The 288,358-nt window shown below is 41.6% G+C and overlaps 2 protein-coding genes and 1 pseudogene across 5 annotated transcripts; all 3 read left to right on the forward strand.

Annotated features, from left to right (window-relative positions):
• Positions 1-29,433: 29,433 nt before the first annotated feature.
• On the forward strand, positions 29,434-223,991 carry CLNK (cytokine dependent hematopoietic cell linker). Its single transcript, XM_003258488.4, has 19 exons — positions 29,434-29,631; positions 44,593-44,645; positions 113,905-113,976; positions 126,748-126,776; positions 139,941-139,978; positions 145,890-146,031; positions 147,266-147,372; positions 153,547-153,592; positions 172,291-172,316; positions 172,530-172,549; positions 173,995-174,105; positions 182,825-182,852; positions 187,300-187,318; positions 189,496-189,577; positions 194,292-194,332; positions 200,772-200,905; positions 206,240-206,317; positions 212,828-212,983; positions 223,594-223,991. Exons 2-19 carry the CDS (start codon positions 44,635-44,637, stop codon positions 223,738-223,740), a joined length of 1,287 nt encoding a protein of 428 aa, XP_003258536.2. The 5' UTR covers positions 29,434-29,631; positions 44,593-44,634; the 3' UTR covers positions 223,741-223,991.
• A 12,169-nt stretch (positions 223,992-236,160) lies between these two features.
• LOC100600775 lies at positions 236,161-236,614 on the forward strand (annotated as a pseudogene).
• A 14,790-nt stretch (positions 236,615-251,404) lies between these two features.
• ZNF518B (zinc finger protein 518B) lies at positions 251,405-269,274 on the forward strand. 4 transcript variants are annotated; one of them, XR_001114055.2, is made up of 3 exons: positions 251,405-251,514; positions 253,837-254,228; positions 255,821-257,960. XR_001114055.2 is itself a non-coding variant. In XM_030801245.1 (3 exons), exon 3 carries the CDS (start codon positions 262,817-262,819, stop codon positions 266,036-266,038), a length of 3,222 nt encoding a protein of 1,073 aa, XP_030657105.1. In that variant the 5' UTR covers positions 251,405-251,514; positions 253,837-254,228; positions 262,606-262,816; the 3' UTR covers positions 266,039-269,274. The 4 variants fall into 4 exon arrangements, 3 of the variants coding, with proteins under 3 accessions (XP_030657105.1, XP_012355103.1, XP_030657106.1); XM_030801245.1 differs by lacking the exon at positions 255,821-257,960 and adding an exon at positions 262,606-269,274; XM_012499649.2 differs by lacking the exons at positions 253,837-254,228; positions 255,821-257,960 and adding an exon at positions 262,606-269,274 and having other exon boundaries at positions 251,426-251,514.
• The last annotated feature ends 19,084 nt before the right edge of the window (positions 269,275-288,358 follow it).

Here is a 288,358-nt window from a genome sequence, read left to right on the forward strand (position 1 = left end):
ACTAGGCCCCACCTCCAGCATTGGAGATCTAATTTTAACATGAGATTTTGAGGGTACAAATATTCAAACCATATTAAGGATAAATTTTAGAAATCCCCTCACTACCCCCAGGTCTCTCTCTGCAACTGTGTGATGTGGGCCATGACCTCATCTTCCTCTGCACCTTCCTCTATCTCCTCCACCTCTTTTTGGCTGAGGTCGTTCTCCCTTCCTCCTGGCACCATCTTGGACAGGAGCTAAGATTCATCCACCCTAGTTCTCTGTTGTTCATGGCACTCATTACATCCATGTCTCACTCACACATCCTTAATTCTTGGAGTGTAGGACACTCAACAGCACCATCTCCCCATCCAATCCAGTTTACCCACATACAACTGGTCAGCTTCTCTCTTATTCTTTAGCTGTGTCAGGGATGATTCAGATTCCAGATCTCTGTGACCACCACTTTTACAGTCCAATGGGTTCTTCTTTCCTACTGCCCAGAAAAAAGCCGATGCACTGAGATCAGCAGCTCTTGCAGCAGAGAAAAAATTTAATAATCACAGAGAAGACAAGCAAAGAGGATGGAAGGTGTTTCTAAAATCTCCCTCCCCAGGACCTCAGAGACTAAGTTTTTTTAAGCGTAACTTGGTGGGCAATGGTCTAGCAAATGGGGGCTACTGATTCTTTGGGAATGAAATCAGTGAGGTGTTGAAATTAACTTCATGAGCTAAGTCAGGTTCTGGTGGGGGTCATAGGACCAGTTTAGTCACTTCTTTCCTTGGTATGGACCACATGTCTGGTGGGCATCAGTTGGTCCCCAAGAATGCAAACTCTGAAAAATATCTTAAAGACCAGTCCTGAGTTTCACCATAGTGATGTTGTCTATAGAAGCAATTTGGGGTAGTTATACATTTTGTCCCTCCCACTGTCCCTGGCTACATGACTCTGTGAGCAGTAAAGTGAGCAATTATAGAAAAGCAAGCTAAGAAACAGTGGCTGGTTGCCATTTAACTTCTGCTTATGCCTTAACAGAATTCCACCCTTGACTACAATTTCAGCCTTGTGGCTTTTCATTAATGCTAGACAGGCTGTTTTAGTCCCCAAGCATGGAGGGGTTTCATTTCAGGAAGGGTCTGTTATTGCCTTTTTTTATTTTTTTATTTTATTTTATTATTATGCTTTAAGTTTTAGGGTACATGTGCACAATGTGCAGGTTTGTTACATAGGTATACACGTGCCATGTTGGTGTGCTGCACCCATTAACTCGTCATTTAGCATTAGGTATATCTCCTAATGCTATCCCTCCCCACTCCCCAAGATGGATTAAAGACTCACATGTTAGACCTAGAACCATAAAAACCCTAGAAGAAAACCTAGGCAATACCATTCAGGACATAGGCATGGGCAAGGACTTCATGTCTAAAACACCAAAAGCAATGGCAACAAAAGCCAAAATTGACAAATGGGATCTAATTAAACTAAAGAGCTTCTGCACAGCAAAAGAAACTACCATCAGAGTGAACAGGCAACCTACAAAATGAGAGAAAATTTTCGCAACCTACTCATCTGACAAAGGGCTAATATCCAGAATCTACAATGAACTCAAACAAATTTACAAGAAGAAAACAAACAACCCCGTCAAAAAGTGGGCAAAGGACATGAACAGACACTTCTCAAAAGAAGACATTTATGCAGCCAAAAAACACATGAAAAAATGCTCATCATCACTGGCCATCAGAGAAATGCAAATCAAAACCAAAATGAGACACCATCTCACACCAGTTAGAATGGCAATCATTAAAAAGCCTTTTTTTTTTAAGTTAAACTATAAGCTAAATTCCTCCCATTGTTAGTTTGGCCTATTTGCAGGAATGAGCCGGGGTGGTTAGCTAATGAGGTTAAAAGCAAGATGAAGTCAGTTATGTTAGATCTTTCTCATTGTTATTGTTATAATCTTTGCAAAGGCAGTTTCACCACCACCACCACCACCCCACCCCTGATTCATATACTCCACTGTGGGGGACTTCAACAAAATTCTCTAAGTGGTCCTGCTGAAGACCACCACCTGCTCCACCAAATCACCAGGCTTGAGGTGAGAAGCTGGCACCTCCTCACCTTTCTCTTTGTGTGGGGTAAAGGTCTCACAAAAAAGCCATATATTTTCCAAAAATATATATTCAAAAAAAATTCTCCTTATACTCTCCTCTGATGCCCCTTTTGATACCTTGGACATGGGTGAGACATCTAACTCACTTTTGATCACCTACTTTGAACTTTCTGCATGTGATCTAGCAGATACCGCACTTCCTTTGAAAGGCGATATCCATTGTCTCCCGGTGCCCCGGCCAATATTTCCATGTTCAGGTTCTGTTGAATATGCTAATGAACCTCTGGAATTCCCAAGAGTATTTCTGAAATTTCTCCCAACTTCAAACCTTCTTTTCATGGTGCAGATCACAGGAGTAGTCAGGAATCCTTCTTGTAAATACTTCAGTAGAATGTTGGCATTGGACAAGACAAGAAATAATCTATTTCAATTTCATTCTTTAGTAAAGAGGATGATCTGAGACTCAGAAAGTTTTTGGCAAAGTCAGGTCACCCAGGTTCTCATTGGGAGAGCTGAAACAAAGCCAGCTACCCTGACTTGGACACTCCTCCACCACTAATGTCTAGGAAAAAGACAGGCTTCAATATTTAAATTTTTTTCTAAATTGAGGGATAATAAAAACATCTTTCCAGTTTTAGATGGGACTAAACCAGTGTTTCAAAACAAAAAGACTCCGTGAAGAAAATATAAACAGTATGTGTTTCTAAGACTCTCTATTTCAGTGTTCTCTGACACATTTTGTTTTATGGATTAATATATATTTTTTATATTTCAAAATCATTTGGCAGCTATTCTTTGGAAGAGAATGTTCTGTGAGTCTGCAGTATTAGACCAAAAGGTCTTCTGTAAGATTGAAGACCCAAGTTAGAAAGCACTTGTTTTTGCAAAGGGAAATTGATGTTTCTTATGCTTGTATTGGACACCAGCCCCTGTACTGCATGAAGAAAGGACCTCAGAGGTCTCCCTGTTCCTAATTCCCATGACTCAGTGCAATGAGTCAGTTGAGATCAGTGATGCTTTAGTGTTCCAGACATAGGTTTGGCCACCAGCCCATACCTTTAGAGACAGAGGAGTATGCTGCTTACAAACTCTGCATCTGTCATATTGATCTACAAATTTTTGTTTGCTGAGAAGTTGGAACCACCACACCTTAAGTATGAAACCAATCTGAAGTCAAGATAGGCTCTTGAATTATAAGTAGCACGCATCTTATTCTCAGGATCAAAGACCTCAAACCCAAAAGGAAACATTCTTACAGCTTCGGGTTTCAAAGTCAAAGCAAACAGGCCCTTCTACCTATCGATTCCACAATGTTCTCTCATCAAACTGTTCATTTGTCTTTTATGGAGGAGTGATATGTGAAGAGGACTGTACAAAAAATTGCAGACAGAACCTGAGTGTGAGGAGGGGACAATGTCAAGGGAGACAGACATAACCAAGGCATGAACACGTAATATCTGTAGTACTAATTACCCTAATCTCATAGGAATTACCTCTAGGAGGCTGGCTCAGGGGAGAAACAAGGCCTCTGACTTTGGGGTTGAGCACATCACAGCTCCATTTCCAATTAAGTTCCTTTGCTCTCAGAGCAACAGTCTCTTCTGCTGTCAAATGGGGGCAAGAACTGTGCCTGCCTCAAGAAATCATGAGAATGAAATAAATTAATGCTTTTAAACTAGCCACACAGTGTCTGGCACATAATCACTTCTTGAAGAACACTGGTTCTTATTATTAGAGAGGGCTATGATGAGGAACACATTCCAGAAAACAAAAACTCAGAAAGGCTGGTATCCTTTGGTTTCTTTGCTTCAGTTTACTTAGCCCACTTTTTTCCCTTTTATATTTTAATTGTGATTGAAGGACCCCAGCTCTGGTTGGTGTGACTCCTGCTTTCTTGGTCACTCTTCACTCCCAGACTGAGAAGCACGGAAAACCAACCACTCTTAATGCCTCACTTCTCTGCCCAGAAATACAAAGGCTGTGTTTCTGACCAGAGCCCAGATCTTTGCACTTGCTTGAGTTAGGATCCCCACAGAGAGGGCAACCTGGGTAGCTTCCTTTTGCCTCTTACCTTGTTGTACTTATTAACAGAACCCCCTTTCCCTTACAGAAATGTTTCCATCTGAATATTGCAATCAAATGATTATCATGTCAGTTATCAATAATGCTGCCTAACAAACACCACCATATCAAAGACTTGAAACAGTAAGCAATTGTTGAGCTTGTAACTGAGGGTTGCTTGGGGAGTTCTTATGGTCTGGTCCAAGCTCTGCTGGTTTGAGCTGGGATCCCTCCTGCATCAGTGATGTCAGCAGGGGTGTTGGCCCATGATGGGGTGATCTTGGATGGCCTCATGTGTCTGCAGTTGTCAGCTAGGGTTATAGAGCCACTGGGCCTTGTGTGTCTCATCTTCCAGCAGTCTAGCCTGTTGGTGTTTATTTGGTGGGTTACTTAACAGGGTTCTAAGTGAGCTAAGAAAAGTGTGCAGTCCTGGAGGCCTGGTCTTAAAATTGGCATAGTATCCTTTCTGCCACATTCTATTGCCCAGAGCAAGTTACAAGGCATCTAGATTCAAAGAGGAGAAATGGAATTTACCTCCACATAGAAGATCTAGGGTATCATATTACAAGAACCTGGCTACAGAGAGGGATAGAGAATTATGGCCATTTTTTGCTATTAATTTATCAATTCTCCATGTCCAAAGTACCAGAAGTAGGAGTTTAGAATCAGAAAGACTCATTGAAATTAGCTGTGAGATCTTAGGAAAATGATTTAACTTCCACGAGACTTTGTCTCCTCATTCATAAAATGGGGACAGTGATCACACCAACCTCACACGGCAGTGCTAATGATTAAACAAGAAAGTCACTCTGAGTGCAGTGCCAGGACACGTTTGGCCCTTGACCACTTGAAAAGGATAGTTATTGGGTATTATAGTGGGTGCTCAATAAATATGAGGTTTATAGATAGTCTATGTAAAGTACATTCCACTGAAAAAGTTTTTTGAGTCTTTCAGGTGCTATATTTTACAAATAAGAACATAGAGTCAGTATAAGAATAGGTCTGAACTCAAGATCCTTGATTCATGTCTGATACCATAACACTGTCTGCAAATCATAGAATTTATTAATATGAAGCTTTTACTAAAATGATTAAGTGAGTCTCCTTGCTTAATGCTCTTTGGTAGGTCCATCCCAATTGATTTGTTAAGCCAGGCTTTTCAATAGATCTCTTCATTTTCTAGAAAAATCCAAAGAAGAAAGTTTTATAGCATAATCATAGAAGTAGTCTCTGGCATTTTAGCAGTCACAAATTGAATCCTGATCTTTTTCCCTTTACAATCTGTGCTCCTTCTGTGACACTGTAAATGCTATGAATGAAGGCTCTTCAACTCCTTTCAACATACATGAAACGTCCTCTAATGTCTTGCAAAAACAATGTTCTGCTTTATCCACTCCAGGCCTTCCCGTACCCTACCACCAGAGTGGTTACCTTAAAATGAAAATCTGACCATGATGCGCCCTGCCTTCCCTGAACTCTCAATGGTCTATAGGATAAAAGATAAGTAGAGCCCTTCACCTCTGTCCTCTGCTGTCCTCTGCAGCTCCATGATGCCCCGTATGCCCTATCTTGTGCTTATTTCTGTTGGTGCTCTAGATATGCTAACATGCTGTTGTATATGCTATCTATGTACACTGGTTAAGAGGTGCATCTCAACTCCTGCTCTGCCACTGATGGGCATGTCACCTTGGGCAAGTTACTTATCTTCCTGCATTCAGGTTCCTTATTTGTAAAACGGAAAAAAAATATAGTGTTCATCACAAAAGCCTGAGGAGATTAAACAAGTTAATATATATAAAGCACTCAGAAGAGTATCTAGAAATAATAAATATTGTTAGTTTTTTATATTATTATCCAAAACAATAATCATGAAAGTCTTTTGACGCAAAAATTATACTCCTGCTTTCAGATGTGAAAAACTGGGGCTCTGAAAGTTTAAGGAGTGGCAGGAAGTCACATAGATGGGATTTGAGCCCAGTCTCTCTGACTTCAATATTGAATGCTGTCCACTTTCTCCTGCCACTTCCTCCCATCATAGAGAATCTCATACTGTTCCCTTGTCTCTCGTCTTTATTCCATTGTCTCTCGTCTCTATTCCATTGTCTGGAAACCCACTATCTCATCTTAGTCCAGTGAAGGTCTACTTTGCTTTCAGCACTCAATGCAAGTATCATTTCCTCCCTAGGAAACTTCTAGCCCTCTCCAGGTGACTATTTTGGGTCTAAGACATCTCCTGCACTTTCCTCCTTTGTGATCCGTGCTGCACTGTGGCTTCATCGCCTCTTTACCTCTATGTTGTGAGATGTGCAAGAGTAGCCACTGGGTCTTGTTTACACCCCTATCCTCTGAATGAATAAAGAAATGAATGAACCTCACTTGTGTGCTAAAGAAAAGTCTATGATTCTCTGGCACAAGAAAGGGTGCCTCAGAGAACTGTTAATGGAAAAACCGAACTGTAAAGTAAAGAGGTTTCTTCTGAGCCAATATGGGTGACCATGGTCCAGGGAACCATCTCAAAAGGTCTTCAGAAAGTATGCCAAATGTGGTCAGGTTACAGTTTGGTTTTATACATTTTAGAGTTACAGGAATAATAGGTACATTCATAAATTAATACATGGAAGGTATACATTGGTTCAGCCTAAAAAAGGGGAATACTCACAAGTCGTAGGTGGAATATCTTGAAGTGACTGACATTAGTCTATCTTGAATTACTATAAAGGAATACCTGAGTTTGGACAATTTATGAAGAAATTGATGGATTCAAAGATTTTCTTACTGGAAATTGATTGAAAGAGTTAAGCTTTGTCTAAAGCAAGCTTATCCAACTCATGGCCCATGGGCCACAGGCAGCCAAGGACAGCTTTGAATGTAATCCAACACAAATTCGTAAACTTTCTTAAAACGTTATGAGTTTTTTTGTGATTTTTTTTAGCTCATCAGTTATTGTTAGTGTTGGTATATTTTATGTGTGGCCCAAGACAATTCTTCTACCAATGTGGCCCAGGGAAGCCAAAAGATTGGACACCCCAGGTTTAAAGACTTGTCGTCACTATCAAGAAACGCTTGAGTTAAGATAAGTAGGGGCCAGGCGCCATGGCTCACCCCTGTAATCCCAGCACTTTGGGAGGCCTAGGCAGGTGGACTGCCTGAACTCAGGAGTTCAAGAACAGCCTGGCCAACATGGTGAAACCCTGTCTGTACTAAAAAGTCGTGCCTAAACACCAAAAGGGACAGGGGTCTAATGAGGCATGTTCAACTTCCCTTCCCATCACAGCCAGAAATTTAGTTTTCCAAGTTTCTCTGGGTTTTGGCCAAGAGGGTGGTCCTTTCAGTTGGTTGGGGGTCTTTTATTTTTGGTTTATAGACGTCATACAGGGAAAGGCAAGGCAGGGTGGCTTGGCCTGGTCAGTGCCCTGTTGAGTGGCCTATGCTTCACTTTACCTGCACAAAGGAGACCACAGAACTCTCCTTGTGTAGACCACAGGACTCCCAATATTCCAATATGTGAGGGAGGGATTCAGTGAGAAAAATAGTTGGGCAGCTCAGGACACCCATACGAGATGTATGCAGATGACATATACATACTTCCTCTTCTTCTCCTGAAATTCTCACAGCTGATATCAAACAGACATGGATCTCTTCAGAGACTGCCTCAGGAGGGATTGAAATGAAGTATTTCCCTTGCCCAGTGAAACTGTGGTGTTTATTTTGGCATCTCTACCTATACACCAGGAAACCCAGGCATGTGGTTCTTGGCTGGGTACTTCTGTGTGGAGTGGGTTTAACATAGAAACAAAGCCTGGTACTATCTCAAAGTTTCCCCCAATAAATCCCTTTAGTCCTAAATTTATAGTAATAGCAGCACAGCCCTTGGAAGGACATGGGAGGTTTAGGAGTTCAGAGGGTGAAACTGAGAATCACAAAGGAGGTGACTTTGCCCAAGGACACATGTGGGCTGAGACTCTGAGCTGCTGAGACAGGTGGAATTTCCACTACACCTATTCCCACATTCTCTGTCGGAGGGCAATGTTCAGCATCTCTTTGTAAAATGCAAGTATGTGACCCCAGAGCAAGACTCTAGCACAGACCCAGCTTGTTTCTGCTTCCTCTTCTCCATGTATTTGTTCTGTCTTCAGACAGAGCTGCTGATCCACAGAGAAAGAAACAGAAGACCGTTGAGTCAAAATGCCTTTCCAGGATCACACACATTTAAGCCATGATGCTGAAACCAGAGCCTATGGGCTTCCCAAATTAGTCCAGTGTCTTACACTTTTCCCGTGCTCTTTACCCGATCTAGATAGAACATTTGATTTTGTGCATAGTGTCTGTGGAAGGCAGAATAGCAGCCCCCAAAGATGTTTATATCCTAAATCCAAGAGACCATAAATGTATTATGTTGCATCACAAAAGAGAATTAAGGTTGCAGATGGATTTCAGGGTGCTCATCAACTGACCTTAAGATCGAGAAATTATCCTTGCTTGTCTGAGCAAGTCCAATACAATCGCAAGGGTCCCTAAATGTGGAAGAGGAAAGCAGAAGAGGGGGTGAGAGTGATACAACATGACAAAGGTTCAGCCCAACACGGTGGGATTTGAAGATAAAGGATGAGGCTATGAGCCCAGGAACAAGGGCAGCCTCTAGAAGTGGGAGAAAGCAAGGAAAGAATTGGCCCCTGGAGCCACAAAAAGGAAACACAGCACTGCTTCCACCTGGGTTTTAGCCCAGCGAAACTCATTTTGGAATTCTGGCTTTCAGAAATATAAGATTTGAAAAACTGTGTTGTTTAAGCCACTGTGATTTTGGCAATTTGTTATAGCAGCAAAAAAATAATAATAATAACATCTAAGTGTAACCAGTGTTTCCCAAGTTCACACCAATTGGTGAAGACAAATGGGTTCTAACAGCATAAATGTGTATTTTGTTCCCTCTTTCTCTCCACTTACTGCAGAAGGAATGCAGACTTCAGACTCCATTCCTTCCACCCCATTATTACTGGTAGTTCCCAAAGAGTGTTTTACATAAGCTTATATGCAAATGTTGGTAATGGGCCTCAGATAAATTCTTCCTACTCTCTTCTAGTTCTTTACTGATGCCTACTTCAAAAACTACCCTTACCTTTTTTGCTCAATGAAGGTACTTCCCTTGCACCCACGCCCCACGCTTGGGCCTTACCATCCTGGCCTCTCAGCACTCGGATGCCAAATTGACCACACTGGTACCACTGGGCACATTTAGGACTGATTTTAAGAGAGGAAGAGGTCAAGCCAACAGGAACCAAGTCTGCTTTGATTAACATGTGCTGCAAACCTATTGGGTGCCAGGCATTTCACCAGACACTTTATAAAATTGTGTCATTTATTGCTCCAAGTTCAGGGCTCTGAGCTTCAGAGGTGTGTTAACTATTCCCTGATTCCACAGCCAGGAAGCAGACTGTGTAGTATGTTGAGCACAGGGGGGCTTGACCCTGTGGGCACAAAGACTCTGTCAGCACCAGCTGCTTTGGGCAGAGCTGTCATGTCCTGGGCCTAGAGGCTGTGCGTTGTCTCGGCAGCAACACCCTGCACAACCTAGAGGAGCAGACAGGGGCCTACTGCAGCATATGATTGATCAAAGTGGAGGGAGGGAAGAGGTCTGGAGGCTGCAGTATCCCCAGAGGTTCAGAGTAGGGAGCTGGCATCAGCCAGCAAGAAAAAAAAACTATTTTTCAAATGGCAAAAGAAAAATTAAGTTTGCAGTTCCATTGTTTCCTATAAAAAATATCAAGAATGAAAATAAAAATGATTCTAAGTTATTTTATCCCGAGTTTATTTTTAATGCCAATGACAACAAAAGAGCTCTTTTACATGAGTCCTTTTGCAAAGCAGAAAACATAATTTCCTGAAATGGCATTTTACAGAAGCTTAAAGGAAACCACCATTTGACATGAGAAAGATGGATTGCAACGACTTAGGGTCTCTCTCGCTCTCTCTCTTTCTCTCTCTCCTCTCTTTTTCTCTCTCCCTAGAATGTTCTTTTTTCTCCCTTCTTTAGCTACTTATCATTCTTGCAAATCTCAAATTATTACTTTATCAGAGAGGTTTTCCCTGGCCAACCCCTTATTTTAAATAAGATCCCCTCCACCGCCATACACTCTCAAATAATATTGTACTATTCTTCACAGCACTCACTGAAAATGTGATTATTATTCTGTCTGTGTTTATGTGACAGGTGCTCAGGATATAATGAAATACGTCATGCACCACATGACATTTTGTTCAACAACAGACTGCATATACAATAGTGGTCCCATAAGCTCATAATAATGTATTATTACCGTACCTTTTCTGTGTTTAAATACGTTCAGATACAAAAATACTTACCATTGTGTAACAATTTCCTCCAGTGTTCAGTATAGTAACATGCTATACATATTTGTTGCCTAGGAGCAATAGGCTATACTCTATATCCTAGGTGTGTAGTAGGCTATACCACCTAGGTTTGTATATGTAAATTTCATGATATTTACATAACTACAAAATTGCCTAATGACACATTTCTCAGAACATATCCCCCTTGTTAAGTGACACATGACTGTATAGACCCAGAAAAGATTCTGCTGTCTAAGGGCTTACAGTGAGACAGTTTCTGTACCTTTCAGTTATACTAAGGAATGCAGAATCCAGCAAACAAATGGCTTTGAGACAAGAAACCCAGGAGCACATAGCAGGGGGTGCAGGAAAGTCGTGCCTAGACATTAAACAAACCCCAAAACGTGTTTCTCCTGAGAAATGTGTTTTGTTCTGTTTCTCCTACCAGTTGACTCAGTATTGGTCACATATTATGTACTCAACAAATGGTTGTTGAGTCACTTAAACAAAAAGTAGCCCATTCCTGGCATCTGAATGAACACTGTAGTTAGTGTTCATCAGTGTTCATAACTACATTAGTGTAGTTAGCCTGTGACTCCAGGTTCAAAGCTGAACCCAACAGGTCTAAAAATTAGACATTTAGACTGTTATCACTAACAATCCCACAAAGACCCCCATGCCTACTCTCATCCTTAGGGTGCATACTACATCGAATTGATCAGTTTTTATTTTTAACTTAATTGTCCTCTGCGCTGAATACTGCCCTGTTGATGCCACCTCCATAAAGAAACGCACCTCATATGACATACACTTCCACTGGAGCTCCTCTTCGTCTCTTGGTGGTCCTTCTCACAGTCATCCTTGGCCGTTCCTAAGATGCTGGCTCCTCTGACTTCTCCCTCTGTTCTTCTACCCAAGACCAGCATAAATCAAGTGAGAAGGAAAAGTGCAGCTCTTATCTCAATGGGGGTCCATCTGCTTATTTTACTTGTTTAATAAGCACTTACAAGTTCCAGGCACTATTCTAGGTGGTTCATAAATGGTAATTCATTTAAGGCTGATAACTTCTACAACTTAGGGCAAGCCTGACTAGAGGCAGAATTCCAGACTCTTATCCGAGAAATGGTAGTGCAAGAAAACGGCATCTGGAGGACTTGGACTGCACGACTACCTCCTCCAGAATGCTCTTTCCTGAGAAATAGTCAAATATACATGTCACTATTCTATAAGCACAGCTGTAAGATGCTCTTAGTTAGTGCTTCTACCCAGATTTGCTGCCTGTCAGCACTTCTATCTCTATCCATCCTGTGATGTGCCTGCATCATTCTTGGCAGATCTCCTAAGTAGCTCCAGTCCTAAATATCCAAAATAGGACTGACTAACTTCCTCCTCCCCGCTTGATCCTAGGTGTTTCCTTCCGCCCACCTAAACTGGCCATAGACCTTAGCACCTTCCTCTTCTTCACTTTCATGGCCCAGTTTTTTCAAGTCTACTTTGTGCACATTTCCCAGCTGAGTGTTTTTCCTGCCTGCAATGTCCTTTCTTCCCTTACTATCTGGACACCTGTGAAAGCCTCTCAGCTTCTTTCCTTCCTTGCTTCAGGCCTTTACCCCCAAATCTGCTCCTGCAAATGACCTCATGGAAAATGGAAATTAGATCACGCCATTCCTGTATGTAAAACGTCTTCAATGGCTTTTCATTGTCTTCAGAATAAACTAGGGATGTCTTTACAGGCAAGGAGCACGGTAAGTATGCTGACCTGTCTAGCCTCACCTCTTGGTTCTCATGTCTTCACACCTGTGTGCCAAGTGGAAAATCTGCACCCCTGCCATGCCTTCTCAGTGCCTTTGCCTCTGAATAGGCAGCTCTCTCTGCATGGAATGTGCTTCCCACTTCCTCTGGCTGCCTAACCATGCTGTCTCCCACTGACCGCTACTGAAATGGTGTGGGATTCCTCTTAAGTATGAACTCTGGAGCCTGTCTACCTGGATTTCACTTCAAGTAGAAGTACTCGTACTTGTTTGGTGACTCCATGTCACCTCACCTTTCTGTGCCTCAGTTTTCCCATCTATAAACTGGGGATCATTCAATCTACCTCACAGAGTAATTGTAAGCATCAAATGACCTAATAAATGTGAAGGCTTTTCTATGGTGGCGTGTGACAAGCACTGTGTAAGTGTTTCTTAGGATCAGCTCCTGCATATTATCAGGTTCATTCCCAGCTCCTTATGCATATCTCTGCACTTCCATTCACCAAACAACTTGCCTACTTATTTTCAGTATCTCACAGCACAACAGGCTCCTTGAGAAAGGGAACTGCGTTTTATTTTTCCTCCCACCGTCTAGCACCGGACATGGCAAGGGCTAGGGGTTCAGTGAAGGTTTGCAGTAGCAGCAAAGAATGCTGGCTTTCAGCTGTGTTCTCACACACACAGTCTGCTAAAGGGGGGTCAGGACACATATGTTTTATGGAGGACCTTCAACCACACTGGCTTAGAGAGAGGCAAGGAAGATAATACTTTTAAGGGGGAGATTTTATTTTACATTCACAGGCAATAGATGCAACCAAGCCTGAAATTGACGATGTCTGCTTGCAAAATCTGTAGCTTGAGTTTAAGCATTTCCTTGTCAAAATATTGACAGACAAATGAAACAGCTATATCTCCTTCATGGCTAGGAAGGTTGGATGGTGATAGCTCCATGGACATCTTTATGGAAGAATTGGAAGAAGGAGTTGAGGGCTTAGAGAAATTTTGACTAAGCGAAAGTTAGAGAGCTGGTAAAAGCTTTTATGGGTGCAGACGGTGATCACGATTTTCCAGCAATTTAGTCGTAGCAATTTGCTGAAATGTTTCAAGCACTAAAACAGTTGACTAATTTTATTTTTGAATACACAACGTCAGTGTAATTATATGTGCATCATTTTGTATATGTATAAGATGTATATATATATGATCAATATTGTCATTTCACAATGGTACTTGTGTATTAGTTTGTCATTGTTTACACAAAACCATGTTTCTTTTACTGTATGAAAGACATAGGGATTTTTATAGGTAATTTTCCCCACCCATGCCTGTTACCAGCTTACAGAAGAGTGTAAACTCCTTTACGACCCACCTGCACCAAATAAAGGGTCACATGGCTTAGAGTCCTGAGGCCTGAGCTCCGGTGTGACCACTGCATTCGAGCTGCATAACTAAGAAATCCTTCTCTTTCTGTGTCTTGAGTTTCCTTATCTGCTTATCTGTAAAATTATAAATGTCACCTACATCACAAGTTGGGTTCCGAGATTTGAATGAGGCAAAGATTTTTGGAAACTGTGAACCCCTGTGAATGTATAATAGCAACCCACCTAAGTCTGTCTTGCAAAATAATAAATAATTCCAAGATCTCTGTAAACTCAGCCTGGATATATATTTGGCTTTGGAGTCAGACAGGCTTTGATTCCAAGGCTCAGGTTCCACCTGCTAGCTATTGTTGTAACCACAATGACCTTCAGTTTCTTGTAAAATAATCATATCACTCCCAAAGCATTTACTGAATAATTCTGATATTGGATATACTATGTAGCCTATCTCATTTATCATAATTGTAATTCTCAGTTTCTTTACTCCCAAAGTCAGCATCTTCTTCATCTCATTATGCCTTATTCCATAGCTAGCCATTCTTCCCTTTGTGAAACCTGTTTCTTCTCTGATTTCTATTGAAAGGCAAAAACTTTATGAGTGTATCAGGGTTCTCCACACAAACAGAGCCAATAGGAGATATCTATCTATATATATATATATACACACACACACACACACACACACACGTATGCACACACAGTCAGTCATTTATATCCACAAGTTTCAACCAACCACAGATTAAAAAATATTCGAGGAAAATAACAGTACAACAATGAAAAATCATACAAATAAAAATACAGTATAACAACCATGTACATAGCACTGACATTGCATTGAGTATTATAAGTAATCTAGAGCTGATTCAAAATATATGAGGGGCGGGGTGCAGTGGCTCACGCCTGTAATCCTAGCACTTTGGGAGGCTGAGGTGGGTGGATCATCTGAGGTCAGGAGTTCGAGAGAAGCCTGGCCCATATGGTGAAACCCTATCTCTACTAAAAAATACAAAGATTAGCAGAGCGTGGTGGTGGGCACCTGTAATCCCAGCTACTTTGGAGGCTGAGGCAGGGGAATTGCTTGAACCTGGGAGGTGGAAGTTTCAGTGAGCTGACATGGTGCCACTGCACTCCAGCCTGGGCAACACGAACAAAACCGTCTCAAAAAAAAAAAAAAAAAAAAAATATATATATATATATATATATATATACACATATATATAGAGAGAGACAGAGAGGATGTACATAGGTTATATACAAATACAATGTCATTTTATGTAAGGGACTTGAACATCCATGGGTTTTTATATCCAATCCTCACAAATAGGAAGGATGACTGTGCATGTGTGTGTGTGTGCATACACACATATATGTGGTATGTATGTGTGTAAGAGACAGAGAGAGAGAGAGAGAAAGGTAAGGAATTGGCTCATATGATCATGGAGGCTGAGAAAGTTCCAGGATCTGCCATCAGCAAGCTAGAGACCCAGGAGAGCCGACATGTAGTTCCAGTGTGTGTTCAAAGGCATGAAAACTGGGAAAGCCAACGGTGTAAGTGCTAGTTCAAAAGCTGGCACCTTTGAGACCAAGAAAGAGTCAATCTTTAAGTCTGAGTCTGAAGGCTGGAAAAGACCAATGTCCCCACTCAAGCTGCCATGACAAAAAGAGTTCCCTGCTACTCAGCCGTCTTGTTCTGTTTAGGTGTTCAGTCGATCAGATGAGACCTACCCACCTGCAGTAGGGAGGGCAATCTGCATTACTCACTTACATGTTAATCTCATTCAGAAACACCTGCATGGTAACCCCCAGAATATAGTTTGGCCCAATATCTGGGCACCTCATGGCCCAGTCAAGTTGACACATAAAACTAACTGTTGCAATTAGGGTTCACAAGAGCTCTTTCACTAATTAAGTTGAAAGATGCTCCCTGACCTTTCCTTGCAGATTTTGGTTCGGGGGTGAAAATATCTGAGAAATATGAGAATTTTAGAAGGAGCTGTATCAAGAGACAGAAGGGACAGGTGGATCTGAGTATGGAAGAAAAAAGCAGAGAGCACCAAAAACAAAATTAGCTTCACAGATTTTCAGAAATATGAACAAACCTGTCTTATATATATTGTTACATTTTATTATTCCATTAGTCACCCACTTATTTATTTATGTATTCACTTAGCAATTAACATTTACTAAGGGCATAATAATGGCATGGGTATTTCACCAGGTACAACGGTCAAAGATTCAACTGCAGTGTGAACCTTGCCCTCAGAGTGTCCCTATAAATTTAACCATGTTTATAAATGTATTCAGAATAATGTTTAATAAAACCCTATAATTTCTAGTTTGGAAATTGTCTTTAATGTTATCTAGTATAAAATCACCACCACCAATGACACCACTCTCACCACCAGAGGCTTCCAACTTACAGACACATGACTGTATAGACAAGGAATTTACAAACCACCTCCTGAGTTAATAGTTCATGGATGTTCACCTCTCATAAAGGTCTTAATTCTGAACTACAATCTGCTTATTGCAGCTTTTACCCCCACACACCTACTTATGTTACAGAAATTAACACAAAACAGTCAGCACTTCCATAGACATATACCCTGTTCTGGTCTTCATGGTTCTGTTTGATGATCGTGATGATGGAGAGGATGAGGATTAGTATCTACAATTTCTTGAATTCGTATTATGTATCATGATTCTTTCATAATGAGCCTCATTTTATTCTCACAATTCAAAAAGGCAAAGTCAAGGTGGCTATTGTTCAAATGAGTAGATCAAAATTTAGAAGGATTGGGTACAGTTCAATGTTCCCAGGAGAGTGAAGAGCCAATTTAGGTTTGGGAACCACTAGGCAGCTTCATCAAGGAGGAGCTAGCAGAGAGAAAATTAAAAGCAAATTTATTCTCTACATACCCAGTGCCCTCCTAAGTACATGAAGAATCTACTCTGGCATGAGAAGCCATTCTTGTTGGACTGCTGAACTTAGAGAATGAATTATTTGGGGAGGGGGAAGAAGGTGATAATAATTATTTTCTCTCTCACACTGTCATCCATCGCCATAATCCTGTTTTCATTGCACTTATACTTGCAAGGACCACCAGTGGCTTCTTTTGCTCACCAAGAGAGATGATGGACTGGAATTTCCTGGAGACCCTGATGCCAGCTCCAGCAGAGTCTTCCTCATTAAGGCAGTCATGCAGGCTCTTCTAACATTGCCTTAGTTCTCAAGAAGCCCCTGCCTGCTCGAGTATTTGTGTCTCTGAACTCCGGATGTTAAATAAATCACAGTAAAACTCAGGAATTCCTCACAGGTAACTTTGGGGTGGGAGAAGGCATGGGGCCAGCGTCAGTGAGATTGCTGCCTTGAATCTCCATGGTAACCCTGAGTCCAGGTGCACAACTGACTTTTATGAAGGGATTTTAATATTTCTTTTGCAATCATGAGTGTCTGGAACCATTCACCTGTGGCAGAAAATATAGAAAGGTTGAGGGGTGACAGTTGGGTTTGCTAGTCATAGCTGGAGATCTTTCAATTGTTCCAAGTAATAGGAAACCAAAAATTGATTATATACCCTGCCCTACTCCTCAGTCTAGACTAGACTGAAGGTTCTCAGACTATAATGTGAATAAGAATTACCAGGAGAATTTGTTTAGAATGCACAGTCCTACACTTGAAATCCAAAGATTTTAATCATTGGTCTGGGGAAGGGCCCTGGAATCTGCATTTTTAACAAATATCCTGATTGATCCAGAGAGAACACTGTAAACTCAGTCTTAGAGGGAGCTTGTCTTGACCTGGGTTTCCCAGAAAACAGAACCTAAAGCATTTACGATTGACTACTTCATTTGAGAAGGCAATCCTAGGGAGGCTGGAATGAGGGCAAATGGGAAAGTGGCAGGCTGGGAAGGAGAGCCAACAGGAGGAGAAGACGTTCAGCTATTGAGTGCTTTGTATCATGCCCAAGGAGTGCTCCGTCTCACTTTCTTGTGGTGCTCTTCTCCTACGGCCCTCATAGGCCACTGTGTCCTGAGGAGTTTCTCTGGAGGACAACAGGGCAAAGAGTTTATTGCCAGCTTACATCTTCCAATGTTAAAACCCACAGAGTTTCAACTCCCCTAGACTGCCAGATGGTTCGTGCATGAGCCCCAAGCAAGCCCTAAAGCATCTCATGCCTCAGCAGCAATTGGGTTGCTCAGTGCTGCAGCAGGAAGCTCAAGGCATAGACATCAGGCTGGGTGCTGGCAGGTTGCAAAGTAGACATGGAGCAGATGCAGCAAAGGGGGCAGATGAAGCCCATGTTGAGTGTGTCTGTAGCCAGAGCTGGGTCTAAACAGATGACCTAAGACCAAAGAATGGCAAGGCCAAAAAAGACCTGTGGTGGCACACGAGACCCATCTGATACAGATTCCAGACTCAACCTTGTCCTCAGGCCATCTACTTAGATAAGATTACTTAGATAATCCCAGCACTTTGGGAGGCCGAGGTGGGTGGATCAACTGAGGTCAGGAGTTTGAGACCAGCCTAGCCAACAGGGTGAAACCCCATCTCTACTAAAAATACAAAAATTTACTGGGCAGCGTGGTAGGCGCCTGTAATACCAGCTACTTGGGAGGCTGAGGCAGGAGAGTTGCTTGAACCCGGGAGGCAGAGGTTGCAGTGAGCCAAGATCACACCAGTGCACTCCAGCCTGGGCAACAGAGCAAGACCCTGTCAAAAAAAAAAAAAAAAGCTCTAATTGTGATCGAGGACAAGATGAGACTCTCAAAGACAAAGCAGGGAAATTGAATGCTCTGTAGGGGTAATAAATGAAACTCTGAGCTGGAAATGCCTCTCCTCTTCTGTCTTCATTATGCTTACCTCTGTTTTGTACAAAATAGCCTGGTGCACCATGTACTTGGAAAGCTGGCCTTGACCAGGCTGTGGGGATACGGAAGCAAACTCCGCGAATATGACTCAGAAGAGAGGGTTTCATCCCCCTTCTCGTCTCTTGCCTCTGTTATCATAAGATCTGGGAGGCCCTGATGGGCCAGGACAGGGTTAAAGAAAAGCAGGCACAGAGAGGGCCACTGAGTTTAGCTTGAGAGAAAAGGAGAAGCATGGAAGGGCTTGGAGTTGGCCAGGTATGAGCTAGTTAAAGCACAGACCCAGCTGCTTCCTGATTTTATAACATTCAAGCTTTCACAGCTTTAATCTCCTTCCTTTTATTCATTTTTTATTTTTAGTTGACAAATAATAGTCAACTAAATTATAAATTGAGAAATAATAATTGTCAATTAAATAATAATTGTCCATATATTTAAGGAGTACAATGTGAGGTTATGGCATATGTATACATTGCAGAATGATTAAATCACGCAAATTAACAAATCCATCAACTCACATACTATCTTTGTGATGGAAACATTTAGAATGTGTTCTGTTAGCAATTTTGAAATATACAATACTTTACTCTTAACTATAGTTATCATGCTTACTAGAACTGACTCCTCCTGTCTAACTGAAGCTTTGTATCTGGTATCAATATCTCCCCTTTCCCAGCCCACCCCTCCATCCCTGCCAGGCCTCTGTCAATCACCATTCTACTCTCTACTGCCGTGAGTTCATTGCACGATTATTCACAGTAGGCAAGATATGGAAATAACCTGACTGCTCATCAACAGATAAATGGATAAATGGAACACTATTTAGCATTAGAAAAGAACATTCTATCTTTGCAACAACATGGGTGGAGCTGGAGGACACTAGGCTAAGTGAAATAAGCCAGGCACAGAAGGACAAATGCTGCATGATCTCCTTCTTTTTAAATGGAAATCACGCCCACCCTGAGAAATGGTGCTGGTATACCACCACACAATACAGTCATGAGTCACTAAATGACTGGGGTGAGTTCAAAGAAATGCATCGTTAGGTGATTTCATAGTTGTGCAAACATTGTAGAGTGTATTTACACAAACCTAGGAAACAATAGCCTCCTACACAGCTAGATTATATGGTATAGTTTATTGTTCCTAGACTACAAACCTGTACAGCATGTTACTGCACTGGTTATGGTAGGAAATTACAACATAATAGTATTCGTGTATCTAAACTTATCCAACATGAAAAAGGTACAGTAAAATGATGGTGTTATAACCTTGTGGGACCTTCGTTGTATATACAGTCCATCACTGACCAAAACATCCTTAGGCAGTGCATGACTATACATGCACAGTTCCTGGGTCTAAACAGATCCCCAGCCACTGTGAGTGCCCTTGTTCCTTACCTTCAGGCTCAAGGTGTCTAAAGGTGTGAATACTAAGCTGAAGGCCCACACTTGGTCCCACCTGGCAGGATAGAAATTAAATAGAATTTGGCAATCTAGTATGAATCAGCAAAGGAGGCGGTATATTTGGCTGTACTTATGTCATTGGTGCTTCTGCTGCTGAAAAGACTGACGTGGCAATTGTAGGATCCTCAGGAGTGATTTAGGGACAGGGCCTAGGAATGGTTCCCTCGCCTCTACCACCACCAATAGCAAACGCTGAAGAAGCTGGTACACCATCTCCAGAAGATACGACAGTCTTTTTGTTGAAATCCTAGAATATTTGACTGCATTATCTCAAGTGCTATTTAAACAAATTATAGCTGCTATTCATAGGATTTCTGGCCACTGGAGCTGCAAAATGGTTTCAAACTGCGATCTCCTCACTCTGCAACACATGGTTATGGTCCATATGCATCCCTAAGAAATCTCAGATCCTTAATTTGAGATCACATTTATTAAAAACAATTGTTTCACTGAGGATTAAAAGGGATAGGGAACTAGAAATGTGTACTCTGTAGGCATAAATGTTGTTTTTCTATAGGAATTTTCAAAACAGTGATGCATCAGAGTTGTAAATGTATGGCTCTGTATCGGTCACTTAGAGCTGCTGGAACAACAGAAGTGAGTCCTCTCAGGGTTCCGGAGGCCAGAGTCCTAAATCAAGGTGTGGGCAGGGCCGTGCTCCCTCCGAAGCATCTAGGGGAGGACCCTTCCTTGCCCCTTTCAGCTTATGGCAGCCCTAGGCATTCCTTGGCTTGTGGCCACATACCTCCAATATCTGCCTCTGTCTTCCCATGGCTGTCTTCTCCCTGTATGTCTCTGTTTCTTCAAATGGAGTTCTCTTTTCTATACAGCTCTCCTCTTTTTTAAGGGTGCCAGTTATGTTGGCTAAGGACTACCCCAGTGACTTCATCTTAACTTGATTACATCTGCAAAGACCCTATTTCCAAATAAGGTCACATTCTAAGGTAACTGGGAGTTAGGACTCCAACATATTTCTTTAGGAGAGGCAATTCAACCCAGAACAGGCTCCAAAACCAAAATATCGCTGAACAAATACAGTCTGTAATTACAACCAACTTTGCTCCTGAGTCTTTTCTCCCATCAGCAACATCAGAATCACTTCACATTGCTTTTACACCTAAGAATCCCTTTTACCTCCATTGTTACCAGGCTCCTTATACCAGGCTCAAGGATAACCAAATAAAACAGCTATCTTGCAAGTCCAGCTGCTTCCCAAATGTCCCAGAATCAGTGCTTCTCCCCCAGCTGAAGTGCGTTCCATATACACTAACCAGCCTATCATGAAAATTCCATCCCCAGATTGATCATCATACATGCTCAATCCACATAAGATAATCTCTCAATGCAGGAGCCATACCTTGATTTAAGATTTAGTATGGACCAATTTGGCTTAATGGTCAAATTATATGGCATAAATTGGGAAGTCTGTTTAACCCTTTCTTTTCCTCTTTTCCATCTGCTAATCTACAAGGCTGAGCAAGTGCTCTTGCAGGTGCTGGGAGAAGAGCATGAACAATACAAATAAATCCCAAGCCTCATGGAGGTTTTATCATTCCTTTATTCACTGAGCACCTACTATGTGGCTGAGAATATTCTACATGTTAGATTTCAAGTGAGACAAAACCCCACTCTCGCGTAGCATGCATTTTGAAAACGTTTCCTTGTTTTCTCATTATTGTGCCTTAGAATTCTTTCCTCTACATTTTGCATTTGTATAATCTCCTTCTTAGGATCTTAGTCTGTCATAAAATACTTTGAGAATTTTCCATGTGTGGATCTGATCATTAGGGAGCCACGTTGCTACTCAAAACCCCAGTCTCAGAGTGTTCGCATTCAAGGAGATTATGAAGCTGTGCAAAGAAGTCCAGGCTTAGAACCTGAGTCACGGGATCACCAACTGCTGCCTGTGAATGCGGCCCTCACTTTCAACTTTGCTATATCTCTGTGAAAATACTGGCAAGGGCAAGTGATCTGAGGGTTAAAGATCTGAGCTTGTCCTTGCCCAGTAGTTTATGAGCTGTAGGATCCAGGCAAGACTTGGAGCTTAACCTCTTTGTGTCTCAAAAAATTAGGCTGAGGAGTTCATACATTGTAGACTAAACTTCAAATAAAGGAAAACAAAGTACAGGAAAATGTTGGAAAAAGTGTCAGTTGCTCTATTTATACCAGCTATTATTATTTCTACTTGCCTTAAAGAGATGAAAGTAATTCTGGTTCCTTTCTCATTCTTTCTAGAAAAGAAAAGAAAAGAAAAAAAAAACATTTAAAAAGAGAGAGGCAGGGAGACAGAATGAGAAAGTTGAAAAGTACTGTCCCTGTAAAAAAGTCAAAAATCTAATTTTATTTTAAGTGTTGAAATTGGCTTCATTTCTCTTATCTTCTATTCTAGGAGTCTCCTTGTCCCACCCATAGATTAATAATCACATGTACTAACACGAAGCTCATCAAGAGATTCCTCGGCGGTGTTTCATGCTGTTTTTTTCTTTCCTAATCTGATTCTTGCTTCAAGACCTAAATTCAATCAATTTGAGGACAGATGGTGTGGGGCCCTTTGCCCTGCCAATTTGGAGACCCTGGCAACAATTTAGCCTCTGCACAGAGACGGAATAATTTTGCCAGCATGGTTTAAAAATACTACAGTGTTTTTAACCTTGGGGAAAAGTGTTTGGCAAATAACCCAAAGCAGATTATTTTTGTTGCTGTTATAGATAATGTCACACTCCCAGCCAGATTTGTCTAAACAAGGCTCTGCTCAAGATAAATTGCTACCAATGGATGCCATTTAAATGTAGAATTGAGAAACATAGCTATGCTGAGCTGGAAAAAGATTTGGAACTTAGGTCTCTGTCTTGGTTCTTCTCCCTACTCACCTTGGTGGCCAGTCACTTCACCTAGTTAGGACTCCACCTTCTTATTTGAAAATGTGAGGGTTAGACTATCATCATTTCAGTTCAAATCTTGCTGGGTGATACAAGGTGGGTCCTTAGTATTGCATGGATTCCAAGATGAGAAATAACTGTGGCCACCCTCAATGAGTTTATAATTTATTAATACACATTACACCCCCATATTATACATATTATGTATACCCAATACATATTAATACGTGTACATATGTATACCCCAATACCTATTAATACGTATTATATCCCCAAAGCTAATTCTTCCCTTGGAACTTTTCATGGGTTTCCTCTACTTGGAAATCTCTCCCCTCCAGAGCTTCACTTGGCTGGGTCTTTTTCATCACTTAGACCTCAGCTCAAACCTCACCTGTGCAGAGATGCAGACTTAGACCTCCATATATAAAGTTCCCACCCCGTACTCTTCATTCCATTATCCTGTTTCATTCTTTTGTTGCACTGCACTTTCTCTCACATATTTATTTATTACTGGCATTTCACCAGGTACAGTAGCCTCTGCCTCTACCTGCTCCCGTGGCCTCCGTACGACAGAGCTACCAATGTTCTGAGAGCCCTTATGATGCCAAAGCTGAAAGGGGACTCATGGAGACAGTGGGGCATGAATGAATCTCTCACCAATGTTGTGAGAACTTGGTGACTCCGAGACTAGTATAGTCAAAGGTATAACAGCAATAATGATACTAAAACAGAGGCATTACTGTAATGATTAAATTATGCATTTATGCAAAGTGCTTAGTACAATTACAGCATATATAAGGTCTTAATTAATGTTAGCCTCATGAGGTCCTGCTGGGGAAAAGTAGTGTGAGCTCAGCAATGAATTTGTAATTAATGGATATTTATTAATTGATAAACTTCTATCATTTTTTTAAAGAAGAATTGGGAGAGCTAAAGGAAACCAAGGCAGAGATTTTCAAAAAGAGCTCTTTCTACATTCACGTACCACCTCTGCTTCTGTGGTTTCCCAAGAACTTAGATATGAATGCAACGAAACGAGGCTAGGAAATCAATACAAAGTCAGAAACCATGTTATCCTCAAAATGCCCCTTCGCCTCTGACAGATGAGCTCTTATACTGAGCCCTGGATTTACCCATGTTGGGTTCTTCCATCCTGTGGGATGCTTTAGTCAGGGTGGTTGGGCCAGGAAGCAGGGACTTGCTGGAGAGAGTAAAGTAGGAACACCCCCACCCCAACATAGTTCCCGGACTTGACCAGATGTGTTTGAATGCCAGCCGTGTTTATTTACTGAGGTGTTGACCAGGGCGTTATTTCTTAGCAGCCATGAAAATTGTCTAACTCATGCCATAGACCATGACAGTTTAAATTCAGCACGTCTGAAATCCAGCAGAGGACATGACTTCAGCTCACATGGAGATTCCGCTTTCAAACATTTTAGCACGTTGTGAAACAGAAATCACAGCTAATTGGGGGGAGGCTCATAGCATGTGTCCTGAAGGAGACAGGCTATGAGATGAGAGGGAACAGCAATTAGTGTGAGCTGAGCTCCTCTCAAGGGCCTGCAGTCAAACTGCCCGAGGCCTCAATGTAAACAGGTGCTAAACTGTAATAAATCAGAGATGCTGGCACTAATTAACACAGATTTCCACTCATATAATTTGTAAAAAAAAAAAAAAAAAATGCATGGGTTTTGATCCATTGCAGGAGATAGCACTCTGAACTAGGAATTTTTAAAACAAACAACACACCCTTCTTTGATTGGGTTCAATAGTTCTCTTTTGTGTTTTGAGGGTGTATGTTTGTATAAGTTGCAAGGTACTACTCCAGGCTTTGATACCAGCCTGAGACCAGCTGTCTGACAGGAGCCTAAACTTGGCAGTCATTACCAGCTGAAAGGATGAAACCAAACACCGAATGGTGTGAGGGTGTTTACCCAAACCGACTTCTTTCTTCATTTAAATTTGTCTTGTTGGAAACATTTCCAAAAAGGACAAGGTGTAGTGGCTCACACCTGCAACCCCAGCACTTTGGGAGGCCTAAATGGGAGGATTGCTTGAGACCCAGAGTTTGAGACCAGTCTATCAACATAGGGAGATCCCATCTCTACAAAACTAAAGAAAGTTAGCCTGGTGCAGTGTCGTGTGCCTGCAGTCCCAACTACTCAGGAGGCTGATGCAGGAGAATCACTTGAGCCCAGGAGTTCAAGGCTGCAGTGACCTATCACAGCATCACTGCACTCCAGTCTGGGTGACAGAGTAAGACCTCGTCGCCCCCGCAAAAAGAAAAAAGAAAGAAAGGAAAAGAAAACTTAGATAGCAAAAACAGCGAGAAAGTGGTAAGGTTAGGTAAGGTTTTGCCATCTTTTATTTTTCCCCCAGCACATTACATCAATTTTAGAAAGAGGAAGTGAATTAAGAATCAAATCTGTTTCTGCACAAAATGTTTATTCATAAGAAATCTGTTTCTCGGGGGCAAACTGGGTGATAGGTACTACATAGGACCTTTCTGTACTATTTTTTTTTCTTTCTTGTGAGTCTATAATTGTTTCAAAATTAAAAGGTTAAAATAATAAAATGATATTTAAAGCATAGATAAAAATGTCAGTTTCTTTTCCAGTGCACTAAATGCATAGCTGAAGCTCAAAAAAAGTTTGAACATCTTCTCTTTGAATAGATTTCAGGTTGCTAACAGATGTGTTACGCCCATATATTCTTACCTGCCTGTATTTGCAAGAGAATTTTATCACTTCATGCATTAACAATGCCAAGAGGTTAGTAGTATTATACCTCTTTTTAAAGGGGAGAAAGGAGAGAATCAGTCAGGTTATATAACTCATCTACATTTATCCAATTAGTGTAACTGGGTGGGATTTGACCTAAACCAGTGTAACTCCAAAACCTGACAACCTTGCAAATTAGCCTCCCAGCAGGCCATGCAAGAACCAGGAAAAGCTCTTTCCCAGCCATCCAGGCACCATGGTCCTCCTTGAATATGATTGACCTTAAAAGTTCTCTTTGGGTTTTTTCCCCTTGTTTTGTTTTTTGTTTTTTTTTTTTTTTCCTTCCCTGTAATTCTTCCACATGATCTACCCAAGAGTTTCATGCCTTGAGTAGATTATCCAGAAAGTGAAAACTTGACAGAATCACTAGGTCAAGCACTGACTCAGAAATTGTGTCCATTTGGACAGAGATTTGGCTCTACACACATCGCACACCCTCTATTAAATCACTTATCCACAACTGAGTATTTCTGGTGGTCCCATACTACGCTTTAGTGGCACTGTGAGACAGGCCCAACAAAAGCCAAGCGGACTAATGCTAATTATAGCCAGGCACATGCTAGCCCATGGCAGGAGGTAAGTAATTTTATCCTAATAGCCACTCCTCCAAGTAACTATTATCATCCTCAAGTTACATGTGGCTCCCAGAACAGTCAAATTCCTTGCCCAGATCTAGGCAGCCACTGTGTGATACATCTGGATAACTGTAACCTAGTTGGCAAAACCCAAACTTCTCTGGATTTACACTTCTTGTTAAGACTCGCGATCCATGAACCCAATAAACTATTCAAGAGCGATATGGGGGATAAGGGGGAAGAACTCATGAAGCAATGAACACAAAATGAATTATCACCCAAAGAGAAGATGAATGCAAGGGAGTCCCTCTAACTGTGGAATGTGAGACAGGCAGCAAGAACACGCAGGTTGGAATTTGCAGCTGGCCTGAGACTGAGCCTCTTTTGTTGCTTCCGTGTCATGCTCTTCCTTGCTCCCTCTCCATTCTAGCCACCTTTCGCTATATCGCCTCCTCCAGGGAGCTACACTGTTTTTCCCGCCCAGGCGTCCAGACTGACAATATCTTTGGCCTTGAATGTGCTCCCGGACACCTCCTTTACTCCTTCCCTTCTCCCCTCCCTCCTCTTCCCTTTCCTGCTTCCTTCTTTCTTAGAAGCCTTCTTTTGTTTCTTCCTTCCTTCTCTCCTCTTCCCTCCTCTTTTTTCTCCACTTCTGCTCCAGCAAATTTCTACTTATTATCAACACCTCAGCTCTCTTGTCACCTCCCCAGAGGAAATCTGGTCTGAATTCACAGAGTAGAACACATTCGCCTCTTATTTGTTTCAGAGCCCTCTTTGTTCCTACCTCTGAATACATAATCTTGATGGTTGATTTCTTGTTCAATACCTCTCTATTATATTAGATTTGAAACTCCATGAAGGTAGGGACAAGTTTTTTTGTTTTGTTTTGTTTTGTTTTTTTTACCTCTATATCCCTACAGCTTGCCCAGTGCCTGATAGTAGTAGGTAGAGGATGTGAATATCTATTTGTTAAATCAATACATGCCTGATCAGGCACTATTCATGGCATTTACCACAAATTGTAGTTTTATATATATCTGAAGTCCATTCATTTATTTTCACCTCTTCTAGGCTGTAAGCTCCATCAAAGGATTAGGTATATCTCTTACCTAATTGTATTTTTCAGCACCTAATAGAGCTCCTGATGCATGGTACATATTCAATAGATAGTAAATTAATGAATGATATTCCAAGAAAAAAGCTATAAATATCACCTACACTGTTATCAACTTTCTCATTGGACCAAACTGTCTTCAATTCTTCGTAGGTAAAAAGCAGAAATATTCATATCATTAGACTTGGGTTCTTATTGAAGTCTAGCCACCAATTGGATGTGAACATGGATTTTTAGATTACTTGCCAATGAAGACCACAATAGTTCGCTTTTCTTCATTCACCCCTTGAACAGTCTTCTCCCACATTTACTCTGAACTTGGCCATGTGATTTGCTTTGGCCAATGGGACCATGGCAACTAGGGTGCAAGCAGAGGCCTGGAAAAGGCTGGAGGCTGGAGCTTCCCCTCTTCCACTGCCCTTAGTGCCCCAAACCCACCGTGTAAATGGGCCTAGCTGGCCGCTAGATAATGGGAAGCTATGCAGAGGAGAACAGAGGCACCAGGCTGACATGATTGCCAACCAACAGATGCATGAGTGTGATAATCCTGGATCATCCAACTGCCTCTCAACCCACTAGCACACACCAGATGATCAGGTCTTGCTATGGGTCGAATATGTCCCTGATAAAATTCATTTGTTGAAGTCCTAACCCCCCAATACCTCGGAATGCCTTCTGACATGGAGACAGGGTCTTTAAAGAGGTAATCAAGTTACAATTGGGTAATTAGGGTGAGCCATCATTCACTGTGACTGCTGTCCTGATAAGAAGGGGAAATTTGGACAAAGACACAAGGAGAATGCCATGTAAACACAAAAACAAGGATACAAAGACACCCACAAGCCGGGGATAAAGGCCTGGAACAGATCTTCTCCTCACGGCTCTCAGGAGGATCCAACCCTGCCGACTCCTTGATCTCAGACTTCCAGAGGCCAGACTGTGAGACAATACAATTTGACCTTCTGTTTTGTTAGCCATTCAGGGCTCAGTCCTTTGTTATGAAAACCCTAGAAAATTAATACAGGTCCAGACCAAAAGAAGTGAGCAAGTGACACACACAATCATGAACTAAATACAATGGTTACTGCTTTAAGCCCCTAATGCAGCAAAAGCTAATTAATAAAGTGGTTAAACTACTCGAGTCTCCCTAGTCTTCAGTTTTCACAATTACAAAATGGGATTTTAAATATGTTCCTTACATGGTTATTCGTAAGATTAAGGAGGATAATGCTTGCAAGTCACTTAGCAATGTAATTGACTCATAATTAGCATTCAAAGAGTGCTTATTTTCATATTTTCCTTGGGGTGTCTGTTAAGTCAAAACCAGAGTTATTTACCCAAGAAAATATAAACTTCTACCTTTGAATTTATTGTAAATAATGTTGGAGTTTGTTATGGAATTCAACATCAATTTATATAAAACTAGAATGTCAAGTCTCCAGAAGAGGAAACAGGCCTTCGGCAAGATCAGCTTAAATGGACCAAGATTAAGGCAGAAAGAAAATGTATTAAGCAGCTAATATGTACCCAAACATTACTGCATGCCTTTATTTACAATGTTTTGTTTATTTATTGAAATATTTCTAAAATATAAATATTATCCTTCCATCACAATTGAGGAAATATCATTTCTTCAATGAAGGAAATATAGTCCTCAATTATCCCTAATTTTTTAAAAAAGTTTCTAAAATACAAATATTATTATCACTCAAACTGCTTGAGAAATAAACTTCAAAGTGCCCAAGATCCCACAGCTAATAATTAATACAGCAAGAATAAGAGGCAGGCATTTCTCCTTACTTCCCAGGTTCTCTCCTTAACACCTGGTCCATGTGTCTGGGATGGTCTCAGGAAGCCATTGCAAAATTAAGCCGCAAGATAATTAATGTCCACTATGCATATAAAGTGAGACTCGCAAAACCCGCCTTCCATGTTTGAATGTTGCCCAGCAGTTCCTTTTGTCGTGTTCTGGTAACTATGAAGTTGCCACATAAGGACACCGCGTGTCTTTAAAAACACCCTTTGCGTTGGAAGATTTCAGCCTCTGAAAGCTTCACGTATTGCACTCCAACCTAAGAAGAGGAAGTCCTGCCAGCCCTCAGGTCAGACCTCTCAGGTCTGTGGCTGCATTTCACAGGAAACCAAGCCTAAAACGGATCTATCAGGAGGTTTTCTGCTGAAGGGCACTGCTTAGCATTGAGAAGAATTCAACCCACCGCCTTACTAATTTCCAGCGCCCCGAGGTCTCTGCACTGCCGCCCCTCCTCACAGGAGACAGACACCTCAGCCTAGATCCCTTGGTGCTCTCCACGCTGTTCAGGTAAACTCATTAGGCCAGCTCTTCTGAGTGAGCGTCTCATGGTCATCTCCTTGTCGTAAATGATCATTAGGAAAGACCTGAGCAGCAAGGAAAAATGTGTTTCTAACGTGGAAGTCTGGGCCTTCTATATAGCATCAAAGGAGCAAGAAGAAAGCCCTGAACTCAATTGTTAAAGATCCTTTCATTCTTTTGGGGGAAGGAGTCAGGATACCTACCCACAGAAAATTAAAAGACGAAATGTTTTCAATCTTCTTTTCCTGGAGCTTGGACTCCCTGACTGTTTGCAACTGAAATCTAAAGACCAGGCCCCATGGCTGGCTTTCCTGGCTGACCTTCATTAACTAAACCCTCTAGAAAGAAAGCCTCCATTCAAAGTAGGTCATTCAAAGTAGAAGTTAACTCCTGGAGCCCTGTGGAAATATATTTTTAACATTTTCTAAAGTAATAGATTTTCTTTCTGCTTTGGTGTAGAGGAGACTTAGACTTTGGAATCACGCAGACATCCTTCCACTCACAAGAGTAAGGAGCTCAAAAGTGAGGTTAAAGTTGGGGTTAAATTCTCACTCTTGAAAAGTGCCGGGAGTCATCCCTACCAGGTTTTTCTTGGATAAAGCAAACAAACTGGAGTGAGACAGAAAAGAAAATAACTATCATCAAAATGTGGATACTTTGATTTTAAAAGGTGTTGATATGTCTGAACTTTTTATCAATACTGTTTTTATTACTTTACACCAGTGTTACTTATTTGGCTTCCCTGTTATGAGTATTACTTGTCTGTTATGTACGTGGCTATTTCTCTGGCTGTCTCCCTAAGTCGCACAGCTCCTCAGTACTGTTGTTCTTTGGATTTCCAGGAGCCTCCGAAACCACCAGGAATAATCATTTCAAATATCAAGAAGGCAATGGTAGGCCTGGTTAATTGAAGGCCTGCCAGAGAAATGACAGCACTTCAGAAATCCTCTGAGAAGCTTAAGATACAGTATGCCCTAGAGAAGTAGGAATGGCAACTGGCATTTACTTACCTTCAGCTCTTGCTGGCCTAGAGAGTTGGCTATTACTTTCCCTGGTTTACAGGTGAAGAACCTAAGTTCTTTAAGTAATATGTGCAAGGTTGTTCAGTCACGGATGTCAGTAACAGAATTCAAAAGGAAACTGATTTTCCTGACTGACTGATTGGAATGGTGAACAGTGTTAGTTTTCAGTTTCACAGAGCTCATCCCTAAACTCACTCCTGGGTGGTCTCTGACACCAACCATCTAAATGGTAGTATTTCTTTCTTATTCCCAACAAGCCCTCTCAGATGACTGTATAGGCAGGACCATTTGAAAACCAGTGCTTATAATCTTCTGTACCATCTGGCCAGCTCTGGCCTGAACACCAGGGGATTCTGTTTCTTGATCACTTTGCCATGAGTCAGGTGCTGTCTTAGAAAGACTGTAGGATTTGATGCCTGACCAAAATGGTGAGGATCCTGACTCTGCCACTTGGACCAGGAATGTTGTTTCATATATGATCCTCATTTCCTGCCCCTTTTTAATAGAGTAAGATCTCATAAGACTTGTATTGACAATTATTTAGCCTCAATAATGTAACATTTATATTACATGAAATATGGTGCATTCTTAACACTTAGCAAGTATTCAATAAGTGTTGACTTTTTTCTCTATTACTTTCCTTTCCTCACTCCAAATCAGTTTTGATTTTATTCTTAAAATATGACCACAATCACCATAGAATTGATTAATACACATAAGTTTACAAATATTGTATTTTAATAATCTCATTAGAGAATGGTAATATTCCACAGTTGTATAGCCTTATATAATGTAGGCTTTTGAATACATATTTACTTCTTGAATGATCTTAACAACTTAATGAAGTAGGCAGAGCACATATTAGAGCATTTATTTTTTATTATTTTTTTATTTTTATTTTTTATTTTTTATTATTATACTTTAGGTTTTAGGATACATGTGCACAATGTGCAGGTTTGTTACATATGTATACATGTGCCATGTTGATCTCCTGCACCCATTAACTCGTCATTTAGCATTAGGTATATCTCCTGATGCTGTCCCTCCCCCCTCCCCCAACCCCACAACAGTCCCCGGAGTGTGATGTTCCCCTTCCTGTGTCCATGAGTTCTCATTGTTCAATTCCCACCTATGAGTGAGAACATGTGGTGTTTGATTTTTTGTCCTTGCAATAGCTTGCTGAGAATGATGGTTTCCAGCTTCATCCATGTCCCTACAAAGGACATGAACTCATCATTTTTTATGGCTGCTTAGTATTCCATGGTGTATATGTGACACATTTTCTTAATCCAGTCTATTGTTGTTGGACATTTGGGTTGGTTCCAAGTCTTTGCTATTGTGAATAGTGCCACAATAAACATACGTGTGCATGTGTCTTTATAGCAGCATGATTTATAATCCTTTGGGTATATACCCAGTAATGGGATGGCTGGGTCAAATGGTATTTCTAGTTCTAGATCCCTGAGGAATCGCCACACTGACTTCCACAATGGTTGAACTACTTTACAGTCCCACCAACAGTGTAAAAGTTTTCCTATTTCTCCACATCCTCTCCAGCACCTGTTGTTTCCTGACTTTTTAATGATGGCCATTCTAACTGGTGTGAGATGGTATCTCATTGTGGTTTTGATTTGCATTTCTCTGATGGCCAGTGATGATGAGCATTTTTTCATATGTATTTTGGCTGCATAAATGTCTTCTTTTGAGAAGTGTCTGTTCATATCCTTTGCCCACTTTTTGATGGGGTTGTTTGTTTTTTTTCTTGTAAATTTGAGTTCATTGTAGATTCTGGATATTAGCCCTTGGTCAGATGAGTAGGTTGCGAAAATTTTCTCCCATTCTGTAGGTTGCCTGTTCACTCTGATGGTAGTTTCTTTTGCTGTGCAGAAGCTCTTTAGTTTAATTATATCCCATTTGTCAATTTTGGCTTTTGTTGCCATTGCTTTTGGTGTTTTAGACATGAAGTCCTTGCCCATGCCTATGTCCTGAATGCCTAGGTTTTCTTCTCGGGTTTTTATGGTTTTAGGTCTAACATGTAAGTCTTTAATCCATCTTGAATTAATTTTTGTATAAGGTGTAAGGAAGGGATCCAGTTTCAGCTTTCTACATATGGCTAGCCAGTTTTCCCAGCACCATTTATTAAATAGGGAATCCTTTCCCCATTTCTTGTTTTTGTCAGGTTTGTCAAAGATCAGATAGTTGTAGATATGCAGCATTATTTCTGAGGGCTCTGTTCTGTTCCATTGGTCTATATCTCTGTTTTGGTACCATTACCATGCTGTTTTGGTTACTGTAGCATTGTAGTATAGTTTGAAGTCAGGTAGCGTGATGCCTCCAGCTTTGTTCTTTTCACTTAGGATTGACTTGGCAATGTGGGCTCTTTTTTGGTTCCACATGAACTTTAAAGTAGTTTTTTCCAATTCTGTGAAGAAAGTCATTGGTAGCTTGATGGGCATGGCATTGAATCTATAAATTACCTTGGGCAATATGGCCATTTTCACGATATTGATTCTTCCTACCCATGAGCATGGAATGTTCTTCCATTTGTTTGTATCCTCTTTTATTTCATTGAGCAGTGGTTTGTAGTTCTCCTTGAAGAGGTCCTTCACATCCCTTGTAAGTATTTTATTCTCTTTGAGGCAATTGTGAATGGGAGTTCACTCATGATTTGGCTCTCTGTTTGTCTGTTATTGGTGTATAAGAATGCTTGTGATTTTTCACACTGATTTTGTATCCTGAGACCTTGCTGAAGTTGCCTATCAGCTTATGGAGATTTTGGGCTGAGACGATGGGGTTTTCTAGATATTTGACCTGAAGAATTTCTATTTTAAGGTGATTTCTACATAAAACTAATTTCATCATATTCTTATTTATTTTTTATCATTCGTCTATCAAAGCCTTGGGTGTCTTACAATTCCTCAAATGTGCTAATCTTCTGGAAATATTAAGATTTAATGAAAAATGATAGAAATTATTTTGGAATACCTTCCCAGCCAATTTCAAATCCTCAGAGTTTTTCACAGCACTGATACAAAGAAATTACTCAGTAATTATCTGTGGAACTATTCTTCCATAGCGGTTTATACTTTACAGAGTGCTTTCACTTTCATCATCTCATTTGGTCTTCAACATAATCCTATGAGCGAAGAAGGATGAGCACTCATAGCCTCATCTTTCAGATTAGAGAAACTGAGACTCAAGTTGTAGAATTCACTGTATAATTCAGCATACCTGGGCTGAAAGACTTGTCTCCCCATATTGCTAGATAAGTGATCCTGAATAAAAGAAGAGAAAAATAAATAGTTAATTATGCAAGGGGAAGTTTAATTCAGGAGTTGGGTTCTAAATGTACTCAAAGTTACAGATGAAATGATGATCTCATCTGGATCCACACTGTGCATTTGTTCACTGGACAGGCTTGGCTCTGGAGAAGTCTCTTCCACAGAATGACAGGATTGTTCAATGCTGAAAAATCTAGGTCATTTGGATTGTTGCTGTGCAATGGAAACTAAATTAAACAAAATGCCCTACATACGGTTCTGGTAAGGAATAAATGATATTATTATTATTATTATTATTGCTATTTGTATTAGTCCATTTTCACACTGCTGTAAAGCACTTCTCTGAGATTCAGCAATTTATAAAGGAAAGAGGTTTAATTGACTCACAGTTCCGCATGGCTGGGGAAGCCTCACAAAACATGCAATCATGGCAGAAGGGGAAGCAGCCACCTTCTCCACAAGACAGCAGGAGAGAGAAGAGTGAGGAAGAGCATGGAAAACTGCCTTATAAAACCATCAGATCTCATGAGAACTCACTCACTATCATAAGAACATCATGGGGGAAACCACCCCCATGATCCAATCACCTCCTCCCTCCCTCAGCACCTGGGGATTACAAATCGAGATGAGATTTAGGTGGGGACAGAGAGCTAAACCATATTACTACTACTATAAGTTGTATTACTCTTTTCCAGTCTTGTTTAGACTACCTGGGCTTTTGTGTTTCTCCTTTGGGTTTTAAATTTCCCTCAAAAATTTTTCAGGCTCTTCTGATCATGAAACAGCTCCTCAGAAAATCACCAGCATATACCAGCTGCTTAATAAATGACTGTTGAAAAAAATTACAGTGTTTTTGCCATTAGCCTTTAGATGTCCATGGGAATGGTGGGGTTTACTGGATCTATCTTCACCCCATCTTCACCACAGGGCCAGCCTGTAAATGGTGGTAAATATATAGCAATCCCTAAATCTTGGTTTATTTTCTTATACTTTTTTTCCTCTAAAATTTGCCTTCAGTACCATCTCAATGCATTAAACAATCAATGGAGAAACAATCACAGTTGGGTATGTTCTGATTTAATCCAGGCCTAGAAGTGCCTGCCTCTAATCAGTGTGTTTCTGCCATCATTTATGAAAGCCAAAAAAAAAAAAAAAAAAACAGGGGCGAAACAGAGGTAAACTTAAAAATAATAAAATAAAATATCTGTTAGGATTTTGGCAAACTTGGAGACTATTTTTCTATAGTCTCACTTTACGTGAACAGGAAAAATCACTTTAATAATAACAGCAGAGAGAAGGAAGATCCAAAGAAAAGAGAAGGAGGAGGACATGGAAGAAAAATGAAGGATAGAAGAAGGAAAGGAACATGAGAAAGCTAAATGAACAGGAAAAAGGATAAAAAGTCTATTCACTACAAAATGGAATAAAAGGAGAGAGAAAGAATCTTACCACTAAAGGAAGGAAACCCTTTCTGCAGAATCAGGCAGCTGAAGAGAAAAAAGGAAATGGTTTTTAAAAACAAAACTCAATAGGAATAATAAATTCAGAAACTATAGATTGCATCAGTTCATTAAGAGTGTTTTCAAAATCATTTAAAATAAAAATGAATGCACAGTCACATTGCCTTGAGATACTTAAGGGAAGTTACTCATTACCAAGACAGTTGCAAAATCATATAAAAATATGCCATACATAATAGCAGAAAAACTAGGAAAGCACTCTCCCTTACCCCTCAAAAAAAAAAAAGAAATCTATAATAATCCATTTAACTTCAAAGGCCTCCACTCAATGGAAATCCAATAAAATTAAATGTTATATTTAATTAAATTGAGCTGATTGACCTGACTGGGGTATAGAATTAGAAATCCAATCAGCATGTATTTTCCTCTAAGTATGAGCATCTCTAAAATGTAACTTTCTCATTTTTGATGTGAAAATTAAAGAAAATACATATAACTCTGAATTGGAACCAAATTAATATCATCTGTATCTGAGAAATCTTGACTTCGACATGTTTACTCAAAGCTCCTACGTGTGTGCAAACACACACACACATAGACACACACACACACACACACACACACTTCTGGCCCTCTTCTCCAAATATACACACACGCTCCCTTTCTCAATTCCAAAAATCATTCACCATTTTGGGTATGTGTGATGTGATTGTGCAGAAAAAGTCAGATGTGTATTGTGTGGGTTTTATATTCTTTTCCTTTTTTCCTGTTTTAATGATTAAAAAAAGCCTTAAGCCTTAATATAGACCTTATTCTTGAGCCTTGACCCAGTTTTAACTGCACAACTACCTCCTACGTTCTCGATTCATTCAAAGCTTTTCTTTAGCCATTCACAGTTTGCTTTTGGTCATTTCCTGTATCTAGAAGGTATCTTGTAGATATTATTAGAATGACATTTCCTAAGCTTTAAAATAAATAGAGGCCAGTATTTTCATAAGCATTATCTTCTAGGAATAAGTAACTAATGTTTGGGAGCAAAACTATTTCTTTACCCTAAAATCATTTTTTTCTTCATGAAATATTAATTTTGGATCAGGTGAAATGCAGCAGCAATATTTATGATAAATGTCTCTTTGCAAGCTCAGTTTGGTAGTACTTGTGAATTCCCGGTGGAGAACAAGAGTTCTCAAGGATAACAAGGAAATGCGATTGTTGCATTACATATTTCTAATTGTTTAAACTGCTTGTGATACCATAAGGGTATTAATTATTTTTGGATTAAGACACACATGAAAATCCAGCCTATTTATAAAACAAGTGTCTGCTTCTTAAAACATTCACTCAGACCCCAGGTGGGTTCTGAGCTCAGAAGCAGGCATCCTGGTTTTAGTGCCCAAATCGAATGTATGTTCTTTGGAAATCTTATGGATACTTTCATCTGCAGAACCCTGTTTTCTTTATTTTAGTTTTCTAAAATATAGGTGTGATTCTTTAACCCTCAAATCCATTATCTTTTATTTCATGCTTTAACTTCTGGGATTCATGTGCAGAACCTGCAGGTTTGTTACATAGGTATACATGTGCCATGGTGGTTTGCTGCACCCATCCAACCCATCATCTAGGTTTTAAGCCCCGCATGCTTTGTCCTAATTAGGTATTTGTCCTAATGCTCTCCCTCCCCTTGCCCCAAACCCCCCAACAGGCCCCAGTGTGTGATGTTCCCCTCCCTGTGTCCATGTATTCTCATGGACATGAACACGGATGAAGCTGGAGGCCATCATTCTTAGCAAACTAACACAGGAACAGAAAACCAAACACCACATGTTCTCACTCATAAACGGGGGTTGAGCAATAAAATCAAATCCATTATCTTTACAAAACATTTTCAAGCCACAAATTACTTAATGAGCTAATCAAATGTAATCATTGAAACCATCCGCCCCAAAGCTGTGGGGTGTGACCAAATAGATGGTTGAGGCAGGGGTCTCTCCACTCAGGATGTGAACCACCCTGTGTACCTCTCTTTGACATGGTCCCCTTTATACCTGGAGGAGAGTACAGTGAGCCCCGTAGGGAGACAACACACACTATTTCTCAAACTGGGGTTCATTTTGGATCCCCAAAGAGTTCTAGGTCAGGGTTAATAAATTATATGGGAACTGTAGATGGTGAAACCCTGTCTCTACTAAAAATACAAAAATTAGCTGGTTGTGGTAGCACATGCCTGTAATCTCAGCTACTCAGAAGGCTGAGGCAGCAGAATCACTTGAACCCGGGAAGGTAGAGGTTACAGTGAGCCGAGATCACACCATTGTACTCCAGCCTGGGTGACAAGAGTGAAACTCCATCTCAAAAAAAAAAAAAAAAAAGGGTGACACCAGGGATACTTGTGCTGATGGAACTGTTTTGTATTTGACCATGGTAGTGGATACAGGAAGGTATACATGAGATGGAATTATGTGGAACTAGGCATACATATGTATGTATTGCCTATTGTGTGATACACATACACAAATAATGCAAGTACAGATGAGGAAATCTGAATAAAATTGATGAATTGTATCCATCAAAAAAAAAAAAAAAAAAATTATATGGGAACTGTATTAATGAAATGAAAGCACAGAGTTCCAACCCAAAGTAAATTCATTATGAGCATATTCTGGCTCTTTTGCCTAGGCTTTAGGCCCTGATACACACTCAGGCAATTTTATTGCCCATGTTGGCATTTGCAATTAGATTTGCATTGGCATCTAGCACTCAGTACAGTGGTGTTTTTTCTAGTTGGAGAAATAAGCTGGCATCATGAAAACAGGCAGCCTCTCCCTGTGGACTCTGGGAGGACCCTGGGCTGCTTTGCACCTCCACACTGCTCCACCCAACACATCTCCTTCTGCCTGGTCCCTCCCTGACAGTGAGCCCCTGAAAGCACGGTGTGGTCTCCTCTTGAGACCTTCAGAGCTTCTTTCAGCTTCCCCACAGCAGAGTCGACTCTGGACCTATTAATATCACCCATGCCAAGTGCCCTGCTATGACTCCGGGTTCCACAAGCAGAACTGACAGATGACACCTCAGTGTCACTTCTCTTTGACAGAGAGAGCTATGCATGGGCTTTATTTCTGTGGCTAACCAGGAAGAGAAACTGAAACAATTCCTACAGAAAGTGAATGCACACACACCATGAGATGTGCTCCATTTCTGGGGCATTCCAGCTTCTCAAGGTCTCCAAATCAAGGCAAGAAGATGTTGCATACTCTTTGATCTGGGTCAGATCTTGAAGTAAGACCTCTTGGAGAAAGACCTGCAAGGCTGATGCTCCACAGCCTACAAGTCCTGCCTCCCCTTCCATTATCATAGCCCATGTGGGAGTTAGGGTTACTTCTTTTTTTTATTAACATTAGGTATTTATCCTAATACTATCCCTCCCCCAGGCCCCCCACCCCTGACAGGCCCCAGTGTGTGATGTTCCCCTCCCTGTGTCCATATGTTCTCATTGTTCAACTACCACCTATGAGTGAGAACATGCAGTGTTTGGTTTTCTGTCCTTGTGATAGTTTGTTGAGAATGATGGTTTCCAGCTTCATCCATGTCCCTGTAAAGGACATGAACTCATCCTTTTTTATGGCTGTGTAGTATTCCATGGTGTATATGCGCCACATTTTCTTAATCCAGTCTATCACTGATGGACATCTGTCCTATCAACATAATGTTGGAAGTTCTGTCCAGGGCAATCAGGCAAGAGAAGGGGAGTTGGGGTTACTTCTAACAGGAGTTGTGGTGAAGCTGGGTAAGAACCTGTTCCATAGAAAGCTGTGTAGATCCCTCTGGGGCATATTTTTCCCTGTGTTCCCATAATACCTTACACTCTATGCTCTCTAATTCCTAGGATCTGGAATGTGACGGGCACATAGTAAAGCCTCATAAATAGTTGCAGTTACAGTAGTAAACTCTACCCTGTACAATTGCAAGAGCCTGGACTTTACTTCTTCACTGCCTATAAATAAGACCTGAGAGAGAAACTGATTCTTGACATGATTAGAAACCTTTTCCATGATCAAATTGTTAAAATTTTTAGTTGTGATCGGTTTTTTAAAAACATTCCACTAAAAATTGACTCAGAAATAATTTTAAGTGTATGGAGGATTATTTACAAGCAGTGCCAGTTCCTAAATGTCTATTTAAGATGTGTTTGGAACAACAAGGTGAATGAACATGTGATTATTTGGTGCTTTCCATAAGAATGAGAAAAATCAGTGTGTTCACTGACAAGCTGCCAGTCAGTGGTGCTGGATAGATGGAGATGGGAATAGACTGACGCTCATGTCCACTCCCTTCTGCCTCCCTGCCTGTTAAAATACCTGGGACATTTAGACAATGTTCATACCTGGGCTTTTCCCTAAAACAAATGAATCAAACTTTCTGGGACATTATATTTTTTAAGGTTTCCAGGTAATTCCAAAGCATAGGTGGGTACAAGATTCTATGATTACATCAGTGGTTATTAGCAGATGCTTACCTAAGCATCTTTCATTTCTAACTAAGTGCCACTTTAAGGCACTTAAAGTGATATAAGGCATTTAATTGATCTTCAAGTTCAGATTCATATTAACCACTCTTTCCCTCATGTCTTAGATATGGTATTTTTTCAAGTAATCCTCGTAAGAGTCCTAAGGGTAGCTGTTGTGCTACCTGCATTTTACAGATAAGCACACGGAGGCTCAGAATGGTTAAACAGTTGTCCTAAAGCATAACTGTGAGAAACAAACTCACCTGTCCAAACACAAAGAATGGACTCAGAGATCCGGAGAACAGCAAAAGTGAGACTTTGAATGGCGGTCTTGCAAGATCCAGTGTCTGGCATGCACTCACACCCAGCAATTTCAATTTCAACAAGCAATTTATCCCATAGTGCGCAGGTCCCTCCCCGACTTCCTCATAGGCTGAGTACTATGGGTCACAATCTTCCCTGACATTGCCTATTGATTGTCAGGCAGGAACTCTAGGTGGTTTTTTTAGGGTTGTCTTGCTGCATTTTGTCACAGCCCACAATGCGTTGCAATCTTAGTTAGTTCAGGGGCTCTTTAAGTATTTGACTTATGACCTAAGTAGCTGCGTAGGCTGATAAAAAGAGACAAAGCGAGCTATTTTGCATACTAGCAAACTTCTATCTTAGACTAAACTTCTTTAGTTCGGGTGAGGGCAACTAAGTTGGGGGGAAGCTGTTTCTTCTATGGTTTGCTGATCTAAGCCAATTCCAGGCACTTCATCTTGAAAATGGACCACGGTATGCATTATTTCCTTTATAACTAAAACATGTTTGGTTTTGTATAAAATGAGGATCATAATACAGACCCTATGAGGTAACTGAGGTGGGGAGATGGAGGATATATAACAGGTGATCTGTGTTCACTGCCTTGTCTTTGAAAATGCACACATGAGGAAGGGAAGGGCCCTGTATTCTCTATAATTTATTACCTTCAAAAAGCCAGTGGACATAAGACTCTTTCTGACTGACTCACCACATCCTTTGCACAATGGCTAAGATCAGATCAGAGTGTGGTGCTTTCAATGTGTCAGCCATTCTGAGTAGAGCACAGCTGTTTCCCCTGTAGAATGCCATGTCTTCTGTCTTGCTGATGACACTTTGTGGCTAACTCAGTCTCTGGTGAGGGTTACTAAGGCCTGAAATTCTGCTTTCTTTCTTTTTTTTTTTTTTTTTAGGTGGAGTTTCACTCTTGTTGCCCAGGCTGGAGTGCAGTGGTGCAATCTTGGCTCACTGCAGCCTCCACCTCCCTGGCTCAAGCAATTCTCCTGCCTCAGCCTCCGGAGTAGCTGGGATTATAGGCGCCCACCACCACGCCCAGCTCAGTTTTTGTATTTTTAGTAGAGACAGGTTCCACCATGTTGGCCAGGCTGGCCTCAAACTCCTGGCCTTAGGTGATCCACTCGCCTCGGCCTCCCAAAATGCTGGGATTACAGGCATGAGCCACTGCATCCAGCCTCAAATTCTGCTTTTTAAAATGTCAGAAGAATTTGGGATCTCTCTATAATATTTTTAAACAATAAATAAAGACAATAAAGTGCTTGCAACTCTCGAAAGCTACTAATATTTTTAACTTTTATTCAAATTTGAAAATACAAGCCTAATAAGCACTGATATTACCAATCAAATAATATACAGAGATTTACATATAAGGCAAAAATTAAGGATTCCTCCCTGATGCCTCACGTTTCCATGCCTGCTATCCTAGGTGTTAGCAATCTGGCAGAATCTCCTGCAATTTGGCTCTGCACAGAGCTCTATTGGAGAAGACAATAAAATATAAGAAATGTAATGACATACTCTAAGTTTTGAAACCATTTTTGTCACCAAATATTGATGGATTGTATTTTTTTTTAATGAAACTATTTCCATTTCTTTGAGCTGAAAAAGACCTGTTTGGCCTAAGCTGCTCATTTTTCAGGTGAAGAAACGAAAGCCCAGAAAGCTCCAATGCCTTACTCAAAGCTGCACAGTGCATGGCAGGGCTGGGGCTGGAAGGCAGCTTCCTTGGCCACCTTGTCAGACCTCTGATTCGAGGCATAAGCCTTGCAGGGAACTGTCCTGCATCTGTGGTCCCCTTACTCTGTACACAAGAACTGGCCAAGATCCAGGCACACAGGGAGCCGTCTATAAAGACTAATTTATTTTGTCCCATTTCAAAGCTACTTAATGCATTCTGAAGAATGAAGTAGCTGTATAAGCAGCTATCATTAAGTGGTAGATACTCTTAAGGGATGGGGGATGGATCTGTCCTGTATGACTGTAATCAAGTAATTTAATCTCTATATAAATACTAATATTCAAAAATTGTCATCAATAACCCCACATACCCAAATATAACATGACTGATGCTAAAGCAACTTGCAAACTTTGCTTTGCTATACAAGTAATTGCATATCCGTATTTTATAACATTTCATAGTTTGTAAGACATTTTCATATTCAGTTTATTTCACACTTAAGACATGCTGTAAAAGAAAGATATTGATACTACTATTTATAAACTAGGAGGGACACAGTGTTCCTTCAAGGCCACACAGCTAGTTAATGACAGCACTGGAACTGAACAGAGGTCTCTCAGCTTCCAGTCCAGGACCCTTCCAGTATTTGATGTGCATTCTTTGTATTACACTGATGAAAGTTCAAGTCCCCTTCCCCACTGCCATGATGGAAATGACTTCCAAATGAGACCACGGACTAGACACTCTACACACTGCCACAGTGGGCGATCGGCAAATGAAAGCCTAACAGCCGCCTCCCCTTTCCCTGCTATCAATATTGACCTACAAGCATAAGATGAGGGGATGAGGCTGGGGGGTGAGGGCAGAGAAAAATACACAGGGTATCAGAGGACATGGAGCTTGGTTCAAGTTCTTTAGTATGGGTTGCCAGCATGGGTTGAAGATCACACAGTTGAAGTTCAGATCCCATCCCTTAGCATGCATGATCCTTGATCATCTCAACCCAAGGGACCTTCCCTCGTTCTTTTTCATGTACTACCAAAATCCCAGCTACCGACCCTTCTAGTTTCACCAAAATGTGCAAAGCCACTCTGGCACAATATGCATTGTAACATCTTCACACCTTCGCAAATGATGCTCCATTTGCTTGGAACACTTTCCTTAATTTTGAGCCCAGAAGACCCAGACTTAACCTGGCAAGACAAAGCTCAAGTATTACCTCCTCTATGAAGATCACCCTGGCTGGCTTTCCAAGACAGAATTAGGATTTGTTATGTTTTGTTTTACAATTATCTGTTTTTTGCAAAACATTTTAATAACAGGAGGGATGTCATGGAGGGATGCAGGAACTATATTAAGTTTCGGAAGTGGCTTAAGGGCAGGGACAGTGTCTCACTGGGCACAATATTTGCACAAAGTAAATTTTCAGTACATGGTAGTTTCCCAGATGGATGAGTGAATGGATGGATAGATGGATGGCAGAATATATTAAAAATGCCTAAGGCTCAGTGGGGTGCCATACGCTGACAGGTTAGGAAATGGAAGTTTCTGGGTCCTCTGGACCTCGACTCTTATTGCGGGATGGGTGTTCTTGGTCACATAATTAAATCTTCCTGGGTCTCATTCTCTAACTGTAAAACCCACTCTACCCTACTGCCCTCATCTGGGAGCCCAGGGAAGCTGACGGATATAAAACCATATTAATAGCTCCTCGCCCTTGGCTTTCTGTTGAGTTTGGCCAATGGGAGATGGCATCAGGAGATCCAGGGCAGAGGGAGCGTGAGATGGGGATTTTCATTCCACCCAACACAGCTCCTCCCTGCAGGTCCCACAACTGAAAGCCACAGCTCCTCTTCCCGCAGCCCAGAAAGAGAGACCTGTCTCTGTGTCCCAGTGCCTACCTGGTCCCCAAATCCCTCCAAGCCCAGGCATGTGACAGCACCCTTTTGTTACCACTCCCAGATACTTCACTGTCTTCTGTGGATTCCTTCTACCCTGCCCACACCTTTTAAATGGTCTCTTTATTAAGCTGTTCTCAAATTACCCAATTTGAGAGTGCCATCTGTTTCTTGCTGGACCTCAGCTGATGTCCTTTACACCTCTCAGGGCCTTTGAGTAGATTATATGAGATCATTGATATGAAGCCCTTACTGAATACTCCCAGGGTCTCTGCTGCTAATTTATATGGTAAATAACACTAATAATCTTTACTATGTGGATGAATACAAGGCTCAAATAAAATGTTGCATTCTACGTAAAGTGACATAGAACTGTAACTTTCAATAAATATTTTATGGTAAAGCCACATTTGGAAATGAAAAGCGCCCCTTCTGCATGCTCTGGCTCAGAGCAGAGCCAGCCAAGCCTGGCTAATGTGCCCTTGGTGCCCAGGGGAAGCACACAATTGCACGCCAGGGAAAACCAGGCTCAGTTTATGTTTGCTCAGCTCCCGGGGGCAGATGGGATGAATGCTGACAGAAAGAGGACAGCCTGTCAGAGAAAGAAATCCCCTCCCCAGCTGTGTTCCAGAAATAAGCCAATTCTTGACCCGGATTGATTATCTTTCTGTCATTTTCTCTAAACCAGCACCTGTATACGATTTTAACAAGCAGCAATAGTGGCTCGTTCCCCAGAATTAAAGCATGATGTGGAAGTTCCAGTAACGAGTTTGGTTTTGTTTCCACAGGCTGAATTGAAGATCCCTCTTACCTGCCAGGTGCCAAGAACTATGAACAGGCAGTAAGTACCGTGGGATCACTGTGAGCCCCAGTTCCCTTTTCTTGGTGGGGACAGGAGGTGTTTTCTGGAAGATGAACTAAGAAATGATGCCAATGTGGCCGCCCATGGAAAAGGGATTCCCTGAGAGGCCATGGTTGAGACTGTGGGCTTTGGTGTTCAGAAAACTCCTCTTTCCAGTAGCAGCATTTTCTCATGGACAGAGCGTTTGCTGTCACCCAGCATGGATGTGTGGTGGGCAGGGGCAAGATATCCCAGCACCATGATGCTAGAAGGGCACCCAGTCAGTTTCCACCCATGGGTGTGAAGGAATAGGTAAAAGGACAGTGGTTTGTGTGCTTTTTCCCACAGGAGAAAGCCTGGAGTCCAACTTTCTCTTTGTGGACACCCAGAGTAAGTGGTGTGGTCAGTCTGAGAGACCAAAATTTGTGCCTGATAAAAAAAGAAAAATGCCATCCCTGATGTCTATAATATAGTAAAAAAGAAAAAAATAGCAGGACTCAAAAGTTTAAGAAATATTTACAGTGAAAAAAAAAGACCTTGAAATTGGCAAAGTTTGGTGGACCAGTTTTAAAATTAATCTCCTTATCTATTTATTTGCTTTATTTTACCAGTCAGAAAGGTAGTTTTGTTATTCCTTTTTGGTGTGAAAAGCAGAGTGATTGTATTAGAAAGAGCAGGAGTTTCAGAGTCAGGTAGGCCAGACCTACTTTAAATCCCTTGCTCTGTCATTTTACATCTGTATGATACTGGAGAATGATGATATCCTTACCCTCTGGATATGCAAGAAGTTCCTTAACCCTCTGAAAAGCAGAACCTGACTCAGGGAGGAGGACTGCCTGGTTCCTGGGTAGATGTCCTGATCCTAGAGGGAGGCTAGGGGACTGCAATGGCTGTACCTCACAGGTGGACACTGGCTGGAGGGCTCTGGTCCAAGAGACAGAGAGAGTAGCAGGTGCTGTGACAGCCCGGGTATCTCAGCTACCCATGGATGCCCACAGGTGTCCAGGTGGAGTGACCTGACTCACAGCCAAGCCCATGGGATGGGAAGGCTGGAGCTTCTGCTCTTCCTCTTGCCATGAAAAGCACAGCAGGAGCTCCCTGGCACGTAGTCCGCAGATGGGCTCCTCACCCGAGTGAGAATTCAGCTCCTCAAGCATCCCTTCTTCGCCAGGAGTTGTGACCTCCTTTTCCTCCTTGATCCTTACAGCAGGACTGGGTGGCAGGTATTACTAGCTCTTCTTGGAAGAGTAGCTTCTTCATCTAAATGACTTGTCTGAGATGGCTCAGAGCATTGAGACGAAGGTGGAGCTGGAATTCAAGTCTGTCTGACTCCCAGTTCAGTGCTCCTTCCATTATTCCTTTGGCTGTGGGAAACGGAGAAGGCACCAGTAAGGGAGTCAGGGCTAATGTCAATCCAGGTGAGCTGGTTAACCTGTGGTTGCACCACAAAGGGGATGAACTCTCAGACCCAAATTAACATTGGGGATAAACGTGGCAAACGGCAGTTTCATTGTAGGATAGACGAATTGGAGGTTTGTGCTGATGGCATAAACAGCACAGCAGGTGGATTAGTGTCCTGGGCTGCTCTAACAAATTACCACCACCTGCATGGATTAAAACACTGGGAATCTATTTGCTGACAGTTCTGGGAGACAGAAATTCAAAATTAAGGGGTCAGCAGGGCCTTTCTCCCTCCAAAGGCTCAAGGGAAGAATCCTTCCTGGTCTCGTTCAGCTACCAGAGGGTCCTGGCTTTCCTTGCCCGTGGCCGCATCACTCTCCTCTCTGCCTCCATTTCACATGACCTTCTCCTCTCTGGCCATATTTTCTTTTCTTCATCTCACCTCAAATCTCCCTCTGGTTGTCTGATATAAAGAGATTTGTCATTGGATTTAGGGGTCAGCTGGATAGTCAGAAATGATTTCTTATCAAGATCCTTAACTACATCTGCAAAGATGCTTTTCCCAAACAGGGTCACATTCACAAGCAACGGAGATTTGGATGTGGATGTGTTGTAGGGCCACCATTCAGTCCACGGCAGCAGCCTTTATCTTCACACTCACTCCCCTCTTCAGGGGCAATGTGGGATGGCTTTCAAATGTCTGCCAATATTTGCTATGAGCATCTGCTTGGCTTTGTAGCTGAGATTTCCACCCCTTCCATCTCTGCTTCTGTGCCTTTTTTTTTTTTTTTTTTTTAGACGGAGTCTTGCTTTGTCACCAGGCTGGAGTGCAGTGGTATGATCTCAGCTCACTGCAACCTCTGACTCCCTGGTTCAAGTGATTCTCCTACCTCAGCCTCCCAAGTAGCTGGGATTATAGGCATCTACCACCATGCCTGGCTAATTTTTGTATTTTTAGTAGAGACAGGGTTTCACCATGTTAGCCAGGATGGTCTTGATCTCCTGACCTCATGATCCGCCAGCCTCGGCCTCCCAAAGTGCTGGGATTACAGGCGTGAGCCACCACACCCAGCCCTATGTCTTTTAATGATTCCACCCTATGCCAAGGGCCTCTTCTATAAGAGGAGAGGTTCTCACCCGTGGCTTTGTTTTTTAGCCAGGAAGTTGGTCTCTGTTGAAGATGGCTTCTCACCAAGCTTTCCAAAGGGAAACTTTGTGATTTCAGCTTTACAGTCACCTTAGATTTGAAGCTGGCAATGCGTAGACCAGAGGACAGCCAAACCGTCGCCATTTCACAAACGTTAGCTTCCTCCCATTAGGATGAGTCCACGTGGAGCCTACACACTTGACTATCTGACACCTCAACATTAGGAACCTGCCTTGAAGAATAACTCTTCTTCTTTCCTAAAGCTCAGAGCATCCTTTTCCTCCCCTAGTCCCAATCTCTTCTTCACTCTTTCCTCCTGTGCACCCTCAAGCCAGTCAATCTGTATGGGATTGCTGCTGGCCTGCCCCAAAGTAAAAAGTAAATATTAAAATTAGAATGCCCCCACCAGTACGCTTACACATTAAAGAGAAATACATAAGCTGGCACCACACAAATGAAAGGTAAGATGCCCTAGTACACTCCACATTTTATTCTCCACCTTCAGGTTTCCTGTCCAGCGTGTCCTGAGCTGGGAGATGCTGTTAATCTAAGGGCAGAATGCACTGCAGCAGTGTCCGCATCACCGGGGAGCTTGTTAGAAATGCAGAATCTCAGCTCCTACAGCCCAGCCCAGGCATGCTGAGTCGGAATCCATACTTTTGCAAGATCCTTGGTTGATTCCTGGACACATTAAAGCCTGAGAAGTGCTGAACTAGAACAAGAGTTCCCAGCACCGTTTCCTTGCTGGCACACTTAACTTATCCACAGCAGTCGCCAAGGCCTGACTCAGAGAAGGCAGCCACATGTCGGGCTAGGTGTGAGTGTAGTTTGGAAATGTGTGCCCCCCATCACCACACACGCAGAGGTTTTTCTTTTGCTATGCCTTGTGGGGTAGTACTCACTTCCTCTGTCAAAATTATTAACCCAGTCAATTCAAGGTAGTAGATTTTAAACCTGAAGGAGCGTCAGAATCATCAGGGAGGCTTTAAACAAAAACAATTTCAGTGTCCTTCCCCAAAGCAAAGAAACCAGAATAGTTGGACATCATTCCTTTTATTTTTATTTGTTAATGCTCAACTGAATATAATCTACATTCAGTTTTGTGGAATAATGTCTCATAATTCTATAATCCGGAATTTCTTACAATTCTATAACCCGGAATCCTAAGCAGACTTTGTAACTATGACTAATTCCTCACTATCTGCCTTAGTCTTCTCGGGCAGCTATAACAAAATAGCTCAGACTGGGTAACTCAGGAACAACAGAAATTTATTTCTCACAGTTCTGGGAGCTGGGAAGTCCAAGAACATGGGGCCAGCAGATTTAGTGTCTGGTGAGAGTGCTTCCTGATTCATAGACAGCCGTCTGCTTGCTGTGTCTTCACATGGTAAAGAAGGCAAGGAATGTGTCTGGACCTCTTTTATAAGGGTGCTAATCTCATTTCATGGGAGTTTTGCTCTCTTGGCCTAATCAGCCCCCAAAGGCCCCACCTTTTAATACTATTACCTTGGTGATTAGCTTTCAACATATGAATTCAAGGAGTTCACAAACATTTAAATCATAGGAGTATCTCTCACTAAGCACTTTTACAATGAAAACTTAATAAGCATAAATAAATGGATGATATAGAAATATATATTATATATGTACATGTTTATGTGAACCTATGGGTATGTATGCATGTATATGTATGCAGACACACAATACAAGCATATGCACACATATGCTTTTTATATGATTGTATCAGTTCAGTCAAAAGCATTTATTGAGTATACATAAACACATAAATCATATACAAATTTATTTATTGAGTATACATTTCACACACCTCATTTATAAAGATGAATAAGATCTAGTCCCTGCCCTCAAAGAGCATTAGCCATATGTAAAGAGAATTATTTCAGTATTACATAGAGAGTGATGAGAGAAATCCACAAGTATTAAGAAGGGATCCGGATGTCATGATTCTAAATTGCTTCCGAAATTAGCAGGCTATTTTTCATTGACTTTCCCTGCAACAAAACTTGCAGCTTCCCTAGCAATCCATTAAACTGCAGAAAGCCTCATTCCTCGGTGCTATTAGAGAAGAGCAGACAGACCCACTAGCGGCCCCATTACACCGCTGGGGCTAGATAAGGGCATCTTGGGGTTTGATTTCCAGTACCTCTTCGTCATTCTGGACAGGACTGATAAGAACCTTGACGCTGTGGTTCTGAGTGCTTTGGAAGAGACAAAGTCACCTGAGTGATTGCTTCCGGGATCTTTCCAGTAAGCCAGTGCCCTGCACTGGCCACCCAGGCTATTTTGGGAATTTGGGTGAAAGTCACTCTTGCACATCCCAGATTGGGGATAGATAAGAGAGCAAGGGTCTCCAGAGTGTCCACTTTGAAATAAAGCTTAAACAGTTATTAAGCTTGTTTTGTTCATTGGTGAAATTGTCCCCAGTATTGATGGAAATTTTAGAAAATATACAAAAGTACAAAGAAGAAAATGAAAATTACCAATTATCCTAACACCCAGCACTAACTTGCTACAGTTGTCTTCGTTTATTTTTCTATATCTATGTGTAATATCTAAAAATTTTAGAAAATCTGCTTTTAAAACTCATTGTTTTAAGTCATTCATTTAATAACAATGTTTCCTTTTCTGAACACTGTCTTACATGATTAAATTTTCTTTAAAATCATGGTGTTTTGAGCTATGACTTAAATAAGGTTTCTCACCCCCTTCTCCACAATTTCAAAGTCAAAGGCTTTGAAATACTGAAAGGTTTTTGTAGTTAATTTAACAGCAAAACCTGACATACAACGAGGTAATGTATGTTCTTCATTAATCCCAATTAATCCAACCATCACATGCTTCACTACAGAAATATTAGCGTGTTTAATAACCAGAGGTTGTTCCAGTCTTTACTGAGAATATTACATAGTGTACAGCACATGCACTGTGTTACTTTCCTAAAATCCACGATATTCTGAATTCCTGGCCCCTGCAGATTTAGATCAAGCATGGCGAACCTGTATTTTATTTGGCAGTTTATTTTATCTTGCCCTTGGTGTTGGACGTTTAAGTTGCTACCTATAGAGTTTTATGAGGCAGTTTAATCACCAAGATTAAACTTAACACTATATACTCTAGGAGTATTAGAGCAGACAGTGTTGTGATGCTCCCCGGCAGACAACACTGTGTATGCTGCATATATTATGTAACTCTACCCCAATCGTCTAATATTATGTAGGATCACAAGTTCATATTATCCAGTAATAACCTGGTGCTTCTTTTCTTGCATGGGGAATATGTATTTCCTATTTGCTTGTTTTGGAAAGAGTTTTGATGGTAAACAAAACGATAAAATAGAGATAGATATTTAGAGGTGGAGAGAGTCATAGAGGTATAGAATTCTACCTTCCACACATGGTTATAATTTCCTTAGCAATAGCTCTGTAAGACAGAATTGAGAATCTTCTCAAACACTCTTCTGGATAAAGAGCTGATTACCTTCTGAGCCTATGACTTAGGAAACAGCAAGAAAATTCCTCTTTGTATTGACATCAACAAAGCCACCTTCAAGTCAATGTTAATCATTGACATTTTGCATTTTCCTAAGCAAAAATGGTGATATTTCTCTGCAATACTTTTCTCACTTGAATGCAGTGTCTAGTTATAAGAATGAAAGAGTAAAAAGGATACAAAAATTGTTTACCCTCCCTAACACGCCAGGCACTGTGCTAGTCATTCTCCATGAGGATCTCTGTCATACTTTCTGATGGCTCAGCACTAAAACAGCATTCCATATTGCCACATAGGAACAAGTTTCCCAAATTCAGATTCAGCAGTAAAACCGACATATTTCTGACTCCAAAATCCATGATCTTATGTCATAAGACATAGTGATTAAGAACATCATGCTTGTGTATTTCTCATCACAGATACATCACCTGAGTGAATGACTGTTTTGCCCATTAGAGGCATATTTTCTCTTTGAAATCTTGCACAATAAAATGTATTCGATTCCTAGGTGGGGATGTGTATCAGCTCCTCTTGAGAGGGCTCAATGTCTGGCACACAGGAGCTGCTCAATAGATGATATTTCTGTCTGTGTGTATGAATGATAAAACTCCATGTAAACTCCAGATCATTATTTTCCTTCATGACATGTGTGAACAACCCCAGATTTTGACCTCCAGGGGCACCTTCATTTTGATTTGCTGGAATAAATAAGTGTAAATCCCACTGAATCTAGAGAAAATGAGAACCAGCAATTTTGGCACCCTGAGATCAGAGTCCTACACCCAGCTGTGTAGTCAGTATGGCTGCCCTCCTAGTTACCCAGAAGTAATTATGAACCAACTCTCAGGCCAACTGGGTCTGTCCTCTGATGCTATCAAAGTCATATAGGTAGGATTCAGCTTCATGGTTGGCTGGTAATTAAAAAGCTGCAAGCTGTGAGGGAACATAGCTGAGTTCCAGAGATAGAGTTTGCCAGAGGTTGCAGATATGGCCAGTGATACTTTTGCAGGAGCAGCAGGTGTGGTTGGCTTTGAGACTCAATAAAGATGGTCGGTGATGAGGGAATAGAGGATGTCAAGACAGTCTTCTCTCTCTCTCTTACTGGCAAGATTACCAGCTGCTGATAGAACTAGTTGACTTAACTAGCTTATCACCACTTGGGAAACTTCCAGCTGAACAAAGTTTCCTGCTGACTGTCCACAAGGTTAGAGTTTTCATCATTATGGTCTTTGAAAATGTCATAAAGAATAATAAAGGCTCTGATGTATTTAATGCATGAGTTTGTTATCATGTAAGTAATGTATATTCTTTGTAGAACATTTAAGATACAAAAATATATACATAAAGAGAAACTACCACTAATTGAACCATTGAAAAATGGTAAACAGTATTGGATATTTCCTTTTAGGCTTTCCAAAAAAACTATCCATTCTATTTTGTTTTTAACTTGATGTATCATATGTATAATTTTTCCCAATGTTATCAGAGTCATTTTATAGCTATGCAATCTTTCAATCCCTTAGGAATCCCATATTGTATGTTCTTCCACTGCAGGAAAACAACACAACTCATGAACTAATTTGACAAATTCAATTAACATAATTATGCCCAAATACTAAAAGGCTGCCTTTTATTACATGGAAATAAGGAAAAACAATCATCCTAGGAAATATTGTGAGCTAAACCAGTGTTTGGAGAACCTGATCCATGATGATAGTTTGTAACAGAATAGTATTTGATTATAAAAACTTACAGAGAAATCAGTAATAAGGTCCAGCATTTATGGTTGCTATTTTAGCCATGAAATCCAAACCACTGGTCATTTGCATGTCTATAACTTACATTGGCCCAACATTCCCCTGCAGATGAGACATAAGAAGGGAGAAAACTTGACTTCAGGAAAATTTTGTTAAGTTTAAGTACACCTGATGGTAAAATTATAAAACGATTGCCAAAAGTTTTGAATTAATATGATTTGGGGCCAATATCAGGAAGTCCTAGAAAATGTATCCATTGGAAAGGAAAAAAAAAGTAATTCCTGGAGATCTAGATGTGTAAAATTTCAGAATTCCTGGTAAAGAGAGATCAGGTCACAAATAAGAGGAAAGGAGTACTTACCATAAGCCAGATATCAGTTGCCTCCAGCTTGGTTCTTCATTCTTGACTTCCATTCTTCTCTATATTTGTTATGGGGGTGGGGAGGATTTTTTCTGAGAGAGGTTAGAAAGGATTCTGTTGAGGTAATCCGTGAAAGGAGATGATAAAGTCAAATATTTATCTGTCTCCCATACTGGGGAGAACAAATACTTCAATAGAAGTATAGCTCTGCAATAATCCAACAGAAATATTGGTTGGCCATGTGCCAAAGGAGCTGTGACATTTTAGGAACTTAGCCTCCTTGAGTCTCACTTTCTTTATTAAATGAACTAGTAATAGTAACTATCTCAAAGGGTTGTTGAGAAAGTTAAGTGACTTAATGTATACAACATGTGTAGCACCGTGTCTGGCACATAGGGAGCATGCCATAGGCACTGTAGCCAATTGAATCAGGTTGGTGCAAAAGTAATCACACTTTTAGCAATTACTGTTTTTTGTGTTTCGTTTTCTTTTATTTGAGACAGAGTTTCGCTCTTGTTGCCCAGGCTGGAGTGCAGTAGCACCATCTCAGCTCATTGCAACCTCCACCTCCCGGGTTCAAGCAAGTCTCCTGCCTCAGCCTCCTGAGTAGCTGGGATTACAGATGCCTACCACCATGCCCAGCTCATTTTTTGTATTTTTTGTAGAGACAGGGTTTCACCATGTTGGCTGGGTTGGTCTCAAACTCCTGACCTCAGGTAATCCACCCGCCTCACCTCCCAAATGGGCAATTACTTTTAATAGCAAAAACTGTGATTACATTTACACCAACCTAATACCTTCCAAAGATGGCTACAACAATGTATCCCACCCCACATACTTTTCTGCAGTGTATCCTGACACTTCCCATTCAAGGGTGAATCTATTTCTCCACCTCCCTTAACTTGCATGGGCCTACAGCAGTTTTGACCAACAGAATGTGACAGAAGGGACACTGTGTCTGGTCCGTGCATAGTCTTTAAGTGTCTGGCCAGCTCTACTTCCTGCCTTTAGAAGCCACCTTCCACCAAAGTCATATGCTATGACCGCTCTACTGTGAAGACACCCAAGCCTTGCAGAGAAGCCCTGGGGAGACATCCTGTGGAGAGATAGGGAGGCTGGGGGCACTAGGCACCCGCATTGAGAACCAAGGATCCAGTCTGGGCATTCAGCTCAGTTCAGTCCTGAAATAACCATCTGAATGAAACAGCACCAGAGACCCCTAGAGGAAACCACCCAGCTGAGAACCAGGAGAGATAAAAACAAATCTTCGTTTTAAGCTACTGTTTTGGAGTGGTGTGTTAGGCAGCAAAAGATGACTGGAACAGATATTGTCGGCTGGTTATATCATCATCATAATCATTGCTTCATGCAAGGGGCTTTGCTGTTAGATATTCAGGATACAACTTAAAAATTCATATGACCCAATATTCCACCATGAAGAACATTCATTGTGAGAATAATAATAAATCAGCAAGTGATAGTGGGTGAGCAGGATGCTAATAAGAGGTCCTCTGTTCTGAGTGTGTGCAAAGTGCTAAGAGGACACAGAAGAGTGAGTGGTTATTCTACTTGGAGCAAATACTGGGAAGGGGTGAGGTGGCATTAGAGGAGACATCCTCACAGAGGCAGTGACGTGAGCTGACCTTGAGGAACAATGGGATGTTACCAAGCAGCAAATGGAGAAGACAGTGGGGATAGATTTTCTCAAGTAATTACAGCAGCTGGAGAACTTCTACCCAGATTTAATGTAAAGAATAACATTAAGACTGATAACTTGACTTCAGTTGCTCAAAAGCTGATTCTAAGTAATTGGAGAGATAATTTGACTACTTAGGGTAGATGGTGGAATTTGATTTTTCATATCTCTCGATTGGCGGGGAAAAGAAGAAACTGCAGTGCAAAATCAGAAGGAGAATAAAGGCCTGAATCTGGCTGACAATTTTTAAAATCCTGTGTTGGCGGGCTGGATTCTGCTGCCCTGAAATGCCTCCTTTTGGGTAGGCTGCAATTAGAGGCATTTGTGCTGCCATTTGTTCCCATTGTTGTTTGTTTGAACAAAAATTCTGTGAATAACGAAAATTCTACATCCAGTTCATCTTCCGTAGATTTTTCTAAGAACTCTATCTGCAAAGATCTGAGGAGTTTTAAGATGAAGAAACATGAAGTATTTCTCTACCACCTTTGTCAAGGTTTCATTTGCTCTTTTAATTTTTTCAATTGCTTTAAATATTGATTAGATACAAAGGAATAGTTATAAAATATGCATAAGGCATAAAGAACAATAAAACATATTAGATATGTGTGCATTCTCAGTTTTTATAAATTACCATTAATTCTGATGTTTTCATTCCTCCTTTCATGTTCACAACTCCTCATCCCTAACAAGCAAAAACTATCCTGAAGTGTGGGTTAATCATTCACTTGCTTTTATCTTTAGTTTATATCATTATAAATACTTTGGTTTTGCTGGGTTTTGTTACAGATTTTATCTGGCACCCAGACTGCCTAGTTTTGACAACTGGTTCTACCAGTTATGAGCTATGAGATCTTGAGAAAATTAAGAAGTCTCAGTACCTGTTTTGTCATCTGCAAAATTAAAATAATAATAGTGTGTACTTTGTAGTATTCTTGTGAGAATTAAATGAGCTAATTTGTGTAAGACATTTAAAACAGTGTCTGGAACATAATGTGAGCTATGTAAATCTTAGTTCTGATTGTTCTATAGTCTGTTTTATGACTGCCCCAATGTACATTCCAAAGATAATCCATGCTATTGTGGATAGCCATATTTATTTCCATTTTATGGACATATAATATTTTTATGTGCATATAATACCATTTATTTATACACTCTCCAGTCAATAGACACTTGAGTTGTTTCCTAAATATTGCTTCTACAAGTGCTGTTAAGAATAATCCAGTTTACGTGTCCTAAAGCATAGATTCAGGAGTATCCGTACAGAAGGTATATTCCTAGGATTGAAATTTCTGAGGCTCAGAGTATACACACTTCTGATTTTACTAGGCGATGTCACAGTTACCAAAGCAGCCAGGTCATTTTATGCTTTCTACCCACAAGTGTGCCTACGTGACCCAGTTTCTTCATGACTTTGGACAAAGTCATGCCAGTCCTTCCATACCGGCAGTTTTAATTTTTACCAAACCAATGGGTGATTTTAATCTGTATTTTTTGACTATAGTGTAGCTTTAATCTGTATTTTGTTGATTATGGTGTAGCTAAGCATCCTTTCAGATATTTATTAGCCATTAAGCTTTTCTCGTCTGCACACAGTACTTGTCAAATCTTTTGCCAGGCAAAAGATTTTTTTTCTTTTTTTGGTCAGGCATTTGTCGTTTTCATATTGATTTGTATGCATTATTTATTTATTCTGTACACTTTTCTCAGTTTGTGACTTGAGTTGTTATTCTCTTTTGATATTTCCTTTTGATGACCATAATTTCAGGTCAATGAGTCGTAGCGAACTTTTCCTTATGATTCATTCATTTTGTGTATTGTTTAAAGAAACTTAACATGAGATCATAGCTTCCTACGTTGAATTCCAAACATCATAAAATCTGCCTTTCACTTTTAAATCTTTAATCAGCCTGCAGTTGATTAATTTGTGTATAGTGTGGAGGAGTTTGGGGATCTTTTCTTTCTTTCTTTCTTTTTTGCATGGATAAACAATTTACTTGGCACTATATATTAAAAATGCTATCGGCTGGGTGCAGTGGCTCATGCCTGTAATCCCAGCACTTTGGGAGGCCGAAGCGGACAGATTATGAGGTCAGGAGATCGAGATCATCCTGGCTAACACGGTGAAACCCCATCTCTACTAAAAATACAAAAAACCAGCTGGGCGTGGTGGCGGGTGCCTGTAGTCCAAGCTACTCGGGAGGCTGAGGCAGGAGAATGGCGTGAACCCGGGAGGCTGAGTTTGCAGTGGGCCGAGATCGCGCCACTGACTCCAGCCTGGGCGTCAGGGCAAGACTCCGTCTCAAAAAAGAAAAAATGCTATCTATCCCTCCTTCACTCATCTGCAATGCCAGCTCTGTCATAAACCAAGTTTTATTAGACAGGTAGATCTTTTCTAGGTTTTCTTTGCCATGATTAATGTATCAGCCCTGTGTCAATGCACATGTCCTAATTAGTATAACTTTGTTGTAGCTCATATCTTGGAATTTATATTCCCCAGCTAGCACTTCAGCAGGACATTGGCTCTTGAATGTCTGCTCTTTCATGTAAATATAGGATACACACACACACACACTCTCTTGCTCTCTCTCTCTGTCTGTCTTTGGGGGTTTTAGGCTGGAATTACTTTGAAATCTACAGATAACTTAGAAGATAAATGACATCTTTATGACGGGTTCTCTAGTTCATGAACATGTTATACATCTCTAGAGAGGTCAAGAGACAGAGAGAACTTCTTCAGCATAATTCCACAATGCTTCATAATTTTCTTTCCAAAAGACTAGACCTTAACATCTTTTTGAGAAATCCTTTTTTTTAAGACGGTGTCTTGCTGTGTCACCCAGGCTGGAGTGCAGTGGTGCGATCTCGGCTCACTGCAAGCTCCGCCTCCCGGATTCACGCCATTCTCCTGCCTCAGCCTCCCTAGTAGCTGGGACTACAGGCGCCGCCACCGCGCCCCGCTAATTTTTTATATTTTCAGTAGAGACGGATTTCACTTGTGTTAGCCAGGATGATCTCCATCTCCTGACCTCGTGATCCGCCCGCCTCGGCCTCCCAAAGTGCTGGGATTACAGGCGTGAGCCACCGCGCTTGGCTGAGAAATCATTTTTAGACATTTTACTCATTTTAATGATATTGTAAATGCTAAGATATCAACATTTCATATTTTCGTATCTGTTGCTAGTGTATATTTTTGATGTGATGCAGACAGCAGGCTTCTTAAAAGTTTTATCAATTCGAATAATCTGTTTATTCTTTTATGTTTGTTATATAGATAATTATATCATCCATAAATAATTAAATTTTATTTCTTCCTCTCCATTTCCTTTACATTTTTTTCTTTCTTGCCTGACTACACTGGTTAGGCTAGATTAAAGTGGTGATAGCAGGTACCTGTGTTCTAAATCTTGAGGTAAATGCTCTAATGTTTCACCACAAAATACAAAGCTTGTTTTCAGGTTTAGGTAGGCTTTGAATATCAGGTTAAAGACTCTAGGTTGCCAAGAGACTTATATATATATATATATATATATATATATATATATATATATATATATAATCAATATATATTTATCTATAGATGTAATCAATATTTTCCTTATTTATTAAAGTGATTATATATTTTTCCTTCTGCTTTTGCTAATATAATGATTTATGTTAATGGGTTTGCTAATGTTAAACAAAACTTGAATTTCTGAGATAAATTCAACTTGGTCATGACGTATTATTATTTGGTAATACATTGGTGCAGTGTTTCATTAATGAGTATTAATGAGAATGGCCTGTGATTTTCTTTCTTTCACTCTCCATGCTGGTTAGCATCACATTTGTGCTGGCCTCATCAAATGGGTTGCAGTGTATTTCCCAATTTTCTATTCTGGACAAGAGACTATGTAATGGGGAATACATTGGACCTTTATCAGCAAATTGATCTTGAATTGGTATTTCCTTCAGGGAAGATTTTAAGCTATTGGTTCAATATCATTGATGGTTATATAAAGATACTCAGTTTTACTATTCCTTCACGAGTAATTTTTGTTGCTAGATATTTTTCTACACATGTGTTTGTTCACTAATATTCTTTTACCATTTTAAAGTCTGTTGTGCCTATAATGATGTTCCCTTTTTCAGTTCTTACTTGGTCTGTTGGTGTCTCCACTTTTGTTCCTGATTAAGCTTGCCAAAGGTTAATAAATTTCAGTAGTCCTCCGTATTTTCATTTCATTTTTGATATGAGTAACTTCTTTTTATTATTTCCTTCTGTCTGTGTTCTTGGCAATATGAGTTTGTTATTTCATTGATTCGCCAAATTAGGTGCTTTGTTAATTAAATTTTAGCCATCCTGTTCTACTATAAATATTTCAGTTATATATTCTTATATTACTGTTAAGTTTAAATATTAAATTCCCATTATTAATTCTTTGAATTATAATTTGCTGATTTATAAATAAATTCTGGAGTTTTTTTACTACCTTGTCACTGATTTCTAACTAAATCATATGGCAGTTGTAAAAAATAGTCTATAAGCTATTATTCTGTGAGGTTATTTTTTGAGAGTTTATTTTATGTTCTTTTTTTAATACTTTAAGTTCTGCGGTACATGTGCAGAATGTGCAGGTTTGTCACATAGGTATACACGTGCCATGGTGGTTTGCTGTACCCATCAACCCGTCATCTACATTAGGTATTTCTCCTAATGCTATCCCTCTCCTAGCCCCGCATCTCCTGACAAGCGCCAGTGTATGATGTTCACATCCCTGTGTCCATGTATTCTCATTGTTCAACTCCCACTTATGAGTGAGAACATGTGTTGTTTGGTTTTCTGTTCCTGTGTTAGTTTGCTGTGAATACTGGTTTCCAGCTTCATCCATGTCCCTGCAAAGGACATGAACTCATCCTTTTTTATGGCTGCATAGTATTCCATGGTATATATGTGCCATATTTTCGTTATCCAGTCTATCATTGATGGGCATTTGTGTTGGTTCCAAGTCTTTGCTATTGTAAACAGTGCCACAATAAACATACATGTGAATGTGTCTTTATAGTAGAATGATATAAAGGGCATTTTTTTGCAATATTCCATGTGTGCATGAAAAGAAGGTAGATACCACCATAATTGCATGCAGCGTTTTAGAAATATCAACAAGAATTTTGTAAATTATTAAAAGACCAGGCGTTAAAACATTTAAAGTAATTGTAAATTTGTCTTTTTCCCAATAGTTATTTGCAAATACATGTATATTGAAACATGATTTTCAAACTATTATTTCCTCCTGGTGAACTAATTTTTATGTTGGAATGTAGTGACCTGCTTGGGAAAAATGTCTTTTCCTGAAGAGTTTATTTTGCCTGCCATTAATATAATAACCAAGCCAGCTTCTTTTAGTATTTTAATGCTCCATCTTTTATATCATTTCATATTGAGACTTTTCTATTCTTACATTTTAGGTATGTATCCTATAAAAAACATACAGAATTTTTAATCTAGTGAAACAAATGTCTTTTTTTTTTTTTTTTTTTTTTTTGAGACAGAGTCTTGCTCTGTCACCCAGGCTGGAGTGGAGTGGTGCGATCTCCACTCACTGCAACCTCCGCCTCCTGGGTTCAAGTGATTCTCTTGCCTCAGCCTCCCGAGTAGCTAGGATTATAGGTGCTTGCCACCATGCCAGGCTAATATTTGTATTTTTCAGTAGAGACAGAGTTTCATCATGTTGGCCAGGCTGGCCTCAAACTCCTAACCTCAGGTGATCCACCCACCTTGGCCTCCCAAAGTGCTGGGATTACAGGCATGAGCCACTGCGCCTGGCCTCAACTGTCTTTTAACTAGATAATGTTCTCCATGTACAGTTACTAAAATTACTGACATTATCTCCAAACTTTATTGTTTGCTTTCGATTTGACCCCCCTTTTTGTTTCTTTTTTTTGATCTCCTGTTGTTTGTGTGCATATATGTATGTGTATTTTTCTAACTCCATTTTACTTCTATCAGTTTATCATATGTTTATTATATATTCTATTACTATTTTTGTGATTTCCATATATATTTTAATACACAAGTAAATTATCAACATCTATAACTAAACGATATATTTACTGTCTTGTAGAGTAATAATGGAACTTTCAACACTTGAATTCTGATCACTCACAATTTATAAGCTACTGCTGTCATGAATTTTAATTATATGTTATTAATTCATTTTTTAAAGATTTTTATTATTAATGTTTCAAACAGTCAATACTTTTAAATATTTACCCAAATATTTAGCATACTCTTTGTCTTTGGTCATATTTTATTTTATTTATTTATTTTTTAAAGCACATGCAACTTTATTCTAAATAAACTGGCAAATGAAATCATAAATTCAGGCCCCGGTGTGTGATGTTCCCCTCCCTGTGTCCATGTGTTCCATTGTTCAATTCCCACTTATGAGTGAGAACATGCAGAATTAGGTTTTCTGTTCCTGTGTTAGTTTGCTGTGAATGTTCATTTCCAGCTTTATCCATGTCCCTGCAAAGGACATGAACTCATCCATTTTTATGGCTGCATAGTATTCCATGGTATATATGTGGCACATTTTCTTTATCCAGTCTATCATTGATGGGCATTTGGGTTGGTTCCAAGTCTTTGGTATTGTGAATAGTGCTGCAATAAACATATGTGTGCATGTGTCTTGATAGTAGAATGATTTGTAATCCTTTGGGTATATACCCAGTCATGGAATTGCTGGGTCAAATGATATTTCTGGTTCTAGAACCTTGAGGAATTGCTGTACTGTCTTCCACAATGGTTCAACTAATTTACACTCACCAACAGTGTAAGAGCGTTCCTATTTCTCCACATCCTCTTCAGCATCTGTTCTTTCCTGACTTTTTAATGATTGCCATTCTAACTGGTGTGAGATGGTATCTCATTGTGGTTTTGATTTGCATATCTCTAATGACCAGTGATGATGAGGTTTTTTTCATGTTTGTTGGCCGCATAAATGTCTTCTGTTGAGAAGTGTCTGTTCATATCCTTTGCCTACTTTTTGGTGAGGTTGTTTGTTTTTTTCTTGTAAATTTGTTTAAGTTCCTTGTAGATTCCGGATATTAGCCCTTTGCCAGATGCATAGATTGCAAATTTTATATGTCAAACCTTCCATTGAGGATCACATTTTTCAGTATGAGGAACAAAATTTGGAATTTTTTTTAAATGAAAGCATATAGTAAGAAAAGACTTTTTAATGCTAAAAAAGCCTTTATTTTCTTAAAATGATAACTTCATTAGAATTTATTAGACATATAATTTCAGATTGACGGTTGTTTTCTCTCAGACTCATAAACTTATTTCCTATGCCCTTTGGCAAACAGCAGGTATTAATGAAAAATAAATGCTTTTGAAGGTAATATTTATTTTCTCTCTGGATGCTTTTAAAATCTTCTCTATGGTTTTTGGTTTTCTGTAGTTTTACCATAATATGGATAGATGTGAATTTTTTCTTATTTAACCTGCTTTGAATACATTGGATATCTCTATTTTGTTGTTTTTCACTATTTCTCAATACTCTGTCATTATCTCTTTGAGTATTTTTTCCTCTCATTCTTTCCCATCTTTTTCTGAAACTCTGATTAGATGTATACTAGACTGTCACGTTTTAGCCTTCATCTCCCAACCTTTCATTCAGAGTTTCTATTTCTTCACTCTAGCCTGAATTCTGAATGATGTATTTTAAGGATTTACATATCAGTTAATTAGTTAAGTATCTTTATTGGTGTCTAAACTGTATTAAACCTATAATTTTGTTCACAAATCTACTTGATCTTTTTATGTCTCATTTTTATTTTTTATATGAAAGTTCCTTTTCTTTAGTTAAACATAATATGTATACTTTGTTCATGTGTCCGCTAATGGATATATGACTGTAACATTTGTCCACTAGTTTTACTATCTAGACTGAACAGCTAATCCTATTGTCTGTCATTTCTTCTAGCTCTCACTTTGCTGCTGTTATCTGAAGCATTTTTTTTATTTTGTCTGCCTGCTCATATTTCTTACAAATTAACCCATGGGAATTCTTTGAGGCCTGGGTTGAAATTGTGCTCCCCCAGAGAAAATTTGTATTTGTTTTGTCGGGTGCCTAAAGGAACTATTAAAACAGGCTTTCCTTACATCACTCAGATTGAAGGTTTCTAGAAAATCTAGGCTGGAATCCCATGCATATTTGTTAATTCTCAGGAGGAAATTTTGTCCCTTAAGTATCAATGTTTGAGAGTACAGAGGTAGGCTTATCTCTGGTTCACCCTTACCCTGAGAGAGCAGCTCTTTAGGGGCCAGTTTTACACACAGGTGGGTCTCCTATTAGACTGCTTTCCTTCACTCTTCTGCTAGATTATTCCGCAGTGTAGAATATGTGAGCTTTGTATCAAGTCTCCCATGTTCTGCCAGGCCATGAAAATCAAAGGCCATTTTCCTCTGTGTTGGCAAAGCAACCAAGGAGAAAGCGATTTCAGTTCTTTGCTTCTCTTTCTAGGTTCTCATCTTTATTCACCTTCATTTAGATTTTGGACTCTCTCTGAATACTCCCTGCTTTTGGCATCTATTAACTGAAAATTAGTTGCTTAAAAAAAACTTTTCTATTGAAGGTTAATCATGATATCTGTTTATTATGCTACAAGAAATAAACAATATTCTCCCTGTGGAATTCAATCTTTTTATTTTAATAAAATTATAGTTAAAATAGAAGGAAGGAGGATTTTACGTTTTTCATTCAATCATCAGTGCTCTTATTTTTACGTAAAGAAAAGTAACACATCTGTTCTTTGCTTAACGTGATTCACTAACGTTTTACAAAGGCACATTCAATGAACATGAATTAAGCTCTTACTGCATGCCAAACTTTGTGCTCTTCCTATTCAAATACATTATCTCATTAGATTTAATCTTCAGAGATAAAGGATTCAAGGGCTACTCTATATACTAAGATGCAAAAACCAGATCTCCCTGGTTTGAGAGATGAAAGAGTGGAATGAGCACTGACCCTCTCATTGTCAGGGAAATGTGAAGTAGATAACATGCATGAGATGATTGAGATAACTTTGAGAAGAATTTTGTTAGTACTGAGCTTCTGTGTTCTTTCAAGCTTTGGGCGTGAATGTCTAGAAGAATGGAACAAAGGGGAAACCATTGACTCAGAACCAGAAAGCCGGAGCCCTCATTTTCTCTCCACCTCTCACAAGCTCTGTGAACTCAGGCAAAACCTTTACTCTGTAAGCCTTGGATTGCTTTATCGGAAAAAGAAATACAATAACTTCTACCAATTTTCTCCACCATAGTTCATATGCCCATGCTTGAAGTGGCAGAACATTTGATCATGAAGATAGATGACTATGGCTGCTGTGAGAAGAGATTATGTGAGAAAAGATTAAGCCTTGAAATCAACCAGACCACAGTTCCAATCTTTTCTCTGCTAGATAAGAGTTACATGATATAATGTATGTAAAGCACATGAGAAATGTGTGGCATTGCATGCCACTTAATTTTTAGTTCTTTGATCTTGGAGTCCTAAGACAATAACAGCTCCAGCATATAATGGCATTTGAGACACAGATAAACTGGTCAGTTTCCTCATCTATTACATAAAAGAGATAATAATATATGTCTCACAAGACTGGTCCCCTGATGCCACTTGAGATAGTACATGGGAAAAGTCTTAATCACTTCAAAAGGACTATAAATATGAGATATCTCGTTACATGGTAATTTGTACGGTGAGATATTTAGCTAAGAATATCAGTAACAAGATAGGGAGTCTGTCCTATAACACCAGGATGCAAGTGAAATATGAGACATGATTCCAGTTTTTTCTGGTTTCCAGCCTATGTAGAAGGTGAATCTTCAGGGTCTGTTAGTGTTCAGTGAAATCAGTGGATTTGACACAATTAGATGTAGTGGAATGAGCACTGACCTAGAATCTGGTTATCCAGGTTTCAGTTCAGAATCTATAGCAACTTTCTGAGGATAAGAGGAGGAGCATCTGTGGGACTTAGGGCATAATATATCTATGTTTATCAGTCTTGCATAGCCATCACCTACAATAATGTCTTTCATGGGTCAGCTGAATGAAGAAGTGAAACATTTTTTTTTCAGTTTGTTTTCCCTCTGTAAAATAGTGATTATAATGCCTACCTCTTGGAATTACTTGGATATATAGGCAAGGCCTCACCCAGGACATAGTGGTTACTTAATATAGAGTACTTCCCTCCATGAACTGCTAATAAGAATCTCATATCTGTATCCTAGGTGGATTTAATATGACTTCTTTTTCTACAAGTCAGAGCTCAATCATATGTCCATAAAATAAGTGCTCTTTCAACTCCAAAAAGCTGTGTCTTAAATTCCCTTCTTGTTCTTCACCAAATTAATTTCAACAAATAAAAGAAAATGAACAGATTCTGCTGGCAAAACTCAAAATCCAAAGGATACACATGTATAACTATTTCCCAGTCTTCAAAGACTTCAAAATCCACCAGCTCAGATGCCTTATAAAAAGTAATAAGATAGGAGACAGAAGCTGAAAATGTCCAAGGACCTCCAGTAAGTCTGAGATTCTGTGATGGCAGATACTAAGTCCCCACTTTTCACCACATAGTCACAGAGGGAAATGGTTGAGAAAATGAATGATCTCTTGATACATAACAAGTTTTTGGTGGTAACTTCAGGGCCAGCCTATGATGAGCTATGATTTCTGTATCACATAGAGACTGGACCCACTTAGTAGGGGTTAATGAAGTAAGACTCAGCCCCTACCCCTGAGTATATGAAAGTCTATGGGGGTCTGGAAGGCACACAAATGACAGCATCACCTGGGAAACACAGGGATAGAGATGTATACAATGTTCAGTGATGGCAACAAAAATAATGTGGCAAAAACCTACCCAAGGATAGGCTGTCTTGAAGACGTATTTCTTCAGTGGTGTCTTAACAACAAGAGTCTTGGTTCAGCAATTTCTTCCTGTTGCCAAATCTATATGGCTGTGAAATCACACACACAGTTTGTTCCCAGAGTTGCTATAGGAACATCTGCATAAAGTTGATGTTAAGGAATAATGAATAATTAAGAATAATGGTTTGAATGTGGGTGTTTGCTCTCCTGTGGAACATAGGCAGTGACATTTACCCATGATTATGTTCAGGCTTACATACAAGGGGAAAAAAAAAGAGCAGGTGAGAGAAGAAAGCCCTTCTCTATCTTGATTGCAGTGTGGCTGGGACGTTGCACTCTGTGCCAAGAAGCACACAGCTTGGTGGCCCACTTCTGTCTTCTCCATTTCTGTCTTTCACAGGCCAGTTTCACTGGCCCTGAGGAATTTCTTCCTGGCAAAATGAATTTTCTTGGGCGCATCTGCTCCAAAGCTGATAATATGTCTTGAAAACCCATTATCAGGCCATTTCACTTTGCACTTCAAATCTTGGGTCTATTTCCTGAGCTGACACATAAGAGACATAGACTGTCCCTTAAAATGCCAAAGCGCTCTGGATTTAAAAATAAACCTTAACCTTACAAAATTCAGCCTTTAGTTCTCTTTTCGGTTGTGTTTTATTTAAAAGAAGCGTTCAAGTTAACTGAAATGCAATTAGAATTTGAAAATTTTAAAAACTTTTTATTTGATATATAACAATTTTACATATTTTGAGAGTACGGGTGATATTTTGATACAGGTATACAAGGCGTAATGGTCAAATCAAGGTAATTCACATACCCACACTCAAATTGAAATTTAAATTAAAGTCCTCCATAGCTTGTTCACCCACCATTGTTAACATTTTGGTGTTATTTCTTTCCAGGCTTTCTTCCATTCAAAATGTTAGATTACCCTCATATATAAATCATATTTTGCAAAATTGGGATTTTACTGTTCATATATTTTTGTACCTGCCCTTTTTCTTTAATAAATAATGGGCATCTGCTTGGATAAATAAATAGAATTCACAAGCCCATTAAAAAAATCAAGGTAATTAGGATATCCATCAACTCAAACATTTATCTTTTCTTTGTGTAGGGAACATTAAAATTCTTCTCTTCTAGCTACTTTGAAATATACAATAAATTATTGTTAACTCTAATTTCCCTACTATACTCTTGAATACTAGAACTTACTTCTTCTATCTAACTGTATTTTTGTACCCATTAACCAACTTCTCTTCAAAGGAGGTATCTACACACACAGTTTTAATAAATGTTTCTCTGTGTGTGCATATGTGCCATTTTGTAAGTACCTGCTATGTACCTGGTACATATATTATGGTATAAGCTAATCTTAAATATTGAATAAGATTAAATATATTATTATATTTAAAGTAAATGATTAGGCAGTTAAGTATGTAAATTCATGTCTATCTGACTTAAGCACTTTTGTCATTTCTATTTAAGCATGGAGATTTATAAGGTTCTTACCCTCAGAAAGGAGAGGAATGGATATTTCAGGATGATTATAGAATCTCAAAACAATGGGGTTAAAAGTTCCTTTGAAGCACATTTATTCACTTTGCAGGCATTTAGTGAGCTCTGTAGTATAGGCTGGGCAATGACTAGACTCTGGGGACAGTGACATGAAATGTCTCCCTCTGTCCATCATCATTCATTTATGTCTTCACATCATACTATTGGCTGCTAGAGGCAGCAAAGCTCAAGGCTGAGACATAGGATGGATGCTTGACATTGCAGGGGACAGCTACCTAAGGCTGGAGTGGAATCCCAGAGAGGAAGGAGATCAGGGAAGGCTTTTTGGAATAAGTATTTATTTTCACTATTCACCCCACTTCCTTTAATGGCTCCAGGTCAACCCATAAATGTATTTCAAGATTCAATCACAGAAAGAGCAAACAGTACGTGCAAGTGCAGGAAGACACCGGATGCTTACCCAGCTATGAACTGGGATCTTCTAAGCCTTGAGATCTAGCTAAGATTGGCATAAACGCCCTTTTCATTCTTTGTAGAAATTTGAAGTCCTACTTAAGAAGTATATGAATCCCCAGCATAAGTATCCTCTCATAAATATCTCTGGTTCAGAGTGCAGGGCAGGAACTGAGAAGCAGCAGAAAAACTGACTTCACTCAATTTCTTGCTGAGCCATATTGAAGTCAGTGAGAAAAGGAAAATCAGTAGTACTGATCCTGTTTTTATTTTAAAATTTGATTTTTATTATTAGTTGTTTGCATTAATGTTTTTTTTTAATATTGCATTCATTTTGATTACTGACATTGTTTGGTGCCCTCTTAAATTTTGCTCTCAATGCAAGGTCCTCATGTGTCTCACCCTGTTCTTCTTCCTGAGCCTCCACTATATTCTGGGTTGCACAGTGTAGACTGCCTGAGCTCAAATCTAGGCTCTGCCTCCTACTAGCTGGGAAAGAATTTACATGCGACCAAACCTCAGTGTGTCTCGGTTTTCTCATCTATAAAATGGAGATAATAACAGCACCATATTTTTCAGTTGTGAGGTTTAACTGAGTCCATACGTGGAATGTGGTAGGAGAGAACCAAACACCTAGAAAGCAGAGTTGTCAGTTATTATGAAGGCACCTAAATAAATACGAGCAATCATTGCTCTTTTGTCCTCCCCTCCCACTATAGCAATAACCAAGACAAGCAAAGCTTTGTCTGTATATAAAGCAAAGCTTGTGCCTGAAGATTTGGGAGTAACACTGAATGGAAATATGCTCTACACCTGAAACAACTTAAATCACCCAACAGACACATTCATTCCTTGTGACTACTTCCCATGAGGCTCCGCCCCTCAGTATGAGCCATACTCAGCTTCCTGACATCCCACGGGCTCCCCTTTCTCCCTTCACTAGGTATCCTTCTTGCCCTCTTGCCCCTGTGTTGCCCAAATTCGTCTCCATATTATGCAGAACACTTTGATTTTCTCCAGCCCTTTCTTCAAAAATCAGTTTCAGGCCTGCGTTCATAGGCAAGCTCACTGAGATTCACAATAGAGAAAAGGAATTTCCATGTAACATGATCTAGGGAACTACAGTTATAAACCATCTAAGAGCATAAAATAATTGAGGAACATAAGATATTTGATGTGGTTGGGGCCCAAAGATTTCATGGTGGAATTTCTCTCTGGGACGTTTGGACATATATTTGTGACACTGAGAGTTTACAATTGAATTGGTATTTTGGCATATACTAATTTTGAACTCCGATTGGGGGTATATTAGAAAGTGTGATAGTGTGATAGTCTCACGTGTGAGAGTGGGGATACTGGCGTAGCCCCTCCCTCATCCACCCTGTACTGATCCTCTGTTATTATACACCTGAGCATGGCTGCATATCTTCTTCCCAGTGTGTTCTCTTTTGTCACTTCAGCACCTATCCTTGTGGAAGCAGGAAGTTATGAGATAGAAGCAGCAGGCAAAAGAAAGGAAAACAGTCACTATCAGGCAACCATGATAGACTATTCTCTTACTTCTGAACTGTAGGCATCATCAGGACAAGGACTGTGTCTCTTTTGGTCATTATTTTATGCATCCCAAGTATATAACACCAACCCCGGTTGAGAGTAGACATCCAAGAGACATTTTGTTAATTGATTATTGCTAGAGCAATTGATTAAAAAATGAGCAGAAACTAAAGATGGTATCTCATGAGTGTGAAGTCATATGAGCTTCTTCCTCTGCAGCCATCACAGGGAGGAGTAAATACAAAGAACTATTTGTAACTTCCAGGAAGATTCGTTCTTCTCCAGGTGACATAAGTTAGAAACACAGCCAGCAGAGAAAACGTGAAGGCAAGGGTCACATACTAGCCAAGACCCAGAACACTTACATCCTGAAACTGGACCGCACGGTTTTAAGTATCATGTCTATTTTTCCATTTGTCTGTCTGTCTATATGTGTGTGTATATACAGCCTGTTTTGTCCTATGTAGATGCGTCTGTCATCCATCAATACAGATTTACCAAATACCAACTAAGATAAACATTAAAAAATGGCAACTTACGGCTTTGAAGCATTTAACATTTGAAATGACCATCAGTGTTCACTATTTTACATACCCTTCCCAGAAGCTCTAAAGGAATTCTAGGGCAAACATAATTATTACCATTTTAGAGTTGAGACAACAGAGGATTAAAGAAGTTAGATGACTTTCCCAGCTACCCAGCTATTAAATGACAGTGCACCCAGTGAGTTAGGTTGGGTCATTTTTGTTTACGTTGTTTTATTTTTCCCCCTTTTTTGGCATATAGATGAGGAAACTGCAGGGCAAAGTTTTCATGACTTACCCACATGCATACAGGTCCAGGATGCACTAGCACAGTCAGATGACCAGTTTTTTTCTTTCTAATGCTCATTCTGTCTTCTCTCTCCTCATTCTTTCCTCCCTGCTTCTATCCTGGTCGTCCACTCTGCCTAGAGAGCCCTCCTCCCCCAACTGGTCTACCTTTAGGGTATAAATTAAATGACTCTCCAGAAAAAAAAATGTTCCTTATTCTCTGAACCTCAAGGAACATCCTCTCTGTGCCTGTTTTCTCTCCTTTGCATTGTTTCATGTTGCCTTGGCCTTTCAATCAGAAGCTCCCTGAGGGCAAGTGCAATATCTTGGCCATCTCTGCATGATGCAGCACAATTCTGAGACTTGTCAGACATGTGGCAGGTGGAACTGGACACGAAGTAAGAGTGTGTATGGCAGTGTATGCTGAAAATAGTAAAGGATGCTATGTGTGTCCAATTTGTGTATTTATTTTTACTTTAATTTATGCCTTTGCCTTTACTGAAATTGACTTACACAGTTTGTTTCTCATACATTTGGTAGGTGTTTTAGTCCATTTTCACACTGCTGATAAAGACGTACATGAGACTCGGTAATTTATAAAGAAAAAGAGGTTTAATGGACTAACAGTTCCACATAGCTGGGGAGGCCTCACAATCATGGTGGAAGGGAGAAAGACACATGTTACATGGTGGCAGGCAAGAGAGAATGAGAACAAAGTGAAAGGGGAAACCCTTTGTAAAACCATCAGATCTCACGAGACTTACTCACTACCATGAGAACAGTATGGGGGAAACCACCCCCATGATTCAATCATCTCCACCCAGGTCCCTCCCACAATACATGGAGTGAAGGGTAAACTGCAGACACTACTCTCACTCCAGTGGAGACCTCATTGCCCTTGGGATAGAATCCAAACATTATGGAGAATTATGGGAGCTACAATTCAAGATGAGATTTGGGTAGGGACACAGCCAAACCATATCAGTAGGAGAGTTGTATTTTTGAGAGTGCCAAGTTAATGGATGATGTACTTGAAGGATGCATTTTTGTCATTTATGTATTTATTCACTTATTCATTCAGAAGAAGAGGTCTGAAAGCTAAGAGCTGTCTATATGCAGCACTCCCAGCAGCTGGGGGAATACATCTCTTAGTCCCAAAGGGGCTCTGGGCGGCACATCACAGTACGGTATCCACTATAGTCTTGGCATAATGTTTGGATTCTATCCCAAGGGCAATGGGGTCTCCACTGGAGTGAGAGTAGTGTCTGCAGTTTACCCTTCACTCCATGTAAGCTCCTGTTTCTGCTGAAGTCATTCTGCATCCTTAGTGCAGACCCAGATTATTAGAAACCCCAATGATGGGAACCACCTGCTGTCTCTCTACCTCCACTGAGGCTACTGCTTCAACCAGCAAAACCCCGGTAACAACATTCCCACTCCCATCCCTCTCATACCAGTCCTCCAGCCCCAGGAGGCCTGTGAAACCCCACTGAGTAAGCCTCCCCGCACCCCTAGCAAAACTCCTGGCCTCTCACTCCAACTGTCCCTCAGGAGGCCCGTTCTTCTCTACCTAAGTGTCGAAATCATGCTAGAAAGTTTAAACATGACTCCCTGTATTCTCTCACAGCTTAAACACACCCAAGGCAAAAATCCTACATTCTGATCCAATGCTTTAATTTTTTTACATGAAAAATAGCCCTGACATGCTCAGCGGTTGAGGGTTGGGCAAGCTTCCAGAGGCAGCTGCCATGAGGCCCCCTTCACTGTGGCTTTACTTCTAGCTATAGCAAAGGTCTGCCTCTGAAGCTTGAAGCACAGGCTCCCAGGTGAGCGCTTCCTGCTGGCTTCCAGCATCTGCTTTTCATCTGCCTATAAGTAGGTTTCACGTTGCTGTTCATAGTTCTTGCTACAAGGACAGTTCCTGGGCAAGAAAGCAGAAGCCTGCGGTGCTTGGGAGAAGACAGAAGCGTGATGATGGAAGAGGAAGAACAATAGTAACAGCTCACATTGGTGCAGCCCTTCCTAGTCTGCATCTCGAGTCTGGTGATGTGAATAATAGCCTGGCCATAGGATCCACATTTTGTTAAGGAAGTGGAAGTGAAGAATGTTCGTGCTGTTTCCTTAGTGTTGCACAGCAGTTAGCAATAGAGGAAGAATTATAATACACAAGGTGTATGAGTGTGTTATGTGTGTGTGTGACACACAGAGATACTTTTAAGACCTCTTCAAAAATGTTAGTCCAGGCCAGGTGCAGTGGCTCATGCCTGTAATCCCAGCACTCTGGGAGACCGATGCGGGAGGATCACCTGAGATCAGGATTTCAAGACCAGCCTGGCCAAAATGGCAAAACCCCCGCCTCTACGAAAAATACGAAAGTTAGCTGGGTGTGGTGGTGCATGCCTGTAATCACAGCTACTTGGGAGGCTGAGGCAGGAGAATCGCTTGAACTCGGGAGGCTGAGGTTGCAGTGAGCTGAGATCTTGCCACTGCACTCCAGCCTGGCGACAGAGCGAGACTCTGCCTCAAAAAAAAAAGAGAGACAAAAAAAAAAAATGTTAGTCCGTTGTCCTCCTCCATGCAACAATGCCCTAAATAACCTCTTTGGCAGAGGCTTCAGAAACAAGAAGTGTGCTCATTGTGTTGAAAGTTAGACTGTAGTGTTATCGATGCAAATGACTGAAGAACAATGATCCATCATCAAACTGAAAATAGAAGGTAGTGTGGTCTAGGGAAGCAAAGCCCAGACATTAGAAATTGGGCACCTCTGGAGTTGAGTCTTAGTTATATTCCACTTGATGTGTGTCATGGAAGAAATAACTTCACATTGCAATGCCTCCAGTGATTCACCAATGCAGTAATTTCTTTCACGAGAGAATATTTGTCAGGCACTCAGAGCAGCACCATCCAACAGACCTTTCTGTGATGATGGAAATGTTCTAAATCTGCACTGTCCAATATAGTAACCGTTTGCCACATGTGGCTACTGAGAACTTAAAAATGTGACTAGTACAACTGAGGAACTTAATTTTTATTCATTTTTAATGTTTAATTAATTTTAACTTATATTTAAGTAGCCACATGAACGCATGGCTACCACATTGGAGAGTAAATATCTAGAAACTGCTAATTCATGGTCTTATTTGTTCTCCATGACTTATATAAAGCAGAAAATCTTTTTGTTTTATGAATGAGGAAACTGAGGCCCAGAGGAAATCCCACTAGGCTCTCATAGGGGTGTCTCATGCCATTAGTTGGTTCCCAAACTGAGAGCTATAGGCAGCCCCCTCTCACCCAGCCCAGCAGGACATATGCAAGCCCTAAAGCCAGTTGATCGTTGCCTGAGCAGAGAAAGTGCTTTGCACAATGAGCCAAAGCCACTGACAAAGCATTATTCATTGTGTCAGTGCTGAGGCATCCTGTCTAAACAATTTCCGTCACCAGCAGGAGAGGCTGGCTGGGTAAAAGACTCAGAGCCATTCAGTCAGTTTCATGCAGCCTCACTCAGCAGTGCAAGAAAGGGCCTGAAACTTGACATTAGACTCTTTCTGTATTGGCCAGAAATGTCTCTAACTCGTCAGGTAAAGAATATTCTGAAATGCCCACTTCAGTACAATGATTTGGGGCCTTAAAAGATGTCTTCTGGAAGGCATCTGATATGAGCCGAATTGTGTCCCACAAACATGCATATGCTGAAGCCCTAACCCCCAGCATCGCAGAATGTGACTGCATTTGGAGACAGAGGTAACTAATTTCAAATGAGACCATTAAGTTGGTCTCTAAGCCAATGCGACTGATGTCCTTATGGAAAGAAGAAATTTGGGCACAGATGTTCAGAGGGGACCATGTGAAAACACAGAAATAAGACAGCCAGCTACAAGCCAAAGAGAATGGCCTTGATCCCAGGTTTCTCACCTCTGGAATCGTGAGATAATAAATATCTCTTGTTTAAGCCACCCAGTCTGTGGTTCTCTCCTATGGCAAGCCCAAGCAAACTAATACAGCATTTATTTGATAAATCTCTTCAAGTGATTCTAGCAAGAAGCACAGGTGGGCAACTCTAGCTTTAATTCATCAAGGAATAACAATCATAGTAACACCAGTGTCAACAGCAACAACAACCACAAAAAATGAAAGCATTATAGATTTTCACAATTAATATACCACTGTCACACACATTTTCAAGTTCACAGAGTCTGTATTTAATAAAGCTGAATCACAAATAGTAGTTCCTAGACTCCTCAATCCTGGGCAAATTCCATGTCATCATTTCATATATCTGCTTTTCACCAAAGCCACCTTTGATTCAGGGAGACCATATTGCCCAATTTTCCTAAGGCTGTTCATGTGCATGCTGTTTTCCCAGAGTAATTATTAGTAGAGGCCCCTTTCGCTCTCAAAAGCATCTGGATGCACACAATTTATTACACAGGCATCCTACCTATAAGCTACATTTAATAGTGAAAGTTTTCCCAGGGTGGTTACGAATCCTGAGTAGAGCATAGTGGCTGTCAATGTGGTAAGGAAATGTGTCTCTGCAGTCGGTGTTCTCACAGGCACCCCTGTGGGTGCAGACACAGGCTGAATGTCAGGCCGTGGTGTAGAAAACATGGTACAGTTCGGGGCTACATTCAGGGGACCAGTGCCTTGGTTTGGACCTGCCACTGGCTTGCAGGGAGAGCATAGGTCAAATGAGACAATTAAACTAGATGACCCTGTGCTCACTCCAGCTTTAATTTTCTGGTTAATTCAATAATCACTTAAAGTGTTTAAGGGACTCTTTAAGACAGTAGGCAATAAAAGAGGAATGATGGGCCAGGTGTGGAATGATGGCTTACGTCTGTAATCCCAGCACTTTGGGAGGCCGAGGCGGGCGAATCACAAGGTCAGGAGATCGAGACCATCCTGGCTAACACAGTGAAACCCCATCTCTACTAAAAATACAAAAAAAATAAAATTAGCCGGGCCTGGTGGTGGGCGCCTGTAGTCCCAGCTACTCGGGAGGCTGAGGCAGGAGAATGGCGTGAACCCAGGAGGCGGAGCTTACAGTGAGCCAAGATCACGCCACTACACTCCAGCCTGGGCAAGAGAGTGAGACTCCGTCTCAAAAAAAAAAAAAAAAAAGAAGAATGATGGGCATGTTCCAGGAGCTGGGAGTCTTTTGGAGAGGTAGGACATACGTGTGATTCTAATGTTTTGCTCCAAAACATCTGAAGTATGTATTAATTTGTGACAGTAAGAAACAATCCTGTCAAAAAAAAAAAAAAAACTTTTTTTTATTGTTGCTTACCACATAAAGGTCTATTTTTTGTTCTCACAAAGCTTTTTGTAAGTACAGCAATTCTCCAGGGCAGATATCTTCCAAGCAGTGATCCAAAGGTTCCAATCTTGTAGCTTCCCCATTTGGAACAGGCATCTGAGGCTGGAGATGGAGAGCTGGGGAGTGGTGGGTACAATACACTCCCTTTTGCTCAAGCCCCATTGTCTGGAACTAGTTGCATGGCCTTGCCTGAGGCTGGGAAATGTGGGAAAGTACACGGGTCCTCAATAAGCAATAGATGTCTTTGATGAACAACCTCACAGAATCCAGAGAATGATAGAAATACATTTATTTGCTCTTCTCATGTCCTTCTTAGCACCCTCTGCAGTCTATCTGCAATGGGCACTCAGGAGGCCCTGCTCCACACTGCAACACCTGTGTGCACAAAGCCATAGTGCCCAGCCCCTGGGGTTTCTCTCCTCAGAGTCACAGGTGTACTTGGAGTTCAAAGAATGAGAAGGAGGCAGTAGAGGGATATATTGGCATGATAGATGCTCTACTCTGAAGAACTGGGAAGACTTAAAAGACCTCCCCTGCAAAAGCTTTGGTGGGAAGGACAAAGTGGGTGAGCAGTGACCAGACAGCACCTTTAGAAGGTAACCTCCATCCTTCCAAATTCAGTTGCAATCAAGCGTTTCAACCTCACAGATACAATGTCCTGCCTGCACACCCTAGCTCCAGACACATTCCCAAGTGCATGGTACGAGAGCTGCCTCCATGCCTTGGCGTGCTGCTGTTTCTTCTGCTATGCCCTCCTTCCCTCCTCGCCTCCCCTCTACCCAAGACTACTCAGGCCCCATGATTCATTTAGGTTTCATTTGCTTATATGTTTTCCTAGGACTGCCATAACAAATAGCCACAAACTGGGTGGCCTAAAACAACAGAAATATATTTTCTCACAAATCAGGAGGCCAGAAGTCTGAAATCAAGGTTGTGAGCAGGGCAATGTGCTCTCTCCTATCTTCCAGTGTTTGCTGGCCGTCCTTGGCATTCCTCCCCTTGCAGCTGCATCACTCCAATCTCTGCCTCGATCGTTACATGGCCATCTTTTCTCTCTGTGTCTTCACATGTGTTCCATGCTCTGTGTGTGGTTCTCTCTGTGTCTGTTCTCGTCTTAAAAAGATACAAGTCATATTGGATTAAAGACCCACCCTACCCCAAGATGAATGGAACTTACATCTTAATTACTTCTGCAAAGACCCTATATCCAAATAAATCCACATTCACAATACCAGGGGTTAGGACTTGTGTACCGTTTGCATCTCTCTAGCAGCATTCCTCACGATGCCTGATGCTAGGAGAAGAACCTAGTCTAGAAGAAAAAACATGGATTTTGGAGACAGGCATTCCTCTCAACCCCAAACCTGCCATCTCCTAGCCATGTAACTTTGGACAAGTTATTTAACCTACAAGCTCTTTCATGTCTTCATCTTTGAGATGGAATCATAACCCAATCCAACCCATTTAATTCATGAGAGGAATTTATTGGCTTAGAAGACTAAGATAGTCTAGAATGTATCTAGATTCATACAGAGCAATATGCAAAGATTTAAAGGACACCAGCAGGTCCCTCTCTCGCTCTCTTCCATCTTTTTGCTGATACTCTGCAGTATCAGGTTTATTTTCAGACAGTCACTTTCCATATCCAGTACAGATAGTGGAGAATATCTAAGTATATATATCATTGGGAGAATATACTATCCCAAGGAGAAAAAAGGCCTCCTCTCTCGGCCAGAGCACGTACTGTACAGCTAAATTCTGGCCAAGAGATTCGTGTCAGAGGTGGACAGCGTCGATCAGTCTCTGCTGTAGGCAACGGAGCAATCTGATTACCCAGGCAGGATCTCCTGACACTTCACTGTCAGGAGAGGCAGATCATGTGACTGAGAGCCCTACCAGTTGAGGAAGTTGCCGGTCACAACGGGGCAGTCAAAATGAGCAACATATGTCTAATACAGAATGTCGGAAACTCAGGAAAAGCAGAAAGCTTCATAAACCTCTTGTAGCATCCAACTTCTCTCACTAAACTCTTTTCAAAATACTGAATGCTTAAATAAGTAAATTAATATAGCACTTGACCAGTTAGTAAAAATATCATCAATCTAGAAACCAGGTTGAAAGATGCTTCATAAGATTGTTATCTCTTTTGAAAGGGGGGAATAGCCAAAGGGCTGTTATAATGGGAAAAGCCCTAGACCTGGAAGCAGGAGAGCCGGGATGCCCACCTGCTCTTCAACTAAGGAGCCGTGCAAGGGGGAGAGGCCTTTCCTCTCTCTGGGCCTCAGTTTCTGCTCAGAAGTCCCAGTCCCAGTCCAACTGCTCATTTTACCAAAGATTTTTTTTTCCAACAATGATATTCTCAGATCCTTCCTCATCTCTAATGACTGTCACTAATCTGAATGAACCTGAAGGGAAAAGTCAAATTGTTCTCCAGGAGGTTTGCATAGGAAGGAAGCAAAAAAGCTTCAGAAGGCTGAGCGGTGACAGGTATTTCAAAACACCAAAGTTAGACTGGGAAAGCTGGAAATGCAGAGGTGCCTCTGAGAAGCAGTAGGGCAACTGAAAGTACTTAGAGTAATTAGTGCTAAAAATTCACAGTCTTTCGGAGCACCATGTAAGCCCAGTAGGCAGAATCCAGGCTGCTGGGTTCTCTGCTCTTCCTTAGATCAAATGTGGAGAGGTAGAAAGCATGAAGCTTGAGTTGCAAGGAAAATGACAGGCAAATGAAGAGAACTAATTAACTTCAGCTTCATTCCCCAGATTGTAAAAGGCTGAGTGCACACAGCAAGCTGGCTGGGAAGCTGGGAAAGAGTGGGGTCTCTAGGCTTGCCCATTGACTCAGGGCTAATGTGTGGGACACCTCCCAAAATGACCACCCAGGTGTCTCCTTTTATAGCCAAAGCTTCCTTTGGAAAAAGGCCACTTTTTCAGGGCAAATATTCAACCTTCCTCCCCTAGCCTCTACTCTGTGCCCCTTCTCTTCTCATGGGCCTTACTAATGACCCTGATGGCCTCTTTTTCTCTTCTCTGAGCTCTGGCACCTTAAAAATGCAAGTATTGTCCAAGGGGATTGAGTTTCACAGGATGACAAAGGGAAAGGCTCAGGGTGAGCCCATCAGTCTGCACCCAGCTCTACCTGGGTGATCGTATAGAGGGGGCTTAAATATGTTGAATCTCATTTTCCTTGTCTGTAAAATGAGAGTTCTAATTCTGATCTCACTAGTTGGCTTAAGTATTACTGGGAACATGGTTGTCCTAAGTATTAATGGGAACTCAGCGCATAGCTATTACCATTATGTGACTGAGCACCCAACATTGTTTAGCCTTTTCCAGTACAACCAACCACAAAGGGCTGACACAGGGAACAAATGAAATATTGTATGTGAAAGTGCATAACAAAATATCTAGCACTGATTATGGCAATAGTATGTTTGCCAATTCTGTTATCATTATGAGTGACAGATTATGTCTGCTTCTGTATATACAGCCCAATTATATTCCTACTGTTTGGTATGCTATGGAGCAGTTATAAATGAGTGAAATACAAGGATGACAGAATTCTTTCTCTTTGGAAACCTTGCAGATAGACACCTACAAGCATTGGTTCTAGGCTCAGATGTTCCTGGATTAGGCACGGGTCTCTGTCAAATTTCTTCTTTCGTTTTCTTTACCTGCAAACCATGATCACAATTAAATTCACCTTACAGGGAATGGGAATTAAATGGAAGAGTGTAGATGAAGTGTTAACCTATCATCTGGCACAGAGTAAGCGGTCAATAAATGTGTGCTTGCATCAGATGCTCTGGGAAAGCCATGGCCCATGAGTCGCAACAAAGCTGATGAAGATGGTAACACATGCACAAAGAATAACGCTGTCGACTTGAGAGAATGCACGTTCTCTAAACTTAAAAACTTTTAGCTTTGATTCTATAAGGGAAAGGAATTTCCAGATTTAAAATTTTCCAGACCGGGTGTGGTGGCTGATGCCGCAATCCCAGCACTTTGAGAGGCCGAGGCGGGCATATCACCTGAGGTCAGGAGTTCGAGACCAGCCTGACCAACCTGGCAAAACCCCATCTCTACTAAAAATACAAAAATTAGCTGAGTGTGGTAGCAAATGCCTGTAATCCCAGATATTCAGGGGGCTGAGACAGGAGAATTGCTTGAACCCAGGAGGCAGAAGTTGTAGTGAGCTGAGATCACACCACTGCTCTCCGGCCTGGTTGACAGAGTGAGACTCTGTCTCAAAATAAGATAAAATGCTTCCGTTATGAGTTAGCTAGCAGCCTCATCTGCTTATTTGGGCCTAATTTTGAGGTATTTTTAAATAGTATTTAGTTCCTAATACATGACGAATGCAAAAGTAGTGAGAGCATTGAAAGTTGTGCAAATGAAAATTGAGAATTTTTCTATGAAAACTGAATAAAAATTACAAAGGTAACATGAGTGTGTGGCATGATCTTTTCAATAGTAAGAACATTCTTGAAGACAAAGAGTAAGTCTGTTGTGTTTAAAAAGGGGGGCAATGTGCACCAATGGCATTTAGCAAGAGATGAGCTGAAGTGAATGTCAGGCACTAAGCTAGACCTAGAGGTACAATGATGCACAAAAAAAGATGACCCTGCCCTTGTGGCATTGCAACGTAGTACAGGAAACAAATATTCCACAAGTAGTCATACAAAGGTTGTAGATGCTAAATGAAAGTTGTATAGTCTGATATGCGTGGGACACTGCGCATGTTGCCTGGGCAAACTTAGAAGTCCCTCCCCCTCTCCTGATGTATTCCTGTTGAATTCCTGCCAAGGGCTGAGGACATTGTCTTCACCTTTTGTGGGCTTGGAGATAGAAAAAGATGATGGTGGACACAGCAGAGGTAAGATGGAGAGAGGTGGAAAGACTCAAGATAGTTTGGAGGGAAAATCTCCAGGATTGGTTATGAACTGGTCCAGAGGCATGAGATGGTCAAGGACAATGCCTGGACACTCACACTGTACAAATGGGGAAAAGAAGTTGCCATTCACTGAACCAAGGAAGTCTGGGAAGATGTAGTTTTGAATGTTAAGAGTTACGTTTTGGATATTTTAAATTTTACATGCTTGTCAGGCATCCAATTAGAGATAGCAGGTGAACACCCTAGACAAGAGCTATTCATGCCTTCAGCCACCACGTTATACTGCAACTCAATCTGTAAATCAGGTAACGCACACCTTGAGCCTTCTATTTCAGAAACAGGGGTAGGTGTTTAAATAAAAAGACAGACCTCAGAAAAAGACACATTTGAATCCTTACCCAATTGTCCAATAGCTGTGTGACCTCTGAAGGACAATTGAGAAAATGCTTTTGCCTGTGTGAGCTTCACTAAAAAGTAAAGGTAACTTCTGTGTCACAGAGTTGCTTTGAGACTAAAAAGAACATTTTCTAATTGGTAGACACTATAGTTGAAATATTTTCCCTTTCACTTGTTCATTTCCCCTTCTCTCCTCTGTATCTCGGTTACTTGGTAATTAGGCTATAATGAATTAATATTAGACATGAATCAAAGATTACCAAAATTGTTCTGTAATGTTGAAAATTATTTGCTTTACCCCTAGTTCCTGACCATTGCATATACAGGTCTAGATTAACTGATCGATCAACTACCTACCTACCAAGGGTCCTCATCTTATTTTCACACAATGCAAAGATCTGAAAAACTTACAGCTGCCTGTAATTGTGATCTTTCCTCCCCTGTCATTTCGTTTCTTTCTTTCTTGGTCTGAGCATCTGGGGCAAAGGCAATATTTCCTCTCCCACCTATCTCTGGTTTCCAGCCTTCTACTTACCGAGTGCCACCCATCCTAGAACAGAACATCATTAAATGACTTCCCGCAGAAGGCAGCTGGAGTACTCAGCCTTTATGAGAGAGGACACATACCTTAGACACTTGAACGTGCTTTTCAATCAATATGCTCTGGGCAGCAGTCACTCAGACTCTGCCTAGAACCTGTAGAGCTCTTCGGGGCTGACCTCACTATATTTACCCAAGACTGCTAGACATCAGGGGGAGCAGGAGAGACACAGAAGGCCAAAAGAGAAGCTTTCTTTAAGCTATGCAAGTGGATCCAGAAATGCTGATTCTGTAAAGTGGCACTGGCATTTGGTACCATTGATCTGTGGCAAAAAGTCAGGGAATCTCTTTCTTTGTGTTCCTCTTTCACACATTCTGTAAATAATATCAGTACAGCCCTTATTTATTTCTCCATCCATTTATTCATTCCGCAAATATGCCTGGAGATAAATGGCTTGGTGTAATAAGAGAAACATCCTCAATCCTGCTTACCTGCTACAAGCAGGTGGCCATCACAACACCTATAGGGCAATGGTGCCTACCTAGCACAGTGACCAGGCTGTGGTAAGTACCCTATAAGTAATGGCTTATTGTTATAATTACTAAAGAGATGTACAAATTTATGAATAAATGAAAAGATGGACTAAAAATAGATGAATGAATGAACGAGAAAGAAGGATGCTCAGATGGTGTAGATAGGAAATGGGAATGAGGTGGACTTGGGGAAAGGTATATAAGCCTTCCCTCTCCCTCTATAGTGCTATAATTAATTTTCTTGGCTCTTCCTCTCCTAGAATTCACAGCCTATTTGGAGAGATAGTGGCTCCAAAATTTTTGAATCCACAACACATAGCCCACAGCTGGGTGTAGAGTGAGCAGAAAGAATGGAAACGACTCTGAGCTTTCGGCTCATTAGACACAAGTTGGAATCCCAGTTCTGCCTGTGAGAGCCTGGGCCAGTCCTTTGAGTTTGATGAATCTCCATTTTTTTCCACGAGGAGGGTGACAAGAGCTTATCTTACAGAATGGTCACAGAGTCCGGTGGGTACAAATGTGTGTCATAGTAACTTGCAGATCATCATGTACTATAGAAAGGCAAATTTGTTCAAAGAAATTATCAGGCTCAGGAATAAACAAACAGACAGCAAGCCAGATTCAATTCCAATCTACAATATTTCATCAGTGTCCACAAGACTAAGGAATCTTTGCAGACAATAATCCAATTTTCTGGAGTAGGAGCATAGCGAGGCTATTCTCTGTTTAATCCCTTCATTATTCTTAGTCTTGCAGGTATTCCTTGCTCCCTAGGCCCTCAGAGATTTTGCACTGCCGTGGTCCCCAAACACCATGCATGACTTGGGATTGCCTGGCAGCATCAAAAGCCCTGGGTGAGGACTGAGGAGAGAGAAGAAATTTTCATTTTCAAAGATGTATGGGATATTTTTGAAGCCTTGAAAAAAATAAATTTGGTGAGGTTCTAATTTTGGAAACCTTGAGAGAGACTGTGGCTGTTTATAAAAGAATTTCCCAGTGATTAGCCAGCACGGTGGGTAGCTACTGATACGCTCACCTTCACACTGCCTTCCCCCCAAACTTCACACTGCCTTCCCCCCGAACTCTCTAGTTTGCAAAACATTGTCTTGAAAACTAGTTGGGCTTGAGAGACATTGGCCTGGGTTCCGGGCTGACCTCACCATGTGGTCTCTTCATGAGTAAATGTGCAATCTCCCTGAGGTTTGCTGAAACACTCAACCTTGTGCTGAGGTTCTCTTGATGTGGGCATCCCCTCGCAGATGCCTGGTGGGTGTTAGCACTTCCTCGCTCTGCCCCAGCTGTGCCCACTTCCGATCCCTAAGATGTGTAAACATCAGGGGGCCTCATCTGTGAACACCCCACGGCCTTGACTCTCAGGCTGACAGCATGTCTTGAGAAAGGGAGCCTGCCTCCCCTCTCTTCCTAAAAGCCCAGGCCAGGTCAGTGCCAAGAATAGCCAGTATTTGTTGAAGAAGGACCTTCACACAGCCTGTGAGGGTGGCAGGCATAGGTGCAAAGGGAAAATTTCTCCTTCATCCTCTGAAGTTTCACTGATAAATCAACTCAGAAAGCCAGATTAATTGGAGAAAACACATACAAATGTATCTGACCTTAGTTTTAGGTGACACGGGAGCCCTCAGAATGAAGACCCAACCCCTCAATGAGGCAGGCGCAGCTTATAAAACATATTTAGGTTACAGAAAGAATGGGGGCATGGGAACTGGTCATACAGGTCATGGGAGTGGGAAGAAGAGGACTTCTGTTGAAGGACAGTAAATGGTTACTAGGGAGAATTTAATAGGCTTAAAGAACAGGCAATTATCTGGGACAAGCTCTTTTGGGTCCACAGAGCAGACAATGGTTTGTGACAAAAGTCTGTCCAGGTGTGTTGACAGATCTTAGCCTTCCTTCCTGCAATATGGGTTTAGTTCATGAAAACTCAGACAAAGGGCAGGAGGTGATTGTTTTCTTCATTGGTAGGTCTGGACTTTAGGCAGACAGGGAGCTTCAGGAATCCTACGCTTTGGGAGAGATGATAAGATGTGGGAAGGCCTGAAAGAGCGTAAAGCTCCTGTTTCAGTTCGGCATGTACAAAGCATCATATTTTGGGATATCGGTTTCGGAGCCCCAACACAGGCATCGCAGTCTTCACTGAAGAAGGAGGAGCAGAGGCTACTGCGCACAGTTCATCCCGGGGAATGAGAAGTTGAGCCCATCTCTGCCTCCAAGGCCCCTCAGCCCCTCCAGCTTTCATCTCCTGCTCTATTCTCAATGTGCTGGGCCACATTCTAGGTTCCGTCTTAGCCTGGAGAGCAAACGAGTAACAGACCCTGACTTTGACAAAGTTAACATCAATACAGATCGAAAAAAGTAACTAATCTCATAAATGAATATTTGCAAACTACTATGAGTTGATTTCATCTGAGCTTTGAATGTAGCCTTGAGTTGAAATCTGAAGGACAATTAGGAATTTCAGCAAAGAGTGAAAAAAAACAAACAAGCCTCGACTAAGAGAACCACATGGAGCGAGACCTTGAATTTGAAGGGGGAATGGCCCTTTTAAGGAAATGAAAGGCCAGTGAGGGAGTTTGTGTGAGGGAGAAACATCGAGATAAGCCTTTGAAGATTATTAAAGACCAGACCATGTAGGTCCATGGGGCCACTGTCCCAAGAGCAAGAAGCTGTTACAAGTTTTTAGGCATGAGAGTAATATAAACAGGTACACATTTTGAAAAGCTTCCATAGGCTGCTTTCTGGAAACACATTGGAGGAGGCCAAGAGGGTTACACAGGATGCCAGTTAAAAGGCTGTTATCCAAGTGAGAGGTGGCAGTCTCACTAGCAGCAAAGTCTGAGACCTGGATTCTGGTGCAAGTGAATTATGGGGGGAGTGCTTGCAGCAGAACCCTGCAGGGGAAAGAGGGAGACAGAAGGGGGAAGAAGCGTTATGGGAAGGCCTGACCTAAGCCTGATTTCTCAGTGAGTTCTGGAGCTGAGCTATATCACAGACTCTGTGCAGCCCAGAGGTGAGGGGCTCAGGCAGTCTGTAGCCCAGAATGTCTGTGGGGGTGGGAGTGGGGAACCCAACCTCTCAGACATCACCAAGCCCTGTGGCTCCTGTCAGTCAAAGGCAATCCTCTCAAAAAGGATTAAAACATGAGTAGTTAGCAATCACCTTGCAGCAGCAGAAGGAGGAGACAGGGAGACACTCTGCCTCTCTGACCCTGTCTCTCTGTCCCTCTCTGTGTCCGTCTTTCTCTGTCTCTCTCTCCCTGGCCCTGACAGTATCCACTACACTCCAATCACGGTTCCAAGTGGCAATGTTGTTTGGATCAATGAATCAGACCTAACATAGTACTCTATGTTACTAAGTAGAAACCAATGCCGATGATATTAAATAAGTAACCATACAGAAGCTTATGTGGCTAATGGCTTTTTAAAGGTATTATTTCCTCCAAACGCCAGAACAGAGGGAGAAAAGGGCAAGTTTGTTGAGGCTCTACAGTCCTGGTGCAGGGCCAGGCTTTGAGGTGTGTGGGATGTGCTTCCTGTTCTGCACAAAGGTGGCAATTGTGTTCCAACACCTGGGACACCTTCCAGCTCCACAGTCCTGTAGGTAGTCCTGGCCCTCAGGGAGGTGCCTATAAAACTCACAGTTTTCATCGAGTAAAATGAACCCATTCTCTGTGGATATCAAGTTTCCTGCCAACAGCTTCAAAGAAAAAGGAAAGTTTAAGTCTTTTGGAAAGACTTAAAGGGAAAGCTGCCCTGGACACCCCTTTGACCTCTTGCCGATGTAGTAAATTGCTTGGGTGAAGTTTACAGCCGCTGGCTCTATCATGAGAACCAGATTCTAGAGCTAGTCTATGGATGAAATGTGGCACAAAATCTCTCCCTGTTTTACAGGTCAAGAAACTGAGGTAGGGAGACATTGAGCAGTCTGCTCAAAGAACACAAAGGTAGTGAGAGGCAGAACCAGGAGTGACGCATAAGGCACGTGGCATGACACTCCACGTCAGACATTAAAACACATATCCGCAACTGTGAATTTGGGAAATTGTTAAAACACGTTATGACAGTGACATTACAAACTGTAATGCAGTCATCAAATATGATTTCATCGAGGTACATCTCATAATGCATATATCCTAGTGCATATATTTTTTTACCAAAAAATTAGTATTTACATATATGTGTGCCATAAACCAGAATATATCAACGTTTGTATTATACGATTTTTATTTTCCTGTTTTTTTCTTGTAATTTTCTCAATTTTCTCCGTGTGTTAATTTTGTAATAAAAATATTCTATAAATATAAACTTAAAAACTAAATTTCAAGAAAGAAAGGAAAGGGAAAAGTGAGGAGGGAGAAGCTGACTTTCTCCAGTTGTCTTACGGGACAGAAAGAATTTGGTGTGAATAAATGACATTCAAGAGAATCAGAGGAAAGGCAGATGGGTTGATGTGGGTCAGTGAAATAAAAAGAAGCAAGAGAAGGAGAGCATGAATGAGAAACAAAAAGGGGAGAGAGGAACTGTCTGTCTAAAATCCAGGCATCCTGGAGACAAAAACTGCTCAGATCATTGCCCTCAGAGCAAACCTCACTTCACAGATGTAGCAATGGGATGCAGGGTTCTGAGGCCACTTCCCCAGCTCTGCGGGGACTGAGGCAGAGCTGTACTGGGCAGGTGGACACTGCACAGCGGACAAGGCATGAGCCCCGGCCAGGGAGACCTGGGTTTGAAGTCAGCACCACCTCCAACTAGTCAAAGTGCACTAGTGAAGGATGTCCCCCAATATTCAGCCTCTACAGCTGAAAGGTGGGAATCATTTCCACACACAAACGCTTCTGTGAAGGTTAAATTAAAAGAATAGTTGAAATGAATGTGCCCACTACAGAGAAGGTCATAATACATTGGCTTCCTTCCCTAGCCTAGAGAATTCCTTCCCCATATGAGAACCCTCAGCTTTGAGCTACATTGGCCTCAGATGCATCAGTAGGCGTTTGATTGGTAACGGAACTAGTTTCTGCTTTCTGACTCTCTGTCTCTCCCTGTCTATCTCTGCCTCTGTCTCTGTCACTCTCTGTCTCTCTTTATTTCCTGCTGTCTCTGTTTCTCTGCCTCTCCCTATCTCTGCCTGTCTGTCTCTGTCACTCTGTCTCTCTGTTGCTCTATCTCTGTTTCTCTTTCTCTGTTTTAATCTCTGTCTCTGCCTCTCTCTACCTCTGTGTCTCTTTATCTTTCTGACCTTGTCTCTCTGTATCTCTCTGTGTCTGTCCTTCTCTGTCTCTCTCTCCCTCTTACGCACAAGCACATGCACCTGCACACGCCTGTAGTACAATAACCATCTGGCACTCTTTATTCCCAGAGTCTACTGATGGTCTCACTGGGTCTAAGGGGACCAGTCTATTGGAAAGAGAGCAACGAGACCAGAAGGGCCAAGCTCAGGGCAGAGGCAGTGAGAAAAGCAAACACAAATTGTTGAAATAACCTCCCCGTGGTGTCAGCCTGTCATGTTTGCCCCCTCTCTCTGCCTTTGTACACCAAACACCTCCCTCTGCAGAGTGGAGGACAGCTCTGCTTTCAATTACATCAGTTAATGTTTCCCTGTCACAGCAATGCTCAAATCTTGCCAGCCATCCACAGGGCCTGGTGGATTGGTCTGTTAAAATCCTGCGTGGCTTTACAGCACCATGGGCAAGAGATCTTCCTATCAAAGGCATCTCTGAGCTAATGCTGCTGTGATCTTGGCGTACATGCAGCTTTAGGCATGAAAGATAGGTTCACATTCACAATAGCATGGTGGTTATTATTCTACTGCCCAGTAAAACTATGTCATTTGTCCTTGGAAACTACCAAGAAAGACATCCCAGACTCTTGTCTCTGAAATCAGTGAAATAGAATCGAGAAAACGTTAAGTCCAACATGAGTTTCCACCCATGAGTTTAGAGATGTTGGGCCGGTCATGTCCCTCTGTAAGTCTATTTCTCACAGCCATAACACAAAAAGTTTGGACAGAATCACCATTTCCCAAGGTGTGTTCCTCCAAATGCTAGTCATCAAGATTCTGCAAAAGAATAAGTTGTTTCATAACCAAATACTATGGGAAGCAGCTCAAACTCTCTTGAGTTTCATGATGCTTGTTGGCGTATTAAAGATCCTGAGAAGTCCTGCAGGAAGTATGCCTGTTGTATTTGCTATCAAATAAGTTTAAAAAAAAAAACAAAAAAAAAAACGTCCGGGCGAGGTGGCTCACGCCTATAATCCCAGCACTTTGGGAGGCCGAGGCAGGCAGATCACAAGGTCAGAAGATCAAGACCATCCTGGCTAACACGGTGAAATCCCATCTCTATTAAAAATACAAAAAATTAGCTGGGCATGGTGGCGGGCGCCTATAGTCCCAGCTACTTGGGAGGCTGAGGTAGGAGAATGGCGTGAACCCTGGAGGCAGAGCTTGCAGTGAGCTGAGATGGCACCACTGCACTCCAGCCTGGGCAACAGAGTGAGACTCTGTCTCAAAAAAAAAAAAAAAAAAAAAAACTACTGGACACAAATCTTTGTGGAATATCTACTCTTTAACATGGCTTGAGGTTATCTTGCTTATCTTCATGGAATATCTACTGTTTAACGTGATTTGAGGTGAAGGTTCAGCAAAGCACACCAGTGCTTACCTGTTCCAGCATCTGCATTCCTCCAGCTCATATGCTGTGGATTGTTTAGATTGTGTAAAACTAAACCACTCAGGCTATTTGCTTTTCCACCTAGAGATGGAGAAACTAAAAAGTGTTCTTTTCAGAAAATTCTAGGTTGTTGCAATCACTGGGACAGCATCATTTCACAGGAATGTATGTTTTACGTTTCACGTTAAACACGTACCTTGATGCATGTAACATTTAACATGTTTTCTTCCTTTCTTCACTTGTCTACACTTCTTATCTTTCTTCAATCATGCACATTTCTTACCCTTTAAGAGAAGGCATCACTGTCCTGACTCGGAGTTCCACGGAAGGTTTTCTAGGGTTGGGTTCTCCTTCTGTAGCAACTGTATTTTTCATTATCTGAGCATTTTTCACACTGAACTGAAATTGCTTATTTGCCTATTTCCCTTTTAAACAAGGAGTCCCTACAGATCAGGGCACAAACTTTTAAGTATTTTATCACCTGTGTGGTTAACACTTAATATCTAAAACTTACTTTAGATATTGTTTATATACCTAATTCATTTAAATATTATGTCAGGCACCATCTTATGTAATCCTCTCAATTATCCAATGAAGTAGAAGTTGGCCCCTCACCTGATTTATTGATGAGGAATTGGAGGCTTAGAAACATGTACTGGCATTCCCTAAGCTTTAGAGGCTGCATATCTACAAGGTTAGGGGCTGAAGTATGAACCCAGACAGTCAGATTCCAGAACTCTTACTCTGGCCACCATATTATATTACCCAGAGGAACTGAGGAGATGCTCAACAAACATTTGTTGAAAGAGAAATATATGAGGCTTTATTAAAAGAGCATCCTATAAGACGGCTGCTTCTCTGATTTTACATACTCTGAATCTTGGAGCGAATGGTCCATCAACCCTCTCCAACACAGGTATCCATCTCGAAAAACCTAGAGAGGGATTTGTTAAGTCAGGAGTTCATGAAGCCGATCAATGACTTAACTGAGTAACGGAAGATTCATTTTCCGGAATAAGAACTGTAGGTAATGCAGATTTTTAATTAATATTTAACAGTTTTATTGAGGTATAATTTACTGCTATGGACTGAATATTAGTGTTTCCCCCAAGTTGGCGTATCGAAGCCCTAGTTAATCCCCAATGTGATAGTATTTAGAGGTGGGGCCTTTGGGACATAAATGGGTTCAGATGAGGTCATGGGGGTGAAACCCCTACGAAGAAATCAGTGCCCTTGTAAGGGATGAAGGGACCAGAGCTCCCTCTCTCAGCCAAGTGAAGACACAGTAAGGAAGCAGCTGATTGTAAGCCAGGAAGGGAGCACTCACCAAGACCTTGACCATGCTGGCACCCTGATCTTGGACTTCCAGCCACCAGAACTGTGAGAAATAAATATTTATTATTCAAACCACCCAGTCCATGCTATTTGGTTACAGCAGCCCAAGCTGACTAAGATATTTTCATAATAAAAATCATTGTTATATACTCAAAATGGGCGAATTTCATAGTATAAATTTTATATGCATTTGTACTGTTGTTCCTTCCACCAAACCATGACAACAAGTTTTAATACCAAAATTATGTTCTTTCTTGACAAAGAACTGGTGAAAACTTCCAGATGGTGTGGGTGCCCCCTTTCTGTCCTATACTGTTTCAACCAAGGTTGGGCAAAGACCTTCTTTCCTTGGTCAGTTCTTTCATGCCTGTATTGCAGTTAGCCATGAGTTGTTGTAGCCTGTCACATCCCCTCATGAATTGTAAGCTCTCAGAGGAAAATGATATTTCTTTTACATTTTTAAATGAACCCAAGAATAAACAAAGTGACATACTTGTCTGGAGAAAACATAAGGCTTGAAATCAGGTGACACAAGTTTGCCTCCCAGCGTCCCTCCTTTAAAACTATATGACCACAAGCCTCAATTTCCCCATCAGTATAATGGGAATGATACCATTATAACCCCGGGTTCCTGGCTGGCTATGCCCTTAACAATCTATATGGTATTTACCAAATAAAGGGGTAGAGAGTGCAAAGACTTTTAAATATTTTCTACTCCTTGAAATCTTTGATGCCTGGATTTTAAGAACTCAAATTTCCAAACAAAACTTTTTTCTTAGTCTCTAAGCAGCCGTTGTTCCCAAACCACTTGCTTTTATGACCTAGACTGCAAATAACAAGTCCTGTTTTGCTCAGATGAAAGAGTGATTTGAGAACCATTTAACGGTGTACATTTTCTCAGCATCGCAATCACAGAAATACCTGGGCTAAATGGCGCAGTGCTGATCCACTGTGAAAATTTGTGGAGTGTTCAATTACCCTTAGAAGTGTTCATTTCTTACCTGTGGAGCCCCAGAGTCTAATCACAGGACAATAGGCTGCAGCTGGAAAATTTTTCACAGCACACAAAGAAAGTTCACAGAGAAGCCACAGGCCCCAGACCCCACCTGGAAAGTGAATTGTCCTGCATTTTACAGCACACGCATCATCCTTTTCTTGACAGTGTGTTCCTAATGTCGTCCTGGAGGGACAGAATAATAAATAATAACAATAAATCTGACATTGGCTTATCAAATCTAAGGGCAGAATTAATTCAAGGGCTACAGATTCCAATGACTAGCATTTGTGGATCTTAACTGGATCTGATTGGATTCAGACACATGTCACATTTCTGGCCCCAAGTCCATCGAAGATCATGCTCTTGACTCAAAGGACACCCACTGGACCCCAAAATGGAAAGACCTCCAATGACACTTAGTTTTCTTGGATTGAATGATAGACTTCTTCATGTATTCCTTATCCCACAAACATTTAATACATGTCAACTATCTTCCAGTAACTCTGCTTGGGGCTGCAATTAGAAGACAAATAAAATACAGTCCCTGGCCTCAAGAATCTCCCTGTCTGAGGTGTCCTGTTGCCATTCTGCCCTCTCCAGGAAGACGCTTCTATCGCATTTCAAGGACTTACTGTGGAAAAACGTCCTGGGCTTTGAGCCAAAAAGAAGTGTCTGGCCTGCAGCGGCCACTTACCTCTTGGTGACTGAGGTACTGAGGTAGGGCTTTTTGGTTTCTTGTTTTTTTTTGTTTTTGAGACGGAGTCTCGCTCTGTCACCCAGGCGCGATCTCGGCTCACTGCAAGCTCTGTCTCCCGGGTTCACGCCATTCTCCTGCCTCAGCCTCCTGAGCAGCTGGGACTACAGGCGCCCACCACCACGCCCGGCTAATATTTTTTTTTTTTTTTTTGTATTTTTAGTAGAGACGGGGTTTCACCGTGTTAGGCAGGATTGTCTTGATCTCCTGACCTCGTGATCTGCCCGCCTCAGCCTCCCAAAGTGCTGGGATTACAGGCGTGAGCCACCGCGCCCAGCCTGAGGTAGGGTTTTTCCCCTCCTGAGCCTCAGTTTCTTCATCTGTAAAATGGCAGGCATGCAAGCCAGCAGTTCCATCACTGTACTGTCAACATTATAAGAGCGGTAAGCACAGAGCGCCAGGAGAATTAGGAGCCACAGGACAGGTGCAGGCAGGCACCACAGGCTAAAGAAGGCAGAACTGAGTCTCGGTTTTGAGAGCAGAGTAAGAACGAACTGCCTCTGGAAGTGTTGGGGAGCTCTGCAGCCTAGGCATGAGAAACCTTATGGATATGAGATGCTGCATGCCCTGGGAGGAATGAAAGGCACCTTTAGAGAAAAATGCAAGGGGATGGGACAGCTTGGTTAGAGGGAGTCCTACTGAGTGGCTCAGATAAAATCAGTGACAATTGTTTGACAGTTAAGTCAGTGCCTGAGTGAGGTGACTTTGGGATAGGTGGGTTTCTGGCATTGATGTTGACGTGGATACCCTGGGTGACAAAACCTCTCTGAAAAGGACAAAGCAATGGGTTCCAAATGAAGCAACAGCCTCCTAGTAAAATGGTGCATCTCGGGAACGAAGTTAGTTATGGCTAATACCGATCATGTGACTGGAGTGTACAGCTTCCTGTTCCAGATCCAAATCCTTCATTTTCACAATGAGGAGCTGTGAGTGCTTAGGCTCTGGGGAAAGGGAGGAGCATGCGTCTAAGAGGAGACACATGCTCAGTTCTCTCCCCTTTTCTTGATACGCAGAATTTCTCACTTGGCCGTGAAGGGCAGAGAAAGGAAGGGACTGTCCAGGCTACAGATTTCTCACATTCTTGTGTGAAAAGAAAACAGGGGTTGGTGATCGAGGTTCCCTCTTTCTGTACCATTGAAACCCACTAGTGAATATTAAGACAGAATATTGTGGGAAAACGCCCTGGGCTTTGAGCCAAGCAGAAGAGTCTGGCCTGTAGCAGCCACTTACCTGTTGGTGACTGGGGTGGGGTTTTTACCCTCTTTAGCCTCAGTTTCTTCATCTGTAAAATAGAAATAGGAATGCCAGCTCCACACAATACTGGAAAGCCTACTTGAGAGTCTGCCTGGATCACACAGCACACCATGCTGACCAGCTTTCTATTTGTTGCTGTTTGTTCAATTCTGTCTTTTGTAGATCAGAGAGATCTATTCCAACCCATTCATTTGCTAAATGTCGCTTTTCCTTTCCCTTTTATTTATTTTCCTTTTTTTTCTTTTTCCACCCCAACCCCTCCTGCACACATAAACACACCTATGTTTCCTGCAGAAATGAAGCTAATTCCAACACTTAATTAGTGAAGTCATTGCCACACAGAGAGCAGCCAAGGTGCTTTGAGAGGGATAGTAGCTCATAACATTTCATTTTATTCTGAACAAGGTTAACCACATCATTATTACCAAAACACAGTCCCAAAGGCTCCATCTGTCTCCCATTGATGTCTATTCATGGTTTGCTGGCAGCAGTTTAAGGAGTCTGACCGGTTTAAAAACACAAAGCTCCTGAAACCAGAGTGAGTTTATTTTCCTGGCAGGTGATTACAATGCTTAGCTCTAATTTAGCATGAAAAGCCTCCAGCGATTGCCTTTGGAGATAGCTAGGCATTGTTAGCTTGAATTACAGCACTTGGTCCATGGGCGTTCTCCTACCTGCGCAGAAGGACTAATGTGTTATCAAGTTTCAGCGGAACTGAGCAAATGGCATTGTAGAACACAGAGCTACTCACAGATTTTCTGTGGTCAAAGACAGAGCCTGAGACACTCCTTGATGATTGATCAAGGCTAAAAGAATGCTGGCAACATGTACTTTTCCCCTGAAACTTCTTTTACATATAAATTTATTTAGGTATACAATATGGTTTGGATCTGTGCCTTCACCCAAATCTCAGGTCCAATTGTAATACCCAGTGTTGGAAGTGTGGCCTGGTAGAAGGTGATTGGATCCAGAGGCTAGAGTCCTCATGAATGAGTTAGCACCATCCCCTTGGTGCTGTTCTCGTAACAGTGACTGAGTGAGTTATTTTGAGATATGATTGTTTAAAAGTGTAGAGCACCTTCCCTCTTTCTTTCCTGCTCCTGCTTCTGCCATGTAAGATGTGCCTGCTTCTGCTTCACTTTCTGCCACGATTGTAAGTTTCCTGAGGCCTCCCCAGAAGCAGAAGCAGCTATGCTTCCTGTACAGCCTGCAGAACCGTGAGCCAATTAAACCTCATTTCTTTATAAATTACCCAGTCTAAGGTATTTCTTTATAGCAGTGCGAGAATAAACTAAAACAGCATATTTTACATGTCATATAATTTACCCATTTTAAAGTATACTATTCAGTGATTTTTTAGTAAATTCACCAACTAGTGTAACTCTCACTATAAATCAGTTTTGGAAGATTTCCATCAACCTAATAAGATTTCTTATCCCCATTTACGGTTGATCCCAGTCCCCCACCCCCACCCACTTCCCCAGGCAACTACTAATCTACTTTCTTCTATACAGATTTGCCTTTTCTGGATTATTTCACATAAATGGAATCAGTCAATGGGTGATCTCTTGTGTCTGGCTTCTTTCACTTATCATGACATTTTTGAGGTTAGTTGATGTAGCGTAACAGTTTATCCATTTTTATTGCTAAGTAATATTCCATTGCATGATTATACATTTTGTCTATCTACTCACCAATTTATAGGCATTTGGTTTGTTTTCCATCTGAGGCTTTTATGGATAATACTACTAAGAATGTTCGTGTGTAAGTCTTTGGGTGGACATACATTTTTATTTCTCTTTGGTAGATACCTAAGAGTGGTATTACTGGGTCATATGTTCAACTTTTTAAGAAACCATCTCCAGAATCTTGATTCTTTTGTAGAAGCTCATTTCCTCTTTGCTTCCCAACTAAAACACTAGTGATTCAGATGTAAGGAACATACCTCCACATCTCTCCCTACAGCCCAGTATGAAAATCAAAAACAAAAGCAAACAAAGCTGTTTTTTCTCTCCTGATTACACTCATAGTAGAAAAGTGCAGAGTTGGAACCACAAAATGAGCCTGCCAAAGAAGTAACAAACTCTTTTTCCCTCTTTTTCAGTCTTTTCTGGCTATATGGTAAAAGTGAAACAAAATAACAGTAGAGATACTGAAAATCAAACCATAAGCTTCAAAAGTCTGGCTTGGCTCATTCACTAGCTAAAGCCTTTATTTTTAATGTTCTGAGCAAAGATTGACTATTATTTAATTGCCATTTAATTTACCAGAGAGTTTTGCATAACTACCAAGTGCCTAGTACAGAAAATGATGGAAGTAGAAATTTCCAATGAGAAGCTCATAGTCCCACTGGTGAGAAATCCATACCTTACAATTGCATATCACATGGTAGTTCGTAAGGGGATTTTGGATTTTTCTCCCCTTTTGCACACATCAATCCTGTTAACAAAGATTTTTTTAGGGGGAGAAGAGAAAAGGAATATTGAACTTGAATCACCTCCAGTTTTATATCTCCAGCTATAAACAATAGATGCTGGGGAGTTGAACTTGGAGAACAGATAAACAAATACTGAAGACATTAGCATATTAAGCAAGGGATAAGGAGGTTCCTTCATTTATATATGTATGCATTGGGATGGGGAGGGTAGGAAAGAGAGGGAGGGGAGGAAGGTCTATGGGATTTTTGTTTCTTTTGTGTTGCTATTCTTGAAAGGATAGTAGCATTAACTTATATTGTGCACTCACTCTCATAGCACAACTAAGACACTATTAGTGTTCCCACTTCAAAGATAAGAAGCATGTGGATCAGAGCAGTAAAATCATTGTTAGGCCAGAAGCCCAGAGTTTCATCCTAGGTGTGCCATGTACTAGCTATTTTTGACCCCCAAGCTGAGTTCGTTCTACCACAGGACACTATAAATGGCAATGCTTTAAGGTGGGTTAGCCAGTGGTGTTCTGGTAAATTTTAGTAAATGTTGAACAATTCTCTAGAAAAAAAAAGTGTATATATACATATATATGTATATACACACACAACTTTATTATAAATGTTACTGGTATAAAAGTTGTATAGTACATAATTTATAAATAATAATGAAATATGCAGTACTCTTCGTTATAAATTCCATATAGTCAGTTGCTTCTTATAGAATGATTTCATTGATTTTTGCTGAACTCTCATGTCTTTAGCAAATCTATGGTTGCAATTGACAAATGAGTATAGTTTAACATCAGTATTGGTTGCTATTTTCCTTTGTATTAATGAGTAAAACAAAAGTGGAACAACAAAGAAATATGAGAACTTTACTTGTTCTTCAGAGATGTAGGCAGCTTCTTTGTTGAATCAGATAATAGTTTTCAATATTGGAAGAATATGTCCTGTTTTGTGCTATTCGCAATGTTATAGAAATTGACACAGCATACTGTTAAGTTAAATCTGCTTTATTAACATTTCCTCCATTATCTTCTTAAGTCTAATGTGTCAACAAAGCAGTAAACTAAACCCTGATTTGTAGCATGTGCCAATTTCTGTAGTGTAAATACTCCCACTATGGCCAACGTCCAGCTGCAAATATGACTCACTAAATTGAGGGTGGTGAAGAGATGAACAGTAGCACATTTCCACCATTCAGATAAAATAGATGTACATAACATCAAGACCATAGGTAATAGCAAAATGTAGTAAAATAATTAGAAAGTGATTAAGTGATGTATTTTGTATATTCATTATCTTTGCTTTTAGTCTACTTTTGTCAATTACAATTTTATATAATTTAATTTTTAATAATGACTGTTTAACAACTGGTGTGCAAAATTCCTGAAACTTCAATTCAGAAATCAGCTCTGCTGGGGAGCATAAGCCAGCTTCAGCACACCACTGATAACTCAATATTCCCTCTGCTCTTCTTCATGCAGGTCTGACATTGAATGCCTCCTTTGTTACCGACTTTCTGTGAAAATGTTTCAGGCTTTACCAGAACACTACCATTGACTAGTTGACCTTGGAAAAATATTTGACTTTAGAGAGTCATTTCACTATTTGTAAATCAAGGTTATTTTACCTTCATCATAGCACCACTGTAAAGATAGGGAAAGTAACCAGGACTGTGACAAGACAGCATACTTGCTCAGAAACTATGAGCTCGCATCCTCATCTGCCCCTCAAAAGTCCTGGGGTCTATACCTGGAGCAGGTGCATGGAGAACTCTACTGGCTCTTCTTTGCTCTTCTTTTTCATTTTTTTCTTTCCTGTTGTTTTGTTTTGTTTTGTTTTTTGAGACAGTCTTACTCCGCTGCCCAGGCTTGAGTGCAGTGACACGACCTCTGCTCACTGCAGCCTCCGCCTCCCAGATTCAAGCTATTCTCTTTCTTCCTTCCTCCCTCCTTCAAGCGATTCTCCTTCCTCCTTCCAATCCCAAGTAGCTGGGATTATAGGCATGTGCCACCATGCCTGGCTAATTTGTGTATTTTTTAATAGAGACAGGGTTTTGCCATGTTGGCCTGGCTGGTTTTGAACTCCTGGCCTCAGGTGATCTGCCCGTCTTGGCCTCCCAAAGTGCTGGGATTACAGGCATGAGCCACCGTGCCCAGCCTCTTTCTTGTTTTTTAAGAAAGAGTCTCACCCTGTTGCCCAGGCTGGAGTGAAGTGACACAAACTCGGGTCACTGCTGACCTCCACCTTCTGGGTCCAAGCAATGCTCCTGCTTCAGTCACCTGAGTGACTGGGATTACAAGTATGCACCACCACGTGTGACTAATTCTTGTATTTTTAGTAGAGATGGGGTTTCGCCATGTTGGCCCGGCTGGTCTCGAACACCTGGCCTCAAGTGATCTTCCCTCCTTAGACCTCCCAAAGTGCTGGGATTACAGGTGTGAGCCACCACACCCAGCCCCTTCTTTGCTCTTCTAATCTCTGTTATTAGTGCACCCAGAACTGATAGCGACCAGATGACCTCTGTGATTAGGAGAGTGGGTACTCATAGGAAACAATCACAACAAGGCTCTTTATGTATTGATTTTTTGATCCTTACAACAATTCTGTGACATGCTGCCATCAACTGTATTGCAGATAAGAGAAATAAATCCCAGAGGGATCACATCAACTTCCTCCAACTTGAATGTGCACACAGATCCCATGGCCTCTTATTACAGTGCAGATTTCGGTTCAGTGGGGCTGGGGTGGTGTCTGGGATTCTGCCTGCCTAACCGGCCCTTGGGAGATGCTGCTGGTCTGGGGACCACATTTTGACTAGCAAGAAATGGGAATTCTCAGGCTGAAAAACAGATATGGCCAGTTAGCCAATTCCAAATCCCACACTCTTAATGTCCATGATGTTCACCCTTCTGGGAGAGCCTAAGTCTACGCAGGAGAGTTCCTAGACAAACAAGGGCATCATAGATATCTGTAGAACCAAGGAAGAAAACTCAGCCTTCCTTAAGGGAACCAGGACTCCATGTGGATAAATCTAACATATCTAGGTCACCTGGCATCTCTGTAATGACATTGTTTACTGTTATTTCAGCCACTCATCAATGTGCTAGTTACCATACACACAAGATGTCTAACATCCCACAGAAATTTCCTACCAGCAGGCTCCATGCAGACATCTCACCCAGACATCTGCCAGGGGAGGAAAATTTAATCACTACATTTACTGGAGTTTGAGCCAGAAGACTCTCAGAGCCCAAATAATCTAAATTCCTATATTACAGCTGGAGAAATTTCAGTGTGGAGAGGGCAGGCACACTATGAGTCCAAGGTTGCTCTCTCAATCTCCAGTTAGCATGGTGGTTGCCACTGAGGGTGGCCTGGGCATTCAGGGTCCTTGGTCAGCACCTGGCTCTCTGCTTCCTCTGGAATCCCAAGCACATGCTCCAGGTGAGACAGAACCTGTCCTGCAGACTGTCAAAGACAAAGCCACAGAGTCAGATGAACTATGCAGGATGGAACAAGGGAAAACATGCAAAGTTGGCTTGCTTTTTTAATGGTTTCCAAGACAGCAGACATTCAGGAGAGATTAATTCTGTGGGTGAAGTCTCAGCTATTACAAAGAGAGTAACACCTCCCCTGCTCCCATCCTGTTCCATCTCCTGCCAGGGTTGTGGCAATAGCTTCCCAAAGGGTCTCTCTGCTTACACTTTATCCCTCAATGACGTACCTGTTCTCCAGCCAGAAGACAGAGAGATCCTACTGAGTCATAATTGTTATCTTTGTTTTCCTCTGTCTGAGACCCTGACATGGCTTCATAGTCATGGCCTAAGACTAGTGCCTCTTAGTGACTACAGACAGAATCTTGCCACATCTGCCTTGATTCTCCCAAAAGGCTCTTGGACCATCTTCCACATCCATCCCTGCAGGCATTCCAGTTCAGCCACGTGGACCTCATTACCTTGATTCAACTACTTAGCCACACTCCTGCCTTTGAACTTTTCCTGCAGATACCCCACAGCTGATGTGCCCAGTGCCTTTTCCCTGTTCCCATCTTTCCAGCGAGGCTCACCTTGACCACCCCAAGGCCTATTCATACCCACCTGCCCACCCCACCCAGCACTCTGATTCCCCCACCTGCTCTACAGTCCTTCCAGAGCACCTTATCACCTGCTAACATGCTATACCCATTCCTGAGTCATTCCGTTTACTGTTATTGTTGTCCTTCTCTGTTCCATGGACAGAGATCCTGTTCTGCTTTGTTCCATAGGAATTAGCCATCTTCTTTATTTTGTTCACTGATATATCTTGAGCACTGAGAGTAATTCTCGGCCCACACTGAGCACTAAGAAAAAAATAAATGTGTTGTTGAATTCATTTTGGTAAAAATTTCTAGCCTAAATACTTATTGAGGACTTGTTCTATTCCAAGCATGGTTGTAAGCATTTTGCATGCATCATCTCATTTAATTCTTACAATATTCTCAACATGTAGCAAAGCCTAAACACCCTCGGTGCCAAATGCTGCTATTAAACAGTCCCTGGGGAACAGAGATGAGCTATAATGATTGACTCCAACCCTGGCTTCCTGGGTTTGATTATCTTTTGATAAGTGCTTTGAAAACCCATGTCTACAGACAACATGATAAGATAGATCTGCTGCACCCCAGAGCTCATCAGCGTGGGAAAGCAACTGTGTACCAAGGGCACCAGATAAGCCCTGGGGTAAATCTAGGATTCCAGCCACTCTCCATTTCCATGAAACCCAGCATGATGCAACAGAAAGAAACAGTCTTTGGGTCAGATAGGCCTGATACTGAATGCCATTCAGGCGTTTACTGCTGTGCAGCTGCAAACAACATACTTTGCCTCCCTGGGCTTTTCCTCCCCATCTGTAAAGCAGAAATATGGCTTAACCTGAAATGTTGTCAACAGGAATAATTGAGAAAAGTGGCCGACACTCTCAGCAAGACACTCTGCAGGTGGGATCTTTCACAGGCCAATGTGTCCATTGCCTTTTGGGGAATGACTTCAAACTCAGGTTTCTTTCTCAGGACCATGATGTTGGGCAGACCTTGTACTAAAGCTCCGTTCTGTCACTTCACACCAATCTGTATTGAACTCTTCCTGTGGGCAGGGCCCCATTCTAAGAGCTGGGAATATGGAAATAAAATAAATGTCATTTTTTTTCACTGAGAGATGTGGGTAGGTTTCTTCAGCTCTCTCAACACTCGGTTACTGAGAGGATCAAATGAGAGATGGGTCTGGAACAAGAAAGCTTGCATCCAATGTTCACCTATGCACCTTTTCATTGTAGACATTGTGGGAATAGTGGCTGTGACATGCAGCGTTTACTGTTTACAGACAGAGATTTGGCCAATTGTTCACGAGGGCTGCTCTTTGGGAGCAGAATGGGGGCTGTAGGGAGAGAGTGGATTGTCAGGGACCAGACCATGGAGGGCCAGTGAGCCATGTTCCAAAGATGGACCGTGACTACCGGCAGGAGGAATGCCAGATTTTACAATGAGGATCCTGGCCGCAACACAGTGAATGGATTGGAGGAAGTGAGAAGTGGAGGGAAGGAAGGGGAGAGGGTGCTGGAGATTCTCAGAGGATGCAAGGCAGGAGCCACCCCCAGGAGAGGCACGTCACTGGGTCTCACTCTCTCTTCTCATTTCCCTCCCCTACCTTGTTTTCCCTTCTTTTTCGTGGACCTACTGGGATCATAAAGTATGGCACCAGGAGATAGAGGAAAGGCTATTTTCCTGGGGGGGCTCCTTCTCTAGAAGCCCCTCTGGCACTCACGGGAGGCCCCTCCCGACTTTCCTGCAGACTGCAGAAGAAGGTCTGTTACATCTTTTTTTTTTTTTTGAGACTTAGTCTCCCTCTGTTGCCCAGGCTGGAGTGCAGTGACATGATTTCAGCCCACTGCAACCTCCACCTCCCAGGTTCAGGTGATTCTCATGCCTCGGCCTTCTGAATAGCTGGGATTACAGGCACCCGCCACCATGCCCAGCTAATTTTTGTGTTGTTTGTTTGTTTGTCTGTTTTTGAGATGGAGCCTTGCTCTGTCACCAGGCTGGAGTGCAGTAGTGCGATCTTGGCTCACTGCAACCTCTGCCTCCTGGGCTCAAGCGATTCTCATGCCTCAGCCTCCCAAGTAGCTGGGATTACAGGCACAGGCCACCACACCCAGCTAATTTTTATATTTTTAGTGGAGACAGGGTTTCACCATGTTGGGCAGGATGGTCTCGATCTCCTGACCTCATGATCTGCTTGCCTCAGCCTCCCAAAGTGCTGGGATTACAGGCGTGAGCCACTGCGCCCAGCCTAATTTTTGTATTTTTAGTAGAGATGGGGTTTCACCATGTTGCCCAGGCTGGTCTCGAGCTCCTGACCTCAAGTGATCCGCCTGCCTTGGCCTCCCAAAGTGCTGGGATTACAGACATGAACCGCCATGGCCAGACCATTATGTCTTTTTTACTCAGGCTATTTGTGGGGTGTCTACTTACCAGGTACAAATCAAGTTCTTATTTTGAGGATTCATACGTGTGTGTGTGTGTGTGTGTGTGTGTGTGTTGCTTTTTCATGTTGTTTTCTATCACGCATCCAGAATCTTTCAAGAATGACCACCTATAAATTAAATTCTGCCAGGAACAAGTCTATGGACCTATAAAAATGATAATTCACTGTTGTTATTGTATTTGCCCATTACGTACATTGATGGTCTATTAAAAGCTACATCTGTTGACAGTCAAGACAGAGAAAAGAAGGAGAAAGCATTTGAAAAGATGAGATGTAAGGCCTTTCTTTGTCTAGGTTCATTTATTCCCTCTTGCCGAATCAAAATTTAAACAAAAAAGAAGAGGGGGGAAAAAGCTTTTATGGGTTTTCTGGAAACCTGGGCATCAAGGATTCAGGATTATTTTCTTGTTTTCTAAATTAGATCAGCTTTTTTTGTCTTTCTCTTTTTCTCTCCCCAAGAAGAATAAAAAGAAAAAAAAACGAGCATTCATTTAAAAGGCACATAACGAGGCTTAATTAGAAAATGAGTACTAGGGAAGTCAAGGCCAAATAAAAGGGACCCGGATCACCTCACATGGAGCCAGAAGCTGCAGTGGAACCTTCTGTCTCTCAGCATCTGGTTAGCTTGGACAGATGATTTCACTTCACAGGGTCTCATTTTCCTCATTTGTAAAATTAGCAGGTTCAAGCAGATGATATATATTTTTCCACCCAGCTTCATGCTTTGAGATTCTTTGAGACTACAACTTTGGCAAAGGAAGGAGCTAAAATCAAATGCCACCCTCCACTTTGCACCTGCAACCCATCTTCAGTGCTGGTCTATTCTAGAACACTCTGAAGCCCTTTTCTGCCTCAGTAAACAAGAATTAGTTATTCCCTTGAGGCATTCCTGCCTCCAGGAGTCTTGGATCTTCTCATGCACAAATATTTCCTCTGCTGCTCTTCTGTGTGAGGGTCTTGACAGGTGGTCCCTAATGTCAGGAAATCCAGAGTTTTGGTAGAAGATGTGCATGCAAATGATGACTGTGCAGGTGGCAGTCCCTGAAAACCAAAATCTGATCCATTTCAATGGAGAACCCAGGGCCTTACCGTGAGTCAGAAGAAGCTAGAAGACAGGAATGCAGCCCAGGTGGACCCCAGGGACTGGAAGGAGATCAGAGAATGGGCTACCTCCTGACCAATAAGGAGTTCTGGCTAAGTATGAACCCAACAGGCAGGTATTAGAGCTGAGTGCCAAGGGAAAATAGGGCCAGAGCCAGGTAGACTGTCCTGAAACCAGGCAGCCATTCAAATCAGGAGTAAACAAAGGTAGGAACGTGGGGAAAAGAGAAGCAGGGGGGATGAGAGCCCCTTGTTCATTGGCTTGGTTCCCACTCACTTGGCTGTCAGCTTCATGAGGGCAGCACCTACCCTGTCTTGTTTAACGTGACCAGGCCTGTTATGAACTGAATGTTTGTGTCCTTTAAGTTCCTATTTCAAAATTCCAACCACCAATGATGGTAGTGTTAAGTGGGGCCCTTGAGGCCCTCATGAATGAGATTAGTGCTCTTCTAAGAAGAAATATAAGGGAGATGATCTTTTTGGCCACGTGAGGATACCACAGGGAAACAGCTCTCTGCAAATCAGGGAACAGGCTCTCACCAGATGCCAGTTCTAAGGGTAGCTTGATCTGGGACTTTTCAGCCTACAGAACTATGAGGGATAAGTGTTTGCTATTTAAGCCCCTCAGCCTATGGTAATTTGTTATAGCAGCCCGAAGTGACTCAGACAAGGCCTAATGCAATCCCCAGCCCACAGAGGCTACTTAATGCATAGTTGACTTGAGGATAACATGAGGGTTTTCTTCCCAATTTCAACACCGTTCAGTAAAGAATTTTCATCATTGTTAAGGAGTTGGTTCCCATGACCCAGACACAGAGCCTTTTAGGAATAGTCAACAAGGATGCAAAAGGAGAGGCAAGGGGTTCGGGATGAAGCTGGGGGCTCAGAAAACACAGCTTTTGTTCACTAAGGAGAGAGCAAGCATCATTCTATTTCACAGAGGGAACATGTTACATCCACCTAGACACATTTGGGAAAGATTATTGGCAAGGATGGCGTCTGTGCTGGTACCAGAAGACCAAGGAGAGTTGGAAGATGTAGAGATGGGAGAAGAGGAGGAGAAGAGAGGGAATGGGTCTAGCAGGCCGAGGAGACTGCATGAGCAATCTGCATCTCAACTTGCTGTATTTAAGCTGAGCAGGAAGTTCAGTTTGCGTGGACTGTGGGTTGCAAAACAAAATTGAAGAGTTGAAATGATAACTAAGATAAAATTGTAAAAGATCTTTGAGTGGAAAGGGATTAGTATCAAGGAGATCAATGAAGGAATTCTTGCAGGGGTCCAGGAGAAAGATCAAGAGCTTTGGTAAGCACAGGACACTCCAAGTTCTCATGTCATGTTACATATGCACATCTCTCCAAGTACATGGATTTTTTGGGGACTCTTCTACTAGATTTTCAGCTGCTAATGATTCAGCACTCTTATTCCTGTCTGTTTAACACAGGGACAGAAAAGTGCTCAGGATATTTTTGATGATTATCCACCATGGACAACATCTAACAGCCTCACCCTCTGATTTTACAGATGCAATAACCAGGGCTTATAGTTATGAATGGTTAAGTGATTTAGTTGAGTGACACAATGAGTTGATAAAATAGTTAGGGCTCAAACCTGAATCACACAGCCAAGCTCTCAGTCCCATTCAGCTGGCTATCCCTGGACTCATTGTCCAGGATTGTGGCTGAAAACACCATAAATAGGAGGCACTGACAAGATGTATAGGACCCTCTGAGCAAGTTCCCTAACGCTGCAGCTGCTTCAGAATAGAAGCTTGTCTTATATTTGAGCCATTTCCCTAACTTTGTGCTACAGACATATTGCCAGGCAAGACAAAAACAACCTCCAAATTCAGTGGGTTGTGTTTCCTGGCATGCTGAGGCACAAGGAGATACCGTACTTTATAAGATTCCAATCTCTGAGTAGGGTTTGCAATCATGCCTTATCATCAGTGTCTGCTTCCCAGCAAATGAAGCTTCCTGCAAGATAGTGAGGCATGGGTTCATTGAAACAACCCAGATCAGGAGAGAGATTGTACTATGGCCAAATGATAGATGACAAGACCCACTGTGTCTTCACTGGCAGCTCAAACTCCAGTATGACTCAGATGGGGAAAAAGAGAGCATGCCACAGTGGGGCAATGGCAACCTACTAGGACTTTCTCACCTGTCCTTGTTCTTCTTACCAGAAACAAGCTCAAAGCCTTGCTCGGCTCTTGTGAGATCCATCAGCACAGAAACTCTTATGGGTGCACCTTTTCCCCCATTCCTCAGACACCCAGTGTTGCCTAGAATGGACTACTAATCATAAACAGAGTCTGTTCATTGAAGTGACAGGTTTTAAACCAAGATACGTCTAACTATAGGACCCAAATGGCTAGAGCCCTGAACCATGGTTTTCTCATCTGTAACATGAGCGCAACATGTGCATCTAATTTAAGAGGTTGTGACGATTAAATCAGCTCACCCAGGGCAGTACCCGCAACAACCTAGATGCTTACTACTTGTTAAAAACATTTTTTTCCTCCTATGTCTGTCAAGAAGCTGTTCCCAATGACTACATCTTTATGATGTATATTAGTCAGAGCTCTATAGAAAAACAGAATCAACTGTGTGTGTGTAGATATAGATATATAGATATACATATACATATACATATACATATACATATACATATACATATATAGATACAGGCATGCACCATATAACATTTAGGTGAATGATGGGCCTTCTATATGATGGTGACTCCATAAGATTATAATGGAGCTGCAAACTTCCTATCACCTAGTAATGTTGCAGCTGCTATAACATTGTAATGCAACACATTACTCACATGTTTGTAATGATGCTGGTGTAAACAAAACTGTGCTGCCAGCATATAAAAGCATATCACATACAATTACATAAAGTACACAATACTTAGTAATAATAAATGGCTATGTTACTATGTATTTACTAGACTATACTTTTTTTTGTTATTTTAGAGTGTGCTCCTTTTACCTATATTTTTAAAGAAAGTTAACTGTAGAAAAACCTCAGGCGGGTTCTTGAGGAGGGATTCCGGAAGAAGGCATTGTTATCACAGGAGATGACAACTCCATGCGTGTCATTGCCCCTGAAGACCTTCCAGTGGGACAAGGTGTTGGGGCAGCAGGCAGTGATACCATTGACCCTGACCCTATGCAGGCCTAGGCTAATGTGTGTGTTACTGTCTTAATTTTTTAACAAACATGTTTAAAAAGTAATAAAAATTTTGAAAGTTTAAAATTAAAGTTTACAGAATAAGTATATAACAAGTATCTTCGTACAGCTATAAAATGTGTTGTTGCTTTAAGTGTTATTACAAGAGTCAACATGTTTAAATTGAAATATTAATAAAGTAAAAAAGTTACAGTAAGCTAAGTTTAAAGAAAAGAATATTTCTAAAATAAACATACAGAGTCTCCAAAGCCTATAGTAGTGTACAGTCATGTCCTAGGCCTTCACGTTCACCTACCACTCACTCACTGACTCACCCAGACCAAATTCCAGTCCTGCAAGCTTCATTCATGGTAAGTGCCTTATACAGGTATACCATTTTCTTTTCTTTTCTTTTTTCTTTTTCTTTTTTTCAGACGGAGTCTTGCTCTGTCCCCAGGCTAGAGTGCAGTGGCGTGATCTCAGCTCACTGCAACCTCCGCCTCCTGGGTTCAAGTGATTCTCCTGCCTCAGCCTCTCGAGTAGCTGGGACTACAGGCATGCCCCACCACGCCCAGCTAATTTTTGTATTTTTAGTAGAGATGGGGTTTTACCATGTTGGGCAGGATGGTCTCGATGTCCTGACCTTATGATCTACCCACCTTGGCCTCCCAAAGTGCTGCTGGGATTACAGCTGTGAGCCACCATGCCCCACCCAGGTGTACCATTTTTTATCTTTTTTTTACTTATTTTTACTGTACCTTTCTATTTTTAGATATCTTTATATATGCAAATACTGCTGTGTTACAATTGCCTACAGTATTCATTACAGTGACATGCTCTTTAGGTTTGTAGCCTAGGAGCAATAGGCTATACTATATCACCTGGGTGTGTAGTAGGTTCCACCATCTTTGTGTAAGTATACTCTATGACATTCACACAAGGACACACTTCCCAGAACACATTCCGGTCATTAAGCGATGTGTCACTGTATATACATACGTATCCATAGAGAGAGAGAGAGAGAAAGCAAGAGAGATTTATTTTAATGGATTGTCTCACGAGCTTCTGGGAACTGGCAAGTTTGAAATTTGTAGGGCAGGCTGGCAGGCGGGAGATTCGGGTAAGAGTTGATGTTGTAGTCTTAAAACTAAATTCCACAGGGCAATAGGCTGGAAACTCAGGCAGGCTTTGTATGGTACAATCTTGAGGCATAATTTCTTCCTGTTCAGGAAACCCTAGTCTTTGTTATTAAGGCCTTCAGCTGATTGGATGAGGCCCACCCACATTATGAATCATCATCTGCTTTAGTCAAAATCCACTGATTTAAATGTTAACCACATCTAAGAAATAGCTTCACAGCAACGTCTACACTGGTGTTTGAACAAACAACTGGGCACCATAGCCTAGCCAAGTTGACTCACAAAATTGACCATCACACCATGAAACTGCAAAGGCAGTGAATAGGTGGGGAGTGATGATTAAAACATCTCATTGCCGGAAATTCATTAGTGGACTTCCCTCTCAAGTTCCTATGTGAAGGGTTACAAGCTCAAATTTTCAGGGGGCAGTCTCCTAACATAAAAATGTGAGATAATAGGGAATGAATGGTGGGGCTTCATGAACTTGAAAGAATAGACACCATACACATATATTTAAACTTAAAAAGGAAAAAAAAAAAGCTGTGACAGGAAGCCTTTCTGTGCCCTTTGCTTTTTCCAGGATGGGCAGATCAAGCACATGGATGTTGACTGGCATGTAGGCCATTGCATCATGACCCCGGAACCTTCATTTAGTTGCTCAAGGAGAGTGCTAACAATCTCCTTGGCTTAGAAGAAGCGCGTGCAGGAACGTGCAATTTGAAGGAAGTTTACACCTAGCACCCTTACAGCTTAGGGACCAAATGGAATGAATAAAATGGACATCGATCACTTGGCTACAGTTCTAGAACTGCAGCTTTGCCTCTCTGTAATTGAGTAAGCCACATTTCTGACCTGGCTGAAATATCTCAATTACCAACTGCCCTTCTTGATGCTACTGGTTGTTCAACTATGATATTCTTTAATCATTTGGGGTAAGAATTGGGCCCTAGAAACTAAATATAATCACGAACATGCAATCAATATATGAATAAGGTACTATACCCCTGCTCTTCCCCATGTGTAAAATGGGAATAAGATTCATCAAACAGCTTGTTCAGTTGGCATAGCTGCATTCATATCCAGTCTACTCGCTCCCAGGGGACACCTGCCCTCAGGATAACTCCTGACTTCAGCCCTTCCTTTCTCCTTCTTTCTGCTCCTTCTCATTCTCTTCTACTGAAAAATATAACCAAAGCCTATCTTGGCTTCTTTGGGTCCTCAAACTCACTAAATAAAAGAGTCAGAATCCAAGATGATCTTGTACTACACTCTATGAGTCTCCATCCAGGTCTCCCTCTCAACCTTTTTTGGGAATTGCCTTGGCTGAGCAGGGTTGCCTCACCTGGAGCAGCCCACACCCACTGACCGGGCCACCCAGGAGTGCATAGACCTGGCCTTTCCACCCCAACGTGGGATACTCAGAAGAGCCCTCATTCTCCGTGAGGGCCGCTGAGGCCTCTGTTGCAACTGCATCACAGCCCACTTTTCCCTCTGCCCAGTTCTGCCTCTTTCTCTTCCCTCCGCAGGGGTTGGTGCCAGGAGCACTCCCTAAAACACTTTCTACATGGTCACCTCTGTCTCAGAGTCTGCTTCCTCAGGAGCCCAACCTGTGGCAGTTCCTGAGGAGATGGGACATGTGCTGAACATGAGGCAAAAAAAATTCAGCAGGATGGGGATAGAATAGGACTGGTCTCATAGGATTGTTAGGAGGATTAAATGGATTAATACGCTGTGAAATACAAATAATGACCAGTTAGGTGAAAATCTTATGTAAATTTCTTGCAGTTCTGATTTTCATTATAATGATAGTGTTATACCTTATTATTATTATTCATGATGTTTGTGCCAAAAATCAAACTGTATAAGACCTTGAAAGAGAATTGTGGCTTAAGAACAATTTTAGTGATTTCTCAGCAGCCTGCAAGCTGACTCTGAGTGTATAGAATGAGAAGCTTCTGGAAAAATCAGAACTTAAGCTAAAAGTCCACTGAGAGAAGTGCAGTTTTACAACAGAAGAAATGGCAATTCTTTCTGTGCTAGTCAGACTGCACCTGCCATATTGGGTGTAGTCGGGAACATCTCTCTGAAAAGGTGAGAAATTAGAGGGGAATGACCAAGATGGGATGGAGATGTCTTTAACTCTTGGAGTAGGCTTCCTGTACTTACTCTCCACTGTTAACTTGCCATGTCATCCGTCTGGAAAATTCAACCCTTCACTGGTTGTCACCACCTAGTGAAAGCCTTCCTTGACTATACTATTACTTAAATATTTGACCAGCTTCTTCCTCCTTTTTCTTCTAGACCATGTGTACATTTTTTACCATTGTGCCTATTGCATTGCCTGTGTTTAGATGTGAGTCTGATTCATTTTTTCATCTCTTGGGACAGATGAGATATTTAGTGCATGTCTTTCCTGCGGCTGCCATAACAAATTGCCACAAATGTAAACGTACTGGCTGAATCCAACAGAGATTTACTCTCACCGTTCTGGAGCCCAGAAGTCTGAAATCAAAGTTTAGCTAGGGCCGTGCTCCCTCTCAAGCCTCTAGGGGAGAGTTCTTTCCTGCCTCTTTCAGCATTTAGTGGCTCCAGGTGTTCTTTGATTTGTGACAGCGTCACTCCAATCTCTGCCATCTTCACATGGGTCTTTTCCGCAGCCTCCTCATAGAAGAAGATCTTGCATTGTATTTAGAGCCCACTTTAACCCAAGATCATCTGATCTCAAGATCCTTAGCTTAGTTACATTGTTAAAGATGCCTTTTCCAAATAAGGTCACATGTACAGTTTTTGGGTAGACATATACCTTGGTACACGTCGTTAAACCCACATATCAATTCAACTACACTGTATTGGCTTCTATTAGGTCTACATGAAAAATAATAAGGGTCTGCAGAAGGCAGTTTCACAGGGCAAATTAGATAGGGACAAGGCAAGGAAAATGTGAAGGAGGACTAGATGGGTATCATTGACTGGTCATGCAGGAGGGAGATGCGGAAAGGGAAAAAGAAATCAAAGATCACTGCAAGGTGTTGGACCCGAAGGTACTGGAAGGGTGCTCAGGAAAAGAGTCTGGAGTGTGTGCGGCAATGTGCTCTGTTTCAGCAGAAGATAAAGTGATTGCAAGAACAACTATTTGGTTGGCCCACTGATGTTCTGTGCCTCAGTTTCTCTAAAAGCCTATGGCACTTCCAGCTTTTCCAGGATGTGCTCAGTTCTTGGTGCAATCAATTAGCCTGTGCTGTTGCCCTGGAGGACACTTGACCAGAGTCTGTGACAAGGAAATCGAGCAGCAGTTTAAAAGGCTTATGTGATTCACTTCACTAGGTGGGTGGGATGGGCTGTGTGGACAGGAAAGGCAGCTGGCCCCAAATGTTTGAGGCCTTGTAAAATGATGTGCATCTACTTAGGAGACTAGTAAATGGTACTGTCCTCCCCAAGTGCGGTAGCCAACTTGAGAACCTTGAGCATCTCCTTTCAAGGTCAGATCTCAATTCAGTGCAAAACAAAAAATTTTGCCCTATTATGCTTAACATTATTTAATAACATTTTTTGTGATATGTTGAGAGTTTATAAATCTTTCAGCATTGTATATTTTTTAAAAGTATCTTTAAAATCTGAACACTTAGGATTCAGATTTAGGGCAGGGAGACCCGGTAATGCTTGTTCTCTTTGTAAGTAGTTTACAAACAGGCTTTAACCACTTACTGTCTAGGTAGATGGCTCTTTATTTTCCAGCCTTGTTAATATTTTCCTTCAATAATCCACTGTAGGAAGAATAGCTCCTCCTCCCCATTCTCCATTCTCCCCACCTGCTTTCCTTCTTGCTCGCGTGCCCCTTAGTTGCTTCCAGCGGGCCTGAGCTGGCTTCCTCTGCAACATAGCTGACATACACTCTCCAGGAGACAGGCGAAATGATGCATGCCCTGGTTCTACCCCCAACTAGCCTGGCCACCTGGAACTAAATTCTCTCCACTCTAGGGCCCCATTTCCTCATCTGTAGCATGGAGTTGAGAAGAATGCCTGCCTATTTGCTACTGAGGGTTGCTACAAACATGAAATAAAAAGAGTTTGAGTTCAGCTCTCTTCTTAAAGTTAAAAAGGCCAAAGCTGATTATCTAGAAAGGTCAGAGGTAGCTCCCAGTCTTTTGGGTTCTTGAGGCACCTAGGAAGAAGTTGAGAAACTCTCAGACTCTATCCCATCCTCCTAAAATTGGCCTGGTTAAAGCCTTTTAGGCAAATGCTACATGGGCTGTCAGAGCACAGAAATGACGCCGATAACCTAGAGACATGATGAAACTGAGAGCTCCTTCTCAGTGCAGGGATAGGCCAGAATTCCCCTGGTATCAGAGATTCAAAGGACTTTGTCCAATTAACTACATGGCTTGCTATTGTGTATGAGCCCAGACTTGCAGGCCATTTATGTATTTGTATCGAGGTATCTATTTGTTATCTTACAAACATTCCTGCAAGCAGGCAGGGTCAGTTAACCAGTGTTCTAGGAGAGAAAAAGGTGCCCAGGCTACAACCTACCCTTGCAAGGCTCCAATGCAAGGGGACTCAGACATGTACATGCATAATGAATGCATGTGCAGGGCATTTAACAATATTGTTTACTTGCTTATGGCCTAGCTCCCTAAATACACTAAAAGCTCCAGGAAGCAGCCTTCATCTGTTCTTTAATTACTATACCCTATTGCCTTGTGCATTGCCTGGTATGGAATAAATCCAATAACTATTTGTTGAGTAAATGAATGATTGGACTCATGAACAAATGAAATGAATGGCAATAGACAGGTATGCAAAAGTACCAGAGGGACTCAAAGCGGAAGCAGCAGGGAAGAATTCATAGGGAAGTAATATTTGAACTTGACCTTGAAGAATGAAAAGCATTTTGCCAGGCCCAGAGGAGGCAAAAAGAATAATTAGATCAATGATACAGGAGCATTAAGAAAAAAAAGGTCTGGCCCAGAGGCCACAGTGTGGGATGACCTGGCAGACAGAGAGGGTAGCAGGAAATAAAGGAGCAACAGAAATGTGATTCAAGGCCACTGGGGCAGGAAACATAGCTATCGTGGTTAAGAGTTTGGGTTTTATCTTGCAGGAATAGAGAACTGATGAGAATTCTCAAGGAGGTGACCTGATAATATTCTGCTATTAATAATTACAAAGGTTCTTGCTGCAGTTTAGTGTATGGATTGGAACCCAGGAGGCCAGGAAAGCAGTTAGGGGTAGATGCTGGAGGTCAGCCTAGAGATACTGAAAGCAGAAGGAAGGCTGAATATATTAAACAGCTCATGAACGTGACAAAGAAGAGACAGAGTGAGGAGGCATTTGGGGAATCTGACTGTTAGGATTCAGTAACAGATTCGGATGATGGCAAAGATACAGGGGGAGGGGTGGGAAGACTCAAGGTTAGCACCCAGGCTACTGGTTTGGAAACCATGTGAGCAATGGAGCCTCTCGCTAGGAAAAAGGCCTGTGTCTGCTGGGGAATAACCAATTAGAAAGATCCAGAAAATAGTTCAGTGTTCATGCCTGGAACTTAGTAGAGAAGTCAGAGTGCAGATGGAAATTTGTGAATTAAGCTGTATTTGGATAGAAAAAAAAAAAAACAATGAATAATGAAATATGTGAAATAGTACAATAATGAAATTTTAAAATAAAAAATGGAAAAATGAAATTAATAATAATGAAATAAGCCATCATCTTTGTAGATGGTCAATTTACACGTGACAAAATATACCCAAGCAACTCACAGATTTTTAAATTTATTATGTTCTGTTATATGGGCTACAGGCAAATCCCAGATGAAGAGAGAGCCTCAAGTCATCATGAAGTATTTCCTGGACTTCTTTAGTTTTGTGTGTACATGTATGGGTGTCCACTCAGCTCCTCGGTGGACCAGGCACTGACCCAGGCCCTGGGGACACTAAGTCCTGCAAATCTCTGCTCTAGTGGAGATGGAAGTGCAACAGTCAGATGTGAACACAAGTTACCAGTTAAAACAAAAGTAAAATTAAAACTCAGGCAAGTGCTGTGAAGGAGCGAGTCTGAGAGGTCGAGGAGGATTCTCTGAGGAAGTAGCACTTGAGCTGAGTTCAGAAGTAAGAGTTGCCATTAATAAGAAGAAGGAAGACAAGGGCATCTGAAAAGAGGGAACGGTACCCGAAAGGGCCCCGTGGGAGGGAGCAGAGAAAGTCTAAGGACCAGGAAGAGGCAAATTTACCCCAAGTGGAACTGAGAGAACAAAGAGGGTAGCTGAGCTAAGGAGGCAGTTGTCAGGAGCATTTGTGGAGGAAAAAAATCACCAGTCAGTGTTTGATAGAGCTGATGAAATGCCTGCAAAAGAAAGGAAAATGTGGGAAATGAGGCTGATTAAATGAACTAGGAATGCATAACAATGATGCTTTATGACAGTGAATGTATTCAATGAATGTTAGCAAATTAATTCAATGAAAAATAAGTTAATCTCTTCACAGACAGTGCCTTAGCAAAGTGCCTAAATGATATGGGAGCTCAATAAATATTACTTGAATCAGAGTTGCTATTGCTAAACAGTCTGTCTTCCCACGTTGGATAATGTTTGCTAGATTTTAATGAAATTCAACAAACATAGGAAAGCATCTGAGACATTGCCTGGCTCAAGGTTGCTGTCCCTCAAATTTCTTAACAGCCTCTCATCAACCATGTGGCAAAAGTATGATATACTTCATTTTACAGAGGAGACAGATACTGGCAGAGCTTAAGGACAGTACCAAGGTCACCCTGCTGCTGAGGGAGAGGCAGCCCACATCCTTGTCTTGAATGGGCACTTCTTCTGCCCCACACTACTGTTTCCTGTAAAATAAAGCTCTTACATTTAAAAAATTAAGTAATTGGATTACTTTAAACACAAATTTTCTTTAACCCTAGTGGTAATGCAAAGAGAGATTCAGAATTATGTGTGAGACATAATTACTTAAATCTGACTGGGTGGTTGTTTCTATGAATGAATGCACTTAATTAATTTTTCCCCTAGCTTCTTGCTATTTCCCAGCTATAATTTATTTTCTTTCATCCCAGGGGCAATAGAAGGACAACTAAAGAAGGATCCAACGATTTGAAATTCCAGAACTTCAGTCTGCCAAAAAACAGGTCAGAATATTTACTTGTTTATTAATAGAGGAGTGAAAATTTTAATTCTGTAGCAAATAAGCTGACCATCACACACACACAGAAATTGTCAATGTGATGGAATGACCTGTAGTGACTTAGAGGTCAGACAGAGAGCAAGGTGCAGGAGAAGGGGCTTGGCCAGGGTTGAGCAGCCGACAGGTGTGTGATACAAACCTAGGCTGAGAAGCCCCCACCTCCACAGCTCTGCAGGCCAGGCCTCTTTCCACCCACCCCTCCCAGGTCTCTAAACAACCCCAGAGAGAGCCAGTGATGGGGAGGCTTCTATTCCTCTGCCAGCGAATGATTTGAATGATGGATCATGGATCCGGCCACGAGTTGACCTTGGAGCCTCACAGCAAGCAGATGAGAGAGACCCAAGTGCTTACATTCTTATTTCCTTTGTCCTTCGATTGAGAATAACATTTGCTGAGCAGTTATGGCATCAAAACTTGCACAGGCTACTGAAAATGCAGAGACAAAAGACAAAGTCTCTCCCTCAAGGAGCTCGCAGACTAGTCAAAAAGCTCAGAGTCGTGTGCTAACTTGATCGAATTACTGACAAGAGACAAGACCTAAAGTCAAATCCAGCTCTATACTGCCCAGCGCTGCCAGCCGACTAAACCTGGGCCACATCCTCATGCGCAGAACCGTCTCTCCCATACTCAGGCTGGACTCCCTGGCCAAGCCTTCCTGGGGTGGCTTCTGTTCCTAGAGGTACCCAAGGGTCCTCACAAGTTCTATCAATCCTCGAATCTCAATTCAAGTCCATCCATCAAACATCCTTCAATCCCTACTTTGTGCCAGACACTATAAGCAGTCTTGGAATTCTAAAATGTTCCGGAATAAATAGCTATCCTAAGCAGAGCGAATGAATGCTGGTAAGATGATAGAATACTTGAGGTGTTTTGCAAAACCACTTTGAGTAGAGGGAAATTTGTGGCTTTCTCAGACTTCTTTAATGTTTCCATTAAATACATTTGAATAATGCATTTTAAGTCCGTTTTCCTTATTTCTTGACAATAGCAAGAGATGGGAGATGGAAGGTTTAGAAGCCCTCTTTCAAATGGAGAGGGTTGAAGCAATTACAAACATCAAAGTAATATTTACAGTTACATTTGGAGGAAAAAAAGACAGAGAGAGAAGAGCAGTGCTTTTTTCTGAAGCAAATTATTTCAGAATGTGTCATAGCATGCTCAAGATATATTAAAAAGAGCAACAGATGATGTTTTCGCAACCTGTTCCAAACTATTTATAAACCTAAATTTAAAAAAAAACTATAGACATACAAATCTCTATACCACTGCATATTTTATAATGAATGCATTATATGAATATAAACTACTATTTGAGATATATAAATCAACTAAAAATGTCTGAAAACTACAAATTTGTGTCTACCATCTTCCTTTAACTATTAAACCAATGTATTTACTCCTGTAAAAATTATAATTATCAATATCTGATGATAAGGTAAGGAAGAAGCTACTTATGGGCAGCATTGCAGTGTAGAATGAGTCCATTGGATCAGGATTTCAATCTCAGCTGAGCTGCTTATTAGTTGTGTGGCCCCAGACAAGCCTCTTTTTCCATTCCAACACCTCCTGTGTTTTTAGAAGTGATATTTGAAGCCGGGCGTAGTGGCTCACGCCTGTAATCCCAGCACTCTGGGAGGCTGAGGCGGGCGGATCACCTGAGGTCAGGAGTTTGAGACCCCGAACTCCATGCACCACCACATCTGGCTAATTTTGTATTTTTAGTAGAGACGGGGTTTCTACTAAAAATACAAAATTAGCCAGATGTGGTGGTGCACGCCTGTAATCCGAGCTACTTGGGTGGCTGAGGCAGGAGAATCGCTTGAACTTGGGAGGCGGAGGTTGCAGTGAGTCAAGTTCGAGACATTGCACTCCAGCCTGGGCAACAAGAGCGAAACTCCGTCTCAAGAAGTAAAAAAAAAAAAAAAAGACATGGTATTTGAAGAAGTAGACTCTCTTGTTCACTGTTGAATCTCTTGAACCTTCCTGTGTCCGCAGAATAAATGGATGACCTCTGAGGCGTGCTGGGAATAGAGTATGTTCTCATTAAATAACGTGGGCTAATAGTCACTGAGTGCTCACTATGTGCTAGATGCTGTTCTAAGAGCTAATAGGTAACCCTCACTGGATCTGAACAATTACACTCTTATTAGTCTCATTTTTACAGGAAAGAAGAATGCAGCCCAGAGAGGGTGAATAACTTCCCTCGAGGCTCAGTGGCTAGTTGCGATATGGTAAATGGCAGCTGTAATTATTATTACTAATATCAACAACCCTGGTGCTCCCCATCACTGCCCTCACGCTAGGTTGAGTGTAGGAGTTAACTCTCCTGCAGGCCCCCACAGCCCAACCACCCCAAGGTCAAAAGTGCCTTGATCTCCTGGTAATAAAGTAAAACACCAGGCTGCGTGCTGGGCCCCACTTGGATGATACAGCCCTGGAGGATCTCCACGTAAAATACAGATCACATCCCCGTTCATTATCCATGATCTGTCTGCAATATTGAGATGAATGTGTTTTATAACATCTCACTAAATCCCCAACACCCACTTTTATTTTGTAATGTTTCCTCATGTCTATAGTGAAAGAAAAATGCCAACTGATGTTTGTCAATTAAATCCAAACTCCACTCAGAAACTGAGCACCTGATATGCACCAGAACCTTGGCATTCAGTCTTCACAATAATGCTCTGAAGTAGGCATTCCTATTCCCATTTACAGACAGGGAAAAATAGTCTGAGGGAGGTTATATGTTTTTGTCACAGTCCCAGTAGAAAGTGGTATCAGTTGGATTTGAATTCAGAGTCTAGCTTCAAGTCAAGTGGCATTTCTGGGTTTTTGTTTTGGTTTGGTTTGGTTTGGTTTGGTTTGGTTTGGTTTGGTTTTTCTAGGATGGAGTTTCACTCTTGTTGCCCAGGCTGGAGTGCAATCGCGCGATCTCAGCTCACTGCAACCTCCGCTTCCTGGGTTCTAACGATCCTCCTGCCTCAGCCCCCCAGCCAGTAGCTGGGATTACAAGCATGTGCCACCATGCTAATTTTGAATTTTTAGTAGAGATGGGGTTTCTCCAAGTTGGTCAGGCTGGTCTCAAACTCCCAACCTCAGGTGATCTGCCTGCCTTGGCCTCCCAAAGTGCTGGGATTACAGGTGTGGGCCATCATGCCCAGCCCTGGGTTCTAAGTGATCAAAAACTTTCTTATGTATATGTATATATATGTATACGTATATGTCAGCATATACATATGAATGTAGATTTCTATTCTGATGAGTCACTAATCTGCTCCTGTCAAGTCTCCCCACCATGAGGAAGGGGCATGTGCCCAGCCCTTCTGGAAAGCACAGCCACGTCTCTAACAGTGAGGCCTGGTAGCTGCGGCTCCTAGAGCATGGGCCTGGGACCAGCAGCTTCAGCATCATCTGGGAACTTAGCAATGCTGATTCCCAGATTCTGGCCAACTGCCCCAGAAGGACACGTGCTGGAGCCCAGGCACCCGTGTTGAAATAAGCCCTCCCTGTGGGTGCCAATGTTTACTCAAGTTAGAGAACCTCGGATTAACCTCCTTAAGTTCTCTTTGTCAGGCACTAGAAAAATCAAAGATGAACGAGGCATACTCCCGGACACCAGCATGCTCAGTATCTGGTGGGAAGCAGAAGAGTGGATGTGGAACTGTAAAGTATATACATAACAGATCATAAGTCTGTGTCATGCACCATGGCAGACACAGATGCAGGCCCTAGGGAACAGAAGGGACACAGGATCAACCAGGGAGCTGAAGGGCTTGCCAAGTCCTCTCTCTGCTGAGCAGTGGCACCAAGATTCTAATCCACATCTTCACTTTCCAAGCACTAGTTTCCTTTCCATCCTTTACTCTTGACAGCGACGCTAGGAACAGTGTCACCACACTATCCACATTCAGACCCTTCCCATTCGTCACCTCATTGGCTATGGAGTTCTTCCTTTCTGCCACTAGCACCTGCAGCAATAGTTAGATCCAGTGGGACAAAATGCAGGCAGCCATAATTTCTCAGGGCCCATGAGGCCCAGTCGTCATCCCTTGGAGACTGGAGTCCTCTTTTTGTTTTTCTGGGTTGTTTTGTTTTGTTTTCAGACTGAGTCTCATGCTATCACCCAGCCTGGAGTGCAGTGGTGCTATCTCAGCTCACTGCAACCTCCACCTCCCAGGTTCAAGCGATTCTTGTGCCTCAGCCTCCTGAGTAGCTGGAATTACAGGCACCCGCCACCACGCCCAACAAGTTTCGTATTTTTAGTAGAGACGGGGTTTCACCATATTAGCTAGGCTGGTCTTGAACACCTGACCTCCAGTGATCCACCCGCCTCAGCCTCCCATAGAGCTGAGATCACAGGCATGAGCCACTGCGCCCCGCCTGGAGTCCTCTTCTATTCCGTGAACTAAGAGGCCCTCTATCGGGCCCCTTCAGCCAGGCAAGCCCAGGAGCCTGCTGGCCACGACAGCTGCCCACTCTCCTGACTGCTCTGGTCTGCCCCGCCTGCCCTGAGCCTCTGCAGCACTGAGAGAGCCATAAGAGTCACTCTTCTCACTGTGGCCCACCTCACCGTGCAGAAGGCGGAGTGCCGCCCTGAAAGGTCTCACAAGCAGAGAGCTTTGTGACAGATCCTAGGTTCTTTCACAGAGGATGCAGGGAAGAAAATGTGTTGCTCCACTGGCTTTGCGGGAGTTGTCCCCAAAGGGTTTCTACAGTGTAGATGCTCAAGCTGGGCGCTATGGCTCACGCCTGTAATCCCAGCACTTTGAGAGGCTGAGATGGGCGGATCATTTGAGGTCAGGAGTTCCAGACCAGCCTGGCTAACATGGTGAAACCTGATCTCTACTAAAAATACAAAAATTAGCCAGGCATGGTAGTGGGTGCCTGTAATCCAAGCTACAAGGGAGGCTGAGGCAGGAGAATCGCTTGAACTCAGGAGGTGGAGGTTGCAGTGAGCTGAGATCACCTCACTGCACTCCAACCTGGGCGATAGAGTGAGACTCTGCCTCAAAAGAAACTAGCAAACTAACAAACAAACAAACAAACAAATAAATAAATAAATAAATAAATAACAGAGTAGATGCCCAAGAAACATTGGCTGATGGGGGAGGAGGAAGAAGGGAGAATCAAGGCAGAACCCTAGGGTCTTATGTTGTGGATAACCCTAGGACGCTGTTGATCTGTAGTATACCGAGAGCCTCCTATGATGCCTGGCACTTACTAGATACTTAAATAGACGTGAAAAAGAAACTTTAATAGGGAGAGAAGGATGGAGAGAGGAGGAAGACAGAGACCAAGCGGGGGAGTTGGCAGGGGGTGGGGGGGCACTGAGAGAGTGGATGAAGGGATTTCAGGAGTGGCTCTGCCCACTAGAGGAATGTCTGAGCTAAAACAGGTCCTACAAATCATCCTGCTACTCTACTTGTCTGCTGCAGAACCCATCAGAATGTCAAATATTTTTGGTTTTGTTTTTTAATATGCATTGGGAGCACTGATAGCTTATAGTAACAGGACTATAGCTTATACAGACCTGTTTTCTGCCCTTAAAGAACTTAAAGTCTAATTGAGGAAAGGAAAAAAACACAAGTAAGGTTTTACAATATGATATTTAAATAATAAATTAATAATTATGTGTCATCTTCTGGGTTTGCTAAATGCATGATTCGAGCAAGAAGTGCCACAGGTTCTCAGGGGAGGGAGGAGACCAGACAGGCCCCGGCAGGGCAGATTCTCAGGAGGTGGGAGCCTCACTCGGCCAAGAGGGTCTTGGGGGTATGAGCTGGATGAGAGTTGTGAGTGGCACTAAACACTTCCAGTGTTTTCCCCAGGTCCCCTTCAGGGAATTGCATGCCCCAAATATTTCTTATACAAATAAAATGGGTAAGAGGAGAATTATTGAAACCAATAGGGAATGCCTTCTAGAAAGAATGAACCCATGGATTCACTTATTTAAAATGAGCCTTGAAAAAAATAAAAAATAAATAAAAAATAAAAATGAGCCTTGGCCTGATTCCACCTCGGAGTGAATTTCATCTGGATTGAGAGAGGCTCTCCAAGCTCTAATCTTGAAAATGTACAACTGATTCCAGGGGAATTTAAGTGGCACTTGTGCACACATGTGGAGTAGTTTCCTACTACGTGCTGGGCACTCCATTGGCCTTGCTGGGATAGGACAGGTCCAGGTATAGACCCAGACATGATCTGCAGTGTATCTCTGGCCCGTCTCACTTGGGGATGCCCTCTTTTGTATACTTCCCTCTGCATGTGCCTGTGGCATTCATTCACTCACATATTCACTCACTCTTACCCACTCAGCACCACGTTGGTGTGCACAGCTTCAGGCACTGTATTAGGCACCAGGCCTCCCTTTTAGGAGCTACACGTTCAGGGTAGGCAGTCTGAGAATTCCAGTTGCATTCTGTTCTAGTTACGTTAGTGTGAGTTCCGTTACATTGGTACCGGGAATGTGCCCAGGTAAGGAGAAGGGGGCATTGGTGGCCACAAGGGAAGCAAGATAAACAGTCTGTCCAGGCCATCACTACCTATTCCCTAGAATATTATAGAGTCCACTCCTCTCTCAAATCAATGCTGTGTGTTCCTATGTTACCTCTGTGAGACACAGTTCTAAGCATCCTTTACTCTTGCAAACCTCCACACGACCTCTAGGATGGCACAGGCTTTGCTCATTCATCCCTCCAGATTCCCTACTCTCTGAGCACACTGTGCATTTCCAAACCATAGTCCCCACAGCTCCATGATGCAAACGCTCCACCTTTGAGTGGTGGAGAGATGTATCATCAGACAGGCTCGGTGGAACTCCCAAGGGGGCTAACCTCAGCTAATCCATCTGCGAAATTAAAGGGTTCGTTTATGGTGTTTAATGTCCCTTTTGGCACTAGTGATATTTTACAATGGCCCTAAAATTGAGATAAAGATGCTTTCCACCAAGAATTGCTATGAGGTTTGAGTGAAATCATTTTTGGACAGTGCTCAGTTCCAGACAGTGCAGACATTCAACTAGAGGGAAGAAGGTGATGAATGCAGAAACTTTCCATCCTTCCTTGCTTTTATCTAGATTATATTTAAAATGAGTAACTCTTAGAAGTACAAATTGTCTTTCAAAAATTAGAGAATCTTATTCTAGAGTAGCCTTCTAATTTCAGGGGATGAACTTAAAATGAGATGTGGAGCTGAGCCAGTTAATTTCAGAGGTTTGAGAGAGAGAGAAGGCTGGCAGTGTGATATCACCCTGATCATTTCCCAAGGGTTTTGCTGCTGAATTCTGGACTAATAATCAGTGCCTGGGGAGACCCAAAGGACTGCATACCCTACTCAAGATGGCAAAGAAAGATTCATCTCTATATCAGGAGCTCGACCCTGGAGACAGCACCAAATCCCTCTCTATGGGACTGGAATAACACACCATCCAAACTCTGTTCCCATGGATAAATAGAAGGCAAGCACGCCCTGTCTACTTCATCAGAGCCAGTTCTGCTGGGCAGCAGGAGAGAGAAGTGGAAGAGGGAGAGGAGTTTACTTTAGTAGCCTTTAAAAATTAAAGATTATTATATGTATTAAATTATTTAAAAGTATTACAAATTAAAAATAATTCAGAATTTAAAAATCTGTATTTGTAATGAGCTTTAAATATTAAAAATCACAGACCTCCAAAGGTCAGCCTTGTTCATTTCCTGTGCCATGCACTTTCTTGTCACAGTGTTGACACCTGCTTATACACACCGGAAATAGAGAGGAAGGAAAAATTGCTTTCTTTAGGCCCAGATGTGGAGGGGAGCAGAGATAGGGAAGGCAGAAGGGTGGCTGCCAAGTTATAACACCATCCAGCTGTGGCCCGCTTGCACGTGGCCGTATTATGGATGCTGTTGACAAAAGGCAGCCGGGGTGCATCCTTGTAATTCCCTGGCAAGAGGCAGCTTGCTAACACATGGGCCTTGCTTGAGCACAGATAGAGTAAATCAAATCTCCACAAAGTTTATTACCAGTTCCTTTCATTAATCACCCTGGGCTGTCAAGTTGCAGAGTGTTAACACAGGAGTCCTTTCAGATAGCTCATCCATTGCTTGTGTCAAGACAATGTCCACAACCCATCTAGAAAAAACTATGGTGTTCAGGCCACCTCCCCTGGTCCCCTCCCTCCCAGACCCTAGGCGGCTGGTCCCAGCCTTCCTCTTTTCCCTCCCTGCTTTGTTTCTGCAGATCTCTGGCTCACAGCAGCAGGCTCAGCTGGAATAACAACACCATTCCCTGTTTTGCTGATGCTTCCTCTGCTAATTCACTTGGCTTGCATTGACGCACGGAGAGCCCCGGGGTGCATAATCCCGGAGGATGTGACATATGAATGAGCACCATTACTCTGGGGCCCCACTGAGAGGCAGAGTGGATCAGATAAGCCACTTTCAGACAGCTTTGACAATTGGGAGGAAGCTCCCAGACAAGAGAACTCCGTGGTCTACTACGTTGCTGCTATAGGCGTGTAAATAAGAAGGGATTTGGAGGGAACCGGACAAATCCCAGCCCTGCCGATTGCTTGTGCCACTTCAGGCAAGTTGCTGAACTTGTCTAAGTTTTAGTTGCAGTCTGTGAAGTAGAACTGGAAATGCCTAACAGCCTAAGTCTATGCCTCAACGTACCCATCACCTCGGAAAGTTTCCTCCCACCCTCTTTACTTATTATTATGATTAAGTGTGTGTACGTCAAGAACAATTAATATAAGATTTACTCTCTCAGCAAAAATTCAATTATATGATATAGTACCATTAGGTGTGGGCACTATGCTGTCCAGTATATCTTGAGGACCTATTTATCTTGTCTAACCAAAGCTTTGTACCCTTTGACTAATATCTCCTCATTTTCTCCTCCACCCAGCCCTTGGCAACCCACCCTTCTACTCTGCCTCTATGAGTTTGACTATTTTAGATGTATCATAAAAGTAGTATCGTGTAATACTTGCCCATTCACGAGTATATACTTATATCCAACCTCATCCGGTTGTACACATTAACTATGGACAGCTTTCTGCAAGTTAAAAAAATTAGGTAAATAGGAACATTCTAAGAATTGTGAAAATGAATGTAAATGGGTTGAAGAGACCATAAAAAAAAAAAATGTCTACCAGCCAGAGTTGAACCTATCTCAGTGCCCAAACAGGTGCTCACGAATACGGGTTATTTTATTTTCTGTTCAGTGCCACTCTTTTTAGATGTCAGAAGACTTCAGTTCTGCCTCCAAGTGTCTGAGACTGGGAACAGCCCGCTAGCCACTCTAGGCCCCAGTTCTCCCATTTAAAAAACTAACAAACTGGACAACATTATGTCCAACATGCTTTTTAGTGCTAGTTTGTCTTTGATTCTAAAATCCAGGTAAGGCCAGGGTTGGAAGATAACAAGAACCCTAATTTAGAGTCAAAGTTCCTTCTGGAATCTCAGGAACAGTTTGCCTTTTCTTCGAAATTCCCGAGCTCAGATTTGCATGCCGCCTGCGTTGGATGCTCTGCCTTCGATCAACGGGATGGCTTGCCATGCTTACATTAAGCTCACCGTACACAATCAGAAAAACATATCGTTTCCACTTCCCATGTCATGAGTTGCAAGTCCTGGGAGCCTTTTGAGGCCTTAATCAAAGACCAAGATATCAGAGAAGAGGCCATATGCTTAAAGTGTCAAGAGAGCACTCAGGCCCCCGATAAATGATTTGCGCTCACCAGCTGATTTACTGTTAATTTCTGCGGAACCTGCGGCAGCTTGAAAGGGCACCAACTGTTAACCACAAGGGCTCTGAGGTCGCAGCTGCACGGTGCCTCCTAAGCAGGACTTGCCATTTCCTATAGGCCTGGGGTAGGCGAGAAGGTAGGGACCAGGGAGACAGATAGGCTGGTGTCAAATCCCTCACTCTTAGAGGCTCTGTGGATTGGGCAAGTTGTAGAGCCCTCTGAATACCCCATTTCCTATTCTGTAAATTTGAGGCGATAACAGCGAGCCCACAGGTTATTTCATTTTGGGGTTTAAAATGGTGAATAGAAGGCAGTAAGGTACGCTGAAGTCAGACTCAACTTGTAGACCGTGGTCTCCTGGTTACAAACATCTTACTGCTTCACTATTCTGTGCCCAACGTCCCAGACACTGAAGAGACCTCATAAATATTTACACCTGGCATGTGTTGCGATGTTCAATTAATTGCTCCTGTGACGCACTTTGAGTGCCTTGGAGGAAAGGTGTAATGCAAAGGCCTGGGATTATTAAAGGCACAAACAAGTCAGCTCACGGAAGTAGCATCCTCGGGAGCCTTCCACTGCCTCGGGCTTTTTCAAAGCATTGCCCAAAACCTAGGGAAAAAGTGTCTCCAAAGGGATCCCATCCAATGGTTGGATTGTGGCTGTGCAAAGACCTTGTCAGAAAATGAGGCCAGGCGCAGTGGCTCATACCTGTAATTTCAGCACATTGGGAGGCTGACGCGGGTGGATCACCTGAGGTCAGGAGTTCAAGACCAGCCTGGCCAACATGGTGAAACCTCGTCTCTACTAAAAATACAAGAAATTAGCCCAGTGTGGTGGCGCATGCCTGTAGTCCCAGTTACTTGTGAGGCAGAGGCAGGAGAATGGCTTGCACGTGGGAGGCGGAGGTTGCAGTGAGCCAAGATTGCTCCACTGCCCTCTAGCCTGGGCAACAGAGCGAGACTCTGTCTCAAAAAAAAAAAAAAAAAAAAAAGGGGCAAAGACAGGTACAGATAACTTACCAAAGAAGACACATACATGGCCCAAAACCTTTCGGGAAAAAAGAAATTCAATCTCACTAGTCATCAAGGAAGTGAAATGGGTAAAATGAGGAATCAAGTGCCATGTAGGCAAAGTGGTTATAAGGTATGGATTTAATGGTGGTGAGATACAGTGAGACGAGCACTTCACATTCCATGCATAAGAATATCAATTAATATAAATTGGCGCAGCTCATCCAGAAAGCTACTGAGTAATATGCAACAAGGGGCCCAGAGTGTTCACATTATTTGTCCCCTTCATTGTGCTTGATAACATCTCTCTATAGAAAGATTCAAGCCGGGTGCGGTGGCTCAAGCCTGTAATCCCAGCACTGTGGGAGGCCAAGGCGGGTGGATCACAAGGTCAGATCAAGACCATCCTGGCCAATATGGTGAAACCCTGTCTCTACTAAAAATACAAAAATTAGCCGGGTGTGGTGGCACGCACCTGTAATCCCAGCTACTCAGGAGGCTGAGGCAGGAGAATTGCTTGAACCCGGGAGGCGAGATCATACCACTGCACTCCAGCCTGGCGACAGAGACTCTGTCTCAAAAAAAAAAAAAAAAAAGAAAGATGATTCAGAGATGAGGTTTAAAATGCTAAATACTCACGGCAACATCATTTTACATAGTTAGGACTAGCAAGAACCTAAATGCCCCTTCAAAATATCATGTAGATCAGGCGTCCTCAACCCCTGGGCCACGAACCAGTACTGGTCTGTGGCATGTTAGGAACTGGGCCGCACAGCAGGAGGTGGGCAGTGGACACGCAAGCATTATCGCCTGAGCTTCGCCTCCCGTCAGATCAGCAGCGGCATTAGATTCTCATAGGAGCACAAACCCTACCATGAACTGCGCATGGGAGTGATCTAGTTTCACGCTCTTTGTGAGAATCCTACTAACACGTGATGATCTGAGGAAGAACAATTTCTTCCCTTCATCCCGAAGCCATCCCCCACCCCCGTCTGTGGAAATACCAGGAAACTGGTCCCTGATGCCAAAACGGTTGAGGACCACTGAGGTAGATAATCAATACCTTGTTTTTGAATAACATTTGAAGATATAGAATATATTTGTAACATTAAAATCCTACACGTTCTTTGATATTATTATTTTTTCAAGAGATCTTGCTATGTTGCCCAGGTTGGATGTGAAGTCCTGGGCTCAAGTGATCCTCCCGCCCCAGCTTCCTGAGGAGCTGGGACTACAGGTGTGTGCCAACATGCTGGGCTCTTTTATATTTATACTGAAGAAAGAAAAACTTCAGCTGAATGAAATTTAAAGGAGCTTAATTGGCCAATGAATGGTTTGAGAATCAGGTGGCCTTCCCAGCCAGAGGAGGCTGAGACTCCAGTGCAGCCACGTGGTGAAAGAAGGTTTATGGACAGAAAAAGGAAAGTGATATATAGAAAATGGAAGTGAGGTACAGAAACAGCCGGATTGGTTACAGCTCGGCGTTTGCCTGATTTGAACACAGTTCGAACAGTTGGCTACATTTGATTGGCCAAAACTCGTTGATTGCCACAACTATAGGCTACCGTCTGTTTATAGTTCATGATGTATAGAGAAACATTTAGGCAGAACTCAAAATATGTAAGGAGGCAGCTTTAGGCTAAGCTTGATTTAACACTACCTATATGTGTTTAAATGTATGCATACATCTTCAGGTATGTATAGAGCTATGTACATGAGAATAACCAAAATATCACTTGTGGTGTCAATTTTTATTTTCTTCTACATGCTATTTTCCAGAAAATAGAAATATGTACAATATTTCTATATATAATAGAATAATATGTGACTTCAGGTCTGCAATAGTACATACATAAAGTAGCTTCAGAGGCTGACTTGTACAATGACGTTTGATGACTGACTGTTCCATGCAGGGGGTCAGTGGAGGGGGAGCAATGGACACTTAACTTGGTTCTCTTTTCTGCCCTAGGTCATGGCCTCACCTCAATAGTGCCACAGGTGAGTCAGGGCTCTCTGTCACCTAAGTGGTGGGAATGTCAGCATGGGTCTGTTGGGCTGTTATATCCATTCCTTTTTGTTTTTATTTCAATAAAACTATGGCCTATTTGAAATGACATTAGCTATTAATGCCATTCCTTCCAGTTGCCCCAGGGTACAGGCTGATCTGTGACTCTCGCAAGCTTTAGAAGCTGGCTGGCCGGATGGGAATCCTGGCTCTCTACTTAGCTGTGCAGCTTTGCATGAAGCACAGATCTTTCTGAGCCTGAGTTCCTCCATCTGGGCAATGGGTAAAAGTCTACCTCAGTGCCAGTCTTATGGTGACTCACTAACATTCATTCAACTAAATTCCATATAATTGGTTACCTCAAAAACATGGGTGGAAAGAATGAATGGTTCAAAAGCCACCTTTGATGCTTCTCCTGTATCTCTCTTCATAGCCTATTTTCTGGTACTACGCACTTAACAGGAGCCCATTAAAGTTTGAGTAAAAGTATGTAGTATTCATCGGGGAGGGTTATTATTTCAGGGAAAGTCCCACAGAACTTCCCTAGAAAGCTGGTGTCTAGATAGAATGACTGGAATGAGGCAGAAAAACGGAGACGTTGTCCAGAGGAAGCACGCAAAGAAGCGATGGAGTCATGAGGAGTTACATAATCAGCAAAGGCATTTGAAAGTTTCACTATAGAGCGTGTTGGAGTATATAACCAGCACTCGGCATGTCCCACCCAGCAGCTAGGAGAACTGGGCAAAAGCAAAAGTGAAAGTGGGAAATATGAGTTCACATAGGGAAAGAGCACCCAGCCTTAATCCCTCTACAGAAAAAGTTTTCATTCAACTTCCCAGTCAGGCCTAACCAAGGTTGTGTTCTCTCAAGGCAGATGATACCAAATTGTGTTGGGGTCTTTAGTATCAAATGCACCTCTCCACCCACCTGCACCTCTCACCCCTCCCATCCTGCACTGGTATCCTGGAGGGTAGAGAATATTCTAAGGGGGTGGTACCTGGGAATGAAGTGGCTTGTCTGATGTGCTTGGTGACTGGTGAATCATAAAGCACACAGGTAAAATAGAGTGGCCAGCTCCAGCTACCTGTACCCTCTTCCTCCCATCTTGCTCCCCACCTTGGTTAAGGCAGAGAGAAATGGGCAGATGGGCACTCCGTTTCCTTAACAGCAATCTAGAGACACCAGCAGGAAAAAAAAAAAATCAAAACCCCACAGAAGTCCATTGATAGAAAGTCGCCCAGGCCTGCTCATATACACTCGAACCTACACCTTACCAGAAACACTTAGCAGCAAATTATGACATTGCCAGTCTGTTTAAAATAACAGCCCAGACCAGGCGCAGTGACTCACGCCTGTAATCCCAGCACTTTGGGAGGCCAAGGCAGGTGGATCACAAGGTCAGGAGTTTGAGACCAGCCTGGCCAATATGGTGAAACACCATCTCTACTAAAAATACAAAAATTAGCTGGGCATGATGGTGGGCACCTGTAGTCCCAGCTACTCAGGAGGCTGAGGCAGGAGAATCACTTGAACCTGGGAGGCGGAGGTTGCAGGAAGCCGAGATCACCCCACTGCCCTCCAGTCTGGGCGCTCTGAGTGACAGAGCGAGACTCTGTCTCAAAAAAGAAAAAAAAAAGAGAGAGAAAGAAATAACAGCCCAGCAGACCTATGCATACTTATGAATCAGCCTAGGCATACTTATGAACCACTACAAACGTGTACCAAAGAATAGCAGATCTGATCTAATTAAGATATGCATGAGGATTTACAAAAAAGACTGTGCGCCACAGTGGTTTGATAACATTCCCAGATACTTCAGGTTGTTTCTGATTTCTGACGATGGGATCATTTGAAAACAGGGGAGGGCGTTCATGTGAGAAAATACTAGGGAGCCGTTAAAATGATGATGTTGAAGCAGTTCATTGCCGTGGATATGTTGATAGCATGTGATTTTGTGAAAAAGCAGGGAAAAAATAGTGTACATGGAGTGATTGTATATTTCTAAACTATATATCTATGATGTGTGGTGTGTGTGATTATGTGTGTGTCTGTGTATGTGTATGAGTGACTTGACTATAATCAAATATTTGTATATTTGGATTATTTGTGGTAACAGTATAGTAATTTTTATTTCCTTCTTTTTTGCATATCTGTGTCTTATAACTTTCTACAGTAGCATATGATTTTGTATGCTAAAAACAATCTATCAAAAAATATTCTTTAGAAAACCATTCCAAGCCTGGAGAAGACAGAGACATGTTCAAACTGGGACAGTCTGTCAAGGTCAATACCTTCTCGGAGGCTGATACCCAGAGAACAGTGCAATGCTTTCCATAAAATAAACTCAAGAGTTTTTCTCCTTCCCCTAAATAAAGAATGAAACTGGAAAAGATGGCCCTATTTAGAAAGCGGGTCCTTCTGTCTTAAGCCTCCACGTATAATGAAAACATTGATGAAGATAGATATTAGCTGATTTGATTTAAAAGACAAGAAATTTCATTTTGTCCAGGAAAATATTACTTGCAAGTTTTTCTAAGGAAAGCAGTCTTCAAGGTTGATTTTTTCCTACTTGTGAAAGAAAAATTAATAAGGATTTTAGGACAAGAGGGAAACAGGCACGTATAGAATATGTGAGCATCCAATGCCCCCTGCTGGCTGTTTCCAGATGCTGCAATGCCTGTATTAATTTAGCACAGGTGGCATCCTCCTGGTTCTCTCCCCAGGGTGTTGGGAATATTCGTGAACAGAAACAAATAAAAAGCTTGACAGTTGAATCTCTGGGAAAAGCCAGGATTTCAAATCATCCCAAGATTGGTAAACTCAAGGATTAACATTGTCTCAAAATTCAATTACAATAGTTAAAAATCACAACTGTTAAAAATGAATATTTTCAAGCCCATGTTAGGGTTTACGGTCTTTGGCAGGCATATAGTAAGGCCAGGGAATCCCTACTTTTAACAAGATAATTCCAATTCAAGTAGTTCTGGGCCTTTCTTTAGAATTGCTGACCGAGGGTTAAAAAGAGAGAGAGAGAAGAAAACTATCCAGACTCTTCCCACCAAGAAGCTGTTCTCAATTCTCTAGATAACAAATGTCTCTATTATTTCATTTGAGTTTCTCAGGGCACTCAAGGAATGGGATAAGAGGCAGCTGCCTTCCCTATCACCATTCACCCACTCACCCATCCATTCATTCAACCAATTTGTGGTAGGTCCATATAACCAGCTTTGGGCATAGATTAAAAAAAAAATTAAAGGTCCTGGGGACTCAGGTAGTCTGAGATTGTATTAGTGTATTTTGCATATGAGGAAGTTAAGAACTAGAGAACAGAAGTAAACTTCCAAGGGCCACCTAGTGAGAACATTATGCCTGTTCTTCAAACCTTCATTAAATGTTTCCTGTGTAGCTATTTCTGTGAGTTTGGACTATTTGTGGCATCAAATTATTAGCTCATAATCTTCAGATCAAAGAACTGTTGTTCAGTGAATAAACTGAAATGCCCAGAGAGCTAGATGACTGAGTCTCTCTCTTTATATATGTGTATGTGTGTGTATGTATATGTATATACACAGATATATACACACACAGTCATGTGTCACATACTAATGGGGACGTATTCTGAAAAATACATCGTTAGGTGATTTCAACATTGTATGTACGTCATAGAATGTACTTACACAAACCTAGATTGTGTAACCTACTACTTACCTAGGCCATATAGCATGAGCTATTGCACCTAGGTTACAAACAAAACATCCTGTACAGGATGTTGCTGTGCTGAATATTGTAGGCAGTTATAACACAATGGCAAGAATTTATGTATCTAAACATAGAAAAGGTACAGTAGAAATACAACATAAAAGATAAAAGGGGCACACCCCTGTGGGACACTTACCATAAAGGGAGCTTGAGGACTGGAAATTTCTCTGGATGAGTTAATGAATGAGTGGTGAGTGAATGCGAAGGCTTGATCGTCACTGTAAACCCATGTTGACATTAGAATCTCTACACTTACGCTACATTAAATTGATAGAACTGTATTTTTTCTTCAATAATAGATTAACCTTAGGTTACCATAACCTTTACAATTATAAATGTTTAAAGTTTTGTGATTTTTGACTCTTTCCTAATAAGACTTATCTTAAGCACAAACGCATTGTACCATTTTACAGAGATATTTCCCTTCTGCATGTCCTTATTCCAGAACGATTTTTTCTGTTTTTAATTTTTTAATTTTTTATTTTTTATTTTTACTTTTTAAATGTTTTTGCCAAAAACTAAGACACAAATGCATGCATTAGCCTAGACCTGCAGAGCGTCAGGATCATCAATATCACCGCCTTCCGCCTCCACATCTTGTCCCACTGGAAGATCTTCAGGGGCAATAACACATATGGAGGGAGCTGTCATCTCCTAGGATAACAATGACTTCTGGAATCCCTCCGAAAGGGCCTGCCTGAGACTGTCTTACAGTTAACTTTTTCTAATAAGTAGAAGGATGCTTTAAAATAACAATAAAAAGTATGATATAGTAAACACACAAACCAGTGTTATAGTTATTTTATCATTATGAAGTATTACATACTGTACATAATTGTATGTGCTAGACTTTCATATGACTGGCAGCACAGTGAGCTTGTTTACACCAATGTCACCGCCACAAGCACATGAGTCACACATTGTGCTATGATGTTATAATGGCTACAACATCATTAGGTAATGATACGGATCCGATCAGTGGAGGAACACCAGGGTCCTTAGTCTTGTGCCGAACTGGATAAAACGACATGGACACATCTGGATTGGTTTTAAGCAGTAGAGAGTTTAATAGGAAAGAAAGAAGGAAGGAAGAAGAAAACAGCTCCCTCATACAGAGACGGAGGGGGATTTGAACAAAGACAAAACCCCCGTGTGGCAGAAAAGTGGTTGCTTATAGGAGGAGGCTGGAGGAGGTGGTGCCTGATTTGCATAGGGCTTAGGGGATTGGTTTGACCAGGCATGTCATTCATGTAGCCTGTGAAAAAACTGGCCCTCCTACCCTAGCCTTTTAATATGCAAATGTAAGGCACCATGATGTTCTACACACGTGGGGATACGTGGGGCTGGCCATGTTGCCAGGCACCTGTGGGGACAAGGGCAAGAAGAAGAGAGCGGGAATCACCAAGTTTGGGTGGACCCAGTTCCTAATGGCTGGCATTTCCATATCAAAGTTTGCTAGCTGGCTCTAAGAGCCCAGGCTTTCCTGCTAGACAAGAAGCATTTCTGGAGCTGCTTTAAAAGAAACAAAACTTTCCAAGGACCCCTTTTCCTCTCCATTTGTCTAAAATAATTTATTAATAACTCCTATAACAGTAATAGAAATTTTTCTGCTCCATTATATTCTTATGAGACCATGGTCATATATGTGATTCATCATTGACCAAAATATGGTTATATGGCATGTAAATGTATATATATATTTTTTTCTATATCTATCTCTCTCTGTCTCATTCTCCTCTTCCTTCCTCTGTTCTTCTTCTTCCCAATTATAAGCCATATAGTCAAAACTCATTGACTCTCATAATCCTTTACTCAGAGGTCGTGAAAAGGAATGCAAGAAAGTAGATTTCTCCCTTTCCCCACAGATAGGGATCGATGCCAAACTGAAGATTTTCTGGTTTGGAACCTGCCAGGGGAAAGCGCGAGGACTACCCTATTTCTCACTACACTGGGGTAGGATCAGCTTGATGCCCTCTGTCCCCAAATACTGTATGGTTCCTAAAAGACAAAAACTGTGAAAGGCAGCACAGTATAGAGGAAAGAAAGTGCATGGGGCTGTCAATCCAGACCCCAGAGTTTGAACCCTGGTTCTCTTACACCACCACCAAGTCTTAGGACCTGAGGATGAGGAAAAAGGAAAGACATCCACATACATGGAGTCCCCAGTTTGTGCCTGGCACTTTATAAACTTATCTAATTTAGCTTCACAGTACTGATCTTATTATTCTCACTGTATAGATAAGGTAAACCAGCCAGGCGCAGTGGCACACACCTGTAATCCCAGTAATTTGGGAGGCTGAGGCAGGTGGATCACTTGAGGTTAGCAGTTCAAGATCAGCCTAGTCAACATGGTAAAAGCCCATCTTTACTAAAAATACAAAAATTAGCCAGGTGTGGTTGTGCACACATGTAATATCAGCTACTCAGGAGGCTGAGAGGCAGGAGAATCGCTTGAACTCAGGAGGCAGAGATTGCAGTGAACCAAGACTGTGCCACTACACTCCAGCCTGGCTGACAGAGTGAAACTCCATCTCAAAAAAAAAAAAAGAAAGAAAGAAAAAAAAAGATAAGGTAAGCCAAGTCCAAAACAAGTCAGAAAGTTTGGAAAGACATCAGCAAAGTAGAACTCTAATCCGTAACAACGCACTTGTTGGTGTTATGTGCCAAATGATTTTGGCCTCGGTATTTGTTTAAATCGTATAATAAGGGGACACCCAGAGGATGGTGGCCACTGAATCCCTGTGCCTCGCAGCTGAAGGGGATCCCAGCTTGAAGAGCCCTTGTGAAGAATCAGCAGGTGGATATCAACAGAGTCGAATGCTGAAAAAGCCACACGTTTTGCTTAAAAATGAGCACTAAAAAATGAACATTTCTCAATATAGATCTGAAAGCAGTGCTAACGACCTGGGTTGAGTGAGAAGGATTTGGTTGTGATGTTAAACTTGAAAAGACAAACACACAACACAGCATCTTGTTACTGGGCGCTGAGCCAAGAAGTTACCCTCTGGGAATTATGAGTTGATTTCTCACCTAAATTCCATGGACCAAAACTTCTCAACAGCCGTTTGGGGGTAGGTAGTATTATTCCCATTCTACAAGTTAACCCTAGTTAACTGAGGCTTATAGGTAATTGGGTTTGCCTGAGGTCACATGGCTCAAGAGTGACAGGGCCAGGATTTAAACCTAAAACTTCTCGACTCAGCTCCCATGAAATACATGTTGCCTTCCTCGTGCCTTTGATCAGCTGCTCTGCTATGTTACTGCCAAACACTAACCTCCATAAGGAGATAAAACATCAAAGGCTACAAGGCACTTAAAAAAATTCATGGGGCTTAAGCACGATAGATGTTTATTTATTTATTTATTTTTCTTATGTAAGTCAAGTCCCAAGATAAGCAGTCCAAGGCTCTTTGGCAGCTCTGCTCCTGGAAGTCCTCAGAGACCCTGTTCTTCCTGCCTTCTTGCTCCCTCCCTTGTATTGGCCTTAATCTTACAGCCTAAAATCGTGATGTCTCTACTCCAGGCAAAAGGATGGAGAAAGAAAAGAAAAAGGAGAAATAAAAAGTGCATAAAAACTTCAGGAAGCATCCTGGAAATTCTGACTTGATTTTCCACCTAGATTCCATTGACCAAAGCTTGGACTTATGGCCATGCATAGCTAGAAGGAAGACATGTAACTCCGACCATGTGCCCAGCTAAACAGCAAGGGGTTCTGGTACCTGAGAAGACAGAGAAAATAGGTATGGGGAGACACACAAGTGTCTCTGCCACAGACCAGTTAGTGACAGGTAGCTGGGACTCACAGACCCCTCAATTTTCAACACATATTCTGAAGTCCAGCTGGCAACCTGCAGATTTGGAGCCAACCCTGATCTTTGCCACACCTCTCCTTCCCTTCTCCACTCCCCTGAGTCTTCTCTTGAAACTGAAATGAAACCAGAAGCTGGTTTTGCTTGGGGAACCTGTCTGGCTTGAGAATGTCTAAGCAACCTGCTAACTGACTTGCTTTCCTAGGGAACTAGAAAGTGCTGAACCCCTGCAGGCTTCCTATTTTTATTTCTCTTCTCATGCAAGACAAGCATATTCTCGCCATGGGACCCACTGGGTATTCTTCAAGTTCAGGATTTCCTTTGAATGTGAATATCCCATGGCAACAGCATTTGAAGGTCCACTGGCTACCCTGTCCCTGCAAAGCCACTAAATGGGGGCATAGATGAAGACACCGGCCCTGCACCTCCAGAGATTTGAGCTCCCAGAGTGTTTCTAAGTGAAAATAATCTGAGAGTCTCTATTTACCTAATGGCTTATCTTCCTTTGGAAGGGAATTGGAGCTTCTAGGTTAGTGGTTCTAAAACTTCAGGGTGAATAAATGTCACCAGAGGAGCTGGAGGGAAAAAGCAGACTGATTCCATTGGTTTGCTCTGGGGCTCAGGTTTTGCCTCATTTCCTTTTTTCAGCTCCCAAGGTGAGTCTGATGCAAATGGTCAGGGGACCTCAGCTGGATGGGTATTGGCCAAGCGCCTCTGTCATCCTTGGCTGGGCCTCTGCAGACACGAGAAGAGCTGTTCAAGGGACAGCCACAGGGCTGGAGTAATTGCCTTCTGCCTATCAGGAGGCTCTCCTGGGCTTTACAATGTGTATATCCATCTTCACTTCCCTCCTAAAAATAACTTTCAAAGGGACATTGTTTCTTGCAAAAAGATGTTTCCTTGAGGGAAACACAGACGTCAGTTGTTCTCTGGAGCTCTCTGGTGTCTGTGGGTGATGGATGACCCTCCATACATCCATGCAACATGACCATAACTCTCCCGGGATGCAGATGTGAAATCTACTGAGCAACTCCCTTTCTCTTTTTAGAAAATGGCCCTAGGAAGCCAATCTATCTTTCAGGTCCAGGAAGACGTGAAGGCCTGGAAAGGTTTGGGTGAGCCACTTTGGTGAGGATCTGGGTCCACGAGGGGAAGTGTAAAGCTCTGTTCACTCAGCATGGGAGGAGGAAGGTTCTGTTGCTGCTTCCTGGTTCTGACATGTTCCTGCTGTACCACATGCTATATTTGACAACTGACTATTGATTGATTGTGCATTCACCATATGCCCGTCTCTGCTACACATGGGTTGCAGGAGCCATCAGGAGCCTGAAGTCTTGCCACTGCCTGGGGGGAGGCAGGTACCACAGTCTGTAACTAGATTATTTATTGGTTGGCTTTGTTCCTAGATGCTATGGAGAAACTTAAAAAAAAAAAAAAAAGTATTAATCAGGGAGGACTACCATCTATAATGAAAAAACTACAAATATTAGTGGAATATAATAAAGGTTTATTTCTTCCTCACATCACAATCCAATGTGGATCAAAGGAAGGCTTTTTCCAAACAGTCATTGTGATTCACTTCCCTTTTACCCAACAGCTTCCATCATCCCCTTGGGCCTTGGGGTCTCTACCCAGCTACTGAGGCAAGAACAAGAGCATAGAAGATCAAGTAGGGCAACCTAGAGTCCATCACAGCCAACGCTCCAGGGCTGGGAGATCCATGCCATGCCCACCCACCTGCCCAGTACAGGGGAAGGAGAGATATGTACGCCAGCCAAGCACCACAGGGAAAGGAGACAGGCCTGGTGCTCATGTGTGTGCAGCATTCTCACTGCCATACCAAGTGCCAGGAGTGGTGAGGAACAGGGCTGGAGAGGTGCTCTTTAATTTTTCCCTGACACCGGTGGTCAGAGAAGACCCCTCCAGGGAAGATGACATTTCACACACAGTTGGATGGTGGACAAAGATCCAGGCAGGGGCAGAGCCAAGAAAAGAGGGCTCTAGACAGAGGGATGGTGTGTGCAAGCTCCTGAAGTAGCGTGAGCTGGGTGTGCTGGGAGACTCAAGGAGAGGCTGGCTGAAGCAGCTGAAGTAAGAGGTGAGAAAGAGGTAAAGGAAGAGTTTCATGATTCTTATTGCGGAATGCTGAGACAGGCTTTATTCTAGACGATGGAGATAGGTACGGGATTACCGCAATGAGTGTTTGCAGTACGGGAGAGACTGGGCTCAACTCAGAATACAATAAGGACAAGTGGAAATTTATAGCCAAAGTGTAGCAGGACAAGCCGCAGACAAAACCCCTCAGACACCGAGTTAAAGAAGGAAGGGCTTTATTCTGCCAGGAGCTTTGGCAAGACTCACGTCTCCAACAACTGAGCTCCCCAAGTGAACAATTCCTGTCCCTTTTAAGGGCTTACAACTCTAAGGGGGTCTGCGTGAGAGGGTCGTGATTGATTGAGGAAGCAGCAGGTACATGACTGGGGGCTGCATGTACCAGTAATCAGAATGGAACAGAACAGGACAGGGGTTTTCACAATGCTTTTCCATACAATGTCTGGAATCTATAGATAACATAACCGGTTAGGTCACGGGTCAATCTTTAACCAGGACCAGGGTGCGATGCCAGGCTGTCTGCCTGTGGATTTCATTTCTGCCTTTTAGTTTTTACTTCTTTCTTTGGAGGCAGAAATTGTGCATAAGACAATATGAGGGGTGGTCTCCTCCCTTAAAGGGAGTGGCATGAGGGTCTGGGAAAGGAAAATTGCAAAGAGAAGACCTCAGGGGTAAGGGAAAGGGCGAGGGCAGAGGTGGTTTCCGGCTAAACTGACCTGAAAAGATTCTTGCGGAAGGCAGACCAGGGTGATCAGACATCACCAGAGGAAGGTGGCAGAGGAGGGCCCTGACTGGATGAGATATGGAGGCTGATCAGACATGGAGAATAGGAGATTCTGGCTAAACTGACTTAGCAGGAGTCTTGCAAAAATTGGACAATGCAGAAATGAATGTGGAATCCCACAGGGTAGGGCGTCACAGAGAAGAGAGTTCAGGGTAGCCTGACTACAGTTTGGTCCAGGAGACGAGAGGCTAAAAAGGGATGAGGTCAGAGAGCAGGGTGGGGCAGGTTGTGCTGAGCTCTGGGGGCCACACAGGGCACCTGGTCTGTATGACATGGGCAACGAATGACATGAACTGATGCACAGTGTTAGAATCAGGCTTTAAAATTGCATTTTCCAAAACTCTGCACTGATGACACAGACAGGTACTCTAGGAGATTGAGAGATAAAAGACAATTCCTTCCCTAAAGAACACACAACAAAAAAGTAATCAGATCCTGCCTATTCGTATTTAAATGTCATGGTGAGTGAGACAGAAAACACATGCGTTAACAATTCAGCGAGATTGATGTGGCCTGGAGTAGTCAGGGAGAAAAGCAGGGAAATCAGATCTGAAAGGACGATGAGCATTTGGGAAGCAAAGGGGAGGTGAGAGGGAGAAGGGGCTCCAGGCAGGGTCTGCACCAGCAGACACAGAATGGGCATGAAGCGTATTCGGGGAATCTGGGAGAGTCTCAGGCTGGAACGCTCGCCTCCGGTGAGAAAGGAGACCCCGCAGCTCCCGGAGAAGATGTCAGTATCATGACGGCACTCCTTGAGGCCAATTTCCTAAAATGAAATTATATTGAACCCTGAATTAGACAGTGGAGTTGTTTTCCTCGATAACGAGGGCCAGAGCAGATCCCCAATAATTCTGAGCTCATTTGCTCCTTCCGGGCCAGCTGGTCTTTAATGGGTGACCTTATTAATTTAACTCGATTCATGAGAGAGTACAAATTGCTGCTCTAAAGGGCTGGAAAACGTGTTGGTTTCTCTGCCAGGGAAATCAGTGGGGATGTAATTGTGCTGGGTCAGGAAGGTGTCATCAGTGCCCTAGAGCTGCTATCCAACCACAAGGAGGGACTGGGACCGGGGGCAGGTGCAGGCAGGATTCTGTTCCTCCCAGCTCATTATTTCAAGGAGATTAGCTCTGTCTCATTAACACTTCCCATATGTACTGGTCCTAGGCAAATTCCAGAGAACTGGGTTTCCACTGAGCCAAATTTGCGTTAACTTGTACATTACACCTTAGAAAAGACTTGGGCATGCTGATACAATTAACAACTCTTTATTTCATATTTTGGTAAGATAAGGGAATTCAGAGTGAAAGAACTAATGTTTAAGAAAATAAAAGGCCAGGTGCCGTGGCTCATACCTGTAATCCCAGCACTTTGTGAGGCCAAGGCAGGTGGATCATTTGAGGTCAGGAGTTCAAGAGTAGCCTGGCCAACATAGTGAAACCCCGTTTCTACTAAAAATACAAAAAAATTAGCTGGGCATGGTGGCGTGCTCCTGTAATCCCAGCTACTCGGGAGGCTGAGGCATGAGAATCGCTTGAACCCAGGAGGCGGAGTTTGCAGTGAGCTGAGATTGCACCACTGCACTCCAGCCTGGGTGACAGAGCGAGACTGTGTCTCAAAAAAAACAAGACGAAACAAAACAAAATAAAAATTTAAAAAAAAAAACAGGAAAATAATAAAGCCAGAACAAGAAGTAGAAATGCTTATCACATCATGGTCCTCTACAATACTTAGATGAAATTCAGAAATTTATCCTGAATTTCTCGGCAGCCAAAGGAAGAAAGGAAATATCCTTAAATCAAAGCAAACCAGTTGCTAAGAAGCATGCAGCTTCTGCTCCTGAGACCTGAAACTTCTCACATATGTGCTAATAAAGAGAATTTAATTTAAAAAAAGAAATTAAAAAAATTGTTTCAAAATGCTCCCTGATGCAGGCTAATAGCAGGAAACTACAATACAATTTAGGAAAATAAAGTTGATGAAGAATGAAAAAATCTGCAGTGGTTTTGCATAATCTGATGGTAAAATTTTAAACATAGAATACTGAGTGGGCTGAATGACCCCAGGCGATCTTTCATAAAACAAGCCCAAATAAGAGTGTTGAGTGCTGAGAAAAGGCAACTGCTGTGTTTTCATTCAACAAACACCTGGTCCATAACTCAATTGTTCAATGTGGGGTCTTATGCCTGGTGCTAGAAATAGATGAATGAATAGCTATGACTTCTGTCCTCAAAATACTTATAGTCTATTCAGGAGACAGATGTATGGACAGATTATTGCAACTGCAGCATGCTGTGCCTTATGGGGAAAGAGAAGGGACAATAAACCTCATCATTAGCTGAGCTGCTGCTGACTCATGACTTCGGGAGCAATTGCTGTGAGAGGTCTTCTCACATTATGTTTCTCTTGCAATGGGAATTTTGACCTGCTACAGTAGAGGTAAGGTTTCTTACCTCCAAGTCACTGTTTGATTTGAATTGTATTTTCTTTTCTCCTTTTTCTTTGTCCCTGTTTTGCAAGAGCAACAGGCAGAATGGGAAATAAGGAAAAACACACTTTAGTTTTGAAAAATCACAATCAAGACAAGTTAATTAAAACTGACAGAAGATTTCGGGAGAAAAACAAGGGCCCAGTCTTTTTGATGTCTGGAGCTACCACAGTGATTAAAATAACACTCGGTCTGTTTGTGTTGGCAGGCCAGTACCAGAGGATTAACAAGCCTCTCCTAGACTGGGTAAGTCAGCTGCTTCCTTTATCTATTTTATCAGTATTTAATATTCGCAAAGTAGGTGAATTTTATTCAAGATACTGCGTAAAATTTTTAAAAATCAACAGCAACAGGCTGCATGCGGTGGTTCACACCTGTAATCCCAGCACTTTGGGAGGCCAAGGCAGGCAGATCACCTGAGGCCAGGAGTTCGAGACCAACCTGGCTAACATGAGGAAACCCTGTTTCTACTAAAAATACAAAAAATTAGCCAGGCATAGTGGTGTGAGCCTGTAATCCCAGCTACTCACGAGGCTGAGGCAGGAGAATCGCTTGAACCCGGGAGGCAGAGGCTGCAGTGAGCCGAGATAGCGCCATTGCACTTCAGCCTAGACGACAAGAGTGAAACTCCGTCTCAAAAAAAAAAAAAAAAGAAAACAACAGCAACAACAACAACAAAAATACTTTTCCAAGTGGCATACTTTCCTGGCAAGAAAAACTGCATTCTAAGTCTTGGGTATAAAACTATATTCCAATTCCTCAGCTATAAAATGGAAATAAAAATTAATTAACATGGTCATTGTAAAGGCTGAATAAAGTGAAAATACCAACACGCTTGCTGGCAAGTGCATTGTGAGAAGCGCACTTCCTAACACTCACAGTAAAATTTTAAACTGAAATAAACTTTCTTGAGAGCAATTTCATAATATTAAGTAAGCAACATTAAAATACCCATTTTTAGCCCAATAATTCCATACTTGGGAGTTTAAAAAGCTAATCTAAAATATGTACTGATACTTAAACACATTCACGGATTTTATAATAATATATTTAAATGGCAGCACATTTCAGTTATGCTAAGTATTCAATAATACAAAAGTAACTGCATCTTGATACATCCATTTTATGAAATCATTTGCAATATTTACAAATAATTTTAACAACTAGAGAAAAAGATTAAAATTTATAACATTAATTCAGTATATTTTATTACAAGTAACTGTATAGGTATATAATTTAAATAGTTTTAACTTGCATATCTCTAGATTAGATAGGCAGATATATGATTGATTGATTGATTCTGCTCATAAACTCATTGACTCTTTTCTGTTTGAAGTAGCTCTTTAAGACTCTAACTAAAGCTTATGGACCCTTACCCAGAAACACACAAACACTCATACACATACACACACATGCACACACAAAAATTGTAAAAATTAAAAGGTTCATGGGTAAAGAATATTGAACCTCTAGTTAAGAATCCTTGAAACTGATAGAAAATAGATAATACATTGATAGATAAATAGATACAACTCTATATTTAAAACAAATGTCTCTTTCTCTCTCTTCCTCTCTCTCTCTCTAAAGAAGTACACCAAAATACTTATATTTATTCCTGGGGGCAAAAGTCTCTTCTGACCTGGAGTGATGGTTGTTCTTCCCAGCCTTCTTATCATGTCCTGACTCTATGAAGTCTAGCAAAGGTATTGGGTGGAAAGTTGGAAAATGGGTTCAGGCTCACATCCCAGTTCTTCCAGCAGGTCCAAGACTTCCCCCAAGAGGCTATGCCCTAGAGAGCCTTGGTGATGGCCATAACAGTATGTAAATGGCACCTTTGCACAAATACCCATCTGTCAAATCCCCAAAGGAGTCTCCTGCCCGAGCTCTGGCTCAGAGCTCACTGGGTGTACAGTTCTAGAACCGAGACACCTTCTCTCCCTTTACTGTGTCAATGGTGAAATTTCCTGGAGTTCACATACTAGCAGCTTTGCTTTGCTTTGTCCTGGGTACTGGGCTCTACCTATGGCTCAGCACATCACCTAGAGAAAAAAGATCCAACAGGTACTGAGTTCCTGCTGTGGAATAGATGCCAAAGTAGAGACTTGAGATACATTTTCTCAATTAACAACAACAAGATAAGGTGGGTTTAGTCATCTCCAATTTACAGATTGAACATATCAGTCAGGGAGCTTAAGTAACCTTCCCAAGAATGCAAGATCAAGAGTCATGTCCCTGCTTACACATAACACGATGCTGGCTGCGGATTTTAATGCGGAGGAGCACATTCCAGAATTCCTGTGATGACCATTGCATGTGAGTGTATCTGTTGCAGACTGGTGTCCATTCCTGCCAGTCTAGTGTTTAGACCCAGAGCCTTTGATAAGTGCCTGTGTTAGTCTTCTAGTGTTGCCATAACAAAATGCTATAAACTGGATGGCTCAAACAACAGAGGTTTATTTTCTCATGACTCTGAAGACCAGTCAAGTCCAAGATCAAAGTGCCAGTAGGGTTGGCGAGAACTATCCCCTTAGGATGCAAATGACTACCCTTTCCCTGTGTGCTCACATGGCCTTTCCTCAGTGTGTGCATTTGGGGACAGGTGGGGAGAGAGAGGGAGAAACCCAGAGAAAGAGAGAGAACTCTGGTGTCTCTTCTTAAAAGAACACTAATCCTATCAGATAAGAACCCCACCCTTATGAACTCACTTAACCTGAATTCTTTTTTTAGAGGTAGCATCTTCAAATATAGCCACACTGATGATTAGGGCTTCAACACACAAATTGTGTGTGAGCAGTAGGGGGTGGGGTGGAGGTAGAGAAACATTTAGTCTACAACAATAGCCAAAGCAAAATCTAAGGTTAGAGAGGAATGGTTGAGGCCGTCTTTTATGGCAACTGTTCTTATTAACAGTACAGACATATAGGAATCCAATTTTACAGATGAAAAAACAAAGCTTCAGGGCAAAGGCATATCTCCAATCCAGCAAAGTGAAGACTTTAGTCAAAGTCTTCATGTCCAAAGTCCAATGACACTACACCTCAAATGTTGTGCAGTACCAATGGTCCATAACCTGGTCTCCTGGCTCCATTTCAGGAATGAAAAAATGACAAAAAAAAAAAAAAAAGGCAGTCTTGGCCAATTCACTTGGGGACGGGCGCCCCTGGGGGGATATGAACCCATAGAATTTTCTTGACTATACATTTTACCTAAATTCTCACACCTAAACCTGATTGAATGAACTAGAATTTCAAAAATGATGGTGTCAGCTTTAGCACAAAATTTCACATTGCAGTTGCTTTTACTGTGATAGCGTCACATTTTAAGACAATATACAGAGAGTGATGTCACTTCTTGAGGCCCCACCCTTCGCAGTAAAGACCCAAATAATTGTATTTGTTTTCCATTGCTGTCATGTCACATCCCCACAGATTTGGCAGCTTGACCATTTATTATCGCACAGTGGATGCAATCAGAAGTCTGGGTACAGCATGGCTTAACTAGTTCCCCTGTTCTGGGTCTCACAAGACTGAAAGCAACATGCTGGCAGGGCTGCATTCTCCTCCAGGGGCTCTGAAGAGGAACTTGCTTCCAGAATCTTTCGGGTTGTTTCATAGAATCCAGTTCCTTTCTGTTGTAGGACTGTGGTCCCCATGTCCCTGCTGGCTGGCTGTTGTCAAATCCTTCTACTCTTGGACTCTCTCTAAATTGTCCTTCTGCCAGATCTCTCTTTCTTTCTCTTCTACTTCCTTTCTCTGACTTCCTCTTCTGCTTTTTGAAACAGGTTTTTCTCAGATAAAATCTACCTGCCATTCAATTTACCCATTTTATGAGTGCAATTCAATGGTTTTTTAGTATATTCACAGAGTTGTATAACCATCACTCCAATCAATATATTTTTATCATCTCAAAATGAAACCCAGTTCCCCCTTCCCCCAGACCTTGGCAAATATTAATCTACTCTTTATCTATAGATCCTCCTCTTCTGGACATTTCATATAAACAGAATCATGCAACATTCCATTTTGTATATGACTACCTTCTTTCATTTAGTATAATATTATCAAGGCTCATCCATCTTATAGCATATATCAGTACTTTATTCCTTTTCATTGCTGAATAATATTCCATTGCATGACTATACAACACTTTATTACCTATGCAGTAGTTCATGGATACTTGGGTTATTTCCACTTTTTTACTATTAAGAAAAATACTGCTATAAACATGTGCTAGTTTTTGTGTGAATGTGGAATTGCTGGATTATATGGTAGCTCTGTGTTTAACGTTTTGAGGGACTGCCAAAGTGTTTTCTGCAGCAGCTGTGCCCTATTACATTCCCATCAGCAATGCATGAGAGTCTCAAATTCTCCACATTCTTGTCAGCCCTGATTATTATCTGTCTTTTTTCTAATCATCTTGTTGGTGTATGGCTGACATCTCATTGTGCTTTTGAGTTGCGTTTTCTTAATGGCTAATGATATTGAGCATCTCTCCATGGGATTATTGATGATTTGTATATCTTCTTTGAAGAAACATCCATTCAGATCCTTTTCCCAATTTAAAATTTGGTTATTTATCTTTAAATCATTGCATTGTAAGAGTTTTTCATACATTCTGGATTTAAGCTCCTTATCAGATACATTATTTGCAAATATTTTCTTCGTTCCACAGTTGCCTTTTTATTTTTTGTGGTCTTTTGAAGCACACAAGATTTTCATTTTAATTAAGTCCAATTTATCTATTTCTTTTATTGCTTGTATTTTTTGTCCTATCTAAGAAACCATTGCCTAAGCCAAGAAATGAAGATTTACTCCAATATTTTAAGGGTTTTATAGTTTTAGCTGTTAAATTTATATTCATGGCCCATTTGCATTTAATTTTTGCATATGATATAAAAAAGAGGTTCAGCCTCACCACCATGCATGTGGATATCCAGTTGTCCTAGGACTATCTGTTGAAAGACTGTTCTTTCCACCCATTGAATTGTCTTAGTACACATCTTAAAAATCAATTAACCCTCAGTGTGAAGGTTTATTTCTGGACTCTCAATTATATTCCAATTATCTGCTCATCTATCTTACTACCAATACCACATTGTCTTGATTACTGCATCTATGTAGTAACTTTTGAAATAAGTGTTAGTCCTCCAACTTTATCTTTTTTTTTTTTTTACCCAAGATTGTTTTGGCTATTCTTGGTTCTTCTTATTTTCTTAAGAATTTTAGGATTATCTTGTCAATTTCTGCAAAATAAATCCATATATTAATTTGCAAAGTATTTCTATTTTAAGAAGATTGTCTCCCAATCCATGATCATTAGTCATCTTTCCATTTATTTAGGTCTTCTGAAATTACTATCAACAGTGCTTTGCAGTTTTCAGTGTACCAGTTTTGCACTTCTTTTGTTAAATTTATTTCCATATATTTTATTCTCCTTGATGCTATTGCTAATATAATTGCTTTCTGTTTTAAAACATTTTTGTACAGATGAGGTCTCACTCTGTTGTCCAGGCTGTTCTCAAACTCCTAGCCTCAAGCAATCCTCCTACCTCAGCCTCCCAAAGCACTGGGATTACAAGCACGAGCCACTGCACCTAGCCCATTTTCTTAATTTCTATTTTCAATTTGTATTACTAATTTATAGAAATATAAATTGTCATTACTAGCATATAGAACTACAACTGAATTTGGTATATTAATCCTGTATCCTGACACCTTGAAGAATCATTTATTAGTTCTAATAATTTTTTTAGTGAATTCTTCAAATACAAGATTATCTTATTTGCAAATAAGTCCTCTTTCTGCTTCTAAGGGTTCATGTGATTACATTGGGCCCACCCAGGTAATCCAGGACAATCTGCCTATTTTAAGGTCAGCTGATTAGTGACCTTCATTACATCTACACTGTCCCTTCACAGCAGTACCTAGATTAGTATTGATTGCGTAATCAGAGATGGGAATATTGGGAGATAGCTTTAGAATTCTCACTAGTGCAAGAATTAAACTTCTATTTAAGATCCTAGGCCCCAGACTCTTAAATATTTAACTTGCAGCTAAGAAAATCTACCCCACTCCTCTAGCCAGCACTGTAGCCTGTCTTTGTCGACATCATACCTTCCTTTGACTCACTGGTGGTAAGAATATTACCATCTTCTTAGGAAAGAAACTTTGCTGCAGTCCTGGATGAAGCAAAAGGCCACAGTGATGATGACTATGATGACCCTGAGCTTCCGATGGAAGAGACGTGGCAGTCGATTAAAATTTTACCAGCCCGGCCTATAAAGGAATCTGAATATGCAGGTAACATTTGGGGGTCTGCCTAAAGTAAGAAGATGCGTGTACATGCCTCCATATTGCACACCATTTAAAGGTGTGGTTTCTGAATTAAACAACCCTAGGTTAACATCTGCCCCCATGACTTACTAGCTGTGTGACCTTGAGAAAGTCTCTCCAATTCACTTTCTCTTTCTGAAAACAGGGTTCATAATAATTGAAGCTGCCCCAGAAGGCTCTTTTGAAGATTATGTGAATGATGCATGTTGAGTTCTCACCAGAGGACCTGGTACCAAGCCAGAGATCTGTAACTCTCAGCTATTATTATCATGATGCTCTGCTTGAGCCCTAGGAACAACTGATGAGCATAACGGAGGGTGGACAGGCAGGGATGGGGCAGCATGGGAAATGTTAAATGAGGTCTGCATAGAGGAGAGTAGAATGAAAAAAAAAAGACTTTTTAACTTGGTTAATTCATTGTGCAGCCAGCCAGCCTAAGAGCGTCAGCAGGGCATGGCAGCAAAGCTGCAATTGTTAAGAATAAAGAGGACCTAATTTCACACCTGCCTCTGTCTCTAACTGTGGCACAAAGGGCAGCTTCAGCAAGTTCCTTGAGATAAAGCACCCTATTGTAAGGGGAAAGAGGAAGCACTCATGATTTCTGAGGGCCTCAACCACTAAAGTGAATCTACAGAAGTGTATTTGGAGAAAGTCATCTTGTAAATGATGATGACTTTTTTTGTTCATTCATTCAATAAGCATTCATTGAGCATCTCCTATGTGCCAGTTTCTATGTTGGGATTGATTGGGGGACACAAAGACAAACAATGCATGATCCATACCCTCAGGAAGGTGCAATCTAGTGGCAGAAACCGGCAGCTCAACCGATGAATGTGATAGAATATGCTAAGTGTGTAATATAGAAAGGAGAGCTGGCGTGGGGTATGACTGGGTGGGATCTAGTAAGATTTTTAAAGGGCATGGCATAGCCCAAATTTTGTAAGATTTGTAGAATTTCTAAGGTGAATGAGAAAATGAAGAAAGTTCAAGTTCAAACTTTGGCATTCATTTGTGTGCACTGAGACGAGCAATTTCTCCCCTTCATACCTCAGTCTCCTACTCTGTTAAATGAAAGCAGAATTGCTTGCCTCGTACTTACATTGTAATGATCCAATGAGTTTGTAGATGTGCAAATACTTTGTAAATTGTAATGTGCTGAGTCCACGTCAGGTATGACTTTCATATTTTTCTGTTTGCACAGATACACGCTATTTCAAGGTTGCAATGGACACTCCCCTTCCGTTAGACACCAGGACCTCTATCCCCATTGGACAGCAGACCTGGAACACACAGACGAGGTTGGAAAGAGTGAGTAAAGGCTGGACATTGTGACACAAACATGGGTAGGGCTCTTCCTAATCAGCTAGAAACTGCCCCATCTCCTGTCCCCCAGGCCATCTCATTAGGGAAAGAGCAGGTCAAGCTCACTGAGGTGGAGGGGAGGTGACTCTTGTGACTGGTAGCATCATGGCCCTACCTCTAGAAAGGAGGAGAATTCAGGTGTGTGGAAGATTGTGAGCCAGAGAGCAGGCTAAGGACTTTGACATGCGTCCCATCTAACGCTCATCACATTCTCCAGAGAAAGAACATGAACTCAAATCTTTCTGATCATAATATAAGATTTTGCCCAGAGTCTCAGCCCAACGTGGTGAACTATGAGCTGGGAGGTAATAAGTAAGTCATGAAACCTGTCTAAGCCTCCTTATAACTTTATCTACCAAACAGGGAAAAACAGAAAATCCTACCATACTTATTTCAAAATGCTGTTTGGAAGCTACAAAAGATAATTTTGCACTACTGCACTCCAACCTGGGTGACAGAGTGGGACTCCGTCTCAAAAAACAAAAAAAAATCTAGTAAATGCAAATGCCCTAAATGCATACATAGAATTTTATTTTTAATAAAACATTTGCTAACACTTAATTTTCTTAATCCAGAAAGGCATAAAATACAAATGATCACCCCCTGGGATTGCAGTTATTGGTCATAACATTTTGGTGCACTTCATTATCAGTATTTTCTTTTCTTTTCTTTCTTTTCTTTTCTTTCTTTTCTTTTCTTTTTTTTGAGATGGAGTTTTGCTCTGTCACCCAGGCTGGAGTGCAATGGCGCAATCTCAGTTCACTGTAACCTCTGCCTCCCAGGTTCAAGTGATTCTCCTGCTTCGGCCTCCTGAGTAGCTGGCGCACGTCACCACGCCCAGCTAATTTTTGTATTTTTAGTAGAGACGGGATTTCACCATGTTGGCCAGGCTGGTCTCAAAATCCTGACCTCGTGATCTACCCATCTTGGCCTCCCAAAGTGCTGGGATTATGGGTGTGAGCCACTGAGCCCGGCCATTGTCAGTATTTTCTATGCAGATATCTGTCAAACAAGGGAAGCCTCATTGTTTAGTATATACCTGCTTTATTTTTCTTCTTACATTAAGTTCTGGTATAAAACAATTTCCTATGTGATAAACAAGCATTCAGAAGTATAATTTTTGTAGATAAAGCATAACCCATTATGGGATTTTCAATTATTTTACTAAACCATTGAGTGAAGACATTTTAAAGGCTTTTAGTATGTATTGTAAAATTTCCTTTCTAAAAAATTGTTTCCATTTACCCTCCCAGAAACTCTGTATAGGAATGTCCACCCCTTAGAAATATCACCAAAACTGGCTATTACTTTTTCAGTTGTATTTTTTAAAAAGGGATTTCACTATTCTTTTTTAGTTTGTACCACAGTTATTAGTGAGTATTAACGTGCTTTTGAATATTCCTCACATATTATATATTCACATTGTCTGTTTAACTTGAGGGCTTCTGTTAATTTGGACAGAAAAATGAAACTACAAATCTTATCAAGCAACACCGACCGTTTACACAGAAGATATCTGATAGAGACTGAAGGAGCAAGATGAGTAATGAAAAATCAAACACTTCCTTTTTACACGGGCACAGCAATGATTGAAGCTAAACACTTCAATCATTCACTCAACAAATTCATTCAAGAACTGTGTCATCAGTGCCTGCTAGGATCAGACACAATTATAGACTCTAAAGACATATCCGTGAACTAGCAATTCCCTGTGCTCATGAAACATACATGCTAATGGTAGGAGACCAGTGATAAATAAATACACAATACACAGACAATAGATAAGCAAGTGTACTTTGAAAAATAATGATAATGCAGGACAAGGAAGGTCAAGGAAAAAAATTCTCAGTAGAGATCGAACTGAAAGAATGAATGACATTTAATCCTTAAAACATTCTTGTGGCCAGACGTCGTGGCTCACACCTGTAATCTCAGCACTTTGGGAGTCTGAAGTAGGCAGATCACAAGGTCAGGAGTTCGAGACCAGCCTGGCCAACATGGTGAAACCCCATCTCTACTAAAAATAGAAAAATTAGCCAGGTGTGGTGGTGGGCACTTGTAGTCCCAGCTACTCAGGAGGCTGAGGCAAGAGAATTGCTTGAACCCAGGAGTCGGAGGTTGCAGTGAGCCGAGATTGCACTACTGCACTCCAGCCTGGTGACCAAGCGAGACTCTGTCTCAAAAACAAACACAAAAACAAACAAACAAACAAAAATCTTGAAAGATGAACATCATCACTTCCATTTTAATGGCTCCAATTTTATAAGCTCTGTGCCTTTGGGTCTGTTACTCACCCTCTCTGAGCCTTCATGGTCTTACCTATAAAATCCCATCACTGTTGTAGTAACACATAGAAAACACAGTATTTCTATGTGCTTCCAGCACATAGGCTGAGGTGGGAGGATAATTTGAGCGAGCCTGGGAGGTCGAGGCTGCAGTGAGCTGAGATAGCACCACTGCACTTCAGCCTGGGCAACAGAGTGAGACTCTGTCTCAAAAAAGAAAAAAAGAAAAGAAAAGAAATGAATCTTCAATAAGATCCAAGAAATGCATCTTTGTGCTTCCAGCCTGAAGCACAAAGCAATCAGTCCGTAAAGGACATCTCTATGAGATCAGGCGCTATTTTAGCCCCGACATCTGCCATGGTACCTTTGTAAGAGGTTCTCCATAGATATTGGTTAAATGAATGAAAAATAACAAACTTTCAATCATTTGAACTCAAGCTTTAAAAATAAATACCTGTTTAATAGGAAAAGAGACCGAGTCTTTCCCCAGTTCAACTTCTGTTCACAAAGATTTTCTCAGTCTGGCCTTCAAAATTCTTCTATTTTCCTGCTACTATTTGCTGCTATCATCAAGATCTGCATCTAGCGCAGTCCCCCAGGAGTTGTCTGAGAGAGAGGAGAGCATTTCAGGACACTCATCACCAGAGCATAAAGTGTGGCCAGGGAAGGAGAATTCCAGAGAGACTGGACCAGTGGCTGAAGACACAGTTCTGGTCTGGTTATAAAGAAGTAGAGAACGCTGAACTAAAAAAGTTGAGCTGAACTTTCCCTGTGAATGACTGGCAATCCCTTTTCACATAGATAAGCCTTCATGAATACAATTTTTTTTTTACAAAGAATAATTCTTATTTGATTTTTTTAAAAACAACTATGCCAGGATTTAAGCCTTTATTCTTACACTTTCTATTCCTTCATATCATCTTTGTAGCTTCCTGTTAAAAACAAGTTTCTTCCTTTGGCTAGATCACTTTGCAGGTGGAACTACAATCTCAGCACATTAAGTCAAATGAAATCATGTGAGGAAAAAGGACAGGGCAAGGTGAGCAAAATTTCAGAGGGGAGTTGTCTCATAAATTCAACAAGTGTTTGGCCTCAATTCAGATAAAGAGGGAGTTTTAGCCAGGTGCAGTGGTTCACGCCTGTAATCCCAACATTTTAGGAGGCTGAGGCAGGTGAATTGCTTGAGCCCAGGAGCTCAGTAGCAGCCTGAGTAACATAGTAACATCTCATCTCTAAAAAACAATGAAAAAAAAAATTGGCTGGGTGTGGTGGAGCATGCCTGTAATCCCAGCTACTCTGAGGACTGAGGTGGGAGGATCACCTGAGCCTGGGAGGTCGAGGCTGCAGTGAGCCGTGATCATGCCACTTCACTCTAGCCTGGGTGACAGAACAAGACCTAGTCTCAGAAAAAAAAAAGAGGTGAGGGAGGAGTTTCACTTTTGTAATCAGTGTTCTAAAAATCAAGTATTTATGGCAAGCAGATTATCATTTTTGTGACAATCTCATTCCTAGGAGGTGATTCTTACTAGTTATGCACATCTGAGATTAAACTATCTGTGAAATGGATTTCCAGCCAGGTGTGATGGCTCACACTCGTAGTCCCCACGTTTTGGGAGGCCAAGGCAGGTGGATTGCTTGAGCCCAGGAGTTCAAGACCAGCATGGGTAACATGGTGAAACTCCATCTCTACAAAAAGTACAAAAATTAGCTGGGCATGGTGATGCACACCTGTAGTCCCAGCTACTTGGGAGGCTGAAGTGGGAGGATCGCTTGAGCCCGGGAGGTCAAGGTTGCAGTGAGCTGAAATCGTGCCACTGCATTCCAGCCTGGGTGACAGAGTGAACTCCAGCCTGAGTGACAGAGTGAGACCCTGTCTCAAAGAAAATAAAAAGAAATGGATCTTCAATAATTTTTACAAAGGCCAGTTCTTTTCTAGACCCCTTAGGTGGGTCTTGACAATTGTCTTGCCCTAAACCACTGCCCATCCTTCTATTTATTGAGCATGTACTGTGTACCAAATTCAGTGGTTAGCAGTGGGGGTAGAAAGGTGAGCCAGTGCCCACAGTCTAAGGGAGGAGGCAGTGACCCAGATGGGCAGTTTCCATGTTCTAGGAAGTGGTCAGATGGAGGTGAGCACAGGGTGCAAACGCACACAGACCTGCATCTCTGAGCATAGCCAGTGCCATTGGAGGGGGCTGATGAAGGAAGCCATATGATGCAGTCTTCCACAACTGGCACATGTTTCATAGTGATCAGTGGTTCTCTGTGGAAAGTTTTTGCCCCCCAAGTGACTTTTGACAAAGTCTAGTGACATTTTTGGTTGTCACAACTGAGTTCTACTGACATCTAGTAGGTAGAAGACAGAAATGTTACTAAGCATCCTACAAGGCACAAGAATTTTCCAACCCCAAATCTCAATTCTCAGTAGTACCCAAACTGAAAAATCTGTTACAATGTACCTGTGAATCCAAGCTGGTATTTCTCTTTGTTCCCTCATAATCTAGCATTGCCACAGACACATTAGTAGGTACTAGTAAATATTTATTTGACAGAAGTTGGGAATTGCCCCAGGGGAGGGACAGGAAATATTCCTGGGTGGGAGAATCCTGTACTAATACTGCTGCTTGGGACTGCTTGGAGCCCCATCCTAAGACCCTGAGATTGCAAATCCCACCTAAGATGGAGACAGCGGGAACCTCTCCTGCCTCCATGACCAGGCTAGCAATGCAGCGTGGGGCATGAGCATTGAGAGAGACTCCCTCTGTGGGGCAGGCACACAGAGAAGATTAAAAGATGAGCATGCACAAGAACATTGAAAAAACCCTCCAGCACCCCAATCCCCACAAGGTAACCCTGGAGAAACTGGAAGCTGATGGTGTAATGAAGAAGTCAATAGCCACAATAAAAAAAAAAATCCAACCAACACTCAACCCTTAACTAGATATAACCTAAAGAAGAAGGGCCATGCCCTTTCCAGGCATAAATACTGTGGTTCAATGTTCCACAGAGGATAAGAGGTAACGGGGGATTCAATGAGCCCCTGACCCACCATGCCCAACTCAACCTGGTGCCAACAAAGACTAATACTAAGACCCTAATACTAACCTAGGCTTAAAGGTTCTCAAAGACATAGGGAACCCTTTATGATCTTCATCTTCTTCACCCTTATGTCTTCCAGTTGTGTGCCCCATAATAGTTCACTAATGTCTTTAATAATATTAATAGTGATACATGTATTCAGTGTGGTTAGCAACACCTGTGTTCTCGGCACAGTGCTTGTGTTCCGTGTTATCCTCCCATCCTCAAAAGGTATCAGTGCTTTTGTTACCTCCATTTCACAGATGAGGAAACTGAGGCTAAGTAATTTGCCATGTTCTCACAGTCAGCACGAGCTGGAGGTGGAATCCTAATCCAGGCCTTCCCACGAGGCCATACCCTGACCTGCCTGCCTGATTGCTTTCATGTACCTGATCCCATAGATGGATCTTCGTGTTAACTCAGGGACATGAATGATGAGCATTTTTCCTATGATAAAGATGAAAAATCTGAAGTTCATAATATACTGAATGCCTTTTCCAAAGCCAGCAATAGAGGCAGGATTGGTTCTTAACCCCACATGTTTTTATACCAAACACCACTCAGGCCACTGCACCCTTCATTGGCAGAGGTACATGTGTTTATACATGTTTGTTGACAGCCAACCATACATTGAAAACCAGAGAGCCCAGGGACTTATGGCTTTATCCTTGGGAACCTAACCACAGAGAATGTCAAGACATCAGATGGTGTCATAGGCACAGCAGAAGAGATAATGGTGCCTCATTGTCTTGTACAGGTGGACAAACCCATTTCCAAGGACATCAGAAGCCAAAACATTAAAGGTAAAGTCATGTCAATCAAAGTTTAAAATGTAAGTATGAAAACATCTGTTTTGCTTCTAAGATCCTCTGGCATTGTTGTTTGTGGTCATAGGTGATCTTACATAAGGTGATCTATTGAATTACACTTCAGGAAATAACTATCTAATTTTAGACAGAGTCTCACACACTTTATGCCTATTTATTGCCTTACCTTATTGATGAAGAAATTGATTGTAAAAATTCACATTCTTTGTTGTGCAATTTTGGAAATGAATTATTTTGAAACATATGGATTGCATTAAATATATAATCATGTTATCTCTCTAAGCATACCCCCAGAAAAGTCACAAGATAGAAATCTAATTTTAAAACATTGATTAATTAATATGAAAACAGATTTTAAGGCTTTAGGCAAAACAACTCAATTTGAAGATGAAAATACAGGTACGAGCCTGAAAGCAAATAATCAATTTCAGTAGTGCTAGAAGCATAAATGGAAGATAAGCCCAAGACATTTAATGGTATTGTATCCATTGTAGCTTCTCTCATCATTTTCCCCCATGCCCCTATCTCCTCTTACAATGCTTGATTGGAAAAGATGACAATGCCAAGATTCACTTTGCCCAATAATTGAAACATATCAAATTCACCTTTCATGTGTCTAATGCTGTCGTCTATAATGTATTACTAGCGCCATCTTTTCTCTAATGGGAAAGTGTACCAGTGGCAATAGACAGCACACTCAAATTAGGATAATTTAAGGAAATGCATGGCAAAGGAACTACTTACCAGGTGAGTGTGGTATAGGAGGAAGAACAAAGAATGGTGCAAGAACCATGGCCGACAGCAGCGGGGCTGGCCCTACCCCAGGTGCAGAGGGATGAAGGGACAGTTACTGAAAACTACAAGGAGCACACTGCCTGGAGAGGAGCAGTGATCACTGGTCCCAGGACACCACCAGCCCAGGTAGACTTCTTGGGGAGGGGACCAAGGGAGTAAATGCGCTATCTCTCTCTCCAACCTCCCTGTGACCTCCTGTTGGGGCTTCCCAATGTCTAAACCTAACTAGAAACGAGAGGATAGGGCAGTCCCTGTGTGTCCCTACTGGTCAGTGTCCCCAGGCGGAGAGCAGGGTAGAGCAGGGTAAAGGTGGAGGGAGGTTCTGGAGGGCAAATGGAAGACACTCACAGCAGGAAGTGCCAGCGCAGTGAAAAGGGAATGGAGAGTAGCCAAAACCTAAGGCACACTCCCTGGCTGTGTGACCTTAAGTAAGACCCCTAACCTGAGTTCTCCATTTATTTATTTATTTATTTATTTATTTATTTATTTATTTATTTTGAGACTGAGTCTCACTCTGTTGCCCAGGCTGGAGTGCAGTGGCACAATCTTGGCTCACTGCAACCTCCACCTCCCTGGCTCAAGTAATTCTCCTGCCTCAGCTTCCTGAGTAGCTGGGATTACAGATGCATTCCACCATGCCCGGCTAATTTTTGTATTTTTAGTAGAGACAGGGTTTCACCATGTTGGTCAGGCTGGTCGCGAACTCCTGACCTTGTGATCTGCCCACCTCGGCCTCCCAAAGTGCTGGGATTAACAGCCGTGAGCCACCACATCCGGCCCTTCTCCTTTTCTTTAACCAGCACATTAATTCACCACCTGGTGAATTACATAGAGAAAGCATTTTCGCTCATCTTAACAAAGGGATGGGAAGCATAGAGGGATCACAGACCAGACCGCAATCACCTGTTATAAAAATGGCCTCAGTCATGATAATATGCTTTGTAGGCATTCATGAAGAAATGAGTCCTGGAGAGAAATCAGATGGAAATGAACTTCATAATTGCCATCTTATTTATAGTTCACTATGGGCATCCACCCTCACTTCTTTGGCTGCAGAAATTTCTTTGACCATTATTCCACATATCAATATGTCTGTTTACCTCTCTACCTGTATGTTTATCTACCCTTTGCCTCAGTTCACAAAGCTATTAGTTAATAAAAACTTGAACAATAAAATAGAAGAAAATCTACATAGATGACATAATTAAAATAAAGACAAAATGTAAGATCCTCAGGCACACATCACTAAATTCTATAATTAAACTGTTATTTTGCCTCTGAGCTACTTGGTAGTCTAAGCAAAAAGGGAATCAAGCTTCCTTATGTGCTGTGAATTTCCCATTACAAGAAACAAACCAGTTCCTCAGAGAGACAGCAAGAAAAACACATCTTTCAGGATTAAGTTAGTGCTCTGTTTTATAGCGAATGTTGGCTGGTATATGGGTTCCATGACTACAAAAATACGAGCGTTTTGTAAAGCAGACTCCAGTGTAAACTGAGGCCACAACTGCAAAGAGGACTTCAGTGAAAGCAAGGCTCAGAGAGGCTGAGGATTTTGGGGGTGGGGCAGGTTGTATAGAAGACTTCTTCAATAACAGTTATTTTCTTTACATCATCCTTTCCTACATTTCCATAATTGATGGTTCCCCATTACCATCCAGAGCTCTAAGGTACCATATCAAGAACAAGGCTGGAAGGGGGGAAATTAATATGAATGCCCCCCATTTTAGGATCAGGCATCTTGCTGAAAAATGCTTGGATGATTTATGTGTTTATTATAAAATTCTGTATTTTTGATGCAAACACGTTCTCAGATAATTTATTCACTCTCACAAAAATGTCATAGAAAAAAACATATCGGTTGGTTCAGTAATGGCAGAATTTTATGGTGATATTTTTCATCAAGTTGAGCAGTTATAGATTTATGTTAATGTATATTTTATGTCATTTTTCTTGCAATCATATTCTGACACTATCTGTAAACTGTCAGATTTCAAGAACTTATCTTCCCTAAAGCTTGACTTTTTGTTTTTCATTCCTAAAAATAGGTAAAAGTTTATTTGGAGGCAAAGTATTTACAATATAAGTTGTGTGTGACGAACCACTAGCATTAACCATAGATCTAGAAGAAATAATCTTATTTTCAGGTAGGATAGCTATAATTTTCAAATACAGTGTGGCTTATTTTTCTAGAGAAACCAAAGCTGAGAATAAAGGAAGCTAAATTGCATTTTCTCTTTGCCGTAGATGTGAACCAAGCACAAACTCTAAGCCAATTTCCTTTGAACTGACAAGCATACCACATACAAGAATGAATTTATACAGAAATACAATAATCCCCCAAGAAAAGGAAAAAAAAAGAGAATTATGCATAGGCTAGTGAACATGTATATCCAAAAACACGAGCTGATTGAAAAGAAGCAAAGTAGAATTCCACAAAATGCCGTCAAAAGACCTTCATACTAGTTTGCTTTTAGACGAGTTTAGAGGCTGAAGAAATTAGAATCAGAAATGAGTTTAATCTGGGTCAATTCCCTCATTTTATATAAGGAAGCTTAGCAAGGGAAGTGGCTTGCTCAAGGCCATCAGCAAGTAGTCACAAGACCAGAGCCAAGGTTTATTCCACTATGGTAATGTTGCCAGGGTTTGCTGTGTTTGCTATTGTATAAAATGTATTCTCCCTCTCATTCCGTAACGAACATCCCATTCATCCAGACTATACAAAGCGCAGTGCCAGAGTGAATTGATAGATGATACTGCTCCCTAGTGGCAGAACTTGGCAACACACAATATTGCAATAATGATGAGATCGGTATCTTCTATCCTTTGCAGAAAAAACACACCTGAGGTTGCAGAATTGATCAGAAATAAATGTAATATTATTCCCCTACCGTTTTAGATGTAAATGTATTTCAGCTACAACCCATGGCTCAAAAGCAACAGAGACATTGATATAATGCTCATTCGAAGTTAACGTTATTAACTTCATGAAATCACTCATTAATTGAACTACAGAACAGTATTTTGTCTCACTACCACACAAGAAAAATAATAGGCCTCAAAGAAAAGGAAAGGAATATGTAACTGTTGGATGTAACAAATTTATTTTCTGATAGAGAAATATGAAGTAGCCAGAAACAAGAGACTGAAAAACAAGGTATTTAATAAAAGAGGCTCCAGAAAATGTATATCCCCCAAATAATAATTCCCCAATGAAGTTTCAGTCCCCCATAGAATTGCAATGTACAAGAACTGCCTTTTACATAAGCAAAGTACGGCCTTCCCCATGAAACCATTTCAAAATGACTTGAAATACATGCATAATAAAAAGCACTTTTTCTTTTCCTTGTAATGTTGGGGTGTTCACTGGAATCAACCATCCCAGTTCTTCAGAAGCAGGACATTCTGAATTGAAAACAGAGACATCTGGGGTAAACTGGGACAAGCAGCTGCTATACTTGCATGTCTTACATGCAAGCCAGCAAAATGGAAGGGTTATTTTGTTTATTTGATCAAAAGTTTTAAAATAGCAGAATCTCCACGATCCAGCCCCTCCTTGTAACTGAAGCACAGCATCCCTCACAGATAATTGAGTGGCCCAAGAGCCTCACAACCTTCCCAGGAAGCACACCCTACCTTTAAGCCGCCCCAGCTCTTTACTTTCGGCTCAATATAAGGAAGAGCAATGTCTTCCTACAACTTCCTCGCATTGGTCCTTGCTCTAAGACACAATGAATGAAGCTCTTAGTAGCCCAAAGTGCAGTTATCTGAAACTAATTGTGTGAGATGTTGAGAATCATATTAAATAAAAGGGAAGAACAAGCGCGGTGGCTCACGCCTGTAATCCCAGCATTTCGGGAGGCCGAGGCAGGAGGATCACCTGAGGTTAGGAGTTTGAGACCAGCCTGGCCAACATGGTGATACCCTGTCTCTACTAAAAATACAAAAAATTAGCTGGGCGTGATGGTGTGCACATGTAGTCCCAGCTACGCGGGAGGCTGAGGCAGGAGAATTGCTTGAGCCTGGGAGGCGGAGGTTGCAGCGAGCCGAAATTGTGCCACTGCACTCCAGCCTGAGTGACAGAACAAGACTCCATATCAGAAAAAAATAAAATAAAATAAAATAAATAAGTGGGAAACTCTGGATGCACTAACCTTGAGAAACACTGAGTTAAACAAAAATAAACAGATCTCTTTACTGACCAAGTTTTTAAGAGCATTGTGGATCTCCAAGAGCGGGTATGGCACGGAGCATTTGTAACTTAAGTGTCCATGGAACCTGCTTTTTCTTGGATCACATTCTTTGGCCCATGCTCCTTAGAACACATTTTAGAAAAGCCTAGATCGACTCATATATTAGTTTCAGTTCTAGGTTCACAGTACGTTTCCTATTCTGAGTAGTTTCTCCGGTGTTACAAATGATCCATTGTTTGGGGAGGATATTCCTCAATCTATGAAAGCCACATCTACAGACAGCTTGTGAACGTAAATGCTTCCGCCCCTGCATGTTCCCGCCTCCTCTTCCTGCCAGGCCCTGGGGGAGGGATGGACAGTGATAAGATTGCCCTCTCTTTTTCTACTTAGTTTTTCTAATTCCATATCCTACATCACAATGTGAAGAAAAGGCCATTAATAATAAACATGAAATTAGTATAGTAAAAGCTGCTTGTATGGAAAGGATAGAGAAGATTATAATGCAGGATGAAAATGGGCACACATGTAACTGCCCTAGGGGTTCTTCCTGCCCACTGCATAAAGAGAGACCAGGCACTGCCATAGAGAAAGAGTTTAATAGACACGAGGCTGGCCACACCACGTGGGATATGTTCATACTCAGATCGTCTCATTCAAAGCTCATAGGTTAGCGGTTTCCAAAGACAGTTTGCGGGGAGGGATAGGAGGGCAGGTAACAGGTGCTTGCTGTTGATTGGTTGGGGTGGAGATGAAATTATAGGAGTTTGAAGCTGTCTTCCAGCAGATGAATTACTTCTGGATGGGGCCACAGGAGAGGGGTTGGTGCTAAGGTGGAGGCATTGGGTTTAGGTGGAACCATGGGTGTCAGACATGCATGCAAAAAACTGGGAAAGGTATCTGCAAAGGCCAATCTACAATAGTGGTGTTATCTGCAGGAATAACTGGGAAAGTTGCATGTCTTACAACCTCAGGAATAATGGCTGACAATCGTTTATGTCTGCGGCTTAGCTGGATTCAGGCTGTTCTTGTCCCCCCAGCCTGATGGCTTCCCATTAGCTTTACAAAAGTGGTTGAGTTTGGGGCAAGTCCTATTATCATTTAAACTATAGCCTGAATGTCTTCCAAAGGTAGCTTTGCCCAATAGCCCAGGAGTAATTAAGGGAAAGATAAGATGGGGAGTGAGTTAGCTTAGCTTACTATTAATATTATAATTCTCGGCCAGGCATGGTGGCTCACAAATCCCAGCACTTTGGGAGGCTGAGATGGGTGGATCAGGAGGTCAGGAGATCGAGACCATCCTGGCTAACACGGTGAAACCCCATCTCTACTAAAAAATAAAAAAAGCACAAAAAATTAGCCCAGCGTGCTGATGCGCTCCTGTAATCCCAGCTACTTGGGAGGCTGAGGCAAGAGAATTGCTTCAACCTGGGAGGCAGAGGTTGCAGTGAGCCGACATTGCGCCCCTGCACTCCAGCCTGGACGACAGAGTGAGACTCAGTCTCAAAAAAAAAAAAAAAAAATTATAATTCTCTCACTGATATAATCTTTGCAAAGGCAGTTTCACATAGAGGGGAAATATAGCTTATTTCATCATAATTCAACCAGTAATATTTATTACCTCTTATGTGCTCAACACTAGGGCTGGCTATTTAGTTGTTCAATAAGCCCGTAAGCCCCATAATAAGCTCTCTGTTTCTATGTCTATCTCACCAGCCAGACAATGAGTTCCCGAAAGGGAGGGAGCATATCTTATTTACTGACAGTTACAGCACTGCCCGATTGCCGCTGTGATCCTAGGCCACTTTGTTTAAAATGACCTCGTGCCTGGGCGCTAAGCTGGCACTGAGTCACATGACACCTTAGACCTGGAGGAGCCTGCAATCTGGTGAGTCTAAGTATTGTGGAAACTCAAAAAAAGTGCATACTTAATTCTGCCTTGGAGGAAGAAGTGTGTCTCCCAGGAAGGCTTCCTAGGACATTTGACTGAGGTGTGAGATAGTGTCCTCAGGGGAAGTGATTTGTGATATTCACAAGCAGCTAAGGCTCTCTGCAATGGCTCATGCCTGTAATTCCAGTGTGAGCTACCATGCCAGGCTAAAGTGGGTGGATCACCTGAGCTCAGGAGTTCAAGACCAGCCTGGGCAACAAAGCGAAACCCCATCTCTACAAAAAATACAAAAATTAGCTGGGCACGGTGGCACATACCTGTAGTCCCAGATACTCGGGAGGCTGAGGCGAGAGAATAGCTTGAGCCTAGGAGACAGAGGATGCAGTGAGCTGAGATCGCACCACTGCACTCCAGCCTGGGTGACGGAGTGAGACCCTGTCTCAAAAAAACAAATTACAAAATAAAAGCAGCTAGAAGGTGGTTGTGTGAATTGAATGCTGGACTTGATGACAAGTAGCCCTGGGTTCACATCCCAGCTTTACTGCTTCCCAAATACGAGACTTACAAGTAACTTCACCTCTCTAAATTTAGGTTTCCACGTGTATAAAATGGAGAAAATAGCACCTACATCCTACAGTATTTGACGTCCTTAAAGGTGAAAATCAACACAAACCTATGGCACAGTTCTTGACACATGGTAGACATTCAGCAAAGGCACGTTGAACTGCGCTAGCAACACCCAAAATTTTTCCTCCCTCCTTTACCCTCTATCCCTCTCCTGGAACTGGAAAGTTTTCCAGATTCTCTCTCTGAAGGCCGAAACCACCTCATGCTCTATGGAGTTTTTTTCTTTAGCATATACAATACATCATTTAGGTGAATGTATAAAAATAAGCTACGTGTCTCAATCACAGAGACCATGGTTTATGAAACATTGTTTTCCTGACAGCAAACACATAGCACCAGTTGGGGCACATGGTGGATGTGAAGTGGCCTCCTTGTCTGAGCTGACACCTGAGGTTTGTTGTCTCATGGCATCTCATGGCCACAGAGATCAAGGATGCAGACACACAAAGAGTGAGGTTAAGAGCGGAAACTGTATAGGCAAAAGAAAGAGAATAACTCTCTGCTATGGAGAGGAGCCCCGGAGAAAATGGGTTGCTGATCCACAGTGAAATAGGGGGTTTTATAGATGAGCTAGTGGGGAGGCAGTGTCTGATCTACATAGGGCATGAAAAACCAGTTAGGACCAGATGTGCCACCTACATAGGGTACTAATCTCTGGCAGCCCCCACCTCAATCTTACTATGCAGGTGGGTTCTCTGCCTGAGCTTTTCCATGCTGCCCATTTCTTTCTTACTGTACACGTGCCAACAAAAAAGGGAAGACAAAGATTCCATGGCAGACATGCCTGGCCACAAGGTAGCCCTATTTTATTGGTATAGCTGCAGGCCTTTCCACCCCCACACCACCACACCCCCTGCAAGCTTCCAACTTCCTTATCTATGTTTGCAGCTCGGTCTTTCAGGCTGCTCTTTGTTAGAAAAGAAATGATTTCTTGGGCTACTTTTCTTAGAAAGGAAGTTCTGCTGGGGACTCTTTTGCCCTCACTATCTGCCTAAATAATTTCTTTCTATTTCCTGTATCAGATGCATAGCAAATATTTATCAAATTAAATCTGCAATTTAGCCCATTTTAATAGTTCATTGGATAAGCATTACCTCTTAGTATGGTGTCCTAGAAGCACCTGGAGATGAGCCTGTGGCCTCAGTCACACATTCCCATTAGGTGGGGGCCTGTAGAGGGGCAAGTCAAAAAGCCTGGGTGGCTTCTGGCCCCATCTGTCCTTTTCTGAGTTTAGGCATATCATATGGGCCTTAATATCCCATCCGTAGAAACATAGTAGAACTCAGTGGTCCAGCATTTTGTGAATTCATGGATATGATTCATACATACAAATCCAGCCACCCCACTGCCCACATCATCCCCTCCTCTCCCTTCCTCCATTCCTTGAGACACCCAGGTCAGGGAAACAGATATCTCCCAGGCTTGTTTTGGAAAAATGTTTCTATCCCACGTCTCTCACTAACCCCAGCATGAAAGCAGTTGAAGTACATGTTTCTCAGAAAATGCACTTTCTGACCTTCTTTGAGGAGCTGTTAGAGCAGGCAGGTTTCTCCCACATCCTTGGCTTTGCCTAACTTAATCCCTTCCCATTGCAACCTAAACAATGGTTTCAGCAATGTATTGCTGCGATTAATTTCTGAAAGTTTCAGCAGACTTGGAGAGGTTTCTTAAACTGGCCTTGCCAAATATACATTATTAGCCACTTGGAGCATAAGTTGCTTCTTTGGACTCTTCCATAAATAATCATCAGAACACCATATCCTAATGGTTTGCTTTCATAAATCATAAAGCTCTCAGACACAATAAATTTTTTGATTAAGACAAAGTTTATCCAGTTTTTCCCAAGTCAGCATCTCTAATTACAGAACATTATACTTATGTTTTATTTCTGAAAGTGTTGATTTGCATCATTGTATTTCATAGTTAAAAGGTATTACAGGCTGGGGTAGTGGCTCATGCCTGTAACCCCAGCACTTTTGGAGGCTGAGGCCAGTGGATCACTTGAGCCCAGGAGTTCAAGACAACTCAGGAGGCTGGGCAACATGGTAAAACCCCATCTCTACTAAAAAAAAAATACAAAAAATTAGCCGGGCACGGTGGTGCACACCTGTAATCCCAGCCACTTGGGAGACTGAGGCAGGAAAATCGCTGGAACCAAGGAGGCAGAGGTTGCAGTGAGCCAAGACCACACCACTGCACTCCAGCGTGGGCAACAGAACAAGACTTGGTCTCAAAAAAAGGGGGGAGTGTGGTATTGCATATATTTACCACAAATTGAACAGTAGCTAAGTGAAAAACAAACACAGAAGTCCTCCTTATCCTCAGTTTCACTTTTCACAGCTTCAGTTACCCATGGTCAACCAAGGTCTGAAAATATCAAGTGGAAAATTCCAGAAATACATAATTCATAAATGTTAATTTGCACGCTGTTTCTGAGCGGCACGATGAAATCCTGAGCAGTCTCACTCGAATCATTTCTTTGTCCAGTGTTTCCGTTGCGCTGTGTCCATTATCCACCTGTGAATTGCTTAGCAGTCATCTCGCCCATCAGATCCGCTGCGTGGAATCGCAGTGCTTAGGTTCAAGTCACCCTTACTTTACCTAATAATGGTCCCAAAGTGCAAGAGTAGTGATGCTGACAGTTCTGATTTGCCAAAAAGAAGATGTAAAGTGACTCCTTTAAGTGAAAAGGTGGAAGTTCTCAACTTGAAAAGGAAAGAAAAAATATTGTATGCTGAGGTTACTGGGATCTACAATAAAAATGAATCTTCTATCCGTGAAATTGGGAAAGAAGGAAAAAAAAGTGTGCTTGTTTTGCTGTCACATATCACCTTTATCGTAGGTCTGTATATTTAGGAAAAGCATGGGATATATAGGGTTTATTACTATCCTCAGTTTCAGACATCCATCGTGAGTCTTAGAACGTTTTGCCTTAGGATAAGCGGCGGGCTACTGTAACTTAAGTGTACGTTTATGTAATTTTTTTTTTTTTTGAGACGGAGTCTCGCTCTGTCGCCCAGGCTAGAGTGCAGTGGCGCAATCTCGGCTCACTGCAAGCTCCGCCTCCCGGGTTCACGCCATTCTCCTGCCTCAGCCTCTCCGAGTAGCTGGGACTACAGCCGCCTGCCACCACGCCCGGCCAATTTTTTTGTATTTTTAGTAGAGAGGGGGTTTCACCGTGTTAGCCAGAATGGTCTCGATCTCCTGACGTCCTGATCCGCCCGCCTCTGGCCTCCCAAAGTGCTGGGATTACAGGTGTGAGCCACCGCGCCTGGCCTATGTAATGTATTTTTAATAATGGCTGCATGTAAAGCCAATTCACAGAATTTCTGAAAGTTTAGCAACCATCCATTGCAATCTGGCACCAGCCACTCCAAAGAACAATCTCTTAACTCTTTTTCCTTCTCCAAAAGGCCTTACTTTAACCCTCCCAGAACACGGTGATATTGACAATGTCTTCATGGTTTCACCATAATAAGTTGTGGTGGAAACAGTCAAACCAAGGTCCATCGGATTCTGCAACCATGCTATGCCCACCTCAGTACATTACCTCCCCAAAAGCAGTAACTTTGTGAGATCTGTCCTGAGACTGCAAAGCAAAAGAGTCTCTGGGCAAATGGCGCTGATTACACCTTATGACCACCAGGTGGCGAGCATGCCGGGCTTCTCCAAGATAAAACTGGAGATGGGAAAGACTGAAAAACTATTTGGGTCCTCTTATTTGACAGATAGAGAACTTTTCCTAGCATTTTAGAATATTTGTGTACTTCATTAGGAGGGTAAATTCCCATTTTCCCTCTACTTTTTCATACTATAATAATAGTAGTAACTGCAGCTGTGCATTAAGAACCATGCCTTGACGTGCATCAATTCATTTATTCCACACATGAGTTTCCATGAAGTGTAAATAAGCACTCCTTACTTCTCCAGATGGGAAAACTGATTCACTCCTCAATCCATTTGTTTATTTCATAAACATTTATTAAGCAGCGCCATGATCCTGTCTATAGTATGAACAGAATCAAGATTCAATCTTAAATTCAGTTCCAAAGCTCACCCTCCTTTAAATATCACAAATACTTGAGTTATTATTGCTTTATTAAATAAGGCCCCCAAATTTTAAGAAGCTTGCTGGAATTTATCTGAACTACCATCAAAGCTGTATAATGGTAGACAAGTTACTTTGCTTGTTCAGTCCAGTTTTTTTCACTTGCAAATTTCCTTAAGTTCACCTTGACCTCTTGCTTTGAAGGATTTTGGTTAGCTAAGCAATGATTAAGTGAAGCTCACGGTATCAGAACTTGCCAGTCAGCATATTTGATGCGGCCGAAAGCCCCGTGGATTTTTGTAACTACTGCCGATATTATCCTACACAAAAATCTTAAAAGGGAGGGAGGAATACTAAGTGATGCTAGAAAAAATAATCCTACATTATAATGAAGACACAGGACACATGGACAGTGTAACATAAAGATTCACTCTGAGTAACACAAAAGACTCTGAGTGGCCAAGGCAATCTTGAGTAAGAGGAACAAGGCTGGAGCCATCACACTTCCTGACTTCAAATTACATGACAGGGCTGTCGTGGTCAGTGGTACACCAAACATGCACACAAGTAGGGCAGAGTGCGGAGCCCAGAAATAAATGCATGCATTGATTAAACTAATTTTTGATGAAGGCATCAGGAATACACAATGGAGACAAGATGGTCTCTTCAAATAGTGGAGAGACTAGATATTAATGTGCAGAAGAACAGGGCAGGACCCTGGTCTCACACCATGCAAGGAAATCAATTTGGGGTGGATTAAATCGACTTGGGGTATACCCAAAACTACAGAACTCCTAGAAGAAAACATAGGGAAAAGATCCTTGGCATTGTATCTTGCCAATGACTTTTTGGGTATGAGACCAAAAGGACAGGCAGCAAAAGCAAAAATAAACAAGTGGGGCTACATCAAACTAAAAAGCTTCTCCACAGCAAAGGAAAGAATCAGCAGAGTAGAAAGGCAAACTACAAAATGAGAGAAAATATTTGCAAACTATATACCTGATAAGGGTTAATGTTCAATATAGACAAGGAACTGATACAACTGAAGAGCTAAAAATGAGTAACCTTATTGGAAGATGGCCAGAGGATCTGGGTGGACATTTCTCCAGGGAGGAAATACAGGTAGCCAACACCTATGTAGGAAGTGGTTCTCAGCATCACTGGTCATCAAGGAAATGCAACTCAGAGCCACAGTGAAATATCACCTCACACCTTTTAGGATGGCTATTACTTAAAAAACACATAAACAAAACAAAAGATGGCAAGTTTTGGCAAGAATATGGAGAAAAGGGATACCTTGCACACAGTTGGTGAGAATGTAAATTGGTACAGCCATTATTGAAAACAGAATGGAGGTTCCTCTAAAAAATTAAAAATAGACAAACCTTATGGTTCAGGAATCCCACTTCTGAGTATATATCCAAAGAATTGAAAACAGGATCTTGAAGAGCTCTCAGCACTCTGTTCATGGCAGCATTATTCACAGTAGCCAAGATATGGAAACAGCATAAGGGTCCATAGGCAGATGAATGGATCAAGAAATTGTATATACATACAATGGAGTATTTTTCAGCCTTAAGGGGAAGGAAATTTTTCCATTTGTGACAATACTGATGGACTTGGAGGGCATTATGTTGGGCCAAAACAAGTCAGACGCAGAAAGATGATGCTGTAGAATCTCACTTACATGTGGAATCTAACACAGTCAAACTCGTAGAAGCAAAAAGTAGAATGGCAGCTGCCAGGAGCAAGGAGGAGGGAGACATGGGAAGGTGATGCTTAAAGGGGACAAAGTTTCAGTTATGGTGCACAAATAAATTCTGGAGACCCACTCTGCAACATAGTGCCTACAGCTGATGACACTATACTGTGTACTTAAAGTTTGCTAAGAGGATAGATATTATGCTAAGTGTTCTTACCAAAAAATAAATATAAAACAAAGTAACAATAACAAAAAAGGCAGGAGTCAACTTTGGTAAGTGACAGATATGTTTATGGCCTTGATGGTGGTGATGGTTTCATGGATATGTACTTCTCCCCAAATTCAATCTTGATGTGTACAGTAAATATGTAAAGCTCTTCTATGTCAGTGATACCTTAATGAAGTGGTTTAAAAAAGATTCACCATAGCTAAGGCAATGTTTTTGCCCCGTTGTACAAGACCCCATGTGATCTGGGCACTCTCCCACCTCTGCCATCACCTCTCTGGGCTTACCTTCCCCTCGTGCTCATCCCACCTGCTATAATTCAAGTGTCCCCTCCAAATCTCATGTTGAAACTTTATCCCCAATGTGACAGTATTGAGAGGTGAGGCATAAAGGGGTAATTGGATCATAAGCGCTCTGCCCTCATGGACGAATTAGTCCATTCATGGATTAATGGGTTAATGTGTTAATAGAAGAATGGATTGTCATGGAAGGGGAACTGGTGGCTTTATAAGAAGAAGAGACACCTGAGCCAGCATACTCAGCCCCCTTACCATCTGATCCCCTGCACTACCTCAGGACTCTGCAGTGAGTCCTCTTCAGCAAGAAGGTTCTCACCAGATGCATCCCCTAAACCCTGGTCTTCTTAGCCTCCACAGCTGAAAGAAATAAATTCCTTTTGCATATAAATCATCACCTAGTTTCTGTTATTCTGTCTTAAGCAACAAAAAAAACAGACTAAGACAGAAAATTGGTGTCAAGAAGTGGAGTGTTGCTGATAATGAATACCTGAAAATGTGGAAAGCAGCTTTGGAACTGAGTAATGGGCAGAAGTAGAAGAATTTGTAGGAGCAGGATAGAAAAAGTTTAAATTCTGGTGAAAGCTTAGAAGACAAGAAGGCTAAGTAAAGTTTGGAACTTCTTAGTGACTAGATAGGTGGTTGTGAGAAGAAAGCTCATAGAAATATAGACAGTAAAGGCCATTCTGATAAGGTTTGAGGTAGAACTTAGGAGCAAGATGTTGAAAACTGGAATAAAGACCACTCTTGTTATAAATTGGCAAACAACTTGAATGAATTGTTTCTATGCCTGAGGGTTTTGAGGAAGGCCAAACTTGAGAGTGATAAATTAAGATATCTGGCAGAAGAAAATTCTAAGCACAATATAGAAGGAGCTGCAGGGTTATTTTGGCAACTTACATTGATATTTCAGAGCAGAGAAATAATTTACCGAATTTTTAATTAAAAGAGAAGTAGAGTGGATAAATTTGGAAAACTCAGCCTGGCCACATAGAGAAAAAGTGTTCAGAGGAGAAAACCAAGGGCATATCCCAGTGACCATTTGCTAAAGAGATTAACAGGGATAGAAGGGGGCCAGATGCTATCCCTCAAGACGATGGAGGAAGGACCTCAAAGGTGTTTAACAGATCTTGAGGCTGCCCTCTTATCACAGGCCCAGAGTTCTAGGATGGAAGAAAGGTTTCAGCGGATAGGACTGGGGCTCTCTCTACCAGCTCACTGCCCACAGCTACCCTGGGACTCTGCTTCCTACACTGCAGTACAGCACTTCATGGCTGCCCAGCTCAAGCAACCCCAGTTGAGGCCCTTGTACTGAAGTTCTGCAAGGTACAAGTTATAAACCTTGGCAGTATCTGTGTGGTGCTAATTCTGCAGGCTTGCAGAAAGCAAGAGCTGTGGAGGCTCAGCAAGCTCCACCCAGATTTCAAAAGATGTCATCAGAGGCCTGATGACCCAATCGGAGACTTGTCACAGGGGTGGAGACATGCAAAAGAGCCCCAACTAAAGCAATGCAAAGCAGATATGTAGTGTTGAAGCTAATGGAGTCCCCACCAGGGCAATGCCTAATGGAGCCATAGGAGCAAGGCCACTGCAGAGAATCCCCACTGGAGTAACGGAAGTGAGCCTGCCACCAAGACCCTTGAACTGTAGAGCTACTGGTGTGCAATGCCAACCTGGGAGAGCTGGGTGGACTAAGCACAACCAAGCTATAGGGGTAGGGTGTCCCGAGGCCTTGGAGGCCGTAACTCTTTGCTCCAGCGTGCACAGAATGCCAGACATGGAATCAAAAACAAAATTATTCTGGAATCGTAGGACCCAAATTCTTCTTTCTTGGGTTTCAGTCTTGGGTGGGGCCTGTTATCCCTTTCTTCTTGCCTCTTTCTCCCTTTTAGAATAGGAATGTGTACCTTATGCTTGCCCCACAATTGCATCTTGGAAGTAGATAACTTGTTTTGATTTCACAGGCTCACAGATGAGACTCTGAACTTTGGACTTTTGAGTTGGTACTGGAATGAGTTAAGACTTTGGGGCTACAAGGAGAAATGAATATATTTGTATGTGAGGACATACACTTTGGTGAACCAGGTGTGGAATGCTGGTTTGAATGTCACCTCCAAAACTCATGCTGAAACTTCATCCCCAGTGTGGCAGTATTGAGAGGTGAGACCTTTAAGAGGTGATTGTATGAAGAGGACTCTGTCCTTATAAATAGATCAATCCATTCACGGATTAATGAATTAATGGGTTATTGAGTTCTGATGGAAAGAAAAACGGTGGCTTTATAAGAACAGAAGAGGGACCTGAGCTAGCACATTAGCACAGTCAGCCTCCTCGCCACGTGATGTCCTGCACCGTCTTAGTACAGCTCAGAGTCACCACCAGCAAGAAGGCTCTCACCACAGGCACCCCTTTGTTCTTGGACTTACTTAATTTCAAGAAAATCACCTAATTTCAAGTATTCTGTTTTAAGCAACAGAAAAAATGAACTGACGCCACCTGAGGACCTTTGCCCTTGCTGTTTCCTCTGTCAGGAATCCCCTTCCCAAGATATCCACAGGACATGCTCCCTCGCTGTCCTCAGGCCTCTGATTTCATCCCCTAACCACAGAGGCCTCCTCAGATCAGCCTAAAACACAGTAGCCCCGGCTCCTACTCTCCGCACCCTGCTGTCCTCCAATCTGCTTTACTTTCTGCATAGTGCTTGTCATCACTTGTGAATGTTTATTTATACTTTTGTTTATGTATCTCCTAACTCCTGCCACTGGAATGTAAGTTTCATGGGAATAGCAACTTTATTTGTTGGTATTATACCCCCCCAACACCTACATCAAAACATATATTAAATATGAATCCATGCCTGACACATACTATGTGCTCAATAATAACTCAATGAAATAAAAGAAGATAGATGTCCTATTCTAAACTCACAACCCGTGAAGCAAACTGGATAGATACCTTGAAAATCATAAATGGAATTTTCCTATTAAATTACAGGAACTCAGTCTCTTTATTGAATGCTTTTTCCAGTGAATTGAATTGATCCCCAATAGATAGAGTGAAAAAAGACCTCTTGGAAGGCCAACAACTAGTTTTGCAGGGAAACTCATCAACTCAGGCAGCAAGATGGTCCACCAGGGAGCTCTGGAGGTGAAGCCAATAAACAATAAGATGAAAGGAAATTAATTTTATGTTTTATACTTTTGTGCCTTAAGCAAGCATCATGTGGCCTAAGCTTTTTTGTGATTTCCTTGAAATAGTCAAAGATCTAATGTTAACTAGATGGCTGCTGTTATTGAAGTAGATCCTGGGTCATATTTTGTGTTTTCACAATGCCAAAAACATCAATTATTTCTGTGTGCAATCAGTGTTTGGAATTCATATAAAGAAGTGAATCCTACCTATTTCAAAAGTGTTTTTCAAAAATGAAAACAGAAAGGAAGAATGGTAATTTTATTCTTATTCTTTGAAGTAATTGTTTTACACAGAAGAGCCATTAAAATTATACAGATCAGTTTGTGCTGTGTTGCATTGTGTTGTGTTGTGTTGTGCCAGTTGGACCTTTCACCAAGAGGAATCTAAAGAGGAGGTGCAGTGGAGAGCGGGCTGAAGTTAAGCCCTTAATGACATGCGGTGGAGAACCAGTAACCAGTCCACCTGCACCCAGGCACCACGGGACTTCCAGGGGACAGTGCGGGGAGCTCTTCAGCACGTGGTTAAAAATCACTGATTTAGTCCAACCTCTTTGACTCACAAATGAGGACAGCAAAGGAGGCTCAGTGTGAAGCCACCCAGCCAGTGTTCAGTGGAAGTTTAAGTCTCCTGTAACAAGAGATCGACATTTTCTCACTGATTCCCCGACAGCCATATAAAATAGCATTTATTACACCATGCCCATTTTTAGAGACAATCAAACATTGCTTTTCCAAGGAGCCTTCTTCTGACAACCCAGAGTAACTTAAGTCTCCCACATATTCATTTAATACTTTGTCCTTCTCTACTTGAAATCCTTATCAGATTGATCATGATGCCTTCAATGCCGGTCTACCCACTAAGGTATAAACCCTGTGGCAACAGGGTCGGTGCCAGCCATCTTCACAGTCACATCCCCAGAGCCAGAAGCTTGGCCTGTGAACACCCCAGCTAGGAGCACCTTGACAGGAAGGATCGAATTGTATTTGTCTTTTTTCCCCAGTGCCTGGTACTGTGTTTAGCTCAGAGTAGAAGCTCAATAATTACATTGAGTTGAATTATGGAAATAAAACTACCTAGAGTTCAGACAAATCTGTTCCAGGCTCTACTTGGGATTTTTCTAAGGTTAATTATCCTTGAGAAATTATCCCACCTAGTTTGTCCTTAGTTTTTTTTTTCATCCATAAAATAAAGAAGTTGGATTCTGGGGGTCTTCAGAAATTATTCTATTTTGAAAAATCTGTGATGTTATTTTCCTCTGCTTGGAAATACCCCATGAAGGTGGTAGGCAGGAAATTGAATTGTATATGTACACACATGTACACACACATACACATACACACACATACACATATACACACACACATTAAGTGTAAACAGGAATCAGTGGTTTCAAAGGGACCTTAAGAGTCACACGACGTGCAATGAAATCTTCATTCTACCATTTACTCGCTGGGTGAGTGTAGGTGAGATATTTAACTTCCCTGTGTGTCAGTTTCTTCATTAACAGAACAAGGGTGAGGATTTAATAAGACCACGTAAGTAAAGTGTTTAGCATTATTCTGGGTATCTCATACGATCTCAACAAATATTAACTGACATTATCACCAATATTATTACAAATAAAAATGATTTTCATGTAAACGTGTATAAAATCAATGCTTGATGACATTTTCCATAAATTCACTGGTATTCCCTCTTATGTTTTAGAAGACACATCTGCAAGAAAGAACAAGGTAAGAGAAATCATTAAAATGCATTTGTTATTCATTATTTACTTTAGAAGCACAGAGATATAGACAATGCAAAAACTCAGATATCTCTTGAAAAATATGTCCTATAAGTCTGATCACAATTTGTAATTTCTATTTGTAAACCAAAAAACTGTTAACCATTGGCCCTGCTCACAGAAAAATAAACTTAATTTAGGTTTCTCTTTTCTTTTTCAGATTCCTTTACCACCTCCTCGGTAAAACACTTTAAAATAGCATTTTGTTTCACTATACAATGAAATAATTTGTACCAGCATCTGAGAAAGGGAAACACAAACATTTGACATTGAAAATCTAATATGATTTCAGAGTGAGAGACGGATGTAGAAAAAAAACTAATATGAGATGTTCAATGAACAAGATTAAACAAGCCTTCATTCATCTATTTAATCATTTATTCATTCATTCACAGTTATCTATTCAATATACCTTCACTCATTATTTCTCGATGAATGTATTCCTCCCCTGTTTCCTTCTGTTCCTCTCCTTTCTTTCAGTACAGAAATCTGCTGGATGATATTGCTGGGTATACTACTGGCAGGCTTAGATTCATAGGAAAATAGGATATGCCCTCAGGGAACTTATAATATATTAAGTGTATATTCATGTGTGAGATATACATATATATATATATACAAATATATATATAATGACACATATATAAATACAAATACTATTATATTTATACATATCTATGGAGAAAAGAGCAACAGACAGCTGCAGAGGCTGTGACTGACCATTCTTCTTGCTCTATTTGGGACTTGTGAGCACCTCTGCCATAGTATGCATTACATTCTCTGGCAATCATTTCTTCATCTCTCTCTCTTCCCTGCTAGAGGGAAGCAGCTTGAACCAAAAACTGCATCTTTTTCCTTTCTATATCTCCAGCATCTACCAAAGTACCTGATATACTTATGAATAAATGAGTGAATGGGTGAATAAAACATGAGTGAGTGAGGCATTCACTGACTTTCAAACTTTTTTATATTTCTTTTTGGTTTTTTGTTTGTTTGTTTTTTGTTTTTTTGTTTTTTGGAGACAGTCTGGTTCTGTCACCCAGGCTGGAGTGAGGTGGTGCAATCTCAGCTCACTGCAACATCTGCCTCCTGGGCTCAAGTGATTCTCCTGCCTCAGCTTGTGAGTAGCTGGGATAACATGTGCATGCCACCGTGACTGGCTAATTTTTGTATTTTTAGTAGAAACGGGGTTTTACCATGTTGGCCAGGCTGGTCTTGAATTCCTGACCTCAGGTGATCCACCCACCTCAGCCTCCCAAAGTGCTGGGATTACAGTCATGAGCCACCATGCCTGGCCACTTTTTTAATATTTCTTTGGGTAGTTCTAAAAACTCAGGTCTGCCAGTCTGGGATGAATGGAAGGCTATTGTCATTTTCTCCACAGGCCTCCTAAAGCCAAAACAGGTGCACTATGGAGGAGCACGTTGACTCCCCATAGAAAATTACATCACGCCCTTTAGAAAACAGTGCCAGACCCGACTGGTCTGCTCCGTAGTTAGCATGCAAAAACCAGCATTTTCAACCCAAAGCTGGAGACAGGGAGGGCAGAGCAGTGTGGATTCAGGGCCTGAGGCATCACTGCTGCAGCAAACCTTCTCAGGACCCTACTGCGACTCTCCACACAGGCCTCTCATCACACTTCCGAAAAAGTACCAGCCCTTGCCACCTGAGCCGGAGAGCAGCAGGCCACCTTTACCTCAGAGACACACCTTTCCGGAAGTCCAGAGAATGCCCAGGTGAGAAATTCATCATTAATGGTGAAATGACCAGCAAGAGTGTGGGTGTGGGGGAGGGGGACAAGGGAAACCAAACAAAGTGCCTTTCAGAGCAGGCTCCCTAATGGGTGGGGAGTGTATTGGTCCATTCAAAAACATAACCAAGACTAGGTAATTTATAAAGAAAAGAGGTTTAATTGACCCACAGTTTCACATGGCTGGGGAGACTCACGAAACTTACAATCATGCTGGAGGGGGGAGCAGGCATGTCTTACGTGGCAGCAGGTGAGAGAGCCTGTGTCCAAAGCAAATGGCGAAGAACCCTGTATAAAACCATCAGATCTCATGAGAGTGCATGCAGTAACATGGAAACAGCATAGGGGAAACCGCCCCATGATCTAATTATCTCCCACCAGGCCTCTGCCTCAACACCTGGAGATTACAATTAAAGATGAGCTTTGGGTGGGGACACAAAGCCTAACCATGTCAGGAAGGAACCAGTTATACCTAGAGGAAAATAGTTTTAGAAACCTGTGTTTCAGTTCTTTGCAGGAAATACAGCTTCTCTGTAACAAAATGAGTTATTATTGAAAGAATTGCTCATTTGTGGCCTGAATTAGTTAATAAAGAAAATGTCAAATGCCAGAACAGAATCAGTATATTTTATGTAAGAACTGAAAGGGGATTCAGATTATCCCAGGACCAATATTGGCCTCCAGCTTCCCATCACCCAGGCTGGAGAAATATAACCATGCATGAAAACTCTTTTGTCAAAAACATTATTGCCTTTATGAAAAATAAATATTATAAAACCAACCCTCTGATATTAAGTACTGATGACGGCTCTTCGTTCCCAAATGTGTGGGACATTTGGCAGCTGGTGCTAATCACAGAATGCGACAAACTCGAGTGAGCATATTTCATTTTCCCAAAAGAGTTTAAGTTTCCAAAATTACCTTATTTTGAAAGTCAGAAAAGAGATCAGCATTTCCTCCTTGTTTCTGCATAGAATGAAGGATGCTCTCTTATTTTTCATCCTTCTTCAAGCTTGCATCAGCAGTTTGGGGCACAGGCATTATTTAGTGAGAAAGCATCTCTCATGGATACAGAAACTCAGGACATCAGGCTCATTTTGAGCTTCAGTGGGAAACCCATTCATCACTGATTCTAATGGGGAACATTAAATAGCCTAAAATGTCATTCCTCCTTCTGTGGTGAATGTCTCTTCACCATTTCCTCCATTACAGCCCCACACAAGCATAAGTTTTCCAAGAAACACCTTCTTTGTTGTCTCTCCCATGGAATGCCCTCCTTTTCTGTCCCATTTCAACTGCCATGGCAGCATGGGAAGGAATAGAGGCTCTCAAGTCTAGATTCAAATGGTCTGGGTTTGTATTAGTTCTCACATTGCTATAAAGAAATATCTCAGACTGGGTAATCTATAATGAAAAGAGGTTTGATTGGCTTACAGTTCCATAGGCTGCACAGGAAGCATGATTCTGGCATCTGCTCAGCTTCTGGAGAGGCCTCAGGAAACTTAAAATCATGGCAGAAGGCGAAGGGGAAACAGGAGCAGGAGCAAGAGAGTGAGGGGGGAGGCTCCACACTCTTTTAAACAACCAGATCTGGCGATAACTCACTATCATGACAACAGCACTGAGGGGATGGTGCCAAATCATTCATGAAGGATCCACCCCCATGATCCAATCACCTCCTACCAGGCCCCACCTCCAAAAGTGAGGATTACACTTCAACATGAGATTTGGGTGGGGACACAGATCCAAACTATGTCAGGGTTGAAATTTAGATTCTACTTCTCATGAATGGTGAATCTGAGGAAGTGATTCTAAATTAGGGGTGACTTTATCCTCCCTCTCCCTAGTGGACAGTTAGCAATGTTTGGAGACATTTTTGGTTGCAACATATTGAATAAGGGAGGCTACTGACTTCTAGAGAGTAGAGGCCAGGGATGCTGCTAAGCATCCTACAGTGCACAGGACCACCCCACAACAGAGAATAACCTTAAAAGGTTAATATTGCAAAGGTTGAAAAACTTTGCCTTAACACTTCTAGCAAAGCACTGAACTAAACTTTTCCAAGCCCAAAGTTTTCCTCTGCAGTAAAATACAGATAATATTAATATCTATCACCTACCTCATGGGCTAAGGTGAGAATTAAATGAGGTGATTCCTATAAATTGCTTAACAATGCCTGGCCAGCACCTATTTTTAACCAACACTTATTGCACTTTTATTACCTTGGGCCCTTCTCCATTGGTACCTATGTTGCCCCATATAACAAGGTAACAAGTCTGTTTCTTCCACCCCAGGAAGGGGTGGAAGAGGAACTAACCCATTTCAGCACCTATATAACCTGGCACAATGCCTGAAATATAGTAGATGTTAGATAAATATAAATTTCCTTCTGTAGCTTTCAAAGGAACCTAACCAGACTAGGAGTAAGCAAATTTGCTCTGTTTTGATTTCCATTTTCAAAGAGTGAGAAACTGGGAGGCAACAATAATAACAGACCATCCAACCCATGAAGCTGTGTCATTGGAATTGGAAATGTAAAATGCAGCATTCCTAAAACTCCTGGTCAAATAGTCTAATATGTAAAGGACTGATCAAACCTCAGAGAAGTAAGGAGACAGAAAATAGGATCAATAAAATATCGAGACTGGGCATAATGGCTCACACCTGTAATCCTAACACTTCGGGCGACCGAGGCAGGCGGCTCACATGCGGCAAGGAGTTCAAGACCAGCCTGGCCAACCTGGTGAAACCCCGTCTCTACAAAAATACAGAAACTAGCTGGGTGGGGTGGACCATGTCTGTAATCCCAGCTACTCTGGAGACTGAGGCATGAGAATCGCTTTAACCTAGGAGGCAAGGGTTGCAGTGAGCCAAGATTGCACCACTGCACTCCAGTGACATAGGGTGACAGAGGGAGACTCTGTCTCAAAAAAATAAATAAATAAACTGAAATAAAATATTGAAGATGATGAGGTTGTTCAGTGTGGAGAAAAAAGGATTTTATCTTTTTTCTATTTCCTCTTGCTGGAAAGAACAGTATCTTGGGACCCAGTAGCAATGAATTTGGATCCCAGTTGAGCCACTTTTGGCTGTATGACTTCAGAAAAGCTCTTTAATAGCTCTGAGTTTTGCTTTTCTTATTTATAAGAAGAAAATAACCATCTTCATATGATAAAATGATGATGATAAGGTATGCCATTCCTGTAAAGTGCCTAGGATAATATCCGTCACAGCACAGGGAAAGAAGAAGAAAAGAAAAGAAAGAACAAGCAAGAGAAGGAAGGAAGGAAGGAAGGAAGGAAGGAAGGAAGGAAGGAAGGAAGGAAGGAAGGAAGGGAGGGAAAGAGAGAGAGAAAGAAAGAAAGAGAGAGAGAAAGAAAGAAAGAAAAAAGAAAGAAAGAAAGAAAGAAAGAGAAAGGGAGGGAGGGAGGAAGAGAGGAAGGAAGGAAGGAAGGAAGGAAGGAAGCCAGCTTTGCCCATCTGTTCTCAGCAGAATTAGGTATCCAGAATCCATAACTCTGTATTTTTCTAGAAATAGAGGCTGTATTTTTTTATTGATATGGAATCTCACTTTATTGCCCAGGCTGGAGTGCAGTGATGTGATCTCAGCTCACTGCAACCTCTGCCTCCTGGGTTCAAGTGATTCTCCTGACTCAACCTCCTAAGTAGCTGGGATTACAACTGCATGGCACCACACTTAGCTAACTTTTGTATTTTTAGTAGAGATGAGGTTTTACCATGTTGGTCAGGCTGGTCTCGAACTCCTGACCTCAGGTGATCTGCCCGCCTCTGCCTCCCAAAGTGCTAGGATTACAGACCTGAGCTACCGTGCCCAGCCAGAGGCTGTATTTTCTAATACAGTGGTTATCATCCTGGCTTTACACTAAAATAATTAGAAAGCTTATTTTAAAGCACTATCCCCAGTATCTATTTTAATTGCTCTAAGTGGGACTTGGGCATCAGAATTTTTAAGGCTCCCCCAGGTGAAGCTAATATGCAGACAGGGCTAAGAACCCAGAAGGAACCAAGTTCAAGGAATACATCTGCCGTAAAAGCTTTGAAGGTATTTAAGCCTTATCTATGCCTGAGTTTCCAGAGTCTAACATAATGCTCACTCAATTGCCAAATGCGTCCTTCTGTGCGCCCGAACCACACTGGTCTATTGGGTCACTGTCTTGGTGGTGTTGACATCTTTAGAAATTGGCATTTGATATCTCTGGGGTTCCTGTAGTTACAGTTTACTTTTATTTAATCATTTTTAGATGTGATGAGAATTGTGCTGGACCTCTTCAACAAAACACCTCAAGAGAGTAATTATATTTTCTCTTATTGAATTTTTCCAGCAGCCCTGTAAACTATGGTTTCCTAAGCCTCAGAAGAGTAAAGTACCAAGCCCAGTGGATGGTGCATGTGCCCAGTAAATAGTACTTCCATATTCACTGGGCACCTAAGGTCACCACGCTTCAGAGAAGTTAGGTAACTTAAAGTCACAGGGTTGACATTTGACTATTGATGGGGCAAAAACCTGCACAGCCCCATAGGAGACACCGGGGATACCACGATAAATGAGATGGCTTTGCTTCTGAAGGAGAGAAGTGCTTTCAAATTCATATTTAGCAGGGCCCACATGGGTGGTAATATCATCATTAGTGATGCCCAAGTCCCATGTAATCAACCACAGAAGGATATTGTTCTGAAAACATAAGGAACATTGGCAATCAGAGCTTCTGCAGCCAAACCATGCAGGAGAGTGCCTGCTCCATCTCTGCCAGCTGTTGGTAAGGCACTGTGAGTAAGATGAATTGCCTTCCCTAAGGCAGAAGCCATGATTTACATCTGGCAATCAACTGTATCAATGGCAGGCAGTTAGACAGCTGCAGCCCTTTGCAGTGGGCTGTGCTCACCCTGGATGGCCTTTGTGGTTCCAGCTATTGTGTTTCAGGCCCCATTTGTCTCTGCCAGCTCTGCTATTCTCTTTTTTAAAGCTAAGCCTTGGTTTCACAAAACAATTACTGAATTGAAGCACTTCAGTAAAGGAAAACGTCACCCCAGTCATTCATTGACAACTCAAAACCATAAGAGAACTTCGAAGTTTGGAGAATGTTGGTTGGACATTCTCAACCACTTATGTACCATTATTATGATTTTTACAATATCCATGTACTTAATTATTTTTTCCTCTCTGCTCATTTTTTTCAACTTAAATAAATTTACTTAAAAGAAAGACATATAATTATTATAAATAACTTCAATACAGATAGCTTCAAACCAAAACTTTGAGCTCTGGGGAATTTTACCTCTGATAAAAGGGAAGGTAAGCAAATATTAGGAAGGTGTTTCATATCTACTAACCACTGCACTGAGCCTTTCTCTTTGACATAATCTGAAAGACAATTAAAAAGGGAATAACTTTTCTGCTATGAATCCATTGCAATTTTAATACCGTGGTCCATGCACCAAATAAAATCATCCTGAGTAACAGCAACAGTAACCAACAACATTTTCCGAGTCGTAACTACACACCAGGCCTGGTTTGGGGTCTTACATGTATTAATTCATTTAGTCACACAACAGCACTGTAAAAAAATTACTATCTCCAATTTACTGATTAAAATTAAGAAATTGAGGGTTCATTGTCCCATATGTCCTTTAAGCTTCAGTAAACTCAATGGCCCAAGGTGCAAGGTTCAGTCAAAATATAATTTAAATGAAGAACCCAATATTTAAGAAACAAAACACCCACTTGCCTAACTATGGCTTTCCGTTGTCTGTCTTTCTTTCTTTCTTTCTTTCTTTTTCTTTCTTTTTTTTAAGTAGAGACAGGGGTCTCTCTAACACTCCTGTCCAGGCTGGTCTCAAACTCCTGGCCTCAGGCAGTCCGCCCACCTTGTCCTCTCAAAGTGCTGGGTTTACAGGTGTGAGGCAACACGGCCAGCCAGTTTTCTCTTTACAACCAGCAATGCTGGCATCACATCAATTCAAACAATTTCTGTCACAAAAATATATGCTCTGATGATTTGGGAAGTGAAAACAAAAAATCTTTATAGATATCAAGAAACCATGGTCTTTTAAAAGAGAAAGTATGGTTATAGAGATTTACAAATTTGTATTTATGAATGGAAACTATTGATTTTAAAGTATAATCATTATTATTATTGTTTTCCAAGTTGTTGCCATTGGGGGAAACTGGGTATAGGGCACATAGGAACTCTCTGTATTATTTCTTACAACTGCATGGGAATCCATAATTCTATCTAAGGATAAAAAACCCATAATTTTATCTCAGGATAAAAAGTTTAATTTCAAAGCAAATGTGAACATTAAAATGTTCTGCAAATGTAGAGTGTTATTTCACTCCAAATAGCTTTCACGTCACATTCTTTCATTAGAATCTTCAACAATTCTCTTCACTACTGTCTAGATTTATCAATTTTACAGGTGGGAAAACTAAGCTTCGGAGAGAGAATTTAGCTTATCCAGGGTGACAGAGCCCACGGATGACAGAGCAAGAATCAAATTCAATTTATTTAAAACTAAGCCAAAAACTAAGGGATTCCCAGAGAGGCCTATATTTATAGTAAAAGGTAATATCTTTACATTTATAATGAGGACCACTTATGCATAGGGAAAAATGTGAAAAAAATTAATGACCGTGGTTTTTTTGGCCAGCTTCAGCAGACAGAACTTGGACACACATGTGTTCAAAGCTCTCGAAGAGTAAGAAACTCTAGTCTGCACAGAAATGCCTTCTTACAATCACTTGGGTTCTCAGTTAAAATTCCATTTATTAAAGCTGCAAATTCCAAACCCGAGCTTTCCTGAAGCCTCAGATTTCCATCTATAAAGTGTACTGCTCTATTTATAAATCAAGTGATTTTATCCAAACAGAAAGACAGTCACTCTGCTTAGTCTTCAGCAAATGTTCAACCAACTCAAGTTAAATAGGTTACAGAATCTTAGTAAAACTGTTTAACGAAATTTAAATCTCCTTAAATATTTGAAATATCTTTATAAATTTAATTTCTTTGATTTTTAAGTACTTCTAATGTTGACAGGGTAGGTTTAAATGCTAGCCAGCAAAACTTTAACAATTTCTGTAATTCAAGAAAGTAAATGTATAAATATAGAAAATTTTAATTTATCTTAAACAGTTCAAACTCGTTAAAATGGAAACAAACACATCTTGACACCTGTAACTTCAAATCTGCATTTTAAATTGAAGCCCTACAGCCAATCTTTCAGTATCCTTAATACGCCGGCTTCAACATTAAATACTGAGATTAGCCACATTTTAACCCCAAAATAATTAATACTCTGGGTGTTTGTTCTACTTCATTACCTCTATTCAAGTCTCTTTGTCTTCTCAGGTTTCCAATGAAAAGCGGGAGGGAGCGGGTAAGATGTAAGAGGCTAAAACCGTGGAACCTTGGTACAGTTGCCTGTTGCTTGCAGATCTGAGACCAGGATCTAGCATCTGAGCGCTGTGTGTTTCTGGAATCCTGATACAGCCTGACTCCTAAAACTCTAGATCAATAGCTTTCAACTGTGATCAGTGTTGCACACTTAATATTCCCATATTCTTCAGATCCAGTGTTTTCACTGACAGAGCTGGGGAAGTGGAACATATACCCTCACTCCACTCCCTTCATAGTTTCTTCACCAAACTTTGACCACATTTGGACAACAATGCACACTGAATGCCCAACATTGTTTTTTGTTTTTTGTTTTTTGTTTTTTTTTTGAGATGGAGTCACGCTCTGTCACCCTGGCTGGAGTGCAGTGGATGATCTCAGCTCACAGCAATCTCTCCACTTCCTGGGCTCAAGCTACTCTCCTGCCTCAGCCTCCCGAGTAGCTGGGACTACAGGCATGTGTCATCACACCCGGCTAATTTTTGTATTTTTAGTAGACACAGGCTTTTACCATGTTGGCCAGGCTGGTCTGGAACTCCTGAGCTCAAGTGATCAGCCTGCCTCAGCCTCCCAAAGTGCGGGGATCACAGGCATGAGCCACTGCACGGGGCCCCAACATTGTTACTTTTTATTTCTAGCAATTCTCACATTAACGCTCATGAGCACTCTTGTTGCCATTTTGCAGATGAAAAAAAGTGAGGTTTAGAGAAGTTAATCGACTTGCCAATAAAATGAAAAGCTTGAAGTTTAGTCAGGGACCTTTCCAAAATTCACATTATTCAATTCCATGTTGGATTTTTTCTCTACCATTCAATTTTATGTTTTTTTTCCTGCCTCAGATCTATTCTTTCTCTTACATTTGCTTTCCTGAGCTCCCACTGCACCTGACAGCTTCATATTGAAAACTCTTTATGTTCCCTCAAAGTAAAAAACTAAGAGCTTTAAAACCAAGTTAATAATAAGTCTGACTGTGCTAATGAAACTTGACGTAGGAAATCAAATGTCAGGAGAAATGATGATTTTTTTAATTTCTCCCAAAAGGAGATGCAAGTTTATTCATGTCCTTTCTATCACCACCTTTTATTTTGGCTCTTAACTTTGTCTTTTCCTTAGAAAATTATGAGAAAAATAACCTGGCTTTAGTTTTATGGAAGAGTGATAAATATCACACTGGTCTATGGGCTGTTGATTTGGCAATGAAAGTGTAATCAAAGGTTTGTAAGACTCGGAGTGATTTTATCTTGGTCATTATGAACTGTGTTTTATGTAACACCGTATTTCTTTTTCTTGCAGTCAGATAAGCTTAAGGGACTTAAGTGAGGTAAGTAGCAATTTTATCCTTGGAAGCAAAGAGGGGAATTTTGAGGCATTAAATGTCTGTAATAGGCAAGATTCTATTTGCTTCAGATACTTACACTTAATTCTCACAATAGCTATGCTCAAAATGCATTAGTATCTCTATTTTAAAGATAAGAAAGCCAAAGCAAAACAAGCTTAGCTCCAGATTTTAAACCAAGATCCTGTTTGGCCACCATGGTCATTCAGGGTTCATTGGTTATAGGAAGAACGTGCCCAGTTCCACATGGAAGATACACAGTATTGACTGATGGCTTCCAGCCTCCAGCATTACAGAAATTAAGTGTTAGAAATGGTATTGTGCTTTGCTATTTGTCCTTCATAAGAAATACAGGAATGCAAAGTAGAAGGAATATGAGATTCAAAGTTGCACAAGACCTGGGTAGGAATCCTGCCGTGCCACCTACTCGCTTTGCGAACTTCAGAAAATGCTCTTACTCACCCCAGTTTCTGTTTCCTCAGCCATAAAATAGGGATGGGGGCCAGGTGCGGTGGCTCATGGCTGTAATCCCAGCACTTTGGGAGGCCGAGGTGGGCGGATAACCTGAAGTCAGGGGTTCAAGACCAGCCTGACCAACATGGAGAAACCCCATCTCTACTAAGAATATAAAATTAGCCAGGTGTGGTGGTGCATGCCTGTAATCCCAGCCATGCTACTCAGGAGGCTGAGGCAGGAGAATCGCTTGAACCCGGGAGGCAGAGGTTGCAGTGAGCCAAGATCATGCCATTGTACTCCAGCCTGGGCAACAAGAGAGAAACTCTGTCTCAAAATAAATAAATTAATTAAATAAATAAAAATAAAATAAAAGAGAGATAGGTACATTTCTGTGCAAAGTTGATGTGATAAAGTCAAAAGTAAGTAGTGCACAAATGGCCAGGTGACCAGTGGAGGCTCAATAAATGGCATAAAAGGCATGTGAGATAAAGCTGTAGTAGAGCCTTCCAAGGGTATTGACTCCCTTCAGTGCCCAAAGACAAAGTTCCCTACGAGGATAGTGGGGTCACCATGACTGATGAAGACTGTCCAACAACACAAGTGGCCTCACCTCACTCCCACTGGACTCTAAGGAATTTTGCTCTTTTCTTTGTGTTTGATCTATGCTCTTATCTATATAGTAGATGTGAATTTCTTTCCTTGCTTTCTTTTTCATTTGTTGGTTTTATGAGAATGTTAAAATCAAAAAGTCACATTTCCAGCTTGTCACTCAAACAAGACATTTATTACCCCTAATCTCCCTAATCCACAAGACAATCGTGCCAAGAAAGATAACATACATAACCACTTGATGAGAAGAACAGTTCTGGTTCCACTGAGGACTTCACCAGGCTCATGCTCTTCTGGGAGGCGTTGCACTTCCTTAGTGTCACCTGGAAGGAGCAGGCTGGGGTGATGCTCAGCTGCTGGGGGAGCCCACACATTCAAGGCGCCTGAATCCAGGACTCCGTCCCCTGCTTCCTGTAAGCTAGGCCTGGGTATCTCGAGTAGTAGTTGGGTGCTGCTCACGATGACCGCAAATCATAACCCTTTGGTCAGTCTGAGAGGACAGTAGGCCCTCCAATCACAAACAAGCAAAAAGGAATTGGGAGATGGGGAGTCAGCCTTAGATGGCAGGAAATGTGCAGGACTGTTTGTTTTCTTTGTAACTTTAGTTGGTGTTCTGCTAGAAGTTGATATCATCTAAAGAACAAGAAGGTCTAATGGAAAAACACGTTCTTGCTCCTTATCTTTTGCCAAGACACTTCCCCATCGTTTGTTTGGGCTGAGATTCAAGACCATTTCTTCATCACAAAAGGGGCAAGCTGTGCTTGTGCCCGCACTCAATGCTTGCTTGAACACTGTCTTGTGGACTAGAATCTTTCATGTGCTACCTCCCTCTGCTCAAATTCATATGGCATTTTATAGTTTTCAGAGAAAGGAAAGACTCATTGTCTCATTTGGTACTCACAAAGCCCTAAGAGAAAAATGAAACCCCAGAGAGGCAGCAAACTTGGCCAGAGTCCTCACACCCAGCAGGAGATCGGGCCAGTCCTGGAAATCCCAAATCTCGGTGTCTTCCCCACGCCATGTCTCTCTGCCTTAAAAAAAATACAGAAATAGCTCTGAACTAAAATAACTAAAAAGAATACGGAAGGAAGGAATGAAAGGAGGGGGTAGAGAAGGTGAAAGAAAGGAAGGAAGGAAAAGGGAAGGAGGGAGGAAAAAGGAAAAGAAAAAAAGAAGGAGAAAGAGGGAGAGAGGTAATAAAAGAGATACTACTATTTAACTTGACTATGTTTATTTTCTAACAATAAAAAAGTTACAGAAGAAAAATGAGCGACTTCATGCTACTTTTCTAACTACATTTGATTTTAAGTTCAGAGCCCTCAAACCAAAAGTTGGTTGGTCTCAAAAAAAACAACTGCTCCCCCGGATAGAGGGCTTCTCTGCACTGTTCGCATCTCTTCTTCCTCTCCACTTTGACAAGCCTGAGAGCAATCGCTGCATCCGATTGAGCACTTTGAACAGCCAGGTTCAAAGTCCCTGGGGAGACGCAGTAGGGATACTTTCAAACCACTCACTAGAATGGATTCATTACTCTTTGTACTTAGCCTATAGATTTTCTTTGATTTTCTGTCCATAATGAAATGTATGTCCTCTTTCCAGAATCCTAGGGAATGCCAAAGTCTTTGAAATAAAAAGCCTTCTTTGTTGGCTAGCTTCAGAGGGAGGCATACAATGCCTTTCTAAGCAATTTGCTGCCAAAAGTTTCTTATCTATGAAGCAACTATGAGTCAGGAGAGCTGGGCTCAGGGTTAGTTTAGCCTTCAGATGACTGCACGAATCTAGGAGAACGGCATGACCCTTTGGGATCTCATCTGTAAACTAACTGTTTTTAACATTTAATAGACCTCACACCAGTTTGAAAATTTGATGAAAGGTATAATAAACCTTTCTGTCCCCAGAAAAAGAAAAAATAGGCCGGGCACGGTGGCTCAAGCTTGTAATCCCAGCACTTCGGGAGGCCAAGGCGGGCGGATCACGAGGTCAGGAGATCGAGACCACGGTGAAACCCCGTCTCTACTAAAAATACAAAAAATTAGCCGGGCGTGGTGGCGGGCGCCTGTACTCCCAGCTACTCGGAGAGGCTGAGGCAGGAGAATGGCATGAACCCGGGAGGCGGAGCTTACAGTGAGCCGAGATTGCGCCACTGCACTCCAGCCTGGGCGACAGAGCGAGACTCCGTCTCAAAAAAAAAAAAGAAAAAAGAAAAAATATATGCACAAACTTATAGAGAAAAAAATTTAGCTTTTCATTGCGGAAGGTTCATGGACCCCACTAGGCCATTCAATGGTCTCTTTCATCCCCCTGGTTAAAGCAGTTCTTATCTAAATGATACCTGAGGTCTTCTTCAACTGATGCAATATATAAATGGACTTCATAAAAGTATTTGCAGTTAAATAAATACTGCAGCAAACACCGTACCTACTGTAATGCTTTTTGCTTCTTCAAGGGTAGAGTAGAATAGGGCCCAAAGATACAAGCCCAATAAGCATGAAGATTTTCATAATGAAGGGTGATCAAGAATTCTACCACCATAAGGAAGAAAGAGAAAGAAAATGTTTGGGAAGATAAATGGCTACATTTAAAAAGGATAACGTGAATATTTCCATGCTTATTTTTAAAAACAGAAATTTCAGAGCAAGTATAAAGAAAAAAATTAACCGTAACTTTATTGCTTAAGTACAACCTTTATTAATATTTTATCATATTACTTCAAATCATTTTTTCTGCATACACACAAATATACATGGATATAAAATATAATCGCATAAAAATATATCATGGGTCCAGTTTTTATTCCAAACTTTTAATGTAACATGGATGCATACTTATAGTATAATCTTATTTCATTCTCTACATAAATACTTACAATGTCTTTATAATATTCCAGTAAGTGAGTATAGCACCAAAATTAACAATTTTCAGTTATCTGGGCACATAGATTGTTTCCAGTGATTTAACTCTGTAAAAGTAATGATGCAATGAACATCTTTGTGCATAGAACTTGGTTCAGATTTCAGGTTGTATTTTAGAAAAGGAGTCTCATCAATGAAATTATTGAGATAAGAATAAGAGTATTTCTAAGGTTTTTGATAATTATGGTAAATTCCTTTCTAAAAGAGTCAAAGCAATGGATAGTTCCATCAGCAGACTGTGGACTTGTCTGTTCCTTCACACATTGATTACAAAATTTTGATTTTTGTTTAGTTTTATGAAGAATTATTTGTAGATTTTTAAAAAAATACGAACGATGCTAACAAAAATTTTACCAAAAGTCTACCAACCAAATGCTCTAAAAACACACATGGTATTATATTAAATTCTCTGTCATCAAGAGTCAGTAAATGTTATTTTTTTTAATTCAATACAGGTCCTTGAAGCAGAAAAAGGTGAATTGTTTACATTTGTTTTCTTACCCTAATACTCATAGACTAGGTTCTCTTTCTAGATCTACAGTGCTCATGGTTATTAAAAAGGATTGATTGTTTGGAAGCCTGGGATGGGGATGTATGTGTGTGCATGATGACGTGATCCTGATGCACACACATACATCCCCAGGACCTCAGAGTCCTCTAGTCTAAACAGGGTGATTTAAATCCAGGATAGGCCAGACGTCTTTCTTTAGCCATATGCTACTGTCCAAAAGGCATTATACTGTCACCCTCTGCCACTTTGGAAAGACATAACTAGTCCCTTGCTCCAAAGAAGCTTTTGGGATCTCTGGCTCTGATGTCACCCATGCACACACACATGTGGCTCTTTCATGCACACACACACACATACATGTACACACATGCCCATACCTCTACAGTGTTGGTGTCGTTATGCAAGCATGCAGTCCAACAGTCACTCATATCCTAAATGGCAGGATGCTAAGCAGGTAGTACTTTCATATTCACCTGTGAAATACTGTTCTCCATTCTTCTAGAATGATGAATTATGTCCAGAGCCAAAGGGCCTGCATCTCAGCCCAAAGAGTTCACAAAAGACAGCATGGTTCAACAGAGCAACATTAGGTTGGGATTCCAGAGGCCTGCCACCAAATCACTGAGTGGTTTTGGTCAAGTTGCATTTCCTCTGTGAGCCTCAGCTCTGCTCTTCTCTGCATATTGACAAAGCTAAACTTGAAGTGAGGCCTAACTTGGGTTTATGGATTCCCCATGGGTCCCTGATGGAGAAGTAGGAGTTGTTGGCAAGCCTAAATAATTCACAAACCTAACTGAAACCATGCCCTTTCCAATAATACAGCTCAACATCCTAACTAAAATGTTCAGGTACTGTTTCATCAGGCAACACAACAATGATTATTAACACAACAATGTGGCATTGTTCAGCTCAAGAGGGGCAGTTACTCTGGGTGGCTATTGATGACATGAAATGATTTTATGGGATGCATGATTCATGGACCAGTCACTGACTCACATTTCAAGTAATCACAGTCCTTCGATCAAAGGTATCCAGTTTGTGATGAACCTTGGGCAGAGTGCAGAGCAACAAGCACAATTAAAACATGTCGGTGCCTGTATGCACCCTTAGCTTTATTACTTACGGTCACAGCTGGGAGAGTGTTTTATGAGATTTTATATCGTAGTATTATGATGTGCCCTTGGCAATTCTGGATGGCTAGTTAAATCTATCTGTGATGAAAAGAAAATAAAAAGCAGTAACATAAATTGCATATGTAATCACTAAATAACTCCAGATTGTATGGTTGGCAGAACTTTTAAAAACTTGGTGATCGAGGGGGGAAAAAATTGAGAAACTGTATCCCTGGTTGGAACACAGGTAGGGACTGCTGGTCTACATCAGAACCCTAGGAGCTCACCTGCCCTGTCACAGGAGGGCGTGAGAATACAAGTGCCATGACGAGCTGGGCACCCCAATCTCCTCCATCAGCCAGAACAGTCCTTTCATTTAACTTTCTTCTTGTTAAGATCTCAGCTCAAATGCCGTCTCTCAGAAGGGCCTTTTTTAGCCATATATATAGTCACTCCGTATCCCAAAGTAGTACTTTATTTCCTTTATATCATCTGTACTGCCGAATAGAAATGTTCTTATCGACTTACTTGCATGCTTATTTTCTGTTTCCTTTCATTAGAATGTAAGAACCATGTCTGTCTTCTTCTCCACTGTATTCCCAGACTCTGGCAGAGTACTTGTCCCATAGTAGCTATTCAGTAAATGTTTGTCGAATGATATAAATGAATGAATGAATGAATGAATGAACGAACGAATGAGGAGGAAGCTAAAAATCTTTTAAAATTACGGGTCCAGAATAATCCCTAAATACCTTCCAATGTAATATTCGGTATTTCTGGGAGGTTCAATGATGTGTTCTAGCTTGTAAATATTAAAAGTGATTTTTATAACCTCAGAGAAAAAGTCATTCTCAGGAGCCAGAAGAGTTGTAGAATACATCAGTTATAGTTTCCACTGACCACCAAGAGCCCCCTTCCAATAATCAGAGATTACTTGGAGGAAATTATAATAGTTCCAGTGGACTTCTAATGGTTCTCAATTGTTTTTCTTTTGCAACCTGACCAAATTATGTCACTGTTTTATATAGTTCCTCGTAACCAGAGGAAGCCTGAATCAACTCATCTGTTACTAAACCAAAATACTCAAGAGATTCCACTTGCCATTAGCAGGTAAGGAGCCAGGAATCCTTTCTCAGGTCTGAGGCTGGGGGTCAGGCCATGTGCTGTCTCAGATAGATGATCAGGAAGACTTTCTGAGAAACAAAAGTCTTTGTTTCTGAAGCCCAATAATGAGGCTCAAGAGAAACTTGTGAATCACAGCTGTTATTGATGTTAATAATGTTGTTCTTTTGGAAATTTATAAATGATTGATTGAGTGTTAGAGAAGTTTGGGAAATTTTAAGGATTAAATATTAACCAAATAGGATTAACGGGAAAGGATGCTAATCAACCTGGGAGGAAAAGTTGGTTGTTTCACACTATTCAGGGTTGATGACCACACCAAAGCTTTAGTTACTTCTGAACAGGAATTTATGCCAAATGACCAAGTGTTGTTGAAAATGCCATCATCAGATTAGAAACTTGCCTGCTCTGCTTATTATGTGACAACTGTCAACCCAACTGAAGAGTTAAAGAAGCCAAGGCTTGGCAGGGCATGGTGGCTCACGCCTGTAATCCCAGCATTTTGGGAGGCCAAGGCAGGTGGATCATGAGGTCAGGAGATCGAGACCATCCTGGCCAAAACGGTGAAACCTCATCTCTACTAAAAATACAAAAAAATTAGCAGAGCGTGGTGGCGGGCGCCTGTAGTCCCAGCTACTCGGGAGGCTGAGGCAGGAGAATGCCGTGAACCTGGGAGGTGGAGCTTGCAGTGAGCCGAGATCACGCCACTGCACTCCAGCCTGGGTGACAGAGTGACACTCCATCTCAAAAAAAAAAAAAAAAAAGAAGCCAAGGCTCAGGCAGGATATTTATTGACCAAAGTCACTAAATTAGTAGTGACTGCCCTAAAACAAAATCCAGGGCCTCCAGTATTAGTGCTGTAAGGCCCTCATGATCTCACTCCGGCCAGTGGCTCTGACCTCAGTTCAATCCACTTTCCTCTCACTCTTGGCACTGCAGCCTCATCAGATGCCTGCCAGCAGCCACGATGCCACTTAATGCATGGCATTGGCACACACCACTCTCCTGCCTGTAGCCCCTCCCCCCATAGTTGCTCCTCTCCACCCTCTCCCTACTTGGAACACTCATATTCCTCCATGGAACCCCAGCTTAAAGCTTAATGAATCCAGGAGATAATTTGCGTCCGTTCTTCAGATGAAAAACATGAAGCTGGGAAAGACCGAGCCCTTTACCATTGAAGCCAAGCCCAAACCTCAAAGCACCACGCACTGTTCAGTAGCCAGTGCTGCCCATAAGGACTTGAGTCTAAAAATGCAGCCCATAAATCCTGACTATCCCTGGTGCCTGCCCATGGCTAAAATGCTGCCTTTAACTGATTCAATAATTATTTACTGGGAATGTACCATGTTTGCGGTGGAACAGAATAGTGGTTAAGCAGGATCCACTGAAGCCAGGCTGCCTGACTTTATCCGCAGTGAACCATGTGACTTGGGCGACCTCACTGTCTTACATGAGAAACAGGGCAGAGTCAGGCATGTTGCAAGAGCTCAAAGAACATTCACTCTCATTGCTATTGCCAGGCCCTGTATATCAGGGGCATGATCACCATACCCTATTCCTTTCCCCTCCTTTACTTTCTTCCCTGGTCCCATTTGGCACCTTCAGTAACTTTGTTCTCATTTCTTGGCCTGTGGGTACTAGGACGTGTAGTTTCATTGTGCTTTGGGGACCATCTGATGTTTAATTCCCAAACAGCTTAAATACAAAACTCTTCCCCATACCACAATATCCTCCTCCTCCTCTTCCTCCTTCTCTTCTCTTTTCTTTCTTTCTTTCTTTCTTTCTTTCTTTCTTTCTTTCTTTCTTCTTTCTTTTTCTTTGGGACAGGATTTTATTCTGTCTTATAGTGGCACAATCACATCTCAATGCAGCCTTGACCTCCTGGGCTCACGCGATCCTCCCACATCATCCCCCAGAGTAGCTGGAACTACAGGCACATGCCACCAGGCCCAGCTAATTTTTATACTTTTTGTAGAGAAGGGGTCTCACCATGTTGCCCAGGCTAGTCTCGAACTCCTGGGCTGAAGTGATTCACCCACCTTGGCCCCCAAATGTGCTGGGATTACAGGCATGAGCCACCATGCCCGGCCCCCTTTCTTAATGTAATTTTCTAGAAGGAAAAAATACACGCATTATATTATAGTGAAAAAATAACAAGCTCTCCAGTTGGCCTCATTTCTGTAATAGTTATTTGGAGTGGTTTCACTTCTTTTGTTTATTTGTTTGTTTGTTTCATTTATTCAATAAAGACTCTTGATTTTTCTTCCTCTTTTAACTGGCTGCTGCTTCTTCTAATTCCTCATCTTGGCCTTTTTCCCAAACTGACCTCTAAATATTGGTATTCGTCAGAGTTCATCCAAGGTCTCTTTACTATCTCCAAGGCCTGCGTAATCACATCCATCCCCAGCATCAAACTTCAACCCCATGTTGATAATTCCCAAATCCCTATCTTCCACAAATCACCTCTCTTAGCTCCAGACCTGTGTATCTAATGACCCAGTGAGCAGTTTTCCTTAGCTAAGTCCCAGGCAGCACAAACTCATAATGGAGAAAATCGAACTCTTCATTTCTAGTCCCATTCTGAAACCCATAATATCCTCTGCAAAGCTTTTCATCCCAGTAAACTCAGTAAGCTCTCTTTCCCCTCGTCACTCTTCCTATCCCATCCATTTTCAGCTCCCAAAATTGTATCTTTAAAACATGTGTTGAATGTGTCTTATTTCTCACCCATTTGACTAGCTCCTTGCATGGCCCAGCCACTATCAAATTTTGCCTGGACTATTGCACTAGTCTTCTAATGGCATTGATCATCTCCACACCCTCCCTTTCCTCTGGAAGGAACTGCTTTCTGGTCTTTTGCAGAAAAGGCCATGCCTCCTTGCCTCTGGGCCTTTGCACATGCTGCTCTACCTGCCTGGAATACACCCTTACTCCTATTCATGCTTCAGTGGTCAGCTTGGTTCATCTTTCTCCCACAGAGACACAGAGACTTTCCTGAGAATGAAAGCAATTTTGTTTCATTTACATGACCTTTTACTACTACAGAAACTTATGCTGTGCACACCTTTACCACAACATTTATTCTACATTATAATTATGATACAAGGATGTGTTTCTTTTATAAACTAAGCTTCATTCAGGCAGAGGCCATGTCTTCTTTATTGCCTATTCCCCAGAACATACCATGTGCCTAGTAAGTGTTCAACACATGTTTATTAAACCAAAGAGTCATCATTTTTATTTTCTTTCTTTCTGTTTTTTTTTTTTTTTTTTTTTTGAGACAGAGTTTCGCTCTTGTTGCCCAGGCTAGAGTGCAGTGGTACCATCTCGGCTCACTGCAACCTCCACCTCCTGGGTTCAAGTGATTCTCCCACCTCGGCCTCCCAAGTAGCTGGGACTACAGGCACGTGCCACCACGCCCGGCTAATTTTTGTATTTTTAGTAGAGACGGGATTTCACCGTGTTAGCCAGGATAGTCTCGATCTCCTGACCTTGTGATCCACCCACCTTGGCCTCCCAAAGTGCTGGGATTACAGGTGTGAGCCACTGCGCCCGGCCTTACTTTGCATTTTCATTATTTTGTTTCTATTTCTTCCCCTTATATTCATATCAACTATGTACTTCTAGAATATCCTCAGAGGATATTTCTATTCTTTTCAACATTTTCTAAAAATCCTAAACTATTAGAGCAGAGAAATTTTGCTATTCCCTATTTTTTCCCAGACATTTAACAGAATTGTACACTGGCTGCTAGTAAAAAGATTCTGGTTTTAACAGAGTCAAATCTTGAATTTCAGTAGCAGTCTGACTGGCAGTGACAGCGTAGTATGGTGGCTGGATGAGCTGCTTGCATTTTTATCCACAAAGCAAGACATATGACCTCAGGCTTTTATGGTGACAACATAAACCAGATATATGCTCAGTTGATTTCACTGGCACTAGAAATGGATCAGGTTTCATTTAATTAACCCAGAGGCTTTAGTCAATAGCACAGTCCTTGGAATAGAGCATCTCTCATGTAATTAGATTTAATTGTGGTAGCACCTGGAGCTTATGTTGATGATGCTGATCACAATACAAAATGAACCAGAAAATTAGAGCTAAGTATTAAGTAGAGTGGTAAGAAAAGCCACTGATGAACAGTCTTGATAATATCATTTTTGTATTTAGAAATGCATATTGTTATTTTGTTTGTCTTACAGTTTTATAATCTCTTTTTCTTTGGGGTTTTTCTTATCACAATCCACTAAGTTTTCTTACTCAGCACACATTTCTAGAAGGAATACAATAATTTCTATATTCTTCTTCCACTCTATGGTTGACTTTCAATTGGTAAATAGTTTCTATAGATTATGAGCCCCCACCAGCAAAATGTTGTTTTCCATAGTGACTGTAGCTACAAAGCAAGTTTAAACTCATGGCTTCAAAAAGTAAAGAATAATGATACGTGCTCACTGAAAAGACATGAGAAGAACTTATATGATCAGTTTGTTCCACGTCTAATATAGCTAGCTTGAGAAAGGAGGAGAACATGCCTCCTAGTGCCTTTCAAAACAAATGATTCTTCTAGCATATCCAGTAAAATATAAAGTGTTTTATAACTGTGATTTCAGGCTATTATCATTGACCTTGCCTCTGAGTGGAATTTTACCACCAAGGGGAAATACTAACATTCTTTGAATTCTAACATATTTTCTTATAGTTCTTCATTCACGACAAGCAACCACAGTGTGCAAAGCAGAGGTAAGGGTACTTTCAGAATTATACAATAAACAGGTAAGTCATGATACTGTGATATTGCGGCACTGTGACTTAGCTGTTGTGAACCCCAGAGCCACTGAGCTGATGTGTGCAGATGGAATTAGCTCATTTCCATTGCGTTACCATGACAATAATCTTATTCCATGATTAAATATGCTGACTTAGGTGGCTTCTAGTTTTTCCTCTTATGAATATTATTATGCTATCAAGATTAGTATAGATGTTGTCCCATGTATAAAATGTGATCATTTCCCTTCATAAGACTGAAATTGCTCTATCTTAGGATATGCGCATCTCTTCAACTGCCCTAGATGTGTTTTCTGAAGTAGACATTAATTAGTCTCACCAACAGTGTGTGAGTCCTCATTGTTCCCCATCCTCTTCAACAGTTGTTTTTGACAAACTTTTAATTTTTCCCAATCCATTGGGTGCAAAACAAATTTGTCTCAAGAAAAAAATCTGTGAAATGAGGAACATAAAACGACACCTCTTAGTAACTGTAAAGTAAAAATCAGAAGGATATCACATCTGTGGCGATGTCTGAAGTGGCATATAAATACAGAGTTCTATGACTGTTAGTGGTGGGCGTTGATACTATTAGTTATTTTGCACAAACTAGAGCCATCATATTCATTTGTCTTTCCTTTTTTCACTCTGTGTGCCATGAAGATTCTGTGTTGACATCTAGCACTGAAATCTCTCTTTGTTGAGCCAAAAAAAAAGTGGGGGGGCAGTTAAGCTTGGAGGAAGCAAAGCCCACAGGGTATTGTGGGGAGGATGAGGCTCTCTACTGATCCTGCTCCTAATTCTCTCTCTCTCCTTACAGTGAGATCACTTTGAACAAATTAATTCTTTGAGCTTTACCTTTCCCCTTTCATAAAATTCAAGTAGTAATGTTAACTGACGTATTCATATTAATATAATATTTGGACACACACACACACACACACAGCCCTCTACCTGCCACGTAGTAGGCAACTGATACATTTTAATGTCCTTTTTTCCTTTTCTGCATTCTCTTTTCTTCTTTCCACCCAAATGGCCTCAGTAGACCTATGGGTTTTCTCACTGGCTTCCATCATGCCTTCATATCACTTCTGCCATATGCCATCTGGGCCTGAGGCTGGAAAACCAAGCTGATAAATTCACTTCCCCTCACATACACTTTGCTAATGAGTTTCCCAACAGAAGATTCCTTTATTTAAAAGGTGCCCAAAGAGGGCTAAAATAAACCCAACGAACTCAATCCCTAGTCATCAAATGTCAGGAACGGGAGTCCTAAAGGTCAGATCTGGGTGGATGAAGATGAAAAGACTCGGAGCATCCAGGAGGAAAGTCCAGGGACTGACTGGGCCCAGAAGGGGTGTTACTTATGGAGGCTTTGTTGCAGGGATGGGGAAGCAGAATCATAGCTTAGAGAGAAATCCAGAATCTTAACTTGAAATATAAAATCATGCACAAATAAAAAATAAAGAGCAATTGAAGAATGGAATGGAGTGATGGAAATGGCCTTCACAGATATGAGTCCAGTCAAGCACCCCAGGGCTATAAGTAGATCATCTGTACTGGGGTTGCTTAGGTTTCTCTCAGCTCATCTCACCTCATCTCAGAGGAAACAAGGTTGCTGAAAGAAGCCTGGGATGGATGGGGAAATGTTTGAGCCTTCATTAGTTCCTGTTTCAGTAAACAAACACCCACCAAGAACATGGTTTGTACCAAAAATTGGGCCTGGGCCCCAAGAATGCAGAGTGGAGACTACCCCACCTTCTCTTAACCAGTGCTTAAGCATGCCTGCGGTGTTCCTCCATCAGCTACTGAACCGATACTCATTCTACTGGGTACAAATTAATGCCTGGATCACAAGTACTTGGCAATGTTAAGTGGGCAGAAAACAACACGCAGTCTCCACATTCCTAGAATTATCAGTCTAATGAGCTCTCTAACGCATCAGGTATGGGCATTCATGCAGCAGAGTGAAATTTACACCTCCATAGTTGCACATGTTATTATACTTATTTTACAAATGAGAAAATAATTTTGGGGAAGTTCAGTTATTCTTGTTCAGTTACTGCCTGATAAACAGATTTGGCTCAATTCGTTGATAAATGCATTCAAGTTAAACTATTAGGATCCCAAGCAAGCGGATCTCAGGGCAGAAAAAAATATTTTGACATGTTGGAAGAGGCCCCAGTTTGGGTTCTATTCCAAAGTAGTAACAACGTTATTCTCTAAGTCTGGGATTGTAGCTCATGTTTTCTTTTCTGTTTTCATTTTTAGTTTTTGTTCACCAATGCTTTCTTTTTGCTTTAAAATAGATGGCTCTTTTTCCTATAAAATTATTTTTTAAATTGTGTATAAGGGTAAATTAAACTTTTCTAATAAATATTTATGGACGACTTGCTTAAAATAAAATGCTTTATTATAAGCTACAACAGGGAGGTCTAGAACTGTGTTTCTCTAGCAATATTAGCAACACTCAATAGCTAGTCTTGATGGAGTGGTTGCATGATCAGACACTGTGCTAAGAGCTTAATCTATAATGCATCAGAATTTTAAATATTAGTAATTATTGATATCAGTTTGGTTTTTCAACCCATGCCTTTTCTATTAGGCTACTCTCCCTCAAATTTATTGTGCACCTCCACTATGCTAGTCCCAATGTTCTTCCCCTTATCTTGTGGCTTCATTTCCGTGACCCTCCATTCTCCGTGTTAGGAGAGTCCTATTTCATGGGGTTATAAAACTTGAATGTAATGTTTTATTTCAGAAAAAAATTCCAAAGATGAACTGCTTTGATTATTTTAAAACAAAATCAATTAAATACTTAAAGCGAGTTACATAGTCAGAATTTCTTTCATTCATTCATTCAACAAAGATCCAACCAGGCTTTCAGGGAAAATTTGCTTGGCAAACTTGTTCTTTTTGTTTCTTTGTTCTGTTTTGTTCTAAGTCATTCTCTGGACAAACTACAAATGCGTAGCTGTTTCCAAATGCTCTTTTTCAAGTAGGACTTTTAAAATACCCAAGCAAGGCACTGAAGGTTAAAAAAGAATAAATCAGTTGCCACAATATCATGAAAAATTCATAATCACTGAACATTATTATGTATGCAACACTATCTAAGTGATAGGAAATACCGAAAATGGTTATTTTCTCTTCTTGAGTATGTTCCTATTTCTTCAATCGACTTTGAAAGTTAATTATGGCCATTTAAATAAGTCTCAAGTCAATTTTATTGTGTATTAGTACAGCTCTGTTGGCTTTCGCCTGGTTAGGATCTGTCTGGTATACAGGTCTCCATCCTTTTACTCTCTCTGTCATTGCATGTTAGAAGTGCAATCAGTACATAACTGGAATTTTTAAATCAATCTGTATCTGATTTTAAAAGGTAAGTTTGCACCCTTGATATTTATCGTGATTACTGATATTGTGGGGTCTGTTTTTATATTATGTTGTGCCTCCTATTTGTCCTGCTTTGTATTGACTTTTTTGTCCTGCTGTATACTGGATTCATCTCTCCTTTATTTTCCTTTCTTTCTTTTTCTTGGAAGTCATACATTCCAGTATCAGTCTTCTTTTGATTATACTAAATATTTTTAATAATGGCATGCTAAAATTTTAACAATCTGAAATTCATGTTTTCTTTTCAAACAATACAAAAAACTTAGAATGCTTTATTTCTGAAGGTGCAGATTCTTCATTGTGTTTGAAAGTTAAACTTTTTTATTTATAAAATAACATTTTAAAACAAGGAATGGCTCTAGTTTTATTCCTATTTTTGAAAATATAAATTGATGGCTGAAAATAACTAATCACAATTAAGGTAATTTAAACTGTAAGTGATCAAACAGTTTTCTGCAACAAATATTTTGATACAAATAAGCCCTCACAACAAACATCCTTAGGCTCAACATTAAAAGCTATAATCCTGGCCAGGCATGGTGGCTCACGCCTATAATCCCAGCACTTTGGGAGGCCGAGGTGGGCGGATCGCCTGAGATCAGAAGTTCAAGACCAGCCTGGCCAGCATTGCGAAACTCTGACTCTATTAAACACAAAAATTAGCTGGGCATGGTGGCGGGTGCCTGTAATTCCAGCTACTCGGGAAGCTGAGGCAGGAGAGTCGCTTGAACCCAGGAGGCAGACGTTGCAGTGAGCCAAGATTATGCCATTGCACTCCAGCCTGGGCAACAAAAGCAAAACTCCATCGCAGAAAAAAAAAAAGCTACAATCCTTGGTCTCATTAGAATAAAATTGCCAACGTATCAGAAGTAGTGTTCTTCTTAGTAAACTTAGAGATAAATTTGGCTTTTGGATTAGCACCTATATAATCTAAATGTTATGGAAAATGGCATGTACTTGCTAATGTTTAATTAATATTTCATCTCAAAAATTTACTGGATCAAAAGCAACCCATCCTTTCAAAGTTCTTGTTAAGTTACTAACCATAACTGTAACTTTGGTTATGTTTTTTAGAATTAATTACAACTAAAAAGTTTATAATTCTGTATTCACACTGATTACCTCTTTTCCATTTCATATGTTATTTTTGCCTAGTATTTTACTTACATAATGTTTATACATCCTAAAGGTTTTATGTTTTTAAAATAGTTACTCCTTGCTTAAAATTACCAAAACATTTACAGATGTTTTGCTTGGTATTCCTCCTTATACTTCACTTCATGTTTGTGGTCTAAATTTCAAAAAAAAAAAATTTTTATTATTATTGACTGGAAAGACATGCAATGAAAATATGTTATTTTGATTGAGGTATATAGAGAAAATACCACATTAACATTTGACAAGTGGTAGTATCTTAAAGCTTAGGTGTCATGAGAAATCAAAGCCCTATCAATGAACTTTTTATATTCTGCTACTTTAAAATCCCTTGGTCTGTCTTGTACTTGAATTTATCTTTTATCCAGGCAGGATTGTGCAGCATCATGCATTGATCACTTGGAAAATAATAGATAATAGACATAAACAGGTCTGCCACTGTTGATATATGTTATTATGTAATATATTTTTAAAATCACATTTGCACCACCCACCACATGAGAAAAGTGTAAATGTTGGGTTTCTGTTACATTACAGTGGCAGATACAAGATTCCTCAAATTCCAGTTTGCACTTGCAAAGTCTGATTTTGTGATCAGTAACAGATACTACCCCTTGTTTTCCATGAAGTGTCAGGCTCGCTTTGTTCATTTTTAGTAACGTATCTGTCAAATATCCAAGTAGGAATAACAGTAGTTTGTCAGTCATTCTTTTGGGTTAAAAAATATGATGTTTCATTTTTTTTCAAGTTAAAAAAAAATGGTGTTTCCAAACTAGGGAATGAACTTGTCATGTTTAAGAAAAGGAACAGAGTTCATTATGCTCAGAACAGAGTAGACAATTGGGGGAGAAATGAGGATGAGGATGGAGAAATATGAATAGACAGTCCATTCAGAGCCTTATGGACAGAAGGAAAACATTTACATTTTCTTCTAGGTGGAAAGGAAATCATGTCAGAAATTTTACCAGGGGGAGTGGCAGAGTCAGAATCCCGTTTTTTTTGTTTTTTTTTTTAGACAGAGTTTTGCTCTGTTGCCCAGGCTGGAGTGCAGTGGCATGATCTCAGCTCATTGCAACCTCTGCCTCCCAGGTTCAAGCAATTCTCCTGCCTCAGCCTCTCAAGTAGCTGGGATTACAGGAGCGCACCACCATACCCAGATAATTTTTGTATTTTTAGCAGAGACGGGGTTTCACCATGTTGGCCAGGCTGGTCTCAAACTCCTGACCTCAGGTGATCCCGCCCACCTCGGCCTCCCAAAGTGTTGGGATTACAGGCATTAGCCACCGCACCCGGCCCAGAATTACATCCTTTTTCTTTTTCTTTTTTTTTTTTTTTTTTTTTTGAGACGGAGTCTCGCTCTGTCGCCCAGGCTGGAGTGCAGTGGCTCGATCTCGGCTCACTGCAAGCTCCGCCTCCTGGGTTCACACCATTCTCCTGCCTCAGCCTCCCAAGTAGCTGGGACTATAGGGGCCCACCACCACACCCAGATAATTTTTTGTATTTTTAGTAGAGACAGGGTTTCACCATGTTAGCCAGGATTGTCTCGATCTCCTGACCTCGTGATCCACCCGCCTCGGCCTCCCAAAGTGCTGGGATTACAGGCGTGAGCCACTGCGCCCGGCCCAGAATTACATTCTTAAAAGATGACTCTGGGAGCCCTAAGGAAAGAGAGGAGGAAGGGCAAAGCTACAGGCAGAGAACAAAACAGAGAGAATTAAGGTCACTGAGTGAGCTGATGTGGTGTTGACCAAGAAGGTCCTCACAGATATAGGAAGGAGCGAAGAGTTTCAGCTCCTTTTTGGAGGTGGGGGACAGCCTGCACCAGTCACAAAATCACACTGAAATGTGAATTTAACCTTTCCAGATCATAGAGGAGGCATGCAGCCCTGTTCTCCTCAGAGATGCCAGCCTCCAGCCAGCTGCAGCCCTCATGAAAATATATCGCCCTATATATACACAAGCTGGAGACCACCTTTCCCCAAAAGGTGTGATAGAAAGGTAAGCAGACACTTCTCTGCCAAGTCCTTCTAGATGTACTTGGCATCTAAATAGAGCTTTCCTGAACAATGCCCAAAAGGAGATTATTTATGTTTGACTTTAACTTTTTCCCTTCTGGCTATATATTACTGGGTTTTAATATTTTTAAAGTATTTTAATATTTTTAAATATGTTGCTATATAACATATTACACTGGTCTCTCACCAGATTCTTTGACTGGCATGTTTCCGATTCTAAAGTGTTTTTTAAAAATTAATCCAAAAAATACAGATATTTAGACACGTGTTTTATATTTACCAACTGTCCAATAATCTTGTGGGGGGTTAACTAGGATATACAGGTTGCAATTTTTTTCCAGCAAAAGATCCATATATTACACACTCATTTCAGTTGAACAGTCCAGCGACCATTAGTTGAGCAGTTATTATGTGCCAGACAATGTGCTAGAGGTTATGATCCCCACCCTAATGGAGATGTAAAGAGTGGGGAGATGCAAATGGATACTAACTGTGTTCTTGTGTGTCTGTCATCTATTTTGTGGTCTGTTTCTAAAATATGCTCATTCACTACAACTGGTTATTTTTGGACCATTTTTTACTTACATTACCCTATGGTGGGGGGATAAAGCTTTCACTGCATCTTGTATGCTTTCTCTCCATCACATTGGATGTTACTTATTAAAGTCTTTCACTGTAAAGCCCCAAAGGATGTGCCTCTTCCAGGTCTCCATCCCATACCCTGCTATTACTCACTGTCCTGCTACAGAGCTTGTGAAGATTTCTAAGCAGAAGCAGAGTGTATAGGATATCTCTGGTGAATTCTTACAGTATCCTAAAGCTCTTTTGTTATCCTTATATTCATATTAATTTCTACCTAATTCTAAAAGGGTCTCATAATCTTAAATTAGACTTTGGAAAATATTTTCACATCCTGGCCAGGCACGGTGGCTCATGCCTGTAATCTCAGCACTTTGGGAGGCCAAGGCGGGTAGATCACCTGAGGTCAAGAGTTCGAGACCAGCCTGACCAACATGGAGAAACTCTATCTTTACCAAGAATAAAAAAATTAGCCAGGCGTGGTGGCATATGCCTGTAATCCCAGCTACTTGGGAGGCTGAGGCAGGAGAATCACTTGAACCTGGGAGATGGAGGTGGTAGTGAGCCGAGATCTCACCATTGACTCCAGCCTGGGCAACAGAGCTAGACTTCATCACAAAAAAAAAAAAAAAAAAATGCATATCCTTCTTTTATTGTCCCTTGTCATGCACTCGGCTTCCTTTTGCTCTTTCATCTTCTTCGTAAACATGGGGATCCCTTGGTTCTAACTAGAGATCTACACAAGATTATGCTCCCTCCCAGACGCCAGATCCCAGATTCCTCATAGGCATGAGACAGGCTTGGACCACATCAGGATTTCCCTGATTTCAGCTATTTGAATATACCTTTATGATTTGTGGCATATCTATGTCCTGCCAATAATAACATTTACTTAATAATATTCTTTAAGGTGACCTGTTTTCACTTTATGTCACTACTCTGGCTATTTTTTTTAACCAGTATTATATATCGTAGAAAGTGACTTTAGAAGTATTCCATTCCTTAGTCTATGCCCAAAAGAATTGAAAGCAGAGATTCAGATATTTGTACACCCGTGTTCATAACATTATTTACAATAGACAAAAGATGGAAATAACCTATATGTCCATTGACGGATGAATGGATAAACAGAATGGTATACACACACACACAATGAAACAGTTTATAGCTTTAGAAAGGAATAAAATTCTAACATGAGATACAATATACAAGAACCTTGAAAACATTATGCTGAGTGAAATAAGTCAGACACGGAGGACAAATATATGATTCCAGGTATACAAGGTACCTAGAATAGGCAAATTCATAGAGACAGAAGGTAGGATGGTGGCAACTGGGCCCTGAGGAAGGAGGTGGAGGTAATGGAGAGTTATTCTTTAATGGATACAGAGTTTAAGTTTAGAGTCATTAGAAACTTGGAGATGGATGGCGGAAATGGCTGTAAAGCAATGTGAATGTACTTAATGCCACTGAATTATACACCTAAAAATGGTTAAAATGGTAAATCTTATTATATTGTTACTGAAAAGAATCAAATTCTGGAAAGTATTTGAAGAGATTTATTCTGAGCCAAATATGAGTGACCATGGCCCTTAATACAGCTCTCCAAAGATCCTGAGAACGTGTGCCCAAGGTGGTCAGGGTGCAGCTCGGTTTTATGCTTTTTAGGGACGATCTCAGTTCACTGCAACCGCCGCCCCGCCTCCCAGCTTCAAGTGATTCTCCTGCCTCAGCCTCCCAAGTATCTGGGATTACAGGCGTGCACCACCATGCACGGCTAATTTTGTATTTTTAGTAGAGACGGGGTTTCACCATGTTGGCCAGGCTGGTCTTGAACTCCTGACCTCAGGTGATCCACCTGCCTCGGCCTCCCAATGTGTTGGGATTACATTTAACAAATACATTGTTTCAGTCCAGAAAGGTGGGACAGCTTGAAGTGGGGCCTTCCAGGTTATAGGTAAATTTCAAATTTTTCTGGTTAGCAATAGGTTGAGTTTATCTAAAGACCTGAGATCAACAGAAAGGGAATATCATTGATAGATAGAGGGTTTATTATCGGTGAAGATAAGGCATTGTGGAGACCAAAGTTCTTATTGTACAGATGAAGCCTTCAGGTAGCAGGCTTCAGAGAGAATAGATTGTAAATGCTTCTTCTCAGACTTAAGATCTGTGTTGGTGTTAATGCCGGAGAGATATAATGAGGCATGTCTGACCCCTACTTCCCGTCATGACGCAAACTAGTCTTTTGGGTTAAATGTTAACAGTGCCCTGGCAGAGGAGGAAGTCCATTCAGATGGTTGGGGGGCCTTAGAATTTTATTTTTGGTTTACAATATTTTTCCCTAATTTTTTTAAAAAGTCATTGCAATGCAAACAAAACAAGCTATTAAATTGTAGCAGGATCCCATCACCTGCTAATGGCTGTCAGCATAAGGACTGCTCTTCTTCTGTTAAAGAAGAGGTTAGAAATGTCAGAGAGATATTAAGGACATATTAGGCCAAAATGAAACATTCCTTTGAATTATTCAGGGGTGCTAGGAAGAGAATTAGAAGGGGACTCCCCCCATGCAAGTGATTCCGAGATATGTAATTCAGTTTCTGAGCACCAGCTACACTCACCAGCCATCCATCACGACCACACCTGGAGAAACACAGGACTAATCTCTAAATGTTTTCCAACTTGGACAAATAAATAAAAACAGACTTGATGAAATGCACCATGACTGAGCTCTGCCAAGTCCGTGGACTGGCCAAGAGGTCGCCTGGAAGCAGTAGACCACCTCAAGCTCAGACAGCTCATGCTTCAGTCGGGAGATGGGGCTCCAAGGTTTCCTTTGTCGCTAGAGCCTGTCACGTGGCTTTGCTGGAGTGAGGCAGAGCTGGTTCTGCTGTGGACCTTTTCAGCACCAGCTCTCCCCTGGGGGTAGGGACTAGGTCAAATAAGAGGTGAGTTTTTGGCCAGGCACAGTGGCTCACACCTGTTACCCCAGCACTATGGGAGGTTGAGACATGTGGATCACCTGAGGTCAGGAGTTTGAGACCAGCCTGAGCAACATGGTGAAACCCTGTCTCTACTAAAAATACAAAAATTAGCCAGGCATGATGGCCACACGCCTGTAATCCCAGCTACTTGGGAGGCTGAGGCAGGAGAATTTCTGGAACCCAAGAGGCAGAGGTTGCAGTGAGCTGAGATTGTGCCATTACACTCAAGCCAGGGCAACAAGAGCAAAATTCCATCTCAAAAAAAAAAAAAAAAAAAAGAGGTGACTTTTGGTCCCAATCTTGATGCAAAAGAATGGCTGAGCTGGGTAGGCAGAGGTGAGAACCAGGAGGGATTCCAGGCAGTAGGGCCAGTTCTGGTCTATCCCTGAAGCTGTGTGTGTCCAGAGTACAAGCACTTTTGTCTGGCCAGGCCCATGTCTGAAATGGGGTGGCAGGAAGTGAGGCTGCAGGGTTGAGTTAGAGCTAGTTCATACCGTTCCAAATGGTGTTCACATCAGATAATGTGGTGTTCGTCACATCATATGAACAGAATCAGAATCTCAGTATTGAATATATCAGGTTTACTTTCCAGTGGACCAGAGACTCCAAATGAATGAGAGACCAGAGACCTGATGTCACGTACCTAACTCTTGCCAACCATGTGACAGGTTTTGACTTTCTTTTTTTTTGAGATGGAGTCTCGCTGGGTCACCAGGCTGGAGTGCAGTGGCACGATCTCGGCTTACTGCAACCGCCACCTCCCAGGTTCAAGTGATTCTCCTGCCTCAGCCTCCCAAGTAGTTGGGACTATAGGCACGCACCACCACACCCGGCTAATTTTTGTATTTTTAGTAGAGACAGGGTTTCACCTTGTTGGCCAGGATGGTCTCGATCTCCTAACCTCGTGATCCACTTGCCTTGCCCTCCCAAAGTGCTGAGATTACAGGCGTGAGCCACCATGCCCAGCCCAGGTTTTGACTTTCTGAAACTTCAGTGTCCATCTTCACTAGGGTTAATACTACCTGACACGCCTACTTCAAAGATGTGTTGTAGGGATGGATTGACATGCTACTAAATGAGGAAGGACCTTATAGATGCTGGACTCACAAGGGGGGTTATTTAATATTATGATCCTCGGAATCCTGTGAAGGAATTGCAAGTCCATGATGCATCTCCCTGACTGCACTTCCTTCTCCCAGTTAGTCTGGATTTTATCATCAAAAGAATTTAGAATCATTTAACATTGATATAAATAAAGCAGTGCGGCCCATGGAGAAAGCTAGATAAACTAGGATCCAAATCATAGCTCAGCAGCACCTGTGCCTCTGGGGAAATGGCAAAGATGGGCTCCTTCTGCACCTCTTTCTCCCTCCCTGCTGTTTGTATGTGACTAGGGCAGTGTAGGCTTCACAAACAATACCCATTTCCACCTCAACAAGCCTCAGCAGCTGAAGATTCAGAAAGCACTGATAGATAGCGGGCTTATTATCCATTCTGAAGGTGGTGCTGAAGGACCTTTCTCAACAGATTCCCATAGACTTCAGAATTCCCCAGCTGCAGTAACTTTTTCTGTCTCTCTGCCCCAAGCATCTGTGGGCTTCTCCAAGTTCAGGGACTAAACGTTAGGTACTAAATATCTACTATAGATTAAACTATGATTAGGCACTGGTGGAGCAAAAGTAAATTTTGAATTAATTAATCAATAATTCATACTTCCCTTTGACCCTAAAATATTTATCATTGATTCTGTTCTGCAGGATGTCCAGCGCAATGAATGGTACGTTGGAGAATATAGCCGCCAGGCAGTGGAAGAGGCATTCATGAAGGAGAACAAGGTAATGCCTTCTACATGGCCCATCATCATTGTTTCTATAGGCATCTTAAGGTTCTCTGCTCAAGTGTTGCAAAATGTAACAAGCAGTTTGCTTTCATGTATTATTTCCTGCATCACCCTGCATTTCTCAATGCTGGGAGGCTGTAGTAGAAAAGGGCATTTAACATGGAGCATTTCAGGCCGGGCGCAGTGGCTCACACCTGTAATCCTAGCACCTTGGGAGGCCGAGGTAGGTGGCTCATTTGAGGTGAGGAGTTTGAGACCAGCCTGAACAACATGGTGAAACCCCGTTTCTACTAAAAATACAAAAAAAGAAAAAAAAAATTAGCCAGGCATGGTGGCACGTGCCTGTAATCCAAGCTACTCAGGAGGCTGAGACATGAGAATCACTTGAACCTGGGAGGCAGAGGTTGCAGTGAGCCAAGATTGTGCCACTGCACTCCAGCCTGGGCAGCAGAGTGAGATGCTGTCCCAAAAATAAATAAATAAATAAAATAAAATAATAAAAACAGAAAACAAAAAAAACATGGAGAGGACCAGACACAGCAGTTCACGCCTGTAATCCCAGCACTTTGCAGGCCGAGGCGGGTGGATCACCTGAGGTCAAGAGTTCAAGACCAGCCTGGCCAGTATGGTGAAACCTCATCTCTATGAAAAATACAAAAATTAGCCAGGTGTGGTGGAGGGTGCCTATAATCCCAGCTACTCGGGTGGCTGAGACAGGAGAATTGCTTGAAGCCGGAGGTAGAGGTAGCTGTGAGCCGAGATCGTGCCACTGCACTACAGCCTGGGCCACAGAGCAAGACGTCGTCTCAAAAACAAAAAACATGGAGAGTTTCGGCCGGACGCGGTGGCTCACGCCTGTAATTCCAGCACTTTGGGAGGCCGAGGTGGGTGGATCACGAGGTCAGGAGATCGAGACCATCCTGGCTAACATGGTGAAACCCCATCTCTACTAAAAATACAAAAAAACTTAGCTGGGCATGGTGGCGGGTGCCTGTAGTCCCAGCTACTCGGGAGGCTGAAGCAGGAGAATGGCGTGAACCTGGGAGGCGGAGCTTGCAGTGAGCCGAGATCACACCACCGCACTCCAGCCTGGGCAACAGAGTGAGACTCCGTCTCAAAAAAAAAAAACATGGAGAGTTTCAGGCCTGAGGCTTGGTTGTGCTAATTATCAGCTGTGTGGCTTTCTCAAGTTTCTAAATAACTTCCCATGTAGATTTATTCATTTGTAAAATAAAATATAGTAAAATCAACCTTAAGGAACTATTTTGAAGATGAAATCTGGAACCTGGACTATAGAGGTCACAACAGAAGGGATTTCCTTCTGCTTTCGTCAAGGTTTATCTCCTTAATCAAGGTTTGCCCAAAGTACTGTTGGGTCTTTATGTCTCACTTCTTCCAGAAAGGAGCAGAGATTGTGAAGGCTGCAATAGTCAGGATATGGTAGGTTACGCTGCAGCAACAACCCCAAGATCTCAGTTGCTTAACATAATGAAACTTTATATTTTGCTTGCATACCATGTTCAGGACGGGTTTGGGTGGATAAACCCAGACTGCCGGGGGCTCCATCTCAATGGTGTGCTTCTACATTCACACTCTGACTCTTAATACATCCTCTCAGAAGTAATATATTTTACTTCTGCTTTCACAACTTTAACCAAAGGAAGTCACATGACCAAACTTAACTTCGAAGAAGGTGAGGAAGTACAAACCTACATGTGGCCAAAAGGAGAAAAGAGCTGGAATACTTGTCATCAGGTCAAATGACTACCACAACCACCATCCCAAAGAGCAAATGATTATCGAACAATGACTATGTGCAGAGAACTATACGAGATTGCTTAGAAGTTATAGAAAGTGTCTCAAGACTGATGCAACATCAAAACCTATCCCCAGCTAACCAGTACAATGATCATTGTTGAAAGAGGTAACCTAAAAATGAATGAATTAGTTAATTAGTGAATAAATGATAACCTAGCTCTCAGAATTGATGCTGTAAAATTAAATAAATTACATGCATAAGTTGCTATGATAAACAGAATCATGCCCCCTCCAAAGATGTTCACATCCTAATCCCCAGAACCTATGAATATGTCACCTTCATAGAAAAGCAGACTTTGCAGATGCGAAGGTAAGGATGTTGAGATGGGGAAGTTATCATGCATTATCTGGGTGGGCTCAGTATAATCACAAAGGTCCTTGTAAGAGGGAACCAGGAGTGTCAGAGTCAGAGAAGGGACGTGATAATGAAAGTAGAGGTCAGATGAATGGGACAGCCACAAGCCAGGGATCTTGTTGGCCTCCAGAAACCGGAAGAGTCATGGAAACAAAGTCTCTCCTATTGATTTTAGCCAAGCAAGACTCATGTTAGACTTCTGACCTCCAGAACTGTAAGAGAATACATTTCTGTTTTACATCACTAATTTCACAGTAATTTGTTATAGCAGTGGTAGGAAATGATACCATTGCTAACAAAGTATCTTGAACATACACAGAATAAATGGAACATTCCATTTCCTAGATGAGGAAACTGAGGCTAAGCCAATGTGTTGGTCACAAAGCAGAGAAACTGACAGAACATGCATTCAAGATCAGTGCTCTTTTCACAAAATCCCAGCTGACTCTAGTAGCCCTCACAGTTCTTTTCACAGCCCAGGTGGAGAACCGTGGGTGATTGGCTGATGCAGCTCCTTGAGAACCTTCCTTTCCTCCTTCCAGGGAATCTGGCCATGCCTTGGTAGAGTGGCGAACCTGGTGATGGTAGATTCCAACCCTGGCTGTCCATCTTGGCGCTAATCAGTGCCCAGTGCACCATTGCACTCACAGAGCCTGTTTTCCATCGGAAGAACTACTCTTAGTAGACCTCCTCCCAGAAGCCTGTGTGTGGATTGTGCTGGAAAAGCAACATGCATGTGACCTGATGCTCTTCCAGCAGCATTTGGGCGCTCAGCAAATGTTCCCTTCCTCTCTTTCTGTGTGCCTGCTTCTGCCTCTTCCCAAGAAACATTAAGAAAATAAAATCTCAGTTAAATGACTTCACATTTTCCTTTTCATATTTTCCTTTTCTGTTTGTCTCAGTTCTGTCAAAATGTGTTTCCCATTTATGAAAGATAATTTATTTTAAATTTCAGGACTACTCAGATTTATTTTGACAAATCATTTCAGAGTTTAAGAGGATAAACCCAAAACTTGGCCATGAGTTTTGGCCTCTTCTCTCCTTCTGATCTTTGGCAGTGCTCTGTGCTTGAACATTAAGGCTGCAATTATGACTAAACATTTTAGGTAGAACAAGTTCCAGAAAATTCCGCCATCTTACTTTATATAGTCAGAGGCTTGTGTATTTAAAGGATGAGAATTTGGTTTGGCTTTTCAGTATTCCATTTAGTAACCGTGATGCTTTAGGGGATTCACTTAAGCCTTTAGACCTTTATTCCTTTACCTGTAAAATGAGACTAAAATTTTCCCATCAATATTTATGTAAAGAACCCAACGTTTATGGCCGGGCACTCAGTGGCTCACGCCTGTAATCCCAGCACTCTGGGAGTCTGAGGCAGGCGAATCATGAGGTCAGGAGATCAAGACCATCCTGGCTAACTCAGTGAAACCCCATCTCTACTAAAAATACAAAAAGTTAGCCGGGCATGGTGGCGGGTGCCTGTAGTCCCAGCTACTCAGGATGCTGAGGCAGGAGAACAGCGTGAACCCAGGAGGTGGAGCTTGCAGTGAGCCGAGATTGAGCCACTGCACTCCAACCTGGGCAAGAGAGCGTGACTCCATCTCAAAAAAAAAAAAAAAAAAGAACCCAAGGACGTTTATGTAAAGACCTTGTAAATGGGCCAAGCGTGATGGCTCACATCTATAATCCCAGCACTTCGGGAGGCCAAGATGGGCAGATCACGAGGTCAGGAGTTTGAGACCAGCCTGGCCAACATGGTGAAACCCCGTCTCTACAAAGAAGACAAAAATTAGCTGGGCATGGTGGTGGGTGCCTGTTATCCCAGCTACTCAGGAGGCTGAGGCAGGAGAATCACTTTATCCCTGGAGGCGGAGGTTGCAGTGAGCTGAGATCGCGCCACTGCATTCCAGCCTGGGCAACAGAGGGAGACTCCATCTCAAAAAGAAAAAAAAAAAGCCTCTAACTGAAACAATGTGTGTAAAGTGCTTGGCAAATCTCAGTGCACCTTAGCTACCAGTATCATCATAACATCACTATCATGTTACAGTATTATTTCTAAATTTTGTATACTTAAAGTATTGTTATGTTGTATTATATAGTATTATTACCATTATTATATATCTATATTTATAAATATTCATTATCAAAACATATCATTATATATAGCTATTATAAAATCTATATAGAGAATTATATGTCATAATTTATTATTATAGCTATAAATCATTATATATATAATCTATATTTATCATACTCTTTTTTTTTTTTGAGACAGGGTCTCACTCTGTCACCCAGGATGGAATGCAGTGGCATGATCTTGGCTCACTGCAACATCCACCTCCTGGGTTCAAGCGATTCTCCTCAGCCTCTGGAGTAGCTAGGATAACAGGCACATGATACCACGCCCGGCTAATTTTTGTATTTTTAGTAGAGATGAGGTTTCCCCATGTCAGCCAGGCTAGTCTCGAACTCCCGATCTCAAGTGATCCACCCACCTCGGCCTCCCAAGTGTTGGGATTAGAGGCATCAGGCACCGCACCCAGCCTCTATTCTTCATAGATCACTTATAACCATCTATACAATACACACAATTACACTTACAGATTTTTCAGTGTTTTTCATTATGTAAATAACACAATGTAACCACAAAACTAAGCCTGGTAGATGTGTTCATGTTCAGGAGGACTGCTCCATTTCTCAGTCTTTTGCAACCAGATCTTAGTATCATTCTGAATTATTCCCTGAAGTGTACAAATTATTTCTAATCATTGTCCTGTTCTCAGCTCTTGGACCATTTGATGTTGTTGACCCACTTTTGGAAACCCTCAGTCTCCACCTCTTGGCTTCTGTCACTCTGAATCTCCTGGTCTTCCGTCATCTTTCAGGCATCTCCAGGCCTTTTCTGTCTTTTCTTCCTTGCCCTCTACTTGCCCTCACCTCAACATTGGCTGCAATTCCTCCTCCCATAAAGGGCCTCTCCATTCAGTTTGATATCCATGACTTAGAAGCCCCATGTCTCTTTCAGGAACCCTAATCCTGCAAAGACATCTTTCCACACAGAAGTCCAATTTATTAGGTAAAAGCTTTTTCTGCCCAAAGCCTGCTGTGGCTCCCACTATCTCTAGAATAATACCTGAGCATCAGCAGAAGAGGAAATATGTGAACATTGAGAGATGAATACATCAAGAAGGGGGCAGAAGAAGGGCTTTTCCATGCAGGAGTAGTAGCACATGTGGCATGGTTTGGCTGTGACCCTACACAGATCTCATCTTGAATTGTAATCCCCGTAATCCCACATGTCTAGGAAGAGACCTGGTGGTGGTGACTGGATCTTGGGGGCAGTTTCCCCCATGCTGTTCTAGTGAGTGAGTTCTCGTAAGATATGATGATGGTTTTATAAGGGGCTCCTCTCCCTTCACTCCTCACTCTGCTCTCTCCTGCTGCCATGTGAGAAGGTCCAAGCTTGCTTCCCCTTTGCCTTCCGCGTGATTATAAGTTTCCTGAGGCTTCCCCAGCCATGTGGAACTGTGAGTCAATTAAACCTCTTTCCTTTATAAATTACCCAGTCTCAGGTATTTCTTTATAGAAGTGTGAAAACAGACTAATACATCATGCAAAATCTGGGATCCCCAAAGCAGATGGTGCCTTTGGGAAATGGTGGCTTGGCTGGCACCAGGAACCAGAGGCAGAAAGCTGCAGGAGCAATGAGAGATCAAACTGCAAGATAGGTTGGTCATGCTAAGTTCATGAGCACTATGCCCAGGTCAGTAGGAAATGATGAAAGATTTTCTTTTTTGTTTTTTGTTTTTGTTTTTGTTTTGGAACCAGAGTCCTACTCTGTTGCCCAGGCTGAAGCGCAGTGGCGTGATCTTGGCTCACTGCAGTCTCTGTCTCCCAGGTTCAAGTGATTCTCCTGCCTCAGCGTCCTGAGTAGCTGGGATTACAGGCACCCGCCACCACGCCCGGCTAATTTTTGTAATTTTAGTAGAGATGGGGTTTTTCCGTTTGGCCGGGCTAGTTTCGAACTCCTGACCTCAGGTGATCCACCTGCCTTGGCCTCCCAAAGTGCTGGGATTACAGGGGTGAGCCACCGCACCTGGCCTTGATGAAAGACTTTCAAGAGAGTGTCAAGATCCAACTGGTACACATCTCAGAAAATGACAAGATCCCTTAGACATGAAGACACTCAGTAAAAACTTACTGAATTAAAGTGGTTTACCGAAAACTAAATCCATCTGGGAATCTTATGCATGCAAACATCATTGTTGCCACCATTACAAAGGCAGAATGCTGGGGTGTCTGAAAAGATGACTGTTACTCTTTTTGCTTCAGGATGGTACTTTCTTGGTCCGAGATTGTTCCACAAAATCCAAGGAAGAGCCCTATGTTTTGGTTGTGTTTTGTGAGAACAAAGTCTACAATGTAAAAATCCGCTGCCTGGAGAGGAATCAGCAGTTTGCCCTGGGGACAGGACTCAGAGGAGACGAGGTGGGTATAACTTGACAGCCTCCCTGTTCCAGGCTAAGCGCAACAAATAAAGGAAGAGTTTGGGGGATGTCGCCCTGGAGGAAGAGGATGCCGCCCTGAAGGAGGGGGATGTAGTCTGACCTCCCCACCCCTTCCGAAATTATCTGCACATCTTACACTTTGGCCTACCAGGCCAGCGACCAGTTCTGACCATTTCATGCACCCCCATTCCCTGCTTTGCCTATTAAAGAAAACTCATTCTACAAGACACGTCTAAACTCTGCCTCCCAGGAAGCCTCCGGGGGAGCATACACTAATGCCAAATTCCTTTCCCTCCTCAGCACTGAAATGCCACTGCAGATATTCCTGATGTCTGTCAGAATTCCTCATCTATAGATTTGTGTCCCCAAAATGAATGTGAACTCAGCCACAGCATTCAGGCTACGTGAGCATGCCTGTCCTCAGTACAGATCTGCTGATGGGGGCCAAAGAGTGAATCAATTAAAATATTCGTGAATAACATAAATCAATCCACAAGAAAGGGGAAATTTTCACTGAATATGTATATGCCAGGCCTAGTCTATCTGCATTTTTTGTTTGTTTGTTTGAGACAGAGACGCACTCTGTCACCCAGGCCAGAGTACGGATCTCGGCTCACTGCAAACTCCTCCTCCCAGGTTCAAGTGATTCTCCTGCCTCAGCCTCCCGAGTAGCAGAATTACAGGCGTGCACCACCAAACCCGGCTAATTTGTATATTTTAGTAGAGATGAGGTTTCGCCATGTTGGTCAGGCTGGTCTCGAACTACTGACTTCAGATGATCTGCCTGCCTCGGCCTCCCAAAGTGCTGGGATTACAGGCGTGAGCCACTGTGCCCAGCCAGCATTATCTTATTTTGATCCTCAACAACTCTTTGGTGTCATGATTTTTCCTATCTTAGATGTAGGAAAACTGGGGCTCAGAAAATTAAATAAATGGCCAAAGACACACAGGCAGTAACGGAAGGGGGAAGGAGAGGCTTCTCTTGCAACTCTTTTGTTGATCAAGGAAGGGGTAAAGGAAGGAAGGAACGAAGTTAGTTATGAGCCACCATTTCCAAGGATGTGAGCTCAGGCCAGTGACTTAACTTCTCTGGGCTTCAATTTCTTCAAATGTAAATGTTCTTTTAAAGCCTAGACTTCAATAATTTAATGATTCCTGTTTAACATCTCCAGGTCGCAGTTTTATCTGTGGGTGTGCATTGTTATGGGCTGAATTGTGCCTCCCTCATTCCAGAAAACCCACATGTTGAAGTCCTAACCCCCAGTAGCCCAGAATGTGACTGTATTTGAAGATAGGGCTTTGAAAGAGGTAATTAAGGTTAAATGAGGTTATTGGGATAAGTCCTAATCCAATATGAGAGATGTCCTTATGACAAGAGGAGATTAGGACACAGACACGTACAGAGGGGCGACCACGTGAGGACACTGGGAAGGGATGACCATCTGCAAACCAAGGAGAGGGGTCGTGGGAGAAAGCAGCCTTCCAACACCTTGATCTTGGGACTTCAGCCTCGAGAACTGCGAAGAAAGACATTTCTGTTGTTTAAGTCACCTCGTCTGTAGTGCTTAGTTACGGTAGCCTTGACAAACTAATACAGGATAAAACCAGAACTTTCACACAGATACCGATTGTTCCTCAACAGGTAACAAAATAGGGCATATTGCTAGGGCTGCCAACAGGCTTCAGGTAGGCACACGTGTGAAATCGATGTGCAGGCTGCATAAAGATTCCAGCTTAAATCCTGTGTCTGACCAGAGCACTTTTTTGAGACTCGGAGAGGAGTAGTCAGCACCTGTGAGGCGACCATGAGGTCAGTTCACCACTGTTAGGAATAACGCTCAAAATCCTCAGGAAATTGAACACTCGAACAAAGGATTCCTAGCACAGCAATTTTACTTGTGCACAGAGGGGTGCCTCCTTGGCCAGTGGCGATGAGAGCACACATGAACAAAGGGGCATGAGAGCCTTTATTCCTGACACAAGTCCTGCCCCTGTACCCTTTCCCCATTGGCCGGGGTCAGGTCTTACAATCTAAACTAATCCCGGTTGGCTAAACATTTGATATTTTTTAGATAAAGTGGGCATATAAAAGAAAGTGGAGAGGAAGGGGAAGGAGTGTCTGTAATAAGCTAAAAAGTTAGTCCTCTTTCCAAATAAGGAAAGGAATGTGAGCTGGTACTGATAACGCCTTGTACTGTGGTGTGCCTTGGCATCTAACAAAGGCAAAAAGGCAAAAAGGAGAACAAGGATGGGGGGGGGTACTATGAATTAAAGAATAAAAGATTGATCAGATTATTTGAAGAGAAACTTCATCATATCCCACACAACCATTTGCTACAGCCCGGGAACATTGTGACATGAACAAGTGCATGAGTGAATCCATAGATTAATACATAAATCTACCAGATACAACCACATTAAGAAAGTGCTACATTAACACGAAAGAGAGAAGTGGTCAGCTCTTCATTTTGTGGAGAGGATTGGCAAGTTAATAAATGTAAAACACTTAGAACAGTGCCTGGGACCTATCAAGCCCACAATAAATTTTAGTTATATTTTCGTTACTATTCCTGAGTCATTTTAATAAGTAGGATATAGTCCCCCTAAGATACCTATGGTAATGGGCTTTCCAGCTCAGTGTCCCCTTATCCTTCTATATCTTCTCTCAGCTCATAGAATTTCTCATCTTTAGGAAAGCATTATATAATTCTTATTTATTTTATTTTATTTTTCTTATTTTATTTATTTATTTTTTTAATTTTATGATGGAGTCTCACTCTGTCACCCAGGCTGGAGTGCAGTGGCGCGATCTCAGCTCACTGCAAGCTCTGCCTCCAGGGTTCAGGCCATCCTCCTGCCTCAGCCTCCCGAGTAGCTGGGACTACAGGTGCCCGCCACCATGCCTGGCTAATTTTTTTGGTTATTTTTTTAGTAGAGACGGGGTTTCACCATGTTAGCCAGGATGGTCTCGATCTCCTGACCTCGTGATTCGCCCGCCTCAGCCTCCCAAAGTGCTGGGATTACAGGCGTGAGCCACCGTGCCTGGCTTATTTACTTATTTTAAGATGGAGTCTCATTCTTGTTGCCCGGGCTGGAGTGCAATGGTGTGATCTTGGCTCACCACAACCTCTGCCTCCCGGATTCAAGCGATTCTCTTGCCTCAGCCTCCCGAGTAGCTGGGATTACAGGCATACGCCACCATGCCTGGCTAATTTTGTATTTTTAGTAGAGGCAGGGTTTCTCCATGTTGGTCAGGCTGGTCTGGAACTCCCGACCTCAGGTGATCTGCCCGCCTTGGCCTCCCCAAGTGCTGGGATTACAGGTGTGAGCCACCACGCCCGGCCAGGAAAGCATTATATAATTCTTAAATGCTTGGGTTTAAGGGTTCTTTTTCCTTAGAGAATAGAGGACGTGGACATGGTGTGCCTTTGCATGTGCCAGGCCCTTGGGCCAAATGCTGTTTAATTTGCTCTCACATGGAGTTCTTGAAAAATCTCTGGAAAGGACATATTAATGAACCTCATTTACTGGTGAGGAAACTGAGACCTGAGATCGTTAACTGCTTTTTTTCCAACATGCCCCACTTTGGTCTGCTAATAAAGAAGAGGAAGTAGAGTGACTCTGTGATAATATCCTAACAGCTTAATCAGACTGTCAGCCGGTTCACTGACTGTCTTAGCAAATAGGGAGCATCTCCCATGGCAGGCCATAGATTAGACCCTCTGCCTCCAGATGAGCTGCTCTAATTATTGTCACCAAGGAAATCTGAGAGAACCAAATGTCTGTTTTAAGAAGCTCCTTTCTGTGTTCATCTGGAATTTTCTCCTCCTTTGCATTCCTTATTTTTTTCCCATATTTGTGTTGAACATACATTTCCACAGGTGAAAGAATGAATCAATTAAAACATTCACTAATAATATAAATATATATACATAAATCAAGCAATGAGAAAGAAATCCAAGGCAGAATCCTGAGTTTTGGTGGGGTTTTGTATGCACTGGAACTATTCTGTGCAGTTAGCCATTAATGACTAATTCGATCTATTGAATCCTCATAGCCAACCTCTGGGGTAGGTGCTGTCAATATTTCAATTTAACAAACTATGAAACTGAGGCACAGAAATACTAAGTATCTGGCCCAAAGTCACAGCTAGTAAATGGCAATTCTGGGATGCAGTATACTTTGCAAAACATTGACTTCCATTACCAGTTGAAAGTATCCAGATTCTTGGCGTCTTGAACAAAGAGTTGGACAAAACACACAAACAAAGCAAGGAAAGAATGAAGCAACAAAAACAGAGATTTATTGAAAATGAAAGTGCACTCCATAGGGTGGGAGCGGGCCCAAGCATACGGGCTCAAGAGCACCCTTACAGAATTTTCTGCGGTTTAAATATCTGCTAGAGGTTTCCATTGGTTACTTGGTGTTCGCCCTATGTAAACAAAGAGGATGAAGTAAAGTTACAAAGTCATTTACTCAGTTTAGGCCCTGTGTAAATAGAAAGGATACTTCCTGTCATAACTGAAGTGTTTCCATTTGATGTGGTTCTAGGAAGTCCTTAGATTCCCTGCCTCCAGACCCTATTCTCATGCCTCGCTTCCACAAACAGACTCAAATAACACCATGGCAAATACAAGCAATCCCCCACCAGTTTGAAAACATTGCAGGTTGAATCACAGTTAAAGAACAGTTAACACTTACTTGGAGCTTACTGTGTGCCAGGGAGTGGGTAAAAAATGACAATTCACAGGTAGTTCTTCCTGCCTTCCCTCTGAGGGAGCTGTGCCCTGTGTAAGAGGAAGATGGTCTGGATTTCACTCAGTTCCCTCATGCTTTTCACAGCCTGAGCCTTTTGTCTTGCTGAAGAATAATCACACCTCTTTAAAACAAGATAAAGGCATTTTACATAGCAAGGCTCTGCTAAATGCAAGCCAACAACTAGCTACTTTAGCCAGGGTTCAACTAAAGAAAGCATCTTCACCCAACTCAGCAGGAAAAACATAATGAGAAACAGCATCTTCAAAGATTATTTTAATTTCATGTAGATTTGTAGCTATCTTGCAACTTTTGAATTTAACCACACAGATGATGCAGCAATGCCTAACTCTTGGGAGTTATTTTGAGTTATTTACATCAACATGAGTTGATGTAAATAGTGGCAGACACATAGAGGCAGGTGCTTAATAAGTATCACTTCCCCAGAAACTTCACGGTTTAAAACAACTGAAATTTATTGTTTCACAGTGCTGCAGGCCAGAAGTCCAACATCATGGTATCAGCAGGGCCACACTCCTTCCGGAGGCTCCAGGGGAGAATCACTCCTGGCCTCTTCCAGCTTTCTGTGGCTGCCAGCAATCCTCGTCTTCCTTGGCTTATGGCCACATCACTCCAGTCGCTGCCTCTATGGTCACGTGACCTTCTCCTCTTCTCTGATCAAAATCTCCCACTGCTCCTATCTTATGAAGAAACACATGATTGCTTTTAGGGCCTACTGGGATAACCTCGGATAAGCACCCCCTCTCAGGACCCTTAACTTTATCCTGTATTATACCATATGAAATACTATTAGCTCTTTTACAATGTAAGGTCATATTCCAGATTCTGGGATTAGGACATGGACATATTGGGGGGAATCATTCAGCACCCGCTGCTCCTTTACTTATTTACTGTCCAAGCATTAATTGTATGCCTGCAGTATATTAGACTCAGTGTTGCATTCTGGGAACACAGAAAGTCATGTCAAGTCCCTGCCATCCAGGGAATACCCTGTTCACCTGTGCCGATCTCTGTAGGCACCTAAGCAAGAATGAGATTGGTAGAACACCGGCACTAGCCAGCCAAGGAGGCACCTGCCTTAAACAACCTGCAGAGCTTAACTGCTGCCAAACATCAGCCCTGCATCTCAGTTTTATAAGTCACGTTTGTCAACATTTCTGTGAAATCTCAGAGAAGGGACATTTCGATTTCAATTTCCAGATCTCTCCTTTTTGTTCTACAAATGTTTATAAGTTTCTAAAAACCACTGTAGATATTTACATGATAAACTAAACGTTAAAGACTAGAGAACAGAGACAAATAATTAACTCATGGGTTTTTTTCACACCTTCCCTGTCTGCTTCCTTCTCCTCCTGCTTGCTTGGCATTTATCTCTCTTTCTCTTTTCTCCCCCATTCCTTCTTTCACTCTCATGTGTGTACCCAAACAGATTTCTTTACTTTTCTGGCAAGGAAACATCGCCCACAGTTCATATACAGAATAAACACAAAAGGTTTAAACAGATTTTATGATCTAATATTAGCATAACATTGGTTGTCCCCCTGGAAAAGATTATTCAATATGCAAGAGCTTAAGTATAATCTTTTTTAAAAGTCTCTTCAGGGCAAGATTTCAGTTTTGACCCCATCATTAGAAACCAATAATAAGAAAGGACCAGGCTGGGCTCACGCCTGTAATCCCAGCACTTTAGGAGGCTGAGGCGGGTGGATCACTTGAGGTCAAGAGTTCAAGACCAGCCTGGTCAATATGGTGAAATCCCATCTATATAAAGTTGCAAAAAGTTAGCTGGGCGCCATGGCACATGCCTGTAATCCTAGCTACTTGGGAGGCTGAGGCAGGAGAATTGCTTGAACCTAGAAGGCAGAGGTTGCACTGAGCCAAGATTGTGCCACTGCAATCCAGCCTGGGCAACAGAGTGAGACTCCATCTCAAAAAAAAAAAACAAAAAACAAAAAAACAGGAAAGACCATGTGACTAGTTGTACCTGTCTTGCTTCCTACTACCTGTTAAAGTTACAATTTCATATGAAATGTCATCCATGTAGCAGATTATTAAAACAATTAATAGCAAATGTATTATTTTGGGACAATATTAAAGAAAACAGAAATGAGACTAGGACAAAGAACTCATCTTCCCTCTGAAGACTGAAACTAGGAAAGATTTCCTTTTAGTGATGTGGATTTAACCAATTTTGTGAAACAGTTCTGCATAAAAAGTTTTTTTTGTTGTTGTTATTCACTTTTTGTTTTACCAAGCATGAAGACAGAAAAAGAAAAGTTTGCGCTTGGTTTAAAATTGGAAATGAAATACAGAAAATTCTTCTCTTCCTAAAGGCTTACAGTAATGGTCTATAAACTTCTTGGTGATTGCATTGCTCTCCCATGATGTTCTTGGCAAAGCTAGAAGGGAGGAGTTAATCGTAAGGCCTGGCATGTACTGAGCACTCACTGTGTGTCACGCTTTCTTCTAAATGCTGTACTGCATATGCATCAATTCCATTCTCACAATGAATGTCAAAGTTAGATCCTATCATTACCATCACTGTTCATAGAATAACTCAGGCACACAGAATGCAAGAAACTTGCTGACAGTCACACTGCTAGTGGTTGCGAGAGCCAGGCTTTGAACTCAGGCATTTAGGTTCCACAGGCCCTCTGCTTACAATTACCCTGCTGTAGTAGAGATTAATCTCTCCATTGGACAATGGGGATAGTACCTTACCTTAGCATCAGGTAGAAACTCATATTTATTGTATACGTAATATGGGTGGTGTTATAGTCTGAATGTTTGTATTCCTCCAAAATTTATGTGTTGAAATCCTAAGCCCTAAGGTGATGGTGTTAGGAGGTGAGTACTTTGGAAAGTGATTCAGTCTTGAAGGTGGAGCCCTCACAAATGGGATTTGTTCCCTTGTAAAAGTGTGCATTGCTCTTTGGACCATGTGAGGACACAGCATTAAGGCAAGAATATGGGCCTCTCCAGACACTGAATCTGCCAGTGCCTCGATCTCGGACTCCCCAGACTCCAGAACTGTGAGACATAAATTTCTGCTGTTTCTAAGCTGAAATTTATAGGTTTATAGTACTTTTTGTTGTTGTTTGTTTTTTGAGATGAAGTCTCCTCTGTCTCCCAGGCTGGAGTGCAGTGGCATTATCACAGCTCACTGCAACCTCCGCCTCCCGGGTTCAAGCGATTCTCCTGCCTCAGCCTCCCAAGTAGCTGGAATTACAGGCACATGCCACCATGCCCGGCTAATTTTTTATATTTTTGGTAGAGATGGGGTTTCACTATGTTGGCCAGGCTGGCCTCGAACTCCTGACCTTAAGTGATCTGCCCGCCTTGGCATCCCAAAGTGCTGGGATTACAGGCATGAGCCACCACTCCTGGCCTAGTATTTTAACAGGCTGAACACACTAAGTCAGACTGACACATAGGTTATCTCATTGGAAACTGCTGCAGATCCAGTAAAGGTTTCAGAGGGGACAAGGGACTTACAGACTGAACCAGGACTCTTTGGGTGTGAAAAGACAAACCCCAATTCAAATGAGCTCAGGTGGGAGAGAAGGAAATTTGTTGTAATGTAACCAGAGAGGACAGAAATGGACTAGATCCAGGGACTAGTTAACATCAAGACATTCCCACTCCACATTTCTTGCCCCACATTTTTGTCCCCAGTGTGGTGTCTGTTTGCTCTTCACACACCCCTCCCCCCACCCCACATGATGGTGGGAAGGAGGAGATGACCCTGGAAGTCACAGGTTTTTAGCGTTTTAATTGCTTTCTATTCAGTGCACCTCTAACAAAAAAGAATGTTCCCTCCCAACAGCCCCAGGGAAGCCTCTGAGTGACCTGGTGAGGTTCTTAAGCCTCAACTGACAATTTTCACAGCACATAGCTCTAAATGAAATTATTTGTTTGCATAGGAAATTATTTTCTACCTGCTCCCAACAGAATGTCATCCCTGCGAGGTCCTAACTGGTCAATCTCATTCCCCACTGGCTATTCCTGAGGCCTTGCAACATTTCTGCACCTAGGATGCCCCAGGCAGAGGAAGGAGTGGACAAAACCAAATCAGAGGCAGAGTAGCCCCCACGTGGCTCCCTTTCTTCAGGCTGTGTCATCTCTACCCTGGTTTGTTGGAGCATCAGAGGTCACAAGCTATAGGCAAAGTTGAAAAATAAAAAGAAGTATCCAGAAAAGTGAGCCTTCATTCCTGGTCTCACCCTCCCTAGCCATGGGAGACTCTGAGTAAGGTGGTCCACTCCTCTGAGCTGAAATTCCCTTTGCTCTTTAGGGAAGATCATTCCCCCTGCCCTGTTCACCTCACAGGCTTGCTAAGGAGGATCTAAGTTGTCTTGAAACATGGGAGGCAGGTTGAGCAAGCTCTTCCTAATTATCTCCCGATATTCTCCTTCAGGAACTCATCCAAACTCACCTAATCAGAATTACTGTATATGCAGAATGGACATTGAAGGCTCAGAGAGGGAGAGGGTGAGAAGGGGGCTAAGGGATGAAAAATCACCTATTGGGTACATACAATGTGTATTATCTGGGTGATGGGTACACTAAACCCAAACTTCACCATTATACAATTCATCCACGTAACCAAAAGCCACTTGTACCTCTAAAGCTGTTGAAATTTAAAAAAAAAAAAAAAATTACTATATATGCTCAAGTCTTCTCAGTATCTGTCCTTATGCATGGTCCTGTACGTTCTCTGCTTTTAATGTCTTTAAACCCTCCTGTCTACTTATCTGGAATGACCCATAACATAGCCCATTTCAAGTCTGTATCCTTGACAAAGCACTTCCCCATTTCCCTAAACCTGAAATAATCTTAATTTCCGTTAAATTGTCATAACATTTTATCTGTGTATCTAGAAACACTGAAATCTGCAGCTACCTCATTATTTCACAAGAAGCTCAAGGAGGGCAGCTAAATTAGCTAAGCAGCCCTGTGGTTGTCCCTGTTCTTTCTATGTATACTAGAATTGCTTAGACTTCGTTACTGGAGGGCAAGCTCACTGCAGGCATTGGCCACCAATTTACTACATTCGAGCCTGATTCTTCTATATTTTTGCTGGTCAGAGCTAAGGTTGAGGTTTGGGAGGCAACAGAGATTCCAAGGCTTGATTGCTGTGTAATTAACCCATCTGAGTCCTTAGGATAGAAAGGTTGTGATAACAATAGAATGGAACTTGACCAGTGTGATCTGATTCCAGAGAGGGAAAACTCTCTGTGTAGGAAGTTTAAAGAGCTGCCACAGGGCTCACTTTTAGTTCTCTGAAGAACTTTTTTTCTCCCTTGTTATCATTCTTATCACTCATCCTTCAAGCTTGCCGTATTCTTTTTAAAAACTACTTCCGGTCAGGCGTGGTGGTTCATGCCTGTAAACCCAGCACTTTGGGAGGCCTAGGCGGGTGGATCACCTGAGGTCAGGAGTTCGAGACCAGTCTGGCCAACATAGCGAAACCCTGTCTCTACTAAAAATACAAAAATTAGCTGGGCATGGTGGCGCATGCTTATAATCCCAGCTACCTGGGAGGCTGAGGCAGGAGAATCGCTTGAACCCGGGAGGCGGAGGTTGCAGTGAGCCGAGATTGTGCCACTGCATTCCAGCCTGGTGACAGCAAAACAATGTCTCAGAAAAAAAACAAACAAAGCAAAAACCACTTCCCTGAAACACCCTTACCATACAAAAATTATTAAATTGGTTCACCTTTTCCCCATGCAAAATGAAACACCTTAGCTATACTTTAACCTATAGACACAAAAGATATTTTAAAAATCATTAACTTTCTTTTCTGTGTTTCAGAAGTTTGATTCAGTAGAAGACATCATCGAACACTACAAGAATTTTCCCATTATACTAATTGATGGGAAAGATAAAACTGGGGTCCACAAGAAACAGTGTCACCTCACTCATCCACTCCCTCTCACCAGACACCTCTCGCCTCTGTAGCCTGGTCTTTGTGTTATCTTTGGTTTACTGGATTCAATGCTTCCATCGTTTTCATTGATTTCAAAAGCTTATTTTCTGCCTTCAAGGGATGACTTTTTTGACTTTGTAGAAAAGAAAACCACTCTATAACAGAGAGTGGAAAATCAATCATGGTTTTGAAAGTTCAAACCACAGAGAAAATATTTATAACATGCAAAAAATAAAAACATTCTAGTAACTGGCCACTGGAAAATAAATAAAAATAAAAACTAGGGTTTTAAAAGTATCTTCTAAACAACAACAAAAAATACTATAAACATAGCCATTATGCTCATGATACAGGTGAGCAGCAAAGGGCACCAGAAGCTATTGCTTAAATGTTTGCAGCCAGTGCAGGATAAGTCTATGGGAAATTCCCAAATCTGTGCTCTTTACAGGACACTGTGCTGCCTTTATGTCAGTTGTTGGGCCTTACGCATCTACCATGTGTGGATGATTTCTTACACTAAAGATGCTGGGCTGGGCACAGTGGCTCACGCCTGTAATCCCAGCACTTTGGGAGGCCGAGGCGGACGGATCACGAGGTCAGGAGATCAAGACCATCCTGGCTAACATGGTGAAACCCCATCTCTACTAAAAATACAAAAAATTAGCCGGGTGTGGTGGTGGGTGCCTGTAGTCCCAGCTACTCGAGAGGCTGAGGCAGGAGAATGGTGTGAACCCAGGAGGTGGAGCCTGCAGTGAGCCAAGATCACACCACTGCACTTCAATCCAGCCTGGGGACAGAGCGACACTCTGTCTCAAAAAAAAAAAAAAAAGGTGTTGGGTTGGTGAGTATTAGCTCTCTTTTATTGTAATCCTAGAAATTCAAGTATAGGGAAGAAATGTGGTATGGAAAACCAGCAATTGTGAATGTCACCTTGAAGACAGAAACTGAAAATCCTCTGACTAGGGTGTGAAACGGCCATGGGATCAGCCTCCAGCATCATCTGCTTCGAGTAGCTTTAAGTCAAGTGGAATTAACACAGTCATAGTACAGAGCTCAGATTATATCCTACACTAGCCTTCAGGCAAACATATGTCTGAGGGAAACTAAAAATTGTATTAACAATTCCAATTATGGACTTCCATTCAAAGAGAAAAACTGTCCTCAAATTAGTGCTAATTCTTGCAGTAACATTGCACAGGCCATGATATTATTCCCTATAAAGGTTAAGAGGATTTAATTTTATTATTGTTTTACAATAAAGATGAGGAAACAGAGGCTCGAAGAAGCTATTGATCTTACTCAATATGAGAAGACAGCCCAGATTGTAATCCGCTTTGCCTGGCTCCATGCAAGCTCATCTTCCCAAGTACATTCTCTGCCCTGTGACATTTTACAGTGAAGTTGAAAAGCTAATTTAAAAAAAAAGAGAGAGAAAGATAGAAACAATTTGAAAATACAGATTTACCACCTTAAAATAAATAAGCTCTTCTAGTGGGAATAAGCTTTTTTAAAAAGATACTGTCGAAAATAACAGTATACCATGATGCCAAATGGTACCAAAGCTTACATAGGAAATTCATAGAGTATTTATGTAATTGTAGCACTGATGCAGAAAGAAAACCAAAAATAATTAAAAGGCAATAGAAGCAAATTAAAACAATAAAAACAATGTGCAGGATTCTGTCTTTTGTAAGACAGCAGACAATGAGCTCTCTGGGAAAAGCTCTTAGCATCTACTCACCTTCCAAATACCCGCTCAGGTGTTCTCCTTTCACAAGGTCAATGTGAAGTGATGCCTATAAGTTAACATCAGGAGCATTTAATGAAGAAGCTATTTGTAAAGCTGGAACTTTTGAGACCCAACTGAGCTTATCGTAGAGTATGCCTGCAGAGGATTACATAGAACCAAGAGACAAGAGTGTTTAAATTGGAGCTTGGATACGAAAGAAATCACTGGTCCGGTCAGAGCTAAAAGCTGTATGGTTGCTGGTCATTCTCTACTGGAATTCAACAAGCCAGGGACAGTATGGAAACAAGGACTTTACAGAAGGGCTCCAGGCTCATATTAAGAAAGAATCTGACCCTCACCCTAAAAAGCTATTGGGGGATTACTGATAGCTCCAACTCACTGATTCATCGAGGCCATGCCGTTCAATGCTATGTTCTCAAGAAATATCTATGAGTCCTTTCAACCATTGCTGTTGATAAAATAGGTGAATGTCAGGTGGGGGTTAGCATTTGATATGGTGTATGTTTGAAATAATGTTTTATCGCCTCTTGTTCACAAATACATGATATAATTCCAAGAAGAAAAAAGAAGTAGAAATTCAGCATCCTTAAGATGACAGCAAGAATGAGGGGAAAAGGAAGAAAAAAAAAGAAATTAGGCATCTTGCAATAAAAAGCTCAAAATATTTTTATGTATTTGAACATTTCTGTAAAAAATATAAAATGAAAAATACTGACATGGGCTGCTTCGGGTGATTGGGGTTTGAGGGACTGTGTTAGTCGGGTATTCTAGAACTCAGACACCAAGACAAAGTTAGAAGTGCAAACACTGACTGGAGGTTAATGTTTGAGAAAGATAAAAGGGAGAAGAAACAGAAGTATGGGTATGGGGTGGGCTTTCAGGATCCCTCCTGTGAGAGGGAAGAGGGGAGGTGTGGGGAGTGAGGAGAAAAAGCATGAGATTCAGATATAGCTCCGGGAGAGTCTTGGCCAGCTAATAGTGAGGCCCAAAGCAAAGTTTGCCCAGAGAGGAGAGAGTGTCATGCTGGGCAGTAATGTCCAGGTCTTAGTGTCTCACCCTGTTAAGTCATTGTCTGGGGCTATCCTGGGAAAAAGAAAAAAAAAAAAAAAGACCTGCAAATGCTGTGGCCAATCCAGAAGGCGCAGCTGGACGCTGCTGTCCACTAACTTGCTGGCCAGCAAGTTATTTCAACGGAGACTCAAGTGACCCACATCTGGCCTGCCACAGCAACATCCTGAATTCAGTTTTCAGTGTTGATCGTAGTAAGGACAATCACATTTACATTTTGCTTGTAATGGATGATTAAATAATAAGGGTATATAAATTCGATTGTATTTGTTTCTTACAACCCTTCTGTAAAGAAGAGAGGGCAGCTATTTCTAATGCATTTTCTAATTGAGGAAATTGTACCTCATTGGCCAAAATCTCACAGTGACACAGTTGTGACTGGAACCAAGGTCTCCATATGCAATTATCCTATTCATTGTCTACCTGCTTTATTAGATCTGTAATTGAATATTCAATGATTTGGATTTGGCATGCCCAAATTCCAGTGTTTTAATCCCTTTTCAACCATTACCTCATGTTTAGTTTAAAAGTATCACTTGATATCTGGTTTCAATAGAGTAATAGAATTTTAGCTTTATCCAATTACAGCATTTATGCTTTCCAGATATTTTTTGGACTAAATAATTCTTATTCTGGATAAGCGTGCATAGCCCTCATCATTAGTCATGTACTGTGTTACCACCTTTGTGTACTGCATGTGTATTCATTACTAAGCACTATTGTAGATGTTAAAAATAGAGCAGTGAATGAATAAGAGAGATAGATGACAAATAAATATACAAACAAATAAAATAATCTAAGTCAGTTTCCCATTACTCGACTGGATTTCTACTTTAACAGTTATTTCTGAGTACTTGTGGGGTGATGCCAACACTAAATGTTTTGATGAAGCTCCTTTGAGATGGCTTTGAAAAGTCCTGAGTCAGAAAATTTAAAATTTTCCCAAACTTATTTATGTGGGGTGTGCATATGTGAGCCTGTGCATGTGTGTATGTGTGTGTGTGTGTTTAAGTAACTGCATCATGGCTGTAATCAGTTAAGTCTCCTGTTCTAATTACTATGGAGGAATCAAATGAACCCCATTGTCAAATGTAGCCAATTATGTATGTGTGTACACAAATACAAATTTTTATGAGATCGCCTATACTGTATAATATTAGCATTATATTTGTATATCTTTTTTTATTCTGAGCAATATTTGTTCTAGCTAAGCACATTTACATTCCTAATTTACAGCCTTACTAATTTAAATAAAAGTAAATATGTAATTGAATGTTATAATTGTCTCTGAGTATTGAAGAAAGAAATTCAAAACATAGTTTAATTTTGTTTCATTGCCCTATTACCCCTAAAGCCCTTTTGAAATTATATTTAGGGCAAATTTAGGATAAAATTACTAGAACAATTATTGACATATGAGCATTATGCTAGACTTTGGAGATAAAGACAAAAAAGACACAATCCCTGTGATTGTGAGCTTAGAGCCTGGCTGGCAAGATACACATGTAATAACCATCTTAATATGTGTAAGTTAATATCTCATTGTGGTTTTGATTTGCTTTTTCCCAATGATTAGTGAAATTGAGCACCTTTTCATATGCCTGTTGGCCATTATCAAAAAACAAAAGATAACAAGTGTTGGCAAGAATGTGGACCAATGGAAACCCTATACATTGTTGGTGGGAATGCCAAATGGTGCAGCCACTATGGAAAACAGTACTGAGTTTCCTTAAAAAATTAAAAATGGAACTATTATATTCAGCAATCCCACTTCTGGGTATGTATCCAAAATAAATGAAATCAGTATCTTGAAAAGATGTCTGCACACCCATATTCATTGCAGCATTATTCACAATTATTCCAAGATATGGAAATAACCTAAATGTCCATCAAAAATGAATAAATGGGCCAGGGATGGTGGCTCACGTCTGTAATCCTAGCACTTTGGGAGGCCGAGGCGGGCAGATCACTTGAGGTCAGGAGTTCGAAACCAGCCTGGCCAACATGGTGAAACCCCGTCTCTACTAAAAATACAAAAAAATAAAAATTAGCTGGGCATGGTGGTGGGTGCTTGTAATCCCAGCTGCTCGGGAGGACAAGGCAGGAGAATCACTTGAGCCCGGGAGGTGGAGGTTGCAGTGAACTGAGATCGTGCCACTGTACTCCAGCCTGGGTGACAGAGCAAGACTCTGTCTCAAAAAAGAAAAAAAAAAAATGAATGAATCAACGAATGAAGAAGATGTGTTCTATATATACAACGGAGTATTATTCAGCCTCAATAAAGAAGGAAATCTTGGCATATGCGACAAGGTGGATGAATCTGGAGGACATCAGCTAAGTGACATAGCCAGGCACAGAATGACAAATACTGCATGACTCCACTTATATGAGGCATCTGAAATAAACTCATAGGGACAGAGAATAGAATAGTTGTTGCCAAGAGCTGTGAGGAGAGAGAAATGGAGAGTTGTTGTTCAATGGGTATAAAGTTTCAGTTACACTAGGTGAATAAGTACTAGAGATCTGCTGTATAGCATTGTGTCTATGGCACAAAATGTATTACCTACTTAAATTTTTTTTAAGAATGTAGGTTTCATGTTAATCTTGTTAAGTGTTCTTACCACAAAAAGGGAGATGGGGCAGCAGGAAGTGGTTGGAGGTGATAGATATGTTTACTGCCTTGAGTGTGATGATGGTGTTATGAATGTATGTGTATCTCCAAACTCATTAAATTATATACATTAAATATGTCCAGTTTTTTTAATATATCAATTATACCTCAATGAAGCTGTTTTATTTTTATTTTATTTATTTATTTATTTATTTTTTGTGAGCCTGAGTCTTGCTCTGTCACCCAGGCTAGAGTGCAGTGGCGCGATCTCGGCTCACTGCAAGCTCCACGTCCCGGGTTCACACCATTCTCCTCCCTCAGCCTCCCGAGTAGCTGGCACTACAGGTGCCTTCTACCACGCCCAGCTAATTTTTTTGTATTTTTAGTAGAGATGGGGTTTCACCATGTTAGCCAGGATGGTCTTGATCTCCTGACCTTGTGATCCACCCGCCTCAGCCTCCCAAAGTGCTGGGATTACAGGCGTGAGCCACCACTCCCGGCTGCTGTGTGTTTTTTTTTTTTTAAGAAAAAAATATGATAATACATGTTAACAAGATCATGTAATGCAAAATAATAGATTTGGTAATTCTTTCCCTTGTACTACACCACTGCACTGGTAGGCAGAAATGTGTGTGGGAGGATGTAGTTGGGGAAAGTTTCCCAGAGAAGATGTTCAGGCAGAGACTTGAAGGGTGCATCCAGAACGCAAGCTTTAGAATGAGCTTGTCCAACCCTCAGCCCATGGGCCACATGCAGCCCAGGATGGCTTTGAGTGTGGCTCAATACAAATTTGTAAACTTTCTTAAAACATTATGGGATTTTTTTTGCAATTTTTTTTTTTTTTTTTTTTTTTTTTTTTTTTTTTTTTTTTTTTTTTTTTTTTTGCAATTTTTTTATTTTATTATTTTTTTGTGTGTGTGAAGCAGAGTTTTGCTCTTTTTGCCCAGGCCGGAGTGCAATGGCATGATCTTGGCTCACTGCAACCTCCGCCTCCCGGGTTCAAGTGATTCTCCTGCCTCAGCCTCCCAAGTAGCTAGAATTACAGGCGCTTGCCACCATGCCTGGCTAATTTTTTGTATTTTTAGTAGAGATGGGGTTTCACCATGTTGGCCAGGATGGTCTCGATCTTTTGACCTCGTGATCCACCCGCCTCGGCCTCCCAAAGTACTGGGATTACATGCATGAGCCACCGCGCCCTGCCATTTTTTTTGAAGCTCATCAGCTATCATTAGCATTAGTGTATTTTATGTGAGGCCTAAGGCGATTCTTCCAATGTGGCCCAGGTAAGCCAAAAGATTGAACACTCTGCTTCAGGAGTACAGGCACGTTGCCCATTATTGGGTACTCCTGTTTTAGGGGCACTATTGTAGGCCATGGGGAATAAAGCAGTGACTACCTGTTTGAAGGGGTAAGTGAATACAATAGAAGCAGCATCTGTAGAGAAAGGACAGATAATTTATTAAGTGGTTCTGGTTAAATTGGCTCACCATATAGAAAAAATACAATTATGTCTCTACCTCAAATCATATAGAAATATATTTTACATGAATCAAATACTTAAGAGAAAAAAGCAACCATTAAATTGAGTCTTACATCTTTGTCTAATAATTTTTAAGACTTTGAGATAGGGAAAGAGTTCTTAAGACAAAAACATAAATCATCAAGGGAAGGATTGATAGATTCATTACACCAAAATTTAAAATGTTTACACAAGTTAGACAAAGTCAAAAGGCAATTAAACAGCCTAATATGTATAAGCAAAGGCTGTAAACAAGTAATTCATACACACGCACAAAGCTGGAATGTCTAAACTTTCCCACTCCTGTAAGTTAAGAAAATTAATAACAATTAAGTACAATTAAGAAAATTAATAGGCCAGTGAATCATGCCTGTAATCCTAGCACTTTGGGAGGCCGAGGCAGGTGGAACATGAGTTCAGGAGATCAAGACCAGCCTGGCCAACATGGTGAAACACCATCTCTACTAAAAATACAAAAATTAGCCGGGCATGGTGGCGCGCGCCTGTAGTCCCAGTTACTTGGGAGGCTGAGGCAGGAGAATTGCTTGAACTCTGGAGGTGAAAGCTGCAGTGAACCGAGATCATGCCACTCCAGCCTGGGCGACAGAGTGAGACTCCGTTAAAAAAAAAAAAAAAAAAGAAAAGAAAACAAAAGAAAAGAAAATTAATAAACAGCTAGCTAAAATAATCAAAAACTTAAGTAGAAGGACACATTACTAACAAAAAATAGACAAAACAACAGATACTACAGACATTGAAGGGATATTAAAGAACTATCAGAAGTGCTTTTATTCCAGTGGAGTTGAAATAGATAACTTTACAGATGAAAATCAATACAAGAAGAAACAGAAAATCTGAATGGCCCTTCATTGTTAAAAGAAATGAGAAGCTTTCCCATGAAAAAGTCTCTAGACCAAAATGAGTCCTACCAAACATTTTTAAAAACTAATACCGAGTCAGGTGAGAAGCAAGGAGAGCTGGTGTGGAAGCTTCTTCTCCCAGAGGGGCCTCAAGAGAGAAGAGTTAGCTATGGCATCCCTGATTAGAAAGGATCACCCAGTCCTCTAAGTTAAAACATCCAGCTTTGCTATTGTGTGTCTATTACAGCTGGTTGGTGACAGAATTAACAGGGGATTCCAATAGCCACTGTCATGGAGCTAATGACATGGAGCCTAATGGAGCAGAGTGGGAGCTGGGGTCTGGCTTCCCTGGTCCCTAACCCCTCAGCACTAGACAACGGACCCACACAGAGGGAGATTTCAGCCTGAATGAGGAAAGAGAGGCCTGAAGAGTGAGCAACCCCTATGAGAATGGCAAACGGGCTTCCTGGCTACCTATTTGTGAGGGTTAATTCTGAGTGTCAACTTGATTGGATTGAAGGATACAAAGTATTGATCCTGGGTGTGTCTCTGAGGGTGTGGACAAAGGAGATTAACATTTGAGTCAGTGGGCTGGGGAAGACAGGCCCGAACTTAATTTGGGTGGGCACCATCTAATCAGCTGCCAGTGTGGCTAGAATATAAACAGGCAGAAAAATATGAAAAGAGAGACTGACCTAGCCTCCCAGCCTACATCTTTCTCCCGTGCTGGATGCTTCCTGCCCTCAAACATTGGACTCCAAGTTCTTCAGTTTTGGTACTCGGACTGGCTCCCCTTGCTCCTCAGCCTGTAGACAGCCTATTGTAGGACCTTGTGATCATGTGAGTTAATACTGAATAAAATCCCCTTTATATATATATATATGTGTGTGTGTGTGTGTGTATATATACATATATATGTGTATATATATACATATATATGTGTGTATATATACATATATATGTGTGTATATATACGTATATATACATATACATATATATGTGTGTATATATACGTATATATACATATACATATATATGTGTGTATATATACGTATATATACATATATGTGTGTATATATACGTATATATACATATACGTATATATGTGTGTATATATACATATATATATGTATATATACACACACACACACACACACACACACACACATATTTATTCCATTAGTTCTGTCCCTCTAGAGAACTGGGACTAATACAGATTTTGGTACCAGCAGTCCATTAGATGAAAGTAAAATGAGCAAACGAACCCTAGAACATTCCTTAGTGCTTATTGGGAGGCCTGGCAAAGGATCATTACCCAGAAGACTCCCCCAGCATTTCCAGGCTTCATGAGGATCTGACAGCTACTTCTACAATAGCAGCCAGAGATACGTTAATTAAAATAGCAACTACATAGCACTTTCACCCGTCACACTGGGTGAAATTAAACATTCAGATAATGTCAAAAGCTGATGAGGATGTACAAAATAAAATTTTTATCTACTAGTTGGAACATCAATCAGTATAGCATTTTGGAAAGCAATTTAGCAGTATTTAGTAAAATACAAAATGTATGCACCCACTGTAATAAGACTTCCAATTAAAATGTAGCTAAATAAGAGGCCAAACACCGTGGCTCACACCTATAATCCCAGCACTTTGGGAGGCCAAGGCAGGCAGATCACTTGAGGTTAGGACTTCAAGACCAGCCTGACCAATATGGTGAAATCCTATCTCTACTAAAAATACAAGAATTAGCTGCACCTCCTGGGTTCAAGCAATTCTCGTGCCTCAGCCTCCTGAGTAGCCGGGACTACTGGCAGGAGCCATCACACCCAGCTAAGTTTAAGGGTAAATAGTGACTCCAATTTCCAAGCCTTTCCAAGTTTTCATAATGGGAATCAGCTTGTTTCTTACTAAACTTCCTCCTACTTCTTTACTATTTTAGCTTCCTCTATTTTGTTAACTCAGTTATCATTTGTCCATTTAATTTCCCCCATCCAAAATTTTGTTGACATCTGTCTTCTTCTTCCATGTCTTCTTCCATTTCCTTTATCCTACGTTCTTATCTTTTTTTTTTTTTTCTTTTTGAGACGGAGTTTTGATCTTGTTGCCCAGGCTGGAGTGCAATGGCATGATGTCGGCTCACCGCAACCTCCGCCTCCCAGGTTCAAGCGATTCTCCTGCCTCAGTGTTCTTATCTTTTCAATTCCTTTATTGATTTTGCCACTGCACTCCAGCCTGGGCGACAGAGTGAGACTCTGTCTCAACAACAACAACAAAATATAGCTAAATAAGGACATAACTTTGATCCCTGTAGAAATTCAATTATATTCAGGAAGTTCAATAAGAACCAAGCTGATTCTCATTATGAAAACTTTGAAAGGCTTGGAAATTGGAGTCACTATTTACCCTTAAAAACTGGTAAAGGGCCTGGGGTGAAAAGAAGAGTTATTCATCAGCAGTCATTGTAAGAATCCATTATAATCAGCACATCCCTCACCCATGAACCAGAGGTTTACTTCGCCAGGATATCATCCTTCCCCAACCCTGGCAGCCATCCAGACAATGCATCTCCAGGAAATATTTTGAATTAGGCATGTAAGATACAGTTGAAAGTGGGAAATGGGTGCTGTGCTGAAAAATGGAGTTTAAGTGAAAGTTTCATTACCAAAGTTTAGAATCCCAACCCCTTTTAAACACTTGATTCCAAGGAAGAACTGATAGAATTATAACCCTAAAACAAGAGAACAGAGCAGTTCTGCTACAAATGCTGATCCTTCCTAAAGGACATCAAAGAATAGACTCCTTCATAAAAGAGCAGATTCCCACTGTCTCGTGCTGCAGTGGAGCTCACCCATGCACGTACAAGTTTCGATTCACATGTTCGTGCCTCACTCTTAAATGTGAACTCTGAGAAGCTTGAAGGAAAGCTTCTAATGGGAAATACATGGTTTTTTTGTTTGTTTGTTTGTTTGTTTTTGAGACAGAGTCTTGCTCTGTTGCCCAGGCTGGAGTGCAGTGGCGTCATCTTGGCTCACTGCAACCTCTGCCTCCTGGGTTCAAACGATTCTCCTGCCTCAGCCTCCCAAGTAGCTGGGATTACAGCCGCCCGCTACCACACCTAGCTAATTTTTGTATTTTTAGTAGAGATGGGGTTTCACCATGTTGGCCAGGCTAGTCTTGAACTACTGACCTCAGGTGATTCACCCACCTCAGCCTCCCAAAGTGCTGGGGTTACAGGTGTGAGCCACAGTGTCCGGCCAAGACATGTTTTAAAATGCTACAAACCGGAAAAAAAAAAAAAAAAAAAAGGGAAAACTCAAGGGAGAGAGATAATATGGGATGCTGAAAAAAAAAAAAATAACTACCAGGAGAAATATAGTTAATTTCATGGAGAGATAAGCCATTGAAACCACACAATATGAATAGAATGCTATTTAAATAAATACATATTCAGAAGCAAAAACTGAGAGCACTGAAAGGGAAAACTAAGTATATTTGGAAATTTTAACACACAACTCACAGAAACTGATAAAGTAAGCAAATAAAAATGAATAAGGATCTATAGAAAATTTTGACACCACTATCAACCAACTAGACTTAATTGTCATTTACAGACTAGTTCACAAAACAACACAAAACAAATATAGATACACATTCTTTTCCTAGTCCATATAGAATATTCAAGAAGAGCCATCTCCTGGGGCCTAAAACATATCACAATAAATGTTAAGGAACTGAAAAAATATAAAGGTTATATTCTGTGAGCCTATATATATATATTTATTTATTTATTTAATGAGACAGAGTCTTGCTCTGTCACCCAGGCTGTAGTGCGGTGGTGTGATCTTGGCTCACTGCTATCTCTGCCTCCCAGGTTCAAGTGATTCTCAGCCTCCCAAGTAGCTGGGACTGCAGGCATGTGCCATCATGCCAGGCTAATTTTTTTGTATTTTATTAGAGATGGGGTTTTTCCATATTGCCCAGGCTGGTCTTGAACTCCTGGGCTTGGGCAATCCGCCTGCCTTGGCCTCCCAAAGTGCTAGGATTACAGGCACGAGCCACCACGCCTGGCCAATATATGCATTTTAAAAAATAATTAAATAAAAAAAAATAACAATAAGATATTTAGAAAAATCTTCAAATATTTGAAAGTAGCACATTTTTAATTACATGGTCAAAGAAGAAAGCAAAACAATTAATATTTCAGAATGAATGATAATGAAATGCCATTTACCAAAATTTGAGGAATGCAGCTGCCCTTGAAATATAAAGACTCAGTGTAAGCATTTATGGCTTAAAAGTTGGTTCTTTAAAACAATTAAGAAAATTAGGAAACAGCTAGCTAAAATAATCAAAACATAAGAACACACTAACCAATAATAAAAAATAAAAGACAACACAACAGGTACTACAGACATTGAAGGGATATTAAAGAAATATCAGAAGCACTTTTATTCCAGTGAAGTTGACAAAGATAATTTTACAGATGAAGGTTGATACAAGAGGAAATAGAAAATCTGAATGACCCTTCATCTTTAAGAGAAATGAGAAGGTTTTTCACAAAAAAAAAGCTCTGGACCAAAATGAATCCTATCAGACATTTTTAGAAAATAATACCAAGTCAGGTGAGAAGCAAGCAGGGGTGGTGTGGTGGCTTCTTCTCCCAGAGAGGCCTCCAGAGAAGGGATAGCTATGTCATCCTTGATTAAAAAGGTGATCAGCGCTGCGAAAGCCCCCAGGGTCCTTGGGCCGTATGGCCAAGGTGTATTAGTTGACAGGACCATTTACATTTCAGGACAGCTAGTCATGGACTCTTCAGACACACAGCTTGTGGCAGGAGAGGTAGCCAAAGAAGCTAAACAAGCTCTTACAAAGATGGGTGAAGTTCTGAAGACTGCAGGCTGTGACTTCACTAATGTGGTAAACAATTTTGCTGGCGGACATAAATGACTTCAGTACTGTCAGTGTAATTTACAAACAGTACTTCAAGACTAATTTTCCACCTAGAGCTGCTTACCAGGTTGTTACTTTGGCCAAAGGAGTGTGAATTGAAATGGAAGCAGAAGCTGTCCAAGGACCTCTCACAACAGCATGACTGTAAGTGGGCCCAGTGTTGTTTCGTCTAGAACGTTTAACGTCTTAATTTTTACAATTAATGTAACATCTTAATTAACATCTTAATTTTATAATTGATGAAAGTGTAAGGATTGACTAAAATGCCTGAAGTTATTATGGAAATACTATATAACAGGACAGTTCAACATAAATTAGAGATTAGATCAAGAATCCAGTTACTAATATTACTAATGTACACCTATATTACCAAATGTAGGAAACAGATACTCATTACATAGTTATTCAAATAAATGTAAAGACAAATAAATATTAAAGAAAGTAAGTTATTCCTGATACATAATAAAAAGTATACCTAATTCAAACTAATTTAATGATGTGAAATACTTAGTTCTCATGTCAAATATATGATTCTGCTTTTACTTGAATAAAATTAAAGTATTTAATGGTAACGGTCAAAGAGAGGAAAACAGACCAAAATTTCATATAAACAATACTTTTCTTTTCTTTTTTTTTTTTGACAGAGTCTCGCTTTGTCACCCAGGCTGGAGTGCAGTGGCATGATCTCAGCTCACTGCAACCTCCGCCTCCCCGGTTCAAACGATTCTCCTGCCTCAGCCTCCCAAGTAGCTGGGATTACAGGCACATGCCAGCATGCCCGGCTAATTTTTGTATTTTTAGTAGAGACGGGGTTTCACCATGTTGGCCAGGCTTGTCTCGAACTCCTGACCTCAAGTGATCTGCCTACCCTGGCCTCCCAAAGTGCTGGGATTACAGGTGTGAGAAGGGTGGTTTGTTTAAATAAACATTTCTATAACAACTGCTTATCAAATGGGAGCAGCAGCAGGGGAGGTAGAGCTTTCCTTTTGACTATATAAAAATAATGTCCATGACAATTAAATGTTTAAATATAAAAATATAATTAAAAAAAAGGTAGAAGATCTAGGACAATGTTTATATGCCTCTGCATTGGTGGCAGCGGTGTGTGTGTTGGGGGGACTTCTTAAGCAAGACAGGAAACTCAAAAAAATGAAAGGAAATAAAGAAACATTTGACCATGCAAATATTTACAATTTGACAGGCGGCAGTACATGAAGTCAGAAGACAAAGAACGGGCTGCAAAAAATATTGGAAGCACATATGTCCAATAAATGATTCCTACATATTATACATAAATAACTTCCATAAATTCATAATATAAGGACAAATAACCCAGTCGAAAAATAGTCAAAGGATAAAAATAGTCATTTTACAGAAGAGGAAATCCTGATGCTCACAGACCCATGAAATAAGCTCAACTCCATAATAATCAGGGAAATGCCAAGTTTAACAGTGGGTTAACATGTTTTTCCCTCAATACATGGAAAAACGTTCAAAAGACTTGTTGAACCCAGTGATAGCTGGGGAATGATGGGAGGGCAAGACAGTAGGTTCTATAATGTTTTCAAAACAATGAACACTAAAATTACTGCAACTTTGTGAAAATTAATCTGGCAAACACTTTTAAAATAAAAACAATGTATCCTTTTGTTTACCAATTCTAGTTCTGGAAATTTATCCTTTAGAATTAAATCCTATAGAATTAAAAGCATATTTACTGAAGTAAGGAGTATATTGGTAAAGTGTGTTTATTGAAGCATCATTCGTCAAGTGACAAGACAAAAAAATAAAAAAAATTGTTAACAAACCAATGGTTAAATTAACTTGAATATACCCATGCTGTGGAATATTATGTAACTGTTTAAAAAAATGCTTTGGGGCCAGGCGTGGTGGCTCACGCCTGTGATCTCAGCACTTTGGGAGGCCAAGGCGGGCAGATCATCTGAGGTTGGGAGTTCGAGACCAGCCTGACCAACATGGAGAAACCCCCATCTCTATTAAAAATACAAAATTAGCTGGGCATGGTGGCGCATGCCTGTAATCCCAGCTACTCGGGAGGCTGAGGCAGAAGAATCACTTGAACCCAGGAGAAGGAGGTTGTGGTGAGCCGAGATGGCACCATTGCACTCCAGCCTGGGCAACAAGAGCAAAACTCCGTCTCAAAAAAAAAAAAAAAAAAGCAAGCTTTGGGGCTGCATCAATTTTCCTATTGGAATATACATTATAGAATGTTGAGTGATTAAAGAGCCTTACAGAAAGATGCATATAGAATTAGTCTATGTTTGTAAAAACAACTCTGTACTGTGACTTTTTTAAAAATGTCAATGACTTTTTAAAAAATTAGTTGTATAAGAATACACAAAATAATTAAAATTTGTTAGAGGTGGTATGGGGATATGTTTGAGAAAGGACAAATGATTTGGGGATACATAAGAGAGAAAATGATTGTACAACATGAAATATACTCTGGCATTGTGTGAGAGGAAGAGTAAACCAGAAAATTCTGTTAATAGAATTGCAAATGTGTAAAACTAAAGATGCATTGGCGTACCTTGGAACATTATCTTAATTGGTTATTTTTAAAAATGTCATTCTTTGTTACCAAGCCTTATAATGCACCCATCTAAAATGATGTTATCTATAAAACTCAATTTACTACTAATTTACTAGCAGTCAACACATTTCTCTAGTCTCTCATGATATTTGCAAGCAATTACCATTTTTTACTCAAGTCCCTTTCTAAACATATGCACAACTCAAATTCCCCATTATATCTTCCATTAAAAGAAAAAAAACCTGAAACTTTTTTTTTTTTTGAAGCAGGGTCTCACTCTTTCACTCAGGCTGGAGTGCAGTGGTGTGACCCTGGTTCACAGTGACCTCTGCCTCCTGAGTTCAAGCTATTCTCATGCCTCAGCCTCCCGAGTAGCTGAGATTACAGGTGCCCACCACCACGCCTGGCTGTTTTTTTTTGTATTTAATAGAGACAGGGTTTCACCATGCTGGCCAGGCTGGTCTTGAACTCTTGACCTCAAATGATCCGTCCGCCCTGGCCTCCCAAAGCGCTGGGATTACAGGCCTGAGTCACGGTGCCTGGCCTGCTCATTTTTTTTCTGCTGTCTTTTGGCAAAATATCTCACATTTTTAAAGAGTAACTGTTAAGAGGGCAGGCGCGGTGGCTCACGCCTGTAATCCCAGCACTTTCGGAGGCCGAGACGGGCAGATCACGAGGTCAGGAGATTGAGACAATCCTGACTAACACGGTGAACCCCGTCTTTACTAAAAATACAAAAAATTAGCCGGGCGTGTTGGCGGGCGCCTGTAGTCCCAGCTACTTGGGCGGCTGAGGCAGGAGAATGGCGTGAACCCGGGAGGCGGAGCTTGCAGTGAGCCAAGATCGTGCCACTGCACTCCAGCCTGGGCGACAGAGCGAGACTTTGTCTCAAAAAATAAATAAATAAATAAAAAATAACCGTTAAGAATTTGGAAAAACTTCAGTTTCAAAATATTATCCAAATCCCTGTAACAAAAATGATCAGATTTAAAATGGTAGTTAAAATTGAAATTCACATGTCAAAAATAAATATTATTCATCTTTAATAAATTAAAATCACATATTGAGGACCTGTTATGTATCAATAGCTTGATCACCTTATTTAATCAATAAGTGAGATGCTGTGTCATCTTTCTTTACTTTTCATGGAATACCTGTCAAGTGGACTTTATTATTCCTGATTTGGATCTTATGATTATGGCTCCTCACCTGCACATGGCCAAATATGAACAATTAAGAGAGCTTTGTCTTTAGAAACACCACCACCCTCTAGTTAGGTTCTCTAGACTCACAGGGGAAATATTCAATGAAAATTTTACTGACCCTGAGACCAAGGCACCTCACACAGACTTTGGTGGTTCACAATCTAAAGACAAATTAAAAGAATAATAATAATAATAAAGGTAAAGCTTCTGGTGGTCCACAATCTAAAGAGAAAGTAAAATAATAATAATTATAATAAAGGTAAAGCTTCTGGACGTTTCCAAGTTCTCTGCGCTTTCTTTCTCCTGCTCTACCATCTTTTACAGACATATACATATGTGTGTATAAAGTTGAACACATAAAATAGTACTCTAATTATATATACACATTATATAATACAACAAACAACATATAATTGTATCTATCAACCTATATATAATTATAATACATGGAGAAAATAAAAAATAAAAAATTTTTTTGAAAAGAACAAAAAAAGAAAAGATAAAACAAAAAAATTGTAATTATAATGCATTCATATTCTGCAACCTGCTTTTGACTCAACATCATATTTTTGATATCTATTTTGAGGTGCATAATCTAATTCATTTCCATGCTGTATGAGATTCCATTTTATGACTATACCATGAGTATGTTTCTCTATTTCTGGATATTTAAGGTATTTCCAATTTTCTGGTGTTTAGTCAGTGCTGCAAGGAATATTCCTTTACAGATCTTTAGAAGATGTATTGGAATGGAGAGATAATAGAGGCAGGGCTACTGGTAGAAGAGATAATGAAGACCTAAACTTGACAATGGTGGAATGAAACAGATTATAGAAATTTTTTGAGGTTATACATACTACTCGGTGATTCGTCAGAAGTGGGGGTGACAGTGGAAGTGGCATATGAGGGAGAGGAAATAATTTAGGATGACTCTTAAGTTTCTGCCTTGCATAAATAAATAGATCTTTGAAACACATCCCAATATAGGGCATTCAGAAGTGTTGACAGGACTAGTGGAGTGGGCAGGAAAAAAAGTTCCATTTTAGAAACAAGTTTATATTTTGTATGACCATGAGCTATTCAGTTGGAAATTTCCCACGGCTAGAGAAGTTAAAGTACTTTCCAACTCTATGATTTCATGGCGCTATCTGTCTTGGCTGCTTTGGTAAGCAAAAGCACACTAGGCGTTTAAAAAGAGGGTTTTATTGGTATAGCAGGCTGAATAATGGCCCTCCAAAGAGTTCCATGCCCTAATCTCTGGAATTTTATGTAGCAAAAAGAACTTTGCTGATGTAATCAAGCTAAGGATGTCAAAATGGGGAGATTATCTGCATTATCCACGTGGGTCTAAGGTCATCACAAGGGTTTTCATAAAAGAGCGATATACTTTGGATGTTTCTCTCCTCCAAATCTCATGTTGAAATGTAATCACCAATGCTGGAGGTGGGGCCTGGTGGGAGGTATTGGATCATGGGGGCAAATCCCTCAGCAATGGTTTAGTGCCATCCTCTCCGTGATGAGTGAGTTCTCACTCTGTTAGTTCACATGAGATCTGATTGTTTAAAGGAAGCTGGCACCTCTTCTTCTCTCTCTTGCCCCAGCTCTTGCCATGTGACATGCTGACTCCCCTTTGCCTTCTACCATGATTGGAAACTTCCTGAGGCCTCACCAGAAGCAGATGCTGGTGCCATGCTTCCTGTACAGCCTACAGAACTATGAGCCAAATAAACCTATTTTCTTTACAAATTACCCAGCCTCAGGTATTTCTTACAGCAATGCAAGAAAGGACTAACACAGAGGAATACAGGAGTCAGAGTCAAAGAGAAGGCAATGTGACAAAGAAAGCAAAGGGAAAAAGGCTACATGATGTGGAGCCAAGAGACAAGGAATGCCAGCTCCCTTGGGAACCTGGAAGGCACAAGGAATGGGCTCATCCCTAGAGCCTGCAGAAGGAGCCAACTATGCTAACACCTTGATTTTAGCTCATTTTGACTTCTGGCCTCCAGATCTATAAGATAATAAATGTGTGTTGTTTAAAGCCACCACCTTTGTGGTAATTTATTATAGCAGCCATAGAAAAGTAATGCAGTTGGCTTTCCAATAAGAAGACTTAACTGAAGACAAGGCTGGCTTCAAGGACATGTGACCTGTGCAGTCACACAAGTCCCCACACTCACAGGGACCTCATGGTTGGTTATGCTCTATGGTCACTGTCTTCACATTATTAATGATATTTTGAACAAGGAATCCCACATATTCATTTTGCATGGGGCCCTGTCACTTGTGTACTCAGTCTTAACTAAAGATAACATATTTGACATAGTTTGGGCATAGCATTCTTTTTCTTATATTTTTCTGTTAAGATTTTCTAGGCCGGGTGTGGTGGCTCATGCCTGTAATCCTAGCACTTTGGGAGGCCAAGACAGGCAGATCACTTGAGGTCAGGAGTTCAAGACCAGCCTGGCCAACACGGTGAATCCCCGCCTCTACCAAAAATACAAAAATTAGCCGGGTGTGGTGGTACCCACCTGTAATCCCAGCTACTTGGGAGGCTGAGGCAGGAGAATTGCTTGAACCTCCACCTCCTGGGTTCAAGCAATTCTCCTGCCTCAGCCTCCTGGGTAGCTGGGATTATAGACATGCGCCACCATGCCTGGCTAATTTTCATATTTTTAGTAGAGTCGGGGTTTCGCCATGTTGGCCAAGCTGGTCTCGAACTCCTGGCCTCAAGTGATCCGCCTGCCTCAGCCTCCCAAAGTGCTGGGATTACAGGTGTGAGTCACCCAGCCCAGCCCAGCCCAGTCTTTCTTTATGAGCAGCTATGTGCCCAGTAAGAAATTGTAGGAAGGTCATAATTAAGGAAAAAAGAGGAGAGACAGATTTAGGGTAACAACTACCAGACTGGGCTACCACTGCAACCTTAAACTAATTCTATGTTTTGGTGGGTTGTCTAGCAATGTTTCACAGAGTATTTCTAAAAGAGGCTTAAAGGCCCATGGTGTCCATATATCTAGCTAAAAGTGGGGTTCTATTAAGAAAAAAGAGAACACATATGGGGTAAAACCTGGCAGCTTCCAACATAACTACGATCACTACATTGTATGTATCAGACTTTTTCTAAAGAGTCAGGGAAACAGTGAAAAAACAATTTATTATATTGCTCATTCTTAAAAGTCTGTGACCACCTAACTTCTGGAAATTTATCTAGAACACCTTTCACCTTAGGGTGCTTTCTCTACTCTGAACTTTTCTCTCAAGTTTTCCTAACTTCAAATTCCTGGGAGCCAAAACTATAAAAACTCTAGAAGAAAATCTAGGCAATACCATTCAGGACAGAGGCACAAGCAAAGATTTCATGACAAAAATGCCAAAAGCAATTGCAATGAAAGCAAAAATTGACAAATGGGATCTAATTAAACTAATGAGCTTCTGCACAGCAAAAGAAATTATCATCAGTGTGAACAGACAACCTAAGAAGGGGAAAAAATTTTTCTAATCTGTCCATCTGACAAAGATCTATCATCCAGAATCTACAAGGAACTTAAACAAATTTACAAGAAAAAAACAACCTCATTATAAAGTGGGCAAAGGATGAGAAAAGACACTTCTCAAAAGAAGACATACACTTAGCCAACAAACATGAAAAAAAGCTGAACATCATTAATTATTACAGAAATGCAAATCAAAACCACAATGAGATACCATTTCACGGCAGTCAGAATGGCTATTATTAAAAAGTCAAAAATGGACAGATGCTGGTGAGATTGCGGAGGAATAGAAACACTTTTACACTGTTGGTGGGAGTGTAAATTAATTCAACCATTGTGGAAGACAATGTGGCGATTCCTCAAAGGCCTAGAGGCAGAAATGTCATTTGACCCAGTAATCCCATTACTAGGTATGTACCCAAAGGAATATAAATTATCCTATTATAAAGATACACGCATACATATGTTCACCGCAGCACTCTTCACAATAGCAAAGACATGGAGTCAACCCAAATGCCCATCAATGATAGGCTACATAAAGCAAATGTGGTACGTGTACACATGGAATACTATTCAGCCATAAAAAGAAATGAGATGTCCTTTGCACGGACATGAATGGAGTTGGAAGCCATTATCCTCAGGCAACTAACACAGGAACGAAAACAAAACACCACATGTTCTCACTTGTAAGTAAGAGCTGAATAATGGGAACACATGGACACATGGTGGGGAACAATAAACACTGGGGTCTGTCAATGGGGGTAGGGAGAGCATCAAGAATAGTTAATGGATGCTGGGCTTAACACCTAGGTGATGGGATGATCTGTGCAGCAAACCACCATGGTACACATTTACCTATGTAACAAACCTGCACATCCTGCACATGTACCCCAGAACTTAAAGTGAAAGTTGAAGAAAAGAAAAGAAAAATTCCTGGGAGCTATGCTGTTCTCCTAATGCTGTTCTCTTTATGCTGTTCTGAATAAGGAGTAAACTCTGCTTTAGGTTTGGGAAGTGAGGTCTCCAAGGCAAGCTCTGGAATTTTATTTTTCTTAATAAAAATGGTTTTTCCCCAAGAGAAATTCCAGTGGCAGTTGTTGACGTAACAATGTTCTCAACCTGATTAACTTATTTGCTAAATAAATGAATCATTTACATTTTTCTTTACAGGGTTCCTGGATAAACTGGAAAGGTAAATTTTCAGGGCTGTCATCCCCTTATTAGTAAGATAAGACATACCTGCGGCCGGGTGCGGTGGCTCATGCCTATAATCCCAGCACTTTGGGAGGCCAAGGTGGGCGGCTCACGAGGTCAGGAGTTCGAGACCAGCCTGGCCAACATAGTGAAACCCCGCCTCTACTAAAAATACAAAACAATTAGCTGGGTGTGGTGGCAGGCACCTGTAATCCCAGCTACTCGGGAGACTGAGGCAGGAGAATCACTGAAACCTGGGAGGCAGAGGTTGCAGTGAGCCAAGATCACATCACTGCACTCCAGTCTGGGCAACAGTGAAAGACTCAAAAAAAAAAAGATATACTTGCCAAATAGTCATTGATTCAGTAAATATTGTGCCAGCCATTGAAGTAGAATCTCAGTATACAAAAGGAGAGCAAAATAGACTATTTTTCTTCCAATGGGCCTTACCATCTAGTACTATCTAGTGCCATCCAGATTTTGTGAAGAGAGAACAAGTGAACCCCAAGAGACCTGTCACTAACACACTCCTTCAACATAAAGCAAGAATGTTGGGCTCTGTCCAAGAACAGGAAAAAAAAAAAATCCATGCTGAATATCCACATATGCTCAGTCTTCTCTGAGTATTGTCATTCGTGATGTTTGTGGACATCACAGTATACTGGAAGACTTCTAGAATGAATAGTAACAATAGCTGTTACCATCTAGAAAATACGTCCAGTTCTCCAAGGCACATGGTAGGATGGCACTCCTCTGTTCTTTGCAGTTATGAGGGGGCATGTGGCTTGCTTTGGCTAGTTAAATGAGAGTGGAAGTAATTTGCACGTCTGGTTGGAAGTCTTAAGAATCAGTGCTCTGTTAAGCCAAGCTCTTCTTCCCTCTGCTTTGACAACTGACCACACATCAGTTGGTGTCTGCTTGGAAAGTCTGGTTTCTGGACTAAAGATAGCAAGGAGTACTCAACCAATCCCTGATGGAGATCTAGTGTAAGTGAAAAGAAACCTTTGTCTTTCTAAGCTACTGAGATTTGGGAGACTTTTTATTACTGTAGTGTAACCCAGCCCATCCTAACTGATGCAATCATAAATGTCTCTGAATATGAGAGTCTTCTACAAAAAGTAACTCATCTCATCCTCATGGAAACCTCATGAGGCAGATACTATCATTATTTCCATGATTTTCTCTGACAAGAAAATTTAGAGATGAAGGAGTGGATGAATAGTTAAGTGCTAATATCCAAACCCTGAGATTCCAAGTGGGGTTTCATGCTTTGGTGACCCAAACCACAGTTTTTGCTTGAATTAATAAATGGGAACTCAACTTTAATGGGTGCCTGTAAGTGTCAGGCCTCTGCCTTAGGCCCTGGGAATCTAAGGATGAACAAGACAGTAGCTTACTTCCAAGTAGGGGAAAATGAAAAGACCCAAGAAAACATACAACAGTTTCAGTTCATTGTGAAGAACATAAAACACAGGGATGTGGCAGAATGAGGAGTACTGAAATGGTTAGAAAGGCCTCTGAGAAGGTGATTTTTGAGTTGAGAGGAGAAAGAGATACCCCAGGCAGGCATAATTCGTGCAAAGGTCTTTCCCAGGAGAAGCCTGGTGCATCAGCGGTGCAGAGCGCAGTCAGTTTTGCAAGACCATTCGGAGAGGGTATAAGACGACCTGACAGGCAGGCAGGGGCGCATCCTGTAGGACTGGAGGCTGCAAGGACTCTGGAGCAGGGGAATGACTTAATTCAGTTTGCTTTGTGTAAGGACCACTCTGGATGTCGCAGTGAGGGTGGGAGGCCAGTGAATGCAGGAAAATGAGCCAGGAGACCGTCGTGGCCGCCTAGATCTACCTGTGGTGAAGGACTAGGTCTTGCCCCCACGCCTATCCTTTTCCCACCTACTCGAGTCTACGCAGTTCTGCGCACAAGCGACCACTCCCTGAGTCCGACTCCACCCAACCCGAATTCCTGTTGCTGACCCCGTGCTACAAAGCTGCAGCTTTGTCAGGTTGCAATGAGTTTCTAAATGCACCCTCTCTGGTTCTGATCTATGTCCTCCGGAACCGATCTGGGGAACGGCCCCTGTCCCCCCTCCGCTTTCCCGAGCTCTGGTCTAGGCAAGGGACGCTGACGGCTCTGCCTGGATGGGCCGTGGTAAGCCAAGCCTGTTCTGTGCCGGGCACCATGCTCCTGCTATGTCCCAAGGATTTAATGACGAACAAAGCCCACGCGCCACGGGTCCTGGTGGCGCTTTCAGCCCAGAGGCGGCGGGAACACAGTGGGAGGGGCGAGGAGCTGTAGTCATCAGGAACCCTCGGATTCCACGCCAGCCTGGGAAGGGAGCAAATTGGAATGTAAAAACAAAACATTACATTCCCGATTCTCGGAAGCGCGGGAAGAGCGGGAGCGAGGGCGCCCAGGTGAGCGCGGGGCGGCACCGCCCTTGGAGCCGGATAGAGCTCTACACGCGGAGCTGGGCCAGCCGGGCGCGCAGCGACGCTGCAGGCCGCGGGCGGTACTGCAGCGCGGCGCGGCCCGGCGCCTCCCGAGGCTCTATCGGACGCGCATGCTCAGCGCGCCGCTCGTGGCCCCACCAGCCTCACTGCGCGTTTCCGCGGCAGCCGCGGCGGCCGACCTGAGTGTTCGCGGCCGGGAGAGCCAAGGGATGGGGCCTGCGCCGCAGGGCGGGAAAGGGCGGCTGGGAAGTGGTCCCTGCCTTAGCCACGCTCCAGCGCCTGACACCCTCCATGAAAGGTTGCTCCAGTTACTCCTGTTTTGCAGTTGAGAAAACGTCTCAGAGACTGGCAGTAACTTGGCCAAGGCCACACAGCTGGAAGGATGGCAAATAAGTTCGGGATTCGGACTCTACATCCTCAACCTCCTGCACCCCAGGACTGTGAGGTGAGGTAAGCTTGAGAACCGGGGCTGTCTTATCAGAGCTTGGGGGGCCTTTATCCCTTGTTTACAAATGTGCAAACTAAGGCTCAAGGAAGTTACTAGAAACTTCTGAAATGTTTTAGAAGAAAAAAAAAGCCACTTTCTGGGATATCCTGTCCATGCATAAAGTCTTCAAGTGTCTGAGATTGACATGTCTGTGCTCTGACCTGGGTGTTAAAGACCTGGCCCTTTTCCAATGGACAGTCATATAATATTCGGGAGTGCTAGAGGTCAGAGAGAATATAAAACTGGGTAACGAAGCATGGAAGGAAGTTCAGAGCAAGAGAAAGGATGATCATGGAAAGCTCGTGGAGGCCTTCCTCTGAGCCCCAAGCTCCCCACTGGCAGAATTTGATGAAGGACTCTCTAAGATCACAGTTTGTAGGCGCCTAGAATGATCTAAATCCACACTGCCTTTCCTTTTCTTCCTCAAAAGCGCCCACCTCAGGGCCTTTGTCATGCTCTCCTCTCCCCTGTTCTCCATCTTCTTATGGCAGCTTCCTACTGGTGGCTTACAGCTCATCTCCCAAGTCCCCGTCATTGCAATTGTAAGGCTTGCGGTCCGGAAATGAATGTTCCCTGAGGGCTGAGCCTTACCCTGTTCCTCATTCCTCTAGCCTCAGCACTAGCCTGTGCCTGCACTGAATGAGCATTCAATACATGGTTGGTTTTTTTTTTTGAGACAGAGTCTCGCTCTGTTGCCCATGCTGGAGTGCAGTGGCTCGTTCTTGGCTCACTACACCCTCCATCTCCTGGGTTCAAGCAATTCTCCTGCCTCAGCCTCCTGAGTAGCTGGGATTACAGGCGCCCGCCACCACGCCCAGTTAATTTTTGTGTTTTTAGTAGAGGCGGGGGCTTCACCATGTTGGCCAGGCTGGTCTTGAACTCCTGACCTCAGGTGATCCGCCCACCTCGGCCTCCCAAAGTGCTGGCATTACAGGCATGAGCTACCACGCCCAGCCCAATACATGTTTTGTTGAATGAATGAGTGAATGAATGAACGTTGGCTCCCAAATCTTATACTCAACGACTGGTTCACGTCTTCCTTCTTCTCTCCTACATTAGGTAGTCATAACTAGGAGGATGCATTGATTTCTTAGGATGGCTGTACCAAACAAACATGTATTGTCTCACAGTTCTGTCGGCTTAGAAGTCTGAAATCAAGGTGTCCACAGAGTGATGCTCCCTCTGAACCCTCTAGGGGAGGATCCTCCCTGCCTTTTCCATCTTCCGACAGCCGTTGGCTTTTGGCTGTATACTCCAATCTCGGCCTCTGTCCATGGCTGCTTCTCCCTGTGTGTCTCCGTGTCTTCTCATGGCATTTTCTTCTCTGTGTCTCTTCACAGAGACACAGAATGGTGTCCCTTATAAGGACACCATTCACATTGGATAAGGGCCCACCCTAATGACCTTGTCTTACATCTGTAAAGACCGTGTTTCCAAATAAGGTCATATCCATAAGTTGGGGGTGGGGGATATTAGCGCTTCAACGTATTTTTCTGGGAAACATAATTCAACTCGTGACAGAAGTGATCCACGGAATTTAGGCAAACTTAGCTGGGGGGTGGGGAAGAAGACATGAAGGGCAGATGTGTAGGGAACGTGTGATGATTCACATTTGCAGGCATCAAAAGACTTTTAGGGACATCAGCCTTAAAGGTTTCTGCTGAAGTAGTTTCTATTTTTCCTTGACCCTTTTTCAGGCTGTAAACACTCCATTTCCAGACACTCCACAAAGCATTTCATTTCCCAGAATTTGGGCTACTGAAGAGTAAGTTAACAGTCACTTCTATCTGCCACGGACTGTGATAAGTCCTGACTTGCTTTCTCTTGTTTAATGTTGACAACCCCCTTGGGAGGAAGGACCTATTTTTCACTGAATTTTACATGAGAAACTGAGGTTCAGACATGCTCACAACTTCCATGGGGCCGAACTGGGATTTATAACCAGTTCTAACTTCAGAAAAACTCCCAGGAGACCCACAGGTACCTTACATCAATTCTGTGTGACTTAAGAGGGCAGAACTGTGATGCATGAGTAGAAGTTACAAGGAGAGTGGCCTCTCCTTATAAAGTTTAGGAAAATTTTCTAATGTCTAGACCTCGGATTCTCCAATACTTATAATTAATAGTTTTTCCTGATGTGGCTCTTTTTGCCACTAGAGATTTTCAGGCAGTGGCTGCTAGTTTGGATTCTCAATGCCTTTCCCAACTTGACCCTACTCTTGAGGGAGACTTTGAACTCTCTGGCATATTCTCTCTGATAGGAGCTATCTTCACATACATGTGTTTTTCTGAGAAGAGGTTCCTTAGCTTTTCTGAGCCCTAGGAGATAGAAAACCAGGAGCCTAGCGGCTCCCTGATCAGGACCGAGGTTAGGAGCACTGCAGCCTAGGGCAGGAAGAAGGATTTGCTCTCTGGGCTGCTAATTTCTCTGCCCAGCTCCTGATATTTCAGTGGCGGAGGTTTTGCCTAGCTGCTGGACTTGTGGCTGAGCCTGTCTTCTTCAACTCCGCTTCTCCGTGTGGCACTACTGCCCAGCGCCACATCTCCTCCGTGCAGCATACTGGCCGCTGTCCGTGCACGCAGACCTCTGGCCGCCAACAGGAAGGTGATGGAAACCAGCCTTGCCCCGCCCCTCCTTCCAGAGCTTTGAAATAAACTTTAGCTATTCATCCCGAAGAAACTGTACTTCCCAGTGACGCTGCTCCCATCCCTCAACCTGCCCCTGCTGGAGAGCAGTTTCACTTTGTGGGGAGTCACTGATTATGCGGGACCTGGCAATATGGTCCTCTTCTTTCCTCTTAGCGGCTCTATTCTAAATATGTCGTCCTTCCAGATCGTAGATGCAGGTGTATCTAGAGGGCAGTTGGCTCGCCCAAAATAGCACCGAAGTCCAGGAGGCAGGAAAGAAACTCTGGCATTAAATGAGCTCACACCCTCTCCAGACTCCCACAGTCATTGTCCCCTCTGACCCTCACAACGCCCAACTGCTAGAGGAGGCTTTGCGCCTCACATACGACCTTCCCAATCTTCAGAAATGAAGACACTGAGAGAGGTCAGGGGACTTTCTCGCCAAGGTCCAGCAGCTAAGACGTAAAGGAGTAGGGAGAGTCAGGATTTGTACCCAGGACTTCAAGGCCATCTCCTTCACTGAAGCTCTCCAAGAAGGACGAGTTTGGAGGCTGAGGACCTGAGCTCCTTTTCTCTCGCTTTCACTCACCCGCTGCAGGACTGCCGGCTCCAGGGGGGCAGGCGCCAAGGCCGCCCTCCGCGGGACCCGGTACCAGGCAGGCGCCCCGGGATGGCAGACTGGGCCAGGACCGAAGCCGAATCCTTCTTTTGCCTGCGGCATGGTTAAGTATGGACCTCGCTCGCTACGGTGCGAACGCGTTGGGTCAAGCTCTAAGCCCAGAAGTGGGGCTCGGCTGGGTCTGAGGCTCTCTGCTCCGGACAGTTTAGAAGCCCGGCGGGGGCGTGTGCAGCCTTAGAGACCTCAGGCGCCGGCCTCGCTGGAGCCGCGCCGCCGCTTCACATTGCGCACGCGCGGGGGCTGGCGCGGGCTCCGCCCCCCGTGTAGGGACCTACAGCGGGCGCGGCGCCGGCGGTCTGCGGCCGGCGGTGTAGACGCCCCTTCGCCGGGATCTGGCACCCGAATCCGGCCTGCCGGGTAAGTAGCTGAGCGGGAGGGCGAGGGCCCCCGGATCCGCGTGTACGTGACCGAAGTGCCGGCTGCGGCCGGGTCGTGGGACCGCGCGGGGCGGGGGCCTGCCGGGGCCAGGCCGGGGCGGGTCGAGCGGCCGCGGCCCCGCGTGCCCGCGCTGAGGGCTGGCGTCGTGGCAAGCGGCACCGGGAAGGCCGAACGCGGGCTCCGGCTGGTGGGCGTGGGGCAGCGGCTGGGGTGGGGGCCCAGGCCGCGGCTTGGCGCGCGTTGAGCAGGGACGCGGGCCCGGCCTGGGGTCAGGGTCCGGCCCGGCGCCCCCAGCTCCCCTTTGTGCGCCGCTATCCCGCAGACTCGCCCGATGCGCCGGGGCGACCGAGGCGGGGGTGGCGGCGTCCCGCGGGGCCGTTCGTGTGGCGCCGCTGGCCCGGCCTGCTCTCCCCGCCCCCAGCGTTATGAAGGATGCCTCCTCCGAGGGCTCCTACCGTCCGCGCCGAGCAGGAAGTGTCGTCAGGAGGCCATTTTTAAAGCCTCCTGCGGGCCTCGGAACTGAGCGTTGACGGTTTTGGTTTTCTTCGGTTGGAAGAACCCCGGCCTTCCCTCGCGGCTAGCGGGACGCGCCTGGGAGACGACGATGCGCCCGATGCACCCGGCCTCGTCCTCTGAGCGCCCAGGCTCAGGCGCGCTCGCCTCGGATGCTGCCTGCCATCGGGGGAGCGTGCCGACAATAAACTCGAAAACCAGTCTGGCATTGTCTTTCCTTGAGAGGGTCAGGGGTGGGCTAGTCCATCGAGGTCCTGCGCATCTTTTGCAGGGGGCGAGGACATAGGAGGTTGAGAAGAGATGAAGGTTTGAATTGTTCCAAATGCTGATGTCATTGTGGGACCTCCCCATCCCGGCCTGCCCGTCTTATCTTGTGTCCTTGGTGTTTGGGGCTCTGTAAAGCCAAGAAATTGCAGGGTTCAAAAGAATGAAAGTTTCTTAACTAGAAAGGAAAAGCCAAAAGAGCGAACGGGAGAAAACACTTAAGTCTTTATAAGTTGGGTAGTTAATGTATCCCGTTAAAATACCTCTGACTTTAAAAATTGGAATAATGAACGATTTATCAACGTAACATTAAAATATAAACTACTGAGCATTATGTCCTGTTTAAAAGTAGAAATCTACGTAGCTAAACTCTAATGTTGTATTAGAATCCTTAAACTATCCTAAGTTTAGATTTGAAATCACCAAGAATTAAGACAAACCTGGGTCTCCAGAAGCTTGCAGTACTCTTCTACCGTAGAGCAGAAACTGAGGATGGGAATGCATCTCTTTTCTCTCTTGAGCCACATATGCAAAGTTCAGCCCAGCATGTGATGTCAGTACACAGCCAACGGTTCAGAAAATATTGTTTTAGAAACCAATGTTATATACTGTTGTCTCTTTGAGTAGAATACAAATAGTTCTTTCTTTAAAATTGTGTGATATTGATATCTTTAATCTAGGATGCAATTTTTAAAAATTACTTTCATCTTGGATCAAATTTAGCCTTGAAAAATAACAGTTTTGTACGTAGACAGTTTGCTATGCTGATAACATTCATTGCAAATGCAATTTGAAAAGAGCAGACAAAGGATGGCATTCCTTTATTTATTGGGACTCCTTTCTGATGTGTTATGCCCAATCTGAAGATTTTAAAAATGCAAAATGGCAATTTAAAAAAATCCATTTAGATCTCTAGAGATTTATTTGCCTTTAAGAGGATCAGGGCCAGTTTTTGTGCAAAAGGAAGAACAAAGAATATTTTATTTTTGTCTCTGTGAAGGCTGCTCTTTCATTCATTCATTCACTCATTCTTTCAACCAGTACGAACCTTATTGAGTGCCTTCCTTGGCCAAACCCTTTGCTATTGATCATGATAAACAAGATCCTTACCAGGGAGGGTTTCCCCAATCATGATTGTTCTCAAACCGCCTGCTGTCTACTGCATTTTCTTTGTTATGCAAACCCAGCTAACTGCAATTTCCAGGATTCATCCTTGGAGTGAAAGCAGCTACAGATCAGCCAGTCTAAACATTGTCATCATGGGGTGAGGGTGGGGAGGCATCAAAATCAACTAGGGAGAATTTTAAACCATATGCCTGAGCCCCACCCTAGGAAATGGTAACCTCATTTGCTAGGTTGCATGTGAGTCCTGGGAATCCTTTTTAAGTTCCGTGGGTGACTTTGCCATACACCCCTGCTTGAGAACCACTTCTGGGGCTCATTCCCCTTATCTTCAACACAGCCTGAGAAACCAAGGCTGTGCCGGTCCAGGACTTAAACCCAAGTGTTTGGCTTCTGTTGCAGGCCTCTGTGCAGCACCTTGCTGACGCCCAGGGTTCTGATGTAGAAGCCTATACCAGGGCCTGAGGTTGTGAAACTCATGGCAGTCCACGCCTGAGAAGAGAAGGCCTGAAAGAGAAGGAAGAGCCCATGGGACTTGCCACGGTTTTGACTTATATCTGCAACTCCAAGGCTCCAGGCAGGAAGTAAGAACAGTGCTCAAGTGGCAGCAGATACTGACCATGGCTTCATTTCACAGCTTCACACAGCAGGGTAGCAGAAAACAAAGAATGTAAGATTGGACACAGTTGCTGCTGTTCACCAACTCTGTGATCTTCAGAAAGCCATATAGCTTCTCCAGACCTGTTCTCAGGGAAGAAGCAGATAACTGAAGGCTGGCTTTGAGAAGTTTCGAGGTAACATAGGAACCCGCTTATGCGGGCACTCTTTCCATCTGACTTGGGCCAAGGTGCTCCGGGATTGACAAGCAGCCAGCCACTGGGAGAGCACTCTGATCAGATCATTGATAGAACATTCACTACTCTACTTATCATACCCATTTACTTATCTCCATCTTATGTTAGACTCCTTAAAAACGGCAGCCCACAGCAGGTGTGGGGATAAAACAGTTCTGGGCAGTGCTCATTGTACTCACACTATGCCAGGCACTGTGCCAGGAACATTCAAATTTTTAAGAATCTACAAAGTAGATACCTCATTATACATCTTACAGAGAGCATCATTGGTGTTTCCAAGGTCACAGGGCTAGGCAAGGGTGGAACCCTGAGTCTGCTTGTCTGTTTGCCCCATTACAGCCCAGGGGTGGTGGCCTCACCCCACCTCCAGGCACCCACAAGAATATAAAATCTTGTACAAGGATGTCGATATTACTATTGCCATTCCCAAGTGCACCTGCACCTGTAATATCAGGTGGTTTGCAGCCTTGGCTGCATAGCTGCATATGAGAATCACCTGGGAAGCTTTTAAAACTCCCAATACCCCCACCTCTTCCCCAGTTACAGTGGAGTCTTGCGAGTGGTGGGGGACATCGTTATTTTTGAAGCTTCCAAGTAATTTTGGTGTGCAGTGGGGTGACCAGCTGTCCCAGGGACCTCCTGTAAAAAATAAGTTTAATATCCCGGGCACATGACACGCCAATTGCCCTAATGCAGCCAAGGTTAAGAACTACTGGTTTAATGGGAGATATTTTTTCTGTGCTTGATTATACTGTTTTATTAAACTCTGAATCCATTTCTTTCTGCAAATTTTTAAGGCAAAAAAGAAATGCGAAAATATACGTCTCATTTTTAGCACCTTTAGAGACCCGGAGTCATTTGATGTGCTTCATGACATAAAATTTTGTAATATGCCTTGTGATACTACCTTATTTTTATGATATATATTTTTTAATGCTTAACAAGAGCATATTTGCTCTTTCACATTTTTTTTTCACATACAAAGTTTAAGTTTTAGACATCAAGCACTCTAATACTGGCTATGTTCTTTTTTACAAAGAATTTTTTCTTAAAATGTTAAGAAAAAGCCTATAATATCACTTCCTTTGTTTTCTGATGTAGACTCAGTTGATGTGCACAGCAGTGTCAAGTCAATCTCCAAAATCCTCCCTGTAGGCAGGGTGGGGAGAAGACCCCCACTTCCTGCCGACTAATGAACTCATGTTGATATAGACCTTTCCCGCCTCAGATTCATTTGTTAAGCTAACCAGTATCTGCTTCTCTGGACATTACTGCACTCTTCTACCTGTGAAGCCATCTTAAAAAAATATATTGACTGATTTCTTAACGAAACATCTACTCTTTGCCAAGCGTAAAGTCACCTCACACTTGCATACACCCTTTTCTCATTTATCCTCACATCAGCTGTATAAATGAGAAATATTCTCATTTTATGAGTGAGAACATTCAAGCTCAGATAGGTTAACAAGTTTGAAATCATGTGCTAGTAAACCAAACACCTAGGTTTTGAACCTTGTTCTTGTTGTCCCAAGGTCATTATTCTCTACTGTGTTACACTCAGCTGCTTTCACCTGGAAAAGCAGAGGAATCGGGCTGTCTCCTGCCGCTGTCTTGGTCCATTCTGCTGCCCAAGCAGTACACTTGGTTTCAGATGGAAATCTAGGATCCCAAGGATGGTACATTTGTCGGCAGCATTTGGAAGTATTTTTCGTCATCAAGATGGCTATCAATTTGCAGTTCAGTCATCTCAGTGCAAGGTAGTTTGGCAAAAAGATTATGACACTTAATGGATTTTTTTCCTCTTTTAAATCTGTTTACCCAGCACTTTGTAGTATAATGCAATGTAATAACATTGCATTATTTTGAGCATAGTTTAGAAGCCAAGAAGATACTTTCAAACAGGCAACATAATTCAGTTATGGCCCAGATGTCCTGCCTTCCCCATCACACATTCATATTAATGGTCTTAAAAAGCTCTTTCTGAGGCGCCAATTTCTTCCTCAATATCATCCTACTGGGGAATTTTTGGCAGTTGATGTCTAATGTTGATTTTTTTTTTCCTGATCGATTTTAATTGTTTACTGGGCACTTTGGGGTAGAATTGTTTTAAAAATTTGGTTACTGGGAAAGCTAGACAAGCCTTTGCTATGGTGAAAGAGACAAAAGGAATATAGATATAATTTGTAAGTGCTTATGCCATTGGGCTTAATGCTTTGCATACATTATCTAGTTGGCATCTCCTGATCGCCCTTTAAGTTTGCTATGGTAAAGCATTATTCCTTGCTTGGCAATGCACAGAGAAAAATTATTTGCTGAAGGACCCTGCAAATGAGGGACGGGATCAGAGTTGGAACTGTAAACCTTTCCACTCCATTTCATGTGACCTTCATGGGTACGGCAGCTATACCCTGCCCCAGCAATGAGTATGGTAGAGCCACATTCAAAGGAGGACTTTGGGGTCAGAATTCCTGAAAAGAGCTGCTTAAGTTTGCTTCTACATCCAAAAACGATGTAGTCACAGTCAACTAACACTGAGCTTGCTGGGCATCTCATGAACAGAAATGTATGTGGTGGTCCATGTAGCATGTATGCAATATAATTGGCCACCCACCTTTCCTTTTCACATTAACATTTATCACAGAAACACATTCATTTGCTACAGGGATATTTCACACTTTGGCTGAACTTTGAGAGAAGTGGGTGAGGAAAAGGTAGTTCAGTAACTAGTTTATATATAAACCTAAATTGTAGCGAGTACTCTTGTAGTTGGAGCATCTTTTCTATGGTAATTATAAATGGCTGTTAGCCCCTTTGCACTAAAGCTAGGTGGGTGGTTTTGCCACAGAGGTAAATTATCTTTTGGGCTGTATAACCAAACAAATAAGATTAAAATATAAAGTGAGATTCAGGGCATGTTCTGAATACAGCAGTTAACTAGGCAGCCAAGAAAACTGTATTTTAGCCCCTCTGACTATGTGATTGGTATTTTTTAAATTAAAAAATGGAAAATAATATTTTTAACAGCTTATGATATGTCAGTCATTTAATCCTCACAGTAACTCTGTGGGGTAGGTAGGTACTGTTTCCATCTCATTTTACAGGTGAGGAGTTAAAACAGTTTGCATACCCAGGTGGTATATCTAGAAAGTGATAGAGCTGGGATTTTAAACCTTATAATCTGATTCCAGAATCTCTAGCTTTAAACACTATGTTACCACTTATTTCTCTTCGAATTCTATTGAGCATTAGATGTTTCCAATATTTAGAAGTCAAATGCTTCGTTTTTAATAGGAACTTACACAGTCTTTTATGTTTTTTTATAGCCCTCAATGTCACTGATGTGGATTCTTCCAAACTCGATACTTTGTTTGTTTTTATGTCCCCATAATAAGTCTTTAAGAAAACAGGGCAAGTGAGCTCAAAATCAAAAGAAAACCCACCAACAGTGAATGCATTCAGGGCTATTTCCAGGTCTTTACTTTGAAGAAAGATAAGACTCAGTCGAGAGAGCACATCTGTGACACACTGTGCCACTTGCCTTTGGTGCATGGCAGTCATCTTTGACTCATGCTGTATGTCATTCTACATTAGAAAACTCACTGTATGTTGCTAAATAATTTTTTGAAAACAGGCAAATTAATAAATGGACATCTTATTTATTATGCCATAAAATGGTATTATTTTCTGTGTTTTTGAGAGCTTTCCTAAGCTATCTGAAAGTCCTAAGACGCCAAATGCAGAGGCTTTTGCAACAGATGTTGAGAGTTTGCACAGTAGGCAAACACTGACCCTGCTGTTAATAGTGATTTATTGAGTACCCTTTCAGTGCCAGCATACCCATGCACAGCTTTGTCTCTGGTGTCTTTTGTACTCCTTGGTCATCCATCCGCAGAGTCATAACTTGCCAAGAGGACTCAGCTTCACAGGTGTGTATACTTGGATGTGAACCATGGAGGACGTTGTGTGGAAGGGACAGGCTGAGAGCCTTTTACACAGATATGCTTGCTGTCCCTCAGGAGTGTCCACGTGTAAATACCAACATCAGAACCATCTTCATTCTTCCATGTGGCTGTGTCCATTTACCTTGTTTTGGAGTATTACATCTGAGATGCATTTTCACCTGTCACTAGACACACAGGTTACAAAGCCCAAAGAGAAGTCCCATCTACTTGTTATGAAGAAACCTCACATCTTTTTCACTTGCACAGAGGGATGTGGCAATGTAGTAACATTGCATTATTTTGAGCATAGTTCAGAAGCCAAGAAGATACTTTCAAACAGGTGACATAATTCATTTATGGCCCAGATGTCCTGCCTTCCCCATCACACTGCATTTGCTAATAATCATGGCAGCATGCTTCATATTGGCACGTGCTCCTATGGATTCTTAATTCAAAATAACTGCTGAGAAAGTTTTGCAGAGGCCTCTCCAAGACTCTGCCTTCCTCATGCATTCTGGCTGGCTTGGTGTATTCTCTGGGGACTTTCCTTGGCTGGGATGCTCTCCATTCCTTGCTGATGGACGTGATATTACTGCCCAGTCTGTCTCAGATTTTCAAGTATTCAGTTTTAGAATAAATGATACCTTCCTGCCCCCAACTTTTGAAAGGACCTAGAGAGAAAAATGTCAAAAGTGCCTTCTGGGATTTTTGAAGATTCCTGGGGGCTGAGCAAGAGGCTGAAACACTGAAAATGAGCCAGTGGAATCCTGGTTTGGATGATTGTTCAAATATAGGAATCTTGTCACATGACTTAGTTGAGAATTTCTTAGGGCTAATATAGAGGGTGTTGTGTTGAAATAGTTGGTAAGCAAATTGTGGCAGGCAGGTTTCTTTCTCACACACCAGTATTACAAGACTGGTAGATCAGAGCATAAACAGATATCAACTTGTATGCAAATCTTTGGAACAGAATTGAGAACTGAGGATGAGAGATGTACAGATTGGTAACTGGTTGATCAAGAGGAATTAAGTTTATTTTTATTGCTCCAGAGTCAAGGCAGAACAAGGAAATTTACAGGAAAGCTGATTTCTGTTTCATTTAAGGGTAAATTGTTGATAATGAGAACTATGTGAATATAAAATTGGCTGCCTATAGAGGGAAGTGGTTTTTTGTTTATGGCAATATTAAACTATCAGCTGCATGGTCAATTGGAGAAGATGTTTTAAGAATTTAAATATTCTCAGAAGCTTCAACCAGTAATTTGAAATGCTGGCTTTTCATCAGGATTACCTAGGGTGCCTTTACAAGCCACAAAAATCTCCTTTCCTTCCTTCTCTCCTGAGACTTAGATTCACTCGCTTTGAGATGAAGCCTGGGAAATTGTCCATTTTTGCTCTGATTCTGAGGCTTTTCCAAGTTGAGAACTGCTGGACCAGATCTCCCTTATCACCAGTTTTAAGCCTTTTCATTCCTTAGGCTTTGGTTTTCTTGGGTTCTGGCTGCTGCTGCAGCTTTTCCGTTTTACCTGGATAACAATGTTGACATGACTATGTTGATGATAGTAGCATTCTTTAGATGATAAAGTGTGTGATTTCGAGGATCAGCAGCGTCAGACTGGGCATAGAAGTCATGGGCCTTTTTTTAATAGATAATAAGAGATGCAGGTAAGTTCTTGCTTGAGGTCTCTTGATGAGCAACAGAAATCCTGGGAGTTACTTCTGTCTTCCTTCACTAAAGCCTCTGAAAATTTGGAAATTAAAGTGTGTGCCAGCTTCTCATAATGACTCCTCTGATAGTTGTGTTGTCTCTACCAGAAATGCAGTGTAATGTGAAAGGCCTTATCTTTGCCCATGTGTTGTTTGCCAGCTTGAGGCATTCATGTGTCCTGTCCAAAATCATAGTCCCCTTACACAGGTATGTGTTTGAACATTGAGGGGAGAGATGTTTCCCCAACCCCCCACTGCAACCCTGCAGGCCTCCATCTGCTTGATGTCTAAGTGTTGTATGCATACTTAAGATAGGGCAAGTCTGATTGAGGGCTTGAGATTTCATGCTGGAAATTGCTTTTGAAGAAGGTGACTATCTTTCACAAAAGTAGAGTAGGAAAGGACAACACTGCCAGAAAAAATACAGCTTGTCATCAGATATGATGTGTTATTTTGGTGCTTTCCAAAGGGCAGGTTTTACGCCAGATCTGAGTGTGTTACTGTTGTATCTCTTGAGCCCCTGTGGAGGGGCTTTTTTAAACTCCCCCACGTCAGTCTTTCAGACTACCTTTATATGGTTCTTGGCTTGTTAGCATTGTGCCAGAAGGAAGCTACCTGTGTTGCCACCCATCATTGTCATTGAACAAACACTGACTGAGTCCCTCTGGGTGCCTCTTTTTTTTTTTTTTTTTTTGAGACAGAGTCTCGCTCTGTTGCCCAGGCTGGAGTGCAGTGGCGCAATCTCGGTTCACTGCAGGCTCCGCATCCCGGGTTCACGCCGTTCTCCTGCCTCAGCCTCCCAAGTAGCTGGGACTACAGGCGCCCGCCACTGTGCCCAGCTAATTTTTTGTATTTTTAGTAGAGACGGGGTTTCACCATGGTCTCGATCTCCTGACCTCGTGATCTGCCCTCCTCAGCCTCCCAAAGTGCTGGGATTACAGGCGCGAGCCACCACGCCCAGCTCTGGGTGCCTCTTGACACTTGGAGAAGGACTCGAAAATTTCAAAAGTCTTCTCTTATACTCTAGCGTTCTTATACTCTAGCATTCTAATCATCATGGTGGCTCTGGGAGGGATTGGATGATTGTTCCTAATTCTAGTTGCCAGATGAAAAACTGAGGTTCAGAAGATCTAAGTGACTTTCTTAAGTCATGAAAGAAAGGCTTTTAGCAGATTCCAAACTAGAATGGATTTTGTTATGCTCCTAGTTTGGCATATTCTGGGAAATTAAGTGTCTTTAAAGATTGTATAAAAGAGTCACTGTGGCCAGGTGCAGTGGCTCACGCCTGTAATCCCAGCACTTTGGGAGGCTGAGGCAGGCAGATCAACCTGAGGTCAGGGGTTCAAGACCAGCCTGGCCAACATGGAGAAACCTTGTCTCTACTAAAAATACAACATTAGCCGGGCATAGTGGTGCAAACCTGTAATCCCAGCTACTCAGGAGGCTGAGGCAGGAGAATTGCTTGAACCCTGGAGGCGGAGGTTGTGGTGAGCCAAGATTGCACCATTGCACTCCAGCCTGGGCAATAAGAGTGAAACACTGTCAAAAAAAAAAAAAAAAAAAAGTCACTCTGTGTATATTGGAGTGCTTACTTGCTCTAGAAAACATTTGTCACCTCTTGTGTCCCAGGCCAGGCCATCCGTGATCTTTCTGCTCCAGCCTCTCCCCTGCTATGTCCGTACAATACTGGGTTATTGTCTCTTCTGGAACATGTCCCCTGTTCCCCATTCCCCTTGCTGTTCCTCACGAGCAGCAGGCCCACTTCCCACAGATCTTTGCCTTTTCTCTGCTTGAAACACCCCTTTTCCAGCAGCCACAGTGCTCACTGTGGTTGCCCCCAGGTCTCTGCTCAGACATGAACTTAGCATGAGGCCTTTTCTGACTGTCTTCACCTCCATACCCAGCCCCGCAACCTCATCACCGTGGCCTTCCCTGTCCTGTTGGCATTGCTTTTTTCCCAAGTATCTTATCACCATTGGCAAATGTGTAATCTGTTTCCCCGTCTGCAATGTGTGCATCACCCGGAGAGGGACTGATTTGCTTTCATTCACTGCCTTACAGCACATTTGAGTAATGCCCAGCACATAGTAGATTCCCAATAAGATGCTGCAGCAGGCTTGCTAACATTGTCAGTATTATGGGCGTCTTAGTACTCATGAAAGCAAATTAAGCGTGTGAGTGAGAGAGTTGGTATTCAAGCTGATAATAAGCTATAATGTAGAAATAAATGTGAACACCCCAGGTCAAAGCCCTAGCTCTACCACTTGATAACTAACTTGTTCAAAAACTGAACCGAGAGTGTTCTGTATAACATTTTTGTGAAGCTAATATGAAATTATACCTGTGAAAGATGTGCTCACTGACACTTGAAAATGACTTGGTGATCAAAGGCTGTCCTGAATGGCTGCTATGATGTCCTTGTTCCTAGTATATCTGTGTTCATTCATGATTTGGCTAAAGTGGTAATTTATAGGGGGCTGAGTTTGAAAATGTTTTCAATTTAAGCTTACTTGCCAACTCTGTTGTGTTATTGTTATAACATGCATCTAAAATCATATGTTGAGATTTACCATAAAATGTCCAAGGCCATTAAAATATAGGATAAGTTTGTTAATAGCTTAGCCAAACTCTTATATTAATCATGCTTTATAATTTTTGTTTTCGTTTAGTGTTACCTGGAATGTCAGAGAGCTGAAAGCAGTCATATTTTGGGATCATGCACCTACTGTGGCAGTATATAAAAAAAAATAATTAAGTATGCACCCAAGAAGTAGCTGCGCCCCTACCCATCACAAACTGTATAGAAGGATATCTCCTAAGGATTTTATCATGTGAAAACTTGCTGAATTTTAGTTGGCTCTTTTTAGAAATGCAGATAAGATGAAGGATATTGGACAGCAGCTATACACTACACACTTGAACGGTGGACATAATTCCTTGACCATGTCACCCAAACAGCCTGATGCTAATGGAGCACCTCGGCCAGATAGACAAGAAGCACAAACCCTTTTGTATCAAGGCTCAGAGGCAGAGGCTGCCATGATGACCATTGCTACATGTGCAAAGTGCAAAAGTGTTCACAAGATCTCTCTTCAAGATTTGCAGAAGGGTACAGGGAAGGACGGTATGTATGTCTGCTTCCAGTGCAGCCTCAGTGCAGCTCCTCCCAATTTTCATTTTGTGAGCAATAATCCCAGTGCTACTCATGTTGGAAATAAAACTGAAAACTTCTCAAGTTCTGTCAATAACAAATTTAAGATAAGGAACTTTAAGCCAGGCAAATACTATTGTGATAAATGTCGATTCTCCACAAAGGACCTGCTGCAGTACAAAAAGCACACCCTTCAACACGAGGAGATTAAATTCATTTGTTCTCACTGCAGCTACATTTCGTATACGAAAGGAGAGTTTCAGAGGCATTTGGTGAAACACACAGGCGTATTCCCTTATCAGTGTGAGTATTGTGACTATGGTGCTATTAGAAATGATTATATTGTCAAACACACGAAGAGAGTACATGAAAGGGCAGGTGCGAAACGGCCAGTCAAAGCTGTTGCCAAGCTGGAGCCAAAAAGAACCGGAACTTCAAAACAAAACCCAGAGTTTCTAAAAGCTTCCAATCCACGGACTACATTTCAAAATAAGTGGTCAGATCAACTGTCAGGTTTCTCTCTCCATGCAAATAAAGACAAAATGCACAATATCATGTTGTTACCTGAACCAAAGGAATACCAAAAAGATGTAGTTTGTATTCCAAATAAAATGACCCTGTCTGAGCCAAATGAAGTGAACCTATTTGAAAACAAAAATGTTGAAGTAGAAGTGTTATCCCCTGCGAAAGAACCTGTTCAGCCAGGTATGCCATTGACGGTTGTTGCACCAGCAGAACTAGTTGTCCCTGCAAACTGTTTAGCCCAGTTGATAGACGTGAAGGTTGTCAATGGTACACAGCAGCTTGTTCTGAAACTGTTTCCGCTGGAAGAAAATAATTGCCTTGAAGCTGGGAGGGGTAATGGAGGTAATTCTGAACGTATGGTGAAAGAGAAGGGTTCAAATGAACAAGAAAAAGTACTTTCTGCAGAAAAAAAGTCACTGACAGTTGACGGGAATGTTGGAAAACTCGTAGGCATTGATAGTTTTCAACCTTCAGTTCAGAAACAGCTTAAAAATGTGAAATGGTTAAGGTCTTATGATTTTATTATGCCAAATTCTAGTGTGCACAACAATGGAAAATCCTTCATTAATTCGGAAACAATTGAGGATTTTCAGAAAAAAAATAATTTGTATCCACATAGAACTGCTTTTCCTTCCGTTGCCTTAAAAGGTCATTCTCTAGCATCTGTATTTAAAAACAGTGTTTTACGTAGTCTTGGAGCTGCATCAAACCCTTTTCCATATAAAGCTGCTGTTTGTTTTGCTGAAAATGGAAGAAATTTACACAGTAACTCACAGCCGTTACTCCCTTTTGCTGCATCACCTGCAACCTTTTCCTTCTCTGGAGAAAAGGGCTTATTGCCTGTAAGTGAAAATGACTTGGAATCTACAAGTAAAATCAGTATTCCTGTGAAAATGGTTTCCTGTAATAGGAAGCAGGAAGATAACCAGACAGAGGAACACAAGGCAGTTTCAACTGTAGGCCAGATTTCCTCTCAACGTAAGAGTGAGTATTTACATATAAACATAACTGGAGAAGATAGATCTCAACAGCCTGGGGATAAGCCTTTGGAATTAAAGAATTCTGAAAGGACTAACAACACTAATGATGGCCCAGTCATCTCATCAGTATTTTCTCTGAGCTCTGGATCTGAAAATGTCCCCGAGGGCATTAAGTGGAATAGCTCAACGTCTAAAATAAAGTCAATTGAACTGTTGCGCAGAAAGATAGCTCAGTTAATTGAGTCCTGTGGCAAGCCTTCATCTTTGGCTTCAAGTAGTGCACATCGTCGCTCTGTAGGGCAGGCATCAAAGGGAACTTCAAAAGCTACCTCTGAAGGTATTCAAGAAATCAACGTGTCACTCACTGGTCCTGGCCATTCCACAGGTCCTCTTCAGAAACCTCCGAATGATGGTGGTGTTACTGGTAATAGACAGCTTACTCATCAACAAATATATCCACACTTTGCAGATGGCAGTAATAGGAAAACCAAAAGCAGAGTGGCCAGGAAGACTCATGCTGCCACGCCAGTGTTAATCCCCAAAGGGGCTGTGTTGAGGGTTCTTAATTCCTCTAAGAATGCCCACATCATAGAGGCTACATGTGAAGCACCTGTCAGCATATCTTGCAGTGAAACACAGTTAATAAAACCAGTTCCATTTTGCCCTGTGAAACAGGCGGACTCAGACTTACAGCCTTTAAGAAGTGAAAGGGGGCCAATAGATATGTCCCAAAATATCGAGACACCTCTGCGGCCTAAACTGAGAAAAGAGAGTGCTGTCTGTAACACCATCCATAAAAAAACTGGCCTCTTGTATGGACAGCAAGGAAGCAGTGAATTAAATAAGCAAGGGAGACTGCTTTCCAGAAGTCTTTCTATAAGTAGAAATAAAAGCAAACAAGTACACTTATCCAGGAAGAAAAACAAAATTCAGGCTGAGCCCAGCCGCTGTCTCAAGGATCCTTCAGTTTTTCAGGTTGCAAGGCAACTAAGACTGATAGCAGCTAAGCCAGATCAGTTGATTAAGTGTCCCCGTCGGAACCAGCCAGTCATTGTGTTAAACCACCCTGATGTGGACTCACCAGAAGTGACCAATGTGATGAAGGTAATAAATAAATACAAAGGCAATGTCCTTAAAGTTGTTTTATCAGAGAGGACTAGGTGTCAGCTAGGCATCAGACGGCATCATGTACGCCTGACTTACCAGAATGCGGAAGAAGCCAGTCAAATTAAAAGGCAAATGATGTTGAAAATGAAACTCAAAAAAGTTCATAAAAACAACTACCAGGTAGTGGATTCCTTGCCTGATGATTCTTCACAGTGTGTATTTAAGTGCTGGTTTTGTGGGCGGCTGTATGAAGACCAGGAAGAGTGGATGAGTCATGGCCAACGGCATTTGATAGAAGCAACTAGAGATTGGGATGTTCTTTCCTCCAAGGGCAAATAAGTAAGCAGTTACTCTTTAAAGCAAGTTATCTTTTAGTTTATTCTGGTTTGGAGTCCCTCCACCAAGATTCAGTAGGAGAAATACAGACTGTAGAAATGAGAGGACTGCAAATTCTTCAGAACTGTAGGAATATTGGGAGCTAGGAGTCTGAACCTGAAATAATGTGATTGGACCCCAGAATGTATTTGAAGGCTCTGAAATTGTACACGCAAATTGGTACATGCGCATTTTTCTGGAGAGAGCCTGTGAAACTGAACAGATTTTCAGTGGGATCTGAGACTTTTCTTTGTTTAGCACCCCGTTTTCTGAGTACATACAAATCTTTCATAATCCATTCAGAGGGGCAGATTGAGAATGTTTTACACATGCTCTTCATATAAATGCTACAGAAAAACCTTTGTTTTGGTGTGCACATCCATTTTGTTTTTGCTTTGTGTTCTGAGTATTTGATGCACAATGGAAATTCTATTTTCTACTTTACTGTCTTCAATTTGGTTATAGAGAAATGGCCATTCTTTTACTCCCTCCCTGGTTTTGTAATACTCTGGAGTGTTCCGTATAGCACAAAGAGTTTTGCTTTTACTGGCCATTTTAAAGAATGTTTTCAACTGCTTGCCTGAATTTACTCCTTTCACAGCAAGTATTGGAAGAAAGATAACATTTTCAAATATTTAACTTTTGCTTTCTTTAAAATACATTGGTTTATGACATATGGGAAGGGAACGTACCTTTTTGCAAAGACAAAAAGAGATTGCAAAAGGAAAATAACTAAAACTGTTTTCTCTTTGCCCATAACACTCCTAGAAACATAGGTGACCAATTTAAAATGCTAGGGAACAGGCTTACAACATAGGTAAAACTCGCAAACACAGTTCAAGGTAGGCTCATAAAGTTGTGCAAGGGGTTTCATATGCCTTTTAGTTTTCATTTGGGATTCATCCAAAGACCGTGGGTGGATGCTGTCTGTTCTCTCTTCTTGATCCCTTTGATTCATGGACACTAGACTCCCTTTGCCATTTCTTCTGAACAGGCCCTCCTGTGGACTAGCACAACTTCCTTGCCCACTGTTTCTTCCGTTCTGTGCCTTTGAGACCCCTTAAGGTTTTTCCTCATGAAATTACTAGAAAATGGCAGGAATCAACAAAATGGAGACCTCCCACTGTTTTTGCTAAAGTTACAGGAACATGATCCCTAGTTTTCATTGATAGTAATGCTGTTTCTAATTTGTCTTAACCGCATTCATGCTTACCCGCTGCCCAGCTTTCTCAGGGAAGCAACTCTGGGAACACTCCTTCCACTCCCCTCTCTACCAACATATGTCAGGACTGTCATTTATCTACACAACACAAAAGTGTTCTTTAGAAAAAGGCCCACCCCCTGCACAAGCATAGCCTCTTGGGCAGATAGGTGGCTGGGTAAATGCTTAAGACAGGATTCTAGCTTTCACTTGCCTGTGCAGCTGGGCACTGACCTTCAGGTAGAGCACAGATGGCACAACCCCGAGGCAGCCCCAACTTGCATTTCCTTCCCTCCAGGGGCTATTCCTGCCTTAGGCGATTTGTGGGGTGCAGTGAATGAAACTAAAGAGTTGTTACACCCGAAAAAGATACCAGTGATTTTTTATTGGGTAGTCGATTCTGGAGACACTTTTTTTTTTTCACATGGCAAAGTCTTAGATTCCAGTAGATGGAATTGAGGTCCTTTGTAGTTTGTTCTCATTACAGATAATCAACATTTCTTTTGTATAATTCAATACATGATCATCAAGTTAATTGGTTAATTTTTATTGAAATTTAAAACTTGCATTTTTATATATGTGTATGTGTGTACACATAAAAATATTTTTTACCATATGAAAATTGCAGTAGCTAATTTTCTGATTTCCTATTTTATAATGATACATGGGCTGGAAAAATGTAGAATGTTTTTATATTCTAGAAATTTATTTTGGAAGTACATTTTTATAAGGGTCTAATCTCACTTTTGGAAAATGAAAGCACAGGAATGATGGGGTCTGGTTTATGTGAACAAGTGAGTAGAAACCCCTGTGGATCATTTTATTACTGCATTTAGTCCCCGTGCATTTTTATTTGGTGCTTTTTAGGAAGTAGATCTTTGGTACCATTTCACTACGTAAAGGAGAGCATTCAAAGTTTTATCCATGTTATATATTGTACTCCTGTGGCATGAAAAATAGCTCCCGAGATACGGAGAGGAGAGGAGTGAAGAAGAAAAGGCTGTGTTGTTTTTTTTTTCCCCCACTTTTTTATCTCCTATTCCTCACCACATAGTGCTCGTTCCTGAAAAGCTGGACTGAGAATTGGCCTTGAATCAGGTCAGGGTGTTAACTGTTAACATGAAGTATTTGCACTTCGCAGCATCAACTGTTTTTCAAGCGTTAGCTAAAAACACAACTTGCATACTTTGATGGAGCTTAATTACGTGGGTAGAATATGTAGCAAAGCTTTTTAGGATTTGCAGAACTAGAATACCTTTTAAGGAATTAAAAAGTGTTTCTGGAAGTCAAAAATGGGAAAGCAAAAAGTAGCTGTCCTCCCTAAAGAGCTTTAGAAGATAGCTTAACCTGTAGGTACATGTTAGGAAATAAACACATTTCTAACAAAACAAGGGAGTAGAGGCAGACCTGTGTTGAGTATTTGCGTGTGTTCTTAATTTTGAAGGACCTCCAATCACTACATTTTGTTAATACTACCAATAAAATCATTTTAAACTTATTTTTTAAAGTAGGTTTTCTTCCTTTGGCGGACCAGAAGTGAGAGATTGTTACATTTAGGATATAGACAAATAGAGTAAAAGTTAAAAAAAAAAAGAAAACCTGACTCAAAGTATACTCTAATAGACTATATTATATTCAATTTTGTATCCCCAGTCCAGAACATCTTGTAAGCCTTCATTAAGGGCCACCTGCTGTCTGTTGAACTAGACTGAACAAAATATATTGTCTCAAAAGCTCCATCCCTTTTTCTTTAGGACATGTTATATAATCCATCCCAGAAATTGAAGATGTGATGCTGCTCAGCCTTTGGAATAATTTTTAAATCTGTAAATGTCTATATGAGCAGAAACAAAACATTGTGTAACATGTTTTAAGCATTATTGTAATTCCTGTGTTAACAGTTTGTGTGTCTGCTGCTCTGGTTTTGAAACGTTTGTATATATAGGAGTTGGCATAAATTTTGTTAAATAAAGCAACAAAAATTTTCTTTGCCCTTTGATTTCAAACGTTATGCAGGTAACTATTACGTAGCCTGTTTGTATTATGCATTTCTGAGTCAAAGGCAAGGCATCATTCTACGTAACAGGTGTTTTGAATTCTACCAGAGTATGTTTCGAATTAGATGCAATGATGGGATGGTTAACCTTGCAGACCCTAATATTAGGCCAGGTTATGTTTTTATTTTGTTTTGCTTGCAGATTTCACAAGAGGTGCTGGTTTGGACAGCAGTGGCAATTTTCCTGCCATGGTTAGTGGCCTCAGCAGAGAATGTATGTGGGCCTTTAACCTGCCTTACATGTCTTGGGTAGAAGAGTTCCCAATCAGTGATGAGCCCCTGGACCCCTGGACCACGTGTACTTGCACTATTGATGTCATCTCTCCAAATGATCTCTTGCCACCCGAGTCCACATACATTTGGGTTGCAAGAGTATGAGGATATTTAAAGAGGCACTTAATTTCCTCATCTCACTCCCAGGGCCCAAGGAGTCATAAGGGAAAGGAAGAGAATTGGACTTGTGACAAATATTGGCAGATCTGAGGAAAAGGGAGGTGAGTTGCTTAAGTTCAGCAATTTGTTGAGGTTGAATTAAAAAACGAGTCATCTTTGAATCCTATAGGATCGTTGATTGTCACCTTTGACAGTAGTTATTTAGGGGAGAGTGGAGGTCAAATAAGGCAGCAGGAAACTGAATGGGCTCTGTATTATGCATGGAGTACCAGGGACCTGGTAGCTGTAGTGTGGTAAGTCAAATAGGAAACGGGTGGAAATTGACTTCAAGTGTGTAAAGCTAGGAAGTGGCCGTCACTAATGTACCCTGTGTAATAGAAAACATACTAAAACTGAAGCTCAGGAAAATTAATAACACCTGATTGACCAGGTTTACATGGTGCCCTTTCAAATGTTATGAGCCTTCATTTATCACATTACTTCATTTAGAAAATAGCTTAACTTGTAGGTACATGTCATGAAATGAATACATTTCTAACAAAATGAGGGAGGAGGGGCAGAACTGTGTTGAGTATTTGTGTGTTCTAACCTTGATTTTGAAGGACCTCCAATCACTATTTTTTTTGTTTGTTTTTGAGATGGAATTTCACTCTTGTTGCTCAGGCTGGAGTACAATGGTGCAATCTTGGCTCACCACAACCTCCGCCTCCTGGGTTCAAGCGATTCTCCTGCCTCAGCCTCCTGAGTAGCTGGGATTACAGGCATGCACCACCACGCCCAGCTAATTTTGTGTTTTTAGTAGAGACGGGGTTTCTCCATGTTGATCAGGCTGGTCTCAAACTCCCAACCTCAGGTGACTGGCCCACCTTGGCCTCCTAAAGTACTGGGATTACAGGTGTCAGCCACGGCACCTGGCCTATATTTTGTTAATAAATGACAGGATAAATGAAGTAATGTGTAGGATAGTGTTTTGGCAGGAGTACCTTAGTAGCCCCTGGTATCTGCAAAGCCCTTTGCTTTGTAATATGTAGAGTCTTTTGTTGCCACAGCTACACTCAGTATGAGTTGCTTTTTAAGGTTTGCACATCCATCAGACTGCTGGGATGAGATGCGATGCTAAGGATCTAGACTTAGTCTAGGGTAGTGCTGTCCATTAGAAATGTAAGCCAATTTGTAGCCACATTTTAAGAGAGTAAAAAGATCAGATGAAATTATTTGTACCAATACATCTAGAATATTATCTTCAATCAGCAAAATATTTACTGTGACATTACACACTTTATTAAAAAAAAAACAAGTTTCAGAAATCTGGTATGTATTTTACATATACAGCATGTTTCAAGTTTAATGCTAAATTTTCAGTTATTGTAATCAAAAGTAACCCTACCAAACCCTGAAGTTTTTAATGGAAAGGTATTTTACACTGCTTCAATTTTAAAATTATAGTTCCTCGGCCACCCTCGCCACATTCCAAGCATTCACATGCCTAGTGGCTGCTCTACTGAACAGCGCAGAAGGGGAGGTGTGCTGTATTGTGAATATTTATATACTTCTCTGAGCTCCTTGATGGGGAGCATTGGATTTTATTTTCTATATATCTGAAACTAGGGTAAGCTAGGCTAGACTTCACTCACCCACATTTAGGCAATGCCAATTCTGTGCCAGGTTCTGTATTAATGCCTGGCAGTTCTATTTCTAAGTCTGTACCCTAGAGAAACTGTTCACATGGGACTTTTTGAGGTTGGCACTCATTTATTTGGCAATTCTAGTTGTTCAACCAAAGAAATGTTTATTTCTCATTCACACTACATGTCTACCTTGGGTCAATAAGGGACTCAGCTCCCCACAGTCTGTTAGGGACCTAGGCTGATGGAGGGCCCCATCTTGTAGCTGCCCCTCGGGATCACTCGGGTGTCTCCATCACTGAGACAGGAGAGGAGTATGAGGAGAGGATATTGCACTGGTGAGAACACACAGCACACCACTCACAACCAGCTGCCCAGAACTGGTCACATAACCTAACAGGGCTATTCAGCACCACCATCTTTGCACATAGGAAAAACAAGAGAACCAGTGTATTGATAAACACCAATGAGGTCGAACGCGCTGGGTCATTCGGTGCATACTCGAGAAGTATAAATGTCAATTATCTATGTGGAAAGCAACTTGCCAATCTGATAGTTGTGAAATGGTAACATCCTGATAGGAGTTGAAGATCTGCAGAAATGGGAATTTCAACATAATATTTGGCAATACTAAACTTGAAAGAATGTATCGTTTTCATTTTCCTAATTAATGAGCTAGTACCCCTTTGCAAATATTTATTGAACATTTAAATTTCCTGGGAATAGCCTGTTTATTGGGTATTTGAATTTTCTGTGTAGAATCTATATTCTTTGTCTACTATTGAACTGTTCATTTTAAACTTTTAGAAGAAAATGTGGGCACTCCTAAAAATTCATAGAAAGGCTGGGTGCGGTGGCTCACGCCTGTAATCCCAGCACTTTGGGAGGCCAGAGGCGGGCAGATCACGAGGTCAGGAGATCGAGACCATCCTGGCTAACACGGTGAAACCCTGTCTCTACTAAAAATACAAAAAATTAGCCGGGCATGGTGGCGGGCGCCTGTAGTCCCAGCCACTCGGGAGGCTGAGGCAGGAGAATGGTGTGAACCCAGGAGGCGGAGCTTGCAGTGAGCCGAGATCATGCCATTGCACTCCAGCCTGGGCGACAGAGCAAGACTCTGTCTCAAAAAAAAAAAAAAAAAAAATTCATAGAACAAAAACTTTCTTTAGGATTGGGCTTCTTGTACTTTTCTTAAAATAAATCTTTCCCTACCCTGAGTTTAAGAAAATAGTCTTTCATGTTAAATTGGTATTAAAAATAAACTTTCATACAACAGTGGAATCCATATTGTTATACAAGTGGTCAGTTATAGGTTTTGTAAAAAATCTTTTTCAAAAGGATCTAGGTCCAGATTTTTTTTTTCTATATGAAAAAATTTCAAAGTCATATTAAGTCCACACTCTCACAAAAGTTAATTCCATGTGGATTATTTACTCACTTGTCCTAAAACCCATTGTTAAAGAGTCCAGGCTTTTCCTCCTGTTTGTCACATTACATTCGTATATCCAGGTTTCATATTTGTGTGGATCTATGTCTGGGTCTCTGTGCTGTGGCATTATGCTGTTTGTTGTGACTCTTCTTCAAAATTATTTCTAATATTACAGTTTACAGGTATATAAAATATGAAAAGGCTTCCCATAGTGGATATTATAAAGATACACTAATGGCAGTAATGGTCTTGGCTATTCTTGATTCTTTGCTCTTCCATATGCATTTTATTTGTTATTTATTATTATTATTTTTGAGACAGTTTCACTCTGTCTCCCAGGTTGGAATGCAGTGGTGCAATCTCAGCTCACTGCAACCTCCACCTCGGGTTCAAGCAATTCTCCTGCCTCAGCCTCCCGAATAGCTGGGATAGCAGGCATGTGCCACCACACCCAGCTAATTTTTGTGTTTTTAGTGGAGACGAGGTTTCACCAAATTGGCCAGACTGGTCTCGAACTCTTGACCTCAAGTGATCTGCCTGTCTCGGCTTCCCAAAGCACTGGGATTACAGTCGTGAGCCACCACACCCAGCCAATATGCATTTTAAAATGCTTGTCAAACTCTGCTGAGATTTTTATTGGAATAGCATTGACATTTTAGTTGCATTTGAGGAAAATCGTCATCAATGGGAACATGCTATCACCATTTAGTCTGGTAAATGTAATAGAAATAAAGTTGTGCCAGACCAATAACATTTCACAATTTATTTCCTATATTTTGGGGAAAAGATCTCATTTGCAATAAAAACTAAAACCAGGCCAGTCACGGTGGCTCACGCATGTAATCCCAGCACTTTGAGAGGCTGAGGTGGACAGATCATCTGAGGTCGAGAGTTTGAGCCCAGCCTGACCAACATGGAGAAACCCCATCTCCACTAAAAATACAAAAAATTACCCGGGAGTGGTAGCATGTGCCTGTAATCGCAGCTACTCAGGAGGCTGAGGCAGGAGAATCGCTTGAACCCTGGAGGCGGAGGTTGCGGTGAGCTGAGATCGCACCATTGCACACCAGCCTGGGCAACAAGAGCAAAATCTCTGTCTCCCCCCAAAAAAAATAATAATAATAATAATAAAGTAAAATAAAATAAAAAAATAAAAACCCACAGGTTGCAAAATCAATTAAAGCCATGAAGAAGGAAGAGAGTTAAATACTTTGCAAATAAGAGAGGTCAACAACATTCCAAGTGTAAATTCATTATTTAAAAAAAAATCAATTGGCTTTCTATGCATGAGAAATGGAAACAGCTCTAGTAGGAATGTTTCTATCACCTCTTCTCTTGAACACTTTAAGAAAAGCCCTAACCAATGTAATATGAAATTAAAAATAAAGATGGGGGTATCCCTGTATTTTCTAGGTAGACAAAAGATTAGGGCTTAAAAGAAATCAATATTGCAAGAGACAAAAGGGTTCTTAAGAGTTTTGCCATTTCATTTAAGCATAATTTTTGTCATAGGTTTTTGGAAGATGCTCAGCTTAAGGCAATTTCCTTGATTCCCAAATTGCTTGATTTTTTTTCATAAAATTTTAACATTAAGTTTATGTGACTTTTGTTTCTTTTAAAAGAGTTTTGTCTCTTTTAAAAATAATAGATTTTTCTCATGTTTCTTCTTATATTCCTGGAACGAACCCTACCTTGTCATGATCTGTATGTATAAATGGTACTGCTAAGTTTGCAGATCTAATAGAAATCTTTATGTAAGTGATATTGCTCTGTAATTTCCCCTTTCAGTACGTCCTTACAGTGTTTCATTATCAAGATGATACTACTCTCATTGAGTGAGTTGGGTCACTTTCTGTATTTCTGTATTTGATGTAAATTGTTTCAGAGAATAGAAATTAACTGCTACTTGAAGTGGTAAGCCATCTCACCAATGGAAACATCTTGGGTGGGTGTCTTTAACAGAGAAGGAGAAACATGAATGGGGTCAGGAAGGAGGGTTTGGAAAGTCTCAAATTCTGATTTGATTGCTATATTGATTTTTTTTCAGGTTTTCTATTTTTAATTTTTCTACTCTATTCAGTTCACTATCACTAGAAACATATAAATAACAGTCATGTTCTTTTGGCATATAAATGCAAGTCAGATGGTGCACCTTTTATTCCCACACAGATCTATATGTCATTACCTTAGCCTCCTGCTCCAGCTGCAATAACAAAATACCATAGACTGGGTAGCTCATTACAGAAATTTAAGACTGGCAAGTCTAAAATCAAGGCGTAGGCAGATTCAGTGTCTAGTGAGGGTCCACTTCCTGGTTCGTAGAAGGCACCTTCTCACTGAGTTCTCACATGGTAGAAGGAATGAATGAGCTCTCTAAAGTCTCTTTATAAGGGCACTAATCCCATTCATGAGGGTTTTACCCTCATGACTTCATCACTGCCCAGAGGCATCTCCTGTTAATATCATCACATTGGAGATTAGGTTTCAACATACACATTTTGAAAGGACACAAACATTCAGACCACAGCAGCCATTGTGTGCATAACCTACATCCTCCATTTGTTATATGAGTTGTATATTATATAGGTTGTAAAGTGAAATGTTTGGGTAGGTATGCATTAATACTGTTCCAAAATAATGTTTTATTCAGTTAATGAATGCAGCTCACGAAATCTCTAAAACCATGGTTTTCCCCACCCTAACTGTGCTTAGAAACACGTCCTTATGTAAAAAAGACAGCTAGAAAGCAAATGGTGCTTGTTATAGAATGCACATTGACCAAGTTGCAAAGAACGGTGTCTGCTGCTGCTATTGCTAAACCTTACAAGTCTTCAAATATTCCTCAGAGCATTGGCCATTCATTGTACAAAGGGCTGCCTGATGTCAACACTGAGCCCATATTAGTCAGAATAATATAACAAAACTAAAATTTGAAGTACGTTAAATACAGCAAAGGTTTATGCATCCCCATGTGAAGTCCGCTAAAGGCTGGACAGCACTCCTGCCAACCTCACCTTGCGGGCCACATGCTTCAGATGGCATAACAAAACAGGGAAGATAGGGCAGGAGAAAGGAACACTGGCTCTTTAATGCCTTAGCCAGGAGGTGACACATGCCATGCCCCCAACATTCCATTAGCTGGAATTAGTTCAACAGTTTCAACTATCTGCAAGGGAAATCAGGAAATGTAGGGGACCATGGGGAATATTTGCTAAATAACTTGCCACATTAACTGTCTGACTGCACAAGTAACTTAGCCTCCCTGTGTCCCAATGCATGTAGTATTAGCTCTAATTTTATAGCTAAAACTAGCATATTTTATATCTTGCAGATTATGAGAATTCACTCAACATGGTATTTCAGATAGTGTTGATTCAATAAGCACTTACTAATTGATTGACATCTTTTCTGGAGCAGGCACAAACCATCTTGATGTAACAGTGAGTATACTAGCAAGATCCTTGTCTTTATGTTGCCTAGAATTTGCTACTCAAAGTGTGGTCCTTGGTCTGATAGCATCAGCGTTACCTGATATCTTGGAAGAACTATAGAATTTCTGGCCCCATCCCAACCTCCTGGATTAGAATCTGCAGATGCCTGGATGGCTTGCATGGAAATGAGAGTGCGAGAAACACTGACTAGAACACTGCTCCTTCGTTTCTCCCTTCATCTAGTGAATTGTTTTCTTTCTCAAGAACACCTGTCCTGATTACCTCACCAACTCCACCCCCATCTCACAGTCAGGGATTAGATGTTGCTATTGCTCTTAGAAAATGAAAGGAATTATAAAGTGCTTATGGTCCAGTGGGGAAGATGGCATCTTTATATTATTAGAGGAAGCAGTGCCATAGGCAATAATTAATGGTAATGTGAACCAGAGGTGTAGGGGGAAGGGGCAAGCAGGGAGGAAGAAATGGGGGACTGAAAGACAGTGTCCTTGCACTGTGCACACTGGACAGGACCCTGAAATCCAGGGTTGAAGGGAAGTGAACCAAGATGCTGTTGCTGTCTAGTTCAATTAAGAACTTGTTGGCCAGGCGTGGTGGCTCACGCCTGTAATCCCAGCACTTTGGGAGGCAGAGGCGGGCAGATCACGAGGTCAGGAGATCAAGACCATCCTGGCTAACACAGTGAAACCCCGTCTCTACTAAAAATACAAAAAATTAGCCGGGCGTGGTGGCAGGTGCCTATAGTCCCAGCTACTCGGGAGGCTGAGGCAGGAGAATGGCGTGAACCCGGGAGGTGGAGCTTGCAGTGAGCCGAGATTGCACCACTGCACTACAGCCTGGGCGAGACTCGTCTCAAAAAAAAGAAAAAAAACTTGTTCAGCACTGATCTCTCCAAAGTAGAATACCTGCTTGCTATGGCTTTTTGTTGCTAGTTTACTATATTGCTGGGACTAAGAGCAAGACTTCCCAGGGCCTTGTGCATAATAAGCCTGTGATTTAATGTCTCAGCGGAGTTTGAGAAGCACCCGCTTATTGTGCATGCAAATGACTAAGAAACCCATTAAAAGGCAGATTCTGAGTCAGTGCGTCTGAAGATGCCGATGCTGCTGTTCCAGGGACCACACTTGAAAATCCTCAAGTTCTCTTTTATAAAAGCAGAATAAGCAACAGCTTTGGGGGAAAGTAGCTACTACAGCCTTGCTATTCAAACATTTTTACATATTTCTATGAACTGACATAAAAAGCAATTGTATCCTTAACTTGGAGATGTACCCTTTCGAGCCTAATATACTCAAAAATAAATTTCCCAGTCTTCTTTTAAACACTAGACAGTAAATAGTGCATCAGATTATAGGGTAGTCTGCCCATCAGCATCTCAGCAACTTAGACAAGGCTGATCCTAAGACAGCTATACCTCACCCCTCTACAGCCCTCCTCTCCAATGCCATCTTCGAGGATTTGGGCCCTTAAAGCTCTTAATAAGGTAGTTTGAACCATGGACATCTATTACCTAGGAATTTTGAATAATACTTTATAATGAACTCCTATAACTAGCCATTGTGCGGGTGGGCCCCTGGAGATCTCTAAGCTGGTCCCATGGTTTAAAAATCACTGGGGAGAATGGGCAGGTGCTTCAGGGCTAAGCAGGTGGCACTAGGGTCCCCATACCCCACCCACACCCCAGCCAGAACAGCTCCAGTTTTACCTGTTATTGCTGTGGCTATTGTTGTTTTTAATTTGTCTGCACATGTTTTGAGGAAAAGAAGCAATTTGATCCTTTGATGAACTCCTAATTTAGCCTATCATCTTACCCCAGTTAGAATGACTGTTATCAAAAAGGCAAAAAATAACAGATGTTGGCAAGGATGCAGAGAAAAGGGAGTTCATACACTGTTGGTGGGAATGTAAATTCATACAGTCATTATGGAAAACATTATAGAGATTTTTCAAGAAACTGAAAATAGAACTACCATACAATCTAGCAATCTCATTACTGGGTATTTTTCCAAAGGAAAGGAAATTAGTATAGGAAAATGATACCTGCACCCCTATGTTTATTGCAGCACTATTCACAATAGCAAAGCTAAGGAATCAACCTAAACGTCCATCAGTGGATGAGTGGATAAAGAAAATGTGGTGTATATATACACAATGAATAGTATTCAGCCATAAAAAGAATGAAATCCTGACATTTGCAGCAACATGGATGGAACTGCTGGTCATTATAAGTGAAATAATCCAAGCAAAGAAAAATATCACATGTTCTTACTCATATGTGGGAGCTAAAACAGCTAATCTCATAGAGGTAGAGAGAACAGTGATGGTCACCAGAGGCTGGGAAGGGTTTGTGTGTGAAGCAGGTGGGTGGGGATGGGGAATGAAGACAGATTGGTTAGTTGGTACAGACAGATGGAAGGAATAAATTCTAATGTTTGATAGTAGAGTAGGATGACTTTAGTTAATGACATTATATATTTTAAAATAGGTAGAAGGGGCCGGGTGTGGTGGCTCATGCCTGTAATCCCAGCACTTTGGGAGGCTGAGTCAGGTGGCTCACTTGAGGTCAGGAGTTTGAGATCAGCCTGACCAGCATGGTGAAACCCCATCTCTACAAAAAATACAAAAAAAATTAGCCAGGCATGGTGGCACATGCCTGTAGTCCGAGCTACCTTGGAGGCTAAGGCAGGAGAATTGCTTGAACCCAGGAGGCAGAGGTTGCAGTGAGCCAAGATCACACCACTGCACTCCAGCCTGGGCGACAGAGCAAGACTCCATCTCAAAAAAAAGAAAAAAAAATTAGCCGGGCATGGTGGCGCACGCCTGTAATCCCAGCTACTCAGAAGCCTGAGGCAGGAGAATCGCTTGAACCTGGCAGGTGGAGGTTGCAGTGAGCCGAGATCATGCCATTGCACTCTAGCCTGGGGAACAAGAAAGTCCATCTCAAAATATAGATATATATATTATATATATATATTTTATATATATTTATTATATATATATTATATATATTTTATATATATTTATTATATATATATATATTTTATATATAACATATATTTATATATATAACATATATATTTATATACATAACATATATATAACATATATATAACTATATATATATAACATATATATATAACCACACACACATATATATATGTAGAAGACAGGACTTGAAATGGTCCCAACACATAGAACTGGTAAACACTCAAGGTGGTAGATACCTTAACTACCTTCACTTGCTCATTACGCATTGTATGCATGTAACAAAACATCACATGTACCATATAAATATGTACAAATATTATGTATCAAAAAACTTTAAAAAAATTAAATACTAGATGAGTCACTTCTTTTCATCTAGCCCCAATATTATATAAATCCCTGTCTTTTAAAGGATTCTGTATTATATTTAGCAGGAAATAGTGTTCTTCTTTCCAATCTATATTTATTTTGTTAGAAATTTCACTAGGAAAGCCAATAAAAAAATTATGATTTAGAACTCAGGTTTCTCAAATAAAATGAGAAGATCATTATTGTCAGTTGTATTTGCTAGTAATTTACACAAATGCTTTCTAAAACTGGAAGTTATCCATATATTCAACGACAGTAAGAACTAAGACTTGTAAGAAAGCTAAAAATAAATAGCCATAATAAATATTTAAATGAAGCAATTTTTAAAAGCAAAATAAAGTTTTAACCTGTAGAATGTAGGGGTTGGACTAGAACATAATAATAATGCTGTTTATTATTACTGTCATTATTACTACCATCAAGTAGAGCTGGAAGGAACCCTATTTCAGTCCATCTAAACCAGATTCTCAAGTGAGCGTTCTTCTGTCTTGGCCCTAGATTGGCAGACAAGATCCCATTTGCTGGCACAGCTGGAGAACCACGGGCCATATGGCCTGAGCACACACAGGACAAGCCCTCTCTGCAGCCAGGCAGACAGTCAGGCACCAATAGAAGAGAGCTCAGAAGGAGCTGATCCTTCCATACTCACTTCCTTCTCCCAGAGGCAGTACTTGCATGTCATTCCACTTCCAGTGGAGAAGAATGAGTGGGGATGGGCACAGGTAGCGTGTCTCTGGGTGTAATTCTAGTGGAAGACCCATTATGGCAACCACAGAAGTTCTCATGGCAACCATTGAGGTTCTCATGGCAACCACTGAGGTTCTTCACAATGCTGGATATGTTCTGCTTGTCTCTTCACCACCCTGCTTATGTCCAGAGAGGCCGAACTCTATGGACTGAAGTATAAGGGCTCCCTTAATCTCTGGCTTCTGTTTGGGTTTGACGATCAGAAGGTAGCAGGATAAAAAGGTCAGGGTATATGTATACCTCTAGTTTCCCCATTGCCAAGATCTCCTTCAGGAGTAGTTATATTTCTCTACTTAAGACCACAGCCAGGGGCAGAACTAGTTTTTTGAGGTGAGATGGACATTTACACAAATTTTGGACCCTCCTTTAAATAATAAAAAATTAGCTGGGTGCAGTGGCTCACTCCTGTAATCTCAGCATTTTGGGAGGCTGTAGTGGGTGGATTGCTTAAGCTCAGGAGTTCAAGACCAGCCTAGGCAACATAGTTAAACCTTGTTTCTACAAAAAAATAAAAATAAAAATAGAAAAATTTAGCAGGGCATGGTGGTGCATGCCTGTGGTCTGACCTACTCAGGAGGCTGAGGTGGGAGGATTCTTTGAGCCCAGGAGGTGGAGTCTGCAGTGAGCCGTGATGGCACCACTGTAGTCCAGCCTGGGTAACAGAGCAAGAACCCATCTCAAAAATAATAATAATAATAATATGGGCTGGCAAGATGACCAAATAGGAACAGATCCAGTCTGCAGCTCCCAGCAAGATCAATGCAGAAGGCAGGTGATTTCTGCATTTCCAACTGAGATACCCGGCTTATCTCACTGGGACTGGTTAGACAGTGGGTGCAGCCCACAGAGGGCAAGCCAAAGCAGGGTGGGGCGTCACTTCATCTGGGAAGCACAAGGGGTCGGGGAACTCTCCCTAGCCAAGGGAAGCTGTGAAGGACTCTGCTGTGAGGAACAGTGCACTCTGGCCCAGATACTACGCTTTTCCCACGGTTTTCACAAGCTGCAGACCAGGAGATTCCCTCGGGTGCCTATGCCACCAGGGCCCTGGGTTTCAAGCACAAAACTAGGCAGTCATATGGGCAGACACCAAGCTAGCTGCCGGAGATTTTTTCATACCCCAGTGGTGTCTAGAATGCCAGTGAGACAGAACCATTCACTCACCTGGAAAGGAGGCTGAAGCCAGGGAGTCAAGTGGTCTAGCTCAGTGGATCCCACCCCATGGAGCCCAGCAAGCTAAGATCCACTGACTTGAAATTCTTGCTGCCAGCACAGCAGTCTGAAGCTGACCTGGGACACTTGAGCTTGGTTGGGGGAGGGGCGTCTGCATTACTGAGGCTTGAGTAGGCGGTTTTCTCCCTCACAGTGTGAACAAAGCCACCAAGAAGTTCGAACTGGGAGGAGCCCACAGAAGCTCAGCAAAGCCACTGTACCCAGACTTCCTCTCTACATTCCTCCTCTCTGGGCAGGGCATCTCTGAAAGAAAGGCAGCAGCCCCAGTCAGGGGCTTATAGATAAAACTCCCATCTCCCTGAGATAGAGCACCTGGGGGAAGGGGCAGCTGTGGGCACAGCTTCAGCAGACTTAAACATTCCTGCCTGCTGGCTCTGAAGAGAACAGCAGATCTCCCAGCATAGTGCTTGAGCTCTGCTAAGGGACAGACTGCCTCCTCAAGTGGGTCCCTGACCCCTGTGCCTCCTGACTGGGAGACACCTCCCAGTCAGGGAGGTGGCATCTGGCAGGTGCCCCTCTGGGATGAAGCTTCCAAAGGAACAGGTAGCAATCTTTGCTGTTCTACAGCCTCTGCTGGTGATACCCAGGCAAACAGGGTCTAGAGTGGACCTCCACCAGACCTGCAGCAGAGGGGCCTCACCGATAGAAGGAAAACTAACAAACAGAAAAGAATAGCATCAAGATCAACAAAAAGGACATCCACACAGAAACCCCATCTGAAGGTCACCAACATCAAAGACTAAAGGTAGATAAATCCACAAAAATGAGGAAAAAAACAGCACAAAAAGCCTGAAAATTCCAAAAACCAGAAAACCTCTTCTCCTCCAAAGGATCACAACTCCTTGCCAGCAAGGGAACAAAACTGGATGGAGGATGAGTTTGATGAAGTGACAGAAGTAGGCTTCAGAAGGTGGGTAATAACAAACTCCTCTGAGCTAAAGGAACATGTTCTAACCCAATGCAAGGAAGCTAAGAACCTTGAAAAAAGGTTAGAGGAATTGCTAACTAGAATAACCAGTGTAGAGAAGACTGGTAGAGATGACCTGATGGAGCTGAAAAAATACAATACGAGAACTTCATGAAGCATACACAAGTATCAAAAGCTGAATCGATCAGGCAGAAGAAAGGATATCAGATATTGAAGATCAACTTAATGAAATAAAGCATGAAGACAAGATTAGAGAAAAATGAATGAAAAGGAATGAACAAAACCTCCAAGAAATATGGGACTATATGAAAAGACCAAACCTATTTTTGATTGGTGTACCTGAAAGTGACAGGGATAATGGAATCAAGTTGGAAAACACCCTTCAGGATATTATCCAGGAGAACTTCCCCAACCTAGCAAGACAGGCAAACATTCAAATTCAGGAAATACAGAGAACACCATAAAGATATTCCTCGAGAAGAGCAACCCCAAGACGTATAATCTTCAGATTCACCAAGGTTGAAATGAAGGAAAAAATATTAAGGGCAGGCAGAGAGAAAGGTCAGATTACCCACAAAGGGAAGCCCATCAGACTAACAGCAGATCTCTCTGCAGAAACCCTGTAAGCCAGGAGAGAGTAGGGGCCAATATTCAACATTCTTAAAGAATTTTCAACCCAGAATTTCATATCCAGCCAAACTAAGCTTCATAAACGAAAGAGAAATAAAATCCTTTACAGATAAGCAAATACTGAGAGATTTTTGTCACCAACAGGCCTGCCTTACAAGAGCTCCTGAAGGAAGCACTAAACATGGAAAGGAAAAACCCGTAACAGCCACTGCAAAAACATACCAAATCGTAAAGACCATCGACACTATGAAGAAACTGCATCAACTAATGGGTAAAATAACCAGCTAGCATCATAGTGACAGACCAAATTCACACATAACAATATTAGCCTTAAATGTAAATAGGCAAAATGCCCCAATTAAAAGACACAGACTGGCAAATTGGATAGAGTCAAGACCCATCAGTGTGCTGTATGCAAGAGACCCAACTCACATGCAAAGACACACATAGGTTCAAAATAAAGGGATGGACAAATATTTACCAAGCAAAGGGAAAGCAAAACAAACAAAAAAACAAAACAGCATTTGCAATCCTAGTCTCTGATAAAACAGACTTTAAACCAACAAAGATCAAAAGAGACAAAGAAAGGCATTACATAACGGTAAAGGGATCACTGCAACAAGAAGAGCTAACTATCCTAAATACATATGTACCCAATACAGGAGCACCCAGATTCATAAAGCAAGTTCTTAGAGACCTACAAAGAGACTTAGACTCCCACACAATAATAGTGGGAGACTTTAACACCCCACTGTCAATATTAGACAGATCGAGACAGAAAATTAACAAGGATATTCAGGACTTGAACTCAGCTCTGGACCAAGTGGACCTAATAAACTTCTACAGAACTCTCCACCACAGATCAACAGTATATACATTCTTCTCAGCACCACATCACACTTACTGTAAAATTGACCACATAATTGTATGTAAAACACTCCTCAGCAAATGCAGAAGAATGGAAATTATAACAAACAGTCTCTCAGACCACAGCGCAATCAAATTAGAACTCAGGATTAAGAAACTCACTCGAAACTGCACAACTACATGGAAACTGAACAACCTGCTCCTGAATGACTACTGGGTAAATAACAAAATTAAGGCAGGAATAAATAAGTTATTTGAAATCAATGAGAACAAAGACACAAAGTGCCAGAATTTCTGGGACACAGCTAAGCAATATTTACAGGGAAATTTATAGGACTAAATGCCCACAGGAGAAAGCAGGATATATCTAAAATCGACACCCTAAGATCACAATTAAAGGAACTAGAGAAGCAAGAGCAAATGCATTCAAAAGCTAGCAGAAGACAAGAAATAACTAAGATCAGAGCAGAACTGAAGGAGATAAAGAAATGAAAAACCCTTCAAAAAAATCAATGAATCCAGAAGCTAGTTTTTTTGAGGATTAACAAAATAGATAGACCACTAGCCAGACTAATAAGAAAAGAGAGAAGAATCAAACAGACGCAATAAAAAATGATAAAGGGGATATCAGCACTGATCCCACAGAAATACAAACTACCATCAGAGAATACTATAAACACCTCTATGCAAATAAACTAGAAAATCTAGAAGAAATGGATAAATTCCTGGACACATTCACCCTCCCAAGACTAAACCAGGAAGAAGTTGAATCCCTGAATAGACCAATAACAAGTTCTGAAATTGAGGCAGAAATTAATAGCCTACCAACCAAAAAAAAGCCCAGGACCAGATGGATTCACAGCTGAATTCTACCAGAGGTAAAAAGAGGAGCTGGCACCATTCCTTCTGAAACTATTTCAAACAATAGAAAAAGAGGGACTCCTTGCTAACTCATTTTATGAGGTATTATCCTGATACCAAAACATGGTAGAGACACAACAAAAAAAAGAAAATTTCAGGCCAATGTCCCTAATGAACATCAATGAGAAAATCCTCAATAAGATACTGGCAAACTGAATCCAGCAGCACATCAAAAAGCTTAGCCATCACGATCAAGCAGGCTTCATCCCTGGGATGCAAGGCTGGTTCAACATATGCAAATCAATCAATGTAATCCATCACCTAAACAGAACCAATGACAAAAACCACATGATTATCTCAATAGATGCAGAAAAGGCCTTCGATAAAATTCAACACCCCTTCATGTTAAAAACTCTCAATAAACTAGGTATTGATGGAACATATCTAAAAATAATAAGAGCTATTTATGACAAACTTGCAGCCAATATCATACTGAGTGGACAAAAGCTGGAAGCATTTCCTTTGAAAACTGGCACAAGACAAGGATGCCCTCTATCACCACTCCTATTCAACATAGTATTGGAAGTTCTGGCCAGGGCAATCAGGGAAGAGAAACAAATAAAGGGTATTCAAATAAGAAGTGAGGAAGTCAAATTGTCTCTGTTTGCAGATGACATGATTGTATATTTAGAAAACCCCATTGTCTCAGCCCAAAATCTCCTTAAGCTGATAAGCAACTTCAGCACAGTCTCAGGATACAAAAGCAATGTGCAAAAATCACAAGCATTCCTATACACCAATAATAGAGAGCCAAATCACGAGTGAACATCCATTCACAATTGCTACAAAGAGAATAAAATACCTAGGAATACAACAACAACAAGGGATGTGAAGGACCTCTTCAAGGAGAAGGACAAACCACTGCTCAAGGAAATGAGACAGGACACAAACAAATGGAAAAATATTCCATGTTCATGGATAGGAAGAATCAATATCGAGAAAATGGCCATACTGCTGAAATTAATTTATAGATTCAATGCTACCCCATCAAGCTACTATTTACTTTCTTCACAGAATTAGAAAAAACTACTTTAAATTTCATATGAAACCAAAAAAGAGCCTGTATAGCTAAGACAGTCCTAAGCAAAAAGAACAAAGCTGGAGTCATTACACTACCTGACTTCAAACTATATTACCAGGCTACAGTAACAAAAACAGCATGGTACTGGTACCAAAACAGATATATAGACCAATGGAACAGAACAGAGGCCTCAGAAATAACACCACACATCTACAACCATCTGATCTTTGACAAACCTGACAAAAACAAGCAATGGGGAAAGGATTCCTTATTTAATAAATGGTGTTGGGAAAACTGGCTAGCCATATGCAGAAAACTGAAACTGGACACCTTCCTTATACCTTATACAAAAATTAAGTCAAGATGGATTAAAGATTTAAATGTAAAACCTAAAACCATAAAAACCCTAGAGGAAAACTTAGGCAATACCATTCAGGATGTAGGTATGGGCAAAGACTTCATGACTAAAACACCAAAAGCAATGGCAATAAAAGCCAAAATTGACAAATGGGATCTAATTAAACTAAAGAGCTTCTGCACAGCAAAAGAAACTATCATCAGAGTGAACAGGCAACCTACAGAATGGGAGAAAATCTTTGCAATCTATCCATCTGACAAAGGACTAATATCCAGATTCTACAAGGAACACAACAAATTTACAAGAAAAAAAACATCAAAAAGTGGGCAAAGGATATGAACAGATACTTCTCAAAAGAAGACATTTATGCAGCCAACAAACATATGAAAAAATGCTCATCATCACTGGTCATTAGGGAAATGCAAATCGAAACCAGAATTAGATGCCATCTCATGCCAGTTAGAATGGCGATCATTACAAAGTCAGGAAACAACAGATGCTGGAGAGGATGTGGAGAAACAGGAATGCTTTTACACTGTTGTTGGGAGTGTAAATCTGTTCAACTGTTGTAGAAGACAGTGTGATGATTCCTTAAGGATCTAGAACCAGATATACCATTTGACCCAGCAATTCCATTGCTGGGTATATGTCCAAAGGATTATAAATCATTCTATAATAAAGACACATGCACACATATATTTATTTCAGCACTGTTTACAATAGCAAAGACTTGGAACCAACCCAAATGCCCATCAATGATAGGCTGGATAAAGAAAATGTAGCAGATATATGCCATGAAATACTATGCAACCATAAAAACGGATGAGTTCATGTCCTTTGCAGGGACATAGATGAAGCTGGAAACCATCATTCTTAGCAAACTAATACAGGAACAGAAAACCAAACACTGCCTATTCTCATTCATAAGTGGGAGTTGAATAATGAGAACACATGGACACAGGGAGGGGAACATCACACACTGTTGGGGAGTGGGGGGCTAGGGGAGGGATGGCATTAGGAGAAATACGTAATGTAAATGACAGGTTGTTGGGTGCAGCAAACCACCATGGCACATGTACACCTATGTAACAAACCTGCACATATATCCCAGAACTTAAAGTATAATTTTAAAAAAGTCAAAACAGTCAAAAATAATAATAGCTACAGGTTTTCAAGAAATATATAATATAAAAAATGTAAATAGTGAAATAAGTGAAAAAATTGTGTGGGGGACAGGTACAAGTCTAATGTTTCTGTATGCAACAGAATTTATGTTATCAGTATAAAAAAGTCTATTATACTTATGAGATGTTTTATTTCAGTCCTAAGTAAACACAAAGCAAAAAACTGTAGCAGATACACAAACAATAAAGAAAAGGGAATAAAAACTTAGCACTACAAAAAGAAATAATAATAAATGCTCCCTCTCTGGGTGGACATCAGCTAAATTTGGCTTGGATTTCCTTTCTGCTCTAACAGGACAGCACTGGGTTCAAGGCCTCGCAATTGCTGTGTTCTCTCTCCCTCAGCACCCAGAGATGCCCTCTGTATCATGCTGCTGTGCCTGCTGCTGCCAATGGGTGAGGGAGGGGTGGTGTTGGCAATTCAGGGCTGTTTTTTCTATCTCTTTAGTGCCTCTTTCAGCTATATGAAGTTAAAACCAGGTGCTGTGTGTGCTCACATGATTATTAGTTCTTATAAAGGTGTTTTTTTTCTGTGTAGATAGGTGTTAACTTGGTCGTCTTGTTGGGGGGACAATCAGTGGAGCTTTCTATTCCATCATCTTGCTTTGCCTTTCCCCACTGTATCTTTGTATTCACAGTTCCCTCTTCTAAGGATACCAGCCATACTGGATTTAGAGTCCATTGTAATCCAATATGACCACCTAATTATATCTGCAGAGATCCTATTTCTATATATGGTCACATTGATAACTTTTAGGGCTTTAGACTTGAGGGAACACAATTCAATCCACAACAGTGCACATATGTGAAGTTTCTCTATTAACCGTTAGTCTACAATCTAGACTTTAAGACAAACAATCAGACAACAATTTGCATCCCCTTGCCTCAATT

This window comes from Nomascus leucogenys, chromosome 20 (genome assembly GCF_006542625.1).
Source record: "Nomascus leucogenys isolate Asia chromosome 20, Asia_NLE_v1, whole genome shotgun sequence".
Taxonomy (NCBI): domain Eukaryota; kingdom Metazoa; phylum Chordata; class Mammalia; order Primates; family Hylobatidae; genus Nomascus; species Nomascus leucogenys.

Coding starts and splice junctions, on each gene's coding strand:
- CLNK (XM_003258488.4), top strand. Junction 200,906..206,239: donor CCAAAAGGTGTGATAGAAAG/GTAAGCAGACAC, acceptor TCTGTTCTGCAG/GATGTCCAGCGCAATGAATG. Junction 212,984..223,593: donor CAGGACTCAGAGGAGACGAG/GTGGGTATAACT, acceptor TCTGTGTTTCAG/AAGTTTGATTCAGTAGAAGA.
- ZNF518B (XM_030801245.1), top strand. CDS start 262,817: ATGAAGGATATTGGACAGCAGCTATACACTACACACTTGAACGGTGGA.